The sequence below is a fragment of the Sylvia atricapilla genome, chromosome 4, assembly GCF_009819655.1.
Source record: "Sylvia atricapilla isolate bSylAtr1 chromosome 4, bSylAtr1.pri, whole genome shotgun sequence".
Lineage (NCBI taxonomy): Eukaryota > Metazoa > Chordata > Aves > Passeriformes > Sylviidae > Sylvia > Sylvia atricapilla.
This window is the reverse complement of record NC_089143.1, coordinates 60,863,477-61,137,898: the sequence shown is the minus strand read 5'-3', so window position 1 is coordinate 61,137,898 and position 274,422 is coordinate 60,863,477. Positions and strand designations below refer to the sequence as shown.

Sequence of the window (274,422 nt, the reverse complement as noted above, 5' to 3'; positions counted from 1 at the left end):
CGAGATGAGCGGCGGTCGCCTCATGTCGTCCTCACCCGCAAGGCCCGCAGTGGTACAGCCGAGGAGCCTCTCCTTCCCCTCACCCAGCAGGTCCCAGCGAGGGGCGGGAAGTGCCATGTGCCAGCGCTTCCTTCAGCTGTGCGGTGGCCGGAACACCCCGCTCCACCTGCGGGCTGCACATCCAAACGTTTCTAAGCGTTCTCCTGACGGGTCATTTTTTCCCTAGTGAGGTAACAGCCCAGGGAACAGGTGTGGGATAGGACAGGGGACAGCCCGCCTCACGCTGGCCGCAGGGATCGCCCACAGCCCCACAGGATGGAGGGGACATCCACAGCCCCACAGGATGGAGGGATCACCCCACAGCCACACAGGCTGGAAGGGACACCCCACAGCCCCACAGGCTGGAGGGATCACCCCACAGCCCCACAGGATGGAGGGGACATCCACAGCCCCACAGGCTGGAGGGATCACCCCACAGCCGCACAGGCTGGAGGGGACATCCTCAGCCACACAGGATGGAGGGGACACCCCACAGCCCCACAGGCTGGAGGGGACATCCACAGCCACACAGGATGGAGGGGACATCCTACAGCCCCACAGGATGGAGGGGACATCCCACAGCCCCACAGGATGGAGGGATCACCCCACAGCCCCACAGGATGGAGGGATCACCCCACAGCCCCACAGGATGGAGGGGACATCCACAGCCCCACAGGTTGGAGGGGACACCCCACAGCCCCACAGGATGGAGAGGACACCCCACAGCCCCACAGGATGGAGGGGACATCCACAGCCACACAGGATGGAGGGGACATCCTACAGCCCCACAGGATGGAGAGGACACCCCACAGCCACACAGGCTGGAGGGATCACCCCACAGGCTGGAGGGATCACCCCACAGGTTGGAGGGATCACCCCACAGCAAGTTGTGCTGCCAGGAGAAGCTGCTGAACTGTGCCCTCGCTATGTGCGTGCTGCCACAGTAATTGTATATATTTCTGAAACATAACCATATACAAAGAGTGTATTCTTGTATTCCATTGCTCTTCCTTGAAGATGCTCTAGCAGACATGAAGAAATACGTGAAATGTTTGTAAAGCAGTAGTGGGAAGGCTGTGAGAGGAGTAAGCAAGTGTGTAGCAAATTCAAATTTGATTTTTTTTTCTCTGACTAAAAAGCTTCTTCAGGCTGGGAACTCAAAGGCAGCGTGGCCAGCAGGACAAGGGAGGGAATTGTGCCCTTCTGCTCTGCTCTGGTGAGAACTCACCTGCAGTGCTGCATCCAGCTCTGGGATCCCAACATTAAAAGGGTGTGGAACTGTTGGAGGGGGTCCAGAGGAGGGCCATGGACAGAGGGTTGGAGCACCTCTCCTATGAAGACAGGCTGAGAAGATTGGGTTTTTTCAGCCTGGAGAAGGATCTGGGGAGACCTTACTGCAGCCATTCAGTACCTAAAAGGGGCTATAAAAGAGCTGCAGAGGGATTTTTTACAAGGGTCTATAGCAATAGAACAAGGAGACATGGATTTAAACTGAAACAGGGAAGGTTTATATTAGGAAGAAATTCTTTACTTTGGGGGTGGTTAGGCACGGGCACAAGTTTCCCAGAGAAGTTGTGGATGTCCCATCCCTGGGATTGTTCAAGGCCGTGTTTGATGGGACTCTGAGCAACCTGATCTAGTGGAAGGTGTCGCTGCCTGTGGCAGAGGTGTTGCAACTAGAACCCTTTCCAACCCAAACCATTCCCTGAGTCAGCTGTCCTGGCCATGCTCTTTCCCAGCTTTTCATGCACTTCCTCACTGGCAGAGCATGAGACACTGAAAAGTCCTTGACTAAGGGTAAGCACTACTTAGCAACAACCAAAACATCAGAGTATTTTTCTCATACTGTATCCAAAACAGAGCGCTGTACCAACTACTTAAAAAAAAAAAAAAATGAATTCTCTCCCAGCCAAAACCAGGACATCGTGGCAGAGGTGTTGGAACTAGGTGGTTCTTTGAGGTCACTTTCAACGCAAACCATTCCATGATTCTGTGATTCTCTCATCAGCACTCAAACACATGATCAAGCCAAAGAGTTTAGGGGGCATAAATAAATAAATACTTCATGCTAGCTAGCTAGCTAGCATGAATATTAATAGTGGTGATAAAGCCTGATGCTTAAGGGAACACAGTTTAAAAAAAAAAAAAGAGGCTGATCTGGTTAGAAGAAAATATTTTAAGTTGCCTGTTTGTTTAGCAGTCAATGATGAGATTTGTGTCCTGCCAAACCCCAGCCTGAAAGACAAAGAATGTTAAAGTTAGAGTTGTCTCAACCCCTTCTGAACTGAATCTCAACAGCCTTTAATTCCTCCATGATACCATTTTATTTATGGATATCTGTGTGTGGACAAACTTGGATTTAATTCTGCTGATGAGGATGAGACCTGGATTTCATGTCCCTCATACAGAATAGAGGTGCAGTTATAGCAGAGTATAGTAATGGTCGCATTTTTCCTGCATGCTATTTATAGCTGACTGCATCTTTGTGCTTTATACATCAGCCAAAGGTTGTACACTCCCAGGATCTGCATTCCTTCACTACCTCTCAGGGAACTACAAAAATGCAGTCTTCTTGACTTTGAAATAATGATTCCTTAAAAATTTAGCAATCTTGTAACATTTTGCCTTCTGGAGAGCTTTGGTCAAGGCTAGAATTTTAAAAGATTTAATGCCACATTGGATTCAAAGTGTTCAACATTCAGGTGGGCAGCACCTGAAAAATGATGGGCTGATGGCACAGGCAGCAGCTTAATATCTCAGCAGAGCAAGCAAAAGAAGGGTTTGAGTTTGTGGAATGAATTCCTGTGGGAGCAACTGATTAACACTGTCCCACATAGAATGAAAAAGACAGGATAAAAGGGTGACACGATGGTCACGCTCAGTATTACCAGAAGTATTTTTTAGGCTGCTGTGGAAGATGTATCTTCGGATTCTGGGCAGGAAATCCAATTGCAGTCTCTAATTTGGGGAAGAATATTTTCCGTGGTTGAATTTTTAATTTTTTTTTTTTTTTTTTTTTTTTTTTTAGAGAAATGGTTCCCATTCGGTATAACACAAATAGACAGAAAGCATGTTATGGTAGCAGCTGTTCCTTCCACCTTTAAGGAGCACTTCATAAACTGTCATGAAGATGTTGGTCTGAAGATTTGTAAAGTCAAGACCTGCTGAGAGTCGAGGCAAGAAGGTATTTGAGGTAAATCGAGGCTTTTAAAAGCTTTCTGAACTCATGAATAGTTGTACTCTAAGCATAGAAGGAAGATGGCAGAACCACAACCATTCGAAACAGCGTTTTTTGGTGGCATAAAGATAAAACATGAATAATTGGCTGTGAATTGGAGGCTGTCACTTCAGGTAATGTGGACGGGTAGTTACATTGTACTAAAAAAGTACTCTTTTCACAGTTTCTTTATGGTGCCAGAGCTCTGTACAGGGTTCGTGTGGCAAGGCTTTGGCAGAGGAGGCCCACAGGGGTGGCTTCTGCGAGAGGCTGCCAGAAGCTTCCCACACGTCCAAGGGAACCAAGGCCATAATCCTGTTTACAGAAGTAACTGTGTGACTGCAGCTAGAAAAAGGCAGGAGTCTGGCAGCAGTGTTTGCAGAAAAAATATTTCCTGTAGCTTGGAATGAGTAAACAGTAACACTGTGGAGGAGTGCTTTAAATCAGTCAAATGAAAACCAATGAAAATTAGTCTTAAGCCAGTGAACAGAAAAGTTTGATTTAAATGATTGTTTATATTAAATTACAGTTGTATTGTGTCTTAAAGACTGATTTTTCACTGTTTGGTAACAATTAAAATGTGCTGATTATGGTCTTCATGCATAATTAACCATTTCTTTTTACTAGCAGAGAGGATGTGGTATAGTTACATACATCTGAGACATTTCAGACTTTAACATAACATCTTAATCTGTACATACATTTCACTAGTTGGGAAGATGAGGACTGTTTAATTTCTTTCTTCTTTTTTTTTTCCCCCTAGGTAGTTATTACACTTTTACTTGTGGTTCATGCCAAACTCCTGATGGATAAATACGGGAATTGAAAGAAAATAATGAGGGAAAAAAACCCCTCTCTTTATAGTTGCTTTTAGTTGAATAAGATTACTATACATGTATTTGATCCTTCTCCATAAGGAGATTTTCTAAATATGGTTTGCATTGAAAAAAGTTTTATTAAAACAGTGGAAGTGTACTTGCAGGTAGAGAATGTGCCTGGTTTGATCACTCAGTCTCATTCTAGTGTGCAGAACTAGTAGAGATCATCATCCTGTCATCTCCACCTCTTTTTTATTTACGGATGGAAATAATGAAAAAAAACCTCAGCTGAGGTAAGTCGTTTAAGTGAGCTGGCAGAATGAGCAAAAATGAAGGAAATACTGCCACCTTGTTTGCAGAAAAAGATCCTTGTCAGAAACTGGTTCAACACTTCAGCAAACCAAGATTAATCCTTCAACAGCTTCAACAAAAAAGTCCATACTGCTTAATAATGCTACTTCTGTAGTATTAATATTATTATTTTGTTTTGCCAAGCAAGCATGTTTAAAATTAGATTTTCATTTAATTGATTGATTTAACTGATTGATTTTATTTTTATGATTTTATTTTAGAGACCCAGGGAAGCTACCAGGGAAGAACCCCTTTTTTGCCTTACATTTAAATCAGGCACAAAATCAGAATCTTCCAGAAACCAGGTACTTTTCTTCATGTGTAAGGAGGCTGTATGTGATTGGAGGAGCCTGTCTTTCAACAAGGCAGGAAAAAATGCCTTTCAGATGTATAAATCTCTAATATTGCTGCAGAATATTTATTCTTTGAAGTGTTTTTGGAAGGAGCAGCAATTCGTAGCACTATCAGCTTTGTTTAAAGTAAGTGCAAGCACATCAAATTATATTCATTACTAAAGTCGGGATAGGTCATGTTATTAATAGAGCTCTAGTGGCAAATAGAAAAATAAAAAGAGATGGGCTTTGTGGGAGCCAATCTTGCTGAGTAATAGGAGGGTGTTTTGTATTTTGGTAGTCCAGCTCTAGCCTTCTGCTGCCTGTGTTGTTCTGATCCCCGAGCGAGTGAAAATCCGTGGCGTTTGGGGGCGGTTTTCCCGCGGCGCATGGGGCCGGGGCCGCGGGTTGTAGTTCAGCCTTTGGTCGGTAGATGCCGGTACCTCCCCGGGCATTCCGGGCTCTGGCTCTCCGGACGTGTTCGAGTGCCAGCTGAGAGCGCAGCAGGGACCTCGGACTGGTCTTTCTGTAGATGAGCACAGGCAGTGCACCCCATGCATGCTGTCTGACTCCAAAAAAACACTCCAAAATCTCCCTCCCCGCAAAAAACCCCAACACAACAAACCCAAACAACACCGCAACAGAAAAAGAGATTTTTGACTGAAAATGAAGGATGCAGCCTGGCTCCAGGACACAGGGCTAAATCATGTCCGTTTCTCTGAGCTCAGCCTGTCCCCAGCCATTGTACTACAACAACTCTGAGGTGTAAATAAAGCAGCAGGGGATTATCAGGTTGTTCTCCCATTTATTCTCCCTCTGCCGGCTGAGTACAGGCACAGAAATGCACTGTTGTGTTGGCTTGATGCCACGAGAAGCTCTTTGTATTGCATTAGTGGCTCCCTGTGCTGTGGCAAGGTCAAGTCCTACTACTGATGTGTGCAGGGGCAGAATTGCAGTATCTGCTTGTGATTAAGATTATGCAAAGGAGTGCCACTAATAGCACACTGCTTTGCTGAAAATACCACTGTGTTCCTAGGTTTTGTCAGGGACTGCAAGTAATGCTCTTTGAAAGATTTCCCATATGCTGTGTTGCATTTCAGTGGGATGCAGGCCTTCTGCACGTTTTCAAGTGCAACGTTCATGGTCGAGTTAGTATTAATTCAACTGATAGTGACACTTCAGGGCATTTTGAACTGTGTATGCCTCCACTGCAGAATGTTTTCAGTGATAAGCCAAATTAACTGAATAATGCATTAACTGAAAAGGAAAACAATTAAGTAAGGCTTAACTTAACTGCACATAGTTAACAATGTGCGATTCTTCTTTAACTGCAGACCTTTTAAGCCTTTTTCATCTCAGTCTCAAAGCACAGAACTTCTTGAACAAGAGCTTCCCTATCCATTTTGTAGATGAGGAAACCGGAGCAACAAAATTTGATGATATGTACATGGTCATGCAGGAAGTGTCTGATACATCTGGAAATGAAGCCTGGGTGGGTTCCTGATCTCTATTCTTGTGCCTTCACTGCCACATTAATTTTTCCATTTGCTGTACAGCTTTATATGGTAACAGTGGTGCTGTTTTTCACAAGACAGTCTGAGCTGGTGTCCAGATTAGAACAATGGCCATGACAACTGTTTTCTCTTTGATAAAGTACCATAGAAATGCACAGTGCTTTCAGGCAAGCACATGTGTCAACAAAGAATGCAGTGCCTGTTCCTTGACTTAAAAGTTTCCTTTGTGAGCACAGAGCTCAGACTACACAGGATGCTGCTCCATGCACTTTCCACTGTTTTTTCCGAAGTCAGTGAGGCTGCAGCTATATAAGTGAAGTCTGAATTTTGCCTTCTAGTTTCAAAGTAAGCATTTAATAATCAAACAGACATCAGAGTGCATTTTGTGCTGGCTTTTAACTCAATGATATGCAGCCCTGCAGTTGAGAAGGCTTTCACTGCAGCTGTGTCTCAGCTCAACTTGTAAGGTTGCTATAGGAATATCTCGTTCTCATGCCATATTTGTCTTGCTCCTTTTTTTTTTTATTTTATTTGCTTTGGAGAACAGAACCAGAAGTAAGCATCTGTTTCTCAATGAGGTGGGGTATTTTTGGGGGGTGTTTTAACCCCATGTTACACATGGTTTCACTAAAGAACAAAACAGTTAACTGAGTAGCCCAAGGTGATTCAGTGAACTGATCGACCTCCCTGAAAATGTTAAACTCATCCAGCTCCTTGTTTTTTAAAGTTGTCTAGCCACTAAATCTCATTGGCTCCCAAATGAAACAAACCTTTGGGAACTGGAAGTCACTTTTCATACTGTCTAATTGCCATTCTTTATGTGGGAAAATTAGTATAAAAATCCTGCCTGGGAATGCTACCAAAATTGTTTTAATAATGTTAAACAAACTCTTTGCATCAAATAATTTATTATCTGTTGACAGTGATTCACACAGGGTATACATAGGAAAAACTGAGCACTTTTCACTGGACCAAAGCAGGAGTTTGTGGGGTGATGCTGTATTGATCAGCCTAGCAGAAGACAGATTCTGTGTAAGAAAAGTTTCTGCCAGTATAAAAACAAAGGGGAAGAATTCTCTCAGAAAAGCACACTTTCTTGTAGAATGATTTTAAAGGACAAATATTTCCAGTTACTCAAAATTTTTCTTTCCAACTATTATTCAAAGGCTTTCTTCTCTTTATGGTTTTTCCTTTCTCATTCTTTCTGTTCCAGTTTGGAAAGTGTTATGATGACCAGGACAATTTGAGGCAGTAAGTGAGGAAAGGTTTGTGAGGAGAATCTATTATTAGACTGACAGAGTGGTAGAAAATGACCATACTCTAAGGCACAGGTGTGATCTGAGGAAAGATTTGTTTGTTCAGTACCTTATCTGTGTCTGTTACCACGTCACCTGATGTAATAACGGGAAAAAAAAAAACCCTTGACTTTTGTTTTCATTTTGTCTGTTCAATTTATCTGGTTTTTCTCTCTGTCCATCCTCTATTTTGAACTCTGAAAACAAATGGAGACAAAATATGGAGAAAGTTGAATAGAAAGGGAATGGTAAAAGGTTTTTCTTATTTATTTGTGGGGCAGGGGGAGATGTGTTTGCCTTTGGGAGAGGGAGATGACTTCTAATAGCAAAACATTACTTAAAAACAAGAGAAAATGCTATTGCATAAATAAATTTTGCATATAAATTTAGGTAAGACAAAACCCATAAACTGAAAATGTATACCTCAGTTTAAAGTTGAGCTTGCATCTTTGTGTCTTTTGAAAAAAAAACCATTTTATTTTCCACATCAACTTTTAAAACAACATGTCTTTCAGTCATGTGGCTTACAATGTAGTATTAACTACTGATGTAAAGGTGTTTTACCCACATTTCTTCATATTTCTTTTCACTTTCTTAAAATACAAACTGTTTTATGTAAATGCTTCACTAAATAAAAATCTTTCCCAATTTGCTAATAAAGGGAAGATAAAGATACATATACTCCAAGATGGATTGACATAGCTATTGCACAATCAGCTATTCTAGGATAACAATTCTTGCTTGGATAGGCTTTTCCAGAACAAAAAATCCGTTTACTCCAATATAATAAATCTTTTTCCAAAGTAGAATTACTCTTCACTGATTAGGTCCTTGTGTGCTGAAATAAAATACTTACCTGAGAATAGGTGGTTCAACCAAATAACCCCTTTGTAACAACTATTTTACTGAGTTTTTCTGGGGCAGCTCAGGTAAGATGTTGGCATCCCAAGGTTTTCAAACAAGGGGAAATTATGTAAGTTTTGACTGAAACAGGTACCTGCCTAGCTCATTGTGCAATTCTTAACTCACCAAGGCGTGCAGTATGGAATTTCAGAAGTACAATAATTGGGAAATATTTCTCTACAACAAAATGTGTTTCAGGGGGAGACTGCTTGACTTCTTCTTCAGTAACATTCACATTCCATTCTCTTCAACATTATCTTATTTACTCTAGCAACAAACTCAGCTGATGGGTTTGGCTGGTACTGTTCATTTCGGCTCTGAGTCTTGGCCACTGGAATTTTTAACATTTCCCAAGGGGTTTCCAGGGGTTACAGACTCACAGCCCTTCCTGCTGACCAGCAGACCATCATCTCAGCCAGATATTAGTCCAGTGCTCAGGCAGCAGAGTGGTGACTGAAGGAGACAGATAGTGTCTTCTCCTGCTAGATTAATCACATAATTGTCTGTCAAATTACTCAACTTTCCTCCATTGGCACTGGAACTGAGACTGTCTCTATTTCTGCCAAAGAGTATTCCCCTATCTTTGGCTGTATTTTAAGCTTTTCCAACTTGTGCAGGCTATCTCTGCCTATTATTTTTCTGACATCATACATTTTGCTGTCAGTAATCCTGCAACACACAAATAATTTGTTTTTTATGTCTGTAATTTATGCTCCAGAGTTGAGTAAATTGCTGCAGTTCAGACCCAATCCAAAGTCTAATTAAGTCATTGGAAACATTCCAGTTGACTTCACTAGGCTTTTACATCAGGCCCATAAGTAGTGCTTGCCTGCTACTAAGTCAGAACTTATAAAAGACAAACAAAGCAGAACACTTTTTTAGCATTCCTAGTCAGAAAATACCAAGGTAAGAAAAAATAGTAAAAAATCATCAGACTGTAGTTTAAACTGCAACTCTTTCAGCTGCTAGTCTTAAAGAGTGCTTCATTCAATTAAAAAAATATAATAAAAAAAGCTACTTAAGCATAGCTACATTAAAGGATTTGTGAAGAAGTCTCTTTTATTTATTTCTGGGATTTTTTTCTTATACTTTAATTGCCTATTTAGTGGATTCTACATCATGCTAACATGAGTAAATCTCTTGTGATTGCTAAATGTTACTTTTCTTTTCGAAGTCTCGTTTTATATGTTACAGAGAGCAAAGTGCTGCAGCTAACAGCAAATGTGTGACTCACTTAATGGACAAGAAAAATTAAAAAGATAAGAAAAAACCCCAGTATTTATTATTTCTTCTACAGAATCCGAGTAGCGGTGCAAGAAACAGGGACTCTTGCTCCTCCTAGTAATTGTGCCAACAATGTGCAAACTGTTAAACGTCTCCTGAAAAAACTGAACTTGAAATGTTGAAGAGAAAAAAGAACCCCACCACGCTGACTTTTTTCCCCAGGGGTGCAGCAGATCCTGTAAGGTAAACAAGCTGCAGCACTGTGCTGTGGGTGCAGGTGGCTAATTAGTGCTCATCCCTATCTTTAATCCCAAAGGAAGGGAGAAAACCTTTCAAATCTCTCTATCAAAAATGGATGTAGTCAGGCTTGAAAGGGGGCCATGACAAGCTGACTGTAGAAGCTGTGTGAACAGTTAATTCAATTAGATCTTTAATGCAAATATCTTTGGAATACAGTTGCATTTGCATCTCCCTCAGCTAGGACTTAAGTCAATATTTTTAGTACATTTTTCAGCATCCACTGAAATTAAATTAGCGAAGTATTTGTGAAATGTAACTTCAGCATCTAGAAAACAACAGATTAAAATGCCATTTATGAACTAAATGGAGAAAAAGATTAACTGAGTTTTAGGGTGCCAGGGAAGAATCTGAAGAATCTGCCAGAATCTGCAAAGCTGGATTCTCACAATTCTAAAGAGGTCATATAAGGTCAGATTCACAGATTTAATTAGGTATCTAATTTCCTTTGGCCTTCTTAGTGATGTTGTAAGGATCTGGTTCCTAGCTTTGCAGCTCTTGATTCTGTGGATGTTTCTCTCCACAGCATGGCCTCAAAAACAGAAAAAAAAGGGGGGGAGGGGAGGACGAGAGCTTTTAGTGTTGGATCAGCTCTCTGCTCTGGTTTATTATTCAGCTCCACAGACAATGGCAGTAGAACAAACAGGGCGTGGGCACAGGCGTGGAAGTGATCAGGGATGAGGAAAGGGGCTGGAAGCACTTGGCTCTGCCCGGGTGAGGAGAGGCCTTGGAACCAGAGAGCCTCATCTCCTCAGGCCTCGTGTTCCCACACAAGTTTGTAAGCTGGTAAAACATGACCCTTGCTCTGGATGCTCTTCCCACACCTCAGCAGCCCTCAGCCACCAACCGGTCTGCTCATGACATAGCAGCAGTGGCACCCAGGAGCTCCTGCCCCTGCTCACAGCAAACATTTTTTAAACAGTCATTCTTTATATAGGGGTGCATATCTAACAGGTTTTCTGAGAGCTGATGGCAAAGCCTTCTGGTTATATAGATAATACCTACTGCTAGTTTGTTCTGTTTTGCTATGGAAGTGAGCCCTTTGCAGTCAGACTGTTTGTTACTGGTAGTACACTGTAATAATCTTTAAATGCTTTCTATCAGGAAAATCTTCCGTTTAAAGATAACTTATCAGTCATATGTATGAAATCAAGTACGAAATACCCAAGTTTTAAAAAAGAGAAATTATTTCCTATTCCATTAACATCTGGGAATGAGAGGAATGAGAGAAAAAAAAGGAGTTTTCTCTCTGTGAGCAGGTTTCCAGAATTTAATATAATTGCATTTGGGAGACTCGTCTGTTGGTGTTGTAGCACTTACACTGTGTGGTGGTAACTGCATTGCCTGGCAACTGTTTGGACAGGAAAAACAATATAGTAGGGAAGCAGAAACACCTGCAGTAAACCAGCTTGATGCACACAACAGCAGGAAATCCTTGTGAGTGCAACAAGTGCACGAGGTAGATACCATAGCAAAGAAGCCAAAACCAGGGTAAATATTTTGTGCTGTTTTCCTTACACAAGGTACTTGGATCAGTTGCACTCTCCTGTGTTTAAGCCAACAACATTTCTGTTCTGTGGACACTGACAGCGGCAAAGTGGATTTTGCAAAGAGGTCCTCACCAGGGAAAGCAGCAGAACTGAATGAGATGTCTGTTCCTGTTTCTCACCTCAATGTTCAATCAAATACACTAAACTGAGAGAATGGGCTTCTTTAAAAAACTTTATTAGTTGTCTGAAGAATGTCTGCTGCACAAGTAGGAGGACTGTTTGCATTTTGAAACTGGTGGTTTTTTTGCTATATCTGTTCAGTTCTAGAAATGCTCGCTGAGATTTGCACAGGAGCATTCTAAGTCTTCTCAGTGTCCTTATTTAGTGGAAACTTGAAAAACTAGACCATGACATACAAATGTGAATGTCAGTAGTAATATAGGCTGGGCTAAGCCTTTCACAAACTTTTGATGGTAATTCTCATTCTGATGGCAGCTGCTGAGAACTTTGTGGAACAACAGTCCATTTTGGAAAAATAAGACCAAAGTATGCATAATTTGAGAACGAGGAAGGCTCCTGCTCTTGATTTACCTTATTGCCCTTCTTTATGTAGTAGTATCAGTAAACCTGCTATCATGATAAATTTCATCTCAGTCATAATGAATGTGGTTCTCTCCTCATCCTTGACTATAGCTATATGAACTATTATTATCAAAAGCACAGAAAAAGCTGAAAAATATTTTCATAGTTCTTCAATGACTCTATCCTCATCAAAATATGATATTGCTGTAATATGAACATAATCTTCTGTGAGATTGTAATTTCTGGCAATTTGAGTTTAATATTAAGGTCTCTTTTACACACTGATCAAATTGTCCCCTTATTTCAACTAAAAGCCCTGATTCTGTGATTATATAGATTTAAAAACCTTTTTCTTAAAAAATTTCTAAAAATCCTTTGCAAATTACAATAGTTACTGTTGATAGATATGGGATGCAGCACTATGGAATAACTATTTTATATGAAGAAAAGAGAATTAATGAACAAGCAATTCAGCCCTGCAGCACTAGCCCTTTTTTACTATCAAATAAATCTTTACATATACTTTCAAACACCACTTCTATCTAGACTCTGCAGAATTTGAAAACAATGTACCTTTAGACTGAGAAATGTAGTCCCTGTCAGCTGTACTGAGAATAATGTACAGGAAAAGGTGATGTAATGATCATATCACTTACATTATTCTCTCCCTAATGAATTATCTTCCACACTAAGGATGAGCTCACTTACTATTATTGGAGCACATCTGTAGGCCACAGCACACTGCTGAATGTAGCAGAGTTTGGATGCTGTGTGATTTGCCTGTGGCTAACACTTCTCATTAGAATTGCAAAACCATTATATGGACTACAGATGGAGGAAATTTTTCTCATGAGGAATCCGACAGAATCAAAGAAACAAAGCTTTTATTCGCAGCAGTTGTACTTGGGATTCACACACTTCCTAAGCACAGCTACATCTTTCTTTGAAAACCAGTCCCAGACTATTATTAGTTTGAAACATCTAAGACATGTGATGAATGTTTTCTCTTCTTATTTCAGCCAGAGCTCACATGATTAGTATAGTAGTCTAAGTTTGATTTCAAGCTAAGGATAGAAAATCTTCTGTTTCCATTCCTACTCCTATTTGTACCTTCAGTGCAGACAGTCTGTGTGCTCAGTTGTGCAACTGTGTAACTGACTTATGTAATGTGCTTTCTGTAAATGATGAATCATATTCTTATTTATACCTGGTAATATAAGTACAGCTGGGAGTCAATTTGGAACTCAAGAAATAACATCATTAGAGCCACTGAGTAATGTAATTCAGTATTACAAATGTCTTGAATACACAAGCCTTTATTAATATTAATGAAGCAGGAATGGACAAGGAAGAATACAGTGTGTGTAGAAAGTCTAAAATAAATAGTGTGTCCCATAGAACAGGCATATTCCCTTATGCTGTTCTCATGCACCTAATCCAGTAATTGTACTGGGCTGGATGGAATACTGGGAACATTTTAGGCTCCCATTCAGGAAAGGGTTAAGCATGTGCTTAAAATGACACGTGTTTCTATGTGTTGTACTGAGAGCAGTACTAGGAGCAGAACATAACAGACCAAATTCCCTTTTTGTGGTGGCAGTGTGTGTCTGTGGGAGCAGTGTTTCTATGGCTAGAAAATTTAAATTCTCATTTAAGTAGAAAGAAAGTTTTCTCATTTCAGTGTTCTGGCTCTGTAATCATAAAATCAGTTAGAGAAGTCAATTTTCATAAAAATTTTTGAACTAAAAATATATCACGGATTGCAAAGGAAACTTGAAAACCATTCCTCTTCCAAATATGGTCCTAACACTGGGATCTTCCCCCTTAGCCAAGCCACCTGTCATCACAAATCCCAAACTAGACTTATATGTGTGTGCCCCCATGTACACAGGCAACCCCTTGTGTAAGCAGTAGTTACACTTCAGAGTTGAGTAATGTAGCTCCAGGGGTAGTGATGGCCCCTCGGGCTCCCCCACACTGACACTGCTGTCCCCATTCCCACAGGGGCTGACCCAGCTCCCAGCCCACCTCGGCTCCTCCACAGCACTCAGGCTCCCGCTGTCCCCTTGCAGGGTGAGCCTGGGCTTCCCTGTGTGTGCAGGTGAAGTGAGGTGCTGCTGGCCTCATCTGTGGCCCAGATACACGGCTCTGTGGGGAGTTCTTCCCAGGTGACTCCTGCTGGAGCTGGAGCAGCTTGTCACATCTGTGCTGAGGTCTGCACCAGCCTCAGGCCTTGCCCAGCTGGACTGTGCTAACACAAGATTCCCAGTTTGGATTCAGCCTGGGAGGTACTATAGCTCCTGGAGGATTGCCTGTCATCTATCCCTGTGGTTATCTCTGGGAATGAAGCACCAACAAGTGGCATTAGTGGAGGCTGGGCCACTCACTGTCAGAAAGACACTGAGGGGCTGGAGGGAGTCCAGAGAAGGGCAAGAGAGCTGGTGAAGGTCTGGAGCACAGGTCTGATGAGGAAGAGCTGAGGATGTTTGAGCTGTGGAAAAAAGGAGGCTCGGAGATGACTTCTTCATTCTCTACAAGTGCCTGAGAAGCGTTTGGAGCCAAGTGGGAGTTGGCCTCTTCTTCCAAGCCACAGGATAGCCTTAGGTTGTGGCAGAGGAGACTGAGATTGGACATTGGGAAAAATTTCTTCCCCAGAAGCGTGGTGGCAGTGGTTCCAGGCAGTGGAACAGGCTGCTGAGGGAAGTGTCCCTGGAAGTGTTCAGAAAACATGGTTGTGCCACTTAGGGTCATGGTTCAGTGGTGGAGCTTGGCAGTGCTGGCTTAACTGTGGGACTCGATGAGGCCTTTTCCAGCATTATCAATTCTGTGATTCTATAATCCTATGTGTAGAAATTCTCATTTGCTTACTAAAATTTGCACTCATTGCAAAAGACATTTTGTCTTCCTCTCTTATGCTTAACTGGACAACTTTCTTCTATCACTTCCATCACAAAACATTTTAAACTTAAATTTTTGGGATATGGATGTTTCTTTTAGATTTACAAATTCAAGCCCAAATGCTTGCCTTGACACATTTCACAAACATTTTTTATGTTCTGTTTCTATTAGCTCTCTTTCTCCTAGCTGTCTCCTCACCATTTCCTTTGAGAGGCATCAAGATTGTTCCTCTGCCCTATTTCAAGACCTGAATAATTCTACAAAATTAATGCATGATGTCAAGTATGGGTAGAAATAAGCCATTATGTCCCTCATCACTATATTAGTCATTGATTTATTCAGCTCACTCTCAACCTCCATACAAATATATCACATCTTATAAAATTTCTGTCTGTTGCTATTTTTAGTGGATAAACATCAGCCAACAAAATAAACATTTCCATTCCATAGTGTGAGATGGAATGGAGGAAAATATATTTGGTTCCTCCTGTTAATGTCAGTTGTCCAAGTGTTTTTTTCCTCAGTGTTTTTGTCTAGTCTTTGCCTGTGTAGACATATTTCTATAAATTCTAGAACAAGTCAGTTTTATTCTATGCAGTTCAACACCAAGTGAAAGTATCAGCCCCTACACTAATAAGCCAGTGAGTAATTTTTCTTCTATCACAGCCTGCAAAATATTCAGAAGTATATATGTATACATGTGCAATTTTTGACTACAATATATTTTCACAGGGAATGTGAAATTTCTATAATTGCAGCAATGGGCACAGTTAAACAAGAGTACAGATGATTGCAGTTTTCACGAAGTGAATGGAAGTTTGTTTTCCCATAATGCAGCAGGTAAGGAAAACACATAAAACCTCTTTGTTGAAAAAGGATGATGTTTCCACATCTTTTACAAAAGGCACTTGTTTCACAGTTTTTTTAGTTTCACTAAAAAAATCGGGCCCAAGAAAGGTGAACTGAATGCAAAATAGAAATAAAACTCTTTACTGTAAAGAAAACAGTAAAGGGGTAGAAGTAGAGTGTTCAGAGACACTGGTCAGGCTGCTTTTGTACCCTTCACTCCTGCTTCAGTATTTACTGCCATACCTGTTTTCTTCTCTCAAAGCTGAATTGTCTGCAGCAATCCTTGAAACGGATTTTTTTTTCTCTTGGTTTGAAATTTTTGAGTCAATGCTTAATAAACTGGTGAACAACTTGCAAGAACCATGTGATGTGAATGTGCCTCCTTAGGAACATTTCACATTGAATATCTGCCATGCAACCTGTAGTTATTTGTCTGTTCAGGAGACTGCTTACTGTCTCTTATGCAATATAGTAAAAGACAGTCCAAAAAAGAAGATGAGTTATTGGAATTCTGGTGTTGCTATACGAAGAGAAGTTCTTTAAAGTGTAAAAATTAGGAGGTCGTAAGAATCCAGATTAAATTAGTTTCTGAAGTAAATCTAAATGGTTTCATTTGAAAATCAGATTAAAAACCTCAACATCTTGCATGACTTAAGTGCTTTCTTGTTTCGTTTGGGTTTGACAGACCACGAGAGTCAGACCCTTTTGTGTTCATGTTTCAGTGAACACAGTACTCAGGATAAATCAGTATTTACACACGAAGTGTCTTCACAGTCAATGTTAAAAGGCTGCTACTTCTGGGCTTAATCATGGTTACTGGTTATCAGTGCAGAGCAAAACTGTGGGACAGCTAGGAGAGAAATGAGGTTCAGCTCAATGGAATACAGTAACCCAGGCCAGATTTTCCCTATTCATCTTCCATTTCAGTCACAGAGTGCTACAAGATGTCTCTTTTCCTGGTAGGGAACCAGCTGTATCCTGCTTACATACATGGAATCCACTGGGCTAGGACACAGGGGATACAGTGTCCAGCTCAATCATGCAGTGGTATTCTAAGAAAATTAAAACTCATCAGAGAGAGAGAAACACAGTTTTCTCAACCACCTCTTTAGGGCTCTCTAGATTCTCTAAGAACCATTGCAAATCATCCCACCGTGTTTTCTCTGTCCAATATGGACTTCTTGACCCAATGCCATTATTATGAATATACAAGAAGATACATTCTAAGAAGCTAAATAGCAAGCACCTAATGAGATATTTCACAACAGCCAAACAACCCACTGCATACCATTCTACAAGCTAAAAATTATCACATTTCTAATTTCAATATTTTTATTCAAATTGTGCAATAAAACAGAAGTGGATTTAATTTCCAACTGAAGTAGCTTATTAGAACATCTGGTTTCACACACAAAAGCTGTGAGTGAATATTAGCTTTGAGTTCTACTTTTTCCAGTGCTTTGAGATTCATGACTAATGTGTGAATTGTAGAGAGGATGTTTTATAGATTTTATTTAGCCTAATGTATAAATTTGTGATTGATTCTTAAGTTCACTACTGGTAAACATCCATTTGCCATCTTTGAGAACAAATGTTTCAAATATCAGAAATTAGCTGTAATTTTAGCTAATTTAGTATGATACACAGCTAAACCCAATGCACCAAAACTACAAATATTGTAGGTACTGTTAAAATTCCCTGTATTACAGATAAGTAATCTGGTGTGCTTTTCTATTAATATGATATATTCTGATAATTTGAGACTTAAATATACACCTTTCAGTAATTTTTTTCATTTCACGTTCGCTTTGTTGTAACTCTACTTCTGACTGAGAAAGGATTTTTGAAGACAACAGCGCTAAAATCCATGCAGCTACTGAAAATGTTCTCCTCTGTCCAGCTGCAAAGCTTGCTGCCTAGTGCCAGAGAATTAATAAATCATGTGAAAGGGACAGTTAAGGAGTAAGTTGACAGCTTAGGAAGCGCTGTCAGCCCCTCTGCCCATGGGTTCCCTATTGATGTCTACTCCAGTGGCGCAGCTCAGGGCTCTCACCAGATGTGATGGGCCGGATTTCCCACTCGGGGCAGTGGGGACACAGAGAGCCCATTCATCCCTCTGCACCGTGCATGGGCAACTCCCACCCCCACAGGCAGATCCCCAGGCAGCTCAGAGCCCCATCTGGTAGCCATTCGGATCATGTGAACCCAAATATTATTTGAAACGACTTCTTTCTTCTTTCACTAGGCCCCATTGTTGTGATGAGACATCCTGGCTGATGTGAAGCCCAGAACTTAATTCATGTTACAGCATTAGCAGCAAACAGTGTTATGAACTTCTTCCAGCCTTCTCAGAAGCTGAAGGATGCTTGAGCTTGGAAGCTGCCAAATTTCATCAGAAGTTTAGATAAATGGGTAGGTTTAAGTATCTGTGAGATAATATATTTCAAAAATATCTAGGAAAGTAACTGGATAATTATTAACCACTTTGGTTACCAACACCAAAAGTAGCTGGCAGTAAAAGGCATCTAAATTGTAGTATTATCCTGGTGTTTGATGGGTTATACCAGAATAGGAACAGAAGAAATATCTCCAGCCATGTGCAGCAGTATCTTCCACCTCTCATTTTACAAGTTGGCACTGTATTATAGATTACAATAAATGGGAGGAACTAAGCAGATTTTCCAGATACTTCTCTGACTGTCACTGCCTGTAAATTATGGTACATTATGTAGTATTTAAACTTACTTACGTAATACCAAGTTCCCTCAAATTTTAATCAATTTGTCAATGAGATTGCTGTAGAAATAGATCTGAAAACAGGAAAAAGTATGATATAATCAGAAGAGAAATGAGTCATATTTGCTGCCCTGAGGTCTAGGCTGACCTGTTGACACTGTACACTCAAAGATCTTAATTAGCTGGTCAATTGTAAAATGCATCTTAAAAAAAAAAAAAAAAAAAAAAAAAAAGGATTACATCAGCCTGATTTGGTTATGAAATCAAAGGGTAGGATTTTTAAGTTTTAACTAAAGGTCAACTAGAATGACTTGGATTTAAAAAGTGAGACTTTGTAAATACAGGGAAAATTATTGTAGTCTTATGTGAAGTCTGAGAAACAAATGTCTTCTTTAAAAAAAGGTGAAGTGAGGACCAGAAGTAAAGGTTTACAAATTCAGGATTTATCTACCTTAGATCTTGCATCTAAACATAGGAAAATCTTTAGCTCTCCAAGTCCACTACAGGTAATAGTAGTCTCCTTACAGACAAGGAAAGCCCTAGTCTGCTTGTATACATGCCAAGAAGTTCTGAAATGTGTAACTTGAAATCAGAGCTGTCACCACCAAGTTTCTTCAGGAAAACACCTGACTTCAATTCACTCCCTGAATACAAGCTCAACAAGTCTGCTTTTCACTGAGGCAGATCTTGAGCTAGAAGTATCCTGTTATCAGATGAAGCTCCATGCAATAGAAACCCAGTAAAAATGCACAGGGTTTGCATCAAAACGAATGCAAAAGCTCTTAGGATGATATTCCAGTATAGCCAACTCCCCATCTCAATTTTGATGTCAAATTTCATTAATTCAATCCTATCCCAATCCTATACTGTATATGCTTTCCCATGGCACCTCAGTATATGACACAGTCCTGCATATTTAAAGACGTAAAAGGCAGGATTAAGAACCGGTTGGCTCTTTGACCTTTAAATATACAAGAGTGTTTCAGAGCACTCTACTGAGCTGCTGTGAATCTTCAAACACAACTAAACCCTGTTACACTTCACTACTGCTGGTGCACTTTATAATAGGCCACCAGAATCCTCAAGTGTGCTGCCAGGATCACTTGCACTAACCTAAACTCAGGGATGGTGCCAAAAGGAAAGATCCTACTCTGCCCCAAAGTGTGCATTTCCACAGCTTCCCTCAGGCTTGACGTAGGCATTACAGCAGCCAGGAAACAGGCCAGATGACAAAATGGATGTGGATTAAAACTGTCTCACTAGAAGAGAAGAATCCATCACAAGAAAAGTGAGCTGGAGTAGAATCCTTTCCGTATCACAGAATGATCACATGGGCTTTTTAAGATATAGGCTGGAAATCTTCCTGGCAGAAAAGCGCCTGGGGGTGCTCAACAGCCCCTGACCATGAGCCACAGTGCCCAGGTGGCCAAGAAGGCCAGTGCCATCCTGCCTGTGTCAGCAGTAGTGTGGCAGCAGCTCCAGGGCAGGGATTGTCCCCTGTCCTGGGCCCTGGGGAGGCCACACCTGAGCGCTGTGTCCCGTTCTGGGCCCCTCACTAAAGGAAGTCACTGAGGTGCTGGAGGAGCCCAGAGAAGGGCAGTGCAGCTGGGGAGGTCTGGAGCACACCTCTGATAAGGAGGGAAGTCACAGAAGTCCCCTAAGTGTGTGAAACAATGAGCAATGACATGTGAATAGATTCTTATTTTGAGAATGTTGTTGCAACATAAATTTATTTTAAAAGGCACTGTAAATAAAAGAATATTATGCAGAGGCCTGTAAAAGCATAATTCACAGGACAAATATTTCAATTGAGTTAATGTAAAAAGTAATCTGCAATATTAGGTCATAAATGAAAATGAACGTATAGAGACTTTTGTCTCCAACTACTCCCAACACCAGAATATGAGACACTTTGGCAGAGACCTATGCAAAGAATAATCTCTCCTCTAAAAAGCTCAAGTCAGTGATAGTGGGAATCCTACAAGCCAACAGTGGGAACAGACTCATCAGTATTTGTGTGGGCATGCACAAAGTCTGTCTGTGCTAAGCTTGGCTGAGGCCACTGCAATGAGTCACTCCCAAATTTAAACAAAAAGTGTTGTGGAAGATTAAACAGAGACTGAATAAGGAGTTTGCAGTCTTCACCATGTGTATTTAAGATCCCGTTCATTTTACTACAGATTGACAACATGAACAAAACAAGGGAGCATTTAACAAGTGTTGAAGACAAATGCCTTCAGTGTTCCAGGTTTTGCCTCCTTCTCCCTTCTACTCCTTGCAGCAAACTGAAGGCATCTAAAACATTTTGTTTTAAATAAGTGTTTTCTCATCAAAAACTCTCTTCATATTTCACTGCAGCTAGCTATGTTAGTGTAGTAGAGAACAAAATTTAAGTTGTGTTGTTTGGAATGCTTATTGACAAATATTTTGAAAATTTAGGTCTCTTGCCATCTTCCTTACTGGGGAAAGCAGAATATTGAGAAGGGATATCTCCAGGTTTGTAGGTGGAAAGACGGTAAGATGGGACATTTCTGTCAGCTTCATATAAATCAAAAAGGTAGAAAGCAATAGCAAGTGATACAATAGCTGTGTTATTTTGTTACTTTACCAGTAAGTGCTGGTAGTTTCAGAAAGATGCATAAAAAAGGGGATTCGTTCTTCACTCTTCCTATTCTGGTTTTATAGATGTTCAAGGTCTGGTACTCATTTTTCAGAAACTGAGGCTTTCTAGGTATCTAGAATAGATAAAAAATAAATACAGTTTAATATACTAGAAAAAAGGATTCTATCTTCTTTGCCTTTTAGGTGACTGTCTAGTTAAGTTTGTACTTACACTGTGGATATTTGTCAGCTGCTCCTCTGGAAGTTACAAATGCAGGAGATCATTCCATTATCTTGTAAATTAAATTACATTCTAGTTAGCTGAGATGTGACACCACCAGTGCACTGCAGCACATAATTCAACCTGATTTCATTTTTCTCATCTTTGTGTGCCACTTGTAAAATCCAGATGTATTGCCAAGCTCTTCAAACACGTTTCCAGCAGCAATATGAGCTGAACAAGAGCCTCTCATTCCTTGACAGACTCCTCAGGCAGCTGCGTGGGTGGCTTTGGAGTTTCTTTGTGGTCTTTCATGTGGTTGAGTTGCTGATGGGCTGTTTTGTCTGCTTTGCCCTCCTGGGTATCAGTTCCCTTTGATTTTGAGGAATTTACACATCTTTATCCATCCGAGAATACTGTTCTGTGTAAAACTCTTCTAAATTATGCAGAATCCACTTCTTTGTTAGAAAAGTGTATCTTCTAAATCCATGATTACATGGATTAGATGGATTACACTGGGATTGCATAAAACCTAGAAATCTGACATTGAACATGTGATTTAAATAATTTATTTCTCTGTTTATAGCAACAGGCATCCTTAAAAAGCACAACCTGATTATAGTTTATGAAATATCAACAGAGGAAATAGAAATTAAATGCTTTCCTGAGAAGTTTCTCAAGCTAAATTTTGTGATTGCTGCATCCAAACAAATCATATGTTTAAGAGATGTTTTTGTGTAGAAACTGAATGGCACTGAATTGTGATTTTAAACAAACTGACAAACTGTCGAAATTTTAAGAATACTTTTGTTCTTCTTTTTTTTTTTTTTTTTTTTTTTTTTTTTTTTTTTTTTTTTTTCTTTTTGACTGGCTGCAGCTCCTGTCTGTGATCCCAAGAATTTAGGGGCACTGTTTCTCTCTACCTGGCTGCAAAATAGTACCATATGTAATCACATTCCCTCCACATAATACTCCATAGAGTTAAACCAAGTGGTTAATATGCCAGTAAAGAATTTTTAAAATAGTTGAGATTAATACTGGGCTCCTGAAAAATCTTTGCTTTGAACTGCTGAAGTGTGACAAACTGTTAGATGTAAAATCTTGGGGTGTTTCTCACCACTGATAGGCTGTTACCACTTGTTACTGAGCTGGGCACTGGTTTTTTCCCTGAGGGTGGCTGTTTGTCAGGGAAGTTTTATCACAGCAGGGCTCCTGACACAACAATGTTTACCGTGCAGCAGGAACAAATAAGTGCTCCTGGCATCTGCAGATAAATATGGAGGATGTGAACAGCGATGACAGAAGGAGAATGTATTTATGATAGCTCAGCTAATTAGTATGATTAAATTAGAAACAGATGGGATAAACTGCAGCATACAGTCTAGTATTTTTTCTTGACTCTGAGTTATTTTAGTTCACATGATATTCTGAGTGAAATGGAAGAAGCCTCTAGACTGAACAAAGCACACTGTTGTAGTAAGTAGGGTGACATAGTAAACCTTTTTACCACTAACTCCTAGGTTATATTGTTCTAAGTCTTTATGATCTAGGGATACAGGAAGGTCCCTGACAATACAAATGGTAGCAGTGAGATGAGAATATGTTTATTTCTCCCTGATAGACTTGCTCTTTTCCATCAGCAAAACTTTATTTTGGAGCTCTGTTAAAATTATGAACCCATAAGGTGGTTTATATTCCAAACATAAATTTTCAATATACTGTTTTTAAAAGAAAAACTCGCAGTAAAATAAAAAAACCTGATATTGTAAATGATCACATAACACATCTCTGTCGTAATAATGATAGAGCCACTTCTGTCCATCCATTAACTGCATAAACTGGAATTTATTGAAAGGGTTGCAGCAAAAATTTGGTTTTGTAGTTTGCAGGTCTGCTTTGATGTGCCAGTGAAGTCAAGGCTTATCCCTCTCCATTGCACATCATGGGAAAGTTGTCTGGTTAAGGTGAGTACAGGTGAGAGCTACCTGGAGATAAGTCTGGGGCAGTGCTGCCCACAGGAAGCAGGCAAAGCTAAGGTGACAATTGGATCTATTTCTGTCACAGATGATACAGAGCTGCCGCCTTTGTTCTCCATGGGAGTAGTTTGACCTTTTGACCAAATCTATCAACCAAATCCATGATAAAACACTGTTGAGCTGAGCATGGTTATTATGATTTGCTGCTTGGTAGGCATGGCCTCTTTTCCTTTCATGGGGCAATGAAGAGAGCAGGGAGGAAAAATGGGATCCAGAACTCATTTCTCTGTGTGAAGTGCCTCTCAGCACTTCATCTGATAAATAAATCAGTTTGTACTCTGCCCATTCACCTTGTAGAAGGCAAGTGCCTTGAGCCACTCTCTGGGCCTAAAAGAGGTGAGGCATGGATGACAATAAGAGACTCATCAGCTGCTACATCAAAAAATGGAAAAGAATGGAAAAGAATTTGTAGAAATTTTATACCACTGTGGTTCTGTCTGTATTGATGATAATTTCACCATCTACCAGACATTGTTAAAGGAGCACTGCTTTTTCAGTAACGGTGCAAGGCAACTGGATTTGGATCTGTCAAATCATGGCTACATGAGATATTCAAACACACCATCTGAGTCTTTATTTTTCAATCTGTTGTGGTGTTTTTTCAGGCAGATGTTGTGAATTAGCAATAAAAATATTAAAGGCAGGGAAAAAATCCCTTCTGGTAGTTTTGAGTGTGATGTGGAATCCACATAGACTTGCTCACACAGACACTGAAACTGATATGACTCAGCAAAGATCCTGAAGTAACTTGAAATGATTTTCTGCTGCCATTTGCCCACTTCTTGGCTTACAGCCTCAGCCACACATCTTATTAGCTTCCCAGAAATCTGTTAAGTATAGAGCTCTGATGCTTTCCCTCAGCCACAATGAGACGTGAGTGCTTTAACCATTAGTCTCCTTTAGCACAGCAAATAAATACAGTCTAGTGAATTTGAATTAGGAGGCTTGTCAATATAGAGTTGCAGCACCTCGGCAGTTACATTTCAGATGTAAAATTCCTCTGATGCTCATAAGGGAACTTCAAGGAAGCCAAAATTTTGCTCTGTCTTTTAAATAAACTTGTCTATATCACTGGTGAGTTCTCAAGTGTTGCTTATTGAACAGGTAAAATAACCATAACTGTCTCCAGTTATGGTAAAACGTGCACACTATTTTAATCAATATTGAAAGCCGTTATCGAGAGGATTTTGACTGTATCTGCTGACAGATAAATGTGCATGAATAATGTACACAGATATGCTTTAACTGCTCTGCCAACTTTCTCTTCTCTGAGCCTAGATGCAGCTAATACAAAGTAGCTGTACCGAAAGCAGGGGTTTTGCTTCTATTGTCCTGAATTGCTTGTATATAAAAATCTAATAAGCACTGTCCAAATCATGGTCTTCTACTCAGCAGCTACATCAGTGTGGCCATATTGTTAAGGAACTGAGTTTGAGCTCTGTGATAAAATAACACAAATTTGTTTCCAGCCTGATACCTGCCGGCACATGAAGTGTGTGATAGCTGGTGATCATCTGCTATGAAAAATCAAATTCCCTTCTCCTCTGTCCCCACAGTGATTTGTTGACAGGCTTTCTTGATGCTCTCCTTGAAGTAGAAAAGCTGTAAGTATTTTAAAAAATACTTATTCTTGAGGGAAAATAGTTCTGAAAAGCAGGGGGTCCGTGAGCACAAAGCTGCTATTTGGAAGCACTTTGCCTCACTGTCTGTGTGTGTCCCAGCAGCGTGAGGAGAGGTGGGCTGTGTGTGTCAGCAGTTTACCTCATCAGGAACCCAATCCTAGGGGCTATTTATTGGCCTTACTTCCAGAGCAGTGATCCGGACACGAGTCTCAGCACTTTTTATAGTTTTGGGTGGAAGGACAGAGCTGCTGCTGTGAGGGAAGCCCAGTAAGTATCTTTGAAACAATCCCTTATCTTTATGAAGTGTTTCTTGAAGCTTAAGTTTTAAGGAAGTTGAGCCATTTTCACATGAGCGCAAGGTAATTTTTTTTTCCTCATGTCAGGGGACAGACTATGTTAGAGGAGAGATGTAGCTGGAGTCTAGGAGAGGGCTAAGTGTTTTCATCTTTATAATTGAGGCCTGCTGGTTAGGAGAGAGGAGATTGTGGTAGTGCTGCTTACTAAATATGCTCCCCTAAGGATATCAGTATAATATTTTTCTTCAAATTTTCCTTTTTGATTTTTTTTTTATGACAGACCTTCCAGGTGTCCTTAACAAAACAGACAATTTCCTTGCTTTCCCTTCTTGTGTGATACTTACTGAGATTTGAACATGGCTAGAGATGAAGTTTCTTTGTGTGCTTGGAGCAGATTATCCTTTGAGAAAATGACAATATTTGAGCAAACTGGCAAGTATATTATTGTTGCTTGTAACACATCTGGTAAACTAAATATACTCGTGTAGGTTACTTCGTTCAGGATGAGAGGACATAGTCTCAAGCTGCAGCAGGGGAGATTCAGGTTGAAACAAGAGGAATTTCCTCACAGAAAGGGTGATTAAAAATTGGAATTAACTCCTCAGGGATATGGTGCAATCACCATCCCTGGAGCTGCTTAAGACAAGTTCCATAGTCTGGTTGACATGGTTCAAAGGTTGGACTCAATGATCTCTGAGGCTTTTTCCAACCTAATCGATTCTGAAAATCTCTGCTTCCTTATTGTAGGTTGCTACTCTGAGAAAAGACTATGAAAATACATCTTCAAGGAATTCTGTGATAAAATGAACTACCTTGCAAGTCAGTCTTGGCTAACAGGAGGAAATCAAGAGCTTACTTTAGTGAGTGAGACAAATAACTGGAATTCATAAGAGAAGGAGTACTTGGGTTAAGCCAGAATTTGCTGTATAGACGAGTCACCCAGAAAAGATGCATCCATACACTCCTTTTCTTAGAACTGATGTCAAACAGTCTGTTGTGTGCTAAAGGATACCTACTTAGCCATGAAGGCCTAGCTCAGCCTTCACAACACCTAGAGAGCAGGTGGTTATCCCATCAGGATACCTGTGTCAGGTACCCAGACCCTGGGTGGTGTCACTGGAGAGCCAGAGCTCTGAGCAGGTCACTTTGGTGACAGTGTGAGTGGAACCCATATATGATGGGGGGCATTTGCTCAGCCCCCTGCTTAAGACCACTGCTGCTGTGTCAAGTCTTAGAGACACGACAAGCCCCACATATTTTGGCTAGCAATACCACCTTTCCCATACAACAACACTTTCTCTTTTTTGTTTTTTGTGTTTAGTCTACATCACTTAGAAACTGAATTTTCAATGGAGCATCTCTACCTTGCAAACATAATGTTTGTTGCACCTGCAACAAATGTTTAGGTGTTTCATAGATCTGGGTGTATGTTATCTGTGGTTCTGTGGTTGTGAAACTTCCTTTGTCTAGGTACTACAATGTCTTGAGTTTTCTTCCTGTCTGAATAGAGTAATATATCATTCTTCAGCTTATCTGCTATCTATATGCCATGTACATGTGTTCTCAGTTTCATTCAAAGGGACTGCCTTTTCCAGGGCTCTGCATGTCAAGAGATACAGGGATAAGTGGAGGCTGATGAGTTACATAAGATGCAATAACATTTCTTTTAGCTCCTCTTTCAGTGGCTTCCAGCTCTACCCAGATAATCAATGGATAACAAATCTTGTAAAATTACTAACACTGGTAATGTAATTTTTGAGACTTAGAGCCAATGCTCAGCCTAAGGTGGCTTGAGGCAGCAGTACACAGTTCCTTAGTTATCAGTATCTTTTTTTAATGTTAATTTTTACATAATTGTTTAAGAATAACAATATACTTGCCATAAAATAAAGATCTGAAGTGTTTATTACAAAAAGAACTACACTGAGGAGAGAACTACATTGACAAGCCTGGGAACAACCAAAAATACAGATTTCTGTTTCATATGGTAGTTATTTTCTTTAAACCAGAATAGCTAAGCATTTTCTTAAAACAGTATCTAAGTCATGCAGAGACTGAAATACCACAAAGTGGCTGCAAGAAAGATTTTAGTATAATAGATTATAAGCAATTGCTATTCCTGTGGCTGCATGAAACTAGAAACAAAGTCTAGTGGCTTTTTAAATTGTTTGGAACCAGAAGGGCCAAGGTCTCCTCTATCCTGCAAACGAGCAGTTTCAAAGAACATTTATCAGTATGAAAAAAGCTATTTATGTGTGTGTGTGTATATATATATGTATTAGTTCTGGATGACACAGCTAAATGACAGCTATTTCTGTCTCTAGATGTGTGTTTCTGATACCACTGCTCACTTTCAAGAGTTGCACAAATAGGGTTTGGATTATTCTGCACTTTATTCAGCTCAAGTGAAAGGTAAGCTGCAGACAGGATTTGCATCCATAAAGATTGTAGGGTTTATTTCTCTCCTTTTAGACCAAATTCCCTTGCTACCAATGATGCCAATTCAGAAAACAATATGAATCTGAGCATAAACTTAAGCATTTTAAATCTAATGTCACTAGCTGCAATAGATCTCAGACACATTTTTAAAATTATTTGCTCAATAGGAGACGGAGTTCTCAGCTACATTAGGATTAATATGCTTTTCATTCCGAGCCTTTCTAAGCAATTAATCCACTTTTTTCTAAGCAAAATCCACTTTCACACTCCTGATAGCTCTTTTTTTATTTTTCTTTTCTTTTCTTATTTTTTTCTTATTTTTAAGAGCTTTTTGAGGTTATTTTAAATTCATTTGTGCATCTTAAAGTATTGGAATTTCTGGTTGGCTATCACGGGTTTAACCTTAATGCTGAGGTTTGGTTATGTGCCACAGGTAATGGAAACAATATAACCATTCTAGTGTTTTAAAGTTAAAGCTTAGCACCTTAGAAAATGTTCCCAAGTACAGAGGGGTTGATTTGATTCCTAGCTGTGGCATTGGCATCTGCTACTGCGTTTTCTCTTTATTTCTTCACCACCAGTGAATGCAAATATTTGTGAAAGAGATGAAACTCGTTTGATAGTCACAGAAATTCTGGTATAAATACATCTGTGGCCTCTGAGAAGAATATAGAGAGAGAGCAACATGAGCATATAGGTTCTTTATGACAGGTATTTTTCCTGCTTGTTTTATCTCTTCAATCCTCATGTGCCTTTTAGAACTCATTGTCTATATGATGTTAGAATGTAGAAAGTATAAACCCTGTAGGTTAAAGTCCAACATGTTCATTTTTCTGAATAAGCAGTAAAACATTTTATGTCCTAGCTAAAGCTGATAACTGTAGTAGTGATAAGCTCTTTAATAATATTGATATTTTTATCGATATTGATTTATCAAGGCCAACACACAACAGTGACTTTGCAAACTTCTCCAGATATTTCTGTACATGGACCTTGTGCAAGCACAGATGGTTCCTCTTTAATTGTTGGTAACAGTCTAGATCAGCCTCCCTATTTGCAGATTCACAAAACATTCCTTATGGCAGTGCAGCTATCTGCCCAGCAAACTTTCATTTGCTGGTTTCAATTCCTTATCTCTCTATGACCCTCTGGAAGGCACCCAGAGACATCTTGAATTCCACAAGTTCCTGCATTTTTGTGGCTCAGCAGCTGAAAGTTGTTCAAGGTTCTAGGCCTATTCAGGGACCTGCTGAAAAAACTATCAGAAAGATTAAATTATCTTGAAAGTCTTTACTCTTTCACACATGCACAGACACAATCACTTTTATTTGCAGTATAAAATATTAACGGAAGTTTTTCAAAGTTCTATTAATTCATTAGCTGGTTAAAATATGAAGGGGAAAACTATTGATGTTTTCCAGCTTATATTCTCTTAGTTTTAATCTGCATTAAAAACTAATAGGTTTTAAGAAGGCCTTCTATGTTTTTTAAAGAAGTTGGAATAAAACTCTGCTAACATAAATGAAAATACTTCGTACTGCTCTAGCTTGTGTTGGGATTTGAGAGGCTGAAACCATGATTTTCCCATAGATTTTGAAGTGACCCAGACAGCAATAAAACTGCCTATGGCTCTGAAGATCATGCTTCATCATTGCCTGCCTAGTGTTGTTGGCCAGAATAGCTCTTCAGAATAATTGTGCATATGTGTACTGTCATCCAAAATAAGTCAGTGGTTTTGTGGAATAAAAATGTCACAGTAGGGAGTCATTCCAGGCTGACACCACCATTCCAGAATAGCTGCACCATTCGCTTTTCCTGGGCAGTCCTGCAGTGTTGTCCATGCTTTGCCCATGTTTTATTGCCTTGCCTGATTAAAAGCTTCTACTTGCTTGCACAAAGTAGATTTTAAAAGGGAGAAAGATATTAATGGAAACCCCCAATCTCTTTATGCTAGCAACAAATATTAGTTCAAAGCCTAAATCATTTTAAAACAGTGACATTCTGGAAAGGTGCTTCTCTCCTCACCTCCACTATCGCATGCAGTGATACTATTTTTTATCAAGCACATATCAATTATGTGTAGAGTGGTTTGGGGGGAAGGGAATTCAAAGATTTTCTACTTCCAGCACCTCTGTCATGGGCAGGGTGGCCACTCATTAGATGAGATTTCTCAGAGCCCCCATCCAACACCTGAGCACTTCCAGGGACAGGGATTACACAGTTCTCTGGGCAACCTGTTCCTGTGACACAGCACCCTCTGAGGAAAGTATTTCCTCCTACATCCAATCTAAATCTCTGCTCTTTTAGTGTAAAACCATTCTCCTGTCCTATCACTATCACATAAAAAGTTGCTCTCCATCTGTTTTATAAGCCCTTTTGTAGATACTGGAGGGCTGCAATGAGGTCACCCTGGAGCCTTCCCCGTGCTGAGCAACCCCAGCTCTCAGCCTATCTTCACAGGAGAGGTGCTCTGGCCTTTTGATAATCTTCATCACCTTCCTCTGGACTCACTCCATGAGGTTCCTGTCCTTCTGATGTTGGGGGCCCAGAGCTTGCCGCAGGTTATGATGCAGACTCTGGACAGTGTTGCTAAAACTAGAGGTTGATGAAAAGCTAGGAAGTAATTTAGAACACCTGAACATAAGAACTGCTCACATGAAGACAGATGAATCTGTGTAGCCTAACTTCCATTTTGGAGCAGCAGAAATGCTTAGGATTAAGACAATAACCCAACAGACATTATTACTTGCTTGTTAATTCTCTGAGCTTTTGTGCCATCATGTTCAAAAAGAGCTGGAAATTCAGGTGACCCTTGCATCACTGTACTGGAGCATTCTGGACAGTTCACCCCCATTGCCCCATTCAGATGTGAGGTCAGGGTGTGATGTGCCAGGACAAACAGAGTCATCACGTGCTGGGGTTGGAAATTCTTTCAGACAGCTGGTGCGCCAAGGCCAAACGGAACCCGGTAAGATAAACCTGACTGCTCAAGGTCAAACCCAGGAGAACAAGGACTCTGTTATTTAGGCCAAGTGCTGGAATGAGATGGGCTGGTCTAGGGATGTATTCAGTTTTCCGGTCGGTTTGCATCTTGTTGTTTGACAGTGGCCAAGAATGTGCAAGGTCTCACTGGGTTTTGTTTTGCTCATGGTCTCAGGACAATATCTGCAAAGGAGGACTCTGTGGATTCCCAGCTGTTTAATAATTTTATGTTTCTGCCTTTTCTTGACACATACTTGATAGGCATACATAGAGAAATATTTTCAGAGTCTTTGCCCTTTCTTCATAAAACCTTGTAGGAATCTAATTGCCTAGAGATCTCTATGTTTTATCAAATCCAGCTGCATGGATGTGAAAGGTATTCAGGTTGACAGAAAGATGTGCAGAGAGACATTGGGATCATAATGATTTTGTTTCCATTAGGGTGAAAAATAAAGAAAAATTTAATTAGTTATTCTTAAGACGTTCAGTAAACTTTCAGCTTTCCAAAACTCCTAATGATGAAGGGCAAATCTCATGTGTATTAATGCAACAGGCCTATCCTTTACCTTCTCCAAAATGGGCCTTGTCACAAAATAATTGCAGCTTAGGTGAGGAGTGTGGTGCAGCCTGAAGCCAGAATTCCATCACTGTGCTAAAACAAAGAGCCCTCATTCTCAGACTGTGCCTTTAGCCTAGTAACCACAGGGAGGGGAGAGATGTATTATTGCTGAGGTGGGAGGTGTCAGAATTCCAGCAAGCTGCTGCTCATCTGGTGTGCACTCTCTCAGTGTGCATCCCATTGATTCCTCTGTTGTACTTAAATCCTGAGAGTCACAGTGGGTGTGCAGTTAACAAAGACTGTGTGCAGGCTCTGAGTTCTGTATGGGGGTGCTGGTAATGCTTTTTAAGGTGTCACTTTTTAAGGTGTTTTTAAGATGTCAGTGGCCGTTTATTTAAGAGAAATGGTTGCCTAGCATGACTTTAATTTGTAATTTGGGCAAGAAAAATTCAGTCTAGAAGACATCTCTAGAAAGCTGTCAATCCTAGTCTTTTTTTAGCCATATAGGTATCTTTTTCATGTATTATTGATTAGATCATATTGGTCTTCAAACTGGATGTGCTGCTGTGGAAGCTTTTTCCATCTGACAGCAAAATCATTACAACTAGCATCACAGCTATTACCTTTGCTAGTAGTCAAAGTAAGAAGATAAAGTATCAGCTGGAAGTAAAGGCTAGCATTTTGTAGATTCCCAAAGCCTGTGACTGCAAATCTTCTCCAGTTTGTGAGGCCTGGAAGAAGAAAGAGATTTTAAAATACTTCTGGTCTTTCTCCTTATGAAGAGTGCCTTGAAAATATAGTGTGATTTTTAAAAAAAATCACTCAGGTGGAAGACTGGTCACAGATTTTTCTGAGATTTAATAGGTTATTTGTGGTTCTTGGTCAGAAACTTAGATCTGGAGAGAAAAACGTAGCTGTATGCCACAGGGTTTGCTGGGAAGGCACTCTGTGATGCTGTCAGCCAGAGCAAGAGGCTGTGGCAAACTCCCTAATAGGTATCAGGAAGGATGATCTGAGTATAACACAAGGTGCAGTTTGACCAGGTGGAGCAGAGAGGACTAATGGTAACTACCTGGCTGGCCTATGTAATATAGGTCAAACATTCAAAGGACCTAAAATTGCGTTATGTGTTGCCTTGTGGTGTTATGGCATCTCTGCTTACAAGGTTTCCTTATTCCAAACAACATCAGGATAGGAAAGCTGGATCTTCTCCTACTATGGAAAAACATTAAGGTTTCAGAACCTGGTTTATGTATATGGCAAAATCTGTAGGCATTACACCTTTGGAAGGTTTTGGACAAAAATGAAAAGTGCTTTTTTCTGGCAATACTTTGAAGAAAATATTTTCAATACCAAGGTTTTATTCTGAAACCGGGCATAAGCAGACACATTAAGAACAGCTCATCATTTGTGCTGTGCAGGCTCCTTTTTACAGATATCTTTCTCCTGTGTCTGTGCAACTCATCCCTGCAGGGACTCTGACCAGCTCCACATTGCTGCTCATGCAGCTACAGGCTGCTCATAGGTGACACATTGACGCTCAGCTGGAGGGTTTTTTTCTGAGCCAGAGTATCTGCAGGCACTACAGGTGTATTGAGCAGCATTCTGCTCTGAGGGTCTCTTTTGCCATCAGTGTTGTCCCTGTCACTGTATCTTTGCTTGTCTGGCTGCTTCTACAAAAGTTGCTCTTTAATTGTGGTGGCAGCCAAATGTTGGGAATTTGATAGCCAAACACTGAGATGCCCAAACAAAACAGTCTATGTTTGAAAATGTAAGGTCTCCATGCTAATCCCGTGACAGTGTCCTAGCATCAGTGTAGTACTGAAAGGTTGCTGAAAGCCCTAGACCTTCGTTATTGGCCATACTTTGTTGCCTCTTGAATTTCATCAAAGTGCTCTCCATTGTTTTCTGCCAGTCACTCTTGATGAAGTGTTTTTCTCATTAGGAAGGCAACCCTATGTGTAATCTTGCCTGATTTACAAGAGAAGATACACAGCAGCCTGGAGCTGAAGCTGTTCCACTCCTGGCATGACTCAGAAGCAGCAAGCATGAGTGGTACTACCAATGTACAATCAAAACTGCTGGTAGAGGCAGCACCAAAAATGTTTGGGGCCTGTTTCAAAACAGTTGTGGTCAAATGGAAGGGAAAGGGTGCAGCAGAGAAATTAGCTTTCACATGTAAAACTACAACTGAAGACAGATACCAGTACCTGCTGTGGAACTGAAAGTACCGAAGGCAGAGGAATGCATTTATGTTGTGGACAACATCAACTATAAATCTTAATTGTCTGTGGCATTTAATAGTCTAGAATTCAGCTCAACATGTAGGCAGCATCTCCTCACTTTTCACTGCTGTTAGCTCAGGCCCTGACTTGTTTGGAGAATTGTCATTTGAAAATATTATGTATGCCAGCAATTATGCCAAACTGTTCTGTCAGTGGAGTGGATGGAGCAGTCAAAATGATGCAGCATTTACAAAGTGCTTAGTTTCTCATTTGCTTACTGCAGCGTATGAATAAACATTAAGCCGTGGTCTACTCCGGAGGAAAACTTTCCCACAAATTCTTAGCGCTTCTAACCTATATTTGGGAAAGATATTTACAAATCGTCGGTGATGTGCAGCTCCAGCTCTGGGGACGCGCTGCACTTGGGAAGTGTTTATCGGGCTGGGACACCCTTCTTCTCTCTGTTTCCAGTTCAGGATCCCGATGTCTCTCAGGCTTTGCTAACAAAAAAAAGGGTTTCCTTCCAACAGCGCTGTGGGAAAAACACAGCTCCATTTGAATATTGTCTGTATGACAGCTTCCTCAGGCTCTACAGCTGACAGCAATCCTGATTAAGGGTTACAGGTTCAAAAAAAAATCTCACAGTAGGCAAGGCCCTACTGACTTTTATTAAAGTTACTCACATGATGACTACGAAATCAACAGTTGTTTTTCCCATATAAAGACCTGTTTGAGAAAAGGTCTTCAGGAAGAATTGTTTAAATACAAACTAAGTATTGGAATTTTTTTAAGACGCTGCCACTCAATTCACGCTAGAACAAAGTTGGAATCATTCATTCAAGGATTTCTTTTTCTTCAATAGAACATTAGGTAGATTAGCAAAACAAAAGCTTTCATAGCTCAACGTCCTTGCTGCCTGCTGTAGCTTTTAAACAAAGCTGTTTCTGAGTTTTTCCTTCGGAGCTTTTTCTCTAGACTGATTAGCCAACGTTTGTTGTCTGTAGTTTTGTAATTTCCACTTCTTGGGAGAAACATAAATTAAGGCAACTTTATTATCTCGGAGCTTTGTATCTCCGTGAAGAAAAGGCAAAAGGTTTACTGTTAAGGCTATGTGTGAAAAGTCACCTTCTCATGTGTAAAGAGCTCAGCCGTCTGTCTTTGTTTTGATGTGGGTGTGGATTAAGCGTTTAACAAAAAGTGTTGGTAAAGTTCACACTACTTAATGCTTTTGTGAAAGCTTGCTTAAATACAAACTTTCTAAAATAAAACGTAATTCAAGGCTTCTCAATAAACAAACTTATTTTAATTCCTTCTTTAACTCATTGATACTCACCTGGGAGCCTTTGCTCAATTTTAATACTGTCTACATCAAAAAGACGTCCTGTCTTTCATATGTGAAAACTTGGATGATTTTCCCATCCCTAACACTTGTTCTAATAAAAGACATTACCTCTTCCTGCAAACCTTGGTTTATTATATTGTAAAGCACAGCAGAAATAGACAGAATTCAAGAGGTTATTATGGAGAGATTTTTGAATAAGAGTCTGAAGAGATCAGAACTTTTTAGAGAGGAAACCAAATACATGGCAGATGTATAAAAAATATTGTTTTAAAAAAAAGCAGAAGGGAAATAAATCTGATCTGATTTCACTGTGCCAGTTTATAGCCTGGTGACCAGATTGAGGTTTGCATTAACTGTATTTCTGTTGCATTAAAAATGAAGTTTGTGTTAATTTTACCTTGATATAGTACAGCAATACACAGCTTATATACATATATAAGGAATTAATAGTTTTACCAGGAAACTTCTGTGAGTTTGAAAACTCCCCAGAGGAAGGTTTGCTTCCAATTCTTTTGCTGTCAGATTAAAGTCACTTCCTACATCTGCATGGTTGTACCATTCATACATGACAAACATGGGCAGGTCGTCATGATTTGTAATTAGGACATGTTTTTGGGACTCAGGAAAGTCTTATTTTCCAACACCAACTCTGCAACTGATTTAATGAACAGTTGTGGGTAAATCATTTTGTCTTTCTACTTCAGTTGCTGCATTTATAACATCTCACCTCAGGAATAACATCTAATGAGGCTGTGTGTGAGTTTTGATTAATATAAGAATGTTCCTTATGTTAAAAGATTATTAAATTTTGTCTCACAGATATTACAGGCAATATCATTATATACTGCAAACACTTTGGAATGTCAGTGGACTGAAGCTTGGGAATACATTCTGAGTAGAACAGTAAGGAGTTGAGAATTTTCTTGTGTGGTTTTTTTTTTGTTTTTAATAGGAGAGTCAAGCTTGTACTACTCACGCTTTTGATATCAATGTGACTGCAGGCTTGTAGGATGGGATTGGTGACTTGCAGAGTAAGAGTTGTGAAGTGTTGCCCTATGCGGGTAACTTTCTGCAGGATGCAAAAGAATTCTGTGATTTCTAGCAAAGCTAGTGGCAGTTATGGGTGAAAAATATTGTCATAGGGCTGGGAAAATAGGGGCATATACTATTCTTTTTGACTTTAAAAGATTTTTGAAGTTAATATCCATTATTTCTAACAAGAAATAACATTCCATAGTTCTTTCCTTTAAAAGTAGATTTGTAGGGGAAATGGGAATAGTCTGTTCAGGTCCATGTTCATCAGGCTTAACCTATCTGCCTGATTGCATTCCACAGCACCCAAACTGTAGCATTGATTTAAGAAACCCCCAAACAAGCAGCAAACTTCTCTTTGCAACTAGCTTATCCTAAAGCATTTAAACTGTATCTTTGTAGAGCCTAGCAAAGCAAACACGTCCCCCGGTTAGTAATTATCATGAGTAATTAACTGTTAACAGTATTCTCAGGAAAAGCGTGACATTTTGTTAATGTTCTACAGGAACACAGGAATATAACCAAGGGAGAAGTTTGTTGTGAGCATCACAAAGATAGCTGACACGGAAGAACTAGGAGAGATTGTAATGTGGGAGAAAAGGAAGGAAGATTAATTACTGATACATTTCATAGCATTCACCTTTATGATTTCAAATCTTGATTTCATCTCTCCTCCAACCCATGAAGAAATATAGGGGTCTGACTGCCGTAAATTTAGTGAGTTTGTAACAAAGATGTGTTCCATAGATAGCAGTTTTTGTTAAAAGCAGTGTTTCTCTTGAGTTTTCAGAGGCAATTGCCTTTTCCAGATGGGTGATTTCCATTTCACATAACCCAGCACAGAATTGCTATTTTGCTGGCTTAGTGAAAACTCTGTAGTAACTGAAAGGAATATTCCTGTCTTGTTTTTCTGATTCTGACTGGATCTTTTTAAAAGGATATTCTTCTGCTAATAAAAGGGAAATTGTTATGACAAAGTGATACAAATCTGATAGATATAAGTGCCAGGCCACCGTCTGGCTAAGGACAACAATGCATATTCCCAGCAGGACACTGATCTTATGTGTATTTTAGTCTTGCACTTCTTGTGGGCCAGGGTATCACCTCTCCAGGGAGGTCGGCCTAATATTTGAAGAAGCTTTAGAAAAGGAGAGAAAATAATATGCATATCCTGGGAGAGGAGAGAAGTGGGAAGAGAGAAGAGGGCAAGGCAGCTGACTGGGGAGTGTATGGCAGTACATAGCATAGTTAATTGAAACTGGGGAATAACGTGGCTCACAGAAAAAGCCTTTGCTTTCAAGAGCATCCAAAACACTGCCTCCTTCTCCTCCTCTGTGCCCTTCCCTCTGCTGGCCCAGGGTGAGCCGTGCTGCTGCCACAGCAGCCCGGTGGTTCTTCCTTTCCTGCCGGAGCCCAGGCTCACCGGTTTGGGCACGGCAGCTGCGGAGGGCAGCTCTGAAGGGCAAGGCTGTAGGGCAAGAGGTGGTTGTCTCAGGAGGTGCCTTAGCAAGCAGAAGATGCAGGCATTAGGGAAATGAAGGGAAGGGCCCGGAGGCAGTGCTTTGATGAGGCTCTGAGGAGTGCAGAGAAGCAGCTAGAGGTGCTGGGGGCTCCTGCTGGAGCATGGGCAGCAGGATTGCCTGGATGAAGCCTGCACATACACTGCTGTATATTTTTTCATGCAAAGACTTGGGGCAGGGAGAGCAGAAGGTGGGCAGTGTTTCACTCTAAGAACTTGCCTGGGTTGGGACAGGCAAGAAAGTGAGGATAGGAATAAACAGCAATGGAAGAAAGAAGGATGACAAAAAGGACTGAATGAGAACGGTACTTTTAAAACACAAATAGAAGTTGGAAAACTGCCCAAATCTGGGGAGTTACTTAAACTGGTTGTTACTTAAACATTGTATCAGCCATGAACTTTTTTTCTCTTGCTTCAGCAGTTTGTGAGGACTGTTTTGGGAGGCAAGGCTGGATGTAAAGAAGCCACCTTAAGTGAAAAGTGGAACATCTCTCTGGCTAGCTAGGGGTGGAAGAACTTCCTGTGTGTTTGTTTCTCCAGAAATTATGTCTGGTCATTTGAGGTATTTAGTCATAAAACCTTTCATGTAAGCAATGTGTCCTGCTGCCCAATATTAGCAATGGCTTTGTCTTGATTGCAAGGTTGTCTTTTAGCGATATGAAGTGGTTAGGAAATACATCCCCCTTCTCGTGAGGCAGCTCAGTGAACAAATGCAGCTTTTTGGAATACCTGACAAGATCTGCATTTGTGTTATTTGAAACAGATCAAATATCCCACCTGCCTCCTTGGGCTACTGTGGTGTGGGAGGGACAGTCAGCAGCAGGAGCAGAGGAAAACTTGATGCAAACGTTTCTGCAAAATCCACATAGTTCCGTGAACCTGTATCATTTAGGATATTAAATTACTATTCTACAGTGGCTTTGTTAGAATATTTGCAAGTTCCTCAAAATTCTTCCCTCTTACTGGCATCGGTTTGAATTTGCAAATTGCTCTTCTCACCTTCACTGATCACTTTCTAATACTGTGCCTGAGGACCCAAAAGTATGACTCAGTGGATTATTACCTGTTTATTGGTAAAGTCAGCGTATGAGCCTCTAGAAATCCTCACTCTTTAGATGTGCTTGTCTAGACTTAGATAAAGTCTTAATTTTTGAGAACATGTTATCTAGCTTCAATCTAGTTATCTAAATCCGGTGACCATGCTAATGGAATTGCCCAGCTAGTGTCAGAAATTTAAACCCTGTTAGAGTTCACTCACCAACAAGCAACAAAATAACCACTCTATTATTGCACTGAAGGCAAAACTTAACTAGTTTGGGGCAGGTGATAAAAAGAAAACAGGGAATCCTACATCTTAACGTGCTTTGGACAATAGAAACATAATTATTGGAAATTAACTCCATGCTTGTGTGACTCTCAAATGTGTGTTGTGCCCTCACTGTTGAATCACTTCTGATATATGCTGCATGCTGGTACACTCTTTGTTCGGACTACTTGCCCAGCAAAAGTCTAAACACCTCTTTTTTTTTTTTTTACCTGGATCCCTTTTCTGCTCAATTGGTGATTTGAACTGGCCTAGGGAACGGGTCTGACAAGCTCTGAGGAGCACAGCTGGTAAGCAGAGTGATCATGCTGCTGTGAGTGGAGTAGGGAGACCAGGTGAGCAGCAGTGGTGAGCTGTGAACTTCTTTTCCACCAACTGAACATTTTTGGAAAGTTTAACAAGGCCAAGATGTTCTGACAGCAGTGGAATCCACAGATGAGTTGACAACTCTAAGACCCTCTCCTAAACTGAGCCCTATTCACATGGGTCATTGAAAAGGCAGTAGGTTGAGTTGCTGATTTGCTTGCCTGGGCATCTTGATTTGGCTTGAATAAGTTTTGAGTGCCATTGAACTTTTTTTCTTCAGAGGGACAGAAATCAAGGTGACTCCAAATATTATTGAACTATGGCACCAAAATGAGCCATTGCTCACAGTTAATTGGGCAGGTCTGTGACTTTATTTCCTGCCTACTGCTGAAATAGTTAACGGTGTTGACATGTAAATTATCTTTACTGTTCATTTAATAAAGAGCAGAAGTTGTTTCTCCCAAACAGGTATAGTCCACCCAAGGAACCATTACACAAATACCCCAAGACTTGCTCCCAGCTACTTGGTTGCTTAAATTACATGCCCCACCTCTTCCTTATCAGACCAGGAACCCTATTTCATCAGCAGCAAAACTATCACAGACACAACATAGCCAGCAGCGTTCCTCGGATAACTGCAATCCCTTCAGCTCTCATGCACTGCCAAACCCTGCTGGCCAACTCATTGTCAGGGGACACGGCTCTTGCAGGGGACAGAGCAGTGCTAGGCAAAACCTGCCTAGCACAGTGCAGATTTCACCAGGGCTGAGATATTTGGACATGGCAGAATTGCCATCACACGCTTTCCACGTCTATTTGTCAGCCCAGCAACGCCGGTCATCAAAACTGACAAGAGCAATGGGAAAGAACCTCTGACACTATTTTACTTCTGATTCAGTCCCAGTCAGGTGAACAACTACCTGCCTTTGGGCTCCTTTGCTGCTTCTGGAGCCAGTTGAACTGGTTTGGATCTGGCATGGTCTGCTCTGCCAAAGCCAATAGTGCCTGGGGCACCCAGGTCAGCCTGTTGTGCCTGTTGGTAGTGCAGAGGGTGCTTCGCTCCTGCTCAGTAGCTTTTCTATTCCATGCTGGATGATCTTCTTAAGAAGGTTGCTACAGATTTGGATGTCATTGATGGTTTTGTGACTGTTTGGGTGAGTTCTGGAACTGTTTTAAGCCTTGGCTTGTTAAAAATTCGAAATGCTTGCATATATAATGAAGTGGACAGAGAATTTCTGTTTCTTAGACCTATCTGCTATTATAGGCTTTAACACAGAAGTCAAATTGCCTGTGTTCTGGCACAGGCAGGAAGATGCTTGAGGATGGGAATATGCCAGAGGGGAAGCAAAAAGGACAGTGGGGATTTCTGTAGGGAAAATATCTGCAAATATCTGTTTAACTATGGCCTCAGTCAGATGAACATATCACACTGTCTGTGTAGCTTTGCTGTGAAACAGAGAAGGGAATTAAGTACATTTAGTTATTTTCTTTTTTACAGTTTGATTAGGTCCCTTATTCCCATTCCCATTATAGGCACAGCTGTGCACACTGGCACAAGGGAAAGGGTGCTGTAAGTGAAATTTGGACAGGTATAAACTCTGTGTGTGTGTGTGCAGGGGGAAATTATGGTGTTCAGCTACACAACAAGCCAGTATTACTGCTGAAGCTCTAGCCTGAGGCACTACCTCCCTGCAAAAAATAAAAGGGGGCAGCTGGAATATTTTTGCTGTGTTTGTACATCCAGTTTGTATATCCAGTTTGTATATCCAGTTTGCAGCATAGTCCCACAAAGTGGTAGACCTGAAGGAACAGGATGCAGCAGCTTGAGGTTGGGACAAGCAGAAGGGAGATGCTGGGAGTTCCTGCAGCCTCAGTGTCTGCACAGGGAACCACAGCCTTGGGACTTCTGGCAAACTGATGAAGTAATTTATGTGAAGCCTTGGACAGTAACTCAGCACAAATGAAGTTGTAGGTGTAATGATGTTTTGAATCAAAACAAACTAGTTCAAAATTTAAATCAATAACAAGCGCTTAAAGCTATCATTCAGGAGAGAACTACTACTGGCATAATGGTCCACAGTTTAGAAATGCAGATCAGCAAATCTCTCTGAAGGCCATTTGTTGTGCTTCCTGTGAAAGTATATGTGGTTCCTGAGATAGGCTTTAATGCAAAATGTGTATCAGCATATTCTTAACTGTAGGTATGTGAGATCTTGTTTACCTGCATGGCTGAAATGAGAAATGAGACATAGGATGTTGTTTCACAATACTTTTAGCTGACATAAGCCAGCACTGCTGCCCAAATCAGTGCAGGAGTGGAGTGAGAAGATCCAGCTGAGCCAAACAAATAGGTCATTGCTGCTGGAAGGGGGAGGTTCTTCTGTCCTTCTCCTCAGCCTGTCTGCCTGCCTGCTGGCCATGCACTCCTTCCACTTCTCTTGCCCTGGCTCTGTATTCCTCTGTTCCTTCAGTGAGTTGTTCCAGCTCCAATGCAGTTAAAACACATCAACAGTTGTCCCATGGTTTAATGAGCTGAGCTGGCTCACTGCAAGGTCACTTGGACTTTAGGGATGCACAAGCAAGAAGGATCTGGCTCCACAGCTGCAGACAGGTGCAGAGGAGAGGGGGAAGGAGGGTGTGGGACCGACGTTTTTGGCAGCAGCAAGCCAGTAAATTGTCTTGGCTGCCTCTTCTAGCTGCAAGCAGAGCTAACCCTGCTGCAGTCCCACACAGCTCTTGGTTTTCTCTCCCCCTCCACCTCCCTCCTTGTGCCAGCACCAGCATTTGCACAGCCAGCTGATCAACTGTGCCAGGCTCCAAAGCCAGACCAGCCAAACCATTGCTCAGCTCTGACCAAGATCAGCTTCACAGATGAATGGCAAGGGGGCAGGAAGAGTGGGGCATGGGAGTGGAGGGAAAAGACTCTGGGGTTTCATTTCAGCAGCAGAGGTTGCTTAAGGTGTTGGTGAAAGTACATCCCTGCAGGCCTGCTACTGTGGTTAAGCCCTAGAAAATGAGACATAACCGAGTTTCCAGAGCAGATTTGCATGAAGCTCAGAGGGTAAAGGCAGTGGATTCCTCTGTTTCACATTTTGTTCCCTGACTCCTTCCAGAGGGTAACTTGACCCAGTTATCCATCTCAGGCAACCCCAAATTCCTCCTCCTGTTAAAATAGCCCTATGATTTAGTAAGGAGTGTGGAAATGAATCACCTTGTCAAACAAGTGGGGGAAAAACCACACTGCCTTTCACTTTTTGAACAACATCTTAACTGTTTGTTTGCTAGATATTTGTTTTGAAACATAATAACTGTTATTACTGCTGAGACAAACAAAATGCAATGCCAAAAGCTAAACTGGATTCACTGTCGATTTTGCATTTTTAAGTTCCAGTTACCCAGGCTGTCTATTTTCAGTTCCAAATAATCACAAAACAACCAGTTTTATCTTCTCAAGAATTGTTGGATTTACTTGAAATAACTTGATAGATATTAAGAGGTCGTTGGATGTGCTTTAGTGTTGGCTGTAATAGCTAAAGCTTAAAAGCTTGAATTTTAGATTGCACAAGTGTAAGGAGGGTAGAGCCAGGAATGGAAAAGCTGGAGTGGCAATGTGAGTGTAGCCCACACATTGGCTGCAGGGCTGAATGCACAGTCACACTTTTCCTCAAGAATAGCCCTAATAAGCTGCCCCACAGAATGCTCATGATGTGACTGGGCTTGGAGGACGAGTGGTGCAACAGCTGGGCCCCTGAAAGGAACATCTGTATGGCTGTAATGGGCAGGATGTGTTGGTGGGCTGCAGTGAGAGGCAGTAATGGTGATGTGGAGGGTGTGAGGCTACCACCAAACACCACCTTCAGGGAAACCTCACCCCCAGCCGTGGCCTTGTTTACATGTATTTAGGGCAGCTACTTTTTTATTTATGACTGGGGAAAAAAAACCCCCCTCACTTTTCCACATTACAGCATCTTTACTGCATCGCTTGCACATTTTAAAAGCTCTTCATTATTTGCTTTATGCCGGTGTTTAGCTGGCTGTTATTAGCTAGGTATGCTATTTTAATGTGCAGGAATTTTCTTTTATCTATTTTCTTTCCACCTGTGAAAGTAAATTGAGCTTCTTCTGCAAGTCCTGCAGGACACTGAAATTTGCTTTCTGTATACATGTATACACAAACAACTTCAGTGTCCATGGGGAAAAAAGAAGGGTCAAGGAAAAGGATGACAAAATAAATTTTAAAATTTGAATTCTAATTTAGATTTCTAATTTTTTTTTGTGCTGCAATTACACTTCTGGGTTCCCTTGCTCTAACTAATCTGCTCCATTAATTGAATGTGTGTGTTTTCAAATTAACCCTTGGAATGACAGTCTAGATGAGATCAGAGTATTTTAAAGATGTATCTTATGAGAGCCGGAGCCATAGGTATCACCAAATGCAAGAAATTATTACAAGTCAGTCAAAACTTGAGGCAAGTAAACACAAATCCAAAATATTCATTCTATGAGCTTTCCATTTAGTGTCAGCTTGAGCCAGTTTGGCCATGGACACAGATTTTTAGCCTGCTATAAAATGGTTTTAGGAACAGGCCATCTTTGGGCAAAGTCCACTACCTGGTAAGAAGCAAGAAGAGAAGAACTTTTTCACTCCAGAAAGAAATATCAAGAGTCAGGCCCATATTACCACATTACTCATGATAATGATGAACATCATATTTCATGGTATTAGAGCTATTTAGAAAGCATCTCCTTCAAAGCAGCAGCTCTTTTTTCAGTCATCTAAAGCAATCTTGCTGCTGCAGCCCTTCTTTTGCACTAGTGCTGACATCTGTCTGGGCTGCCTCATTATGCTCATCCAGCAGAAAGTCAATTCAATAGTTTTCTACCACATAAGGAGTATCTCTGCTATTCCTAACATCTGTCACCTCTACTTTTGCTTACCTTTGTGTTTATAATCCCCTTCTCAATTCCTCTTGCTATATGAAAATATTATTTGGACAAGGAAAAATGGTTTTAAACTAAAAGAAGAGGTTTAGATTGTTAGATGTTAGATGATTATTTAGATGTTTGAAATAAATTCTTTACTGTGAGGGTGGTGAAGCACTGGCACAGGCTGTGCAGAGAAGCTGTGAGTGCCCTATCTCTGGAATGTTCAAGGCCAGGCTGGATGGGGCTCTGAGCAGCCTGATCCAGTGGGAGGTGTCCCTGCCCATGGTTGGGGCTCGGAATGAAATGATCTTTAAGCCCTTCCAGCCCAAGCCTTTCTATCATTCTTTCTATCATTCTTTCTATCATTCTATTATTCAATTTCTATAACATTCAAGTTATATTGGTGGCTCTCCAGAGGAAATCACATGGCATTTCTTCATCTTGCCCAGAGACTATAAATTAAAATGGACTCTTTTTTTTTGTTTATATTTTTTCATGCATCTATTTGATTTAATATTGGTTACCTATACATGGCTTTGTGTTCTCAAAACTCTTAGTACATTCAGATTGTATCAATTTGCACTGCCCATTTGAAATTTTACCTATTTTCTTAACCTAAATGTAGTTTTATAAAGATAAAAAGGAATACAAATATTTTATGAATTAAAAGTTCCACCCTTCAAAATGAGGGCAAGTGTTACTGCATTTTCATTTGGCTGAGCTTTTTCATACACACTCAGAACATAATTTAGGAACAAATGTCATATTTTACAAGCATGGGGCAATAACATACAAATACCCCACTGACACCTGAAAATTTAGAACCACATTATTCAAGACTGTTATACTTCAGGGATTTTAGTACTTTGTGTCATGCATGCTGCTGAAGTAAAGGCACGTTACACCTATGCACTTTCATCACCTTGTCATTTAGACTGGGCCATAACATAACCTGAGATGATGCAGGCAGGAAAAACACCACATACCACTCATTTCACTAACTCACATGCAGCATGCTGAAAAATGTTACTCCTTGTGAATAATCCTGTCATACCCATTTCTACTAAGGCTTCACAGCTCAGTCCTTGGAAGCTGCTAGTGAGGTGGAAAATGGTGAGGAATGATGAAAATACCATATGAACTAAACTGTGAATCTCTCTGTCCTCTCTCAATCTGTTCCCACTGTTGCTTTCCCTCACACATGCTGTTGTAAGGCAATTAATATAAATTGAGATTATTCATTTTGCTCATCCCAGAAGTATGAAGTTTCATGTATGTATGCCAAACTTATTGTCTCATATATACTGTAGTTCATGTTTATCCATGTTTGGAAGTTTCAGAGAGCTCATCAGAGGAAAATAGATGTCATTTTTCCATTGCACAGTGGAGCAGACACAACGTTAGTCCAATATTATACCTGTGTCCCATTGTAATATCTTTGTTTGTTTAAAGACTCTAAGTCCCTCTGGGAGTGTCACAAATCCATATAATGTCCCTCTGTGCTAGATTTTTGTGTTTCTATCTCTGATTTAGTAGACAGATGTGAAAAAGCATATGATGCCAGATAAATCCCTAGTAACCACACAGCTGCAGATGTTGAAGAGAGTGAGTTGTTCTGGCTAAGGTCAATATTAATTTGTGCTCAAGACTTTCCTTCCAGACATGCCAGTTTTTGATGGTATAATATATCTTACTGGTATTTTGGGCTGATCCCTCCCACACTGATCAAACTGCTTCCCCATCTGTGGCCTCTTCTAGCATAAAATTGCTTTTCCTGGGCAAGGGGAGTACTCTTAATTCACAGACAAAAGCAAGACTGGATTAAAAAAGTCTTGAGACAGCAGGATTTCAAGGCTTTATGATCTTTTATATCTATGAGTGTTTGCAAAACCAGTTTCCTCTCTACCTTCATTTTGTTATTTCTGCTCAGAAGAGCATAACAATCAACAGAAAATAAATTCTAGTCTTCTTTTGTCACCGGCCAAATTCTGAACCCTCACATCTCTTTTTCTCTTCCCTTTGATCCATCTAAAATTCTTACCAAATTCCCATTCTGCTATGACCCCAGGTTTGGCAGAACCACATGTTGAACTCTGTTTAATGTAAACAGATAGTAGAAAATAAAAGAGCTGCTTTGCAGTCAATTGGCATTGCCAGTGGTCATTCACAGTAGTGCAATGTGGTTACATAGTGCTTTAAAATTTGGGGTGGGCTGGGTAACCGTGTAGTTTTAAAAGCTGTTTTTAAACCATAAACTTATCTTATTTACCTTGGACAGCTGCCTTTCCCATAAAAGAAAAACTTAGTTTAAAATTTTTAAAGTATATTTTAAAAGATTCTGTGCTAGTGAAGGTAACTCAAAAGTCTTAAAGTCCCTTCTGGCATCATTCTGTGTTTAGTAGGAGTCTTCCCACCTTTGTCAAACATTACTGAGTGTTGAAAAAGCACAAGCATCCCACCTTCAGTGGGAAGGTTTGAAACACTATATGGAATGTTGCAGGCATCTGCCTTTTTGCTGTCCACCAGCCAGCAAAGTTATAGAGCTGCCCTAACCAGGCACTTTTAGCAGTTCTTACTAGTTCCAGTTCAGTACCGTGGTCATGAAGCTGAAGGGCTTCAGCTCAGCTTGGAGCATGGAGTAGGAGCAATTTTCATGTGCACATAACAGGTTGTGTAGCTGCACCTACAAAAGATCACCCCATTGTCCAGTGTTGAATGGATCTATCAGATTAGGTCAGTGGCCCAGCAAATAATCTACTGGCTCTGGGAGTAGAGCAAGAGGAATTCATTTGGAAAGGAATTGGTTCAGGTTTGGAAAAGAGTACCAAAAGAAATGTCATGACCTACTGGAGCAGGCTAAGAATGGTACCAGTGCTGTAGTTTCCTTGGTATTTCACAGAAATCAATTGTGCCTTGAGATGAAGACCTGTCTGTGTAATATATGCCCTAAAATTTTCCTCACCTGGCACATAAACACCAGATTTTCCTCACAGGAAAATCTCAGTATTGGCCCATGGTCACAGCTGGGGACAGACTTTTAATTGGACCTCTTGCAATAGAACAAGGGACAAAGGTCTTACACTAAAATAGGGCAGGTTCAGACTAAATATAAGGAAGACATTTTTATGAGGGCAGTAGAACACTGGGAAGGGTTGCTCAGAGAGGTGGTGGATGCCCCATCCCTGGAAACATCCAAGGTCAGGTGGGATGGAGCTCTGTACAACCTGAGCTGGTTGAAGATGTCATTGCTGGGGGATTAGAGTAGACGACCTTTAAAATCTCCTTCCAACCCAGTCCATTCTGTGATTCTGTGACTTGTGTCACCACACACAGTATTGTGGTGTTCATGCCTGGTGAAGGAAAAAGCTGTTTTGTTTCTGCTACTTACCAATTTTGCCTGCAGGTTTTCCTCCACAGGCAACAAAGATTCAGTGTTTGCATTTAAGGCAGTACCAGAGGATTTTTTTCCTTCCTAGTAGCCACTTCTGTTGGAAACAAAAAGACAAAGTCAGAGGAAAAATGCACAGTCTCAAGGCAAAAAAACAAAAACAAAAACAAACAAACAAACCCCAAAAAAACCCATAAAACAAAACAAAAAAAAACCCAACACCAAAACCAAACCAAACCAAAAACAAAATCAACCCCCAAACAAACAAACAAAAAATATCAAACAAACAAAAACACCAAAAAATCCCCCCCAACCCCCCAAAACCCCCTTGTTTTTGCAAAATTCAGATCTGGGGGCAAAATACCAGTAGACTGTAATTGTTTGTACTTCAGTGACCAGGGATCTGGCCAAAGCATGCCATGGTTCCCCCTGAGCTAGTGTGCTTATGTTTCTCCCCCTGTGGTGAAAGGGGAACTGGGAGCCTGATGAATGGATCTGTCTCACCCTGAGATAAGGCTGTAATGTAGCTGGCTTGCACACCCAGGGGTTTGGGAGCATTCTGGGTGCTTAAGTTGAGGTATAGTTACTGTGATCTTTAGTAACAATAAACCAGCATGTTAACTGAGTGGCTTTAGTGTGGTTGTAACCTTTTGCATTCTTTGGACTTTGCTGTTTATCTGGTATTTGTGCTATCAGATACACATTTAAGATGCTCCCTAGATCCTGGTTTTGTTACTGTGTCTCTACTGCCTATGCCAGTGGTTGTGTTCTATTCTGAGAGGTGTTACTTTGTCAATATACACTGCCCCTTAAAATCACTCTTATTTATTGCCTACAGCACACATGTAATACCCATCCCGAGCAATTTGCAGATGATCTCTTGGAAATGTTGCCAAAATTCCAGGAAGGCTTCCTGACGGTTCCCTTTACTTGCTGGATAGAGTGTTTAATGGCGAGCTCATTTCATAAATGCTTGCCATGTTTGTTCAGCTGTGCACCTGCTTTGGAAAGAAATCTGCAGTGGAGCCTGGTGCTGCCCTCACAAGACAGAGCAGGCTAACCCCAGGCACAGGATCGCACCACGCAGCAGAAATTCCAGTTACCGGGTTTTGCAGATGCCAGATCCTAAGCTTCAGCTCTCCAGCACTAAGCTGCAGCTTGCCATGGATCTCATGCCAGAATCAAGGTTGCCTGTTCATAGTATAGACATGTCTTTCATCTTTGAAATTATGTCTAAGGAAGAACCGGAGATAAGACAGATATTGGCCAAGGGAGAGAGGAGAAAGGAATTTCTACACTTATTAGTCATGTTATTGAAGAAAGAGGGAAGATTTTATCGTGCCTGTCTTGCTGAAAGCAAGGCTCTGGGTTCACAAGATTGCTGGCTGGAGTGTGTAACCGAGTCTACTTTCCTACAGGCTGATGCTCGAAGGTTGCCACTGCTTTCCTGACAAAAAGGGGAAAAAAGTTCTGTCAGCAGGCTGTGTGCTGCATGTGTGCCTCTGTAGGCACGGCCAGTAGGTGAGAATGAAGCTGGCATTGTTTCTAACCTTACTAAAATGTGTGTGTGGTGGGAGGGCACACGGGACTAATCCCCACAGGGATGGAAGGAGAGCTGTGGAATGCCCACTCTGCTGGCCCAGCCGGATGAAAGGGTTGAAGTCCTCGCAGCTACCCACTGCTTGGTAAACAGGTACCTGCTGATTAAAGCACTTATCAAAAACGAAATAAAGACTAATGGTGTGAAGAGAACTACAGCATTCCTACCTATGGAAATCCCTTTGATGGTGATGGACCAAAAAAAAGACTGACTAACTAATGGGTTTTGCTGTTTCACTGGTGAGAGGAGCATGGTCCCTTTAAAAGCCTTGGCCTCCTTTTCTAAACGCTGTTGCTGAGCTGTGCCCCACCCCTGCATAAGCAACACCTGCATACCTGCAGGGTACTGTCTTCTTGATAGCTTGTACACCTTAATAATACCTGGTGGTGGAGTGGTCTAGGTTCGGGATGTTTCTCTATCCAGCCCATTAATGTAAGGACGCTGAGGTAGCATCTGCCAGATCCCCGGTGATGTAATAACACACAGGGCTCCTAATACCCTTTCTACATCATTAGTGCTCTTGGTAGCCACTGAGCTGATGAGTTCTAAAAGGAAGAAAAGGCACACAAAGGCACCTCCCTCCAAGATAAACTTAAATGGCAAATCTTAGCAAGCAGAATACAAAACAATTCCAGATGATGTGGGAGCTGTGCACCACAGTTTTCTCATCAAGCCAATAGTGTTTCAGTTTCTCAGTGTTGACTGACTGCTTATGACATATGTTAAGCTGAATTGGAGTATGTGCAATTGCTCTGGATACAGAAATGCATAACATGCCCAGAAATCCTCAAAGTACAGATCCTATGTGGTCTGAGGAAGCCTGATGGATTTTAAGGAGGAATGAGGCATTTGGGAGTGATAGAATATTCGAGGCTTCCAGAAATCTTTCTCCAGCACACTGTATATATGCACATCGCCCTGAGAAGAAATAGCTAACTTGCAGGAAAAAAGGTAAATGGAGTAAATAAGATCATCTTTTGACAGAATTAATGAAGTCTTCATTGTGTGGGAAGGAGAGAGAGAAAGAACAAAATGTTAGGGGTGAGATCAGGGAGGTAAATAGAGAGAGAAAAGTAGTTTCAGAGCATAAACACAATGTAAGCTGCAGAAAGAGACATAGGAGAAACAAATGTGGGGCTTACTGGGTTAGGACAACAGGAGTCAGGGAAATTGTTGGCAGGGAAAAAATCAAGGCATAGGCATGGCCACCAGAAAGAGCTGCAGGAATATCAGCCACGCTTTCCAGGACCAAAGAGCAAGTGCAGTATTTCAGTGCGTGTTTGTATAGTGTATAACACACGCAATTTCACTCCTGATTACTAGTAAAAGACAGTGTATACACAATCAAGAATTATCACATAAAAGCCCCAGTAGGAAACACAAGACAAGGGGTTGGCAAACCACTGGCTGACCTAGTCTGTCACTCCTTGTTTTGTTCCCAGTTACTCATTGTAGAACTAATTAGTGGCAAATTGCAGAACTGAGGTCATTAAGACTTAGAACTCCTTGCACCTTCCCCACCTAATTTTAAAACCAACCAGAGTGCTTTGGTAAGTTTCCTTTTTGTAGGCAATGCCACTGCATTCAGCCCTCCCTATACCCTTTATTTTGGCATAACTAATGGTCACTGCCATTAATAGGGCTTCTTTAAACACAACACACTGGCTGGAGATCTCCCATTTTAGACACACTGCTGTTCTTTCCTCTGGACCGTAGTCATTCCCTAGAATAGGTGGGAGCAGTACCCAGATTCTGCCTCTCAAGATTCACATCAAAAGGATCTTACTTGGCTGTAGATGGAAAACCGAGCTGCACTAGCAAAAACTTCCAGGATGACAGACAGCTCTGGAAAATCCAATCAGCTTTAAAGAGAAACACACTGCATTCAGCTGTCTCCCTACTGATAATGAGCATTTACAATCCTGAGATCCTGACAACTGCACCATGCAGGGGTAATTGTCTGTTATAAATGGCACCAGAGTAAGGAGGAGGCCAGTGATCTGTCCTTAACATGATTATAAACCACAAAACAACGATAAGGCAGGCATTGCTCCTCTGATTCACTTTCAGCCAAGATGAATGACCATACGGCAAAGAAAAACAGAAGTCAAAACAAAGCACATAATATGGGGATTCTTTGCAGACTTAAAAAATCTAGAAATTAATTCTTTTGTAGATCGATAAACTGATACATCTGAGCAATGCAGTCATAGGGAGAATGCAAGCTTTATAAATTCATTTTGGCCCTAGCATCCACTCTGCAGCATCCTGCACTGCACAGCATCCAGGAGGTGTTCTGCTGAGAGGGCAGTTGGAGAGCAGAATGAGCAGAATGAGCACTTGAAATTACCAAAATCCATGAGGATCATGTTTCTGTTTAGCCCATCATGTAATTTCAGTGTCCTGGCTAAATTTCAGTTTGATCTGTTACATTCTGACTGCTTAATTTCCCAAGTAGCATACTTGTCATCATCTTTGATTATTTGGAGATAAGACCTTGAATGGTTTTTTGAGAATAGTAGTTACCCATAACATTCTACTATAATACTATATTTTTTGGGCAAAGAAAAAGATGCAGAATTGAAACCAAGGAACTGAAAACCATGATAAAAATGAAACCACATTAGACCAGTGTCTGGGGAAATGAGGTAAAGATTGTTAGGTGGGAGTGTGAATGGATGGGAAATGTGAATGTAAAGGAAAAGGAAAGTATCTGTAAAGCAACAGATTATATAATTTGCTTTATTTTGCATGTGTCTTGCTCAAAAGTTCTCATGGTGTTTGCAGTCTTAGATGAATTTAAATTTCTTGGGTCTGGTGCCCTAGTATTGAAAAGCTTTAAAATGGGATTTTACAGAGAGAAGGCTAGCAGGTTGTACTAGGATCATAGAAACCAAACAAGCTCCTTTTCTCCATTTATGTTGCCTCTGAAAATGTCATGTCCACAAGCAAAGACAAGCATGATTTATTTAATTAATCACAAGGCATGACTGTAATTTTATTTCTTGTCTGAAAAATGAGAAATGTGGTTCCAGCAGTACAGTGCCCCTTCTGCATAACAGACCAGGGACCTGTTTGGGTACCTCAGACGTCTGGGAATCTAGCCTAAAATCGGGACTGTGCCTTAGGAGCTCTGTCAGATGAATCCTAAATCCCAATCCTAAATTGTTTCTTACAGTATCCACATTTTCCCTAGAGTGTATCTCATCTGAACACTGACCAACCTTGACCTATTTTGTGCAAGATTTGATTAGATCACAGTGCAAGCCTGCCTAACTGCAGGCCATAAATTGCAACCCTCCATCTGGTTGCTCTCTGACAAGTGAACGTGGTCCATCAGTGCTGTCTCCCAGGTGCTGCAGGCACATGGGCAGGCTGGAGTAGCTGTAGGGGCCCTCAAGATCTAGGGTTCATGTTCTGTGCAAATGGACATCGTAGCAGCTGGACCAGCAGTGCACTGACTGTGAAGCCTCTTTGATTCCAGGCTTTCAGACACAATCGGGTGGCATTGCTACCCTTTGCTATGTGCAGTTTTCTTCTGGGGCCTCCTGTGGTGATGTCCATAATGAACTGTTTGATGCTTCTCTGTAAGTGCTTTTAGATACTTCTAGACATCCAGATAAAATGCTTTACACTGAAAGCTACTAGTTGTCTGAAGAGGCAAATGTGCACCTTAATTTTTTTTTCTTCATTTTCTCCCCTCTTCTAAAGAGCCACCGACTGTGGTAAAGCCACGTAGTCCTTTCCCTTCTCTCTGACACCTCCAACACCAGCAGGATCTCTGGATGTGCATAGGGTGCTTTGGTGCTTTAAACTGTATTATTACTGGGCTGAGATCATCTCTTGTAATTCAGGTTGCCCAGTGCTTCCCCCATTGAGACTATATGGATTTTATGTGTTTAGAACATCATCAAATGTTACTTGTCCTTGGTGTGTGCTTTGGGCAGAGAATATGTAGAAAATGCCAGTGAAACAGCTTAAGTGTATCTGAAAAGAGGATAAAGATTAATGCATTTATTTTTCAGGACTGATAATACTAGAGAAAAATTTTTGAGAGGCTCTAGTGCTCCTGTTCACGCAAGGAGAGAGCTTAAATTTGGCAGGGAAAGGGAAGATGAGGGATGAGCTGTGTTGAGGGATGAGCTGTGAGTTGCAAGGCAGTCTTTAGTTTTGCAACTAAATATTGCAAAACCAGTGTTCATAATGGCTAGCTTCAGCATGAACCTGGGGAGAAAACAAAATAATTCCCCATTATTTGGCCACTATTTGTTCTGTTCACTGAATAAGACAGGGTCTTTAGGAAGGAACATACAGGAGTACTCAATTAAAGACAGGTACCAGGATGCACTCAAACTAAGTGCTTAACTAAGATCAAACTAGCAACTCTTAATTTTGATTGGTTGCAACTTTCAAGTGTTTAACTTAATTTTTTTAAAAAAGTTTACTTATACAGAAGATTTTCCAATGTGATTTGTGTAACATTTTATGAAGTGTGGAGGGTTTTTATTTAAAAGCAGCTCAAACCTGTTTGTCAAAAATGTGGCAACTTTGGGTCAAGCAAGAAAATGGTGGCATTTAAAATTGGTCTAAAAGCTTTTGTCATGTGGGCAACCTTTTCCAACACTTTGTGGGATTGCCAGGTTGTCTAAAACCTGCAAAGTAATTTCCTCCTCAAAGTGCAAACGGAAACTAATGTATGTAACACACATACATTCATTGTCGGGGCTGTCTGCTATTGAGAACTCACTAAGAGCCCATTGCCCTGTGATGACTAATTAAATCTGATTTACTTATCCTCCAAAGTTCAGTTTCTTCCACGCCTTAAGCAAAGAGCAAAGGAAAACTCTGGAGAATACAGGAAAGAAAAAAAACACATGGAAATGCAGGCATACCCAGTGCTGAGCTATCAGCTTCTTTTAAGCCAGATGAGAATAACTCTGTCTTTTGAAGAGTCAGTTAATAATTTTTGGTGGGATCCTTGCAATTCTTTGACCTCTGGTTAGTTCACAAACAGCTGAAGAGCAACAGGTTTTTTCCTTTTTACCAAGTAGTGCAATGCCCAACAGCTGCCTTTTCTAACATGCAGTGTTATCATCAGCTCACTGAATTTCTCAGTCCAGTCATACATTCTCCTTGATATTCACCAGTGAGCCCTGTTCATATGGTTAGTGCAGTTCTAAAAGCATCTTTGCAGTTATGCTCAAAACTAAAGTATTTTTCCTTGGTTAAAAAAAAAAAAAAAAAAAAAAAAAGGAAAAAAGCTTGCTTAGTCTATCACTAAGTTTCATAACCACCTTAAACTCGCTGAAGTCAACAACACAATCAAAAAGATAAATTTCACCCTTCCTCCTACCCCAGTCCTGCCTCTGCACAAGATCAGCACAAGGATTTGGACAACCACATAATGAGCCAGATCAGGAAACTGATCCAAATTAAAAACGAGCTTGGCCCCTGAAACATTTGCTCTCCCCAGCCATCTGAGTTCCCTAGGCCTGTTCAGCTCGCAGCTGCACAACAACTGTGCCAGCACAGAGCGGGTGGGTGACACGGGGTTAGGGCTGAGCAGCCCTTGTGGAGGAGGGAGGGTGGGACTATTTCACTCCTGGCTTATTCAGCCAAGAGTGACACTGAGCTCAGCAACCTGACTTAGCATTCAGAGCCTTTTCCTTTTATGTTTTTAATCCTTACATAAAATGGGCTGCGTGTTTTGCGACAAAATATCAACAAAAACATGGAAGTAAAGGCATGCATTTAGATGCAGTATGTGCCATTTTGTTAGTCTTCCAGTGATGTGATACAGTAGTCTCCGCTTTGGGTATAAATGAGACAGAACCCTCTACTGAGACAATTACCCTGGTTTTTCCAGCCTTCACACATTGCCACAAGCAGTCCTGCTCTGAGGCTCCTTACCCCGTGGATGTAGAGCAGCTGTGTGACCATGGCAGTCCCGAGTCCTGCACAACAAGCTGTGGCACACAGCCACTCACACAGCCCAGGCATCTGGGCACTGCTTGTGCAGCCACTGCAACCGAGGGACCAAGAAATAACACCTCAGGATTGCCAAACCACCTTTGATTTCTTTTCTCTAGAGTTATTAGCTTTAATTTTGTCTCTGCCACCTGTCTGAATAAATTTTAATATATCATTCTCTGGTGGTTTTCGCAACAAGATGTAACTGGGACAAGGACTGTAAGAACTTGAAAACAGTAATTAAAGTGGAAGATAAGATTAATCTTAGCGGTGTCTTCCAAGAAACCAGCAATAGAGCTAGGTTATTTCAGTTATGTAAATCTTTCTAAGCTGAATGACTGAAGAGAAATTTAATTTTCAAAGAACCAATAATGTTTGATTACAGCGAGTCCATTATCCCTTGCTGAGGTGATAGCCAGGAGAAAGTGAAACTGCCTTCAAAAGCTTCTATGTGGATTCAGGCAAGATCCAAAGGGAGAATTCATTCTCTAGAAAGTACAATACTGGTTCAGTGGGCAGGAATTCTGTGCTTGGTGGAAGCACGTGATAAGCTGTCAGAACAGAGGGCAACCTCCCTTCTTTACCACAAATGTAACACTGCTGGAGCAAAGTCCTTACATCAGAGTCTAATGAGAAAACAACCAATAAAGGAGATAAGGGAGTGCCCAGCTCAATACTTTGTTTCAGCCCAAACCTTTTTGAATCATAATTTTAATAAGGATCTTGGCAACTTTAGCTGGGCACATTAATCTTAAGAAAGTAATGAATTTAGGTCTGATTCCCATCATCCCAATGGTGGAAAAGATGAATGACTACTCAATCTGATCAAAGACCTTTCTGGTATCTGCAGATAGATTTATGGCAGAAGCCTTATTTAATATAACAGAGTAATAATACATGTAATAACCTTGTAAAATTATCAAGTTCCACATTTATTCTATATGAATCCCACTTAATCATGGTGGGCCTGTCTAGGAAGAACTTCTGAGAGTGAAATGGATTCTTTGTTCTTTTGCCTGTGACAGCGAGTCAGAGCACTAAGGCAGGTCCCAAGTAGATATTTGACTCTATAGAGTCAAACTCATGCAGGGCTCATTCTAGAAAATGGCCAGAGACCCCAAAGCAGGACTATAGAGCCCTCATGTCACAATTGCTACCTTCAAGGCCTTTCACAACTTAGTTTCTTTTTTCCTGTGCTTGTACTGTGGCTAGACAGGACCTTGTATCTGGATGGACTTGGAAAAACCATACGCAGTGCTGCACAGTTATGATGACCTCCTAAAAATGCTCCTCACCTTCTCCCACATGCTGTCTTCTGCCTGAGGCACCTTTCCCAAACAGATCTGTGTAGGTGCTAAGCAGTCTGCATATCCTATGTTAATAATGCTGAGGTGGGAGGCTTGTTTAATATCTCACCTAATCAAAGACAAAGCAGACAAGCCATGAAGGATAGAGGGTGATAAATTTTACTAGCCAGCCCAAGAAAGAAGGCAATAATGAAATCCAGTATCCTTAGAAAGCTATTATTCTTGAGAGAACTGCCTCTTCTCTCTGAAGATATTGTTGGTATTTTCCCACACTAGGAAAACAGTGTAATGGCTGAAAAGAAAATTACTCCAGTGATTTTAATGTAAATAATAAGTTGTGTGTTTGATATAATTTAATTATTTAATTGTCCATGAAACTCTTAATTTCTGGTAGAAACCTGGTGTACATGAAGGTGAAGCAAAGTTACTGACCTTGAAGCTAAACTGTCTCCAGAAGACAATGTCCATCCCTGACACCTCTTGATTAAGCCAGATGAAGTCTGGCTGAAGTTAACAAGGAATAGCAAATCATAACCTGCATACAAACTTGGATTTTAGAGGAAGATTGAAAGCTAACCGTTGTTGTAGCCACAGTATTAGTAGTAGTAGTATTTCCTAAATACTTGTACACATTATAATAGTATAAAATACGCAATAATGAATGTCTTTTAGCACTCAGCCTTCTGATAATCGGTTTCCAAGACACAGATTTTAAAGGTGATTGGGCAGGTGCTTGGTGAGATGTCAGAAAGTGTCAATGAGATAAGTTTCCTTTGAGAATCATATTAGAAGTTTATCTGTCTAAGTGCTCCAACACCATTAAAATTCAGGTTCACAGGCCTTATGACTGATGCTGTCATCAGATTGTGCACCTCATCTGATGAAAAGCCAGGCTGTTTACAGAAGGAATGGTTCTTCTCTTTCTTCATTGCCCCAGCCTCATGGCCTGTTTTCCTTGCACCAGTCTGAATGATCATGTAGTTGCAGAGCAAAAAGAGAAAAAACCCATTCTCTGTTGCCTCTTGAGATGGCACAGTTATTCAGCACACTGCAAAGGAGCATCAAGGTTGATACCCAGGTGTACATACCCCTCTGATGTCCTTTTTTCAATTGTCTAATGGTATTCAGAAAAGCCAGGAAGAAGTTAATGATGCAGGGTATTAAAGTAGCCAGTGGGGTTATTAGTGGTGAGTGTGCAGTAAGACACTGCTGACACTGCTCACCCACAGAGTCATGGTATAGACAGTCAGCTCTGAGTGCACATCCTCAAGCAGGGGGCACACCTGAAGTTTTGTTCTGGCCAGTGTGCCAGAACAGCCCAGCCAGGGAAGCCTACAGGCAGATCTGACCAGGGCACACTGTTTCTGCCTTGTCCCCTGGCCTCCTCACACCACTGCTCTGTCTGAAGCCAGGTCTACTCAGTCCTCTCCAGGACAACCACTCTGGTTATTAAACATCAGTGAAAGACTCTCCTAGGCTGTTTTATAGCCCTTTTTAGGCAAAGCAGCATATTAATGTGATCCTCCACAAGCCTCAATGTAAGTAGAAAATAATTTAATTCTCTCATGCCAAAGCCAACTTACCAGTCAACCCTAACAACAACAAAAGCAGTAAAAGCGTGGTTTTAACAAGACACCTGACAAACTGCAGTGCTTCTCTAATTATCTCCTTGTCATATCTGTTTAGCGTGAATCATGAATTGATACTTGAGCAATCAGGATCCAGTGGACGGAGCTTGTGCCCGCCAAGTCAGTGTGCAGAGCAGAGCTCAGGCACACGTAAGGCCTTTCCCATGTATTTCTCTGTGAGAGACAGGATCACTGAGACTGCCAAGCTCTTGGGGCAGATCCTACTGCTGCATCCACTACTCTTCATCCAGGACATCTGGACCCAGCACAAGAAACGGTATCAGCTTCATGTTTCTTCTGTACTTTGCTTGCAAATGTCTTCATTACACTGACAAAATTGAAACACCTTTGTCTTGAGATGAACTTTACCAGTTGTATCTGCAGTCCAGTGCTATAGTCTATCTGTGATTGCACACAAAAAGAAAAGTTCACAGTACCTGCTAACTGCAGTTGTGTACAGTGCAAGCACAAAATACACATTAGAGATGATTACTGAAGTTCACTCAATTAAGGTTCAAAATTTAAGCAGTAAAAGAGTGATTTTATTCCAGGCTTCTCCCATCAATATTATGGCATCATCCTGTGTGGGAGTTCCTCTACTATTACTGTATTATATACTAGTATTGTATATAATACCTAACAACATAGTACAGCTGACCTGTTTGCAATTTATGTGGTATTTATTTATGTGGCAAAGAAATGGAGGAATTTTAGATTATGAAGTTAGAAGGATGTGCAGGCATCTTATACCCTCACAGGCTTAAACCCGGGCATTTTCTACTGCTGCTGTCGTGCTCTTTCTGTGACCTTGGGCAAGCCATTCCAGTTCTGTCTTCAGACTCACAATGCACCTGGGTGGGCAAGGACCACTGCTCATCTGGTAAAACTCTCAGGGCCTTAAGTCCTCCAGGCCTCAGTGTTGCTGGATTTTATAATGAGGTTAAAGTCATACCCAGAACTGCCTATACATGTGAAAATTTACTAGCCTAAGTATAGGGATATAATTATGCCAGTATAGGCGTATCAGAATATTTTGCCACGTAGAAACATCTTGCACTTGTTGCTTCCTATGTCCTTCCAGGAACGATGACTGGGTAAAAGCCGAAGTATTTGTTAAAGAATCAGTTTCAGTTCAATCTTGCTTTTGCAGCACTTATCTGACTACTACAAACATTTCGGTAAACACGGCAGGCAGGAAAGGCTCAGCGTTCCACATGTGGGCTCCAAACTTTCAGCCAGTTCCACTCTGGAGCTGACACTTGCAGATCCAAATGGAGTTCACGTTCATTTCAGAGGGCCAGCGGCGTGAGCCTTCATTACGGTGGGTCTGACTGCACAGGAAGCCTCACGCACTGCAACGGGTTTCCTGGCGTGAATGAGGAGTAAGTGCAGCAATACCTATGGGCAGGAGGATGTCCACGTGTAAAACACCTGGGGATAGAGAGTTCTCTGTTATTGGGAGGTATTACGGCAATTACTTCAGTATTAAGACCAGACCATGTCAAGGCTGAATCACCTGTGGCAAGCGGCATGACATAATCCTGTCCGATCAGGAATTGACTTTAACTCCACGTCTGTGACAGCATCCGCCGCTGTCCCCGAAGCCCCGCTGCCGGAGCTCCGCAGCCGCTCCGGCGGGGCACAATCGCCCTTTAAGGCCCAGTGAGGGTGCCGGAGGGGGCTCACACCCGGGGCGGGGGTCGGGCTGTGGGGCAGGACACACAGCGCCGGGCTGTGGGGCAGGGCACACACCGCCCGGGCTGTGGGGCAGGGCACACAGCGGCCGGGCTGTGGGGCAGGGCACACAGCGCCGGGCTGTGGGGTAGAGCACACACCGCCGGGCTGTGGGGCAGGGCGCACAGCGCCGGGCTGTGGGGCAGGGCACACACCGCCCGGGCTGTGGGGCAGGGCACACAGCGGCCGGGCTGTGGGGCAGGGCACACAGCGCCGGGCTGTGGGGTAGAGCACACACCGCCGGGCTGTGGGGCAGGGCACACAGCGCCGGGCTGTGGGGCAGGGCACACAGCGCCGGGCCGTGGGGCAGGGCACACACCGCCGGGCTGTGGGGCAGGGCGCACAGCGCCGGGCTGTGGGGTAGAGCACACACCGCCGGGCTGTGGGGCAGGGCACACACCGCCGGGCTGTGGGGCAGGGCGCACAGCGCCGGGCTGTGGGGTAGAGCACACACCGCCGGGCTGTGGGGCAGGGCACACACCGCCGGGCTGTGGGGCAGGGCGCACAGCGCCGGGCTGTGGGGTAGAGCACACACCGCCGGGCTGTGGGGCAGGGCACACACCGCCGGGCTGTGGGGCAGGGCGCACAGCGCCGGGCTGTGGGGCAGGGCACACACCGCCGGGCTGTGGGGCAGGGCGCACAGCGCCGGGCTGTGGGGTAGAGCACACACCGCCGGGCTGTGGGGCAGGGCGCACAGCGCCGGGCTGTGGGGTAGAGCACACACCGCCGGGCTGTGGGGCAGGGCGCACAGCGCCGGGCTGTGGGGCAGGGCGCACAGCGGCGGGCTGTGGGGCAGGGCGCACAGCGGCGGGCTGTGGGGCAGGGCACACGGCACACAGCGGCCGGGCCGTGCCGGGGCCGCTCTCCGGCGGCGGGCGCAGCGCTCCCAGCGGGACCCGGCGGCGCGGCGGCGGGGGCGGGAATTTGGGGAGGATCCCTGGCCGGGCCGGTGCGTGTGTGTATGTGAGTGTGTGTATGTGAGTGTGTGTGTGAGTGTGCCGGTGAGCGGCGCGGGGCGGCTCCGGCCGCCTGACGCCAGCCGGGCCACATCCATCCCGATCCCGATCCCGATCCCGATCCCGATCCGGGCGCGGAGGAGCTGCCTGCTGGCCGCCCGTCACCGCCCGCCAGCCGGTAACAACTTCGCGTCCCCCCGCGCCTCTCCGCGCTCACTGCCCCGGGGCTGTGCCCGCGCATCCTCCTCCTCCTCCGCGGTCCCTGCGGGGCGCTGCCGCGGCGGTCCCCGGGCGCGGGGCGGGAGCGGCTCCGGCAGCGCTGCGCTCCCGCTCTCCTCCCGGCATGATGGCGGCCCGGCGGGGACCGCTCCCGGCTCCAAGTTGGAGGGTAGGTGCCGCGCCGGGCCCGGCGGGCGGCGGAGCGCTTCCCCGCCGAGAAGCCGCCGTGCTGCGGCTCCTGCCCGGCCCCGGCCCCGTGGTGGCCCGCGGGGACCCGGCGGAGCCCCGGCCGGCGGGGCAGGGGCCGCCTTTGTGTGTGCGGGAGCAGCCCTTCGCCTCCCGCCTCGGCCCAGCCGCGTCCCTCTCCCTCTAATTTATCTTCTTTCTTCCTTTTCCCCCTTCCTTTCTTCCCTTTCTTTCCGCAGCCCCTTCCCCTCCTGTTCTCCCCCCGCCCCCCCCCTCCCTTCTTTCTTCTTTAATGACAAATCTGTGTTTAGAGGTCAAGGAAAGTTCACTTTTTTTTTTTTTTTTTTCCCCTTTCCCTGTTAGAGGGTTTGGATGCTTGAGATTTTCCCCCTCCTCAGTATAGTTGCTTCATAAACTCGTACAGCCAAATAATCTTATCCTGAATATAGATCTTTAAAGCTTATTAAAATTTACTGGCGTGGAAATATTCAGTCATGCGTTTGAAAGGATCTGGGCCAAATACTGAGCTTTTTTTTTTTTTTTTTTTTTTTTTTAATATAAACTGAAGTCAGAGGGAGTTCTGACCGAGGCAGGCTTGCTGTGATTGCTCTTTTGTTAGTAGATCAATCTGAAGAAGGTACGTAGTCCGACTGTACAGTTCGCTTTTACAGTATCTGGATAACAACAGCTTATTCTGAAAATTAATTGTTATTTTGGTGTACTTTAGGACAAAATGATGCTTACTGCATGTCTACAGTTTTATTTGGGGAAGTATTTTAAACAGAGGTTAATAAAAATAGCATTGTTAGAGCCAGATGGGGAGGAGTAAAAGTAGATGTGTATTTCAGATACAAGCAAATGGAAAAGATCATTGCCTGAAACATGTCAGTGTTTAATGGATGTCAGTGTTCAAAGATCCTGCACCTTAAAACTAACATGCTTCTTAGGAAAGAGCTGTCATAACTGATAGTTGGAATCTCTTTTGCACACAGAGGGGAAGTCAGAAAAAGTTGTTTAATATTTTTTCTTCCAATAGTTGTATGTATTTTTTAAGCAGCGCTCGGGAGTAAGAATAAAAACTGTAGCTTATCCTGCCCGCAGAGAACACTTTTCTTTGCAGGTGTGTGTCTGTAATTCTTCATGTGGCTGACTGCATGCACCTTGTCATGTCAAACAATAGAAGCAAATCATGTGAGGGAACCTAAGTTTGGCTTGTTTTTTTCTTTTATTTGTGAGTAATGACTTTCTTTTATTTGTGAGTAATGGCTGAGTTATGAGATGTGGGTTTTTTAGTTGCAGGTGATTAGTACTTAATTTCCCCCTTGAACGAGAGAGCAGTGCTATGAAGCTTTTTCAAGATTCTCATTGGATTTTAGTGCAGGTTTTGAGTGCTCACTTCTCTGTTGTGACTGGAAGAACATCATATGAAAATGGGAGCGATCTGGCCCTTTTTGGAGTTCTTGCTGTGGTCTTAGGGGTGAAGTCTTGCAATTTACTTCAGACTGTAAGTAGGTGCTTGAGAGAAATTTTCCTTGATTTGGGTGACCCAGAAGGCTTTCACAGCTATGAGAAATGATCAGTTCAAGGCATGATCAGGTTACCTTAAGGGTAGGGATTTGTCCTTGCATCTGTTTTGACCCCATTACCACTGGGTATGTAATCAAATACATTTTATTTCTGCTCTATTCTGTTCAACTTGCTTTTTTGTGTACCCTTGAAGATGTGATGATCCAATACATTTGAGAGAAGTGACAGAGTAAACAGATGGAGATCTTTCTGTTTTGGTATAAATATTAACTATCAAATCAAATATTTGAAAACTGAAGAGTTTGGTGTTTGCTTTTCCTCTGTAGTTTGAAAACAGAAGTAAAGAGTTGAATGTGAAGAAAAACAACACAAAGGTTAATCAAAGTGCTACTTGTGTTTCTGAGTACTAGGAAATTATTCTGATTAAACTATGAATTTCTTTGCTTGGTGTAAAGATTTAATTTTTAAAAATGAAGGGGTTGTGACTGTTTCGGGTTTTTTCTTTTTTAAATTAAAGCATGAATGCACTGGATATTGCATATTGCCAGTGTTCTGCTCTGTGCAGCCCAAGCTGCGTGTGTAAAATATCATTTGAGTAGTCTTACAGGCCTAATGGAGGCATCATCTCAGCTTTATAAATAATGTAAGTTGTGTATAATGTGGAGTCCCCAGAGACTGCAGAGAAAGCATCATTACCAGCCTTTTCAACCTGCTGGAGATCTTAAATTGATTTACAGCACTGAACTGGTGCAAAATGATACATCAGGATGACACAGGGTCAACCTGTAAAAGTCTATGATGTGAGCCTGTTAGTTCAGTCATCATAATTAAACCATATTATGAGGGCAGTGAAGCAAGTGTCTGTGCCATGTCCCATTGTGCTTCAGATACGGCTGGTTTACGAATCAAATAAAGAGAGCACTGTGTGTATTATTTAAGTTATGCAAAGAGTAGTTGAAATTAAAGTTTGTGGCCCTGTGAACAGCAGAAGCTGAACCCATTTAGGCTGACTCTGAACGTCTTCCTTGCAGTCAGTAGGAGCTGGATGAAGGCGTGTGCAGCATCGGGATGTGTGCGTGGGGAAGTGGTTGGGAGTGAATCTCTGAAATTTATCCATCCTTTCTCAAGGAGCAGCTAGACCTCACCTGCAGACTGGGCTATCAGATATCAAAGGAACAAACAGGCAAACAAGCCAATTGTTTGGCTTTTTTCCCCCCTAGTATTTCTAGAAGTTTGTAGCTGCCTGTTGAAACATTCTAGCAGATAGGAGTTCTTGTATAAGACAGAGCATTTAAGTAATTTTTTGAACTGTATGGCCAAACTTCTTCTAGAGCAGAGACTGTAATTCTGAATACGAGTTGGCATAGGTCACTTTTCTTAGTGAAGGCAACTGTGGCTATTTGTGTTTTCCTCCAACAGCCCTAGAAAACAGCATAGGTAGTAAAATGTTTGCTAAATACTCAGCATCTTAGGTCTTGCTGTTTCTGCTGGTAAAATCACTAATATGTGTTTTGGGAAAAATCCTGCAAAAACTCCTTTTTTTTCTTCTTTCTGCTAGTCAGTGTGCTGCTTGGGGATTGGAGAGTTTTGCATTTTTTAGTGTTTAAACCAACTCCTCATACCTGAATTGGTGTTAAATTTTAATCTCCTGGGGGTGTCTCAGCCCAGAAAGAAATGTACCTTATTTTTAGTAATAAATATAAGTTAAAAAAAAAAATTAAGGCATGGAAGTGAAGCAGACAAAATAAGTGGTCACTAGGGGTAAGAGATTTATTAGTCACCAGATTCAGTTGCACCTCAACAGTGTGTGCTTTAGCTAAGGTGCTTTTTGAGTGGCAGATAAAGGAATTAAAGCTCACTTTGGCATGCAGTGGCTTTTAAAATGTGGATGTGGAGCTGTCTTCTGCTGTGTCAGTGCAGATGAAGGGACTACCTGTGTTGGAAAGAGAGCCATAAAATCTGTGAAAATGAAAGTCAGATTGCACAAATTGCTTTATGGTTAATGAAGTGAGCCTGGTTACTGTGTGGGGGTTTTGTTGGTTTTGTTTCTGGTTATTTTTTAAATTTCTGGTTTAGGTTTTCATTACGAACTCACCCACTTTTGCTTTCAGAGTGGGGAAAGGTCTGTTCTGCCCATAAAAACTTCAGTGTTTTCCCCTGTAGTAACAGCAGAGTAATGTTCTTCCACTGGACTTTTTTCTGTGTATAGCAAAAAACTTGAATGCATACCAGTCTTAATAATTAAAAGGTGATATGTAGTTCCTAGAAGTTTTCCTTTGAAATGTACTGGGTGGAAAATTTGAGTTTAAAATATAAACCCCAAGCTGGCAAGCAAGGTTTGAAATGCTGGTGACTTACAGGCTCATCTGCACAGGCATCTTGCAATTCTCAAGCTATTTTGCTCAAGCTGTAGAACAGCATAGAGAATTTTTATATTAGAATGGAAGGTTCTGCTTGGGATGGGAAGGAAGTTATTTTAAATGGATATTTTTTAAGTTTTAGAGTTGTATCCCTGCAGTCTGGGGCATAACTGTTTCCATTAGAATGTTGCTATTCAGGATTTGAAATAACCAGAGAAAATGTTCTACTGGGGCTCTTGTGGAGGGTTTACAGAGGATGGATTCATGGGTGAGGACACCCTTGGCTGGCTAATGGCTGCCACAAAGATCCCTATCCTCCTCCTCAGACAAATGGTAATTTGCATTACAGAAGCTTTTCGGGTTGCTGTGTATTTGAGTGGGGGATGCCTGTGTTTTTTAACGGGATAGAGAAGGCAAACATTTCAAAAAATGGGCTGATTTCAAGGAATGAAAACATTTTCTAGGATGAGCCTAGATCATACAGGATTCTCTCCCTGCATCCAGTTGTCACCTCCATGTGTTGGCACTGGAAGTTCCTCTTAGTTTAACAGGAACAAAGGGCAAGCATGCTACTCCTAATTAGACTGTGTGAGGTCAAGTATTGTACACATGAAACACTGAACTCTGCTGAGCTGTGGAGATGGGTCCATTTGTATTATTGTTTTTATTCTGGGAGAGGAGGAAGGATGTGGGATTGCTCCGGTGGAAGGATTGTGGGGCCACAGTGCCCCACAGCAGCTGGGTTGAGCTGATTCCAAAGGGTTTTCTGCAAGCACGGATTGCTTTGCTCAGTTGTACTCTTCTGGTGATGGCTGTCTTGGAGACTGTGTAGAAGCTGAGTTTAGATCAGGGGTTGAAGCTTTTTTCGTCCTGTCTCTAGACTTGCCATTGTAGGGGTGCTGAGCAGTAGAGCTATTCTGGACACGTGCACAGTTTGGTCTTTCTAATGTAGCTCTGTAATTGTTCTGGGCTATGTCACTTTTATTCCAATATGTGTTGCCCACTCGGGAGTGTGATAGTAGAACAGATGTCACCAGTCTCTCCCATTTGGTTCTTCCGTCACCCTTTCTCCAGCATGCACAGGCAAAGTCTAGAGTACAAGAAGGAAAACAAATTATTTTTAAACATGCCTTTATAAAAGTCATTATATTTAGGCACTGTTCAAAGCAGTATCATCCAAACCCAACTATTATGTTGAGTTGGCATGTAAGCAAATCATTAATGTGGTTCACCAGTGATTTCTGAAGCATTATTTCATATTTCTGTACTCATAAAGGGAACATTCTTCCCAACATGGCAGCAGATGAGACTGTCTAAGCCAGTGTAGACAGTCTGAATTATAGCACTTAATGGTATTCAGAAGTATATCACTTGCATGTTTTTGTCATTGAAACTACTAAAATGCTAATCCACATCAAAGTGATCTATGGACTATCAATCCAATATTGGGTAACTTGAAAATAAGATACCCATTAAAATTTTTTGCAGCGCTGAAGTGGTTATAGACAGAATGATGAGAGTTTTTGCTGTCTCCTCGGGTCTCTCCCCAGCACGGGTCTAAGACTCTCATCTGCCCTCCAGTTTTGACTGATGGACCTTGCTTCCTTCAGTACTTGGAAGTTTTTTGAGGGAAATCTGAAAACATGTCCTCTCAATACAAATTTCATCCATGACTAGACCTTGGATTTCAGGGTTTGCAGCATTACAGAGTTTCTTCTACAGAGGTTGCAAGACTGATGTACATGTTTGAGGATGCGTCTAAGTAGATGAAAGCAAAAAAAGCACATGAGCACACACTTGACACTTCTGTAGCAGGTTGAAAAGTTTTCCATGGGTTCAGGGAATCTTGTGTGTTCAGACTGATTGGTGCATGCAGTGACCATAGTTGATAACACCTTTACTTGCTTTTCTTTCTCATTGCTCAGCACTGCAAACTGGTATCTCATTCTTCTGTGTTTACGTGAAAGATTAAATTATTGAGAGATTTCTCTTGTAAAGAATTTCAGACTTCTGATTTCAAGCATTTTAAGGCATTGAAAATAATATCAGTGTTCTGTCTGATGCAGCATGTTGAAACAAGGGCATGAGACTTTAAAAGATGCTGTATTCTTACAATGGTGTGTATATGGGATCCTTAAAGTGGATAGATATGCTATATGTGTGTGTGCACATATGAATACCTAAAATAATAGTCACTGCTGTTGAAAGTTAAGTTGTTTGGATCAGATAAAGGTAGGCTACACCTATATATAGTTGAGAAGAGCCTGTGAATTTAGCAAGGTCTGTGTGTGTAATAAATATTTATATATAAATACTTAAATGCCGTTTAAATGCTTAAGAGCCTAAAATCAGTTTTGGTTAAAGATGAAGTAAATAACTAGAGAATCATGTTGCAACAAATTGTGGCTTCCCCTTAAATGTGTTCCTAAGGGTGATAGGAGGAGGAAACATCTGCTGTTTGGTCAGATGCTGTTAATGAGCTGCATATTCGACTTCATTCTGCCCGTGTATTTCACCTTTGTATCTGTTAGGTTTCATTTGAATATTGACGTGGGAGGAATTAATCAAACACCCTTGTTGTCTTACATGCATTTTACTAGTAAGGACTTTGATTCAACTGATCTGTTGAGGAAAGAATATGCAGCTTGTAACTGGACATATTTTCTGTGGCAGGGGAGAGAGGGGTCCCAAAACTTTGTCAAGATAAACATGGTAGTGTGTGTAAGTAAGAGAGAGGGTGGAAGGTGGTGTGAAACTGACTTCTCCTGCTCTTTCAGCTGATGATTTAATTCTCTGGAGTGCTTCTGTAATTTATCCAGCTGGAGAATAGCAAAAAAAAAAAAAAAAAAAAAAAGTATGAGCTGGCTTTTTTTGTTCTCTGTTGTTTTTTAACTACTTTCCTTTTCTTTCTAGCCCTCCCAAGATGTTGTAAAACAAACTCTGCTAGCATTTTGGGAGGACAGAATAGTTGGCAGAACACCCTTGCTCACTGTTAGCCAGTTGTCTTTTTTCCAAGGGTTTCTGAGCAGTCTTACATGAAGCAAGAAATTGACTTTCAAGTTAGGTCACTCACTAGCACCTGCTTAGGAGTGTAGATTCTGCTCTCAGATCCTGAAAAGTTGTTAAAACTGGCTCATCAATAAAATGCAGTCCTGTTTGATGGAGGGTCTTTCTCTTGATATCTAAATGCTCTGGTGTGAAATTTGACATATTTTTACCACTGTTATGGTTTTTGGGCTGAAATATACTTTGGGGAAGGTGGGTTTGGATTAATTTTAATCTAGGAAGGGCTTTATTCAGGTTAGTAAAACTACAAACTACAAGTTTTTTTTTTCATGTTGAATTAATTCCATGTGTGATAAAATAATCCATCCTGCCTTTGCAGATAGGCTGGGAGACAAACTGGACGTGAACATGACAGGGCTTAGTCAGGGTTGCTTTAGGTATCTGGTGCTATAGTGATGAGTATAGGACGGGAACCTCTGTACATCAGAATCTTCCAGTAGCTCACAACCAGTGAAAAATGTTGGAAATGGTGGAAAAGTGGCTTTTTACTGGGCTGTAGGTGAAGCAAGGTGACAGTGATGAGGACTTGGTTAGTTATTATACTTGGTTAAATACAACTGAGGCATACATGAAGCCAAACTTCAAGGCTACAAGCATGAAGGGAGGAAGAGTGAGGCAATTCAGAAGGCTTCTGGATTCTCTGAAATCATCAAAATCAGGGAGAAAGCAGCTTTCTTGCATGTCTGCCTGTGCACAGCAAACAGAGCTCAGTCCCTACCTCAGTGTAGCAGCACTTGATGCAATGTTATAGTTGTGCCAAGGCAAGCAGATCTCTATCCAGTTTTCTTGAAACAGTTGCTTTCTGGATGTGTGACCAAATTAATTGGACAGGTGGCTGTTTAGAGAACTTCACAGACTGGCAGTATGGTTGAGATTGGAGGGGACCTCTGGAGGTCATCTGGTCCAGCCCCCTGCTCAGTCATGGCCATGTAGGTTGCCCAGGACCGTATTTGGATGACTCCTATTTTTCCAATTGTGTGACAGCTGCCTCTGTTGTTTTGTCCCAGTAGTGAATAAAGTAGGTTTGAAATTTAGCTGAACCTCAAAAGACCTGCCAAGATGTACGTGATGGCTTCAGGGATTGCTACACACGTAATGCCATCACACTCGTTATATTTCAAATGCATGGTAGTATTTCAGGAATCCCAAACACATCTAAAGCATGTGCTTTCCTGTATAGGAAGGGAAGAGGGAGGTGGGAGGGACAGAGAGACAGCTTGAGTGGCTTGACTGAGGTCTTACCATGGGTCTCCAACATTCCTGACCAGAATTTCATCTCCTTTCACACAGTCTCTTGCTCTTTGCTCTTGTCATGTGGGAAGACAACACAGATAGTGCTAAAGGCAATCTTGCCTCCAACATATTGCAGCTGTGTTAATGACCAGAGAGTGGGAACAGCCGAGCCCTCACAGCTATGGGTGTGATAAAAGAGTGAGTGAGGTGGTGGGAATCCTTTGGTGTCTGCTGGATATGCTGTGAGGAGGAAGGGACAGAGGTCATGTGAGGGACAGAAAGGGTAAGATGTACAGGAGATGGACAGGAAGCAGCCAGCTTGAACTGCAGAAGGAGGAAAGAAAGAGCCAGAACTGAGTGGAGCTGCCCATGAGAGTGTACACAGAAAAGGTATGAAGGACTTCTAGATGGCAAGGATCTGATACTGGAAGCCCTCTGAAGTTTTACTGAAGCACTCTGAGTGTATGGCTGTCTCTACTATGCTATTGTCAGACACTTCCTTTTTATCACTAAGAAGATAGGTAGATAGAACAGAACTTGGTTATGTCATCATCTTAGTTCTGCTGATTACCTGGTGAATGCGGTGATGAGCTATACTAATCTGAAAAATGTGAATTTTGACCTTGCTGAATGTCTTGGACAAGCTGACTTACATATCGGTTGCTGTCTTGACTATTGCAATTTCCTCTTCTGCATTTTTGCCTGCTGCTGGCTTTACAGTCTGGCATATTTAATAACAGGCCCTTTATTATCCATGCTAGCTAGTGTCAGTGTTAAGTGCTTTCTCTTGGATGTAGTAGCCAAAGGAAAAGTCTTTGTCTTTATTAGCTTAAAAATTTAGGATAATGCAATTATAGTTTCTGTAATGTGTTGTATTATATTTCATGTGGAAAATATTTTATAAATCCTCTCAGCTTAAAACGCTGCAGTGTGTGGTACTTTTTGGATAGATGGATGTGAAATGGCTCTTCTTTTTTTCCCAAGTTTGCTGTCTAGCTACTAGAGCAGAAGGCAGTGGCAGTAGAGGGGGGTTGAATTGCTTGCTGGAGTGTTTGGTTTTTAGAACCAGCCGAGGCAGGGCTCCTTGCTCTGGGCATGAGAGCAGGTTTTGCAAATCAGCTGAAGTACTTGTGTCTGAATGTGAGCTAATCTTTGACCTGGATATCACTTAAAATTTGAGGGTGGCAGCTCCCTGAGATGGAAAGAACTCTTAAGAGCTGGGTTTCTCTCAGTTCCAGCCATGGATTTCTTCTCGTATGCTGGCTGGGTGACTTCAGTGCTCGGAGCTGATCCCGCAAAATGTGTTTTTTGGTTTATGTTGGTTCTGCCAGGTTAGGGATGTGAGCTGACTGAGAGGTGGAGGGGAGGTTGTGTTGCAGTACCAAGGCTAGCACAAGGGAATAAAAGGGAAACCTATTCTTTCTGGGTGGGAGCAGGCCCTTGGGGCTGCTGGATCTGTGACCTTGGTGGCCCGAGGTAGCCGGTCACAGGCAAATGCTGTAGCGCTCCCAGATGGAGACTTCCTTCAAGTGCTTGCCAGGGAAAGGTCTAATTTACAGGGTTTTTTTCCCAGATACTTATGTTGGTGATTAGCAGCGAGAGACTCGACTGCCAACAGTTACATCAGCCACAAAGCCCCAGTGTAGCTCTATTGGCAGCAAAACGGCAGTGATTAATGGTGCAGTATCTTTTATGGGGGGTGAGGGAGGACAGATGGAGAGCAACACTTAAACAAGCTTTCCTGGTCAAGTGTTTTGCTGGTATAAACTGCAGGCTGTCTTAGAGGTGTTTTTCTAGTTTAATGCACGAGCAGAGCACATCTAGTGCATGTCCTGTGTGAGACAGGACAAGTGTTTTTCCTCAGGAGGAAAAGAATGTCCAAATTTAACTTCTTGGTAATAGAAACTTTATTTTCCTCTTTAGAGGATGAAATAATTTGAAACAATTGGCAAACTGGGTACAGTTAGCAGCATTATCAAGAAATCAGAGGAAAGGCAAGTACTGAATCTACTAAAAACGCTTCTGTAAAAGCAGATTGGCAGAAATCACTGCCAGTGACAACAGTTAGGACACCTGAAGCTGATCTGTGCTGTGAGCCAGTGTGCTGTTTGTAGCTTTCCTGGGTTCTGCACCCTGTGTAAATCACTTTAAAATCTTTGGCTTTCAATCCACCTTTCTCAAAAGAAATTTAGGAAGCCTTTGTTTTGGTGCTATATGGTAAATGTGCTTAAAAGCCCTTACTGATTTTTGTTACTTGCAGCTTTGTAGTATATTTCTTAATTTTAAGGAATTAGACTATCTACAGATCTAAGATACAAATTGTAGGTATTTCCCTAGTAGTGGGAGCTACTACTTTTCCTAGTGCTGGAATGAGGTACTCACTGAATTCCCTTGTAGCCTGCTGCTGTGCTGAGGAACTCTCCAAAACATGGGAATCTTACTGTAACATCTTTTTCATTTTTATCTCTGGCTTGGCTAGAGGCTTCTTTGCAGAAAGCATCAGCATAACTGGCATAAATGCTCCAGGGCTATTTACTGGCTGGATAACTGTTCCTTTGCCCTTCTCCCCCCCAGTTTATCTGGAATGACTCTTGCTCATGGTCAGACCCAGTGCATCTCCTGTGGTTTGTGGATGGGGAACAGTTAAGAGCTGGCAGTGCTGATGGCAGACTGCCTTGGCTCAAGTCTGTTATTCCTGATGTTTTCTATCACACCTTTGCCGAACTTCTTCCTTTCGCTGATTTGGGACATGAGGACTCTCAGTTTTCCAGGCCAGCCGGCAGTCAGGGTTGTGCCTCAAAGGTTTGAGCCTCAAAGCTTCTTATCTCAGAAGCTGGGGAATGCTGATTTTAGCCCCAGAATGAAAGACATTTATGTAATAGCTGAAAGACAAGGAGTCTGAAATCTCTGTGTGTTCTTTCTGCGCACTAGCTTGTAACCTAGAAGTAAGTAGTCTTGGCAAGCAACTTTGGAATTTGGAGTTCTTCTGTCTATCCTCAGTACCAGGCCAGCTGTGACTGTTTGTTCAGAAGCAGACAGCAGTGGAAAATTTGGAAGCATTATGGCTGATCTAAGCTAGCCTGCTGCTGGCCTTGCAGAGCACGTGGAAAATGCTGTGTTTTGGTGTCTTGACTCTAAGAGACTTTGCAAAACCTGACTTTTGAAACTTCAAACTGGTCTCAAAAATTACGATGGAGTGATTAGTAGGTTGTCATATTGCCATATGCACAGTCATACAGGCTCTGTTAAGAAGAGCTTGCAGATAAGGAAAGGGTACTGAGTGATTCTTTATGTGGCTTGGTTCCTCTTCCAAAAGTCTTGAAAAGCTTACAGATAACCAGGGAATCAGACAGACAGATTACAGCCCTTTTCTCCCGTTGTAAAACCTCCGTATTCCCAGTAAGCCATGTAGGAGGATATCTCCCACTTCCTTTCAAGCTATGCTGTTCCCAACTGCTGTATTAACTATCAGTTCCTATCTGTGGGTTGAAGCCTTTGTACAGAATGCTCCAAAGCCTTGATCTCAGGAATATGAGAAAATAGTTTGATGTGAGATTCTGCAGATGTTCTGGCACAGGGCTGTGACAGCTGCTTTTGCCTCATCCCACAGTTTTTTTGGATCTCTCTGACTCATGTGTGTCTGCACCCTTGTTTTGCCCTTTTGGAAGGGGAAAGGTGTGTCCATGACTTCTGTTTTTAGTGTAGGCATGCTCAGAGTTATACCTCACCTGCAGGTAAAGGCTGTGATCAACCCTTTCTGAGTGTTTGTGGGTGCATTTTAAATGTTAACCCCAAGTGTCCTTGACTTGTCTCAAGAGGATCCCTAATTTGTACTTGCCTGTAAATTGTAAACTTTAAAGAGTTTGTCTTGTGTGGAAGCTGAAAGGGGCATCTATAAACACTGTGATCTTCCATTTATAAAGGGTCTGTGACTTAGGATGGCTTAATAAATATCAAGGAACTGCTGGGGAGTATCTGCTGTGGTGGGGTTGTGCAGCTGCTCCTCACTGTCCTGAGGACCTGGAGCACACTGGGATTTGTGTCATCTGAAGTCCAGTCCCAGTTTTCAGAAGGCCACTCGTGGCATGCTGTAATTAAATAATGTTTCATTGGACAGAGGAATCTGGCAAATATTGGTGTTTGTGTCTGAGTTGTATAAACTTGGCTTGGAAAGCTGTGTCATCTTTAAACACTTTCTCTGTCCAGAATGGTAGTTGTGAATTGCTGGGCACTTGATGAAATTCAATGTGGACATTTTGAAGACATGAAGAAGGTAAAGTGTTTTAAAAGTTGTTTAAAGGCAAAAACAAAGCTCTCTAGTTTTTACAGATAAGGTAAAAACCAGGAAAGCTGGAGGAATCCTTTTAAAAAAAGGAAAGCGTGCATCTCATGAAATGCACTGAAATGTCTTTAGCGTTGGCAAACTGACCCTTCATATTTTAGGTGTAGAAATAGTGGAAAGATTAATTGAACAGCTTTACTTTTTTCGTTTAATTTTTATCTGTTTGTTCTGTTTTGCTGAGGCTTGACTCAATAACTCTTTTATTAGTGAATAATTTTTCTTCTCAGTTTTTGTCATCTCTCGATTTGGTGAAGGATTCTGCTTTAAAGCTAGGGATCTTGAGCTGTAATTTAACATCTTTACTTAATCTCTGATAAATGAGGTCTGGGTCACAGTCTTTAGAAGTGGTTTAATGCAGCTGATGTAACTGTATTGGTGCATGCTCTTGGTGAAATGAATCATTTGTAGGAGCAGCAACTTGCCTCAGCTGAACAAAACTGGAGTGCATTTGGTGGGGTTCCCCTCCTTAAAATATACCCTGTTGGAGCACTGCTCTGGCTGGCGCTGACAAACCCCTCTTTAAATTCATGCAGTCTGTGCTAGACTTTGCTGTTCTCTGAAGACAAAACACATCTTGCATTTTATGAGCTTCACTCAAAAATTTTGATGCCTGAGTGGTGATGGGCATTTTTCTTTCTTTTCTGTTTTAAACGTTTTCCTTTATGCTGCAGATGTATGTTTTAACTGCCTAAAAAAAACCCTGAAAGTGACATGTCAGTAAATTTTCCCCATCTCACCTGTGAAGGAAGTTCTTCCCGCCCTGTGCTGATGAATTGGAGGGAAATGCTTTTTTCAGCTGATAAAAAGAAATAAAATTCCATGCCCTTCCCAAAGGAGGAATTCAACAATTGGACAAGTGATGTGGGACCATGTGTTGGTTTGTAAAAGGATATAGTTTGTAAAGATGTTTCCTTTGATGCCTGTGATGAATATGGATGTGTTTCCCTTGGAGAGGGTTTTGATTAAATTATGCAATTAGAGCTGACCAGACAGATCTAAATATAGGAAGAGGTTTCAGTTATCCTGCCTTTGTATGTATTAACACACCCACACAGATGTGTGTTTGTTATTGTTGTAAACAACACCTGTTTTCTAAAGACAGTTCAAAAAGTCAGGAAAGGGAATGGTCTTTGTGGAAAAAGGGAGTTATGCAGGAGCTTTATGATGAAAGGGAAAAAAAAATCTGTTTTCCCCAGATTTTTCACCTTTTAGAAAAGGACTTCTAACTTATTTTGATAGCTAGGCTAGTCCTGGCGTCCTTGTGGGTGTTCACAAACCCGTGCTCCAGACTGGTCTTAGAGGTTCTCCTGCATTTTTCAAGACCTGGTCTGTGTCATCTAACAATACTGACTGAGATCCTTGGCTGCTCCTGTACCTCCTGAGTGCTCTTGGTGGACAGTGTGTTGAGTTTAGGGGCACCACAGCACAAATGAAAACTATAAACCTGCTCCAGAGATGCAGAATGAAATATTTACTGTGGTGGCTGGTAATTCATAATGTCTCTTGACAACTGTTATCTTTGGATATGTTTTTCTTTTGAATGTCTTGTCATAGTTTGAGGATTTCTTTAAGAGGCTTTTAGCTTGGAGAGAGCGAAGAATGAAGAGTCTCTTCCTACATAGCATTTAGGGAAAAAAACCCCACCTTACGAACACTATTCTGGCAAGTTTTGTGATTCACAGCCTTGTGTTCATCTTATAGGTTATTTTAGTGTAGTTCGTATTTTGCAGTCCTATCTGTGCCAGAGTTTTGCCTAAATCATCAAGTTACAGTTCCTTCCTGACCTTGAAGTCCTAGGCTGCGGTTTTAGAGATAATCTTTGAAAGCACATCTGATTCAGTCCCGCTGCTTGCCAACACCAGAAGGGATTTGTGCACACCTGGATGGATGTTTTGATCTATTCTACTTGTACTAGCCGTGCTGTGCACCAGGCTTACCCAGCTTCCTGACCAAGTCTCCTGGCAAACTTGGTTTTCGTTTTTTCCTGTAGTCTTGGCCATATAAAATATATATAAAATAAGCATGGCAAGGAGACCAGCAGGCGGTAAAGGGAGAGCTGGTGTTTTGTGACTTTGTGGAATCTCACATGCATCTGAATGCAAGGATGAGCAAAGTTCAGCAGTACGTTTTTCATCTCTGGTGAAAAAGGCAGGATTTGAGGATCTGATGATCACTTAGGAGGCTGTATAGTGTTAGAGGTTTTTTGTAAACATGGTGGAAATAAAACTCATGAAGGATGTGGTTTTTAAATTTGGAGTATGGTTTTCAGTAGGTCAAAACAGTTGCAAAGGTATTGGGAAGAAGTGTTCTTTAACCAGGGCAAGGGCAGATCTAATTGGTGATGCATGTTTGTTAAAACTGGGAAAGAGCCTTTGCCATGTTCTTCTCTCACAGTGATATACCTGCTTAGAAAGATTTCTGTGCCATTTTAATTGTATTGTAACACAGAGTTCAGTTTCTAATGTGTATGGAAAGCGGGTATTTTTCCCCAGAGATATAACAGTGAAGTTATACCATGCATCTTTCAAATCTGGTACCTTCAAATCCAGAAGACCTGTAAGAATTTGCTGTCATTTAACTCTTGCAGTTGTGATAGCTGAGACTTCAAGGGTAAGGAGCAGTGCCTTGTCTGCCAGAAGCCGTGCGGGGAGGCGGGTGGAAGAAAAGCTGCGGTTCACTGTAGAAGCTGGCCGAACACTGTGTTCTTGGTTTGTGCTATGGGGAGCACTGGGAAGGAGCTGGCAAATCCTGATAGTGTAAGGTTATCCCTTTATGCTCTGGACTAACACAGCGGTGGGCATTTTGGGGTTTGGGTCAGTGTTGCCCTCCTCCCCTCTGCTGGTAAATCCTACATTGCCCCTAGTGTTTCATTTTGCTCTCCCCCTGCCTGCTGAACTAAAAAGTGCTTGTGGCTATCTGACAGGATTTTCCCTATGGGCTGTACAGTGATACATGGGAGATTTTCTTGGAAGGGCAGTCCCTCAGCCAAATAGCACGAGGGAAGGCCCAAGACAAGTTTTGACAGACTGGGTGTTTTGGGCTGTAACAGAGGTTACTTCACAGAACTGGCTGCAGATTCCTATCCTCCTGGCCCTGGCCGAGTCTGAGTAAGGAAGGGAGCCTAATGCAGTGTCAGGAAAACCCTGCCTACTCAGTTAGCTATGATGAGGTATTTTCAACACCAGTGTGTTCCTCTTTCCTCGAATGGTATGTTGTATATCAGAACACAGGATCACATATTTCAGTGTTTTTTGAATTCTTTCTGCCATGCCAAGAGAACATAAAAGAGTTAGGTTTTTTTTCTTTTCCTTGTTGTCTCCAAACCCACAAAGGAAGCCAAGTCAGGTTCTGTACAAGCTTTCTAATGAGTTCTACAGCACTCTGATGTGAAACGTGCTTTCTTCTTGTATATGTGTTGTAATGTTACTGAGGTTTCTACCAGGTTTGGTGCTTTTTTCCAAGCTGAGCAAGATCTGATCTTCTGCCATAAGAAGGTGCAGAGAAAGAATTTGTTGACTAAAAAGGAGGGTAATTCAGCAAAAGACTCAGGTCTTTGTTTCACAAATCACATTACTTGAAGAAAGAAACAAACTTTTTGCTGCTTGCTCCAGGAACAGGGAGCTAGATTAAGTTAGTGCACAATATGCTGGTACAGTTCTAGCGTTGCAGCTGCTCAGACTTCATGGCTTTTAGTAATACGTGGAAACTGTACGTGGAGATAGTTCCTGCTGGAATAAAGAGACAGCTCCCTGTCTTCTATGCCAAAATCTGTTCAGTTCGGGGTTTTTTTAAGGTCTAAATATTGTACTGATTACAAGAGTTGCTGAAAATGGCTCTCAGAGAGGGTAAATGACTAAATATATTTAAAGAAGCTAATTAAAATCTCTTTGCTTGTTTCTTTATAGTGTTACTAAGTAATAGGTGCTGGGAAGAGGTACGTTGACTAAGATAAATTGAGTTTTTAAAATGTAGTCATAGACTAGATAGTTTTCTCTATTAACAATTATTCTCACTGCGGTTCCTACACATTTTTATGTCTAACTGTGCTAAGCATATATTAAAAATATTTAATAGGATCCTTTTTACCTGCATCACTGAGCCTGTAATACAAATAATTAAATTAGTAGAAGAGTTAGAGTCACTTCTTGTTTGCCTGAAACTTGAAGTTGTTTTGCTCCCCCATCCACCCCTCTGGGAGAGGATCATCTAATTGTCCAAACCCTTTCTCCACCCATCAAAAACAGTCATTTATGCAAAGTGGGACAGTTTCCTATGGGATCTCCTGTGGGAATTTGAAAGCACTCTCATTGAGTAGTTTACTGTCTGCTTCATGTTGCTGAAGGAGTTACTATCTTTTCTTTGATGGCTAGGAAAATAGGACTTCACTCTTAGGCCTTTTGCCTAAATTGTTTAAATACAAGTATAGCCGAACAGATATATATAAAAATACAGTGCTCACTTTTTTTTTTTCCTAGGCTGCATACAGGTTTGTTTTGTAATCCAAAGATTACAAAAAAGACAACAGCAGTGAAGGAAGACAAATGAAACAACGTTGGGATTTTAAAGAAGTTTGTTGATTCCCATGAACCCATCAGCAGACAGAATGCATAATAAAAAGTGCATGGGTTTGGATGTGTAGAGTGTCTGAAAAGTGGGTAACAACTCAATTTCCTTTAAACTGATGCCAGACTGCCTTTTGGAGAGTGTCCTGTTGTTTGGCCTAGGCTTCTGTTTTATCCCTACCTCGTGAATAACCAGACCCTTCAAGGGCTGGTGGTCACTTAACTGTTGGAAATACTAACTCCCACTTTCCCAGAAGGACACATGGATTTGAGGAAGAAAGACGCAGGCTATGTCATCTGCTGACTCGTGGTTTAATCTTTATTTTGCACTTCCAGCTGATAAGACCACTTTGTGCAGAAGTAATACAGGAAATGATGCAGTGCAGAAACCAAGAGTGGCAGAAAGGGAAATGGAATGTACTGGCAAGGGCTCAGCCCTGCAGACAAGCTCTCTGCTTCTTGGAAACGAAAATCTCCACATACATTGTGGTTTGGGTTTTATTTGTTTGGTTTTGTTGTTTTTTTTCTTGGTCTGTTTGTTTGGTTTTTGGGGGTTTTTTTAGCTTAATATTGGTTTTGGAGCTTAGAGAAACTAGTGTACAGCAGCCTGTGAGTTTTGTCCCCCTTCCCTTATCTTGCTGCTTTTTCAGGACTTGGGGTGTGCTTAGGCTTTGTTTTGGAGGCAGGACTTCAGCAGGAATCCCTGACTGGAGGCTGGTGCCCAGCTGGCTCCTGCTGAGCTGCATTACTTCCAGGCTCACCTCCAAGCGCTGTGCCTAATGCTGTTCCTCCTGCTCCCAGCAGCTGCTGCCACGGAGATGCCACCACCATGGCTTTGCTGGTGAGGGTGAAACTTGTTTTGGAGTGCGTGACTGCGGGAATGGGATGTGTGTGCGCTGCAGGATTTGATCCAAAATCTTCAGAGGATCTGTTCCTTTGGTCTGGCTGCTTGGGGCAGCATCTAAGTGTCGTCTTAGTCTGTGCAGGGCTCGTGTATTAGCCCGTGTTAGGGCTGTGTTTTCAGGCACTGATGAAAACATGCAGTCTGAAAAGACAGGACTTTCCCTTTTTCGCAGCAAGTAGCTGGGTGAAAAGTGGGTCAGGCCCAGGTAGAATCACATCTGCAAACATTATCAATGTTGAATGAAGCTCGGGTTGAAATGTAGACTTTGTACTTCCTTCTTTGTTAGAGCTTCAACTCAAGCCTTTTAAATCTTTTTTGTTTCATTCAAATGGAGGTGAAGGAAAAAGCTTTACTTGATATACTACTGGAACTTGTAACTTTTGTGTGTGGAACTCGTATCCTTTGTTTGAAAAGTGCAGAAAAACGGTACTTAGAATATTGATTGAGATACAGACTATATATGAATTGAGAATAACTCAGCTGCAAACATGTTAAAAGCCCGTGCACTGGGGTACTGGTAATTCAGTTCTTAAATTAGCACAGCATTTTAATAGAGCACTTTACAGTGCATGTAAGGATAAAGTATACCTGGAGTACAGTCAGTGACAGTAATGGAGTTTCAGTTCATTTACAGTATAGCACATGCCCGTGTAACAAAACAAATTCTTAAATTTGCCTCAGGCTCATGCAAATCTTCCCTTGCATTAACACTATTATTTCAAATACAGTTCTTAGCATAAAAGAAATGGGATGTACCAGTTTGAAGTGTAGGTACATGTGGCCTGTGTCTTAGTCCATAATCATTATTCACATAAATGTAGTTTATGCATTCAGCCTAATAAAACTGAACCTCTGCAATTAGATAACTGTTCTAGTGACAAGTTAATTTGAAGAAAGTGGATGGTTTTCAGCTTAAAGCTCTTCAGATAGAGTGGTATACTATGAAACCATTGCAGTGTATGACAGGCAAGAGAGTAAGTGTGCCATAGCATTTGCAATTTTAAGGTCTGCAATCTTGTCTTAGTATAGCTGTGAAATCCTGTCTGATGTGGTTGTGCTGACACCTTCTATTCTCTGTGTGTATAGATTGCTGGTTGGTTGGGTTTTTTTGTGTTGTTCTGATGGCAATAAAAACATTCATATCCTTTTCCCCTTCCCCCTTCCTCTGCAACCTGTTGGTATCCAGTCCAGGATATGTTTCCTGTCTTGTCTGTCTATTTGAAAGTCAGTGGTGTGGTGCTCTTTGTCTCTTTTTCCCCTCCCTGCCAGTCGTGGGTCTCTTCTGTTTCCCTTGCCAGAGCCTTTTGGCTGCTCTCAGCCTGGACAAGGACAAAACCTGCTGCTCACAGCTGGGACTCCTTCAAATGTGGTGTTCCTCCCCCTCTTGACCCATCACTTTAGTCCCATTCCTTGGCTCCCAGCTTGAGGACTGCTGTGCTGTCTAAAATCCTCTTATCTGGACTTCCTTGTCCTTCCCACTCCTTCGTGAGTCCTTGAGTTTATCAGGCAGACATTGCAGCACAAAGGGTCAGTGGATAATGGGTGAAGTTCATGATAGCTTTCCCTCATAGGCTGCTTACGAGCTCTGAGGGCTCTTGGGTGGCTTGGACAGATGCAGTTTTCTTCCTCATGTGAGTGAGGGCTAAGATCTTTCTAGTTTCACTTTTTCTTTTTTTTTTTTTCTTTGTTCCTCAAAGTGAGTAAGAGGTAAACTTGAACTGGGTGGGTTTGGTTGGGGTTTTTTTTTCAGACTGTGCTCAAGTCTAGGTGCAGTGATTTTTTGAACTTTATGCCTGGCAGTTTGGAGAGAGCTGGGCAGCATATTGCTGTTGAGGAATATTGCTTCTAGCTGCTCTCTAGAATAAATAATAATAAAAAAAAAGCCCTAGTGATGCTGCACTGTTTCCTTGGGATGTTTTCCTGGTTAAGGTTGCAACAGGAGACAGGCAGATTGTAGCACCCCTCACACTTAAGAGTGAAAAATTTAAATTGACTGTTTTAGGCTATATTTAATGTGAATTTCTAATATAGGGATGGACTGGGTTCAGCAGCCGATCCTGCTGCTTAAGTTTTCATCAGATGTGTCTTGAGTCCAGTCCTGGAGGTTGTCAGCATTTGTTGTTGTTTTGTTGTTGGTTCTTTTTTGATCACACTCTTCTCCTGGGTTGAGGTGGGGGATATTTTTAACTGCTGTATGTTAAACTTGAAAGGTAAAATCCTATTTTTTTCTCTTTCTCTGATACCCTCCTTTAGGCTGTCAACCAGAAGGATTTAGAATAATGAGAAGGTTGTGACGATCAAGGGGGGGATGTCAGCGCTGCCTTCATGGGACTGGAGGATTGAAAAGGAGAAAGGACCAGAGCTGTTTGATCCGGGCCGCTTTTGACTGCTGCCACAATCTGCTGTGCCCTGGTGGTGGTGGAAGAACAGGGCAGTCCTTCCTGCTTGGTTCTGTGGTGTCACCACAGCAGGGTCGCCATGAATGTAACAAGTTTATTCTCCTTCACCAGCCCAGCAGTGAAGAGGCTGTTGGGGTGGAAGCAAGGGGATGAAGAGGAGAAATGGGCAGAGAAAGCTGTTGACGCGTTAGTGAAAAAGCTGAAGAAGAAGAAAGGTGCCATGGAGGAGCTGGAGAAAGCACTAAGCTGTCCTGGTCAGCCCAGCAACTGTGTGACAATTCCTCGCTCCTTGGATGGGCGGCTGCAGGTGTCACACCGGAAGGGGCTCCCACATGTCATTTACTGCAGAGTGTGGCGCTGGCCGGACCTGCAGAGCCATCACGAACTGAAACCTCTGGAATGCTGCGAGTTCCCCTTTGGTTCCAAACAGAAGGAGGTTTGCATCAATCCCTACCACTACAAGCGGGTGGAAAGTCCTGGTAGGTTCTTCCTTGTTTGTACATTTACACCTTATCTGAACAATGCAAAGTGTGGCAATTAATTATGTGACTCATCGGCTTAAATAAGCAAAAGTGGCTGTTTGCACATGTCAGATTCTTCCTCTGCAGTTTATCTGGATGTAGGCATTAATTAGCAGTTCTCCCTTCCACGGGGTGAATGCTTCACTTGTGTAAATGTTTTATCACTATACAGAGGTAGTCCTGGTGTGTGCCTCAGGCTGCTGGGCCTGGTATCCTCTGAGAATGTTGGTGCCCACCATCCCTCAGTTAATTTGTTGTGCAGATCTGTGATTTTTGTATGAAATATTGCAGGCTAACGTAAAAGATTTATTTGCATTATCTGTGCTTGAAAACCATTCTGAAACCCAGCAGTGATAACACTGATAGTAGTAGTAGTATTTTCAAATTATTTCACTTCATCACTTCAGTTTCTTCGTCCTACAGAAAATTATATTGTTTTTAGTATCTCTCACAATTTTTTGCCTTTTAAAAAGACTTTGAGTTTAGACAGCAGATTATAGTCCCCTCAGTTTTGGCTTTGATGGCACTGTTTGGTTGTGTGTGAAATTGTACTGTCAGCTGTTTTGCAAACAGAGTTTGCTTACTTGTTACCCACTGCCTCGCTTCTTTCCTTAAGGTGCCACCCATTCTCTCTCCAGTCTCCTCTTCAGGGGCCAAACCTCTCTGTGATAACTCCCGTGTTTAATTTCACTCATGCAAGTTTGTTGCCAGGGAATACTTCCAGGGACTAAGCTGAACTGTGCTTGGATGTGTCATCACTGGTCTCCAGCTGTTTGTGAGGGTGTGCAGGGACAGCTGCAGAAATGCACCGCAGGCATGGGTGGACTGCCCTGCTTTAAATATGGGAAGTCCATCAGTGTTGGCCATTTCATAAACTCTGCAGCTGTCTGTAGAGTGGCAAGGATACACAGAACCATGATGGAAATGAGGTTGTTGCAAGATTGTTTTGCTGTGGATGGAAATTGCCTTTGTCTTGGATCTGCAATGCACAGTGCATATCTTGATGTTAAATATTTCCCTTTGCTGTGTTAGTATTAAAAATCATGGGAATGGCAGATGCAATACCCATAATGTATGTATTTATGCAGCAGCAGCTTGAACAAGGGAACTCAGCTCTTGAAAAACGGTTCTGAAAAAGTTTTTTAAAAAAATCCTTAACAATTTTATCTTAAGTACAAGAGGGATAGTAAAATAGTCATGTACTTGTACTTCTAGCTGTGTGCATATGTCTGGGTTGGTTGCTTGTGTTCAGTATTCCAAAATACTGAAAATTAAGATTCCTGGAACATCTGTTTCTATCAGACTGGGCAACAGTTGGGCTCCTACTGTAATGCCAGATTACATGTTCTAACTCATTTTGCTGTAGTATTGAAAACAAATACTGAGTTTGAGAACATTCTCATATGGACCGTTTCTCATATTTAAAACCAGGTATTTGTAAATACCCTGTCACTTCACAGAATCACTTAGGTTGGCAAAGTTCTCTGAGATGGTTTCCAGCCTTTGGCCAGACGTGACCATGTCAACCAGACCATGGCACTGAGGGCCACGTCCAGTCTTTCCTTAAACACCTCTAGGGATGGTGACTGCATCACCTCCCTGAGCAGCCCATTCCAATGTCTGATCAACCTTTCTGTGAAAGAATTCTTCCTAACATCCAACCTAAACCTTCCCTGGTGCAGTTTGAGACTATGTCCATAATCTTTTTTCACTTCAGTGAGTTATGCAAGATAGCATAAAACTTCCAAAAGATGCCTAACTAAAATGTGCATTTTAGGCTGAGTATGTAACATAGGAGGGATTTGTGTTTAGTCAGCCACAGATGGTTTTGAGGGATATTGTGTGGAGCTGAATGGGAAAACAGCTTTTGGAAACAGGTGGTAGCTGAACTCCCATTTGGCTTGGTGAGCTGTGCTCTGTAACTTCTGGCTTCTTTTTTCCTGTCCCTTCCTTGTTCTTGCTGTCCTCCAAGCATGGTCTTTATCTTCATTTCCTGACAGTCACTCCCAAATTCTGCTAACTGGTTTTTTTTTTCCATTTTTGTCAGGACATTAAAGCACCATTATTGCCACATAAGTGCTTACACTTTTAGATTAATGGGTAGTGAGAATTCATGCATGAGTCACCATTTACAGCAATCTATGGACTCGAGCAGATATCAAGGTTTGTGTTTCCCAGAAGGGTTACAAATGTGCTTTCTCTTGAAAAAGCAAAACTGGAAACTCAGATTGTGTGAGGTACATGTTTTGTGTGAAAGGTACATTATGAAGTTCTGGCTCTGCTTGACAGTGTGGTCTCTGTTTAACTGTTTTGTGCAGAACCAGTATCTGAAAAGTATGATCCATGCATGGGATGGCATCTATCCTTTCATTCTTCTGCTGATGGTTGTGTGATTTGTTTCAGTGTTGTGTAAGGTTTGCGGAATGGATTAGTGGTAAATCCTGAAATATGTAAAGTAAGGTGATGTTCTTTGTTGGGAAATCAGTGCTGTGGATATGTCTCAGTTTCCACAGTGCCAGGGGCAAGAATGGATTTTCTACCTTACATCTTACTCCATCCTTACTGTTGAGCCTGTGAAGATAAGCTTAGACAGCATGAGAACCAGCACTCTGTGGTGTCTGCCAGCTACAAAGCTACACCTGAATCAAAGTCAGATTTTTCTGTTAGCCAGGCTAGAGAGGACCAGGTTGTAAACAGTGAGAGGAGGCAGAAAACTGTCAGCAGTCTCAAACAGGGGATCTCCCTGTGTCCCTGCACACAGAGGCGTTTTGGCACAGTTACCTTGGCAAGCTCAGTGCCCTCATCTTGCTCAGGTGGAACCAGATGGAGACACAACAGTGTGGGGGCCCAGGGTGGAGGTGAGGAAGGTGGCCCTCCTGTGACACTGGGACACTCTTTCAGCCTAGAACCAGCCAGCTGATGGAGGGGTGCATGGACTGCTCCTGCTCCTTGCATTGTGCCAGCACAGCTGCTCCTGTGGCCTTGTGCTGAACCAGATCCCAGTCATTTTTCCTCTCTCCTGCTGTGTTATCTTTCAGGCTGATCAGGGCAGCACAGGGACTTCTGTACAGGCTGCAGGAGCATCTGTACCAACAAGGCCCTGTGGAGGTGGAGGGACATGAGAGGCAAAGTAGAGACTTGTTGCTGGAGTGGGAATGCAACCTCGAACTTGGAGTGCCAGGAGGAAATATCTCCTCGACATGGGTTAGAGAAGCTCACTGCTGCTGTTCCCTAGATCTGTTGTGTGCAGAATTATTTCTGGAGCAGGGTAGTTAATGGCTGTCAGATTTCTCCCCTGGCAAGGCAAAGCAAGCTTTTAATTAAGGAGGACAAGGTCTGAATTTGATGCCTCTTAAAAATTGGCGTGCTTAGCTGAACTGGGGTGCTTGCTTGGCTGAATCTGCTGCTTCTCCTCAGTTTTATTTTTTGTTTTAGAGATACCTGTTGGGATTATCCTTAAGTATCATCAAGACTTAGGTGTAAAGGCACCAGGCTAAATAATTAGGTGTACTGCATACACAGAGGCTGTGAGGAAAAACCTGACATGATGTTTCCCATCCCTCTGAAAATGCCACAAATGGCCTCTCAGGTTTTGCTGGAGAATGTGTGAAGTCCCTCCTGAGACATGTCCTTCCTGTCTTTTATTCCTTCGATTTCTGTGGAGATACAGCCTCTGCTGCTTGCCTCTGTCCTCAGTTATGTCAATGGGACCAAAGGAAAGCTCTCATCCAGAATTTAAGGGGGGAAAAAAAGGCCTGGATCCTGTTTGCTCTAACAGCAAAACAACAGGAATGGAATACAGAACAGGGAGGATGAAGAGGTGCTTAAATTGACACTGCTATTAAAAATAATAATAATAAGTCACATCTCTAATGTGGCTTTAGGGGAGGAGGTTCAGTTCTTTTGCCTTAGCTGAAGGGGAAGGAAGGAAGATGAAGAAACTGAACATTTAATTTTCTTGAAGTGCTAGTGAATACTAGCTCTCCTCCCTTCTGATGCAGAATTGTGTTTGTCTCTACTAAGTGTTCTTGCCCATCATCCTGCCAGGTTCTGACTTTCTAGTATTTCACAAAGGAGGCAAAAGAGAAATTAACTTAGTTTTCATGTTTAACGTGTGGAAGTGGTTGAAGGTGCAGTGTTTCAGTAAATGGCTATCCCCCATTTTTTTTGCAATTACCAATAAAACTTAGGAAAAAAAAAAGGCTGAATGATTTTCTTCTGTTAAGCTTCTCTTCTTCAGAGAGCTGGCTGCTCTGTATCAAGGGGCTTTATGAAGCTGATGGTGCCAGTGTTCCTGCCAAACTGGGGACAAGCAGTGTTTGCTTTTTGGTGATGCAGGCAAATACTCTGTCATAAGAGCTGAATGTTCAATTCTGCCTGAAAACTGTGATGTTCCTTTCAATTATAACCATGAATTCAAAGTGTGTATCTGCTTCAGCAAGTGTACTGCTGGCCAGAAACATTTTACCTGTGTGTACAGCTGCTTTTTGCCATGAGAACAGCCAGGTCCCCAGGCTCTGAGGAGAGCGGTAGGTGTGTCATGCTGGTTTTGCTCTTGGTGTGGACTCTCTGCCTGTGACTTTAACCTGATTATTTCCATATTTGTCTTTGATCTCCTCTGCTTTTTGCTCTCAGTGAGGCTCTGTAAGGCAACACACCTACTGCAGGCTCCCACAGAGCCAGGCCTGGTGGAGGATAATGCCAGCAGTGCCAGAAGGAGGAGAGAAAAAGGCAAATGGGAGGCTGCTTCTGGGGTGTAAGGGAGAGCAAAATTGCTGCATCCCTTCAGAGTTAATATGTAGAACCAAGCTACAAAAATCCTTGTTCCTGTATGATTCCCATAGCAGGATTTCTGCACCTCTGCAGGCTGGGGGTGAGGGAGCAGAGTGTCATCCCTGAGAAGTTTTGCTGTGTGCACTTGGGTGTGACTTTAAAAATAGCATTGCTACAACAGGTGGGCACAATTATAGGATGGTTCCCCAAAATAGCAAAAGCAACTGTCAGTTTGCTTGGCAAGCAGAATAAAACTTCCTTCATTTTGGCTTTGCAGGATTCAGTTCTAAAATTCCCTACCAGAGCTGGGGGAGAGGAATTGAAATGATGAGGTGGAAGGAGGGAATGATCTAACAGCAGGGCTTTCCTTGTCTCGCCTTAGCATATGTCAGAAAAAGAAACTGCAATAAGGGGATAAAACTTGTCAAGAAAGATATGTTTCTCTCCTATTTTGTGTATGTATTCTTACTTCAGAATTACCCAGATACAGATGTTTCTTCTGATCTGAAAGACCAGACTTCCAAGTTTTAACCTGCTCAGTAGGATGGTGGCTGTGGCTTTGGTACAGGTAATTTGAACTCTGGTCTGTGTAAATGTCGGAGTTAATACACACTGTCACTGTGACTTCCTCCTGCATCAGGACTGCTCCTCCACCAAATCTGCTTACAAGGACTCCCTCACTAATGTGCATACAATTAGTACTAAATTCTGAAATTGACCTTGACAAATGTCGGTTTAATCAGAATGTCAGCTTATCAGAGCATCCACAAATGAAATCTAACGTTAGCTGAATATTGTAATGCAGGAAATGTCCTAATATGACTTGTCAAATGCATTTAGACCAGATGTCTCATGTAAAATCCAAGGCAGTAAAGTAACAACTGTTTTGCCTGGGTTTTTTTTTTTTTTTTACTACGGTCTTCATTTGTAACTACGCAAAATGACAAATCAAGCTGTGGGGTCTCCCAAAACTGCAGAATAAAATTAAGAATTGAGGAAACAAGACAGCTGTCAGCTTTCTCTTGGAGTAGAAAGTTTGTCCTTCTGTTACCCAGAACAGGTTGCTGAATAGCTGCAATTACTAGAACAGAGGTTTGGAGCAAAAGTCTCAAAGACTGGAATTTCTCCTTTTGAGAAATGAGCAAAGCAAAGCTGTGATACCACAGCCAAGGGTTATTGGAAGAGGTTTAAGCAGTTCGATCCTCAGAGATTGCTTTTGACACGATGAACATTAATTTTATATTTTTAACCAAAAATAACTCGGGCAACATGAGAAAACCTAATGACATAGAAAAAGTTTTCTCTCTACACAGTGTTTTACTGTTTACAAGCAGGACCTTGGCAAGGACCTTGCAGTCAGAATGCTCCGGTGACTCCCTGGTGCTGCAGGGAGCAGCACGTTCAGCTCAGCATCTGTTGGTACCTGCTCTGTTCCCAGCGTGGGATTGCAGTGCTCATCAGGATGCCACAGCCAGCTTCAGCTGCTGTGACCTCAAAGGCAGGAAATGAAGCTGGGAGTCTTCAGGACGGTTCAAATTTGTTAATTTAGCACTGCTGCTGTCTTTTCTTGGTTTTGTGGTGTTGTTTTTTTCTTTTTTTTTTTCCTTCTCCTAACTCTTCCTTTTTGTTACAATTTAGTCTTTGCAGGATTTTCCTATTTCCAGATAGCATGAACTTTTGTTTTAGGATTTTCCGCCTTCCCAACCTGAAGTTCTGTTTTTTCTGGCAAAACATACGTGGCTTTGCATAAATTCAGATGAAAATGCAGCTATGTAATGCTTGGAAATTAAAGTGCTCTAATGATAGTGATGTCAGGTCTTCATTAGCACTGGGGGCCCTGTTGTGGTACAAACCCTTTTACAGAACATATGTCAACCAAGTCATGATTTTTAAGCGCAAAAAGTGCAGCACCGATTGCTTATGTTTTTCTTTTTTCATTTATTTAATAAATAATTTTTCTACAGAAGTAGTAGAATCTACTTTGGCAAGGGAAGTGGATCAAAGTCTGCTTTTTTATGTGTGGCCCCTTTGTATTTCATTACATGGTCTTTCAATTTCCATACGTGGAAAGAGAGATACCTACCCAAATTTTCACATAACATGGAAAGGGTGTGGAAAAAATGAGCCCTTGAGGGAAGCTAGCTGTCATCTGGGCTTGTGTAAGATAATCAAAACCCATCTGGATAGAAAATATGCTGCTTTGAAAGTACAGCAGGTCCTTTGGATTGGATTAGTTTGGGCTTTTTCACAGAGAAACTTAAAAAAAGAAGTAGTTATGTTCATAAGTTGGAGACTTTCTGTGTTTGCTAAAATCATTATCTCTGGAATGTGAGACTAGAACAAAAAAGAAAAGCAAGATCTTTATTTAGGATAGCACAGCTGTTAGTTTTCTGAAGAAGAACAGGGTGACATGCAGAAGATAAAAAGAGTAGAGATCAGTTAGTTTCTTCAAAGGCCACTATTACATTTTCATAAAAGCATTTCTTCCTTGGTGTGGTTAGTCAGAACATTTATCTGAACAGCCAGGTTGCCTTTGGTCTATCTTCTGTATTTTTGGCATTCTTGGCTCCTAGATGAAATAGCCCTGTGGGTTAAATTGCCCTGTAGCTCTAATTTCTTTAATGCAGCTCCTCTTGTTTGGTGCAGGCATACTTGGTCTTATTTGCATGGTAAAAACAAGCTCCCCAATTCCCAGGCTGTCTTGACAGACAGGGATCTCAGCTACAGTTCCACAAACATACCCAGCCTGCTTCCTGGGGGTTTATTTTCCCCCTCTTCCTTACTAGTCACCTTTCTGGTAGTAGTCATGTATTAACTCTCAACTCCAGGTCCACGTTGATAGAAAAACTTGGGAGCAAAATTTAGCCACAATATAGCACGTAAAACCTTTTAATCCAGTGTTTGAAGAATTACAGAAATCAAGCTGTCGGGTGACTTGTGGTTCTACTCCATTAACTTTAATGAGGTTGAATTGGCAAATCGGTTGCAGCAGCTTTTTTAGACAACAGTGTATTCAATATTATGTTTCCTTTAAATATATGCTGATAATACTGATGTTAAATTAAAAAAAAAAAAAAGTAATTTTTTATTGTATCAATGTTCCCTTCCGCTGAAGAAGGGAGGAATTGTGTTTGCAAATGGTTAGAGTCACATCCTGCAGAGATCTGCACAGCAAAGATGTGCGCTGCTTCATTATTTTGTAGCAACAGGTGTGCTGGCTTAGCACTGAATAACTCTCTCATGCTCTCTCCCCTTCAATTATACCTCTTCCTGGAGCTGGCAGCTGCAGCAGAGAGCAGCCTCCTCCCCTCCTGGACCGAGCCTCAATAATTTGTTTTTCCATGTGGCTGAGGTCTGCAGCCTGACCAGAAGCTCAGTGCCTTACACAGGGGCAAGGGGAGCAAGAAAGGTGTGAATCTCCCTTCCTGATTTGATCTCCCATGCTCCAAAGGGCCCAGTCCCTGCTCATGTCTGTACTCCTGAGTGAACAGCACTCAGATTAACTCCCCTGTGGCTCCACTAGGAGCAGCTTCCCTGCAAAAAAGCCGGGAGCTGCAGAGAGATCAGGTTATGGCAGTGAGTGACTTGGAGTTGGACTAATTGGAGCACTGCAGTCTGTCCCACCTGATGTGGCCTTCCAGGGCTTTTCCTCATTGAAGGTTTTGTGTGTGCAGGGAGTATGTGAATTAGGGGCAGCACCTAAAGTAAATTCTGCAATGGAATTTTTGAGAGTATTTGTGTTGTATCAGTACCAGTTGTATTCTTTTTTTTTCCCCCTTCTCTGTGTATTTTGAAGAAGTTGGCATTTAATCCCTTGAGGTTGACAGAGTTGGACAAAAAGTGTGGGTTAGCATGAAGGACACCTGGGAAAAGGAGACTTGTTTTTATCTCAAGTCCTTCTGAACTTTGCCAGTGGTTCTGCCCAACAGGAGAAAACATGTATATATACCTTGGGAAAATCTGGCACTGCATTAATTTAATTACAGAAAACATACAGAAAATATCCTGTTCTCCTGCTATTTTAAAATGCTGTAAATCATGTGGCTTCCTCTGATGTCATGTGTGTCATTGTTTAATGTGAGGTAGGGGATGGGAAAGGTAGGTGATGTACTTGCTGCACAAATTAACTCCATAAAAGTTAATGGCTTGACCTTCATCCATAGGAAAGGAAGAGATAGGAAAGCTGTGTTTTTTTAATGCTTAGAAAAGTGAGGAAGAACCATAAAGACAGGAAAGGGAAAATACATTTTAACAAATGATCTCATTGTTAATTTTTTCACTGGTAATTTATTAGTCCAGCAAATGTTGACTGTGACAATTAAATAGTACTTGACCTACTGCAAAAGGACTGCTTGGTTTAACAGAACAAGCTTAATTTTGAGAAACCCTAATATTCAGAGAGCTCAGCTCTGACATGTCGAGGATGAGGGGATTTGTGATGTCCACCTGAACGCTGAGTAACTTTTTTTAACAGCCTTTTCTAGTGGTGAGTCAGAATGGTTGCATGGGAGCAAGAAACAGTCTGCACAGCTGGAGGAGATGCAGCTTCTCCTGGGGTGTTTTGCAATTGAAAACATCCATAGAATGACAGATGTATGTGTTTCAGAAAGCACCATAATTAGGTCATTTGTCTATGCCTTGTAAAGTGGAGTTGGGTTTTTTGACATCTGAACAAATCTACTTAAGGGTGACATCTGCCTCAAATATTTGAGATCTGTTGGAATCTCAGTGAGGTTGCTCTGAGAAATTGAGAGTTCAGACTAAATGCTTAAAACCTGTTTCTTCAGCCTTAATTTCAGTAGTGAGGGTTTGGGTTTTTTCAGTGTATGTGAATGAATATAGAAATGAAGCTTTCTGGAATCAGACTACTCCTGCATTAATGCCATTGGCAGGCAAAAATGAGAGCTTAATTTCTCTCTTAGGCAAATGCAGAAAAAAGCTTATTTTCTTTTTAGTTAATCTGTGATTTTAGGAATAGAGAGTGAGTTTTTAGTGTGGCATTTATATACCTTTTAAGCATGAACAAAGACCTCACACCTTGTGTATGTGTTGAGTGGTTCTCCTGGTACTCTCAGACTCCAGGACACTAAAGTAAAGACCCGAGTGCTGATTCTATAATAGCCAAGTGCTGGAAGAGTAAAGATGCCCCAGTGTCCTGGAAGAACCTGTTTGTCATGTGAAGAAAATGTAATTTGGTTGGGTTTTTTTTTTTGGCAATTAGTTTGTAATTCAGGCTTTTAATAAAGCAGCTGTCTCCAAAGCACCTTTCTTAATCTGAATGATAGCTGTGTCTGTATAGGCTTGTTGACTACACATGCTCCTGTTCCTCTTCTGTGTGCCCAGGTGTCAAGGCCAGAGCAGGAGTCTCAAGGAGGGGGAGCAGTAGCCTTGGCTTGTTTTCCCTGGGTTTTGTTGTGTTTTTGGCAGCCTCTCTTGAAGGCGGACTATCCAGGGGGGATTTCTTCCAGTCCTGCTCAGACATGGAGCTGGGAGAGGGAGGTTTCAAAGGGGAAAGATGTGAAGAAGACTTGCTTTTTTATATCTCTTCCACTACTTTGTGCATGGACCTCCCTCTCCCAGACCTTGCTTTTCCCCTTCTATCCATCACCCAAAAATTTCTGTGGAAAGAAGCGCTTTTAATCCTTTGGTTTGCTTGGGTTTTGCTGTGAGGCACTCAGATAGAAGCTGAGGAACTGGAAAAAGACTTGATTCTTTTATCTTAGTGTATCTGGTGTCATGTTCTTATCCCAGTTTGAAAGAGACCTTTGTTTCACTGCTGAGAAGGCTTCAGAAGTGTGGTGTCACTCGTTTCTGATGTTTCTCTGATCCCATAGTAGCACATAGTTGCAGTTCAATTGCTGCTCAGTTGGTTTTTTTGAACTACATAATTTTGTTTAAATTACACATTTTGTAAACTGACTTGAAGAGTTAATAGTTGTTTTAATAGTAACTTGTAAGAACATAGTCCAGGTTAAAAATAAAATTACAGCTGTTAGGACCAAACAGAGTTCAAGGCTTATTAGTATTGTCTTCAGAAAAAAAAAAAAAAAAAAACCAAAAAAACAAAAACAAACAAAAAAACCAAAACCAAATTCTGTTCATCTGAGCAAGGGTTTGGGTTCCAGGCGATGAGGCGATTAGCTGGATGACAAGTGCGGCAGGAGGAACTGCATGTCAGCATTGTCAGGCTCTTCCCAGCATCTCTTTGTGCGAGCAAGACTGAAACACAGAACTGTGGTTTGTTCTTGGCTCTTCTTCACTGGCCCTCTGTGGAAACAAGCTCCCATCTGGCAAACCAGGGAGCTGTGGGTTGGAGCTGTGCAGTAACCGGATGTAAGGGAAGGAGTTCTTGCTTGGACATGTGCTCCTAGGTTTGACTGCCTTGTTTTTGAGGCAGATGAGAGTATGCTGGGGGGGTATGAATGTGGGGTTTTTCCCCCTGTATACCTTTAGACCTGAGTCTCCAACGCTGTGGCCTTTCCCTCTTTCTCCCTTTGCAGTTCTTCCTCCAGTGCTGGTTCCGAGGCACAGCGAGTACAACCCCCAGCACAGCCTCCTGGCGCAGTTCCGCAACCTGGGACAGAACGAGCCCCACATGCCGCACAACGCGACTTTCCCAGACTCCTTCCAGCAGCCCAACAGTCACCCGTTCCCCCACTCGCCCAGCAGCAGCTACCCAAACTCGCCTGGAAGCAGCAGCAGCACCTATCCTCATTCTCCAGCCAGCTCAGACCCAGGAAGCCCTTTCCAGATGCCAGGTACAGTCAGCTTCCCTTGAAAACCAACATCACTGCTGGTTGTTTTGCTTAACGACACCAAATGATCAGCCAACACTTGTGTTCAGTAGCAAGCTAAGAGATGTAAGGTGATAAAGAGTGTGCAATCTCTTTGGTAATGTTGAAGGCTTTCAAACACAGTTAAAACATTACAGTAGAACTCTGGTGAGGTGTGGAGCGGGATCCAAAATGTCTTGGGGACCAGTTCAGCAGTTTAGCCCACAAAGTGTAGTGTTTAATGCACCAGAAGTGTGATGCTAGAGATAAATCATCCTTGCTTATGATCATAAGTTCAGTACAAGGCTTTAGTTCTGCAGAAAAAGGATATTTCTCAAGGTGATCACGTTATTGCTACTTGATAAACAATTTCTTCTCGTAGTGGTGTAATTCCAAGAAGCAAATATACTTCTTTATAAAAGAAGTATATTTGCTTCTTGGAGTTTTTTTTTTTTTAAAAAACAGGCCCTTAAAATAACTCTTCAGTCTGTTTTACTACCTACAGTCAGAGAAGAGCCTTCCTTTGTTGACTGGTGTCTGTAGAAAACTCCATGAAGCTGCCTTTTTTTAGCCTTTACACGTGGCTGGATAAAAATACTACAAAACCAGTCTGTGTTGGATTTCTTGATCTAAATGCTGGGAGAAGGATGCAGTGTAAATGCTTACTGATGTTGTTTGCCTGTTTCCTTCAGGGGCTGAGGGCAGGGGATGTGTAAACAAAGTAGCAGATTTGTGAAAATCTGTTTCCTATTACATGAAATTAATATCCATAGATTGCTTCTCTTGATAATTGTTGCAAATTTTTCTCTTGTGAGTGAAGACTACTGTATTTGCTGGAAGGAAGGAAAGAGTTTGTATTGGCTCTTCTAAAAAAATGTGAGAATTTGCTGTGAAACCAGCTGCCTTTTTTTTTTGTAACCATGATTGCTGTGGTTGGGGCTCTTCCAACAGAGATAAAGACCTAACAAGGTCTTCCTGAATGCTGGCTTGTGGAAGTTCACTTGATCTTTGAAGGTCTGTTCTGTCCACTTGTCCTTAATGTCAGCAGCTGCAGTAAAGAAATGGAGTTAGAGGGGAGGTCAGGATACTGATGTCCTTGATGCTTAGCCCTGGACAGTTGTCCATCTTGCACTGATGGGGAAAGAGCCTGACTTCTGGAAAATACAAAAATAAAGGGGCAAAGCATTTAGCCTTGAAAACTTTCAAGATACTGGTTAATTTGTTGCCCATGGCCTTGGAATCTTGTGCATGACCAAGATCATGTTTGCACACACACAAGCATTTAAGACTTAGTAAAGCATGAGACTCAAAATCCAGTGCAGTTTGTTAAGCTTTTAACGCAGCCTGTTGCCATCTCTGTCTTTCTCTGCTGCTTTCTCATCCAGCTGAATGTGTTCAAGTTAGGGAATTAGCCAGGCACCTGCCAGCATTAGATGTAAAGCTCTCACAAAATACTTGCTAAACAGTGAGTTAGTTAATAAATCTCATGAACATGTGTTTTCTTAAAAAATACATTAAAAAAAATCTGGACAAAACCATCACTCCACAAAAAAACCCACCCCAAACTTAGAGCGTTCTCCTGCCTTTCATTGATGCTAATTTAGTTTTCAGAGTTTTGGAATCCCCTGTGATTATTTGCTGTGGTAGCTTGCAATCCATACTCTCAGTAATGGAAGTAAGTGTGGGATGAGCAGCAGCAGAGACAGCACAGTGGTAATCTAATCCCAGCTTTTGCAGTGAAACCTTGCAGGGATCAAGCAAGATTCTTGCTCTCAGATGTGCAATTGATCTGGAGGAGAGTGTCCTCTGGTGTATTGGGAAATGGTGACATTGACAACTTCCTGCAGCTTCTAAGAAATCTCTTGGGAAGTTTTCCTGGGGTGGAATAGGCAGCTGAAGGGCAGTGCTGGCTGGGACACTTCAAACAGGGCTGAAAGCCAAATTTTAATGGGTGTGGTCAGTGTGCACAGGCTTCTGTGCTGGTGATGGAGCCCTGAATGGGACTGACAGAGAAATTCCAGACCCACAAGGCCACTTCTGTAGAATTTGGGCTCCTGAGCACTTTCTACTATTCCCAGTCTATGTAACAGAGCTAATACTTTGCACTGACAATGATAAGGTCCTGGATATAGCTGGGATGTTTAAATCATTTGCTGGTAGGATTGTGTTGGCAACAGAAAAGCTTGAACTGATAGTCTTCTGCCCCAGCTTCTGTTCACTTTTAACAAATTCAGTATCTACTGCTGGCTGGGCCTGAGACCTCTTTGTGCCCTGATATTTGTATGGCACCTCCAGCCTGCAAAACTCTGGGTTGGAAACACAGCTGAGCTTTCTTTTGTGGCTTTATCTGGGGGTGAAGTGACTTGTTTTTATTGCAGTTGTGCTTAATATGCACACTAATTCTTTGCTTTCCTTATTTGAGGTCCATGATTGCTTTTTCAGATTTCTGGTGGGTGGAAGTTTATAGCTGAGTCAGGCTGGAAGCATTTCCAGGCTCAAACTGTTTATGTGGATATGTGGATGTGCTTTCAAGAGAGGAAAGGGCTCATGTATCTCTGCCTTTTCTATATTTAGCTGATACTCCCCCACCCACTTACCTGCCTCCGGAAGATCCGATGACACACGATACCTCCCAGCCCATGGATACCAACATGATGGCACCTGCAATTCCCCCTGACGTGCACAGAGGAGGTAAGAACACTTCCTTCATGTTTTCTGCTTCCCTTCTTAAGAGTAAAGAACCTCCAGAACTTATGAGTAATAGCGGAGTTTTAATTTTGGATGGTTGTTGTTCAGGAAAGTTTTTGGTTTTGAAAGAAATGGCCATGTAATTTTTCTTCTGTTGTTGTAAGGGTTGAAATAGTAAAGCTGGAGATTATTTATAAATGTAAATATTTATTTAAGACAGGAATCTATCCCATGACTTTTTAAAAATGCGAAATGTATGGGGTTTATTACTTTCTTACTCCCAACCAACTCAAAGACCAAAGTAATTTTGTTTTCTATTGGGAACTTCCACTAATCTCTGAATGGAAAGAACTCCTACGAGACTGCAGAATACAGAGTTATCTGCCTGAAGTGTGGCGTTGCTACAGGCTTTAAAATTCTTTAAATTTTAAAGTTCTGTGTGAAATAAGGGCCTGTTGCTTTATGTACTGTGACACAGACATCTTTTTACTCATTGCCTGTTCAAGCAGCAGCAGCCGTGGCTGCTGAGTAAAGGATTCGGTGCATTCATCATCACACGGTGAGAAATGGCCCCTTCAGAGAACACTCAAGCTCACACACTTGTGGCCCATGCCAAGAAAGAGCAGCAAGCTGGTGCTGTGCCAGAACCATTATCAAGATCACAAGCATATGCACAATTTAACTGCTGTGTCCTGGATTTTTTGGTGTTTGTGAGGTGTTTTGGGGTTTCTTGGTGTTTGTTTTGCTGCTAAGCTCAATGTCTGGTTTCAGGAAGTGTATCTGCCCTCTTAGGACAATTTGGACAGCTTTTGTTTTAGCCTGTTTACTCTCTGCTTGGAATGAGTTTTGCATGTGATAAACCCCATCTGTAGCACTTCCACTTTTTGCTGATCACACAGATTACGCTCTGTGTGTTTGAGTAGTTTGCAGGAATTTTGGGCCAGAAATTTACTGGTCCAAAATACATCTATCAAACTTTATGCCTAACTGCAGACCTCTGCATGTGTGTCCCTCTCCCAAAATGTGTATTGTAGAATTCCTCTAATACATGAGAGATGATAAAGAAAAGAGGGTTTACATTTTTCTTCTTGCTCTTTATCATACAGCCATTTAAAAACAAAAATTTTATATTGATACTTTTCCCTTCAAGTAGTTTAGTACAATGGATTTTCATCTCTCCCTTCATTAAAAAGAAAGACTTTTGGGTGCTTTCACATGTTTATTATTCACATATATATGCTGTGATTGCACTACTTAAAAAAAATCTGCTGCAGGTTGTAGAAGAAAAGGTTTTACTGTGAACTTACTGCACCATTTTTTGTTGCAAACTTTGTAGAAGCGTGTTCTTCATGGTGATTTGTTAGTCTTAAGAGATTTGATTTAACAAGCTGCATCCTGTCAATGAAGTTGGGTAATTTCCATTGTTGGCCCATGCTGGGAATAGAGAGACTGAACGCACCTGCTCTGCATGACTTAAAGCAAATGTAAGGAAGTCAGTATGAAATCTGTGTGAGAGAGATATGATTAATTCTGTAAGAATGGCCAGCTGGCAAGATTTCTTCCTGACTTTTGAGAACTGGGGCAAAGCTGCAGCTTTGATAATTGCTGGCATCTTTATGGGAATTAAAAATGTAGTAACCTCTTACTAAATATTAAAGACTTGTTTTTTCTTTTTTTTTTCTTTTTTTTTTCCTTTTCCTCTTCAAAAGTGATGTGAAGGGATAAAAAGTGCCAGAGTATCAGGAAAGATCAGCTTTTTACCAGTGTTTTTAAGCAAGTTATTAGCAATGAACATTCTGCTCAGAAGTTTTTCCATAGTGATTAGTATGTGTATCCTGCTCTCTTGATTATTTGCCACCTTTTGTATCTATTGTGTACTGCTAGTTTGAAAGGGACTTTTGGGTTTCTGTTTTTGTAACAAAAACTTGTAGTGGTCTAATCTGTGAACAGAGGAAAATATGAACACTAATCTGAGTTGATTGATATCAGTAAAAACTTGGAGCTGGGAGAAAGAAACCTCTGGCCAGAAAAAACAAGTTTTCCCATAATACCAGTCTGATTTGGCACTTTGCCCTCTAGGTGGGATCTGCAAAGTTGGTGTTTCAGCAGCAAGTCCAACTTTTCTAGTCTTAGTAGTGAAATAGTGTGCTTCATTTAAAAGAAGGCACACATAAAGCAACCACAACCCCTCAGTAGCCCTCTTTTATTTGGGGATGTGCTTCATGCATGTTCTGCAGACAAATGACAATCTCTCGCAGGTCTTTTGAAGTCTACCGTTCTCCCAAAAAACCCTGGAGAAAGATGTGGTTGTGCTCTGAATGCTTAAAGGTTGATCTAGTGACTGTGTATTTAAGCTGCCTTGCTGTACTTCTCTATAAAGTGAGGAATGGTCTTCAATGCAGTTGTGTGATGCTGTTTCTTTCTGTTGCTGTACAACCTTGCAGTAAGCAAAAAGGTGACTTGTAGTTTGTTAGCAAAATGAACTGAAGTAGAAATCCATCTACTGAATAGGAAAGAAAGATGAGTTGTACAGTTGCAGCATTTCTCTGCTGTCTGGGCCTGCACTGTAGCATGTTCTTAGAAACTGGGGCAGGGATATTGGGGCACTGCTTGGGATGAGCCCAGGAGCTTTCTGTCCTTTCCTGTTCATACCTAGTGCCAGCCTTTGTCTCTGCTGAGTCTGGAGTTGGAATTATTTTACTCTGAGTAGCCCAAACCTGCAGGGTCACGGCTCTTCACTCCTCAGGCCCGCGTTCCAGCACTGTTGGGCTGTAAGGTTTCCATTGTGGCTTTCCAGATGTCCAGGCAGTGGCTTACGAAGAGCCGAAGCACTGGTGCTCCATCGTCTACTACGAGCTGAACAACCGCGTCGGGGAGGCGTTCCACGCGTCCTCCACCAGCATCCTGGTGGACGGCTTCACCGACCCCTCCAACAACAAGAACAGGTTCTGCCTGGGGCTGCTCTCCAACGTCAACCGCAACTCCACCATTGAGAACACCAGGCGGCACATCGGCAAGGGTGAGCTTGGGGTCTGGCCGTCTGTTTGGGACTTGGCCATCCATTCCCTGGGTCGCTTCCCTCGGGAGTAAGCTGCTCCTCCCTAGCATGTGGGAGAAGTGCTCCTGTTGGTAAACATATAATTTTCTGGCCTGGTTGTATAAACAAAGTATTGTTCCTACCTGGTGTGTAATTACAGGAAGCTTTTACCCTTAATCAATTTTCAGTTGCCTGAAGGCTATCGAAATCTAAATTAGAGGTTTAGGCAGTTTGTCTAATGAAATGTTTTGATTTATCTTGATTATTGCTGTATATGGAAATCCAAATTGTGGTTCTTGGCACCAAATGTTTTATCTAGCCATAGTTCTAATATAAATTAGCTATCCTAACATGTATTTTGGGAGGTAACCTGCTAAAACCGTTTATTCCAAGTGCATTTTTCACAGGCTGGTGATTCTTTCAGTGGGAATTTTGTGCTTCCTTCTGTGTTTGTGACACTCCTCTGAAAGAGAAAATCTTCACCTTTATGCCTGACTAATACAGTCCTGTTTTCAGAGAATTCACCTGCAATGTAAATGGCAGGCAAAGCTGACCATTCCTGCAAGGCACATTTTTTAGGTATTTACATTTTTAGTAAACTGTAAGTTTTCTGAGACAGCTGAGGGTTTCAGCTTGCCCAAGCAGTGGGGTAGATGTGCCAATTCATGAAGAGGAGGAAAGAACTGAAGCTGAAGAGAACTGTCAGGTCCTTGAGACAGAGCCCCCAGTCTGGAGAGCTTTTCTCTTCATGAGAACTTGTGCAGTTCTCAGTAGTGCACCACACCTGTGTTATGCCACTCAAGTGCTGATACTTCTTCCTTCTTTTCCTCCCCATCCATCTTCCCAAGTATCAGGATATTTATTTAACACCTCATTCATTTTTCCTGTTAGGAGTAACCCAGCTGCAGGCAGAGTTCTGCCGAAGCACTTAACTGCGTGTGTACCAAAGCAGAGCGTGGGAGAGACAAGGATACAGTTGAATAAGTAAATGTGTACAAGTAATGGTGATGTAGAACTGTTGGTCTTTGAGAAAGGAGGAGTAAATCCCAAACTTGAAGACATAGCCATAAATGTTTTTGCAGATCAGGTGGGAGTATGTATATACCCACACAGTCAGTGGCAAAATCTTACGTGACAGAGCACAGCCAAGGCTTTCTTACTGGACTGCAGTCGAGTTTTCAAATTCTCCGTGTTCACCTCTGTGATTTGTGACATTGTGGGAGGTGAAAGGTTTAAGTAGCAAATAAACCATTTTTAAACACAGAAGGTAAATTTTCTTGCTTTCTCAAAACCTTTAGAATTGACTCCTACTGACACAAAGCTTCTCTGTGTGTTACTTTTCTGGGCCTTTGCTGCTGTGGATGACAGGTGAAGGAGCAGGCACTAGAAGGGGCAAGGACTGTGAAATCAGCGTGTACCCTCATTTGGTAGATAGGTCTGAGGAATATAAAGGCCTTTTTTTTCCCCACCTAGCTTTCTGGAATTAAAACTAGTTGACAAAACTCATGCTACCCAAATTAGCATTCAAGACTTTTCTGGAGAATCGAGCTTGGGGCTGCTTCAGTATCTACAAGTGATGCAGCAGGTTTCTGTTCTCTCTGCTTGCATTCCCAAATACTGCTTTACTTAAATGTAATGAGAAAAAGTTCCAAGTGGTCAGGTTGTCCGATGGAAGGCATCAAAACTACTGTGCTTGCTAGTTTAGTGTTGCTGAATATACAACATGTTGATTTCCCATACATACATACATACATATGTACATAATCTTCCTTCAGCTTGCCTGCTGATGAAAGAGAAAAGTAAAAATGAAGACAGATGATACTCTGATATGTAATTAAGGTTTATCTCTTTGAACAGAAGCCTATCTCTGTGGAGACAGAGCATGAAAGCAGACACAGAGTGTGAATTTGCTACCCTTCTCCTCGCAGGTGTCCATCTCTACTACGTTGGAGGGGAAGTGTACGCGGAGTGTCTGAGTGACAGCAGCATCTTCGTGCAGAGTCGGAACTGCAACTACCACCACGGGTTCCATCCCACCACCGTCTGCAAAATCCCCAGTGGCTGCAGCCTGAAGATTTTCAATAATCAAGAGTTTGCTCAGCTCCTGGCTCAGTCTGTGAACCATGGCTTTGAGACAGTGTATGAGCTTACTAAGATGTGCACTCTGAGGATGAGCTTTGTAAAGGTATGTAGGCATTGGCTTGAGATTATTTTGTAAGCAAAGTGAATTGTTTTTTCTTAATGTATGAATGAATGGCCCAATAACTCCCTTCATCAGCCTATTAATGGCTGTTGAATTTTAAGGATGGAATGCTTGTTAAGTCTTAAGACACATAGTGAAATGAAGTATTTGTGGACAGAAAACCATCTGGCCCACATACTTAGAAAGCTTGAGGTGACTTGCAGAAGATGTTTCTTCACATAAGTCCTCTAAATCTTGACCAGCAACTCCCAAATTAGGAGCTGCAGTCGTTATTTAGAATAATATGCATACCTTTCTATTCTAGGAAGGCATGCAAGGTCAGGATTTGTGATGTGGCTGTTGTGTGAGTGTCAACACAGGTACTGATATGAAAGGGCTGGTCCTTAAATGAAAGTAATCAAATTAAGAAGGCGATATGCTGCAGTCCTCTCCATGATGGGAGGGTGAGAACTTTCAGATGTGTTAAGACAGGAGTCCCTAAAATGGGATAGGCTGTTTACAGCTCTGCATCCTGCAGAGTTGTATGGCAGTATTGCCTAAACAGTCAGACAGGACCCCTTGTGTGCTGGAAGTTGCACTGCACAGCGCTCAGAGCTGCTGCCAGCTGTCTTGGGACCTTGGAAATCCCTTCATTAATCCCTTGATCAATACAGAGCAGAGCAAACTGTACCTGTAGATGTCACAGTCTTCTCTTGAGATCTACCCCAAAAATGGTTGACTTACAAAACAATTTTGAATGCTTTTAAATATAATATTTGGTAATTTTAAATAAATATTTTAAATAATTATTTGGTAATTACTGTAACAGAATCAGATATGAGTTGAAACAAAACCTGTCCTAAGTTGAGGAACAGCCTGATGGGGGATGACCATCCATGCTCACTTTCTCCAAGGAGGAATGCTTCTGACTTACTGCTCAGTTTATCATCCCCATCCTGAGAATGACACTTTGGTTCTTGTCAGACAGATGCCTCACCCGTATTTCCACATCAGTCTTATAATCTTCTAATTTTTTGATCTGTTTGGCAGCATTTCCACACAATTTGGTCTATTTTCAGTCTTGGCAGAGAAGATTTGAATATCTCCCTCTTCAGAGGCTTTATAGGGACCTCAGGCAGCTGGCAGTGATGTATGGGGAAATTTTACACTGCTACAGGTTGTCTTTAAAGACTTCTATTCCAGGGGATCTGAAATTATCCTTTTTCTACATTTATGACTTTTTTAGCTTCTGATTTCTTTGTTGAAATGTGTTGGTGGATGCTATGGGTGCTGTGCCACCCTGCTGATAATGACTGTTGAAAGGTATTTTGGTAAGAAGTATGCTTTTCACGTATTTAGTATTAGAATAGAAGGTCATTTATTTCTTCTTTCCCTGCTTATGATTGTATTTCCAGGGTTGGGGAGCTGAATACCATCGCCAGGATGTAACGAGCACTCCATGCTGGATAGAGATACATCTCCATGGTCCCCTTCAGTGGCTGGATAAAGTACTTACTCAGATGGGCTCTCCTCATAATCCTATTTCTTCAGTGTCTTAAAAGGTCCCAAGCTCCTGCATTTTGGAAACAGTTGAGCCTTGCATGTACTTGAAAGATGTATGAGTCAGACACACTTTTTTTTTTTTTTTTTTTTTCCCCCTCCTCAACTGGCAACAGCTGAAAAAGAGCCATAAAAACACTTGACTTCTGTGACCAACTGTTGGATTGAGAAAACAAAGATAAATAAACCCCTCTGACATACTGTTGGTATAAAGAATTTTAGTTTACATTGTAATGTACTGTTGTGGAGTTGATTTACAGGGCTTAGTACAAGAGGGACGACGGAGTCCAAGCCAAACTCAGTCTGCTGGAGCGAGTTCCTGAAGGATTTTTCTGCAGCCATCGCTCTTAAGATTCTCCTTCCTTACATTCAGCATTCACTGCTTTCCCCCATGTCCTCTGGAGCTAAGAGTGGATGTTGGCCAAGTCTTTTGCAGCCTCTCTTCAGTACTTCTTAGGAACATTACATTGATGGCTGCTGTGCTCTTCAAAAGTAAAAGACATCATAAGGTTTAATCTCCATAACTGTGTGCTATCTCTGAAATTGTGTCCTGACCATACTGCTGTAAGAATGTTAGGTATGTTCTTTTGCTAAATGTATGTATGGTGTATTTGAAAGTTTAGAAATTAATTAGATTTAGTTCATAAAGGAATTAGGAATATTTGAATGGGGGGAGGTGGGAGTGGGAGGGGGAAATGACAACTGAAATGTAGAATATATTGTAAACATAGCGTGCTAGTTTAAACTGAGGTCTGAGTTTTGTTGAGCATTTTGTTTTCATACTGGCTTCTTCTTGTTAGGTCTGACTATTTTTTTGCCTCTTCCTTTCCCCCAAAGCAATTGTGCAGGTTTTTACCCATGAAGAGGACAAAATGATTGCTGCAGTTTAAAGGCTGCAGCTCTATGTATTTCAAGACAAATTTGTACAGAGTGCTCTTTAACTATTGAGCAGTTTTATACAGTTTATGTAACAAATGCAGGCTTTTAATTTTGTGAGAGAATCTTGTTTTGCCAAACCTAGTAACTGTTAATTGTTTTGAGGACTTCAGTATCCCTGTGGGGGTCTATTTCAAACTTGAAATATATATATATATTTTTTTTTCTGCTTGGTTTATTTTCTTATCTTTGCTCTTTTATATACATGTAAGCTGTAGTACTTTTAAGTACTTTTATTCCAAAACTAGTGGGTCCTCTTTACTGGAAATTTTGAATAAAACCTGTTGTTACTGCTTACATTTGATTAAAACCTTGTCTTGTCCACTTCTTAGCAGACTCTTAACAAGCCAGATAAAGGTGTGGTCTTGGAGGAGAAACAACTAAAAATGAAGATGTGCTGAGCTTAGACATAATGATTAGTACAGGTTAGTAGCCCTGCTAAACTCAGGAATGAGGGGAGGCTGAGCAGCAGAGCTCAGTGTGTGTTCAGCCAGACACTGAATGCATCTGCCTGTCTCTGTAATGAGTAGTATCCCTTTTTGGAGTAGGAGTGAATCCCACCTTATTCTCTCTCTTTTTTTTTTTTTTTTTTTGGGGGGGCAGGGGGGAGTGTTGGGTGGATTTTTTGTTTTGTTTTTTGCTAAAGGTAATTCCACTACTTGGTTCAGTATACATTTTTTTAAATTAAAAATTCTCCCCTTGCTCAGGGGAAAAACAAATCCATAATATACAAGTTTCCAATTGAGAAGAACCTGCTACTTTTACATTCCAAGAACAGGCTTTTGGTTTCTTTTCAGATTTAGTTTGACTATCTTTTTCATAAAGAAGCAGTCATAGCACAAATGTAAGTCTTTAAAATAAATAAAATTTAGAGATGACCAAAAAGAGAAAGAATGCTGTTTGCTTCTCAGGCACTGTCTTTTGTTTTGATATCTTCAGCCCCTGCTACATAAACTCCCAGCTGTTCCCAACAGTTTCATTCCTTTTTATGGAATGCAGCTGTGAGGTAGTGACTTCTTTTTTAATTAGTGCTGTAACCATCCATCATGCAAGTCTTAAGGAGTGTTTCTACTTGGATGTTTTCATATTTGGATGATCCTGTGCAAGTTTATCAAAACTTTGAAAAAGCGTTGGAGTAAGAAAAGAAAGTTTTATGTTGAGACTGCTTTGAATGTTGCTGTCTTTTATGTTTTGGGCTGTAATGCCTCTCTGCTTTTCCTAAATAGGGATTAAAATTAGAAAATGGTAGCTCTGCAGAGCCTCAAACTTTCAGCAATAATCTGAATTAAGTGGGACATGCAGGATCCCAGTTTTTCTGAGTTCCTTCTGTTGTCACCTTTTCTATAATACCGTTCAAGTGCTTGGGTACATAATATTTTCATTATCTGTTATCCAGCTTTTTGCTTGTGGTGTGGAGACATTAGGTGCAAGGAAGAAGTGTACCTTCATATGATGTCAGGGAGTATCTCAGCTGTTCTTCATTAAATAAGATGAGTGGATTGGAGTAGGACTGAGATTCTCAGGTGGTTTTGTCCGGGTTAGTTTTTTTTCACAGTACTGGTATGGGGCTCTTTTGGATTTGTGCTGGAGGCAAGGGTTGATAACAGAGGGGTGTTTTCCTTACTGCTCAGCAGGGCTTACACAGATCCAAGGCTTTTTCTGCCTCCCTCCCCACTGCACCAGCAAAGAGACTGGGGGTACACGAGGAGTTGGGAGGGGACACAGCTAGGACAGCCAACCCCAGCTGACCCAGCATATATCCTATAACGTATAGAGTCATGCTCAGCATGTAAAATGGGAAGAAGGAAGGAAGGAGGGGTGTTTGGAGTGATGGAGTTTGTCTTCCCGAGTTACAGTTACATGTGATGGTGCCTGGAATTCCTGAACACCTGCCTTCCCATCAGAAGTGGTGAATGAATTCCTTGTTTTGCTTTACTTGTGTGTGCAACTTTTGCTTTACTACTTAAATTGTCTTTATCTCAACCCACAAGTGTTCTTACTTTCACCCTTTCAATCTTCTCCATCCTACCTGGAGTGAGTGAAGGAGCAGCCTCTGAGTGGTGATTAGTTACCAGCTGGGGTTAAACCACAACAGACTAACAGCCAGAAGCACAGGAGGTAGGACAGAAGTTATCTGGGAGGAAGCAACTACTGGCTTCAGGCTGTTGTGAGACTTTTTGGAGCATTTTGAAGAAGTCTTCCTACTTGCCCTGCTTTGGATAGTTGGAGTCAGAAAGCTGGAAAAGGCAAAGGACAAGAAAGAAAGGAAAAGAGTTTCTTGCTGGCCTCTCACAAAACAGAGAATGCTGTGAACTAAAAACATGGACAGAGCCTACAGTGTCAGCTCTGTAACCAGGTGAGTTCCTACTGCTTATTTGGTTTTATTTCCTCATAGTTTCTTCCATTTAGTCTCCTGAAACACGGAGTTAAACGCAGAAGACACTACTTAAAAGCCAAGACAAGTCTCTGTTATGACAAAAGACAGGGATATCTGTATTGAGGGAAAGCAGTATATGTGGACTCAAATAATTCTGTGGAGCTGAATGTGTTTTGAAATCTCTGCTTTGGCTTTTAAGTGCTGGAAATCAAATAATCCTCCCTCAGTGGAGATGACTTTTTAATCATTTAAGAGGATCTGGTAAGCGTTTAAAAGATTTGCTGACAGCTAAGAGGGGTAGTCATGCTTACCTGCATGGATAAAAATAATGCATGTTTTATCATATCCTGTATCATAATCATGGGCCTCATCTTTTAATGCTTGCTAACCTGGTATTGCTGTCTACTTTGTTAAAGCCATTTGCTGCTAAATCACTCCTCTTCCTACTGTAGCTATTGTCCTTTATTGTCTTGAGACAGCTATAGTTGTCTTTTAGCCTCTAACCAATACAGATGTGAGTATCATTGTTTGAAGGCAATAAATCAGTGTAGCAGTGCCTGAAATTGATAGGGATCTTTCTTGGTGTGCCTGTCTCCTTGATTTTTCATTTGTCTTGGCCCACGCTAAACCTTTGACAGACACCTTGGGAGTTAGCTGTGGTTTGGTGCTCTCTTTAGTAATTGCTGCTGGTTTGTTCTGTGAAGCACACTGTAGCCTCTTAGTGTGCTCTTGAGATTTGTGATTCATGGCCATGAACTGGCAGTCACCTTTTTCTGGATGCTTGCCTAAATATACAACATAACTCTACCATCACCAGCCGTGGTGGAGCAGTATATTTTTTACACGCATCATCTCACAGTTCATTTTCTTAAGTATTTGTGATTCTGTGCAGGAGGGAAGGGAAAATGGCTCTTATTTTCCTCTGGCCCTCTCTGTCCCTGACTTAGTCAAGAGAGACACCCTTGCCCTGTTGTCCTTCAGGGGATGTTCTCAGTTCCCTAAACTCCCATCACTGACTTCTATATTCTGGATGACTTTGCTTGTTTTTTATTGAACTCTGCGAAATTGCTTTTTGCCATCCTCAGGAGGTGCTGTCCCTCTGCTACTGCAGGTCACATGTCTGTGTGCTGTCATGTGCTGGAGCTGCTGAGGCAGAGGGCTCTGGTTCCCCACTTCAGTTTAACTGAGGTGGCTGACAGGTGGCTCCTGTTTCATTCACCCCACCTGTAGGCGCTGATTCAGCTGGGAGAGCTGTGTCCCCTGGGGTCTATGGTGAGCTGTTTTTCATGAGGCAGGTGTGATGGAGAGGCAGCCTCCTGATCAAAGCCTGCTGCAAATACAAAAGTGACTCCAACGAGATTGAGAATGTAAGCATCCACTGGGCTTGATGTGGTTACAGAGCTGAGCAGGTCTATTGCAGGGAATGGACAAAATGGGTACAGTTTTTATGCAGGTCTGGTGAATGCCTTGCAGTTAAAAAGGATCCTCAGTGTGTGTTGTTAATTGATCTTGTGTGACCAAAGTAATCAAAAGTAATGTCAAACACCCCCCCCCCCAATTTTACAAACAGTCCAAAAGTCTGGAACTTGATTCAATCATCTTTAAGGAATGTTAAGACTTTTTTATTCTAATGTGTGTAGACTGATATTTTTTTCTTAAGAATTGTTTTGTGATTTCCCCTTTCCATTCTGCTGCTATAAGGCATGAATAGAAAAATCTGTATTTTCTCTTCACAATCTTGCCAGCTCATCTGAGACTTTAAATCTTTAAAGCTCAGAGGAGGCTGTAGTTTAATTTTGAAGAAGCACTGTCACTTGCTCCAGATTGTAGACAGGAGTTAAGATATCTCATAGCAGTGATAAAAACCTGTCACTTTCAGTTGTGTACTATAGTAAATACAAAATGAGCTATAATTATATGGCAGGCTTTCTTTGCTCAAGAGTTTGGTTTATGTGGAGCAGTCACTTGCTGAGACGTGCTGGGAAGAGCATAACTTGCCTCTGTAAAACACATTCTGGTTTTCCCGTTGCTGTGTCCCTGTAATGTGTAAAAACCTTCTTTTTTATAAAGAAAAATGGTACGCATAACTTTCCCCTTTCTCCTATTATAACCTTGAACTTCTTGGTCTGCTGTTCCTTTAGATTGCTGAGCTGAGCTTAGAACAAGCAGGAGAATGAGATTTGATGTGTGTAGTGCTGCAGTAACACTTCACTATTTTTTGGAGCACTTGGATCTTGGCAGGAGAACAGGGTCTGTCTCATCTCTGAGCCCTTCACTTCTGCCTTCAGTTGATACTTTAGGGATTGGTAATCCTGAGTGTTTTCAGATATACATGTGGAGACTGAAAGATGGCTGCTGTCCCATCAGATATTTCTCCAAGTTTGTGGACCATTCTGCTCAAGTCAAAATCACCAGGCCACAGTGTTGGCAACAGCACTATTTAGAAACTGGATCCAAGCATGGCTTCATTTTGAACGTGATTCAGCCAATGGTTTGACTACAAACACTTTTCAAACCTCTCAAACACCGCTTGATCTTTCTGTCTGCTGGATTTGGGCCATGCTGTTTTCTCAAGCGGCACAGAAAGAAGCTACCTTGATCTGCATGAGACTCAAGAGTCCAGGAATTGGGTTTTCGTCTTGTGCTAAGAGAGCAGTTCTGTAAATATTCTTTCATGGGATAGCTTTTAATTGCAGTGTGGGGTTTCTTTATACCCCTGCTGCTAATGAGTGATGTGGCTCTAATTCAGAATACATTCTGGGCACTGGGGCCATTCAGTTTTCTGGCCCACCGTGTTGGTCTTGGTCTTTCAGGAATCACATCATTGCCTCAGGTGTCCCTGTGATTTCCCCAGGTCACAGGAGCAAGTTTAAACACAAGTTTAAGCTTAAACAAGTTTAAGTGGTAGATCTTCAGTTGAATTTGATCTTACACTGATTAAAAGCAGCTTACAACCAAAATATTGAACCCCCAAACTCTCTAGAAACCGACCATCCTCAAAAAGATTCCTAGGAAAGCCCTGGGATGTCTTAATGTTGGCAAGGGCACATACAGCAGTTTGAGCTGTCACCTCAAGTTTGGGATGTTGCAGCTGCCCTCTTATTAGAGGGTAAAAATGAGCTGAGGCACAGCCTTCTTGTTAAACACAGCATAAAAAGGGTCCTGGTTTATTCCTCTTCCCAGCTCAGCCATCCTGACTCCAACCATTCACTGGCTCTGGCTGCAGCAAGCTCCTGCTGTAGGTTTCCCTTGCAGCCTCTGACTGCTGGTTATTTCCTGCTGAACTCTGTCTGCAGGGATCAGTGTTCAGCCTCTGACAGCAGGCTTTTATCTGGCCAGACTGTGACTGCAGGTTCCACCAACAGGCTCTGCACACCCAGAGTGACCTCACTGCAGGGATTCTCTCACCCCAGGATCCTGCTTCATAATTCTCTCCTTCATGATGGTGATCCCTCACCAGCCAACCCCCTCTTTTATCTCACTCATCCTTATTGGATATAGCTGCTGCTCATTAGGGGCCAGGCTGTATTGTTAATGAACACAGCTGTTCCTTATTGGGGTGAGGTCACCTGTATTCTCTTCTCCTTCGTGGGGACCCTGATTTGACAGTGCATATTTTGAGTAGGGGCTGTCCATTCCCTCACAGGATCTGCTGGCACCATACAAGCCCCAGATGAATCCATGTTGTGAGTAATCAAAAGGAGCAATGGAAAAAGATCCGTGTGTGTACAGTAGCAAGGAAAGGTTCACAGCCAGGTTTTCTTACCATCACTTGAGAAAGTACAGGAAAATGCCCTTTTCTGTGCCAGCAGCAGTGGGTGGGTGATAGGGGTGTGGCAGTGCTGTTACATGGAACAATCCTGAGCATAGTCAGACCTGGAACTTCACAGCTGAATGTGCATGGAGGCTGCTCTTGCATGTGAACATTTTGTTGGATAAAATGGGGGGAAAGATCACCTGACCACACTGTGAGTGATCATGTTTTATCTTGTGTTTATTTTCACTGTTGTTTCAGAGTTGTCTGGGTGCTCTTGCACTGTTGTTCCTTCGATAGTAAGGTGGATGAAAGGATATGCAGAATATGTGGGCTTTCCTCTGTTTTCCTTCCATGTTCTGGTCACCCCTTGTGTTTTGTAAAACATTACTGTGTCTCCTTGTGTTGGGAATTACCATGGCCTGACACAGGTGGTGTACACAAGTCCAGTCAAAATTCATTCTCTCTACAACTGTATCTGGAATGCCTGAAAAATGTGACATGGCCTTTCACATAAACAGGAAACAGGCTTTGTAAGGGACTGAGTGGAGCTGAAAGCCTAACCCAAATAACACTGTTAGTCATCTCCATCTGGGAACCTTTCAGTGCCACACAAGTTTGGAAAACGTGGTTGTGACTGGCTTCCACATGTGGGATGAATGGCAGGTACCAGATGTTGCCTTACACATTTAACTCTTTAACTCTAAATTCCATCTGAAACACAAATGTTCTGTGTACAGCACTTGTGGGTGAAACCTGCAGGTGTGAAGGTTTTGGTGTTTGCACAGGAACAGGGCTGGACCTGCACCACTGGAAGCAGGGTCAAGGTTTCTCTGGTCATCTGAGTTTCTGATGACAGTAAGCAGTGAGAAACAGAGAGGTAGTAAATTAAATACACAGTTGTCAGAGGTGGAATGCAGTGTACTGGCTAGTAAGTATGTCAGTGAAAGCTGGCCTTATTTCCTCAAAAAGAACACCATGGAATGTAACAGTAGACTGATGATATCCTCTTCGGGCATATGTAATAATTAGGCACTCTTAATTTCCATATTTTCAAATGTATTGGCTATGGATTATATCCTGTGTCTGGTTTTAGTTTTTCAAATGCAGAACCAGAAGGCTCCTTGTGAAGTTCCTTCCTCTTGGTACTTGTAGCCTGCTCCCTCTTTCCACAGCCTTTCTTCTTCTGTGCTTGCAGAAGTTTGGAGAGCAGAGTAAAAGGGCTGGTTACTGAAAAAAAAGCTGAGTATGAGTGCATGTGATACCATGAGAAGATACTTAGTGTACACCTGGAAAAACAAGCAGTTGTGGGGAGGAGGGGTATTTTAATTTCTATTGTTGGGCATTTTTAAAGTAGCCTGTTTATTTTTTGTGGGTTTTTAGAAATGTAGCTTCCAGACTGCAGGTCTGAGATGGTTAACCTGGTATTGCTGGTTTGTTACTAAGGTACAAATTACAGATTTGGAAATAATTTAAAATCCCCTGTTTTAGAGAAGGCAAATTCTGTAAGATAACGTTCCTACTTTTAAGGAATATTTTTGATTGGGTTTTCATGTTTTGTTTTTCCTGGAAAGCTGGATGAAAACAGGTGAGAAATTTAAATCCTCATACCTGTGGAGGAAGAGTACAGGCATCTGCTTCACTTTCTTACCTGCCACCTCCCTGAAATGAATTATTCTTCTGTAGTTTTATGGGAGGAAAGGGAAAAATCTGGAGGGACTTGCTCCATGTGGTTTCCTTCTGGCTGAAGCTGACCCAGCCACAGGGAGAGATCTCACAATGGAACAGATGCTGTGTTCTTCAGATGAATTATGAATTTCAGCCTCTGAAAAGATCACTCTAATAGCTGGAGGGCTATGAGAGGAGGGAAAACTACTTTGAAAAACTAAAACATCACTTTGGCTGCATAAAGATTTGTGAGACATTCTTTCAGGAATGCTGCATTGGAAGCATATTTGAGCCTCGTACAAATTATGCACATGCAGAAGTGCAGTAAATGCTGGTCAGGCTGGCTGCATTGTGCATCCTTTCAGTGGTGTATGGGATGGTCAGAAGGGCTTTGTGTAGGATTAAAGTAAAATTCAGAAGGTATTTTGCAGCTTCCCTACATACCCTGTTTCATTTATTAATCACTTTTGTAGTTAGAATGCTGCTTCTACTATTTGGTTAAAATCTGCCTTTCTACAGAATGGGTTTGCCTTATAGTTATGTATTATGTCTGTGTATCTTATGTCTTTTGCACTTGCCTTTAGTGATTGTCACTCCACTAGAAATGCAGCGGGTTTCCAGCATGTTTTCCTGGGAATCCTGAAGCATTCATCATTTCATGATGCTTTCATAAGGCTCTTGTGAGAATTCTGTGAAAAAGTTTGCCTAATCTCAGGATTCTTATACAACTGAGCTAAAAATTTTAAATTTTATATCTCCTGGAAATTGATCATGTGGAATGTCCAGATTAGTGCTCAGAAAAGATTAGTTAAAGTAATTGACAAAGATTATCCTCTTGGATTAAACTTTTTTTTTTTTTTGTTCTTGCCCTTTCTTTTTTTGACTGTTTCTCTCATACCTTTTAACACTAAAACTCCTAAAGCATTGTTTGGTAAGGATTTGCTGTTCTTATTTTAAAAAAGACTTAAAACATTTATCCAAGATGCATCTGAGAGTTACTGTTTAAAAAAATTACCTTGAAGGGAGGAGGCAAAAGTTGAGTGTTTTTTTTTTTTCATTTTGTCTTATTTCAATGGAAAAAAATGCATGTGCTGTCATCTTTTTCTTAGATCACAAGGAGCAAAAAGAGTTTTCTTTTACAGGTCAGACTTTAAAATGTGGTCTTTGTTATTTAGAATGCATTAATTTAAAAAGTATGTGGTTAGATAACTAGCATTAGGTCTGTATTTGTAGTCTTCTTCCAGAAAAGCTGACCAAAGGGTTTTCAGAAGTAACCTTTGGTGAATTACTTGCTGCCCTGCTGTCTGAGCCTCTGGGACACTGCAGTCATCAGTAACTAATGCAGGAGTGTTTGTGGGCATGGTGGCAGGATCAAGTGAGGAAACTGCCTGCTTACCAAGTTTTGTTTTAAAACATCACAGTAAAAAAAAAAGTGCTTTAAAATTAATGGAAAGGGTCAAACCTGGAGGTTTTGTGTAGATAGCTACCCTGAGGAAGAAGAGTTCAATTCCTTTGCTTTGCAGGGAATAGGACAAGAAATAGCAGGCTTAAACTGCAGAGAATAAAATTAAGTCTAATACTGGGGACAAGGGGAAGAATTTTGTGTCAGTTAAGATGTTAAACACTAACAAGTTATCTGGATAGGTTTTGGAGAGTTGATCATTGAAGATTGTCAATGACAGGTTAGAAAAATGGATATTGGGAATAGCAAAGGTCTTCTTGACGCTTTCTTGGATGTTTTCCTGCTGTGATAGTTTGGGGCTTGGTCTGAACTTTGAAGACCTGTCAGAGATGTTGAGGATGCCTTTGTCACCAGAATATACTCTCACACCTACTGAGATATAGTGATTTAATATAAAGCAGGCAAAGCTATTTTCCCCTCTTCTCTTTGTTCCATATGCCTGTGAAGTTAAAGACGAGTTGCAGCTAAAAAAATGTATTGATTTGCACAGACATCCTAGTAACAAACCTCACTTTCTGCTCAGGAGTATGTTCTGTACAAGCATTTAACCATCACAGGGAATGCTGAAGTCCAAATGCCTCACACAAAACCATCTGGAAAAGAGCTTTTCCTGAAGCTTATCAATATTCCTAACAGGAACCCAGAGTCTTTGCTCTCAGAGCAGTAAGACTGAAGAAGCAGTGACAGCTATAATGGCAGGGCACTAATGACTTTGGAGAAGTGTTACTTGTGTAATTGGAAATGATACAAACACTGTCATTAAAACAGACTGTTGATGCCACCTTTATTCTTTTCATAGCATTAGTTACAAGAATGGATTCACTCTAAGGAGATGATATCAGAGTTTTTATGCTTTCCACAACTTAATGGGTAGATCATGAGACTTTAACGTATGAAACGTTTTTCCAGACCACCAGCTAAAGGAAGTATGGATCTGAATGACTGCATACTTTTGCTTCATTGAGAACAGGAGCACTGGGAAGGTGAAATGTCATTGACATGTGATTCTGAAACGTAGAGTAAGAGCTGAGAGCTCTGACTTGAAAATTAGATTTTCTTGCAGTTTTTTGGTGTTAGCAAAAAATTCTTTATAGCTCAGTGTTTGGTATAAAATATGAGAAGACAAAATCAGTATCCCTTCCATTCAAGAAACTTAACCATTCTGCAAGTAACTGCTGTTTTAATTCTTTGAGTCTCTACTCATTCTGTCTCTTTTAGAATAAGTACATAGGAGAAATCAGCAGCACAAAGGGTTGGTTATGGGGAGAGACTGCAATATAGGAGGCCTCCTGGATTTTATATCTTTAATGCAACACTAGCAGTTTTTTTGCTTATTCCATTCTTTTGGATAAATTTTAAAAACGAATGGCCTTGTAAGGCCTTCTGTCAGACCTCTACTATTGGGGACTGCACTCTGATTGACATACTCAGCATCTGCTCTAGTATCAGTCTTGCTTCTTGAGAAGAAAGTAGCACCAGGGATATGTTCTCTTGGAATAAATGGCAATCAGGGACAAGGGATGGGTTGTGTGTGTAACACAGATTTGTATTCAAGAGTTCTTGTGTTCATTTTTTAATGTTTCATCTACTGACAATTTGAATACTCTGCCTCTGGCTGAGCAAGAGACAGCATTCCTGGAAGTTCCTAGAAGTGAAGTATTCCTGGAAGTCTCCTTCCAGAAATGGCAGAAAGCCTGAGTCTAGGCCAGACTGGAGACACGCAGATAGATACAAAACTAGAAATTTTGGACAGACCTGGGTACAGTTTTATGGTGTCTGACTGCTGCTGTTCCTCTCCACAGCACTGGGGAGGGCTGTCTAACATCTGATAGATGAGCATAAGTCAAATAAAACAGCTGGGCTTCTAATACTGAGAAACTGAAATGAATAGCTGATCAGGGAAAAAAAACCCTCTGTCTATCCCCTTCCATACTAAAACTGTAAGACATCAAATGAATGCAGTTGAATTTGCTCTGAAAAGGATGAAGGATGCTGATAACCACAAGCCATCTGAGCTGTGAGTATTGCAGATTTCTTGTCTTCGTTCTAAACAATAAAACAAAATCCTTTAATGTTAATGCAACAAGGCAACTATTCATATGTTTCCTGTAAAGCTTTCTGTTTGTTCTCCACGCTGATACTCAGAGCAGGTGTCTTAACACAGCAGCAGAATTGTGGTTAAAATGTATGCTTTGTATTTTGTTTCTGGTTTAGGTGGGGAAATGACATTTCTATATAAGCCTTATGTTATGTAGAGATCCCTGACTTCTGCAGTGACCAGAGGTAGGGCAACAGAAAAATCCTGCTAGGAAGTCAGAAACTCGTTGTAAGGGACTCCTTAACAGGGTTACAGCCACTTGCTGCTGGTGTTCTGAGAGTAATTCTCCAAACCAAGCCGAGATGGAACCCATGCTTGCAGAGAGGCTTTTGTATTTTACACTCTGAAGCCTCCTGAATGCAATCTCAATAAATGTTCAGTCAGCTTAAGTTCCTCAGGTAGTTAAACTCTGCCGTGGCCAAACAGGGCAGATGTACGATGGCGATGGTGAAGTGAATTCCCGTGTGTTCAGAAGCCATCCCGACTGTGTGACTCAGCCACATAGCGCTAGCTTCCCCTTCTGGCCAGAAGAAGGAAGGGAAGCCTCATGGCGAGAGTCACGGCAATTATTTCTCGATTTTATTCCTCTGCACTAAAGATAAATACAAATTTTCAGATAACAAATCACTGGCGAACTTCCAGTGGGGAGGAGCATCTTCGATTCCTGCAACATAATATAATCATATATTGAGATGAGGTTAGTGCTTGAATGGAGAATTCTAAACATGGATTTAGTTGGGAAAGCAATTAGATGAAAATACCAATTCTGAACAAAAAAATTCCAAATTTCCCTTCTGGACCTCTATAAGCTGGTCCTTGAAACAAATATTTTACTTCTTTTCATATGATCTATGCTAATTTTCCCCTTGCAACTGCATTAGTTACAATTGCAGTGGGGCTTGTTGTTTGGACATTGGAGTTATTTGTTTCCTTTTTTGTCTTATTTAAGGATTCTTCTTTCATCTTAATTCTGTGGTACAATATTTTCTATCATTAGGCTAAGCTTTGTAAATGTAGGGTGTACTTACATGAGGTGTTTGTTTACTTTGTGATGTAAAGCAATGACACACACAGTATGATCCAACAGGCTTTTTAATCGCCCTTTCTGAGTCAGTCAGCCTTTTAGAATGCTGTTGTGTTGTTTTTCTGCATGGGTTGGTCATACAACACTGAGTCTTAGCAGAATCTTCCCTTTTTGTCCTTTTCACGCCCATCTGCTACAGCTGCCTGGAAAAATGGGACATCTAGCTCACACACAGTTTTGGATTGTACAGCCAAAGCCTTGCTTTTGTGGGCAATTTGTGGAGAGTAAGCAAGCAAATACCTACACAACAGAGACTTGTAGCATGATAACAGTACCTCATGTTTAAGGTGCTCAGGAGGCCTGCCAGAAATAGCCTTCCCTGCTCACACCACAGGTTTGGTCCCAACTGGAGACACTTTGGTTTTCCTGCATCTCACTCTTGAATCCTGAATCCATGTATGAGATTTACCATGGCCTTGGTCTTCCTCTTCACCTTGGCTTGTGTCATCTTGGAACAGAGTGGCTTGATATGTTTTGCTGCAATGTTATGTTCCTGTGGATAATCCTCCCCACTATCTCACTTCTACCAGTTGTGGCTTTCATTTGCTAGGCAAGGCAGTCAGCATGGGACAAAGAAATCTGAGCATCAGTGCTGCTGGAGATGCAGGGAAAACACCTGAATGTAGGGGAGATTTATGCTTTCACACTCAATGTTCAAATTGTCCTCAGTGATAAATGGAGTTGTGCATTCATCATTGATTCCTTGCCCCAATGGATGCTTCACCTTGTGAATTTACAGTATTCGCTTTCTGGTGTGCAAGACTGTGCTAATTTCAAACTGACTTAATGAACCTTTAGCACCCCGGGCTGGAGGGAAGGAGGATTATACTTAGACACTTGAAAGTCTCAGTTCTCTGCTCAGGACTGAGGTTTTAGCAACTACAGAACTTAAAAACTGCAGCCAATCAGGCCTTTCCTTAACCAAAAGGTAGCTGGGAATGAGGGTGTCTCAGCAAAGTCAGGTGTCAGATTGTATTGTATTTTTTATGTTTACTAATATGCTTGCTATGGTTTCATTGCTGCATTGAAAAAAAAAAACCCAACAAAAAACAGGAGGAGGCAATTAATGATTTCCTTTTCAGCTGTGCAATAATGAACTACGTGAGAAGTATTTTGATATCGTGAGTCATTGGTGGCCATGGAGAAAAACATACTCTTCAAGCCAAGATTTTAAATATTACTTTTAATTGAAAGAAAAAGAAATAATATTTTACTGGCAAGTGACTTGCTCTTCCAGGTTTTTAGTAATTTTAAGAATGAATCAGTCTTGGAGAAAGTTACTTAACTGGCTTTTATAACCAGTAGCTGTATATGAATAATGTTTGGGGGTTTTCCCTATATAATAAATGTCTTTTCTGTAAAAAAAGGAAAGAAAGGCATTTATAGATAGTTGCTTTTATAAGAAAAGATGGTTTCATCTGTCCCCTTTAAAAATCATGTCACATCAGGCAGTTCATCATTAACAATTAAAAAACCTGTGCATAAGCAGTAGAAAACTTTCCTGTAATGGCTGATGTCATCTCTCACTAATGTACAATCACTGCTCAGTTCATACCAACAAGGAAGTGTTGAAGTCACTGCTCTAAGGTTTTGTGAAGAAACTTCAGCTCCCTTGTTTATAAAAACACTACACAAATACAAACCATAGTTACTTAACATCATTTTTCCTTCTGCCTTCTTCAGATGCCCTCTTGTAGGTCTCAGCCAAAGCTCAAAAACCAAATTTCTTTTTCCAGGCTTTTGAGCTTCAGCAGCCCTGACACCACCAGGTAGAGCCATGGAGTTGTCCCCTCTGACCCTGGGAAGCTGTGGAAAGGCTGTTTTCTCCACACCTAGGCAGGCAGCCATCCTGCTGCTCTGTCCTGGCCTTTGTAGAAGAACCTTGGGATGCTCACAGTCAGCAAACACCTGTTGGTGTAGCAGTTGCAGAGCTTTTGGGGAGATGGACTTTTTTTCTGGTATTTCCTTGCTGAGTTGTGATTGCAGATCTGAAGCCTGGGCTCAAGTTGCAATTCAACACGCAAACTTTCAGCTGTGAATATGTTTTCTAGTGATTTTATTTCAGGTGTCTAATTGTCTTTTAAGATAAGGCAGGAGGTATATTTTGTCTAGAGTGCTAAGACTGTCCTTGAAAGATGCAGCCTTTTGTCTTGAAAGGAAGGCTGTAATCAGCAAATCCCTTGCTTTGTGTTTTGCTGTAAAGAGGTTGGATCAAACGTCTCTGCTTCTGTGAAAACTGAAATGAATTGAGGTGTGCCTTTGGAAATAAAGGGCAAATGGCCATTTGGTCACCACTGTAGTTTCAGTTTGTGCCACGGCAGGGACCGTGGTTTTGTATTGGCTTTCACAGCACATTGCTGTAAATAAATGTCCATGGCTATATTAGATACCACTGTATTAATTATGTGCATGAAGATTGCTTTGGGAGTTCTTAAAGAGGAGACAAGAAGGAAACAAAGCAAAGCAATCAGTGTTGCCAGAGAAAGAATGAATTAATCCAACTAAAACTGCAAAGGGAAGCCAGTTAGATGGAATGTAAATTTGCATGGTTGAATTTGGCAGATTCTCATGTTAATACTATTCCTGCTGTGAGAAGTTACAGAAGGGTCTTTTCCTATTCTTTTGTAATGATCTGGATTCGGTTGCATGTTTTGCCTGAATATCTGTGTCTCCCTGCACCTTCAGCTCATGGCACAATATTTGTAACACTTTCCAGGATGTTTGATTTAGTGTTGGCTCAGAAGGAAGACTGCTATTTCATGAGTTACCAGCAGTACCCTTTTCTTTAACACTGGGATAAATTCACAGCAAGGAGGTTAAAACAGATACTTTTCTTGACTATTGGACAAGTTTGCAGACTATGATGGAGTTACTATGGAGTGCACATTTTTATTCTTCTGACAGCCTTGAGGAAAAGAAGCAAAGAGAACACAGAATAGGAGTTGAATTTGAAATAAGAAAAAAACCCCACATCCACAAACACACTCTCCCTACCCCAAATTTGAAAAATAATTTTTAAGAAAAAGGAGAAACAGAGCCTGATGTGGAATGCTACTGAATTACCCTCCTGAATAGCTCAGCAACAATGTTAGTGATTAAATTAATGATGAATGGATAAAGAATTCAGAAACCAAGAGAAATCTATATGTTGGAGATCAGAAAGCACAAATACAATGAGTCTGACCAAAATTTATTGGGCTGTGTGTAATAACAACCAAACCCCCCCCTTCAGTGTCACACATTAAAAGATAATAGGAGAAACACAAGAACACTGTGTAGTATGGCAGGATGTAGATTAAGAAGACTCTAGACATGATCCAGCCTCTAAGGGAGGGAGTATTTTGCCTATTTTGGATGAGGTTACAGTAAAAGAAAATCAGAGGTGGTAGAAGAGCACATATTTCTGGGAGACCTATATAATTTCTAATATATGAAAGACTTTTGAAAGAAAGGATGTCTATAATTGACAAGGCAATAGGCAGTCTTTCTCTTACATCTGGCATTTGGAGACTGTAGTCTCTGACAGGTGAAAAGCAAACTTGTTGAATAACAGAGTTGGGGGAAAGGAGAACAAAAAAGAGGATGACCTGAGCAATGTGGAGTTCCAGACCTCACCCCAGTGTGTAAAGTCCTGAAAACAGTTCTTGCATGAAGATGACTCTAAAGCACTTTCATGCCTGTTTGTGGTCATATCAGATTGGCAGTACAGCTGAGGGCCTGTATAAAAAAGAGCAGCAGTTTTGTTCTGAACTGCTGAGTGCACGCTTTAATCTCCTGTTATTCCAGTCCACAAGGTTATCATAAAGAACTGAACAGTCCCCTCTCCTCTTCAGCATTGATGAAATATGCAATTTTGCATGCCTGTTCATCGAGGTCACTGACAAAAGTATTCAAGTTAGGAGAACTCAAAAGGGATAAACTGAAGGATCAATTAAGCAGTAGTAGGATGGATTTTTTGTTGTTTCTGCTGTTATAAAAAATAATAGTGGGGATGTGCTACCTAGGTCTAAGCACAGCACTTGAAACAGAGAGCCTTAGAAAAGCTTGTTAATGAAGATATGATAGTGGTCCGTGCTAGCTCTGGTGAATAAAGATCTCAGGATGATCTCACGAGGTTATTTTGAAATGGAACTTCTTGTGACTTTCTGCCATGGCTTCATCCTATGCTGATAGGGACACAAAACAATGTATTTTCTTAGCCCTGAAGTGTTCTGTTCTCTGTGTATCATCATCATCTTCTGGACCAGAGTAACAGCAGTGAGATTAAATCGTGCATTCAAACTTCTGCTATTTAATACTCTCATTTTCACTGCCCATGTGATGACACTGTGAAAAAGCCTTTGCAAGACATAGCAAGGCACTGGGAACAGCTCAGCCAATGCATTCCGTACATTTACATTTATTGGAAATAGATCTGTGTACTTTAACAAGAAGGCGGACAGAAAAAGGGTGGTGAGATGACTGGCGAAAGTAATAGTTTAAAATAAAAAGTAAAGAAGCGAAACAAACCCCACCTCACAATAAACCAGCATTCCACGACGGGAAACTTTAAAGATGTTTAATAAGGCTGAAACTAAACGCGATTTAACAAGCACATGTGGCGATTTAAGCGCTTCTTCTCCCTTCCTGGTGTACGAAACGAAGCGGGAGGACTGGAAAATCGCCACGCACGGACTCAGAGCAGGTATTTCTCAATCGGGAGAGAAATGATTTAAAACATCCTTCGCTGTAAGGCCAGGGCAGGGAGCCTGTGACCCCACGGCGATAGGCTTCTGCGGGACCCGAGCCTTGGGGCCGTGGAGCCCGAGCCTTGGGGAGCGCGGGGGATGGCGGAGACGGGCCTGGCCCCCTGAGACTGCCCTCCAGCACTCCGGCCCCACGGCACTGCCCTCCGGCACTCCGGCCCCCCGGCACTGCCCTCCGGCCCCCCGGCACTGCCCTCCAGCACTGCGGCCCCCCGGCACTGCCCTCACGGCCCCCGGCCCTGCCCTCCGGCCCCCTGGCACTGCCCTCCCGGCCCCAGGGCACTGCCCCACGGCACTGCCCTCCGGCCCTGCCCTCCATCACTCCGGCCCCAGGGCACTGCCCTCCAGCACTGCGGCCCCCTGGCACTGCCCTCACGGCCCCGGCCCCAGGGCACTGCCCTCCAGCACTCCGGCCCCCCGGGACTGCCCTCCCGGCCCCACGGCACTGGCCCCCGGCCCCAGGGCACTGCCCTCCGGCACTCCGGCCCTGCCCTCCCGGCCCCACGGCCCCCTGGCACTGCCCCCCGGCCCTGCCCTCCGGCCCCGCTGGCCCTTTCCCGGCGGCGCAGCGGTTCCGGCGGAGGCGGACGCGTCACTTCCGGGGCGGCTCCGGTAGGTGCCGGGCATGGCGGGCAGCGCCGGCAGTGGCTCTTTGCCGGGCCCTCGGGCCGCGCTGAGGGAGCGGGGCCGGCCGGGGCCTCGGGAGGCTTCGGCGCCTCCTCTTCTTTCCTAACCCTTCTGGTGGCGGAACTCCCCACACCCCCCTGTGTTTTTCTCTTCTCTTTCCGATGGAAATAAGTGGAAATGTGCCCTCGTCCCGAATAGTTGTTAAAAACAGCCCTAAAAATAGCCCGTCAAACTAGAATATACCGCAGGCGTAAGGATTGGTTGTTCCTGGATCTGTAGTGTGCTGCCTGTGCTCTCAGAGGTTTATTTGAAAGTGCTTTTTGGATATATTAATTTATTAAGTATGGTAATAAAGAGATGCTGTGCTTCTGATTCTATAACCTGTTTTTATTGCGTCTGTTAAAGGGAAAAGGAGACGGTCATTTTTGTTACTCAAGGCAGCAGGTACAGATAAAAGCTGACGATCCCAGGTGTACATAAATTTAACTTGAGGCCTCACAAGTGCTTTGAAAAAAGTAAAAATGTTTTTCCTTCTCTTTAGGGTGTCTGCAAAAAGAAATGAACTGACAGCTCTGGTTCTTTTTCATTCATGACAAGATGAAGCTCCCCTCTTTGCTGCTGAGATTTCCCCGTTGTTGTTTCTCCAGAAGAGCTGACTTGGTGCCCTTTGGCTTCCCTTCCCGAGCAGATCTCCGGGCTGTCCAATGTCCCGGGCCAGCTCACCGCTGTCACACCAAATGGATTTGTTCAGCGAGTGGTCTGAGGAGAGGGCTGTGCCAGCAAGCCGCCCCCGAGCAGCAAGCAGAGGGACTTCATGACCGGGAGCAGAGGCTTGTAGACAGACTTTACCATGGGCTGATCCAGGGTCAGAGAGCCTGTTTAGCCGAAGCCATTACACTGATAGAATCTACTCAGAGTAGGAAGAAGAAAGTAGCCCAGGTGCTCCTGCAGAAGGTATTATCCTACCACAGGGAACAAGAAAAGTTAAATCAAGGAAAGCCACTTGCCTTTAGAGTGGGTTAGTCCTTTTATGTCTTGTCTAGTAGTTGCTTACATGTAATTACTGTCCTCACCTTCTATTACCACTGTTGTTTGTGGTCTGTGGTCGTGGATTGTTATTTTTGGGGGGGGTTATAACCAATCTAGATTATTTCTGTTGTCCAGTGGTATTATGGCTTGAGGTGAAAAATGCTTTTGAAAATGCTTTAGGAATTATCATTGCTTCTTGTAAGTATGTTATTCAGGGTGGGGTTTGTAACCATTAGAAGGTGAAACATTAGTTAGTTTGAAGATTGATGCAGATGTTATCTAGACTTAGGGAAAGATCTAGTCAAGCAGACCTGTCTTTTCCCAAAGAAGATTTTTACTTGAACACCTCCTGAATCCCTTTTTTAGTCTACACAAGGAAAAACATGCACCTTCCTGTTGTGTGGCCCTCTATTAAGCAGCCTGCTTTTCAGCTGAAGGCGATTTGAACCTGCTTCTCTTGGGAGCTGTAAAATATTTTTTTCTTTACTAAGAGATGGACTGCTAACGTGTCATGCCCAGCTGTCATCTCTCCTGTCTGTACAACAGTAGTAGGAACAAGAACTGGGGCACGGGAGTGAGAAAAGTTTGGTGCTAATCTTAGTTTGTGAGCTTTGACATGCAAATAAATGGCCTCATTTCTTTGAAAGAACAGCTCTTCAAGGTAAGGGCTTGCTTTGCCTTCTGGAGTGTTTCTTTTACAGTAAATCTGAAAAGTACAGTTCTAATATATAACATTTTGAAAGTTCTGAAGGACGAGTCATACAGTATAAGTAATTTTATTTGGAGGGGAGGAAATAGATGTGGATAAAACCAGTGCTATGTTGGTGTCACTAGGATGAGGGGTGGTGAAGTGCTGCTGTGTTGCCAAACTCCTATTTTGTTTTGGCATAGCTTTTATTTGCTTTTGTTGTGATGCTGTGTTAAAGTATGAATTGTTATCAACTTGATGGTATTCATGAGATATATTATTTGACTAACAAAACGTTTTTGTTCATCCTAATGTGATTACTTAGGGTTGTCTGGTCCTCCTGGTGCTGGAAAATCGACCTTCATAGAATGCTTTGGGAAAATGCTTACAGAAAGAAAACACAAAGTGTCTGTGTTGGCTGTGGACCCTTCCTCTAGTACAAGTGGTGGTGAGTGTGAATTAAAGTTTGAGTCAAGTTTCTAATATCTTCTCAAGGTATTGTCAAGAGATGCAGAAGTATCTCTTTGGGCCAAGTAGAAGAAAATTTGGTGTCAAATATAAAATATAAAATAAATGAAGTTTTCATATTTTTTCCTGTGTGCTACAAAATTGGAAAATAGGTATCAGTGTTGTAGTTCTTTCAGATTTTCTCTTTTTCAGTGTTCAAATGTGTTTGCCTTACAATTTTTTTTTTAAATTTGAATTTTTTTGAAGTTGTGCAGGATTACTGATGACAGGCTGTGATCTGTAACTCTCCAGTAAAAAAAAATGTAGGGAAATTACAAGCTGACCATACCTGATTCGTGACATCTCTGATACAAAAATTACAATCTTGATTTTGATCTTTTTGTAAGGTCATCTGTCAGGCAGCATGATTAATTTTTCCAGCTTCTGTGCTGTTAGAGGTGTGCAACTATTTATAAAGAAATAACTGGAGCGTTGCAATGACGTGGAGCCAAGACAGACTGTGTTCTTGAATGCATGCCTTCAGGATGCATCAGTAGAATAGCAAAATGTGACAGCAAGACTGCACCAGTTGGAAGGGCTGAGCATCCCTCATCTTTTGGAGTGTGCATCCAGTAGATCTCGCTGAATCTGATTTGCAGTTTGTTTGAGTAGAAGGAAGGCAGGGACACGTGTCAGCTCTCTTAAAACAAAACATCCAGCACCAAGGCACGTCAGAATCATAATGCAGAGATTTGTCCCTTTGGACAGGAACAGACAAGAATCAGCTGCGTGCCCTCATGTGTACAGGCTTCAAAAAGCCATTCAGGAGTTGTAGAATTCTTTCTGACCTAGCACAAGTTCCTCTTATTTGGTAACAGTAAGGTCTGGCTGTCGGGTCTTTGCAGCTTCTGAGAAGTAAAAGAACCAGGCAGTAGCTTCTTAGTCCTCAGCTAAGTCTTGAGGATCTATGACTAGGATATTCTTTCTTGACTGACTTTGTACAAGAGATCTGTCTGTCCTCACTCATTTTTTTTGGGGGGTGGAGGGGAGAGAAAAGGAGACATTTGGCTGTGTTGCACTTCTGAAATAATGTAACATTAAGGTTCCCTACTGGGTGATAAAACACGGATGACTGAGTTGTCAAGAGACATGAATGCATACATCAGGCCATCTCCAACCAGTGGGACACTGGGAGGTGTCACAAGGACCACAAATGAAGCCATTCTGCTCTGTGAAGGAGGAGGCTACGATGTTGTTCTTGTGGAAACAGTAGGTATGTGCTTAGGTTTTGCTTTGATTGTCCCTTTGTGATATGAAAATAAGGTGTGCTAGTTTGCATACTTCCGGCCTTGATTTTGCCTGTGTTTTCCTGTATGGTCACTGGTTAAACATGGATGCTCATTCTGTTTTATTTCTAGGTCTGTATGTCTTTGTTCTGTTTCCTGTTGTCTTTGTTTTGTTAGTGGGATTTGTTCATGGGGCTGTGCTGGGATCTGTCATAATTACTGTCATTAATGTGATTGAAAGTTTGTGGTAAATTGTAAATTCTGAATTCAATTTTTTAGGTGTGGGCCAGTCAGAATTTGCTGTGGCTGATATGGTTGATATGTTCATATTACTGCTACCACCTGCAGGTGGAGATGAATTACAGGTATTTTTCAGTTTCTCTTATTGCTTACTACCTGGGACTAGAAAGAGAAGCTTAAATTTAGCATGCAGTATCTGTGCAGAAAGTCCACATCAGTAGTGTTTTGTCCATTATACTGTTATTATTGTTTTCAGTGTAATCTACTTACTGCACAGTTAAGCTCCCTTTTTGATTTTAAAAGCATTAGGATGTAAACCTTTGATACTCTGTGGCTTAACTTTGACATGTTTACTAATTATACCTTTTGGGGGAGAAAACTAGGAAATACCAAAGCATTTTGACCTGCTTTTTGTGCTGAATCAGCGTGTCACAGCCCCTCTGGGTACTCCTGATTCCTGTCCCTGTTGCATGTAGGGCATCAAACGAGGCATCATTGAGATGGCAGATCTGGTTGTTATCAATAAGGCTGATGGTGATTTAGTTGTGGCTGCCAGGAGAATCCAGGCTGAGTACATCAGTGCTATGAAGCTGCTTCGCAAGCGTTCCAAAGTTTGGAGGCCAAAGGTTTGTGGACTTCCCCGTGTTTTGTGGGTCTGGTTTGGTTTTGTTTGGGTTTTGCTGATGGGTTTGGTGGTTTCTTGTGTTTTCCCCTGCCCCAGAAAACGGGCTGACTGAGTTAGGATTGGTATCTTCTCATCTGGCTGTCCTAGTGTCCCTGGGCTCTTGGTAAGAATTGCAGTTGGTTGTTTAGTCTCAGTGTGCTGGAGAGGTGATTGCTGCTGTCTGTGCTTCCCCTCTGATCTCAGGCTGTGCCACATGAAACACTGCAAAGCCAGTCTTTTTCCCCAGGACTCCTGCCCTGAGCTACCATCTCTGCACTAGCAGAGCTGTTACTGACATCAGGAGTGGTGCACACTTTACTTGCTTTTTTGTGAACTGTGCAGATCTAAAGATGTCCCTTAATCTACTTCTCCCTCCATTATAACTCTGAAGACTGTGGTTGTCTTTGTTCTTTCACTAGTTCACGCGATTTCTTTATTGCTGTAATTTTTTTTTTCATTTCTCACATAATGAAAATGGCTAGATAGTTGGAATTCTCATCCTGTGGATCTTCAGTTTTAATGCTGTATTTTATCTACTAAAAGGTCTCGGTGGATTTTTAAGGAGAAGATTCAGTACTAGTTTTTAATATTTGTATATAAAATAAGCACACACTCACTTCCTTTATAAATAAACTATCTGTAAAGGAGGTTTGTTCTACCCTGGTATTGAAATTGACCCATTAAGCTGAGTTTAAATCAGCTGGGCTGCCTGAGGGTTAGCCTTTCTTTTGTAAGTGGAAAAGGAGAGAAGCCTTTTTAAAAAAAAAAATCAGGCTGTTCAATTTGAAAGACTCTATTGGATGTCTGGAATGTTATTGGCAAAATTAATTCCTGGTCTGGAAAGCAAAGGTAAAAAAAACAATAGTCTAAATACCTTGTTTCTGGCATATTTTAAGTGCAGAAGAATAGCTACCAGAATGTGTATTTAGCTCTACATTTAAGTAAAAGAGCAATAATGTACCTTTTAGCTGAAGGACTTAATAAAAATTATAGTATGGTTCTCAGGGTCTACTTCTAGTTAGCAGAATCCCAAAATTTTGGAGGCAGGCTGGGGGGGAAGGCACAGAAATGCTTAGAGCCTCGTGAAGCAAGTCTTGAAGGAAGCTTCCCTCACCCATTTCCTAATTTCCGTGCAACTCACGGGATGCAATGATGGAAGGCTCGAGGGCAGGAGCTGCCCTGGCTCTGACAGCGTCTCTGGCTCCACCAGGTGCTGCGCATCTCCGCCAAAACCGGGGAGGGCGTCTCGGATCTGTGGGACAAGATGACCGAGTTCCGGGAGCTGGCGCTCGCCAGCGGAGAGCTGCTGGCCAGGCGGCGGAAGCAGCAGAAAGTGTGGATGTGGAACCTGATCCAGGAGAACATGCTGGAGCATTTCCGGAGCCACTCGGCAGTCAAGGATAAGATCCCGCTTCTGGAAGAAAAGGTTCTCAGAGGAGTCTTGTCTCCTGGACTGGCAGCAGACCTGCTGCTGAAGGCATTCAAAGATGGTCTCTGAGCACTGTTTTCTACTCTGTTCTTGATAAGTGATTTGTGTAAACGCGGACATTAAATACACTTTCCCTGTGTGTGCATTCAGATGTTTTACTGCAGCAGACATGGATAGAATCAAGTACTGTGCGAAAGAATTCTGTTGGATTCTGTATATGCAGCAATCTAACAAATCTAAACATAGCTAAGAGATTACTACACACCTACACACTGTACTGGAAAAAATAAATTTCCAAATCTTCTATCTGCACATGCCATAGATCTGTTGATAAAAACCAGATGCCCATTTAAAATAGTCGGGTTTGGGAGGGCAGGAGAGTGAGGTTCGGGGTGGTGCAGGGTTTGATTCTGGTTGTGGGGTCATCTCAGAGCAGTTGACACTGCAGCTTTCCATTCTAATATAGCAGCAGCTGTTGCCAGAATTGATTGCATTTTCTTTCCTCGCTCTGAGTGACAGCAAGAGCATTGGAGTGCCTGACAGCACCAGACCATGGCCTTAGTTTTAAATAAATTGTATGCATATAAATAGAGCACAGTGGTGTTTGGTCCCTCTTTGGGAGCTGTAGTTAGTTATTACACACTGTACAGTAGGAGAAGGGAATTTTAACCCTCCTGGTTTCAAAATAGATGTTTTAATAAAAACCAAAATGTAGTTAGATTTTTTTTTACATGCAGACATCAGTTCGAACGAATGTTACCCATGATGTTTTAATAGCAAGTGTCTTTATATTAGAATAATTTATCTCTAAAAATAATGCTTTGTTGTTTTCTGATCTGACTTATGTTTTTTGGATCCGAACAAAATGGCCAGGTGTGTTTGGTATTTTTTCTTTATCTCTTGCAGAAGATAGGACTACTTCCAACCAAAAGCATTTTTCTTTTTTCTTTTCCCTTGAGAAAAATCTGGAGGACTCATTTTCCTGATCTGTGGTCTAGAAAGCAGAGCTCATCTGGTACCCACTAAATGTGAAGGATAAAGTGGAAAACTACTGATTTTTGGAGACCTGACAGTAAGGACAGTTAAAGTTAAGTTTGTGAGCCTGTTGATGCTTAGAGAAATTAATTTTTAAAGAAATATATTGGACATGATGATTTTCAGTTTTGATGTTCTGGACATGTACATAAAAGGTATGGGGACTTAGCTCAATTTCACCTGCTTGGCTTCTGGCAACCGAATTCCAGTATAGCAGTGAATTGGGTTACTGAAATCATCTTTTTACCTTCATGGCGTGTGTTTTTGTTTGGGGTTTTTTTTCCCTCAAAATATTTTTTTCTCTTCTTTCCCCTTGTCCCAGTAGTTGCATCGTGTCCCCAACTTTTGCCTGCTAAGCACTGTTGCAGTGAAACATTAAGGAAGGGCATTTTGTTTTGGGGACCATACAGCTGAGGTATTTCTTGGGTAAGAAATAGTTTCCACCACCTAAATTGTCAGAACTTCTAAACTCTTTCTGAGCTCTGGTCACTTATTCCTGTTTCTCAATTCCTGCTTTGGGATTGCTGCAATCAGTTACAAAGAAGCAGCTGAAGGAATGTATGGAGTGGCAGAAGCACAGTGACTTTGTTATGACCATGCTGAATTGTGAGAGAAATGCAGTGCTTCCAGTTTCTTTTTTATTTAAACAATCTCCATTGAATATGACAGAGAGAGCCCCAAACCAAAAGCAGCATCTTGTGTCCTTTGAGTCCTTTCAGCTTGAAATACTGACTGTATTTCATGGTACCTTGTAGAAGAAATGACAGGTGGGAAATGAATTGATGGGAGCAGCAGCATTTTAACCGGTGAGTTCCCAACTTTTTGATAGTCCCTTTGTTCCAGGTGGCAGTTTTTGAGGTGACCTCATTTATGTTTTATCTGTTAGATCAAACCCTTATTATGGTCATTACTTCTTCTGTCAGAGACTGCTGTTTTCCTTGTCTGTTACACATGAGCTGCCAAGCCAGTAAAACAGAACCTGCAGCTTTGTTTAAATGGCACCTCCTCAAGCAGAATATGTTTTGCAGCTTCTTCAGTATTTGCTTTCTGGGTTCAGATCTGCTGATCCACTCAAGCCATGGGCTATCACTATATTCTCATTTTGTTGCTTCTTTTATAGTATTGTTAATTTACAAATGAACTCTTAGCAGAAGTGCAATGGCTTAAGCAGGTTCTTTGAACTGCATTTTCCTCTCAAAGTAGAGCATTAAATGAAAATCTGATTTGCCTTCTTTAAGTGTTCAATTATGCCTCATGCTTCAGTAGATGGAGAAATATCCTTATACTGAAAGGAGTCTTTGGAAATGAAACAGTAAATGAGGGTCCCTGTTTTGTTTTTCACTGGTTCCCCTACCAAACTGAAAAGCTGTCCTGTGCTAACTGAACTGAGCCTTCCATGTAGTAATGAAATAGTTCATTTTACAACCTGTAAAGTTTTGCTGTGATGTGTTTTGGAGTCAACTGCTGCTCAGTTAACTGTGCAGTTTTGTTCATGTTCTCATGGGCTGCATTGTCTTCAGGAGGATATGCAGAGCTTCAGCAGGTAGGCTACAACTCTGTAAACAATTCACTGTGTCCCAAGACAGGGAAGAACGTTTCCAGCTCATCAGTTTTAGCTCTGTAGGATTAGCTTGGCTAAAATACATTAAAATATTGTTATTCAAGTAAACAGGTTTCTGAAAAAAAGATAGTAAACAAATCTGTTGAGTAGGATGTTGACATATTCATAGTTTCTGGAGTTGTCAAGCTGCTCTCATGTTAACACTTAAACCCACAGCTATTGCAGAATACTATGGGAAAATAATATAACTTCATGAGAAGCCAACAGCAAGATGAAGTTTGTAGCTGGAGGTATGACAGACTGTTAGACAAATGAGTATGAGAGGTAAGGAATAAACAGATACACAAAGTCGTTTCCTACAAAGTCTTGCAGTTGTCTGTAAGTGTGAAACTTTCCCCCAGGTCCCTGTGTAATAGCTGTTGTTGGTGTTTCACAGCTGGAAAAAAACAAGTGTGGTGAGATCAAGTGATTTACCCAGGACTCTGAGACAGGTCAGAGAGTGTAAAGGTTACAGTTCAATAGTCTTTACTCTGAGCCCCACGTATATTTACAGCCATGTTACTTAAGGTTGAAAAAATGCTCTTAGCAAGTTCATGCTCTTAGTGTGACTTATTCCTTTCATATCTAATCTCTCTGTTTTCAGTGACAGGACCCAGTGACCCCTTCTTGACTGCTGTTCTGTTGTAATGTCCTGCTTTAAGTAATAAAAAACTTTCCTTTGCTATCTAATCTGCCCTTGCTTTCAGTAAATGCATTACTTCCTGTTGTGCATGCTGCTTCACCCTCTGGGTTCTCCCCACATATATTGCTTATTTGTGAAATCTGCAGTGTGTTGGCTATTTGAGATTTTGGGGCATGGGGGTTGAGTAAAGCTGAAGAATACAAAGGAACTTTTTTTTTTTTTAATGTATGAGGTTCTCTTCCTAAAGTTTTCTTTCATAATGTGACGAGATTCAATTGCTGACTTGCTCTGTACTGGTGCAAACATCCTTCTTTCCTCTTTATTTTATTTTCTCTGAGTGCTCTGTTGCTCCTCCTTGGATGAACAGTCAATAAGTAACGTACTCCATGAGTTAAAATGAGAAAAACATTTTCACAGAGCTTAGTGCTTCTGTAACTATTCCTGCTGGACTGTTCTAAAACATTTATAATTTGATGAAAGATTGAACCAAAGTTGATAAGGAATGTATTTAAGGGAACATTAGTGTGTTCCCCTCAAGAGTTGGACAATCATCAGTGCATCAGACTGACTAGTAACAGGATTCCTCTTCCAAAAACCAGTTCAGCTACTCCTTACAATTTATTTTAAAGTAACTCACCCACCTCACAATGGAACATTACCAGCATTTGTAAATTGAGAATAAAAATTTCAAAATTAAAAACTCGTAAGCAGTTAGAGTACATGCTTGGAACAGAAGGAAGACAGACACAGTCTGTTCCCTCCTGTCATACTAAGGCATGGTTCAGCTGATGAACAAGGAAGGAGAAGGGGAGCTGACATGCATGACAGTGTATGGAGAAGGTACATTATGGAGCAGCACCTATTTTTTTCTATTTTTCCTCCCGTGAGAGCATAAGAATTATCTTGGATAGTTCACTGTGAAGCCACAGAAACTGATATGGCCAACAGGTTTGCTGTGTGAGGCTTACAGGAAAAAAACTCTGTTCCTATTTTTTGGACTTGTATGTTGCATGTGACACTTGTCCTTTGGCACTAGGTGGGTTTGTTTGTAATTGTGCTCTAACTGGGGAATAGCGAGAAATTCTTGATGTTTGGGTAAAAGATGGTTTACTTGTAACAAGTTAAAAGCTTCACCTTTCAGAATTCATTATAAGATTCCCGTATTTTTCCTTAAAATACTGCAGCAAAGTGAGTTCCTGCCGTGTTAACTATGTCTTCATTTCCTCTTACCTCTCTTCCAGTGGTAGAGTAGCCTATAAAAGATTTAGTTATGCACCTTTTAACATGACTCAAATATTCATGAAATTAATCAGGGACTGACAACACTTCTGCTTTGTTTCTTCAATTGAAAGTGACCGCTACAACCTAAAGATTACAACCTCTGAGAAGCCAAAGGCTATTACAGCTTCAGAGGCCTGGCTGCCCTGCCCTGGGCAGGCTGCAATGGCTGGGGATGTGGGATGTGTGTCTAATGAGAAGTTGCCGCACGGGCCGTGTGCCTGGGAGCAGTGCACACTCACACTGCTCAAGGTTTTCTCCCGGCCCTGAATCTCTGATCCTCTTTGTAGTTCTCTAATTGCAACCAGCAGAAGACAAGGGTGAGGTTGGTTTTTATGACTTGTTGCTTAGCAGCGTTGATCAACAAAAGTGCAACCTTTTCTTTTGCTGTAACCTCGGTGAACCCGGGCTTGGATGGAGCTCACCAGCGGAGAACAAGGGTTTCTGCAGCCGTGTGAAACACCCGTGCTGTGCCTTGTTAGCAGCCTCTGAGGGAGAGCGTCTCTTCTTGACCTCTTGGTTACCTTTGCCCTTTACTCCTCTTTCTATCTCTCATCAAATCTTAGAAGAAAGCAGGCACCGTCCTAGGAGGACGTGGAGGATGGGAAATAGAGGGACAAGTCAGCTATGCTGAACTGTATCCTGCCTCTTTTCAGGGAAAGGAGCTAAGCTGGTTCCCAGACTGTGATGTCAGACCCTCCTCTCATGGAAAGAGAAAGACTTCAGCCATCACAGTAAGGTCTGTTCTTATTTAGAGAAGCTTTCCTAGTATTTCGAGGTAGCAGAATAGTCCATAGAGGAAAGGGAAGTTAGGGCTCTAAGAATTTCCTGGTTTATGTCTTTTAGAAGGGATTTCACAAACTGAACCAGAAGGAGTATTGAACGTGGTTGAAAATGATTGAGGGTCTGAATGTGCCTTTACCTGAACAAATCTGGCAGGGCCTGTAAAATAAGAGGAAGGAGAAAGTTGCTTGTTTCACCTTAACTCTAAACTGTAAATTGTTCGTCTGACTGGACAAAGGCTCTTTATTGACACTTTAGAAGCTGCAACAATTAATGTGCCTTTACATCAGAAGCTTAGACCAGGAGCTTTTACTGTTGCTCAGATGCTTATCTTTTACACCTAGATCTGAGTAGGAAACAGCTGAGGATTTGTATGCTTTTTCTGCCAGAAATGTTATCCTGAGCCACCTTTATGCTCGTGGACACTAGGTGGAAAATAATGCCTTGTCAAGTGTGGTGGTTTTCTCCTTTCCACGCTGGCACCTCCAGCACTGACTTCTCCCCTCTATAAGTTGGTAGTTTGCAGAGCACTACAGGTCGATGTGTTAAAAGGCCAGCATGTGTTTCACAAGCCTGTTATGCTCTCATGTCCCTCCTCTTCTGAAGTTTAAAGTGAAACTCTGCTGGTCAGCTGTCCCAATGTTGTAGAATTCATGCAGAGGACTAATATTGCTGTCTGTAATTGCATCACTGAGATCAGATAGATCCGATACTCATTCCAGAACAGGCAGCTGCATAAGAAACTTGCTTCTGCCCTGCATGCCATGTCAAAAGCATGGCAAGTGCATGGTACCTGGCAGAGCTCAATCAAGTAGAATAATCAGCAAATGGGAATGGGAATTGCATTGCAAATATTGTGGTTTGGGTTTTTTTTTTAATATTGCATGAATCTTAACAAAATGATTTATCTGGAAATTCTGACTGCTATCTGAGGCTGAGAGGAATGACTTTTCATGCCCTTGCTTGATGAACAGAGCAAATTGCGTTCACCCAAACAGGATTTCTTTATTTTGAGCTGTGAGTATGATTTGTCTGTCTTCACTGAACAACAGCTGCTAATATCTGATATCTGCAGGATTCAAAACAAGAAGCTGAAGTCGTGTTCTTAACTTGTTATTTACAGGAGAAGTAGGGAACTCTGGTCAAGATCAGTAAGTTTTTAGAAACAGTTTCAGTAAAAGTAAAAAAAAACACCTCTTCTGTTTTTATGAGTGCTACGATGAAGCACTTATAACCTGACTGTTTGTTTCTGTGTGCAGTGGCAATAGAAATTGATTAGATTTGAAAATTAATGTTTCAGACTGCAATTCAAATATTGTTGTCCTTCACTTTTCCTTTTCACTACCCGTTAGAATGTGAAATTGTTAGAAATGAAGGAGTCTTTAATGTGGGACTCTTTAGTACTGTCATTTCCACACCTGGAACAGTGGAGCAGAGCATGGCCACTGTACAGCACTAGTATGACTAAAAGCCACTGAACTCTTTATTTCTGTGCTGACATAAAACAGTTATTTTGAATTCTGATGTGTTGAAAATCCCAGTTTCACGTCTCGCATGATGCACGTGGCTTTCAGTTTAGCTGGAGACGCTGCTCCAGACACTCATTTTCACCACACACAATAATTCCTTCCATGTTAGAAATGCTGCTGCTTCTCCACACCCCAAGGTCAGGAGAGGTCAGCAGTGGAGCATGTCCCTACACGTGATGGAATAAGGTCCTGGAATAAAGGCTGCCTGAGGGTTGTCCTGCTAGGCAGGTCACTTTTCCATTTTTGGGGTGGTAAACTTCATATGCAACGGGACAGGAAATTTCAGAGGGAAACTGGGATAATTAAATAATTTTGTTTGGCCCACTGCCAATTCTTTCATCTCAGAAAACATTGCTGTGGAGACAGGCACAGATCCCATAAATTAGTCTAGTCTGAATAGCTCTCATCTGACATTTTTAAACATTGACCTTTAGTGAACATCTAACATGCAAGGGACAGTTGGAATTTGTGACTTTTGCTTTCTTTTTTTTTTTAGTTGGGTGTTCCTTGAGATTAAGGCTGGACTAAGTGGATCCTCAGGTTAGTGTGGTATTTCCTTATGTAGATGCTGTCACAAAACCACTCCAGAACAAGATATTTTCATGAGCAAGACTTGAAAAAAGAAAAAAAATTGCCTGGAAAAGCTGAAATAGAGATTTAAATACTACACAAGCTGGATAGAATTAAAGCTATGCTTGTGTCTAAGTTTCTAAATCTAGAAGCCATAACATTTTCTCCTCCCGTGATTAATCTAGAGTGTTTGTAACAAACCACCTTGTCTGTCTGCGAGCCAAGAGATTGCCACAGAGAGAAACAAACTGCTGCTGATGACAGAGGTAAATCTTGCTATTCTGAAAATCATTCCTCAGACAGCTTCTGGGTAACTTCGTTTTCCAGAGGATTCCTGAAGAAACAGTGGCAGCGGCTCAGAGAGGAGACAGTTGCTCCGGGTTTTGTTGCGGTGACCCTGGTGCGTGCCTTGGGAGGCTGGCAGCTGGCTGGGAGCTTCCAGGAGGCAATGCATAGGTGTCATTCCATACATCCCCCCAGCAATACTTATGGAGAGCCCTTAGATGGTGCTGTATGGCAGCGCTCGGCACCTCCGCTGCCTTCGGGATGCCCGTGCCCCGACCTCAGGGCTAACATTCGGCCGCAGTTCAGTCCAAAGGAGGCGAAAAGGCAGCCCCCGGGCACTGTTAATTAGGATGAGTAAATGAAATCTGTCGGTAGAGACAGATTAAATATTAATTTCAAACACGGATTTCAATAACTGCTGTAATTTAATCCTTACAAACTTGAATCGTGTCGTGCTTAAACGTCCATACCAAATGTATTGCTCTCTGTCTGTAAAGCAAAGGGCTTTTAAATAAGTTAAGGAGTTTTAAAAGGGCATTTGAGGATCCTCCTGATGGAAGAATAGTGCTCACCCTGGGAACTTCCTCATGTAAATATGGGTGAGGTTCAGGTTATGTCTTCCAGGCTGTGCAACCCTCTTCATTTCTAAAGAACTAGTGATGCAGATTTAGGAATTCGAGTTGTGCTGTCAGTTACAATGGAATTGAAATGGAATTTCCTCTAGCAGGATGGGTTTCAAGCCACAAAGTAAATTTTATTTGGAAACCGTTGGGTGAATTATTAAAGAGAGTTATTAAACAGCTCTCAAATACTGATGGTATCTTTTGTAACAACACAGGAGAGAAGTGAGGTATTGAAAACAAATTGATCTTTGCCCCTTGGAAATGAGTTATTCAACTGTTTTTTTCTAAGTTGGAATATAGCCTTCCTATAGTTTTACTGCATGCTTATGTGTGTTTCTGCATTTTCTAAGTGTTTTCCACCTGTTCCTGCAGCTTGAGGGTGTTAAGCCTGGGAATATTCTGCCAAAGCAAATGAAATATGCACATGAAATAGTTCATGTTTTCAGAATGACTTCATTTACTCATGACTTTTATTTATTTAGAGGGAGAGAGAAAGAGCTGATGTTGTTACAGTCTCTGCTCTCTCTGCTCTATTTTTTTAATCTCTGAAACTTCCTATAACTTTTTTGTTTTACATTTGAGATGCCCCAGGCTGCATAAACTGAGTATCTGCTGTGTGTTCCTCTCATCCCAGTAATTCTCATCCTGTGGTCCCTTATGCTGGTTTTTTAGGTGTATCCTTTACCATTATGTGGGTTGTTAACATTACCCAGAATTCTGCTGCCATGTAGGTGGGACCAAGCACTGAGATTTTCTTTCTTTTGAGTTGAGAAAGAAACTCTGGCTTGAAAACACTGACAAGTTACTGGGTGGTGATTTGTAGCCTAAAGCTGGTGGCTATAAATTCTCACCTGTGAAAAGAGAATCTTGTGGCTCTGCACAATATGTTCTTCCAGCTGCAGCTGAATTTCTGCTCCGTTAATATCCTTAAGCAGCTGCAGCAATGTGTCACACTGATGTGGCATTTTGCATTCCCAAAGCTCTGCTCAAATATTTGAACTTAGTCAGGCACTCCACTGAGCTGAGAGGGAGGCCAGTGTCGCTGCAGCTTTACAGAAAAAGAAACAGCACCTGGGAGGTTAAAGCAGCTTTTCCCTCACCCTGCAGCAAGTCAATGGTGGAGCTGGAATTACAGCTCAGGAGGTTCCTGGCTCGTGCTACACCATGCTGTGGAGAAAGGTCATTTCCCAAAATAGTGCAGAAGGTTTGTTATTGATAATAGGGCAACAAAGGGCTCTGGATGTATTAATAGGTCACTGTGTGCCACTCTCAGTAATACATAATTTAGCAACCTTCCAAAATGGGCTACATCATATTTTTCTGCAGCAGTAGCACTTTCACTGTTAGTTTTGTCTGCTGTTTTATCTGCTGTAGGTATTTTTGTTTTGGCTCTTCTAACGCAGTTTTATTTAAAGTAAATAGGGACATTTACTAAGTAGGCATGAAAAGCCTCCTGATTAGCAGCCACATTAAACTGCAATACCCAGCTCACCTTTCAGGTCAGCACAGCTCCTCTGCCCCTTGGAAGCCACTGAGCTCTGCCTGTGGAGAACAGAGAGGTGATGCAGGATTTTGGTGGCAGTCAGGAGCTGGGTACAAGGATGGGAGCCCATTGGTGATGTCCTTGGGCTTCCCAGGGAGGCAGGCAAACCCCGGCAGAGGGTGCTGATACTTGTAGAGGGGTTTTCATTGAGATTTGGTCCCAGCTGTTCCTCAAATGACCTTGGGGAATGGGGTATTTGGTAGCTATTGTTGGATCTTGTACAATTTTATTTCAATTTGCCTTTTATAAAATGCTGTTGATCCCCTCTGAACTCTTTTACTTCAGCAGTGTACTTACTGAAGGATTTTGTTTCTTCTCAAAATAAATTATTTGACCTGCTAGGTTATTCAGCAAATTCGAAAGTACTATGCAGGAAACAAGTTTATTTTTTCCCCAAGCACCCAGCTCTATCCATCTGCAATTGAAGGAAGAACAAAATGGTATTTCGCCTCGGCAAAGTCTGAAGAACCGCGGTGAATCACGGTGAGAAGAGTGACATTCACAAAGCAAACAGGTATTGAATCCATTTATTCAGTCTCATTATGGTTTGAGTTTGGGTGAAGAGTCTCCAAACAGGGAAACACCAGGGAAAGAAATGGGGAAGCCAAAATGTGTAAGGAAAGTTAAGCAGAGCACGTACAGCATCCAGAGGCTGCAAGGGTGCTGTTCTCTCATCTCCATGTCTGTGGATATATGTATTTGAATTAACAGAGCAATGTGAGCTTTATGTGCTGCATTTGCTGGTTGAAGTAATTGGATCTATTGTTGTGGGCATTGGGAATGCCAGCTTGGCTCTTACGGCCACTGACTTGTGAACATGACCTTCCGGAGGTCAGAGCACTGGAGAGCTTGCTCTGTTCCATTCTCAGAGGTACCAGCCATAGCAGTCACTGCTTTGAAAAGGCAATGTCAGTGTTCCCTGCCTTTATTCTAGTTTGTTGTTTGTGCTGAATTGTGGTGTGTTTTCTTTTGTTCTTGCTTTATTAATTAATCTCTTTAACTATCTTCTGGTGGATTCAGAGTTTTTGAAGTTCGGTTGACTTATTTTCCCCTGTGTGTGTTTATGTTTGGGTTTTTTGAACCACAGTTGAATTTTCACAACCAAAACCGGTTGATCAGAGATTGAATTGTAAATATTAGTGGTTTTGAGTGATGTTTGGTACTTGATTGGGCATCCTGCTTTCATTCTTCCATATGATGAAGTCAGCCAGATGTAGTCAAGCAGTGCCACACAGGAAAAACAGTTCACTTTCTGGGTAACAAAACCCCTTCCTGTGATTGAGGCCAAATGATTCATGGCAAAGGCTGATGAATACATAATTTCAGCATTGACTACATCTGCCTTCCCTACTAGAGAACTCAAGAGAGACCCGAGTAGAACATCCTGTAAAAAAAGAGACAAATTATCTCTCTGGAGTGTCTCAGTTCATGCTCCTGGTCCGGGGCATGCTCGAGTTCTTGTGGCAGAAAGGGAGGTTTCAAGGTCTGTGTGGTTTGTATTTTCTGGCATCAGACTGTTTTGTGGTTTTTCATGGTATGAATCCTTTTGAGGAGCCCGGGGAGTTGCTGTCAGTCCTCAGCCCTCCTCATGCAAACCTGTCAAAACATAGAGAGTTAAAGCACCAAGCATGGCAGGAAGTAACCCACAGATTTTGTTGTCCATCACTGGATTGGCTGGACTTAGAGCAAAGCAATCGTGGTGCTGGTGATTAGATTGCCTCCCATAAAATTCCTGGATGGTTCACATGGGAATAGCTGTGCTTCCTCAGAGCCTCTTGATTCATCCCTGAAAACTCACCAGGATATAACTATCATGCTGTCCCTATCAAAGATTCTGTTTTAGCTGATTTGAATATGTTTTTTCCCCAGTCTTTGGCCTCCTTGCCAAAGAACTGCTGCTTAAAAATGCTCACGTTACCAGCTGAAATTTGCATCTGCTGTATAGGAATTCTGTTTGGGACTGTGGGTGGGCTTACTCTGTCTAGGTAGTGGTGTTGTTTTTCTGGAGTTAGGAGAGTTTAGACCTCCTTAAAGCTGAACTTCTGCTTACAAAAGATTTGAGTATTTTTATGTCTTGCTAGAGAGCCTTATTTTTTTTTGGTGCTGCTCTGTGTCTTGATCGGGGCAAGCAGCACGTTGTATATCTGCCTGCACTTGTTTGGAATTGATGCTGTGCCCTGAGTGTTGTGCTCAGATTTACAGCTGAGGTAAAAGGAACAACCACTTGTTACCATCTTTTTTTCCCCCTCCTCAATGTGTCAAACTGCGCCATGGTCCTTTGGAAACATACTGGGCTACTTGGAACCAGGAAAAAAACCACCCAGTGAGCAGAGTCCTAAATCAATTGTCTCAGGTCTCATTTCCTTCAGGGCTCTGCATTTCTGACTTTTTTTGGCAAGGGTTTTTCACTGCTTTGCAATGGGCAAGAGCTATTGAGGATATAAAATGTTTTGTCACTCAAGAAGAATCAGAGCTGGGAAAATTGGGACTCCCAGCTGTTGTGTAAATAGCTTTAAGGGCATAACTTTTTTGAAGAGGCCTGCTTGTGGTTAAGTTGTTTCCAAGGCATTCTCTTAGTCAGGAAACCTGTTTTCTGTAGCCCAAACAGATGAAAAAATGTTTGGGTCATTTCACAAACACTTTTTTTTTTTTCTTTTGGCCTGGATGTCTCAAAGGCTGACAGATCCCTTTCTAGCCTGACAGGGCAGTGCTGGCAGAGGTACCACAGGTGCAGCCCTCTTCACCACTGTTAGATGAGGGAAAATGCATTTTTCATCTGGAGTTAGAAAATGATCCACACTATAGTCCCTTGCCCAAAATCCTGATGTTTCTCTTCAAGAGGTGCTGAAGTTATATCATGCATCTGACCGGCGGATGCCACAATATTTATAGATGTGTATAAATAAAATCAATCTTCCTCTGCAAACCATCCAGTTGCATTTCCCAAAAGCTGAGGAATCTGCAGTCCATTAAATCTGGAGGTAATGAATGAACCCAACTCTTTAAAGAGTGCCTTTTGTTCAGAAAGACTGGTTTGTTTTAATCTGGCTGCTGACATGAATTGTCTACAGTTTTTTCCTGCAAAAAATGAAAATTTTTGATGTGTTAAAAAAGTTGCTGCACTGTGGTGTTTAGTGTAATTATATTCATTCACGTTTTGAATTAAAGAGATCCTGAACAGTGGCAGGTGTATGTGATACAGGCACAGACAAACCAAGATGTGCAGGCAGGGGATGAGGAAGGGGAATGACTTAAAGAAGGTGTTCATCTTGTGACATTATTTGTGCAAGGGAGAGGCTGAATCATTGGCAGCAGGTGCCCTGAGTGGTTGGTAAGGCTGGCTGCTGTTCACCTTTTCGGGATGTGGGTTTGAATTACAGTGTTCTGTTTGATCACTATCAGGAAAAAAACCACATTTTGAACTGCAGTACCTCGAGGTTAACTCCCATGCCTTACACATTAAGAAAAAATCCCAGTTGCTTGTCTTCATGTCCAGCCTGTGAGACATGGAGGATGCATTACCCATTTCCTAGTTGAGCTGCATTAATCTGTTTTCTGACACCTCTCATGTCCAAAACAACCTGCAGGCTCTGCCAGGGCACAGACATATTGAGCTTGCTGGTGAGAAAGGGTTGGTTTCAGGACCCTCCAAGAGGTCTGGGATTGGAGTCTCCAACTCCTGCCTCTCCATTCCTGGAGAATTTTATTGCCAGTCTCAGATTCTCCCTGAAATGAGCTGAAGATTGGATGGGCTTTGGCACGTGCTTGATTTTCCAGTAGCAAGAGAAACCCTGCTAATTGGCAAAACCCCACAGGACCTATTGGGCTGGGCAGATGGATGGCGTGAGGAGAGGCTGCTGTGTGTTCTCCCCTTTGCCCGGTGTCCCAGATTGCCTGCTGGAGTCAAAGAGGGTGAGACTTTCCCCCTGCACTTGGCAGCAGTCTCTGTCTGTGGCCAGAAGGTTTCCCTGGGTTCTCTCACCTTGCTGGGAAACCTTTCAAAGACCTTTGAAAAAGATGGGAGGATATCTTTCCTTGAGGATAACTTTCTTTGCTGGCTGTGCTCTTTATAGCCAGTAGGGAAAGGGAAAACAAGGATACCATCGGAATTCGAGTTGAATGCATCCTTGGGATGGTGCAAGATGTCAGATTTCACTTGGCTTGACTGACAATATTAACTGTGTTCTTGGGTAAGTGCTTTTCTCTTTTTTGTTTACAGGAAAGGAGTCTGTCAGAAAGCTTATGACGAGATGATGTGAGGGACTTGTCAGCCTTACATTGGAAGCAAGATAATTGGTTTGAGTTTGCTATGACACTGCAGCTTGTTACAACAAGCAGTCCACCCTCTGCAAGAGCAGAGCAAGGGGAGAGCAGGCATGTGCACTTCTGCTGGGGTGGAAGTTCTCTGGCTCTCAGTGTTTGCACAGTGAATTCAGCGTCAACATACATACAGACAGCAGATCTCAGAGGAGTCAGAGGTGAGTAACCTGGCTCTTTGAGGTTTCTAGAAAGAGCTGCAAGAGCTAAGGGATTTCTTTCTGAGTTTTTGGCCTGTCATGAACTGGCAGATGACACGGGAGGAGGTAGTCCCTGGTCATTTGGCAGTGCCAAGAGCAAGCTTTGAACCATGCAAGCTTCTGGCAGGTTAGGAAACATTCCTACTAGACATTTCAGAGTCCTGGCCTCTTGGCTGCCAGTGACAGTTTTGAATGATCTTTTTATTTATATCTGGTCACTACAATTGAATTGTCTGAGTTCCTCTCTTAGATTAGCCCAAGAAACTAAAAAAGTCCAGTGGGAAACAGATTTTCTGAACAGTGCAAAACCATGCCCCATCCATTTTCTTTTGGCTCTCTAAATGTGGAGGATTCTTGAAGTTTACCACCAAATAAGAGCCTGGATCTTGACAAGCTATTGATTAGGTGACAGAAAAAAACTAATGACAACACTCATATTACTTGGGCTGAATGGCAAACACAAAAGTTGAGTGCAGTTACCAGTTTTAGTAGACTGGCCACAGGATAGTAACAGTGGGAAGATGGGGAAGAGGATTGGCATGGGTGAATAGGGAGCTTTTGGTGAACTCGGGGAAGAAAAAGCATTTCTGACATTTGGGAGAACAGGCAGGCAACTCAGGAGAAAAGTACAAGGGTATCATTAGGTCATGTAGAGAGAAAATTAGAAAGGTGAAAGCTCAGCTGCAACTCAGTCTGGCCTTCTCTGTGAAAGACAATAAAAAAATTCTTAATAAATTCATCAATAACAAAAGGAGGGCCTTGGAGGCCTTTTCCAGCCTTAATGATGATAAGATTTTGAGAAATACATTTATCCTTGAAACATGATACCCTAATTTTTGTGAAGCACCTAAATTCACCCTGAGTTTTATTTTCCTGGTTGGAGTTGCTGGAGGACTGAATTTCCTGGCTCTGACTTAGAGAAATCTGTCACTTTGAGTAGGAATGAAACTTGACTGATGCCATCTTATCACAGTATCACCATGTAAATGGATCTTATTTATTTTTAATTGAAATGTCAACTTAAAAGATGCAGTGCATATTTTTAAATCACACTGACATTATATTTAGATCTTTTCATTAAGTTCTGGGTATGCAGTCCCATTAAAAATAGGGAGCTAAGTATAAAAACATGAAGTCTTAATGCCATGAAGTCTTAATGCTTGCTTACTAAATATTCAGTGTGCAAGTGGGCATTGCTCTGGTAACACCTGTGCATAGAGCTATTCTGGTACATTTAAAAAGTGTCACTGGCATGAGTGACAGCCACCAATGTATTCACATTATTTCAGAACCCTGCTGATTGAAGGAGCTCTCCTGCAACTCTTTCTCTTTACTTACAGTCCCTTCCATTTAAAATGTTTTTCTCAGTTTCAGGAAAGAAAGATCCAGGGATTTTTATTGCTAAAACAAGCACTGCTTCTAACTGTGCTGGAATGCAATTGCACACTATGTACTGGATCCCAGGGAAGTGTTAATCCCTGCAATCAGGGAATACCAGACATGGATAGTTTGTCTTGATTGATTTTGCTGGTTCTAGCCCAGAGCAGGGCCTAGACCAGGCTCATGGGGTAATTTGTGGCAACTTGAGGCAGTGAGAGCAAACTGGGAGAAACCTGCTCCTATTCATTGATGCAGTCTGGCATCTCTGGCTCCAAAGTCCTGCTCACCCATGTCTGAGCACCTGAGTTAAGGCTTTGACCCTCACAACTGCCTTCCGGGTAAATCTCTTAAAAAACAAATTCTTCGGCCTGGCACGTGAATGAACATTCCAGGCTTAAATAGCAGGGAAAGAATCAAGAAAGTGTTTGATGCTTTGTTGACCAGCCAGGAAGCAAGGCTTATTTTTGGTTTTGGTCACTTTAGGCTGTGTTGCAAACATTGGTATGAAGGTCTAGGGGCTCATTTTTCTCTTCTTTATTTAAACAGGCATATTCCCAGAAGAGTAACAATCCAAAGTTTACACTTCCAGTGAAACGCTGTCTGAGAAGTGCTGGAAAAAGAAAGGTATGTGATAGAAAGTAGAGGTCTGAAAAGTGAAGTAGAGCAGAACTAAACGCAAACAGAAGAGGAACTTCTAGTACAGAAATTTGAAATCTTTTAATTAACTAGAGCCTAAACTGGAAAAAAGATGTGGTTGACTATTTTTTTTAGAGTTGTGCCATATGTTGATTTTAATAATGATTGGAGTGGAGGGAAATGAAACGATTACAGAGAAACCCAAACCAAAGCAAAACCAAGCATGGAAACCCCTTCCCCATTTTAAAAAGGGAAATAGGTTGCCACAGGCTGCAAAAATAGTGCCATACTATCACTTGATGCTCTGCTCCTGTACAGTTGTTGGGGTTTTTCAGGGGGATGCTTTCTTTTTTTACTTAATGAAACATATTTCCAGTCAGTGTGTTCCTCTACCCCTACTACTGCTCAGTTCCAGCTCTAAGTTTCTTTCCCCTTCCCCTTCCTCTTCCCTTTCCCTGACATATGTAACTCAACCCCCTGCCAGGCTGGTCAAAGGCAGGTGTTGTGCCCATCTGGAAGCCCAGCAGCTGCATTCCTGATGTACTGCCTGGCATCCACCTGGGTGCCTTCCCTAGGGTATGTTCCTAAGAACTCTGCAAGGAGCCCAGCAGCCAGGTAAAATCACAGCCTTTGGTTCAAATGGAACCTGTGAATTCGGGCATGGTGTGCTCCCATCCCTTTTCCAAGGGCTCTGCTGGACACTGAGGCATTGGCTGCCCCATGTTCAAGGTTAGCTGTCACTTGAGGGATTTTTTAAATTGCATCTCAGGGAGTTTTTAAAACTTTGGTGCAAGAGAAGATGCCTTTTTCCGTTGCAGACTCCTGGAGTGCTCAGTGCTGGGGACATGAGGTTCCATTTGCTGCAGCTCCTCAGACACCGTGGTGGCTGGCAGACTCCAGGCAGGAGTGATTGCCCTGGTGTTTTATGAGCTCCCAGAAAACATATAGCAGGGAAGGGAGGCCATGCAGGCTGCAGCACCGTCTGCCTGAGCTCTGACCCCTGGGGCAAGAGGCCACCCTGCTTTTACAGCCAGCACTTCACCTTGCTGCTGAGACTTGTCAACAAGGAGGCCAATTAGCAGCAGGTAAGATGGTGGATGATATAATGCAGATGTCTGTCTGTTAGGAGCATAACTGATGTGTTTGTAACACAACAAGGATGTTAAAATACTGCTCTGCATAGATGATGCTCTCCCCTCCACTGCAGAGAAGCCCTCTTGACAGTGAAGTGTTGTAGAAAATTGTAGGTTTGTTGGTTTTGTTTGGCTTTTTGTCCCTCCCACCCCAATTCTCTCTTAAAGCCTTGTGCTGCTGGGCTCGTGATGACTATGGCATTTGTAGGATTGTATGAAATAACTACTTGAAAAAACCTGCCAATTTTATTTGTTTAAGCATATATTTTAAAAGTACATAGATTCAGAATGAAAACAGGACGCTTTCTGTTCTGCTGAAGGGGTAGTACACAACTGGAGCTGTTTTCTGTAATCACATGTGGATATTGGAATATTTTTGGAAGAAAACACAGACTAGGGAAAGTTAATTGATTAAAATCATACAGGTTTGCAATGCTGTTATAGCCACCTGCTGCAGAGGGCAGGGGCTCCTTATCACATCTCAGTCACACTGACACCCCTGCCTGGGTGCACACAGAGGTTTGCTGGCAGACAAGAGCTCCAGGGGACGATTGCAGGCAGTTTATATTTTGGCTGAGACTGGGCCTGATCTTTTAAACAAAAGCTTATTATAAATGACTCAAGGGCTGGAGTTTCTACAAGATTTGCACTTAACTGCTAGCTCAGGCAGTCAGAAAAATTCAGTAAGATAATTCAGCTTACTTTAAGTAATTCTGCAGTTTGGTTTTAGTGACTTAGAACTCATTTAAACGATTAAGCCACTTCTTCATAGAATCACAGAATGGTTTGCACTGGAAGGGACCCTAAAGTCATCCAGTCCCAGCTCTCCTGCCATGAACAGGGACACCTTCCACTCAGACTGCTCAGAGTCCCCTCCAGGCTGGCCTTGAGCATTTAGTGGGATGGGGCACCCACAGCTGCCCTGGGCATGATTTGCATGATTGCCTTTTAATTGCTAGGATAACTATTTATGTCTAGTGCAAAAAACTCCACAGGGAGTATCACTGTATATATTCTATTGCAGATAGAGCGTGGGTGGGCAGAGAGAGACACCATGACTTACCAACTCTGTGTCAAAAGCTTTTCTTTCAGGTAAGGAGTCAGCAGCAGAAGAGGAGAACACGTACAAGTTACTGATAAAGGTGCTGAACATCAGTATCCACACCTCAGAAACTGTAAGTTTTTTTCAGGTGAGTAGACATTTACATTACATTCCCCTGACTGGGGAGAAAAAAGGCAGTCCACATATATTTAATGTTAGCATTAATATATCTAAGGATAATTCTTATGTAATGAACACCCAGATGATTTTCTTTCCTTGCTTAGTGTTTAAGCAGTCTGACCTCCTTTTAGGATGTTGAGTATATTTTCTTATTTAGTGCCTTTGTACCTTTGCCTCTTGGAAATTTCTCTGCTCTTAGGGTTTCCTTCTTTAGCGTCCTCTGTGCATTTTAATTATTCCAGTAATCTCTGGTTCAAAACCAGCTTTTTCTAAAATACTGGTAAAATAGTACACAGTATTTTTACAATGAAAAAATTTATTTTCATGACAGTGTTTTAGTGCACTGTATTCTTTCATTTACTGCTTAGCTCATCTTTAAAGAAATTTCCCTGATTTCATTTGGGTTATTTCCAAGTCCACGAAGCTACTGCTTCAGGATCTGTTGTGACAGGTAGAAGAATTATAAAAGAAAGGCCTCATAAAATCAGGCCTGCTCTATTAAATTAACAGCTGGCCTGGCATCTCTTCTAAATGCAGCTAAGCAATTTACAAGTTCCCCATGCAAAACCAATCTTGGTCTGAAAGGTTCCTTAACACAACCACCTATTCCTGGGCTGAAAAGTGCCTGTGGAAACAGTAAGATCTGTTCCAGGAGAACCCCTCCAGGAAAAATGGAAACAACCTGAATCTCAGCACACACACACACAGACACACACACAGACAGACACACAGACACACACAGACACACAGACACAGACACACACACACACACACACACACACACAGACACACACACACAGACACACACACACACACACAGACACACACAGACACACACACACAGAGACACAGAGACACACACACACACACACAGACACAGAGACACACACACACACTCAGACAGGCACACACACACACTCAGACAGGCACACACACACACAGACACACACAGACACAGACAGACACAGACACACACACACACAGACACACCCCCCCCCCCCGACACACACATACACACAAATCCCCTTCTGCCCGAACAGTGCAGTAGTAAGAAAGCTACCAGCCAACAGGTGCTGCACACGAGGTCTGTGACAACTGTGTAAGATCAGGGCTGTGAGTAAAGCACTGGCTTTTCCCGCACGGAGCACACGGAGTCTCGGCTGCCGTATCGGCACAGCCGCGGGCCCGGGCCGATGGCGGGCGGCTCGGGGAAGGCGGCGGGGCCGGGCCGGGAGCGAGAGACGGAACCGCAGAGCCGAGAACGGGCAGCGGGACGCGGCTGGGGCGGCCAATTCACACACCGAGACACGGAGCGGCGGCGGGGCGGGAGCGAGCGGGGAGAGCCGGGGACAGGGAGCGGGAACAGGGAGCGGGAACAGGGACCGGGGAACAGGGACCGGGGAACAGAGCCTGGGAACAGGGACCGGGAACATGGAAACCAAGGCGGGGAGAGCCGGGCACAGGGACCGGGACCAGGGACTCAAAGGGAAAGCAAGGCGGGGGGAGCGAGCGGGGAGAGCCGGGGCCGGGAACACAGCCCGGGAACAGGGAAAGCAGCAGAGCTCCCGGGAAGGCGCCGCCCGGGGCGGGAGGGAGCGGGGCCCGGGAAATGCCCCGCGGCCACCGGGACGGGCCGGGGGGACACAGCGGAGGGGCCGCGCACCGCCAAACCACGCGCCGCGGAGCTCGGAAAATACGCGCCGCGCCGCGGAGTATGGAAATACGGGCCGCGGAGTTTGAGACACCAAAATACGCACTGCGTAGTATGAAAATACGTGCCACGTAGTTTACGACCTCTAAATACGCATTGCGTAGTATGAAAATACGCACTGCGTAGTATGGAAATACGCACTGCGTAGTATGAAATCACGTGCCGCGTAGTTTGAGACACCAAAATACGCGTTGCGTAGTATGAAAATACGCACTGCGTAGTATGGAAATTACGTGCCACGTAGTTTAAGACCTCTAAATACGCATTGCGTAGTATGAAATTACGCACTGCGTAGTATGGAAATACGCACTGCGTAGTATGGAAATTACGTGCCGCGTAGTTTAAGACCTTTAAATACGCATTGCGTAGTATGAAATTACGCACTGCGTAGTATGGAAATACGCACTGCGTAGTATGAAAGTACGCACTGCGTAGTATGAAAATACGCACTGCGTAGTTTGAGGACTCTCAATACGCGCCGCGCAGTATGAGAACACGCTGGGCGCCGCGCAGTGTGACTTTGCGTTGGGGCCGCGGCGCGGAGCGTGTGCCGGCAGCGGGGCCGCGGGGCGAGGCGCGGAGCGGGAGGTGAAACCCGCGGCACGGGACGGGCCGTGCCCCGGCCAATTCCCGGAGGAGCCTCAGCCCGAGCCTCAGCCCGATCCGCCTCAGCCCGATCCGCCTCAGCCCGAGCCGCCCCAGCCCGAGCCGCCTCAGCCCGATCCGCCTCAGCCCGAGCCGCCTCAGCCCGATCCCTCTCAGCCCGAGCCGCCTCAGCCCGAGCCGGGAGCCGCCGGCGCTTTGTGCCGTGTTAACCTTTGCTGTATTCCTTCTCGGGGTTTTCCCCCTGTGCCGTGTGCAGCCTTTGGAGGGGTTTTGTGTTGGTTTTCCCCTCCGCTCCTCTCCCGCGGTGCTGGGGGCAGGCGGGGACGCGGCGGCCCCGGGAGGCTCCGCACGGCTCCCGCCGCTCCCGGGCAGGGCCGAGTTCGGGATCCCATCCCTGCGGATCCCCTTGAGCACAACACGGCGGCCTGTGTTGGTCCCTTTCCCTGCGAGGTGGCAGCGCCGGAGGTTTCTTTCTCTTTCCTTCCCCTCTTCTGTTTCCCTGCGGGCAGCACAGCCCCTCTGCCCCAGCGCCAAGTGGGCTCTGACCGCCTCTGTTTAATGAAGCTTTACATGGCATTGTGTTTGAATGCCTTGAAACTGTGTTGATATGGGGGGGGGTTAAGTTAATTTTGTTTTCTGACTGAATTCTAATTTTTTACAGCTTTACGGTTGCTGGAGAGATAGAAAGCAGTAAATGCAGTGCCTGAGTACCTGTCAAAGATTTCAGCATGGTCTGATTTCTTTTACGAGAACGTGAAGAGATTTGCCAGATGAAATTACACAAAAGTACAATCGTGAGAAGCTACTCAGCTGTTCAGCAGTCTGCCAAATTACACGGTATTTGGTTTTTTTAGCAACCCTGCACTCTAAAAAGTCTTTACTACATTTCTGTTTCTGTGAAATTTGCAGTTGCCATGGGTTTTTCTCATGACTAAGTTACTTATAGGTTTAATATGTTTGTTGCAACTTTTATCCCTCCATCATGCTGTTATTTCTCTTACAGAATGTTCACTTTTTCATTTTCTTTTTCTGTTAGTAACAGTAGAATAAGCTGCATCTTGTCATATCTATAACTTTTAAAGGTACTAATTTGCAGTTATGTTTAGTTAAGGTCCAATAATACAATGCTCTGTTACCTTCTGTTGAGCAAGGCTGAGTTCTATTAAGTTAATCTTGTAAATTTCGTGTCTGCTAAGTTTCAATATTATTTAGACAATGTTTTATTCTAGTTTTCAGAGATTGCTAATTACCTAAGTTCACATGTGTTATTAATTATGTCTGTTATCTGAAATATTCCTGGTTGTTGTATTTGACTTATTCCTGATTGCCGTAAGTTGGTTTCACTACATATATAGTTCTGATGTTCCCTTCATACTCATAATAAAAACACGTGCATCTCACAAAAAAAACCAAAACACCAATCCAGAAGAAGGGGAATTTAACACCTTAAGAACATTCAAATAATGCAACATGTACATTAAAGATTAAGACAACAAATCATTTTGAATAATGCAATTTACATTAAAAATTTGGAAAAAAGATCATTAAATCTAAATCCCAGTTGAGTGTACAGCAGCACAGCCTAATTGATTAATTAACTTAAAGATAAGCACGTGTTTTTATCATCAACAGGTTAAAAGTAGTCATCTGTTCATTTGATCAGACAGCAATTGACAAAATGAGGTCCAGTGAGAAGAGAAATGACTTCACCACCACCCAGCCTTTAGAATCAGAACATAGCAAAAGTAGGAGTGCCAGGGCAGAGTTGTGTCTGGAGACTTATAGAGGAAACTTGGCAAAAAAGCCTTTTGTCATCATCATTGTACAGTGTTTCTACTAAACTTCTCCAGCTATTCCCTGTTCCAGGCTCCCAAAAAGACATACGTGATGTCAAAGATCAACATTTCCAGCTAGTTGACTTTCTCCTGAGTCTCAACTATTTGGACCTTAAAACAATGGTCATTTATCTCAATTTCCCAGAGATACTGGACAGTATTTTTATTTTTCTCATGCTGCAAGGCCCCCTGTTAGTGACATGATTAGATTTAGTAAATTTTGTTGATTCTAATCAGTTTTTTATGTCTCTTGTCCAGTATTTAATAGATAGCTGGTAATAGCCTTAGTAAGATGCAAGTTGTTTTAACATCAGAACATCTGAGCTTTTTAAATTAATAAAAAATGGAGAGATGCTGTGACAGGTAGAAGAATTATAAAAGAAAGGCCTCATAAAATCAGGCCTGCTCTATTAAATTAACAGCTGGCCTGGCATCTCTTCTAAGTGCAGCTAAGCAATTTACAAGTTCCCCCTGAAAAACCAATCTTGGTCTGAAAGGTTCCTTAACACAACCACCTATTCCTGGGCTGAAAAGTGCCTGTGGAAACAGTAAGATCTGTTCCAGGAGAACCCCTCCAGGAAAAATGGAAACAACCTGAATCTCAGCACACACACACGAATCCCCTTGTGCCCGAACAGTGCAGTAGTAAGAAAGCTACCAGCCAACAGGTGCTGCACACGAGGTCTGTGACAACTGTATAAAATCAGGGCTGTGAGTAAAGCACTGGCTTTTCCCGCACGGAGCACACGGAGTCTCGGCTGCCTTATTCTAATAAGGATCTGATTTTTTTGGAATGCATGACTGAGCAGAGTGTCCAGAAGAGTAATTACCCCCCTGCAGAACTGACCTGGAAGGTTGCTACAAGCACAGAGTCCTCAGAGTGAAGTCCTGGAGCTGTCCTAGGACTATTTGCTGTATTTCTTCATCAGGAGTGAGAGCCAGAGCTTTCCTCTTCAACTTCAAAATTGAAGATTAATATCATTGATAAGAAGGAAAGAAAGGGAAGATGTTATCTTCTTGTCTTGTAGGAGAAACCTTTCCCCCTTCCTCCGAATCAATTCTAAATATATTTAAGGTGAAAAAAAGAGAGGAAGGAAAACCAAAAGAAACCAGAATATAGCCAACCTTTTTAATTAGAGTATATTGTACTTCCAAACTGGATACACTAGAAATTGGCAATGCAACATAAGATGCAAAGAAATATACCAGTTACTGTCAAAATGACCCTGTACAGCCTTATAATGCAAAAAGCTTTATACAATACAAATTTTTATTAATGTACACAAACCTTGACAGAATGATATTTGAACATAATACAACAAGTAAAAAAAAAAAGGAAGAAAGAAAGAAAGAAAGAAAAAAGTGCTGAGAACTGAATTACTTACTGAAAGGAAAAACACGCCAGCTTTCATGAAAGAATGCATAGTGAAAACCAGTACGAAATTACCTTTATGGTGGGGGGAATTTATCAGAACTGTTGGTCATTCATCAGTAGGGGGAACCTCTGGAGAACATTCCTGTCTTTAGTATTGAACTGCAAACAAATTATTTTAATATGCAAGAGCTCTGATAAATAGTGTATTCTTTTTTCTTAAAAAAATAAAAACCTCCTAACACACTTTTCCTTACAGAGAAAACTTCTATAACTTGCCAGAAAGAATGAGTTTATCCTTTCCAAAGTGCTAAACAAATTTCCCAGGTACACTAAACTTTGCCAGGTCAGATACTGGTGCAGTGGAACATGGTCAAAACACGTGGCGGTTGCATGTGGGCAGCTCATTCTTGGAAGTTCCAGCCCCATTTAAATGGCCATTTAGTTTAGATACAGTGGCCTACTGTTACAACCTTCCTCCTTCTTCCTCTTCCTCCTGGGCAGCTGTACTTTACCTGTAGTTGGTGTGAAAAACAAGCTTTTTGACTGGGGAGTGTTTGGTTTTCTGTGGTGTGGTCAGAGATGTGGGGAGTGTTTCACAGAACTGGTAGAGCTGCTGGATACACATTGCAGATTTCATGCTGTCGAGATAGTAACTGTTTTATGCTCTAAGTACTTACCAGCACAGTATTTTCTCTTTTGTCTGTACTCTCAGGGAGGTGTGAGCAGGAGCTCTGCTGGAGTAAAGCATGGAGAGCAGGGCCCCGAGTTGGGTAAGTGGTTTACATTACAAAGGTTTACATGCAGTTTGGAGCAGATGGGTTTTCTTCACTGCACAGACAGAACCGCCAAGTGCTCATTAGAACCAAAACTGCTGGAATGTGAACAAATGGTGAGACTTCTCTGTCCTGTCATTAATAATGCCAAATGATAACCTGCTCTGGTTTTTGATGTTTCCCCCTTCTAACTAGCTTCCAGTATGGTAACAGGAGTGTGCAGATTAGGAAGTCCTCCACTAACAGGAAGAATTTGGTCATGACAGTGGAGGATGTTTGGCCATCTCAGTACAAAACAAATGTAGGAATCTTGCAAATAGGTTAAAGTGATGCAAGTTTTGCATCCAGAAAGTCTTTCTACACAAGCTTCATTTAAGAACTAATGAAGATTGAGTTACATTTCTGCTTGTCCTTATGGCTAAGAGCCCTTGTGGACAAGAAATGCCTTCCTGAACTGGGCTGTTGCTTTCCTGCTGTCACAAACAAGGGTGGTTGGATCCCCCCACCCCACAACAACCTGCAGAGGAAGTTCCTTCAGGACAGCACGAGGGTGAGTAGGCAGCATGAAAAATGTGAATCAGGGCACCTCCTACAGTGGCTTGGCCAAGGGACAGGGAGGGGACTGTGGCAAAAGCTAGGTCAGACAGTTCCAATAGCTGGAAAAAGACAGCCCAGATCCAAATCCAAGAGAGACACCATGGAAAACAGTAATTCAGTATGAAGGCATTCCTGCATGTCACATGATCATTTTGAAATGCTTCACACTTTATACTTCCAATTGTAAAACAGAGTGCTTTTAATCCCAATCTTTCTTCCCACATACTAAATTGTCTAAGGAACAGAAATCAATTAACAGTCAGTTAGCTTCTCTTGTATTAAGATCACTCTTGGCATTTTGAGATTAACAAAGGTTATACAACCAATCTGCATTTGCTTCTTCCTGCAATAAAGTGCTACATATAACATGTCATTTTAATGACCACAAGTAGGAGCATTAAATAAGTACAAAGTTAGCTTCCTAGCAGGACACACTCTATCTGCCATCAACAGAAAGGGATAAAGTATTATTGATGACATGGAGGGGAGCGAGAGGACTGTTAAATTTGCAAGTACAGTTGAAACACTTAGGGTATAAAAGAGAACTTTATGGTTCCAAAAGCATCTTTTTATAGCTTTATATTTCAAAGAAGTTACTGGTACCTTTTCAAATAAACAGTCTTATTAACTTCAGCCCACAATTTGTTTTTTTTTCCTTTTTTTTTTTTTTTTTTGCAAGTGAGAAACTAGTGCAAGACTAAAGCACTGTGCAAAACTGCCTTTTTTTTTAGTCTGAGTATTTATACCCAGAATTTATCCATACCCTTTTTTAAATCCCCTTGTTGGATTTTTTTTTTCCCACTATAGAATTCTAGTTATACAAGTTGTTCCTGCAAACGAAAAGGTAACCACTGCATAATACAGTATATATATAATATTTATATGCCCTTTTAAAACAAAAGATGTATGCTGTGGCCCAGAGGCAGGTGTTTATCACACCTGTGTTAGAGCTGAGAATTGGGCCTGCTGTGTGGGTGTGTAGGCTGCACACACTGCATGTGTGTGTGGATATACACACTTTTGTCATTGTCATGCTCTCATCCTGCAGTGCTGAAAGCAACTTTTTTTTCCTCACCAGTTCTATCCCAAATCTTCAAACCTGGACAATTGAACACAAGGCATCAAACGAGTAAAGGAAGCTGCAAACAGCACTGAAATAATGCACCAGTTCTCCCCCTGTCCCGGCCCAGACATCCCTCCTTCGGCAGCTGTACAACTCGGAGGGAGGCGGGGGGAAGGCAGGGAGTGAGTGTGAAAAGGGGAGAAGAAAGATGGTTAATAAGCCAATCCAAGGGATGTGCAAAAGCAATGTCATGGCACACTACAGGCAGCCTCTCTCCCACACACCCGCACGCACACAAAGCCCAAAAATAAAATGCATCAATATGTCATCTTACAAGTGCTGATTGCCAATAAGGACACTCTTTTTTTTTTTTTTTTTTTTCAGCTTAACAAGACAAAATAGTTTCTTAGATAAGAGTACTGGGAACATGCCTCTGAAGGTAGAAGTATGCAGTAGGTCACCTCTTGGAGATTTAATAAAGCAGCTTTCATGTCAATGCAATAAGTATACACACAGAGCCATTTGCTAAACCTTACTAATGATATAGTACAAGTGTTCGTTACCTCTTGGGGCTACGTTTTGCAGCAACGTATAACCTGCTGGGTCTGTTGGGGGATTTTTGGTACAGAATTCAACTGCCCTCAGACAGTTTCTGCCCTTTCTGTTAGTCCAAGGTAGGCAAGGAAGGAGTGTTTAGGTGAAGAGGCACCTGCCGGTGCAGTCTGAGGTCTGGGTGGATGGAATGTGAGATCGTAGTGGTTTTTGGGGAAAAACATCGTTAAAGGAATAAGGTGGGCAAACTCTGAGTTCCAGTATTTATCAAAGCACAGGGAAGTGCCGTTGATGGCCAAGGCTTTCACCGCCAGGTTCGGCTCTGCGCCGCTGCCGTGCGCAGCTGACATAGCTACTGTTTGCAGAGCCTGGGAGGCAGACATGACTGAGAGGGGGGACAGAAGGTTCCTGGAGCTGTTCACTGGTAGGAGCGGACTGGCTTCCTTGGAGGCTGAATACTGGCCCTTCTTCTCCTCTTCGGAGCAGTCCCCATTCTGGTGCTTCTTCACGTGGCGGCTGAAGACAAAAGGGTGGGTAGTCTTGAACAGGCACTCGTCGCAGCTGAAGGTCTGGCGCGGAGCGTGCTTCAGTTTCTTGTGCAAGTTGAGATTGTCTTTGCGTTTGCAGCTGTAGCTGCACTGGTCACAGTGAAAAGGGCGCTCGCCGGTGTGGACACGCACGTGCTCGATCAGCTTGTTGGCCGTCTTGGACAGGTAGCCACACTGGTCACACTTGTAATGGTTGCCAAGGCGGTGCTCTCGGATGTGCATCTCCAGCTCCAGCTGGTTGGCTTTCACTGTCTGGCAGATCCGACACTTGTACTCCATCTTGTAGTGAGTCTTCAGGTGGCACTCCATGGCTGCGGGGCGGTTCGTGGAGTAGATGCAGAACGGGCACCTGGCAACACAGCAAGGAAGGGCAGGGACAAAGAGAAGAGGAGTCACTCAGCTGGCAGACCCGTGTTCCTGCTTTAACCCTGGCACTCAGCCCCTTTCTGACCTACTAAGGAGGAGAAAAAGGCACTCGGTTCTCCCTAGGAAGCCTCTTTCCAATATCTGGTTCACCTTGACATATCTCTGCTTTAGAGGAGGTTTGCTCATTTAATGGCATTCCTAGGAAAACACTGATTCACTCAGAAGGAGCATCCCTTTAACCTTCTGGCTTACCTTGATGGGGTCTTCCCCCAAAGCAGGCCGGGGAGTGCAGGGTGGGTGACTGATGCACAGGTACTTTGTGTAACGATTCCTAGTGTTTGCACGAAGTCACTTTGGCCATTTTTTCCATTAAGAAGTGGTTTAAAGTGAGTGTTTACAGATGAGTATGAAAACAGCTGTTTAAGTAAAGATGGAATAAACTTGTAATACCACACGTACAGCAAAAGCTTAGGAATTCCCTTTTCTGTGACCTTGAACAATAAGCTTGCTGGGTATCCTGCTAGGAGGAGCTGAAAGCCAGCCTGCTAGGACGATTTGTAGGGACTCCCATTTCTGGGAGATGAGCTAACCATGCTGAAAGGGGGGTGTGCTTGGCAGTGTTTACCTACAGCCACCTCTGCCGTGGCAGGAATTGCTCCTGTGTAGGAACAGGATGTGGGTTCTGCTTCCTCACAGCAGCAAGCGTCCGGCCTGGGGGGGACATGGCAAAGGGCCTCACCCCAGTTCCTGAGCCAGGAGGGGCTGAGAAGGGTAGAGGAGGGAATTATGGAAGTTTGGAAAGAAGCCCAAGCTGCACGCTGAACAAGCCTGGCCACCCACCAAACCCAAAACACACCCACTGTTGCTTGGTGCAGCTGAGAGGAAGTTGGTGGGGACAGCTCCCTGCCAGGGATCTCTGCTGTATTGAACCAAGCACGCACCTTCCACATGGAACTGGTGAGCTCAGAGAGCAGGGCTGGATAAAAACTTACAACTAAGGCAGCTGGCTACTGTCTTCTAACATCCCTAGCTGCCACACATCTGCATTCACTGCTTGGCAGGTCTGCTAATTGTGTTCTGACACTCTGGATAATTTCTAAGATGAGATTCTCCCTATGTGTGTTCTCCTCACTACATATGATTGCACGTACAGGTATAATATTATTCTACAAGTTAATCAAGAGATTTTTGAGGAAAGTGAGTAATAACAGGAGGACAAAGAGATACTAAAACACCTGGACACAATTCATGATGCACATCAAGTACTCTGATCCAGAGAGGGAGCCTGTCACTGAGGCTTCTAATGTGATTATCTCTTTCACCAGAGGACTTGGCTGTCAGTGCACACATACCTCTCCTGGGCTGGGTGCTCTCTGGATCAGAATCTCAGATTTTGACCTGGAGCTGGAAGAATCATGTTTTTTTTTCTCTTCCCCCACAGCAAACAGGAGACAGAAAAATACAATTTACTTAGATCTCTTCAGGCTCTTCTGGATGCCTTAAAAAAAAATAAATCAAGAGCTTTTTCTTAGATGCAGCTTTCAAAGAACCTAATTATTACTTGAGTTGGGCAGGAATATAGACTGAGAAACTCATTCTGTGGGGAAGACTTGAGTCATATTATGGTCACGGTTTTTCCTTGGTAAATAGAACAGATTTTATGCAGCTTAAACCAAATGCGCATTAGACAACTGGTCTGTATGTCCGAGGCAGACATCCCGTCGTTCTGACACACTGCTTGTTTCTCAGTCTGGTCTTCTTCCCAGTTTCAGTCATCCCATCTCAAGTGACCACAGACCTCAGTCTGTGGAACTACTGAGCCGGAGACCAGAGGCTGCCTGGCAAACAGGACCAGTTTTCCAAAGCTGCAGCGCACACCGGGAGCCGCCCGCGGTGAGGCTGAGCGTGGTGCGCTCCCCTGTCCCAGCCGCAGCACCGCACACATCGGGCTGCTCAGCAGCAGCAGCAGAGGCTGGCAGCCCTGTGCTCAACCCTAGCTGGGCTCCCAGTGCTTCCAGCCTTTTTTCCTGCAGCAGCTGGACCAGACAGAGACCAGGGACGTGCCTCTTTCATAACATCGCACTGCCTGCCCAGAGAGCAAGCATGTGGCCCCAGCAGTCCCTCCTTCCCTCAGGGGTCTGACTGTGACGTAAGGGCACACTCATTCTCTAGAAACACTGCTCTACACCAAAAGACCTTAAAGGACACCACCCCAGCCAAAACCAAAGCGCTTTTATCTTAAAAGACTCTTATTACTCTGTTAATTTATACAATAGTGATTGTAGTGGGCCATGCAAACAAAGCAGAGAGCATCCAAGTTATTAATTCTTGCAGGCTTTGGACTTGAGTATACAAAGGCTATAGCCTTTAAGGTTGTAACTTCATACCTAGTTGCAGAGGCTGTACAGGATTTAGTTTCTTTGAGCCAGGGGAAAAACAGAGCCTGTGCTGGGTGCTTCTTTTTGCTCTGATACCTTGGAAAAAAATCCTTATTCTGACAAAAGCTCTACTGCCTCATTCCCTGTAGGACCCATCACATACTGTCTCCTCTTTGACTTGAACAGGGAAAGGACTACAGTTTGTTACAGCTCCTCTACTGCTAGGTTACCAATCCGCTGTAATGATTCAAGCCTCAAGGACATCTTGGGTCATCTAAATACAAGGAAGCCCCAAATCTAGATTATTAGTTAACCAACCTTTTCTGATTGACCTCCTTTTGTCCTATCCCCACAGTATTAAGGTGCTGAACACAGTAAAAGTTTGTGTACTTGCTTTCCTTACTTGAGCCCACCGGTGGGGACAGTGTGGCATTTCTTGTGCTCCAGTAATTGCTCAGGTGTCTTCATGAACTTGTGGCACACATCACACTCGAACATCCGTGTGATCAGGTGGATTTGCAGGTGACGCTCAAACATATTTTTTGTTTTGCAGACAAAGTTACAGAAAACACATTCGAAGACTGAAAAATAGAACGGGAAGACTTAGTCCTTACACTGTGGCCAGATTGACTACATAGAGAGTGTGAGTTTGTATTTGTTAAACAAATTTTTTACCTTTCTCTGACTTCTCTTCAGTGTTCACTGAGCTCTGACTACCAGGCACTACAGAAATGACCAGCAGGTTGTTTGAACCCTTGTTTTTTGGGGTTATATCTGCATCTTCTTTGCTGTTGGCAGAGTCGCTCAGTGCTGACAGCGAAGATGAAGATGGACTGTTAGATTCACTGGGTGTTTTCCTCTCCTCAGCTGAAAAACAGAGAGCAATAACTAGTTCAGCAGATTAGATGGAGTCGCCATGATTCTGTTCTAAACTTCAGGAAGTACTTAAATTCAAAGTTAATTCAAAACAAGTCTGAAATTAATTGATAAAAAAACATTGTTGGGCCTCCTTCTTTTTTTTGTTACTGCTTAACCACAGTACATCTCTCAGTTTATCCTGCAATTGAGTGTTTCTGTGACGGTAGGGGAAGGGATTGTGCAGTTCTACCTCATTACTGGACTGAAAAAAACCTTAAGAAAACAATTTGATTACTCTGGATTCAAAAGCTTGTCACTCAGAAAGGAAACAGAATTTCTGTAGGTTTGAGGGGCAGAAACCAAAAGTACCTACTAATCCCAGCTAAATGTCCCTCACCCTTCCATCTGTGTGGGTCCAGTGAGTAAATTTGGGATGAAGGGCAAAGGAGAATAATCTCCCTCACTATACTGAAGAGTGTTCTCTGTAATCAGTGAAGAGGCAACAGCATGGTCTCAAGATTTATATGTTTTGATGAGGATCTCCTTCCAAAGATAATTGAAAAGCATGTCATTTAACTGGACCTAGAGATAAAGCTTCTTTTTGAAAGAAAGAAAGCATCAGAGATGGCTTTTGTGTGCAATAAATGTATGAAGTCCAAATCCCAGACCCCATCACACACTAGAACTGAACAAGAGGGAGAGTTCCCATATGAGAACTGCCATGAGCCAGGGATGGGCAAATTATTCCCTCCCACCCATGTCCTGGTTCAATGAGAGCTGTGTTAAAAGGAGACTTCACTAAAACTTCAAATTCTCCATGTGACACAATCCCCTGATCAAGGCCTCTGCAAACACCAGCACCTGTGTACTTAACTTTAAACTGATGAGTGGCACCTTTAAGATAAAAACATAGGAATGCACTAATGAAATCTGATGACCCGAGCTGCCAACAGGGAGGATGACTGGATATCATACAGAAAGGTTCACTGACCTTGGGGACAAGAGTAATACAAATGGAATGAAATTTAATAGCACAGAGAACAAGGTTATGACCTGAAGGGCCAGTAACAAGAATTTTTGCTACAAATGAGAAGTGCTTAGGTTGGAAACAGTCAAGGAAAACAAAAGTAGAATTTGAGCAGAACAGGGGATGAATCTGAGCAATCAGTGTTGGGGAGTCTTCAAAGAAGGTAAATGTGATCACAGAACGTTATTGTGTGACCTATTCCCAGTAGCTGCTGCTGGTTTGCACTGCCACCACTGCTTATTTCATTTCAGCATGTACAGCTGTGATTGCATGTGTCCAGAGCAGGGCTTCCAACAGGAACATATGCATTGAGGGATTGGTACAGCAGGAAAACTGTGTTCCATACAGGAAAAGGCTCAGTGTACATTTAGAGGGGAGAATGTTGTTTTTCAGAAATGTACTAAGGGAATAAATAGTGTGGAAGGAGGGATGAAAGGTGGAGGGAGGAAAAGGCAGACTGCTGTTTCAGATAGAGAACAATGTATGTGTATTCTGATTATCACTACGACACACACCGCAGATTTTAAAAAGGTCCCTAACCTTTAATGCAAGAAAGTCTACAGCTGCCTGTCTCTCAAAATAGTTTGTTTAAAACAATGATACTTCTTTGAAGGCATATGCCATATCCTCACAAACAGTCCCCTTATGACCTGGTAACATCACAGGATATGGAACTGGAGTCAAGTGACCCAGAAAACCCATTCTATTTTTTACTCTGTATTTGCCATATGTGTGAGCATTTGGCTGAATCACCAGCTGAGGGGCTCAGTTGGGCAGGGCGAAGCAAGAACAAGGGGGTTTTGCCTATCTTCAAAGGACAAGTAGCAGTTTGAGTCTTTTAGCCACAATAGGAAAATACAGCAGAGCACAGCTCACTTTTGAGCTCTGAGGCTTTTCACATGGCTATGGGTGGCGTTTCTCATTTGCCTTTAACTCCTCTTTATGAAGTGAAGCAGTGCTGAGAGCTATGCTGGCATAAAATCCCTCGAGAGCTTTCCAGTAGTTCATATTTCTGTAGTTCCATTTAACTTATGTATCTGTGAACACAACCAATTGTATTCTTCTCTCCCTTCTTCTTCATCCCTCCTGTTTTCCCAATTTTATTCCTGGTAGGACAAGAAAAGCAATTTAGTGATGGGAAAAGTTGTACTGGATGCAATCAGGTTCTGTATTGCAAATCCAACTATGAGTAGTTTGTGGCAGCAAAAATGCTTCTGCTTGGTCTTATAAGAGAAATTAATGAAAAGGATTCCAATTTTCTTCTCCTTATATTATGCCAGACTTCATTAGCTGGACTAAGCATATGGAGCTTGTTTGAAAACTGCTATTGCTCTTATCCTTGGCTATTAAGTGAGCAGGACCAGAGGGTGAGCACGACTTGTTCTGCTATTTAATATAAAGTACATTTATGGTATTGCTGAATCACAGTGTCAACTAAACATCAGTGTGAAATTCCAAACTGACGGACTGTGGGGGAAAACACAGCGAGGAGCAAAGCTCAACATAATGTTTATTTCAGACTTAGAGCCAGGTATGCACAATTAGCCCTCAAAGTCACCTTATCATTGCCGAAGTCAAAGCAGGCTTTTGATGAAATAGTAAACCAGAAAAACAAATGAAATATTTGACTGACTCGAGTAGGGGAGGGGATTTGAGGGGTAAGGGGAATAGGAAGAAGAAGGGCTAAGTAGTCCTTCATTTATTTCACTAAGCTTGAAAATTGATCTGCACTACCAGATTATTTGCCTGGCTGGAGTCCAATTCACTTCAACTTTGAGAGATCAGGCCTTAATTAGCAAGCATTTCAGTGAAAGCAGAGTGCTAATGGGAAGTGTGAAGGTTGCACCTAAAAAGCAAGGAAGAGAGAGATCACTGCAGCTGGGAGAGAGGGATCATCACCTGTGTGCTTGTTGTTGACATGAGCCTTCATATCTGCCTCTTCCATAGTGACAAAATCGCACGCCGTGCAGCAAATGGAGAACATCCACTGCTCCTTATCCACGTGGAGGGACATATGACTGACAAACTGGACATTCATCTCTGTTTCAAACCCACACACATGGCAGCTGCAGGCAGAAGGGAATTCAAGAGTAAAAGAAACATTAGAAACCAAACCACAAACAGAAGCCTGTGGCCTTTCCCCAGATTTTCAAGAGGAAACTCACAGCACTTCCTCGCTGCTCAGTGTTCAACTGCAAAATTCTTTTGTCTGCTGAACTGCCTTTGAACTGATGGCCATGCCAATGTGATTAAGGGCAGGCACAATGCAACAATCCTGTACATGCTATAATGATGCTAAATAATCATAAAGTTAATTAAAAACTACAGATTCCAGATGCTGTGCATCACCTAACCGATTCCTTTGGGCAATAAGAGGCACTGCAGCTTTGCCAAGATGTTTAGTACAGCTGATACACTGACAAACAGAGAGCTTGCTGCACACTCCAGGAGTGATTTTCGAGCCCTGGAATGGTTCCCATGCCAAACTGGGATCTTGTGCAGAACTGCCTGGCAGTTTCAGTGTAAGCAAGTAAAAATGGGTTCAAACATTTCTTATGCTTGACTGGAAAACGGCAGTCTTCAGCTATGCAAATAATTAGCAGGGATACAGATTTTGCAGCCAGCACATAAACAGAGTGATGCTGAGAGGCAGTGGAAAGGGCCCTTTAATTTAACTTTCTTTGCAGAGTCCTCCTCTTGCTTTGATTAGGCTATTAACATTTAAAACAAGCCAGAAAGATTGGAAAAGGCATATACTCCAGGGCACTATTTTGCTTTCCCAAGGGGAAGTACTAGATAATCTAATCCAGCAGGTCTCATTTATTTCTTACTTCTATGATTTTGTAATTAAATCTGCTCTTGGCACTTTGACTCAAAGTAAGAGTGATTTGGTAATCTGCTTGGCCACTAGAGTGCACATCACAGTTTGTAGAGTGCACAACGGTGCATACAACAAGAAGAATGTCTAAATATCCATTTTATCTGGGCAATTCCTTTCAATTTTTCAGGGAAATTCTCCTGAAGGTTTTCTTCCTTCACCATGTTGGTCACAGAATGTGTATACCTTCAGCAAACAGAGGAAATGTGCAGATTGATATAACAATTCTTGATAACACTTTTAAGCTATTTGATTTCATGGATTTGGCCGAAGACAAGGGAACAAACCGAGGCAACTGGAAGCACCGGGCTTTAGATTCACTGTGAATCCGTGCACATGATGGGATATTTCCAAACACAAAACCTAAAGGAACACTGCTTAAATAGTTAGAGAGGTTTCTAGGAGCCCAGCTGCCTCACAAAGCCACCAAAAAAAACCAAGCCCACAGCAAACTCCTGAGTCCTTCCCAATGGCCAGCCAAGTCAAACAGCACGAAGCAGCCAGCCAGGGTTCACTGCTCATCCTAAGCCAGATATGAGCAAGACAAATACTTCAGTCATGGCTCCAACCCCACAGCAGCAGAAGGGTGGCCCTGTCACAGTCCTCAGCAGGCACAGGAGACGATGTGTGGTGCACAGCCCTCGTCTGGGTGCTCACCTGTAGTAATAAGGGTGCTTCTTTCCATCGCTGCCCTCGGCCGTGACGGCGCTGACGATGTCCTCGGTGTCGGTGCTCACCAGCTTCACCGAGTGCACAGTCAGGTGCTGGTTCAGGTTAGCACGGCACTTAGCAGCATAGGGGCACAAGTGGCATTTGTATTTTCTCTCTTCTGAAAGAAGGAGCAGAAAGATGTGAGCATAAACCTCAGTCTGAAGTCGGCTGCTTTGAAAGCTGCCAGTAACCAAGTGTGCATTCATTTGGGTTTCTCCAAGTGGCTTTCAGGATGAGGTAGCTTGGAAGCTCAACATTTTAGAAGTTTATAGGAGTTCACAGCAATTACTCAGGAAAAAAAACAAACCTGAACTAATTTGAAGGTAGTTTGGGGCAAGCTTTTTTAATTTGCTCTACCATTTGTAGTCGGATAATATAAAACTTTATAAACTGGAAAACTGGGGCAACTGCTGTTCTGGGAGCTGCAGCAAAGGCAGTGGAGAAACAGGTCAACAGTCTACAATTACTTCCTCTACCCAGCATCTTTTATTTAATTTTTTGACTTAGTTACTGTTGAGGCTGTCCATGTGATTGCTTACAGAGAGCTGATAGTTGATGGTTTGGTATTAAAATCTGAGGGTAGGAGAAAGGGGAACACTGTATATCGTCAGTCCAATTCTAAAAATAAATGAATGAAAAACTCACTCAAAGAACAGATGAAAAAATAAACTAATTCATTATGAGTTTTTGATGCTTCACAATTTTAAGTAGTATTCTTTTTCATTTTAAATTAATCATTTCTAGATCCTGGCTGCACAGTTTTCGTTGTGTACACCAGGCACACAATTTTCCAAAGGGTTGATTAAAATAACCAAACATTACATCAGCTTTTACAACCTTTTCCTTTGAGGGAAAATTGAAATATAATGCTACAAGTGTGAGGGGAAAAGTATTCCATAAAGCAGCTTAGGACTAAGGATACCCCACTAGACCATGGAGCATCTAAGCCTTTTCAGGATGGTTCTGCTGGATGGCTCAACATACACTGGCATTGTACTAACAGGATTTCTCAGCACTACATGGGAAATTCTTGCTTCCAAGTGTTATTCTGTGCAGTGCACCTCAGCAGGCCGACAGAGTGCATCTTCCATTTAAAACCTCTGTTTGTCTCAGCTGATTTGAACCAGATTCACTTTAAGAAAGTTGATATGGGGTAGAACAGCCCCTGTTCCTCTCAGAACTGTATGATGAGAGCAAAGATGAATGAGTTACTCAATCCTTTCAGTTTCACAGACATAAACCACCAAGGTCAAATCTTTTGTTGTTCAGTGACACTTGAAAAGTTCATCAGGTGAATGATATTTCTGTCCAAAAAACCCCAAATCCATATTAAAAAAAAAAAATAAAAACAAGGCTGTGCCTTCTCTTCAGAACTCCACTACCAAGCTTGGTTACCAGTTGCTGTTTACAGCTGGTGTGCTGGAACCTGGACAAACTTGAATTGACAGGTCTTGTAAGGAGAAATTTCACATAGGCCAGAAAAAAATAAATGTTCACTCCCTAAGCCCACTCTGACATTGTGTCCTGTCCCTGCACTTGGCTCTGCTCCAGGTGAGCCAAGGATGGCTCACACACTCCTCTCCTTACCATCTTTCTGCCCCCTAAAACAAACCCCACGGAATTCCCGAGTGCTGTGACAACCACAGTAAACCCTGCCTTACCTGTGTGCAGTGAGAGATGCCGGGACAGAGTCTGCTGCCGACCAAACACTTTTCCACACACATCACAGGGAAACAGCTGGTCATTAAATTTCCAAGATGGCAATCCATTTCCCACCTCCAGCCCCAGCTTTTCTGTTTCTATGCCAAAAACACAAAGTCATCTTAAGAACTCTGAAGACTTGCAGGTTTCATTCAGTAGAGCCCTGTAGGCGTCACATAAAATGCAGCACTTTGGCGGCATGCTGTGTGATCTGGCACATGAGTTCATTTAGAAAGGAAACTCCCAATGCTGGAAAGGAAATCAGTCTCTCATACAGCATCTTTCATGCACACTCTAAAGCAGAACACTGAGGCAAAGTGTTCTGGACATAGGCACAGCAAAAGAGTTAAACCAGATCATGTACACAGAGAAAGTCAAGAGTGAGCAGAGTGAACATTAACCTCTAATTATGGTTTTGTGGAACAACCACTCCTTTGGCTTTTTCAGTCTTCCACCTTTGCCTGGTGCATGAAGAAGCCTGGTCTGAGATGGTCTATCTAACACTAGATTATTATTCATGGCTGAATAAAGATTTTCAGATGGTTTCCTTTCTACTGAGGCAGGAATTTTTGCTACATAGAATCATACAATCATTTAGGTTGGAAAAGATCTCTAAGATCAAGTCCACCCATTTACCTAACACTCCCAGGTCCATCACTAAAGCCATCTTTTCAAGTGCCACATCTACACACACATGAGCAGTCTGACTCTGAAGACCAGAAGATGACTCAGACAAACACTAAAACAAAAGGACACTGCACCCCAATATATGGCTGGCATTGAAGATAAGCTCTACCCAGCACTACTGTCCTCTGGCATCAAAATCCCCAGCAGCTTAGAAGGCCATTGAAAAACTGTGACCTGGAGTGAGCTATTAGCTTTTAGTAAGTGGTTTTAATTGTTTCAGGAACAAAGAGTCTGCAATACAGAAAAAAAGAAACCCCACAGAGCATAGAGCACAGATATGAAAGCACTTTGTAAGGAAGTCAAGAGAAAGGGACTGGGAATGAAGAAGAGGGAAAAAGGTTACACAATGCTTCAAGAAGTTGAAAGCATGGCCAGTTTTGATTTGGACAGAATGGAGCAAAATGCAAGTAGAGACAGGAGAAAGCAGTGTACTACTTAAGCAGTAAGAGAAAGAACATCAGCAAGTCCTGAGTAAAAGAAATACCCTGCGCAAGGGTCCTGTTCCCTGAGAAGAAGGGACTGCTGTTGTAGGAGGTGCACAGAATGATAAGGGTACTTTTAAACACAGCAGCCAGCAGTAAAGGGCTTGGTGTAACTCTTCTAGTTCCACTGGAAGGAAAGATGCCACTGGCAGAGCACCTTTCCCCAGACCAACACCTCCTCTGGGACTGCTGCCCAGAACAAGCTCCACCAGCGCGTGTGAACATGCCCTGATGGAGGAAAACCACTTGGCTGGGATTTCCATGGAAATGGGGGGGACAGGAGCCGGGGACAGGAGTTCAAAAACATTGTAGTGAGCATAAGTCAACATGGTGGAGTTTGGCACAAACAGCAAAACCTTCATCCCATGAAGCACTGAGGAATAAACACCTTCCCCGTGTACTGGCAGCCCCTCACTGACAGCTACCACTGCAGATGTGATTACCAAGGCTGAGAGAGTCTCTCCTTCACAGAGAGCTTTTCAGAAAACTCCACTGTGGTTTAGGCAAAGAGCTGTCAAATATTGTATTTAATTTAGGCAATAACAAAAACAATGCCTCATTTGGGGCAGAGAGTCCACACAGCAATCTCAGCAAATTTAGGACTGGCCATACTTGCCAGCCCCTTCTCCACTGCTCTTTCATTCTCCTGTGACCCTGTAATATGAACAATATTCACACCAGAGGAATTCTGAGCCACCTCGGAGTGCTACCATCCAGCGACACATTTTTCTTAAAAGAATTTCTAGTTAGAAAACAAGTTCTGCCTATTCAAAATACTCATTCTGTGAAATTAAAAAGGAGGACGTCCCACATCCCCTAAGGGCTGTAAGTGACCTATAACCTCTAAAAACTTCAATAAAGAAGGATTCTTTTTATTGCTATCCTTGAGTTCCAAACAATGGAAAAATCTGACTGTGGTAGTGCTACAGATGCTTCAGCAGAGTTTTTTGAGTACATAATCAAAACAGTGCTTCAAATGAGGAAAATAGTAATAATTATAAGAGAGGGTCACAAGGGTGTAGGTTGCTTCAATATGGTCACAACAAAAATGAATTAATTGGGACATGTACCAAACAAGCAGGCTCAATTAAGTAAATAAGTCTCTTAACAATTCACTTCAGTATTAGTCATCAGCCCTCTTTTATCTTTTAAGAAAAAGAAATATCATATCCTCTTCCCTATGAGGGATTGTCCTGGCGAGCTGGAAAAGTAGCAGCTTTCTGATTCTCTCAAGCTGGTGACAGCCAGTCCACTTGCAAAGCAGCTGCATATTTTTCACTGATGCAAAAGAGAACACTGAGGTGTTTTGAAAGTACTTCTGTTTACTTTAAAGATGTATTTCTGGAGTCCTAACTACAGTGCTTCTTCCTTCCCTTTTGACTGCATCTTCTCTTTGCAACAAAGTGCTTTTCCTATTCAGCAGCTTCTTAGCTTGCTCATGGCAAACCAGAGCTGGTCTCTTGCAACAGGAGCCTCAGCACCTTGTGAGAAATTTCTCTGCTCCCAGGAAAACCACCTATTTCCACCCATCCTACCCTCTGGGCAAGCTTTGACTGCATCCTGGAAACTGGAGCTCTGTGTCCATACTATGGTCCAGAAATCTTCCCAGAACGAGCCTGGCACCTGACCTTGCCAGTGACCCGAAGAGTCATGTGAGCCAACTTCCACATTCATTCCTTGGGTCTGGCTCTAATGAATGCCAGGGAATGGTGTTTTTTGGGAAGTGACTCCAAGACCACAACACTGGGCTGTGCACAGAGTTCTCTGTGCACCCCTAAGCCCCGTTCCAAGGCAGTCAGTGTTGTTGGCCTTAAAGAACACCTTACACAGTGGCCAGGAAGGAGATGGACTCAGACCAGCTCATGTTAAATAATAAATCATTGTTGTGAAAGATGTCTGACTGAAAACCATTGTTCACCGTGACATCCTCTATACTGAAATGAAAAGAAAAACAAAAAAGGGAAAAAAACCAAAAAAACCCACAACAACAACAACAACAAAAAAGAAGCCCTCGATACAAGATTTCTGCTTTAAATGTCCACAGCGAATTCCAAAACTCGTATATTAGAAAATTGCACAAGGCAAAATTATATGGAACTTATTAAGCAATAGATTGCACTTCTGTGTGAGTTTTGGAGTTTAAAACAAAGTATGTGCTCAGTAAAATGAAAGGCCTCCAAGTTCTCCAGTATAACATTAAAAAGAAACAGAAGGATTTAGACTCAGGGTATTACAAAGCTAGTGATAAAATTATTTTGAAATAACTTTGCATAGAACCTTAAGAGTTAAGAATCTTATGTAAAGGTAAGACTTAATTAAATATAGTGAAATACATGTTTATGGACACCTTTCCTGTCCTCCTGCATCACCTGGTATCACTCCCCTTCTAGCCACAAGTCAACTTCATAATGAGTAGCTGTGTAGAGCTGATTATCCAAGAAGGAGTTAGGAACTGCTACCATCTGTATTTTCTCTGAGATGAGGACATAACTGCAGAAACATTGTTCTGTGCCTTCTCTTCCTCTTCCAAATAGATTTAATTTCTGGCAAACAAAGCCTGGCAGCTTGAGAGAGTCACCATTTACCCCTTTCCTGAGGTTTGGGGCATAATTCTAAACACATTTGTATTTTCAGTTTTCACATTTCGTGATTAATCTTTTCCTCTTCCTCTCCAGCTGGTGATATCAATACAGAGAGTGTATTAACCACCCCTTCTGGAAGGTCTTTACCCTGACTTTTGTCAGGATATGCTTGGAGAGAGGACACCGTATCTGCTGGAAGCTGTAACTGAAGAAGAGGACGAGGCCTGACCTGAATACAAAAGTCTGGAGTCACCCAATCAGCTGGTGGCTGTCAGGTACAAGAACTCCCCAGGGACTGGCTTCGGACTCTGATACTTGGATTATTTATTTTCTTTTACTCTGACGTATTTGTCAATTACTGCTCCACAGTGTTTTATGCTACATTATATTTTAATATGCTGTCCAATGCCAAGCCCAACTTTTTATCTTTATGCAAACAATGGAAACAATGAAATCACTATTCAAGTGAAAAAGACAAGTCTAAGAAGACAAACAAAAAGTGTGCTGAGGTATCACTCAAAGAAGCTAAATTCATGTTTATGACCTTTGCTGGTTCACTGTCTGCTCTCACATCCTGTAACTCACTTGCTTCTCTGTTTTATCTTTGCACCTCCACAGACCTCAGAAACAACCAAATCCACAAGGGCAGATCCTTGATGGTCAGATGGAATCCCATGGATATAAATTAAATAGATTTTTCTTTGCAATAAGTATTTCTTATAGAGATGGGATTGACAGGTGTTGATAAGCCCCAACATGGAAGGTCAAAATTAATTTTCTCTCCATTCTTCTGGAAGTGTACATCAGAGTTATATTCTGAGTTATTCAGGCAGTTTGACACCAGACAAGTGGTCAAGGAGAAACTAGGTAAGTAATTTTGAAAATTAAATGAACAGAAATCCTGTGAAAATAGAAAGTGCTGGTTAGAGTGCTTTCAATAAATGCTGCTTGCAAGCCACCAAACCAGAAAATTAATAAACTGACTAAGAAACAGTGGACAAGGTAACCAGGGTTCTGTGAGCTCTTGGTAAGAGGATGAACACTCCTGGGCAGATGTCCAACAGCAAGGCGTCTCACTTGGCTCAGAAAGACTTGGGACGTTAAGCAGTCATCAGGTAACTTCTGACTATCCCAGCCTGAGCTGAATTGCTGCTTTTTCTTTTGAGATCTGTCATGCATCCCACATTTACCCAAGTGGTAAATACACTGCATGCAGCTCTACAAGAATGTCACAAAAGCTTACTCCATTTGTGAGGTTATTTCTGTTTGGTTATGTCTAACAGACACAAACTTCAAGAAATTATTTATTCAGAAACAAGGTATTAAGGTCAAACAGTCATGCAAACATGCCTTTAAAAACATTTATTTGCTCAAAGAAATTTTCTTTCCTCCTTCTGTCTGCATTTATCTATCTTATTATACAGTCTTCCTATTTCTGCAGTGTTCCCATCATCAAAGATGCATTTTATTGCTTTGGAGTCTTCCCCTTACATGTTCATCCATCACCTCTGGCAAGCACACTGTATTTAAAAATTGAGAGTTCCTTTTATGAAATATGTAATTATGGCTCTGTTGCAGGCTTGTTTGCCAAAAGCCTGTGAAAGGTTCCCAAGCTCAAAAATATATTGACTATATGGAATTGCAGAGCTCCAAATACTATATATCTTACTCCCTTTCCAACTTGCTTCCATAAAGGTTTTATTTGTAGGGCCAGAATCCTTATTTCTAGTAAGTCAGTTAAAATAAACAGTGGAATCCTTCCAGGTACTGTAGTTCTTGAGTAAGGTATCTCTTAACTTACCTAAGGTATCAGAGATCCTGCCTGGCCCTGCAGTCTTCATTTGTCACCCCCTGAATTGCTGCATCCTGTCTGGTCTTGGTTCAGGGAGTATCTTTTACTGTGAGCACACTCATCCACTATTAACTGAGATAAGCTGTTGCTTTCTAGGCATAACATTTTTCTGTATTTCCCACAGAAATACAAAGAAGATAAAAACCTCTAGTTTCACATGTGAGGGAGTCATGTCCTTTGTGTTTCATAAGCCCCAAAAACCTGCACATAATCTGAATGACAGAACGAATGCACAGAGGAAGCAGAAAAAGTCTGCTTTCCAATAAAACCCCCACAACTTTACCAATTAATGCTCTTATTTTTTTCTCCTCAAAAGCACTGCAAATGTGTGATGTTACTATGGAGCTTGCTATGCTGGACAAAAAGCAGTAATGTTCTGATAATTTAAAATCCTTGATATGGAAGAAAGTAGAATCCAAGTGATTTTATGTTTCTGAAAACAGCAACCATCAAAGTTTGAAATAGTTCAGCAAAGTACTTGCACAGCCCATCTAAGGAAACATTAATATTGTGCACAGAAGTACTCCAAGTGCACAACAATAGACAGCAGCACTTAAAAAGGTCACCGAGAAACAATAAAGATATCAGAATTTGGGAAAAGAATAAAAACAGGTAAAAGATGAACTTTAGTGTTGACTCTATAGAGAACCATGGAAAAAAAAAGTGAAGCCCCCTTCATTGCTAAGATTGAGCTCATTGCTCAAAAATGGACAATCAGAAAAAAAAGATAAAGGGCAAAGAAAAGATTGGGACAACAGGTGACTTTAAAACAAACCCACTCCCCCTTCTACCTTTGCATCAAATCTCACACCTATTTTCACTTCTCTTTTACAACAGAAGACTCCTGAGCAAACCATGAGATATCTTGTGATAACCTTCATTTGCTTTACAGAGCTCTGGGATTTGCTTTTATTCTCTGCATTAAACTCAAGACTTAAGAAACAACCAAGGAGAGAGAAAAAAATCCAGTCAATTCTGTGCAAGGTGGCCGAAGTTACAAGTTTTTAAGGAACCCTAAAGCTACAATAATGTTGCAGTCATTACCTAAAAATCACTTTCACAACGTGAAAAGTTTGGGCATCAATTTGAGGATAATGTTGGTCAACAGCCTCTATTTCCCCCAGCTTGTATTACCACTGCCTTGCTTTAGCATAAAGCATGAACAGGACTGTCTTGTGGTAACTGCATCCCCTACACAACAAGAAAGAATAGAACAATGTAAAATTCCTGACAGATGCAAAATCAGGCCCTCCCCAAGCTGAGAATCTGCTGGCTGAGAAGCAGCAGTCCTGGAAGAGTCCCTTTCTCTCAGTGCATGGCTCCAGGAGCTCCTCCCTCAGTCACGGTTTATCCCAGGGAACAAAGCTGGGCTTTGCGGCTGCAGATGAAGTAATGCAATATGGCCCAGAGGAAAAACAGCTTTTTTGGGTTTTTTTTCCCCCCCTTTTTTTTTTCACTGAGGGTGCTGAGACATATCAAGAAAGGCAAAGGAAGCACCAACAAATCTGCTCCCCAAAAAGTGTTTTTCAAAGATTTACCTGACCATTGTTGGCCAAGAACAACTGAGCCTTTAAGTAGCAAAAAACTCTATCATAATTACTACTTTTTTGTTCCTTGTTTAGAAGTAACAGCTAAAGTGAAATTCTGCATCTTTTGTCAGAGAAAAGCCTGGTAATGTGCTCTCTTATCTTTGCATAATATATTTAATTTCATTTCCTCCTGAAAAAATATGTTCATGACAAAAGTTATACGTGCCATAATAAACTTACGTAAGTTTCCTCTAACTCACTCCCATGCAGGTGGCCCTCACATCTACCTCAAACATTTACCCTGCTTCTAACACTCATTTTGGATGTTACAACACTGAGTTCCTATGAATTTATGAACGTATAATTTGCTCCTATTGCTATTTTTAAACCAAAATTAATTTATTTCCATAATCCCAACAGGGTTTCTACCTTTTTAGGTTTTTTTCCTACAATTCTGCTTAAGACACACTTCCAAGAAACACTTTTAAAAATCACTCAAACATTTGTGCACATTTAGAACCATTATGGGGCACACAAATTTTCCTTTTTTGTTTTAGACAATGTGACAATTTCTGCTTGCAAGTCCACGGGAAATATGGGTTTTCTTTTCTAAACAGAAGATTATATAAACACAAATAGGGCACTTTGCAGAGGCTAACACTAGTAGTTCCCCATCCAGCATTCAGATACAAATAAAGACAAATTTGCCTTTAGATTGTATTTTTCTTTTCAGCTTTCTGCCTCTTTTTGGGTGAAGCAAAATCTTCTGCACTTGGAAGAAGCCGGTGACCAGAAACCTCAATGGGGGGATGCAAAATAAAGTGCCAAATGCAGGTTGAGTTCCTGAGCTGAGTGAATTAACACAAAATAATCAACACTGGATGAACAAGTAACTACAAATATTTGGCCAGAGCCACCTTTCCCAAGGTGCTTGTGATTGCTGCTGTGAAAGAAAACGTTTTTGCTGCTTTTATTGCAGGTTCCCCAAGTGATAAACACTAAATCTGCCATTTCCTTGAGGCCTTTAACTCACTCTTTTTTAGATACTAACGTGTGTCTCTGCTCTCTCTCCTATCACCAGCACATGCATCTACTGTAAAACATCCCCTCCTTCTGCATAATTTTCCCATCTGCTTTCTGCTTTTGCAGGGCACCAGTGAGCACCACAACTGCCCTAAACTCAACTAAAACACCCAGCAACAAATTAGGGCAAATTTGTACTCAGATTGAAATGACGCTGTAGAAGAAAAAAAAAACAAAACAACCAAATTCGTCTTCAGCTTTACTTAGATTATTTTCAAACAATATTCTCTATGTCTATCTATCCATCTGCCCAAAAAGCTGATGAATTTTGCATTTAATTTACTCTTAGGCAGACAAATGTTACAGAAGACAAACTTGTACAAGGTAAGATAGGTGAGAACTGAAGAATCTCAAGGTAACTCTAAAAAGAAATGTCAGGAATGATGCGTTCCAATTCCTTTTGCAGAGCTAGAAAAGTAATTTTAAAGCCTCTTTCTATTTCATGTTGAGCTAGTATTTGGAAAAGTTTAATCTTTGGGAAACAATCTGACTCAGTGCTGATGCTTACGTTTACAAAAGATTCTGATATTAGGAAAGACAAAAGAGGATATGAAACCAGAGATAGGTTTGAATGAGATGCAGATTCTAAACCACAGCATGCCGAGTATCTGTAAGCCAAATGCCTCATCTATCAAATCTCTTTTAGGAGGTTGTCCAGTCACCACTGTAGCTTTGTTATTGAATTTATATCCCAGAATTAGGGCTGGAAGGCACCCCAGGAGGCCAGCTTGTCTCTCCCTCACGCAGAGGCACATCAGCCACTCACCAAACATTCTCATCAGTCCCAACAGGTGCTTTTCTTACCTATTTTTAAAAAAACCCTCTCCTTTGACAGGGACTCCAGAGGCTCCTCTGACAGTTGTGCCAGTGCAAAAATACCCCTCTGCTAGAAAGTTTCACTTGGTGTTTAGCTGCAATCTCCTCTGCTGTCATTTAAGCCTGTTATTCCTTATTCTGCTCCCATGAACACAGGCCAGGTTTATTATTTTCTCAAAGCTGTCATTTTACATATCTGAATGCCATTATCATATCTCCTCTCTTTTCTTCTCTTCTCCAGACTAAATAAATTGGTAAAATTCTTCAACCTTCATGCACAGCTCATGTGCTCTAAACCTCTGACCACCGCTGTCTCCTCCAGATTTTTCTTGCCTTACAGAGCCCAAAACTGCACTCAGGGCTCCAGCTGCAGAGCAGAATTACCACGTGTGCCTTACAGACAACATTCCCAACACCTCAGCCAGACGCTTGTCCTTTCTGCAATGCCAGCTCTAAACACGGTGTGTGACCAACACTAATCCCCCTCCCTGCCTGGGCATTCATCCCTCCCCTTCCTTCACCGCACTCACCATTCCTCCAGGCACAGAACGTTCATCTCACTGCACTGGCTGCTTTTTTTCGCAGTTTTTTCAGTTCCTCAAGTTAAGTCTGAACTCTGGTTCTGTCCTCTGAAGTGCTTATAGCACCTCCTTGTGAAGTGTGCCCCAGACATTTAATAAATATCCTTTCTCCTCCATCATCCACAACGTTAATAAAATGAATGAATGCCAGAGCAAGCACAGCCCCTTGCAGACCCCACATGGGCCCTGGGCTTTGACAGCTACACTTCACCCCTAATTAGAGCTGTAGCTACCCTGGGTTTCCCTGCCCACTATGGCTGTAGTGTGGGAGGACACATCAGAAGCTTCACTCAAGCTCAGAGGTCATTAACTATTATTAGGCTTTTTTTCCATATGCATCTCCAAGTGGGTTCCAGTTGTCCTTCCTGATGCCAACAGGCTTTATTTTGCTCTTTTCCTGTCTTCCTTTCCCAAAACCAAATCTACAGCTTGGTGCCATCCTCCCCCAGCCTGTCTTCTATCATCTGCATCAAAAGACAGCTCCCAAGAACTTGCTGGGCAGCCCTGTGTGGCCCCAAATTCACTGCCCAGAACAATACACAAGTAGACAAAGTCCCACATTTCTCACTAAATACTTCCAATGATTGTAGCTGCTCAAAAAACCATTCTCTATTTTGACCTCCACTTGTGTTACCTGGTTAAGAATATTTATGGCAACAATGATTTTACTTTTTCAAAAATCACTTGCTATTGAGTAACTATTACCTAGCAAACTTATTGTGATAAGTTAAATAATCAGAGTTGCCAAAATAATAAGAGATGTCAATGAGTATTTTTGCCTGTATGAGAACACATCATGGTACTAGAAAATAAAATTTATCCTGTATAAAGGCAGCCCATAGTAAAACAAGAAACACAAGCTTTCAGATAGATGTCAAGTGCTTTTTGAGACAGTCATTAGATATGGACCTGGACTCTTTCTGCTTGTTTTAATTAACACCTTTCATCTTGAAGGTCCTGTAAACAATTGGCAAAATAATCAGTGCAGTGACTTCACAGGGAAGTGAAGTGAAATCTATGTGGCCACACCAATTTGTGTGAAGTCCTGTTATTTAGCCTGTACTGAGAGACTGGTCAATTCACCAGGAGTTTCATGGGATGCTCAGAAGGATATGATCACATTCCCTGCCCAGTAAATACAGATGGGTAAGAAAAATGAAGATACGTACAACGATGCACGTGCTGCACGTTTCACTTGTCCTACTTTAGCCAGAGAACACACCGTACACGTGCTTGAGCAAGAGGCCATTTGCTGATTTGAAATGGTTTGTTCTGCATAATAAATGGTATTTTCAGCTCTGAAAGGGACTCTGCCACTTATGAAAACTGTGTGGCTGCTCAGGACACAGCCTCTATTGCTGCACCACACATGCAGGAGATGCAAACCTGCTTGGGAGCAGATCCAGAAAAGGCTGCAGTCAGTTGAAGCCGCCTTGGTTCTGATCCCATGGAATGAACCAGAAATGTGGAAGGCTGTGCTCGATGGCTGTGGTGCAAAGTGGTTGTCAAGGCAGCTGAGTGCACAGGGAGAGAAGGCTGCACGCAGGCAGACGGTCATGGGAATCCGGAGACAGGATGTGATAGATGGAAAACGTGCCAGAGCCACTATCAGGCAGTTTAGCACTGAATTATGTTGAACAAATCCTGCAAAATCTGTCTTGCTTTGGAGAACTATGCCAAGTATAGCCCACTTCTATGGCAGTCCAACTATCTCACCTTCCCTAGAATAACTTTCCACAAGTTGCCAGCTATCTGTCTCCTGCTATCAGACTGCAGAGAGCCACCTCAGTGGCTGACAGTCCCTGGCCTTCCAGAGAGCTCACACCAGTCACCTGTACCCACAAGACACTCTTTGTGTGGGAAGAATTAGCATGTTGGAGATAAGGAACTCAAATCAGTTACTAAAATCAATCTGCCACTCTGTTACAAAAATACTTTCCTACCATCTCCGAAGCTGTCACACAGGTTGGATTTGTCAGAGGGACATCTCTCCAGTATCCTTTTTCATGCACCTGCGTGGACTTTTACACAGCCATACACATGAACATCCACGTGTACACACATACAGAAAGAAGACTATTTGGTAAATCTTACTCCCAGACCAGAAAAAAAATAAAATTAAAAGGGTGCTTTTGAGGACGGAGAGAGACAGACTTTGCACGGCTCAAGGAGTAGCTACAATTGTGCCCTGCAGGCGCCAATGACTGTGTGGCATCTGCTTCTAGCACCAGTTTCCCCAAGCACATTTCACAGAAATCCTAAGACAGAAATGAACAGCAGGACCAAGTGCCTGATGGAACATGCCTTGGTAGTGAATTAAGTGCCACTCTCACTTTTCTACTCTGACAGGAAGCCAACAGGGGTCAGGGACTCTCATCATCAGGAAACTGAAGGGGGTATCCAATGTCTTGGATGGGCAGAGCTCATAACTCAGACCCAAACTGAAAGCAGATGAAATGATCATAAGCACTAATAATGGGATAAAGCAAGGGGGGAAAAAAGCACTACATAAGTCAATTCACATGCACGTGCACTCCCCCCTGCAATTACATTGGCAATAAAAACTGCTGTTCCATCACAGGGACAGAAACAGCTGCCAGGGTCTTGAAATATTCTTTTAGGCTTTCAAAAACGTCTGAAGTCCGGCAAACATGATTAAGAGAATGGAGCAGCTGTCATACAAGGAGAGCCTGAGAGAACTAGGACTGCTCAGCGTGGTAAGAAAGTGACTTGGTGGGATCTTTCCAACCTGGATAAATACCTGATAGGGGGAAATAAGATGAAGTCTGGCTCTTAGTGATGCCAGTGTAGACGAGGCAAGGGCACGAATTAAAACAGAGGAAAATTCACTTAAATATAAGTAAATGATTTTTCTTATAGTGAGCAAGGTAAAACACTGGCACAGCTGGCTCAGAGATTGTCCAGAGTCTCCATTCCTGGAGATATTCAGAACCTGTTTGGACATAGCCTTGAGCTGCAAGATGACTCTGCTCTGAGGAATGGACTGGAACTAGACTTCATACCTCAGCCATTCTGTTATTTTCCTCCGTGAAAAATAATAATCTACAGGTTCTGCTGTCCTGAATTCAAAATCGATTGCTTGTAATCATGCTCTTAAGCCCTGGCTTTCATTTACAAATTCTAACATTTGAACATTTTAAGAAAGCCTTCCTACAGTAAACAGGATTACCCACAATGTGGAGTTAGAGGCTTTTTGGCAGATGTAAGCAAACAACTGTAAGAAGGTGTGAATCATTCTAATTAACTTCATGGGTACATAGCAGGGAAGTGACACAAGGGCAATTTCAATGCCAACATTTCACTGCTGGTCACTTCAGTGGAAATTCACAGGGTTTGTGTATTTCATAGTCTTCTAAGGCCTAAGGTATTTTCCAGGCTGACAGAAACGGCAATGATCCCACACAGAGAAATCAAACCCTCAAGGTGTCCCTCGATTTCTCAGTGTGCTTACAGTGGTCTCATGGTGATGACCCAAAACTCAGAGCTGGTTGCTGTAGAAGGTTGCAGAAGTTTATTTTGCTGCAGAGCACAGGAAACCAGAACAGAGCACAAATACTGCCAGAAAATAGTGGATATGAGCACCTCTGCTGGTTGGACCAAAAGAGCTCTTGCTGTCTACTTTCTAGATGCTTGGAGTCACAGAAAATTACAACATCAAGAGGTATACTGACCTCAAAGCATTTTTAAAAAGGAATTAAGCAGGAAGATACATGCAAACTCATACTAAAGAATGTGGTATCTGCACAACACCACCACCGTGATTATGTATCATATTCAAGCTAAAATTCTAAACCCTCAGGGGGTGTTTTCCAGCTACAGCAACAGAGGAAAATAAACAAGATTAAGTGTGCTCATGGGCACACCAGTCTCACACAAATGCTGAAATTGCACATGGTTGAAGGATACAGACTCCCTTGGTCCTGCTCATATCCCAACATTCCCACAAATTATTAGGGAAAAAAAAGATTAGTTCATACTTCCCCTGATGTGGCCACACAGGTGTTGGTACTGCTGTGAGCAGAATGTGCAAGGATGAGGCCCTGGGAGCAGACAGGTTTTCACCTTTTAGTATTTCTGAAGTTACCAGTGGAATTACTGCTCTAGAGAGAAGGACAGTGTGAGTACGAACTTGAGAAGGAGAAACCTGTACATTTGCAAAATAGTCCTGGAGTTCCAAACATACCCTAATGGATGGATTAAAAAAAAAAAAATCCACTACAGATGGGATTGTTTCAATATTTGGCACTGTCAATGCAAATGAAGGAGAATACCAGGTCCTTGGTAAACAGGAGAGAAAATAATGAAATATTATTATACTACACACAGATATACATGGAGAAAAAATACTTCCCAAAAGCCATGGCTGAGGTTTTCACCAGTATTAATGAACCATCCAGAAAAAGAACAGTGAATATCACTCATCTGGCTTCCATGAAGGCAGGTTTGATTTACAGAATGAGTCAATGGGATGGTGGAAAACTATTAAAGTACATTAAAGACTGACTAAGGGTCAGGAACAGCAGCATAAGATCAAATTTTTAATTTATCCAGTGATCTGAACTGAACTATACAGTCTGACATAAAACTATTCTGTCAAAAGAAGAATCTTATAAAACAGAAGATGAAAATGTCATATTTTAAAACTGACTGTTTGAAATAAAAGTTTTAATTTCTTCTCCTTACCTTTTGCCAGATTAAAAGAGGCCACATTCTTAATTAGGGGCAGCTGAAATTATTGAATTGGTTTGGATTGACTTTGTATTAGATATTACTTTGATACGATGGTAATTTTTGAGCAAAGTGTGTTCGGTTGATGTAGATATCAGGACTATTTTATTTCCATTTATGAGTAAAAACGAAGTTATTTGGACAGTAAGACTAATACAGAAAAGTGCAATATAATAATATGATTATTAACATAGAAAATACCTTAAAAAAGTGAGAGAAGCAATTCCCCAAATCAAACCAGTAAATTTGAACTATATACCCTAGGAAACTGTCTTCCCTTCTCAGAGTATTAGGAATCCACCACAGATTATTAGGGAGATACCATGGCTTCTGTGGATCTCATGAGTCCCTTTCTGACAGCTATTGGAGATTTCATTGTTATTTCCTTGGATACCTGAATTAAAATCAACTCTCCTGCCTGTGAGACTGCTGCTGATTAGGAATACTCCACCCTTTTTTCAGGCCAAATCCATCCCAATATCATTATTTATTTAGGATTTTTTTTCCCCCTCCACTAAATGCCCTGATCAGTGCATTGCACTCACATATCTTTTAATATTCTTTCCTAATTATTTCATACTCCTTGGGGGATCTTAACTACTCAATGCCCTACAAAGAGTGCTCTGCCACTTAAATACCCGAATTTGCAATTTTCTTATAAACTGGCTATAAAGTGAAGTGGTTTGCACTGAGGGGGCCACTAAGCTTAAGTCTCGAGGACTGAACTTTGGACCCATTCTCCTTTAAAATCCTCTTTTAACAGCTTCAACACACACACATACAAAAACCCCCAAACAAACCAGACCTGCATTAGTGAAAGCAATATCAATATGCAGAAATTTCAGAGTACTAAAGAAATAATCTTGAGAGTTAGAATAACAAGCGAAACAATTCAAGTTACAAGGTCATATGCCTAAGAGTGCAGGAACAAGAATTTCTGTTGCATGCTAAAATCATCAGCTGAAATTATAAAGGAAAAGAAAAACATGTTACTGTTTGACCGGCAAGAGAGACACCAGCATGTTCTAGTTACAAAGGCTGTGATTAATCAGGAGAGGCATTTCCAATATGCACTCAGAAGATTGCAGGCTGCTGAAAAAGTCAGGGGTAAAACCTCCTAGGAAAGAGCACATATAGCTCTGACTACTCATATTTGCAGAAATTAATGCCCCTAAACAGAGGCAGAAAAAGGCTAGGAAATGGAAACCCTATCATACTGAAAGGGACTAAAAGACACTGGCTGTCTCACCTTCCCAAAACGAAGACAGGATTAGAGGAATGTAAGATGGCACATCAGGTGGTGAACATTGCAAGGGACAAGAATTATCAAAGTTGAAGGACAGTACTGGTGAAATAACCAGAGTAGAACTCGCTGTGAATAAATTCAGGCTGGAAAGAGAGTGGTCCCAGCTCTTCAAAGGGGTGAGCTTCTGAAACAGCACCCTCATAAAAATAATAAGCGTGGTGGGGTTTAAGATGGAGCTTGGTAATGAATCAGATTGCGTAATGTTACCTTGTATAGTAAAGAACTGAATTTGACACATGAAATATCTTACTGTCCTATGTTCCTGTCACTTTTCCCAAGTCCTCTGCAGCTAGGGTGCCAAAAAGTCTGCAGACAGAAAGTTGGCAGGAGCCTGGGGATGCAGCCACCCATTTTGGTGCTCACTTGGGAGGAGGCAACCGTGTACGTGCGTGAGGTTCCACCAGGGCCACTGGATGGGGAATTTCCTACCATTTTCTTATGCTGCTGCTTCCTGCTTCTTACTGTCCTGTTTCAGGGATGGAGTAACCCAAAACAAATCTCAAGCCAAAGTATTTTGATGTGGGAGACCACATACACACTTCCGCAGCATTTTCTGTAACGCTTTCCGCAGGCCTTCCACAATGGTTTGTTTCTGTTCCTTAATGCTGCTCTTTGAAGGGATAAAATGTTTTCAGAGCTATCTGTAGCACTACATAGGCTCTTTCTTCTTGCAAGGCTGAAACTAATAAGGAATTTACCTGTGGGTATTCTGCTGCTCTTTTACATGAATATAATATTTGTAATTGATTACAAATTTAAGCCACATTCTTGGTGCTACTGTGAAGCTGCACTTCAGGCCTAAGAATTTGTTGTGAAGCTGAGAAAAAAACAACATATTTGGAATTATAAGAGTTGTTCCAAAAAAAAAAAAAAAAAAAAAAAAAAAAAAAAAAACCACAAAAAACCAAAAAACTGATAGCAGAAATAGACATTTTACAATTTTCAGTATACTTGCTACTGTTATATATCAGAGTCTTATACCCACAGAGCAATATGTATTATAATACACAGACCTATCAAGGTTCCACGTAACAGATTATGGAGCAGCACAAACATATAAAAACCCACTTCCTCAGAAGCCATTCTAACACTGCAGGAGGATCTAACCAACAAGATACTTTACATCTTTTAAGCAGAAGATCAAACATGTCACCAAACCCCACCCACACTTCTAGTGGCCTCACTTAAAGTGAAGACTTAGAGAGAATTAAAATTCTCATGCATTTATCTTGGTATGATGTAAGAGTCTTGCTGCTAGAGGCCGTGTCCTCTGAGGTACTGAGCCCTACCTGAGGAGTCTGTGAATTCTCATCTTTCATCTGGGCATATGAATATTCCATGTTATGTCAAGGTCAAAAGCCAGGATTGGAAGTGCTAACCTGGTTTACATTTTAATACTTAAAAGCACCACACCTGATCTGGTTCTCCTCACCCAGAGGTACAGAATTCACTGCTTCCTTGCAGAACTGTGTCTATGCACTGCCTGGAGACCCTTGTCCTTACCCTACGATTTTTTTTTTTCCTTCTTACTATGTATATTTACCCTTAGACAGCATCTAGCTCTTACCCTCATCTGCCACTTCACAAGCTGTCAAATGACTATTCAAGCATTAAAAAAAATGAAGGGTCTGTTAAGTTGTAAATTAAATGACAGTCTATAGCTGAAAATTAGCAGTAACGTGCCCAAAAGTTTATTGATTGCTAAGAAAAGGTGAATAACCCCCCCTACAGCTGACTGTGTAATTACTGACCTTTAGAACCCCAGAGCTATTAATTTAAGAACAGATAGCAGTGAACTAGCAAACGAATTATTTTGCAGCAGGACAGTGAAGGCACATATCAAGTTTTTGCATGTGTTCAGTGCGACCTTGAATAGTATTATTACATGCCTGTATTTTCCATTTTAATGCAGAATCTAACCCAAGCTATATCTATACATAAAATGCCTGTCAACCAGTTCAGAAAATCAGTGGGAAGGCACCCACAGACACTGTGGCCTTTCGGTACATTTGAAGAACTCCACATCCTTCCAGAAAGGTTCTAAATTACTGCTGAAGGCAGGAAAATTGTATTGCCAAGTTTGGCCACCCTGATACACGTCCTGCAAACATTTCATCTGTACCCCAGAGATGGAGATGGAAATGGCCAGGAACAGGAGAACAGCAGACAGTAATTCAGCTTCAGTACAGTGGCAGACACACACACACACAAAACCCCTCACCTCTCTTGATATTGCTAAATTTAATCTGCTATAGACTATTGCACAACTCATAGAAGCAGCAGCCTTAAGACTATTACACAAATGCCCTGGCAACATTTAACTTTTTTCTTTTTTTTCCTCTATATAATAAACACTTACTATAATACAGAAAAAGCTGCCTTTTGACAAAGCAAACCATATTTTAAGAGTACTGGTCAGGTGGTGGAGTTTACAGTAAGAAAATTTTAAAAGTATCTGTTAACTAGAAATAATGAAAGAAAAAGGTATCTGACCTGGTGCTGACGTCCTTCCATGAAGAGTAGTTTCGTTGGGCAGGAGATCTTTTGAGTTGGAAGTGAATGGTGATTGTCTAAATGTATCTTCAGAAAAGAAAGGGCTATAGGAAAAAACAAGATGCCTTTTTTAAAAGAAAACAGCAGTTAACAGAAGAAGTAAATACGAATTTTGACTTCAATATCTTAATATTGTAAGAAATACCATCTTGTTTTAAAAACTGTTTCATTTACAGATTTCATGCTGAAAAGTGAGGCAGCATGCTTTGGTGCAATTGCATTTTAGAGTGAAAACTGAAGACCTCGTAAAAGGCTTTTAGGTACATTTCAACATCTCACATTTGCTACATCACAATATAGTATGGAACATTAAAATTCACATTTCAAAAACTTGTATTCCATTGTCATATCTGGAGAGGGCAATCAGGAAAGGTAAAAAATATTATTATTTAATAATCTGAAGCATACACTAGTTATCTTTAAAACAGAACTTTTCAAATATTAGATTAAGATGCTGAATAGTTCTGTTCTGACATGGCCTTCCATGAATGAAACTCCCTCCATGAATTTGATTTTTAAAGCAGGAAACAACTCATAAATTGAACAGATGTATCCCAGAGTATAAAGCACAAAAATTACCAGCCACATGATTTAAAAAAAAAAAATTGCTTTAGTTTTAATTAACAGGCAGGAAAAAAGTTAATTTCAATAGTGAAATGGCATCTCTGTCAAAGAATGTGTTTTCTGCTCAAAGATCGTAACAAAATCAGGAATTCATTGTCTGCAGTACAGACAGACATCAGCAAGAGGTATACAAAAAAATCAAAAATAGAAAATTTTACTGGAAAACATTTTCTAAGGGAATGTATTCCACCTGCATGAAAACTATCAATTTCTTCTAAGCCAAGTGAGAAACACTTTAAATCTGATCTCTCCCAGGCCAAGAATCCTTAACAGGCTGGTGTATAGTGGGTGTTTTCAAGGTGCAGGACAGGAGGCCAGACCATTTCTAGAGCCTTTTCTTACCCAGGAATAAAATCCAAGAATGTTTTCAGGATAAAGGACCTACTAGGAGGTCTTAGAAGGCGTTGCACAGCAAGTAGTCCAGACTCAAAGTACGTGCCAGCTGCACCAAGCTGACCTCTCCAGTTTCTGTCCAAAAGGCATCACTTGCCTCTATTTTCCCTCATGCAGTTTTTCTGTAGAGAGTGAACAAGGCATCTCCACCAAGTCACTTGTATTCTTAGTCAGACCTCTTCTGCCTCAGGGAAACTTGTTGATAATGAGTTGATTGTGAAATACTTTTGGCAACCACGTTGTTTTACTTTCCTATTAAGTTTTTTGGACCTTATTCATTTTGTGCTGTTCCATTTGTGACAGTGAATGGGATATTTTGGCATTTCTAAAAATTTGAACACATCCATAAGAAGTCAACATTAGTCTGTGCTGAAGGGGAAGGCGTGAAGTTGCCCCAAACCTGAACAGTTTGGAGAATGCCAACAGCTGAACAATGCAGGATACTCCAGAAAACAAGTGACCAGGATAAACCAAAATGGTTCCAACACACATATGCAAAACTTAACTTCTTCCAAGACTCACACTCCCACTCAGGGGTGACATAATACAAAACAGACTGACACTGTATAAAAATACACCATGATTTATTGCAACATTCCTCTCACTGGTTTAATAATGATTTGAAAGAAAAACAGCAATAAAAAATGTTTTATTACTATTGTAACTCTTGAAAATCTTGTAATCCACTCGGGTTTCCATGTTGGCCTTGCTGCTTGTGCCTTAGATTCAGTCACTGGGACACTGTTCACTGCTGGTTCTAAGCAAAATGGATCGTGCAGGGCTTATCTGTTTCAGGTTGGGTCACAGATCATGAGCAGGTGCTGTTGAATCCCAAGGATTTTCCCTCTCCTCCACTGGCCTCTGGTGAATTACAGAACCAGAGTATCCTTGGATACCTCTTTTCTGCCTTCCCCTACAATGGCAGCTGAGTCTCTTCAGTGGTGGCCCCATTATTATTTCTATTTCAGCAGGTATGTCCTCTGATTCCCAGTGCAAAGTATGCAGGCAGGACCTCCTGTTTCCTTTCACAGGAAGAAATTACACACGTTGTCCTCAATCACTGTGCAAAGTCCTTTCTGATGGACGTTAAAGCTTTAGGATATTTTTTATTTTTCCTCTGGCTGCACTTTTCCAGTTTCATGGCTACACAGTTCTCTAGATGAAAGAAACTTATCTTGGCATCTTAGGCTGGCGCACTCACTTCCAGATCACTCGCTTCTCCACTTTCTGTCTTCTCATCACACATGGCAGGCTCTACCATCTCACTCAGCCATTGAACTGTGAGCAATCCTTGCCAGTTCTGGCTGCTTAAGCAAAGTCACATGGAAGTATATGCTGGCAAAGTCCAGGAATACTCACAGGAGGAACAGCAACAGATAGGTGACAGTTAGAAATGTTAGTCAGGAATAAGACACCAAAAAGTGCTTGTGTGCCCCATCTTGCTGGGGTTTGCTGATTTAAGCCTCACCAGTGACACAGCTAAATCTTTGTGCTTCCCAGCTACTCACAGGTGGACAACACTGACCTCACCTTGGCTCTCTGCAGCTGTCAGCACACTTCACACAGCAATTGTGATTCAAATGCCTTTCTGTCATTACTCCAGATGTGGGGTGGTGAGCCAAACTGCAACACCACATGTTTTCTTAATGCAGTCCAAGCGCCTCTATCCTCCACTGGCTGCTCCATCACATTCTATTTTTGAGAAGGCGTCATACCCTTACCAGTAAAGACTTCCAGCTGTTTATTTGGTTTGGGGTGGGTTGGCTTTTTTATTTTGGCAAAGTCTTTCAAGTCAATCTGTTTGAACTCACAGGATTTAGTAGACTGACTCACTTCCCCTCTTAAGAAGCTCTCCTCATTCATGTCTTCTTCTGCTGATAAACAGGCAAGATAAGAAAAGCACCCAGAGACACTGAACCAGGCACTCAGCATTTTGTGCCCCGATGGGTAGCAGCCACTGTAAGGACATCTCAGTAAAGCTCAACACGAGCTTGACAACAGCCAACTGTGTAACCCTCTTAAAATTTGGCAGCCAGAAGGGCAAGTTATCTTTGAACTGTCCTCAACCTTTCCAACTGGAATTATCTTTGATAGATCCAAAAGTAGCTCTGGATTCTCACACCAGTCCTGCTGGTAACATCATGAGACACTGAAATCTATTTTCAACTATTTGTCAGCCTGTCCCTGCAGCGCACCCTGGATGGTTAACGAGTAGTTGGGCAGTATGTGCATTTCTCTCTGTTTGTATCTCAGGCTTATGCTTTTTAAGTAGCATAGAAAGGCTTTGCAGGTTGCATATCTGACAAATTCCCACAACTAGCAAATGTGGGAAGCATTCACTGTAACCAGAAGCCAAAAGCTCAATTAAATTATCTTTCAACTTGTAACATCAAAAAGTCCCTAATGTACATTTACTGAGCTGGTCAGTTTATTAAAAACAAGTTATTTATTGCAGCTACCATGAATGAATTGGATAGGCCGAGAAATTTAAGTACAATGTATTTCAGAGACCTTTTCTTGGAAACTGAAATGTTTTCCATCCTGTCTGGGCAAAACTGTTATAAGTCAGCACTGACAACTTCTGTAAAGGGGCTGCAGAGTCAAGAAGCTCTTACCCTATCTTTGAATGAACTCTTCATCACTTCAGTGTGTTCAGTCTCCAGCCCATCCACAACAGTTAGGGAACTTTCAGGTAGGAAATAAATATATCCTTGCCAGTTCCTGCCTACTCCTTCTACCCTACACCAAGTGTTCCTAAGTCTTTAACAATTCCAGCTACCACTTACTGTGTAAGAGCTTTAAATCTTCCCACAGGGACACCTCACCTTGCTGCATGGATATGGAAATACCTTGTGGGCTTTGTCCCAGCCACAGTAAAGTGCGCGTTTCTTTAACAGCACAGGCCACAATAGGATCATGTTTTTAACTTCTGCTTAATTTGAACGACTGTAATAATGTAACTGTTATTTTTAACATATTTTGTTAGCCCTGTCTTACAGTCTGGCTAGTAAAAATTCATCTCTAGAATGTACTGAGATGACAGAAATACTGAATTGAAATTTTTCTAAAGGAATCTAGCTAGACAGAAGACAATCAAAATCATCTCTTCTTACATTCATCCATGTCTTAAAATCCACTTGTCAGCCTGGTCTTCCCTCAAGCACTGCATGTACCATGCAGTTTCTTTTTAAGTTTCAGGTTTTGTTGAAAAAAAATAAATAGAATAAATAATTCTCAAAGTGACATGTGACTACTTAATCAGAGGAGAACAGACAAAAGCCCTTCAGGCCTTTTTGACTTATGAACCCTAAGCAATCAGATCTATAGTAGTAGCTTTTCAGATATGGGTTCCATCACTCATGGAAGTATCTTACATTTGTACTATCAGGTCCCATTTGCAGGAGACAGACAGGTTTGAGCTCACAAGGCAAAAGGAGGCAATGCAATTTACAGCGCAGCTTTGCAGGTAACCACGGGCTGTACTTACCTGGCTGTAGTTCTGATGGTGTTATCTTTATTGTGGTTGTGCTCTTTGCTCACCTTTTCTGCAGAGGAACACACGTGAGTTTTGTGATTAGCATATGTCATATGTTCTCTATCAGATTTTATTCAGCAGAACTATTTTAATGCTTTCAGGTAACAGCATAACCTTGGGTAATTTAGGGTAAAGGGCTCCAACATGATTGGAGAACGGGCATGACTTTATTTAAATTAAAACCCAACAAGTTTTTTCAGCTCCACATGTCAGTGTTAGAGCTCCGTGCAGAGTGTGTGACGCAAATGTTCACTGAACACAGCGCTGGTCCCACTGCCTTTGTGAGAGATGTGGTTCACCTTCTTTGCCAGGAGAGCTGCATCCTGCAGCCACTGGCCACTCAGGCCAGGAACTGCCATCTGCAGATTCTCCTCTACAGGGATCAAAGCAGTCGTCACAAATTATTTAATTAGCTCTCAAAAATACAGGACCTGAACTCTGGCTTTTCCAACTCAGTTGAAATACTGTGAACCTGACCTGGCTGCCACAGTGCTTTAAAGCATATGCAAACTACGGGGGACATTTGGCAAGGCTTCTGTGTTCCAAGTGTGAGGGTAGGAAGGTTCTAACTCCTATTAGTTTTCAGCCCTGGTGATCTCACAGTTTCACAGAACTTTGGGGCAATACACACGAAAAAAAAAAAAAATCTCATTTTGCTCTTTAAGTTCAGCTACTGAGCAGCCGCACTGGGTTTACCTGACAGCTGGAAGAGCAGCTCAGAGGCCATCTTCACGGATATGTCCTGGCTGAAGAGGTTTCTGTCGGGGAGCAGGCGGCCCTCGGGCGCCTTGGGGACGTCCCGCCCCAGTAAAGTGCTGTAGCCGACGCTCTGGCCGGCCGGGCTGGGCGACACCGCCGCCTGCGCCTCCTGGATGTCCACTTCCATCGGCTCCTCCTTTATCTTCACCGTCTGCGTCTCCTTGAAACTCTCGGCTGCAAATATGTATTTAAAAAAAAAAAAAGGGAAAGAATAAACAACCGCCATAATTATTTAATTAGGCGGTAATTTTTCAGAGTGCTCAAAGCAGAAATCACAATTACCAAGTCGTAATTTGTGTACGGCATCCCTGCAAATGGGAAGGGAAGCAAGCAGCTGACAGCCTCAGTATTCTTCTGGCTGGTATAAATAGAAGCAAGCTCTTGAAAATAATTTTTCAAACTAGAAAGCAGAAAACAGTTGCATATTTGCAAATATGAGAGTTACATCACTTTCTATGAATGCTGCGCGTGTGATGACACACCAGTTAGTGAAGCTTTGTTCCTATTTATTAAATGAAGTTGCAGCTCCACACCAGCCCTCCTAAGGTGGGCACTGAGGGCCTCTTACAAACTCCACATCACTCTGTATCAGCAGAAGTACCAGCACCCACAGAAGGGTCAGTATGGGGACAGGGGCAGAGGAGGAAACCTCATCTTCTCCTCTTCCACTCTCTTTCATGGAAAATTCCAGACAACCATGTGAAGAACCTGTTACACCTGCACAACACCTGTTACACCTCACCTTTCGAGGTGAGAAGAGTATTCTGGGGCTCATCCTTCTCTCAAGGCTGACAGATATTCTCTCATACACTACAAGGTTCCTTAACCTTAATGAACAGTTTTCTCAAGTCCATATCCTCCCCTCCAGTGTCCCAGGTATAGCAAACAAAACCACAGTCTAAGAAGCCAATTTCTAGTTCACTTTCTACACTTGGGATTCCTTGGGTGTTGGCAAGGCCTCCGTGTTCCAAGTGTGAGGGTAGGAAGGTTCTAACTCCTAGTAGTGTTGATTGTCCTTGGGTGTTGATTTCTTTGGTCTGGCTGCAAGGTAAGTAATCATTTTTTAGTCAGAATAAAAGCCCTGAAATCTCAAAATCAAGGCTCCAAGGTAATTTGTTTACTACACCCCAAATACCTACACAGACTTTCTGCTGTGAAAAGAGAAATTGAAGACCTCTAGAATTTACTCTCAATTTAGTTTCAGAAAAAAGCATGATTTTTTTTTCCTAGTGATTTTAATTCAGAGCACTCCTGAAAGGGCACTGGTATCATGGCAGAACTCCCCAATGAGGTGTTGCTTCTGCTGGCTGGATGCTGACCAGAAACTCCAGAGACAGACAGCATAAAAAAGGCAATATGCCTGGAGAACCAAGAACATAAATAAATGCATGAACAGAGTTAAATACCAGAAGGGACACCCGGGTAAGGAATCATTCCAACAAAATTTGTTTGCCCTTTTTTTCCCATCCTCTCTAACTCACGTGTGAGTGTGTCAGCTTCAGATTTTAATTCCAGTGTGAAAGATTCAGGCCTTTCATTTTCAATTATCCAATACTACAATGGATCTCAGAGGCACCAAAACATCGTTTGGTTATCCCCAAAAATGTTTTCAGCTTCCTCAGCTGGTTGGTGTCATGTTATCTCCTCCAGCAAAAGATGGAGAGAATCCCTTTATCATGAAGGCATAAGCATTCTACCTAAAATTAAACTGATATGTATCACCAAGTCCTTTTTCATTACCTTGGTTTTTGCCTCTCTCCACATTTCTGGAGTAGAGAAAAAGTGGCTTTACTTCCTACAGCTCTTTAAAAAAAAATAAAATTGAAGCCAGGAGATAAAAGCCACTTGGATATGTTCCAGGAACAATTTACATGAAGTGCTTTCAATCTTTTCTTATGACATTTCTTGACCTTTAAAAGACACATATAAACATTGATAAAAATCTTTACCGTCTACTATCCACAGATACATCTCAGTCTTCAGAAATTTTTATAGTGAATTCTCAGCTGAAGACCAGTCAGAAATATCATAATGCTTTTTTTGTCCTGTTAAGAAGATTTTTCTCTTTTTTGAATTTTGTTTAAAACTTCCATTACTCTCTTATTATAAAACCACAGAACCTTGCATCTGTGTTTAAAAGTGTAAAAATAGCATGCTGTGCATTGAGAGTGAACACAGAGCAGCAAAGGAACGCATCAGGTAACAGTGTCAATCAAAAGCTCAGGTAACTCCGCAAACAAATGAGTTCTTCAGATGTCTGACAGACTGAGCTCTGCACCCAGCTGCCAAATTTAGGTGCAGAGTCAAGCTGACCTTTGCTGCTCTTTCTGCTTTTAAAATATTCTTTCTATTTCTGTTCCTGCTCCACACAGTTTAATTCCCTGTCCTGCAAATGCTTTTGTATCAGACAAACTGATAGGACCCCAACTAAGGCAAGAGTCAAGCAAGACCAGTGACCTTCTCTCCCTCACCACCAGCCAGCACTGCAATTGCCCTAACTAAATCTACATATTTGATCATTTCCTTTGACCTTTATCTTCTCAGCTGCACCCTTTTAATCTGACAGAATGTCCCTGCCAAATGTGAATTCTGTCATACTCTAAATTGCCAAAGCAAACACACAAAGAGAAGACTGAAGGAGGGTTTCAGGAATGAAACCCTAATGAAAGGGAAACACAGTCAGTCTGTCCCACAAGCAGCAATCACAGGCATAAAAACCTGCTGCGCTAGATCTTGTGCTGGTCAAATACTGTAATTAAGGTTATGCCCATATCTGTCTCACCATATAGGCAAACTCCAGCTTCTTGAGGATTATTTTCCCTTCAGTGCTGTTCATTGTGGAGTAAGGTGATAGCCCCCTTATTTCTTTACATAGGTATCTCACATGGTTATAGTGCAGCTAAACTTTTTCAAGTCAAGTACAGGTACACAAAAAGGTCTCCTGCTTTAACTAATGAAATCATTGTATCTTTGACTTTTATAGCAGACCTAGCAGATGAGCTGGTTAAATAATCTGCAATGTATCAGAACATGAAGTCAGTCTATGACAGGTTTTTTTCTTCAGGTCAGATTTCTATAATAGTACAGCAAAATCTGTGGGCTAAAAAGACTCAAATAGCTCAGAAGTATCCAGACCATGATCTCCAAAACACAGTCTACTATTCACTCAAAACTAACCTAGGTGAGGCTCAGAATAACAGCACAGCAGTGCTGAGACTCTTCATAGGGCAAAAGATGAACTAAATCACCGAATATGTCCTTTTCTGCTATTAACTTTGTGATACAGAAACACCTTAACAAAGTAAGAGGAAACTATTTCATACATGGAGATACTTTATCAAGCCACAGAGATGCTGTTTCTTTACAGAGCATTGTAACTTTTAATCATTTTATCGACCAAGGTCTTAATGAATGTCATCCTATTCACATTGGGTGAGACAATTTTCCACATCAGAGATGAAAAAATAGAGTACTGGACAGGCTTGTTCTAGGAGGAAGCAATTTCTTCCACAGTTTTCAGGTTCTCTGGAATTCACAACTGCAAGTAGTGATATGTGCTAAAAATCCCTCCGAACCTAGAACACCAGAAATGTAGAACAATACTTGTGCTACCTAAAAGCTCAGGATACAACATTGGTCTCTGAAGGCCTGACAGTGTCACCTCTATATGGTGTAGCAGTAAGAGCACTTCTGAAATTTAGTCTCAGACAACACCATTCTACAGCCTAGAACAGCGGCTGGCAAGTTCTAGAAAGACTTTATTCCCTCTCCCTCAAAGTTGAGACCATCACAATCCAGCTCCAATTGCGCACAAGATCAGCAAAGTGCCCTTGTGGCGTTCAAGGCCCACATTATCAGATCTGCAGCCATCAGGCAGAGGGAGGAGATTCTCACCCTTTGTTCTGCACTTGTGCTTCTGCATTTAGGGTATTGTGCCCTATCTGGGGCTCCCCCAGTACAGAACAGACACCGAGCCCCACAGCATGTTCAGGGGAGGGCAACCAAGTCAGAGGGCTGCTGCAAGACAGAAGAGGAGAACAGCTGTGAGAAATGGGTTTGTTCAGCCTCAAGAAAACAACACTAAGGGGACTTTATTGCTGTCAACAGCTCTCTAAGGAATAAAGGGGAGGTGTAGAGAAGCTAAAGTCAGACTTCTCTCATAAATGCACAGTGATAACAGACAAGCTTAAACATGGGGAATTCTGTTGATACATACAGGAAAAAGAATTCCCATCAGGATGGGGAAATACTAACACACATTGCTGAGAGAAGTTGGGTTCTCCATCCCTGAACACATTCTAAACTTGGTAAGACCCTCAGCAGCCTGCCTGGTGTGACCTGCTCTGAGCAAAGGTCTGGAATAGATGACCCTGGAGGTCCTCTCCAAACAAAATTATTTAATGAACTTTCAGCACTAGGCCAGCTGCTGGTTCATCTTGCAGAACTTTCAAGAGGAAGATAACACTTGTTCTAACGCAGGACTAGAAATTTTTCTTAACGTCCACTCTGAACTTCTCAAACTTCCCCTTCTTTTACCATCTACCAGCAGGCAGAAGAGTTTGACTCCACCCCTCTTCCAAGTTTCCGTAAGTAGGTGCAGGCTGAAATTAGACTGGCCTTTAACTGCTCTGTGCCAGACTGAAAGGCTCGGTTCCCCCAATGCCTCGCAGCACAGGGAAGCCAGGACCTGATGGACCTGATCAGAAGGTTGGAACACTTTCCCTGTGGAGACTGAGAGAGCTGGGGTTGCTCAGCCTGGAGAAGGGAAGGCTCCAGGGAAACCTTAGAGCAGCTTTTCAGTACTTAAAGCAGGCTTGTAAAAGAGGTGAGGACAGACTTTTTAGCCTGTTGTGACAGGACAAGAGGCAGTGGTTTTAACCCAGAAGAGGGTAGATTCAGACTATATATAAGGGAACAATTTTTTACAATATGAGTGTTGAAACATGGGACACAGGTTGTCCATCCCTGGAAATGTTCAAGGTCAGGTAGGATGGGGCTCTGAACAACCTGATCTTCAAGAAGATATCCCTGCTCATTGCTGAGGAGCTGGACTGGATGACCTTTAAAGGTCCCTTCCATCCCAGACCATTCTGTGATTCCATGCAGCCCTCACATGCCCGGTGGGGACATTGAACGTACCCTTCCTAATGCAGCAGGCTCTGTTTTTCCTGTTATTTGAGATAGAAGTCAAAGGTAAGGGACAGATTTCATAAAAACCACAAGTCACACCATAAATATTACTTTGGCTGATACAACAGCTATCCAATAACCTTGCATTGCCAAAATCAAATGACTATTTGTTAAATCCTTCCTGTTCCTTCCCACCATTTTATTTAAAACTTCACCCTGTGACTAAAATTCTAAGCTGCTCATATTTGCTGAAATGCCCATCAGCTTTACAAATCAACTTTATGAATCAACTCAGAGAAGAAAGCTTTTCCCATATGTCTCACAAATTGGACTCATGTACCAGTCTCCACAATAAAGCAGACAGGGGTAACTAGTGGGTCAACTTGTACCAACTTCAAGAGCTTTCAGCACGGAGAATCAGGCGTTTTGTTATGCTAATTGCTCTGATTTGCTGGAAATAAACATGCCCTAAAACAGCTTAAATAAAACCTCAGAGGTAAGGAACAGTTGGCGAGCCCTGAAGGTTCTGCCACAGAGACACAACAAGGAACATCTGACATTCCCTAGGGCGCCGTGCTTGATGCTTTATTTTGCTAGTATTTTTTTCAAACTGCTGTTTTATATAAGACAATGTCAATGAATCAATGTAACAGGATCCTGCATTTAAAAAATAAATCATGAAATAGCTCATATTTATTAAACTGGAATCCCTGAACTCCCATGTTACAGAATTTTGCAACTACAAGCTGCTTCACAGAAACGCGATCCAAGATAAAAAAGTGGAGCAAATTAAAACCATTGACTAATTAGAGTTGTGATCGGCATCTGCTGCCCCTTTCATTTAAATGGTAGGGTGATGGTGCTTGCCTGCAAGACCCTACTTGAAGAACCTGGTTAAAATAAAAAACACCAAAAAAAGCCCCAACAAAACCCACTTGGCAGCGTTTAATCTGGGAATGTGACTTGCCATGCTTTGCCATTTCTCTACTTCCCATAAAGAAAGTCTTATTTCAGATCATACACTTCCACATTTACATTCTGGGCTCCTACAGAAGCCCCAAGGAACAAAAGACTTCCCTGTATTTTCCCTTCTCTGCCTGTTATCAAGGGTTTCTTAGCAGGGATGAAAGCCTTGATAGCTCTCCTGCAATCAATCCAGGTGCAGGCACTCTCACGAGGTACTGGGAACAGGGATCTCCAAAGACTGCAGCCTAACTCCACACAGGCACTTCCCAGAGCAGTCCACAATGTTGTGGAAAAGAAATATGCAGCAAGATTAGTTCTGACCTTTATCTTATGCTAAAATTGTACTATCATTCTTTTCTCCTTGCTTTATTCTTTTTAAATAGTAGTTCTAATCCATGTTTATTTCAATTAAATGTATGATATAGTGTCAAAAAATTAACTACAAAGCATGAAATACGAAATTACCATAAACATTTTTAAGTGGATAAAGGCTTAATCAAAAAAAAAAAAAAAAGTCAAAAAACCCATCACACTCCTCCTCTGTAATAACCAGTTGTTCCAAAAGAGGAACTATCATGTAATAATTAGATGATAATAAATGGAGTTGATCAGGAATGCTTTTGGACTCAGTTGTAGGCAGCACCTCACTTTGTGTGCTGAGGTCATGAAGAAAGTCTGCACTAATTGCATGTGCTGACCCCAAGTTAAAGACACTTTGTTGGTACTGGTGTATTACAAGAGAACACTCTGTGACCTGAGGATTGAAGAAAAAAAATCCAAAGGAACCAAACAGTACAAATGTCATGCACTTGCTTGGGCTAACAAGGAGAGGTGCAATACATGGGGAATTGACCCATGAAAAAAAGAGAGGAGAAAAACAACTCCAGTTATATGCAAAATGAACACACTTCGAACATCAGATACATCTGAAATAAAAGTAAAAGTGATTCAGGCAACACTTCTAGGAAAGACAAGGACATACTGATGTCCCTGGGTAAAACCTGACCTAAAAAATACTAATATCTGGGATAGATTTTATACTCCTCCACCAATACACTCATTTTTGGACGAGAAGCCAAAATACTGTATGCTTCTAAAAGCTAATACATGCCCCAAACATATCAGTAGCATGACTATTTCAGCAGAAAATGAGTTTTTCAGCTCTAACACTGGCATGTAAATGCAAATATTTATTTTTAATTTCAGTCTCCTCTGAAATCTACCTTTCAATTTACAAGACTGAGCGTATGAAATCGACCAGGAATCACTGAGGGCACCACTTAGTTAAACATTTTGAGAAATAAATTAGCTTCTCCATAGAAGAGAACTGGTAAAAAGGTATAAAAACAGGTGTATTTGAAACATATTACTTCCATTTGTTCTAACAGATTTTATGCAATATTTTATGGGAATTTAAATTCTTGCAGGGATGGCACCCTTCCAGAAAAGGTTGGGAGCAATCCACTATCTCCTCAAATCTGTTTGCTTGACAGTGGATGGAGTCTCAGTCAAGACTTAGCAATGGACAGAATTCCCAGCTCACCTTTGTGCATTCATACAGATCACGGTGGTGACTTTATTTTCTTCTGTAGATTTGAGAATGCTCAAACTTTGCCTGTTAACTTCCAAACACCCTTTCTTTCAAATGGGCATTTGATTCATTCTGAAATAGCAGCTTGACTGTTAGGAAGTTTTGTCCTGGCTGTTTGGTTGGAAATAGGTTCTGTCCAGATGTGCCCAAAAGACATGAGCCCTCTGAGCCTGGACAATCCTTTGGAAGAGGTGTGAGTAGGCATCAAGTCTATGAACTGTGGGTTAGAAGACCTGAATCCCAGGGGAACACAGGAGAGAAAGAACTGCTCTAAAAGGTCCAATTCCACCAAAGTAATGTGTGGGGTAAGGGCCTGGATCCCAAACTCTGGTCATGTTGCTAGAAGCAGGTGTCTGAAGAGCCCTTCAGCTTGAAAGAGAGTCTTGTCTTGTAAAACTAAAATAGCTATGTGTGATTTTCTCTTGTTTCCTTCCATCTGCTTCTACAATGGCAGCTAACAAACGTTCTTGTAATGTTCTACAACAGGAAAAGATGTTTATTCTTCTAACTTTTCATATCTCTAGAGTAATTTCTGAGTGGCTGACAACGGGCTGGTGATTTGGAGTAAACTTACCCTACAGTATGCACCAGACCAAACCAGCCTCCAAAGCTGGAAAGGATTCCATTATCCTGTACAGCTAAGAGCTGGCAACACAGCACCTCTGTTTGGGAAAAGAGAGTTCCCAGTGAAAAATATAAACCAGTTTATCTTTCACATGGAAGAAGACAGCAAGGTCTATGCCCAAATCCCAATGGCTCCCACCCTTGAGGCTGAAGCAATCAGCAATATTCTTGCTCAGGGGATAACAGCAGGATGTATGTTGGGAATGCAGAAAGCACAACACTGTTATGTTGGAAATTCTTTGCTGAATTTGTTTGTGATGCAGATTTTGGTGATTAGTATTACGCAGAAGAAAGCGAAAATAACAAAGCATGAACATAATCCATTCAGTCCTTACCAAGCATATAGAGAATCTGGAAGGACTTGACTTAAACCCAGTTATAAAACATACCAAATCTAACAAGGGCACTTGGCTGAGGATTTCCCACAGAAAGTAAAATGTCAAGATGTACTTGTTCCAAGGCCACACCCAAGATGGATGATGGGTCACATGTCTTCACACTTTTATAAAAGTTACTCGTCCATTGGAGTTAATTGTCCAGTTACAGCTTCAGGTCATGAAGTTCCATCCTCCCAGATCACTGTCCTCAATTTGTGTTTATTCTTTTTGGACCTGAAGCTGTAAAGGCGTCCTTGGTTCTCTTTGGGCTGGAAAAAGATTTTTTTGTCTAACTAAACTGTGAGGAGAACTTGCTAACACTTCATATGAAGTTCAGAGTTACATGCTAATGCAGTACAGAATCTGGATAACATCAAAGCTAAAACTTAAGGCATCACCTTCTATGATTCTATAAAGAAGTGGCTTAATTGTTTAAGTAAGTTCTAAGTCACCAAAACCAGGCTGCAAAATTGCTTATGGAAGGTTGCAAAGTCAACAGTGATATGGGAGTGTTCTACCAGATAAAGTAAATACTAAAACAAAACATAATAAAAGAGGCTAATAATTTTAAGATTTTCCTTTTGTAGTTGTCATGCATTAAACTCTATCTCAATGTTTTCCTCTCTAGTTTCTGCCTTAGATGGTAATGCAGGGAAATGCAATTGTCTGTGACAAACTGGGTGTACGTAACCCCACACCCTGGCTGATGCAGGAATATCGACAGCAGCAACACCGACTCCATAAATCCGAGTCACTCTTCACTTCCTAATCTATGGATTAGCCAAAAAGACCACTGTCAGCAAAAACTTCTCAGTCCCTAAGAGCCTGAAAGAGAAATGTTACACTGGTGTATTTCTTACTACAGCCTTTAAAGCCTGGGAGGTCCCAACACAAGCTGAAGACTAGACCAAGATTTAATACACGCTGGATTTCTCTCATATAAACAGGTATTTAAGGCAAAATCTTCTAATGTGATAGGAGCAACAGATTTATTTAAACACAGTCTGCCCAGTGCTGAACTCCAGACTGACAATCCAGAACCCTTGTGTATCTGAAGTACATGACAAAACATTAAAGTATGGAGCTCTTTCTTTATAAAATTAGTTACATAAATTTATATGCACCAAGAAAAAGTCACATCTTAGCATTCATTAGGCTGCAAAGTTTTGTTACCAAAACACCCCACTCAAACTAGATACCAGCAGCAACTGTGAATCACACCAATAACCAAGTGTTTTGTATTTGGGAGTGTGAGAAAAAAATCTGCAAACTGGTGCTCTGGTTGGGTTTTGTACTTGGGAAACACTTTCTGCCCTAATAACATGGAAGGCTTGCAAATCAGTGATTCAAATTCTCCTGCAAATTAAAGTATGGAGGCTTGAACAGGAATGAATTACATGCTTTATGGGGGAGATCCTAGTCAGCTCAAGTCTTTCAGGTACAAATTTGAGCTGAAATTCACATTTGACAGTGTCCAACCAAGACAACTGATTTCAGGTAGGTTTGACAGGGATATCAGAAGTTACTAAACTTGCAAGCATTCCCACCAGCACTTTTCACATAACTTTGGCATAATGAAAAAAAAAAAAAATAAAAGTCTTGTCCAGTTTTGGAGAAGACTTCAAAATCTATCAGATCCAGTTCAGGTGCAGAAGCACAAAACCCAGCCTGCCAGACTGACTTTCATGTCTTGGTTCTAAAAATTCGTCTGTTAGAAGTTCAAAGCCTTTTCATCATTCACTTAACCTGATCCCAGTGGGAAGAATTTAACCCTTTTACTTTCTCTTAAACCTCGATTCTAACAGGTAGACAAATCATAATTAGCAGAATATATATTTTTATGTGACTCCCTCCAGCTTTAACACTACCTATCTGTGTACACTGTCGTCTTGTCTGGCAGAAGAATCTATCACTGAGGCAATGTAAGCAAGGTCAAGTGGCCTTGCTAAATGCAGAAAGCTGGCTCACTTTACGCAATTTTTTAACAATGTATCTTGTAATTTTGAGTGCAATATATTATCAGAAAAATAAAAGCTTTAAAAGTCATATTTTATAAAGCTAAGTCAGGTACAGTATAGTACAGAAACGTTCTTAGGATATTAACAAAGTGACACACGTGAATGAATTGGTATTAATATGGTTTTGTACCTTTTAAAAATTACAGCACCTAAAAGCTTTAAGGCATAATTTCTTTTGACTTATTCCACAGTCATTAATTTGAAAATCAGAGCAGAGATAATTAGATAGTGTGGCTACAGACCAAACAGATGTTTCATGTACATGACACTTTGTAGACAGCCATTTTCAATTGTTTTTTGGCTTACTACTAAAGCTGAACCCACCTTCTTGCAAGGTAATCCTGCTAGCAATCAAAACAAAACAAAAAATCAGAAATTCAATATTATTAAATGAGATATCTACCTGAGAGTTTCATGAGGAGCTCAGATGCTGCCTTGACTGACATGTCCTGCCTCATCACATTTGCCTGTGGTTCTTGTGGCTTGAGTTTCTCTTCAGGGACGTTTGGAGCTGAGGCTTCAGATTCTTGGCTGAACACATAGCTGGGCTGAGACATAGCTGAACTTCCAGCTTCCTCATCTTTAGGCTCCTCTTTCACTTTAAAATTAGGAGTCAAGGGCTCTTTTTGATTTGCAGCTGTCAAGACAACGAAAGAAATGAGACTTAGTGTAATATATAATTCTGGAGTAGCTAGCAGCAAGACGAAACCATAACCTGAGAAATGCTAGAGCAGGTACTGGAAGCAGACACATCAAACTGCTCAAAGATGCTTCAAGAGACTAACAAAGTTCTGCATCTTTTCTACAAAGGGGCAGTTTTGAAACACAACAACTGCATGTACCAAAGCTCAGAAGAACACCCTCTCACTTTTTCCCCCTACTCCTCCTAAAAAGTTCCCTGGTCATTGGTTTGTAGGTTTTCTACAGGCTTGGTGGAAGTTTAAAACATCATTTCACATACACGCAAATTTGGCAAAGCCCATGTATATGAAATACTAAGGTTTTAAAGCATGGAAGAGAGGCAAGAGATGAGGAGTAGAAAGATGGAAAACCTAAGAGGGAGTAAAAGGGAAAAGACAGCAAATTCTTAGGTCTGAAAAGCTGCTGTATTAAGGAGAGAACGAAGGGATTTTCAGAAGGCAGTTTGTGCACTGCTCCAAGCTCTATATCCATAAAAAGAAAGTGAGTAAGTTTCAGATATTCCTTTGGAATACTCCTCCTAAGCAGCTGTACAGCCCCAGAAGAGGGTAAGGAGACTTTGGGGAGCTGCTTAAGCATTAGTTGTAGATACACACTGAGCAATGCTGCTCTTGAAGGGTCTTTCCAACACCCCTTGACAGCAGCAGCATCTTTGCACGGTGTTTGGTTAAAAGGATATAACCAGAAGAGCTCTTAAACAATACTTCCAAGCCTAGCCAACATAACTTCGTGGGCAGAGGCATGACAAGCAAAAAGCCAAAGAAGTTGCACTATTTTTCAAGTAAATCTTCTTATTTTCTTTCTGTTTAACCATGAAGAGATACTTCTTTCCCTGTCTCTTCATGACCTTTTGTTGGCCGGAATATCACTTTAAATTCCCAGTAATACACAGATGACTTGTTGAGTGCCTTTAAATTTGGTAAGCTTACATTTTTCTCACCTCTCTAAACTACTGTCTCCACAAACACAAAAGACAGAACATTGCCCTGACAAAATCTGGCAACATTTACCTGCTTAAACCCTTGGTCTACTTTCTCCTCCAATTCACAGCTTCTTACCTACTCTCAGTCTCCTCACTTTTTTGGCTTATTTCCTCAGACACTCTCCTTCTCAGCAACTCCCCCAAAACTGCTAGAGAACCCGAATTCCTGCATCCTTCCATGATGTGCTCACCATTTCCCAGACATGTGAACTCTAAAATATGAGGTACAATTACCATCTTTATCAGAATTAGACACTTACATTTGCTACCTGGAGCTTTTGTTCATTTCCACACAGTTCAATTTTTTATTGTTTGTCTTCGGGGGTGTGCTAATGGTTTTTAAAGCAACTGCATTACCCTGTAACACAACACGTATTTTCATTTATATTTCAGAGTTGTTTGATTTCCCTCCTTGTTGGCTGGCAAGTCATTACCAATGAACAGGATTAAGGCAAGTGGTATAAAGAGTGCATACACACATTAGTTCTATTCACTTCAGAAATTGCATTACCTTACATCTGGAATTTTTAACAGGACCTATAGGCACTTTTACCAGTACCAGAAATTGCTTTTACATTTTTTAAAATTTTTTAAAGAGCAAAAGCAGAAATCTGAAGCATTAATCCATAAAAATGCTAGTTAGAGCTCTCAAGCCAATCTTAACTTTACCAAGGTAGTAACAAAAAAAATCCATCTATCTTCTTTACCCTGGCTTCAGTCTATTCTGAGGTTTGACCTGGGGTGAGGAATGGTCACAAAAAAATAAAAAAAGGAGATGCAAACCTTCTCTGCTGAATTACCTTCTGCTGTCCTTTGCTTTTAAAACATGCCACTCCAGCTGCTATGCTGATATGAAAAATACCTCCACCAGGATCTGAGTGCAACCAAGAGAGAGCAGCCTGCCTGAACTTTCAGAGAACATTGGGTAAGGAAAAGGTCTTTTGAATTTGTTCATTTCAGAAAGGTATTAATTCAAATTTGTCCCAGAAAATAAAGGAAGCAGGAGTCTGAGGGAAGAGCTAAAGATGACCTACCGAGAACAACCATTAACCTGTGGACCCAGCCTCGCCTCTGCCATGAACCAGGGCAGAAAATGAGCAGGTAGAGCAAGCATGACAGTCTGAGGGAGCCTACACTGTTTCACCATTTAAAACAGAGGTGATATTAAACTTGCATAGATCAGCATAAGTTTGCAACCATATACCATGGCAAAAACGTCCATAAACAAACAGAATGTAACAGTAATATCATGTAATTACATCAATTCATGTAATATCACAGGCTTAAGCAAAGAACTTATTACAAGAGTTAGGTGATATGGTATGCAGTGACAGACCCTTATTGCATTATATTACAAGAAAAAGAATCAAAAGGAATGCTTTTGGGAGAAATTAGACTTTTTTTAAACCCTCTTTTCACCAAGGCAAAAGTCAGCAGCCAGTTTGACCCAGCTGAAGGGCAGGTGTAAGGTGGTGTCTCTATGCTCTTCATCCCAGGGTATCCTCACACCCTACTAAGATGAAGAGAAGTTCTAAAAGCTCAGAGGACCAACAAATCAAGGTAGATCACATCAGAGTTTAAACAGTTTAGTGATAGTCCAGTTCTTAGCCCCTCAATTTACGGAGAACACTGAAGTGCTGGATTGAGTCCAGAGCAGGGCAACAGAACTGGTGAAGGGTCTGGAGCACAAGTTTTATGAGAAGTGGCTGAGGAAGCTGGGGATGTTTAGCCTGGAGAAAAGGAGGCTCAGGAGTCACTATCACTCTACAATTCCCTGAAAGGAGGCTGTAGCCATGTGGAGCTCAGTCTCTTGTCCCAAACAGCCAGTGTCAGGATAAGAGGAAACAGTCCCAAGCTGCACCAAGGGAAGTTTAAGTTGGACATCAGGAAAGAGTGATTTTCAGAAAGAGTGATTAGACATTGGAATGGGCTGCTCAGGGAGGTGTTTAAGGAAAGACTGGATGTGGCACTCAGTGCTGTGGTCTGGTTGACAAGGAGGTGTTTGGTCATGGATTGGAATTGAAGATCTCAGAGATCATCAATCATCAATCATCAATCTTTCCATCTGATTGATCCCATGAAGTGACAGATCCAGCATTAATCAGGTTTCCCTATTTTCCTCTGTACACCTTTCCCTTTCTGTCCCTACCCCACAGGTGATCCCTCCTGCAGGGACACCACGTGCTGTTAGGAGCCACTGCCTCACATTTCTGAGCCACCATCCAGGGTAACAATGATAAACAAAACCAACTGATAACAAATCTAACCAGCGCAGCATCAGATATAATCTAAATGAGCTCTTCATGAGATATGTACACTCTGTGAGTTTACAGTACTTCACCAATGAGAAAAATAAAACATAGTCAGGGTCCCCCAGCCCAGAGGAAGCCCTGAAGGTGTGCCTTTGGCAGAACTACTTCAAGGAAGAGAATCCCAGACTGTTGTTCTTATCTATGTCACTGATTCTGCCTACTCTAGCTGCTTTGTTTTGGACAGAAGAGGGAACTATAAATTAGGAAATAAGTAGAGTCTTATTTCTTTAATTAACTGGCAGCACATTCCTTGAACTGATGATGTTTTCTAAAAGCCAAACATTTAAATTATAGATAAATCACAAAACCAGAAGAGTTACTTGCCTCATTTTTCTTCCCCCCGAAAATAAAAATAAAAAAATCAGACAACTACTGGTTCAGTTTCAAGCCAACTGGTACAATTTACAGGCTTTTTACTTTTTCTGGAAACATACTGAAGCAGAATCTAATGTAAATAAAGCCTAAAAACAGAAGGACTAATAAAAAAGGGCAGGTTGTCTCATTTATCCAGATCCATACATTAAAGCTTTGTGGGGCAAAGAAACCCCACAACACAAAAAAGACCCCTAAACGACTAAGTCCCCACCACTCTTGTTTCTGTCCCATCTTGGATCCACAACTATGGACAAAATTGCTAACACATGGGGAATAGCAAGTGTGATGCATCCACTAGTCATTTTAGGGAAAACAATAAACAGATGTAAGAAAAAAAACATTGCAAATAAGGGAAATAAAAGTTTTCTATGATGAGTTTTTAAAAATGCCATGACTGAGAAATCCTTAAAAAATTAGAACTAGACAAGAATTAAAAAGAATATGTTGAAGATTATTAAAGTATATTTGAACGACGAAATTATTATACCCCAGAAGGAAGACTATCTTCTAGCTACGTACAAAAATAGATACACACACATATCCTAATTTGTATTTAATTTACATTCATTCTGAACAGCAGTGAGAACAGAATGAAGGATGTGTTGTCTGCAGACTGAATAAAAAAACCCCAGCAATTTAATTTTGAAATGCACAGTGAGGAAACAAAACAAATCCACGTAGCAAATGAAACCAACAGGCAGGAATCTCTCAAGCACGGTGGATAATGCTCCATTTGTTCCATTCCACATCCAGAAAAAACACAGATCAAAGAATATTCCAGACTGCTGATTTTTATCTTCCTGGCAACTGGAACCATTTGAGCCATTTGGCAAAAGTAGATGATGAAAGTTATAACACTTCCCTGAAACTGCCAAATGCCACAAGAAAAGCTTTGGGCATCTGCCACTAATCTGAAACACTCTGGTAGAAGCTGCTAACTCCATCAGTCCACTTAAGAGGATTTCTAAATGCTCAAAATGTTTGTAACTGAAAGAGGAAAAATGGGCTGATTACTTCCAAGCCAAGCTTAATGTCACAAGTCACAATCAGCAAGAAGTTGGTCAGTGCTCCATCTGTCTGAGAGAAAATCATGAAGAAAAACCCAGAATCCACAACAAAAATTCTGCCTCAGAAAAAAAAAAAAAAAAAAAAGGCCATGACAAAAAGCATCCATAGAGTCTAGGTTAAAAGGAACTATGATGAACCTTCCATCCCAGAGGGTAAACTCTGAGCTGTGGTGGTTAAAATGAACCAAGGGCCTCTGACAGATCAGTTCTGCAGTATTTGGAGGACACAGTCCCATGACAGCAGGCATCACATCACCCTGAAGGCAGGTGTGGTCAATGAAGGGTGTGACTTGAGTCATCTACTATTTTATTCTCTAGCAACTGAAATGTCCAGGTAGGAACTGGTATTCTGCATGGAGACCATGGCTTGTATTTGATGACATTCAAGAACTGGGAAAGGGGCACAAACACTGCAGAAGCAACCCCCAGTGAGCTAATTACTTCACAAGAAAAATCTATGGAATTGGAACCTGCTGGAGAATCTCCAGACTAAAATCCAACTGGGCTGACAAATAATGTTCATCTTATTAAACACAGAGGCTGCATACACTGTAAGTGGCCCAAAAGGAGAAATACTGTTCTTCTGGCAGGACAGTCTAGCTGGTCTGTCATTTCCTTTTAGTGCCTCTTGTCCTGGAGTATTCATATGTTCCAGAGTAGTTCATACTACCTAAGTCTTCTAGGAATTCTCAATCAATTACACCTGAATTTTAAAGCCCTCTACTCTGCCCTCAGCCAAGAAAACCAGCCTGTAGGGCTATAAGGGACAGAATGGGCATTATCAGTGAAAAAGCTACTCATGACTCAAGGGCGCTCAGCATCATAACATTTCTTTTTATCAAAGATAAATCCTGCAATGGCAGAATAGACAATCACAAATACAATGATGCCACGATTTGACACCCCTGGCCTTCAGGACACCACTTAAAATGTCTTCCAAACCATATTGCTTAAGTACATTAAAAACTGCAAGCATAGGTTAAGAAAGGCCAGCTAACTAAAGTGATCTTTAAAGCTGCTCTGTGTTTAGAAAGCTGGAGTCAAGCACAATGAGGCATAAGTAAAGGAGAATGACCAGTCCTGCTATTGTGCCTTCAAAATGTCGCCATGCTCTAGCCCAAGTGGAATGGAGAAATCAGGCAAGTCGCTAAGGCAGGTGCAGAACCACCCCAAGATCCCTCACAACACCCCAAGACGTCTGCTATGCAGCCGAAGTCCCACAGGCTAAACAAGGCTGTAGCATCTGCCAAGACCATTTCTTCCTTTCCAGGTAAAAACCAAAACAGCAGCAGAACAGGTAAGATGGTGAGGAAGCTGGAGAAAAGAGAGGGAGCAGTGAAAGGAGAAAGGAAGAATTCGTTGCTGATAAGAAAGAATTGCTTGCAGTATGGGAATGCCTTCTTTCTACAAAGGAGCAAAATCAGAGAAACGCCATTAGACTGACCTTTATATTTGTTTAACAAAACAAAAACCAAAACAAACAATCAGAGATGATTGAACCAACAGTGTTTTCAAATCCCATTTTGGAGGGATGTGAGAGAAAGGCTCATGAGCTCGGACTTCTGCCCAGAGTAATGGGTGTATTTAGGGAAGCAAAAAAGCCATCAGCCTAGTCCAGTCATATACTCCAAATGTAACAATTTGTGTAGACATTAAAACTAAATTGTAAGCACAGACCTGGTTCAGGATCATATTGCTGGCTTCTTTTAAGTTGTATTGGACTGAGTACACAAAAAAAGAAGTTTGTTATTTTGCATTTAAAATTGCTGAATTAGAACAGAGATTACACTGCTTTATCTTGCTAAATTCTACACATTCCTTCAAGATGTAAAACACGACGGGTGTGATTTTAAGGATGCTGGGAAGTTGAGGATGCAAAGCTAGAAATTGCTGAAAAGAGATTATAAGGGTGATGAGATATCCGTAGCAAAGATTAGAACAAGATTTTATTTGCCCAAGTTTTAAGTAGATGTGCTAATGCACATCAGAATTTTACTTCAAACTAAAGGTCTATATGGAAACTAGGAAAATGTGAATCTGGAGAGACTTCAAAGAGAGAACTTGATGACATCAGGGGTATTTACACTGACAGCAGCATCCTGGAATTCACAGTATTTTTAAATTAAGAACATGGCTCAATGATTGCCAGCCCTGTGCACTTACATATTCTAATTGAGATTTTACATTCTGGCATAAACTATGAATCCCAAATATAGACAGCGTGGTCTTTTCTTTGGAACTTGCTACTCAAATACACGAATTATGGCAATTTAATTAGACACGCTTTTTTTTTTAAATTAAAAATAGCTCTTTGAAGACTTCAAGTTGAGTACTGTCAATGCCAAATGATAAAACATATCAAATTACTTGTGCTACCTTTAAGGAATGCGGTAATTTTCAAGAACCAAAAAGAAGAAATAATCTAAGTGATTACTTAGCTTACCTACTAATGTGCTGCACAGAGCTGTCTGACGATTTACTCTCTCATTATTCCATTAATGGAATCGGCTAATAAAACATGAATGAAAAGCCCAAATATTTTGGGCAGTCACCAAAGTCCCATGGTGACTTTTTTCCCCAAAATAAAGGCTTGACTCCTCACACAACAGTGACAGTAGATATGACAAACTGAGACAAAGCAGCTTCCAATTGGTTGAACATGGCCAGCCCCAAACCCTCAGCATTTTAGCCCTTTCCTCCTGTTTTTTCTTAAGGTTTTCCCTGCAAGTAACTGGGGGAACATAAGAAGAACAGCAGAGGCAGGGCACACTTGATACCACTCCACAAGATGAAGAGACCTGCTTGCTGGAGCAATGCACTTGTTTAAACCCAGAGAGGTGGGGGAGAGAGGCCAGCAATGAAGGATGTGTACCAATTACTGCTTCCACACAGAACCCCATGGAGAGCAATAGCGCAAGAATTCCATTCATTTTGCTGGGATTCATTTATTTCCGAATGTTAAAAGTTACTGCAGCACATAATGTAGGCACAGTAATATCGTCACTAGGGTACACTGGCCACTGTAGTTTGGATCACTGTGAAAGGATTTTTTATTACCAAAAAACCTCCAAAACAAAAACAACAAAAAACCCCACCAAAAAAAAAAATCAAAAAAAAACCTCACCAAGCCTGAAAGGTGGGTGGAAAGACACCAGTATTTAAAGAGATGTGTTGTATAATGTCTGCCACTGAAACCTTCGAAACAGGAAAATCAAATACTCTTTAATTTAAAGATATGAATGCTGTTACAAACTTTCAACGTGGAATTAATGGACTGGGGGAGGAAAACATTCTGACAAAGCACTGATAGAACAAAATACTGGAAAAATCTGAAGTGTACAAGCAGACCTACCGAAATCAGAAGAGCAAGATTTGAAAGTAAAAACATACCCATGCTTAAATATTCTTCTCTTTATGTGTTGAGTCATCTGCTAATTGTCTTTATAAAAAAAATCTGAATAAAGTTTCAGAGAACCCTTTTAAATTTCTTGTGAATTTAAAATCATCTCCTACCTTAAACTAGGACCTAGATAACGAAATCTAGAAAAAAAGTCAAGATTTGTTCTAATTTTTAGATTTACATTTGGTGATTTGTGTTGTGCCTTATTTCATAAAACACATAACTGAAGATCCTTCTAGCAAACAATGGCCTAGAATTGGGTATGAAGTGGTCTGGAAAAGGTCACCCACACCAGTATTTCTCATTCTCTTTAAATCTAAAGCTCCTCTGAGCCTTTCTGAATAAAACCTGAATGGCTGTTTTGAGCATAATTCATCATAATTCATGTGTCACTATAATTCATCTCTGGCCCGCTCCAAATCAGGTCTAACTTGGAACATCTGTAAATTTCCCCCCAATTTGCATCTCTACAGCTTACTGCTTGTTTTCAACAGCCAAAAAGAACAAATAATCTAAGTGATTACTTAGCTTACCAACTAATGTGCTAATAATATTATATACTATAATTCACATAATATTTCTTGCCACTGCTTCTGACATCCTATGGTCCACTGATTGAGATACACAGATTTAGTCCATCTTACTGTTCAATATGTGACCAGCCATACCTGACCCGCAGTTGCTTTTACATTTCCCCAGTGGCAGAGATGCCACAATCTCTCCAGCCAAAGGATCCTAGAGGTATAAATACCTCAGCTTGGGAAAGATTTTCCTAATACTAACTTAAACCTTACCATGATACAATCCTGTTACTTTTTGTCTTAATTACAATGATTTTATGATTATTTACTATAATCTCCATTCTCCTGAAAACTATGTTAAGGCACGAGGAAAACAAGGTGGTGATGGGTGACAGCCAGTGTGGCTTCACCAGGGGCAAATCATGCCTGACAAACTTGGTGGCTTTTTATGGCGGGGCTCCAGCACTGGTGGCCAGGGCAGGGCCAAGCATTTGCCACTGTCACAGGTGACACCCTTGTCCCTAAACTGGAGAGACATGGATATGACGGATGGACTTTGGCAGGTTTCCCGTGAAACTGGAGGTATACAGATTGACACCAAGCAAGAAGAGAAGCAATAAACATTGGCAAGCAAAAAGAAATGTTCATTTAGAACATCAATATTCAATAAGAATAAATGCCAAAATCTAAAAGTCTATATATCTATCTACTGCTTCTTTCCTAGCCACAAGGCCTGTCAGAGAAGAAAATTAGATTGTTTTGACATAATTTGGTCTCGAAAAATCTGTGTTGGCTGTTACAATTGGCATATACAATTTGAGATGTCAAAAGATTTATATCATTGGAAAGGTAGGGCAAATAATTGAAGCTCTGATGGGCCTAACAAGACTGTCGTAATAAAGAAATCACTCAAAGGAACTTAGTTCAGCAGAGCTGAACCATCAAAACTGCAGCAAATACTCAGCCAACTTGCTAAAAGAGAATTACTTCTACTCCAAATTTATGCACTCTGTATAAGGGAAAGGATGAACCAAACGTATGTAACACAATATAAATCTCAGAAGAAAAGAAATTCCCTTCCTTCTGACATTGCTCTTCCCGTGTAGCCAACTTGGTGACTGGCAGTACATTTTAATCCAAATATGTGCACATACAAAATTACAGATACATCTTGCTCCCCCAGCGACTTTATAACATGTTGCTAGGTAACAGTGCATACAAGTCAGGTTTCAAGACCTTTAGTAAGTCACCATAAAATAACTGCATAGGCTTTTTGCATGAATAATGTACATTTGTATCCTTTCTCTGATGCCAATAGAGCAGACACTGAAAACATGACCGTCTGCTAAACTGTGAACAGCTTCCCATCAACTGCTACATGAAAAGGCACACACCAAAATGTTGCATGTTCTCTCAGCTTTCAGGCTTTCCTCCCTCTCCTGCACTCTGCTCTCATTCCTGCTACATGCAGCCATCATGAGCACCACCCTCCCCAGGCCAGCCCTGCTGATGTGCAGAGCCTCCTTGGGCACAGCCACCCAAATTTCAGATCGACATCGGAACAACAACATGTGTGGGACAGCTGTTGGACAGCGTAAGATGGATTTCATATCGAGCCCGAACCTGAAACTCAGGGAAAGAAATGTGCAAGCAAATCCAAACAGGCTCATCCTGCCCACTTCTCGTCAGTCAGACTAATAATTTATATTGACAGATTATTTAATATTATTTTCAGAGGGAGGTCCTGTGGTTTCTTCCAACCAACAGAGCAAACCATTTGGGCCAGCCCAATTCACCTCCTGCCTGCCCTCAGCTGTTTTCTCTTTTCCTGGCTGGCTCCATGAAGCCTCAGTCTTGATTTCTTGTATTAACCCATTCTACTCAATTTGTCACAGAACTGTGGTCCCAGAGGTATAAAGATCTGGGAAGATGAGGAGAGAAAGATTTTCCTAACAAAATGCTGTGGTTTCACCAAGGCTAGGCATTAAGACAGAGCTAATTCCTTAGTTTATGTGACAATAAAATTTGCTCAAATACAACTTACTTTCCATTTAAAGGAGTGCCTCTTGTCCTGTCTATTTAAACAACTATTTAAAGGAGAAAGCTGGCTAATTATTTTCTGTTGTAAAGATTATCTTCTATCTCCAGAAATTTCCCATAGGACCAAGAGCTCTTTGTGAAACAGAAGCTCCTTGAGTGACATTTTTCCTGACTTCTTTCTCTTCAAAAATTCAAGGCCTATTTTGAAAACACTTGGCATAGAACACCTCCCCAGAATATCAACTCTTCTGAAGTATTCAGTCAAATCAATAAAAGAGCATATACAATATAACAGATCTACCCTAAACACATCCCACACTTCAGTTTCACACATGAATATCATTCTTACAGCAATAATCTGATGGTGAAAAAACCACTAAACATATGTTTGGCATTAGATATGGATTTAAATTAAAATAATAATAATTTTAAAAAGCTTACACGAATCTCTAGGACTACTCTTCTTTTAAAGGTGCTAGCAACAACCCCCAAATGCAGTAACATTCACACTTCACAAGCACTTACTACACAGGCCTCAAATACTACCTGGAAAGAAAGGTGACCAATACTTTATTGATTCTTTTTAACAGGTGCCTAAAGGCAGAGAACTTAAGAACTGAATTTCTGAACATGCTGGGCACGTGGGTGGCCCTCAATGACTTCAAACCAGAACTACAGGTATTCAGCACGCCTGGAAAATGCACCACAAGAGATTTGCCAAGGTAAATACTAATGAATGCAAAAGCCTGGATAATCAGTTCTCACTCCAAATCCCAGCAATTAAACAGCAAAACCCCTCTCTCCTCTCACTGTTTCCCCTCTGCCCTCCACCAAGCCTCTACTATCAAAAGAAATAAGAAAGCGTAAGTTAAGGAGCTACAATGTTTTGCTCCTGGCAATTCCTTGACTTAGCAAAACCAAGACAAAGTGTCTCCTAGCCCATAAAGGAGCAGCCAATGCTGCTGCTCAATTACCTGACAGCTTCATTAGAAAATCTGATGCCATCTTGACAGAGATGTCTTGGCTGAACAGTGCTGATGCTGTATTGGCTACGAAGTCAGAGGAGTCTTTCAGCTTTGTGTTGTTTGGGGCTCTGTCAACAGTGCTAAGAGCAAAAGGTGCAGCTGAGGCGCCTGTGTCATCTTTGGGCTCTTCTTTCACCAGCAAAGGTGGAACCCCCCCAGCAGGCTGCCCAGCCACCTCGGGTGTTTTGGATACAGATGCTGATCCCGTGAGGTCAGGCCCCGCTCCTTCCCTCTGTGGTCCCGGGCAGGAGTCACTGTTTAGCTGTGGTGACCCCTTCACCTCAGTTTCTGGCATTTCCTCCTTCACTTTAGACTCTGTCCTGAGGAAATGTTGGTGGCAGCGCATGTGGAGTTTCAGGCTGAAGTGGCGGGAGGAGGTAAAAGGGCATAACTGGCACTGGAAGGTCTCACCCCTGTCTTGGTGCTGATGAACCTGGTTCAAGAGGTGAAAGATAAAAGCATGTATTAAGCCAAGTAGATTAACAGAATCCCAGAAATCTCGACCCTGCATTTCTCACGCTGTTTGGGGAAAAAAAACAAACAACAACAACAAAAGAAAATATTAACTAATGAGTGAACTCTTCATTCTGAGCACTTGGAAAGTCAGACCCCCAAAGAACAGTAAGATTCTTTCACCCAAGTCAAAGAACGCAAACATCAGACTCAAGTGAAAATAAAACAAAACCAAAAAACCCCAGGAACATCTGTTTCTGCAGCTTGGAAATGATGAAGTCTGCTTTGGATCAAACAGCCCTTACAATCAGATCCTGATGACCTGTTGGTGCATAAAGACTTCCAAGCTATAACTAATAGCTTTCTTGATTGAAAAACAAACATCAGTCTGTGCAAACTAACTAATAAAAATTGTTCAGAGCAACCCAGCAAAAAATAAAAAGCCCAACCAGCACAGCAACGTCCATCACTGATTTATGTATCATTAGAGTAAAAACCCAGCACCTGGCAATACCAAGGAGCTATTGAAACAGTTTGCTGCAAATTAATTCTACCAGAAAATAAGCAGCTCTTTTATGATACAATAGAAACATGAGAGATGGTGTCTGCCATTTATTCTAGTTTATCAGTCAATTAAGGATCACAGTTAATCTTACTGCCCTCATATTTTGACTGCAGGCTCTTTGTCATAGAGCCTGCATGCTCCAGCATGAATACAATGCCTGCTATCCTCAGGCTCAACCCCGATTACCTTTTAGAGGGAGCTCCATCCATCCCTATGTAATGGCTCACATATATATGAGCAGACATTCTCATTAAACTATATAAGCTGCATACGTATAATTATACAAGTTCTTGCTTCATACAGTACTCATTAAAGAGAAGGAACAATTGAGCCCAGCGTAATAGCAGCAGGGCTGTTGAAAAATCTTTTCGCTATGGCTTCACAAATAAACTTTAAATCCTGACAGCAGCACTCCAGGCTACTCCCTGCAAAAAAAAACCTGGCAAATACATATATTTGTTCCTTATTAATGGAAGAACATGTGATCAGGGCACACTGGCACCAGCTGAGCTCCACACATTGGCTTTCACTTGTGACTCAAGTTGGTTGGAAACATTTCAGTGAGACAGATTTTTGTTGGAAAAAGGCAATTTGTTGAATGCAAAATATTTCACCTGAAACATGGAGAGGTTTGATGAACTCTTGGCAAACAAGGTGTGATTCCCCTACCCTACTGGGTGGCACTCTTCCTTCCCCCTGCTCCCTGGGCTTGGCTCAGAAGCAGCCAGCTGTGCCAGGGATTCAAGGCTTGCTGCTACAGCCTGGGAGTCCAAAAGCCCTGAGGGCTGCAGATCTATGTGAAGGAGCTTGGAAAACCTGGCTTTAGCTAAGGCTTTCAGCACTTTCTGCTCTCCTGCAGAGCTGAGATCTAGATCCCGAGAGTCCTGGTGCAGACACTGCAGAGCTCCGGAGTAAGAGCATTTCCCAAACAAGGCTCTGTCAGAATTCAGGCTGGAGTTTCACATGGTTGTAGCCATTTGCCTAATTAAATTCCTGTATTGTAATAGGAACTCAGTCAAAAGCTCAGATCCAGGACTTCCAGCTCTACACAAGCCCTCAACTCAAGTCTGATAAAATGCAAAGCCGGGGATGTCTCACTTTTTGTACTTTTTCCATTCAGTGAAGACACATTACCAGTGCTGTGTAACTTTTCATTCAGTGGTTCTTTGGTGGCTCTGTAGGTGCTAGACAGACAGCAAGAGAGAATTTCTCTTGGCCAGAATGACATTCTCAATACTGTCTAAGCATGACATTTACAGACAAAGCAATTCTGGAATCTTATAATTGCACCTGACAATGACAGAAAAAAAAAAAAGTTAATGCTAACCTAACATAGATACAAGGCAATCTTGCAGAAGAATAGCAGCACAATAAATTCTACATATTAGCAGGTTACAATGAAAATGCCAACCAGATTGCTTGTCTACACTACTGGAAGCAGCATGGTCTGTGAGCACAGCAGTGTGTGAGCACTCTTCTCAGAGAACACCAAGATGTACTCAGGGCAGCAAGCACCCTCACCATGGCAACTTTATCTCTTACACCCACAGCTTCTGTGTGCCAGGGTTTCTCTCCAGGATCCCCTTCAATCAGCATTTCCCTGCCTTTGCGTTTAACCACGTCTTCCAGAGGCCCTTATCACAACCATCAATACGATGCCTTCAGAAGGCTGTCACAGCTGCAGGCAGGTGACAGAGCCTGTGTGGGAGCCCACCTTCTCTCCCTGGGAGTATGGCATGCCACCCCTGCAAGAGCTTTTGAGAATGGATGAAAATAGGAGCCACTGATTCATTTGATTTGAATTCTTTTTCTCCTTGCCCAAAGACAGTAACTTCATCACCGATGGATTTCTCATAAAATAAGGAACGTTTCTAACTCACAGCCAAGGAATGACAGAGTTCAAACCCAAATATTTTGAGTATTGAAAGGAAACATTTTAGACCTAGAAAAAGAAAAAATGAAAAAAAAAAAAAAAAGCCAAAGATCTAGCCCCCCAATGTCTAGAGTACATTCCCACCAGAAGATTTTAACTTTTATTTTATTTTCAAAAATAAATAACATTAATTTAAAAAATTTGAACACTAAAGCAAAGCTAAAATCCCCCTAAAGGAAAAACTTGCCTATTTTCTCATTCAACAGCAGCTAAAAGAGCCAAGAATTGCCATTCTTTGCCATTTGGGGGTAAAAGTCAAGGCAGCAACTACTTGCTGCAGAATAAAAAACAAGAAACCCCGTAGAGCTACATAGAAAGCCACAGGGGAGATTTAGGCCACACAATATTACAGTCCAAAAAGCTGCCTGCTCCCTCCACGAGGCAGAAAATGGCTCTTACACTGTGCTAATGCTACCCAAACCATCAGATGTCTTCTTTAGGCTCAAACAGGCTCTTCCTGCAAGAATCACAGGCAGGAGGAAACAAGAGTGCAGCTGGCAGGTTTTCCCCAAAGTGCCAGTCTGAGCCCAGCTGCTGCCAGATCTGGATCTCTCTGAATTACACTGCAACAAACCACAGTGCACAACCTGCTCATACACAATGCTTCTTTCAAAATCCCTTAAAACTACTGTTTGACTTATGCCAGAACCACTTAAGGGCTTCTGGCTTCAGAGTTTATTTCCTTTAACCAGGGATGTTCTCCTTGACTGGGCAAAGGACTTGTATCATCTTTATTCTAACCCTTCAGCCTGCCCAGTCTCAAATGATATTTTGTGGTTCTGCAGTTTTTTCAGTATCTGCTTGCTATGACACATGCAGTAATTTTCAACAGAATTATAGTGTCCTTACAAACTTTAGGTCTTGTTTGAGAACTTGGGTACAAGTTACGTATTGGTCAAAATTTTTAATTTTTGTTTCTGTTTCTCTTGCTGCCTCCTCATTCTCACATTATAAGAAAGGAAAAAAGAGGCCATTCAGTTCATCTTCTCTATCAGGCATTATTCTGATCACACCTCTCTCACCCTCCTGCCAGTCCCATCCTTTTCAGCTTCTTTCTTCAAAGGCAGTCCTTTCTTACCATCCCACTAATAATTTTCACTTCCAGCTTTTGAAATCCCTTGTATTTCTCATATGTCTTTTCTGATGCAGTCACCAGAAGTGGCAGCATACCATATGCTAATAGTAGCATTGTTACATTTTCAGCGTTATTTCTGTTTTATTCTCCAGACACTCAAATATCTGATGTGCTTTTTAACCACTGCTGTGCATGCCAAGAAAAGGTTTTCATTGAACTGTCTACAACAATATCCAGATATTTTTCCTGAGCAGTTACAGTTCATTATATCCGACAGCCAGGTGCATTATTAGACTCTGGTTTCCAAGGTACAATACCTTCTATTTGTCAACAATAACTTCATTTGCCCCCTTGTTTATCAGGCAGCCAGCCTCCTTTTGTTCTCTTTCAAGCTTTGCCTTTTTTAATCTTGCTTCATGCACATAAGGTTGTACCATCTATAATTCTCTTACCCACAGTCATCACTTTGTGTAGATCACATTTGCTAAAATATGCACAATTCCACTTTTAGTAATGGAACACCCCTCTGTTAGCCTTTTGTCATGCTTAAAATTGCTAATTCCTTCCTACCCTTTGTTTTACTGTCTCTTGGTGAATTTCTAATTTGCCATAGTACATCACAGTGCTTAATTTATTTGGCAGCTTCTCTGTGAGAAGCTTTGCCAAAGGCTTTTTTTATGGACCAAATAAATTTCAACTGATTTTAAAGTCTGTGATTTTCCTGACATGCTCAAAACATCTTAGTGGAGGAACACATGATTTTCTTTTACAGAAACCACATGTCCCTATCATATCACATCATTTGTACCAATGTGCTGGTTTTCCTGTTACTTTTATTTTTTTTTTGTGTGGACATTGTAACTTTCCTGGTATTATAAGTCACTTCTTTAAGTAATCTTTTCATACTTAAAAGCAACATTCCTGCTGATTTACCAGCCATACAGATGTGCCACGATTACAAATGCATGTGGTCCCACCCAACAGGGTAAAACAGGAGTAGGGGTGAGGAAAAGGGTGACACAGGCACATCCTGCAAGGTTCTGGTACTGCTGAGGTTGATCTTTTCTCTTGCCCTTCCCTACAGCTGGGTAATGCTTTGCACAGACTCTCCTTTCTGGTTATGAGACACAGCCATTCATGTTTCTTTTGTGGGATTATTTTAAAAACTGAGTACATATTCCATTTTAATATCTATCATGTGCCCACTGCTTTTTCATCTCATGCTCTTTTCCACGAATTCCCTCATTTTTAAAATATTGCATTTTCAAAAGTTGAGCGCTGTGGTGCTAGTTTTCATCTGGTTCTTCTCCTCAAGACACATATGTTGTTTGTATAGAATTTTCTTTTTTGAAGTATTTCCTTGCTTTACTTGAAAACATGGTGGGGGGGGGAAAGGCCCCTCTGCAGTGCTGGACTGGATTAGGCGTTAAAAAATTATTATTTGAGAAGATTTAAGATCTTGTCTTGTCTTTGTCTCGTACGCAAAAAGTGAGATACTTGAAGTCATTTGTGGTGCCTGTCTGAGACTGGGCACAGATTTTATGTGTTGAAAAACTGTTCAAGTTTTCATTAGCTCCTCCAAGATGATGAGGTCATAGAATCACAGGTGCCTCCCAGGGCTCTTAAAGTTTAACTTAAAAATAAACAAAGCCCCCTCCTGTAAAACACAGTCAACCTCCCTCTCCCAAGAAGTTAAAGATGCTTTGAAAAGAACTGGTCCCATACTTCACCAGAATAGATTAGGAAAGCTTATTCAGTTGCCTGACACTAGCTGAGGAAGAAAGAGGGAAAAGCAAAACACCGAGGGGCACTGAGCACCTGGCCTCATTCCTCAGGACCTTTCCTGATTCCCACTATCATATAATTAATAGGCCCCCTAACTGCAAGGCTGATTATAACCCTCTTCGTATCAGAGAAGAACATTAATCTGGATATCACTGAGATGGTTGCTCTTCATAAGCAGGAAAACCCTGTGGTTGAGCATCACATGACATGCCTACCACTGCACTGAACCTTCCTGTTAAGCTTCATCTTCCCTCATTTTCTATCAAACCCTCACGTTTCAGCACATGTTCACAATGCCAAACTACTTTTCCACTGCTACAACAGATAGCTCACCCATTTCTGCCTTATGCCTATATAGCAGCACAAGGAACATTTATAGATATTGTTTTTGGCCATATGCTCCTCTTCCTCACTCCCCCCTCCAAGTGTTCAGCTAATATCCTGTTGCTTTCTTGGAACATATCTGTATGATCTCACAGCCTATCTGTCCACCAATTGCTGAGGAAGATGTGTGCATGATCCAAAGGCACCAACTGGCCAAAGTCTGACTGATGCTTGTGGTATTGCTCTGAGGAAAATGTAATCCCTACCAGGAAAAACAGAAAAGCCTCAACTACATCTTGCTGAATTACACCACAACTTTCCATTACTTTCTGCAGAAGAAGTAGATAGGACACTGTCACAAGAAGAAAACATATTCCAAGTGAACATATATTTTGATAAACAGAGAGAAGGACTCAAGCATAACACTTGCTGCCTGCTTGGACAAGGCACCTCCCTCAGTTACCCATTCATTTTGTCCAGCTTCATTTTTCAGTTCAGCACTCTCAGCATCCCTGGAAACCATGCCATGATACCAGAATCAGCTGCTGAGATGCTCCCCCCAGATTCCTGGGCATAAGAGCCCAAACTTGTGGTAATGCATGAACTACAATTTGCCTCCAAAAAAACCTAGTAAAATTCTATACTGCCTCTATTTTGGGATTTTTCTAAGGTGCCCATTGCGGTGGAATCTGAACACCATATAACAATAATAGTTAACAGTCTGTGCCTTAAAAGGCAGGCTCCTCAAGCTCCCCTTGTTTGTTGTGTGTCTGTGTGGAAACTTTCCGTCTGTTTCCCTTCTTGCACCTTTCACTTCCTCGCCTCCAGTTGTGAGCTGGCCCTGGCAAAGTGCCCTTGCTGGAAGAAAGCTTCATCCATGTGGTGGGTAGCACATACAGCTCTGAATATGGATCAGGGCAGGGATCATTCCAGCTCCCTATTAGGATTTTCTCCATAGCAGGGGATGGGACACCAAAAATGTTGGCAATGTTGTGCTCTGGGTCAGGTGACTTAGATATGTTATAATGATAACAAAATTACACAGTATATATATTATATAGTTATTGGTCATTAGCATAAAGACACAGTAAGGAAGGCCCACAGAGAAGACCACTCCTGGAAATTAAATCTCCAAACAACCAGTTTCAGTGGAGAATGCCTACAAGAACCTAGAGAAAATAAGGTGGTTCAAGCTCATGGCAGTGTTGCCTTGGAGGAAGCAATGACAAAATAATCAGATTTTGAGGACTGCAGCTGAACAAAACACATTTTGCCTGTTATCCTTATCAATAGAGAAAAAAATTGAAAACCAAATAGCAGCATAAAGGAAAAAAGCTGGTTTTCTTACAGCATCCTGGAATAAAAGTTGGCTTGTAATGAATGACAAACACCAGCCCAGTACCTTAGTTCTGAGCAGCCTTTTTGTTTTGAAAGATGTGTCTTCACCTGAAGCCACAGCTGAGACATGGGGAGAAATAGTGGAGAGGCAGAAGCAGCTTTACCTTCATGGGCTGCCTGCCAGCAAGGAGATAAGGCCAGGTAGCTCCTAAAGAATACTAAGACAACAAGAAAACCAACATACCCAACTGGTATAACCAGAACACTGCATCCTAAGTAGCTCCCAGCTGTACTACATAATTTCTTGTGTGTATTCAGTCCATTTGGAATGCTGTTGGCTTATATATGTGCCAGTTTTTATATCATCATATACGTAGCTATTTAAAGGCAGCACTGTTTATAATGAGAAAAGAAATCTGGTATTTTTTTTATTTCTAATCTTGTTATCAATTTATACTTCCACCAAAAGGAATTCCAATTATGTCTGACACTTTTGGACATGAGACTAACATGCCCCTTCCTCATTTGCCTGCTTCAGTTTTGATGTGATAGAAAATAATCCCATTAATGGCTTAGTCAGTTGAGAAATGTGTACAAAACTTGGATACTAAGGTAAAATATTATCTTTAAGATTGTTGTGCCTGTGATTCTTTACATCTATCTGTAAGATCAAACAACAAATGCAAACCACCTGGTTTTGTAGGACAGTCGCTTTCACCTCAAATAAGGACAGTTTTGCCAGCAAAGATGCCCAAGTCCATCACAACCTTTTTGACTGGACTGCAGTGATGGAGGAGACTTCAGATGTGGCCTCCACAGTGAGGCTGAAGGGGCCTGTAATCTCTTACATCGAGTCAAGGAGGCTTGACTCAGGGATTTCTAACTGAGCATTACTCAGTCATAGTCATAATATTACCAAATAATTAACACTACATGCTACATGATTGTACAACGAGGTACATTTTAAGCAGATGCAGGCTCAGTTAATGAAAGCATTAATGCTGGGAGGGGACCAGAAAAGAGCACAAGGGCCTCAGAAAACCATCACTTTGAGAACACAGAGACAGTGAAAGAGTCTCTCATTTTGTCCTGTGACCACCTGCAGAAATCACTATGCCAAAAAGGAAGGGACAGACCTTCAGTCTACAAACAACATTTTTCACCAGTAAGGCAAAAAATGCAGAGAACAATTATTCCTTCAGGGAACAAAAGGGATGTCCTTTACAAAGCAGGGGACAGCAACAGGTCTTTTCCAGGGAGTAGCAAGCTTCTAGGTGATGTACACTTCTGTGAAGGTTGTCAACAGCTGAAAACAAACAAAAAACCCCACACTTTCTTCCCATCCTATCTATTCATCCTCTTCTTAGGTAGGCCATCTGTGCCCTCTAGTCAACATGGAACAGCAAGTCCTGAAGGAGTCATGAACACTGAGCTTACTAGATAAGGATTAGCACGATACACTGAGGATGCCTGGAAACAGTGCACTGATCTACAGCAGAAGTGTTAAGGAATGAGCCTTCGGACTATAGGGGCATGATTTAAGACCTAGCAACAACTTAAACCATAGCAAGATCTGATTTTGTGGCCAGAGGAAATCTGAATAATTTACACAGAAGGGAACAGTTTCTTGAGTGTAAGCAAGGCCATAGTCTTGTCCAGTAAGCTCAGATTCTGCAATAGCTTGTGTGAAACCTGAACAGGCATTTCTGTCCCCCCTCACACCAGTCTGGTACCCTGTTACACATTGTCAATCTAAATCAGACAAAATGGTCACTATAATAAAGCATTTCACTATTTTTATAAAACTCAACTGCATTAACAAGGGAAATGTTTTCACTTCAGCCTATCAATCAAAGGGCTAAGAGGACAGGTACCATTTTAACTACCCCAAGAATATTATACAGCTTGCAAGACTCAGCACTTTGTGTTGCAACCACAACAGTACTTCAGCTAAGCAGACAATCAGTTTCTTTACATTTTTATATTTTTCTGTACCAACACAGATGTTTAGTACCTTCAGAAGGTCATCTTCAGTTTGAGCCCAACACTTAGGCTGAGATAAAAACACACTTTAACTTGAAAACAAAATATTGCAGTATAATCTGTCATTCATTTTGGCTTGGATGATTCACTACTGAAATGCCCATGGTTAAAAGCTACAGCAAGAAAGAAGTTAAAACTGGAGGCCTGTCTGTAGAAAGCAATGGAGTGATCCCTGCTAGAGCTGGCCCTGCTAGAGTTTGCCCACTTAGAGAGAGACACTGGCATGCAGGGTTATCAGCTGGCATCCTGGGAGTAACACTGATAGGATTGTGTGGTGCCACATCCCAACCAACATCCCTGCTTCTGGTGGTTCCAGCTCTGGAACTGAAGCAGTCACAGACAGCTTGTGCTGCACCCAGCTGACATAACCCAAGGCAGTTTCCACATTGCTTAATATGGAAAGGCAAGCAATGGAAAAAAAGTTATTTCCTTCTTTTTATGGCCTCTTTACTTAAGTACAGGCATCATTCGTAGTACAACTAGGGAAACCTTGTTCTTGCAAATGCAAACGAAATAGCTTTGCTATACTACCAGTTCTTTGACTGATGATTTGAGTATTTTGATTGTCAGCAAAGATTGCCCTTACCTTCATGTGTGACTTGAGATTGTCCTTGCGTGCACAGCGGAAAGGACAGAGCGGGCACTGATGGCTCTTCAAACCTGTGTGGATCACCATGTGCCGTTTCCAGTAACTCTTCCTCTTGATAACCAAACCACAGATGGGACACTGGAATGGTTTTCCCCCTTCCTCTTCTGAGGCTTAGCAGGAAGAAAAAGAGAAGATCCTTTACAGCCACTTGTCAAATACTTTCCCCTTGTAAACATACTCAAGAGATCATTTCTCAATGCTAGAGTCTCATCTGCAAAGAGACATCAGTTCAACAACAGCAGGTACCAGAAGTTTCCATTCCCCCTGCATATACCTTTTCCCCTGGATCTAGTTATTATCTTTCTGAGAGAGGTCACCATAATTTATAAAGGTTAATGCCTCAAACTTCCTTTCACTAATCAGTAGAGGATGCTACTCTCTCTCACCTGGGTCCTAATGTTCCTTATAATTTAACTGCATTGAGATGAATGCCTCTCATAATCATCACTTTTCAGCTTCATTTCCTATCAAAGGCTGGTTGTAGCAGAGTATGGAAAATATGCATAACTGTTAAAAAATGATCCGTTTCCACATCTGATGGTTAGCCAGCAGGGAAGCAGGATATAAAGCACAGAAGAATCTACAACTTAACTGAAAAGTGTGCTGGTATTGCAAGGCAGATATATTTAACACCAAAGCTGAAAGACTTTGGAAGTCCTGCTGCTGAAATTGTTTAGTTATGGCTCAAGCAGATACTGCTGCAGCATCAGCCATCAAAGGTCTTCAGGTCATAAGTTTCCTTCTGCTCCACTAATTGCCAGGGCTTTAAATCTACTGCCTTCCTAAATGTCTGCACTCTGCTTTACTGCCCAATTCACCTAAAAAAAGGATTTGGTGGCATTGATCAGGAAAATATGGTTAGGCTTCCAAGTGCAGAGCCATCACAACAAGGTTGAAGGAGAGAGAAATTCCTTGCTGCTGACTCCGCACAACTAATTCTGCATCCACCCAACCCCTCACAACAATTTCCTCTCATTATTATAAAGACTGACCTACTATTACAGTGGAACTGGATGTCCTTTTCCTCACTGTAAAAGACAAGACTGTTGTCAAATATCCAGAGCTCAGCAATGTGCACCTTGCTATTCAAAAATTCTCTCAGACTATTTAATCTCATGACTATCACTGATAAGAATATAGCAAATATCAAAGTCCTTTGATAAGGAACTAAGTGATAAGACTTCCAGAGAGATCTGTCATGTCCCAAAATACAATTCTTGCTATTAAGTAGGAAACCAAACTACTGTAATGCAACTGATTAGGCAGTCATTATGTAAGTACAGAAAAGGACACAATGTCAAAGCATGTACTACTGCAAGTTCAGAAATTCTCCTTGTAAAATATTCTATCACACTTAAAATATCAAATTGTTCCTCTCTCTGCATCCCTAAAGAGTAGGCCAAACCCAGTGTCATAACTGCTTGTGTTTGTTTTAAAATATTTTTGCTTTTTTGTTCACAAAAGGCAGGAGAGAGACAAATCCCAGAAAAACATGGGTAGTTTTTTTATCTATCATGTTTTTTCCTTCTATCACATCTTTTCTTCAGCCTCTGATTATCCCCCAGAAGGGAAATATGTATTACCTGGTTTTGATCCCCCTTAAAAATAAGTCTGCAATCAAGAAGAATCAACTGTCATTTAGCCCATTACAAAATATGCAAACAAGCGGGATGAATGCATGTGACTTCACCAATAACAGTGACAATTAGCGTTACTCAGGAATTGTGCCAGTGTGCTCCGAAGCTGAACCATGTTAGCTCTATACTGCATGAAGCTCAGAATAAGAAGAAAATCAGGGGTTTCAGCCTTTCCTCCATTTATATTGATGCCTATTTTATATCACTATGTTACTCCAGTGAGGAGAGAATCAGCCAGTGCTTCCCCAAGAAGTTTTGGGAACAAAATTACAAGCATCACAGGCATTATGTTACACCAAATAAGTATTTAGTCAGTAAAAGAAAGTTACCCACACTCTTTCAAAACAATCAGAACTTAACAGACATTCCAGGCTTCCTTTCCAACTTCATCCCAAATGCATGAGCAGTTTATAGAATTGACAATATTAACAGATTGCTAAAAAATTTAGTCTCCTTTATACCAATTTACTATAATAAAAATGCAAGCAATGATTAGGTTGACCAAACTTGATATGCCATTTCAGAGGTAACTGCACTCTGATAAGCCATGGCTCCAGCTTCTTGCCTGAAATAATTCTGAACAAATAGCTCAACGTGGTGGACAGAAGAACAGCAAGCATACTCCTGTTATTAACTTACTCCTCTTTAAATAGCCTCCATCTTTGCTGCTCCTTACTTACATCTAATTAATCTCACTGAGTATTATCTCATAACCAAAGCTACATGTTGCTGGTGGGGAAGTGAATCAGATTTGTAACAGCAAAGCAAACTCACCAGTGCATTAAAAGTTCAAAGTATGAGAGCAGGGAAAAAGACTTCTCAAGCTATACCTACTGGGAAAAGATACTTCTCTCTGGGAACAAGACAAAAAAAGTCTCAAGGAACAACCAGAGAGACACAAAATGATAAAGCATTACACGACTACATACTTTCTTTTTAAAAAATCTTTTAGTGCCATAAGGTTCTCTGAGCAAAAGGAATCAAGGCGTAACATTTATTTTCATGGCAAATGTACGCATTCAGCTTTTAGCTTGTGTTACTCCAAGAAGGACTTCATCTAAACCTTAATGAAAACCTTAGGACAGGCCCATGCCAAGAATAGTTTGCCACTTTAATTGCCTTGGCAAAACACAGCAGTTAAGCATTTATAGAACACACGTGTAACACAGAGCAAAAACTGGCACTGCTGTAAGTCATTGCATCCCTCTCCCTCCTCTTCCAAGGGAGGGATGAGCACTGCTGTCCATCCAACAGCTAACCTATGAGCATTGACCAAGGGCTGCACAGGGACAGACCAGACCTGGGATAACCCTAAACAAAGAGGTTAGGCCAGAAAAACAGCAGGGCAATGACACTACATCCATATCAGGCTTCATATCTATACCGTGGCTTGCTATACCTGTGCAGCCAGGCTAGTATTCCTGATAAAACTCAGCCTGATCAAGCTGGAATACATGAAACCACTTTGTGCATCCCATGGAGATACCTGCCATGCTTCCTTTTCCCCTGCAGCAGAACACTGAGGACACCTGAAGCCAAATGTTCCACCAGAAATTTCAATCTGTGATATGAACTTTTTATAGAAAGAGATGAAAGAAATTATTTTTCCTTATTTTGAAGATGGATCATTTAAATTCCCCTGCATGGCTTGCCAGTTCTTTAAAGCTTTTGTTACCTAGACAGTTTCTTCTTCTTCCCTATAACCCTGATTCCTTGACTGTCAACAGCTGGAACTGATGGAGGAAAGTCAGATGTGTAAAATGGCTTTTGTTGAGCAAATTAGAGAAATGCAGTTTAGTTGGATTTTTTTTTTTTTTTTGTTAACAACAAAGAATTGTAAAAAAATTTTAATGAAAAGTGGCAACACAATAATATACTCTGGTAAATTAGGACAGGGTAGTAAGAGATTACACAAAAGTCCATTTGTGACGGAGACAGCAGGAGGGAGAATTCTCCCTTGTCCAATATTTCAAAAGCATAGTTTTGTACATGCTCACTGATACTGTGAGCTCCCTCACAGGGATTCTTTGATCTTCTCCATTAAATATTTTTGTGGACACATTCTAAACTTGGTAAGAGAGGAAAATACTATTGTGTGGCACAAAAGGGGAAAAAAATGTATCGAACTGTACACTCATACCTTTAAAACAGGGAAACAATTGTGACAGCTTGGTCTCAAAGTGGTATTTCAAAAAGCTTTTCTATTGTTCACCTAAAGTATCTATTTCTTATTTTCATAAGACATGGAACCACACCAAATCCAGACCCACTGAAGAGATGTTATATAAGTCTATAGCCAAACAAATACATTCTACTTAGTGGTTCAAATTGTATCCATACCTGTACTACTGGGTTTGGATGCTCTTCCCTTGGGGACTGGTAGTAACAGTAATTCCAAAGATTGTGGTGGAGTTGCTTTCTCTTGTTTCATCTCTGAAAGCTGCAGGGGATCCTCAGGAACCAGCAATTTCTTCTTCTCAGCCAGGAGGGTGCCTGCAGCCCTTGCAGCAACCTCCTTGAGAAGGGCAGCTGAAGAGGTCATGGAAGCCAGGGAAAGGAAAGAGCTGGCTGGAGGTGGGTGCTCCTGCCCAGGAGTCATGCTTCTTTCACTCACTTTCTTAGATAAAGCTGCTAACGTGGAGCTGGCTGACTGAGAGCTAAAAGGCGAGGAAAAGGATTCAAATCTTATCGTGTCCTCAGTCCTGGAAAAAGATTTGTCCTGCAGAACAGCATTGGCTGCGGCTTTCAGCTTCAGGATAGCTGAATCAGGGGACAAACCACAGGTGGTGGCTGAGTTTGGCAACCACTTACCTTGATTCCATATAAAGTGACTGCCTGCATTGTATTGGTCACTTTGTTCCTGTTTCTCAGCAAGCTTTCTGGCAAGCACACTTAGCTGCTGGGCATGGTGAGCAGGTGGAGAGAAGGAGATGTTTGAGCCAAGATTGACAGGGGACTCGACTCTGCCATTGACTGTAACAGCAGCATCCAGCTTGAGGGAGCCAGCCTCCAGGAGCCGCCTCAGGTTACTGCTCAGGGGCTTGTTTGGACCAGGAGGCTCCTCTTCTCCCAGAGAGGACACCTCTGGAGAAAGGTGCTCCTTGCTCTGTGTGTCTCTTAGTGCCTCATTTTCAATGGATCCCAGCTCCGCTGTGTTGCTGCTCGGCGTTGCACTTCCCAAAGAGGTATCGGGGGAGGTGGACTGCTCTTGGATTCTGTCCTCAAGAGACAACTTAAAGTTCTCCTGGACTTCTCCATATGATGCTTCCGAAGGAGTTTCTGAAGAATTCCCAAACCAGCGTTCCTCTTCGCTGAGCTCACCTTCCACTTCTTCCTGTCTGGTACCATCTGTGTGGAACCACGAACAACAGCATTATTCCCAAATCTGTGGAAAGCAGTTTCTTAGCAAGAAGCATGCCTGACCTCTGCATGACCCTCCTGAATAGTCCCCTAGCACACCCCCCTAAAGTGCACTGGCTTGGAATCAGCCTGGATTCAGTGACCAGAAAAAAGAGGTTTTCAAAATGGATAAATCTTTCTTAGAAGATAAAATGATGACAAATCTGTCATCTTTCAGTCTGCATAACTAAAGCAGCTAAAACGGCAACAATATATATATAAATATAATATATATTCATATATTGCAAACAATTCTTTATTGGCATAGTCTGTACAGCCTGCAAAATGTTATGAAGTGTCTGGTATAAGGCAGGGATTTAACAGATCAGAAATTACTGGGTACTTGTGTATTTGTACAGCCAGCGCAGGTGTGCCTTCAAAGGCAGATCAGGTGTGTAGCTACTCAAATCTCAGACCAATCCTGCAGTGACCCCTATCTAAAATAAAATAAAATAAATTTGTACTGATAATTCACAATTCATTCCTGAATAGCTGCAATGACTAATACATGAATGCAGGCTAAAGCTCTCATCTCTCCAACTACTTGGGAAAGGAGTATCATAACACACAGAGTTGTCTTATACAGACTCTAGTTGTTCTTATTTGTCACTGTTTAATGAAGTTTTAAAGATCATCCCAAACTGAACTTAGTTTAGCTGAAAAGGAAAAGTGCTGGTTTCACTGCAGTTAAGTTACATTTTCCCCTCTCTGGTAACTGCAAAACACCCGAGTCTCTCCTGAGACATGCCAGTGTTTAAAGCATGGTGACCCTGGATTGCTCCTCTTCCTGACAGGTATTCAAAGTCATACAGCTATGGCCAATATTTCTTTTTCTTGGCAGATCTTCCTGCCCAATTAGAACATAGTAAAGAACAACAGCAATGCTAGAATTAAATTCCTATTATCTCATCCTACCAGATACGTCTCGCATTTCTTGCTTTTAGACACAATGTCCCAAGCTGCACCAGCACCTTTGTATCACACCACAGCAAGAGAGAAGTATTTAATATAACCCTCCACTGATATCCTGGAATTAAGCCTGCACCATATGCATTGTGTCTATGATAATGTATTATTCCCAGATTCCCAATTTAATTCCAGCAAATTACAAAACTTGGAGAGAAGTTAATGAATAAAAACTTAGATTTCTATTATTGCTTTGATCCAGAGAATTTAAGAAGGAAAACCTCAGACAAATGTATCATGAGTACAGAGATGAGTACAGAGATACAAATGTATACTCTGAAAGCAAAGTTTTGGGAGTTTTTTATGTTATACAGAATATGAGGCACAGTCTCGCACAGAAAGTTTCTTTTACTCAAAATCCTTTGGAAAAAAGTCACCAATGATTTAAAAGCTGGGCGATAAACTCAGTTACCTTAAGTTTGCAATTCAAGCAGAAGAGGGTTAGCATATTCCCTCTTCAAAACAAAAGCCAAACAAACATCCAAGCTCTTAGCTAGAATTATTTTAGTATTATCCAAGCTAACAACACAGGCTCAGCAGTAACGTGTTCATAAAGGCCAGTACCATGCACATTCAAATAAAGGAGATAGATGCTAATCAGTTGAACCAGCACTTATGCAGGTTAAAGGAGAACTGAATGTGTTCCCTTTTCACCCTGTGACCATTAAAAAAGTAACTTGAGCATGTCTGTACAGCTGGGTGCACTCACATGAGAGATCCATTCACTCATCCCAGATGCAAACAAGTTCTGGATTGGAAGCCAAAAAAGCATCCTTACTGGCGCTTTGTCTGAACTGATACATCAAGTGTAGAGCACATCCTCTGGGACACAGCCTGTAGCTGACACCACTACACAGCTCTGGAGCCAGAGCTAGCCTGCTTCCTACCACTTACATCTGTCTGTTGAAACAATCTCTCCTCTTCCCGGCAAACCCCACTCTCTGTCTCTCTGTACTTCCCATCCATTCACAGGGAGGGAGAATTGCGTTTCCCTTCACCCAGAAAGCCACTCAAACAATACAGTCTGAGGCATATTTAAGTGTAAGTGGATCCAAGAAGAAGTGGACTTCAGTTTTAGAAACCGAAACTTCAGTTTTAGAAATCTACAGCTTACTAACCCCCCAAACTTCTCTGTTCCTTGCCGTGTACCTCAATTTCTTCCTTTTTCCAGACACGCACATTCCCCATTGCTCTTGCCCGTACAAAAGGGCAGCCACCACCATGTTATTGACAGGGAGCAGCAGGAGAGCAGGATTCTTCATTTAAAGGCTTGCTCCCAAGCCCAGGATTTTCCTCCTCTTTAGGTAACACACTGAGAGCTCCCTCTCCTGTTGCTAATCTACCTGTGACCACTCCAAGCCTCTCAAAGCTCCATGCAGTTTCTATAATAAAGGGCAAATTTCCTCTCCGGCCCCACTATCCCAAAAGCCAGCAGGATACTTTCTTTTCCACCAGTGCAGTTTCTTTCTGTAGCCAGAAATCAGACCTCTAACTGCTGCCACTGTTCTAATTTTCCTCTTCTCAGTAATTCCCAGTTGCTGCAGCATCAAGCCCACTGTATTTGAAGGCTGTAAGGTTAATGCTGAAAAAGGCGGCATCAGTGTCTTATCAAGAGCTCAGTCAAGCCTCCCTTTAAACACCAGTGAATTGGTTTAGAAGCAGAACAGTGAAGCCTTGCAATTTCATTTCTAAGCAAAGTTGCCTTTCAAAGCCTTCAGGGCAGAATTTTAATTCACATTAACTTGTGAGCCTGTGAGTTTGAACAAGCTTGAGAACTCCAGGAAATACCAAGCCAATCCAGCAACTTCTTTATGATTTCAAATTGTATAAAACCTTCCTTCAGAACCCAGGGGGTTCATGGGTCACCCAGACCAGGTTTTTCTGAAGCAGGAGCCAACCTCCACATGTCTGTCAAGAAATTTCAGCTGTACTTCACATCTGTGGCAGAAATCTGCATGACATGTTTTTCCCTTCTCTCACAAGACAGTTATGGAGCTCTTCTCATCACGATTCAAGAGTCAAGACCTGTCAATGCTGCTTCTTCCTGATTTCCAGAGTGATTCTGAAAGAAGTACTGCTTCCCAAGCCCTTTGCCACTGGCAGAGGCTAGTTGGAAATCACAGCCTGCATGTTTCAGGACTATCACATTGCACAGCACCCAGGAGCCTCAAAAAAATATTTTCCACTCCTGTCAGCAATGACAAAAGGCACCAAAGTACTGCTGGGTGACTACTGCCACAGATGTAGCCCATGTATCCATCTCTGCCAAAGCCACAAATGCGTGCAGAAAGCACTGTTTGAAGAAGCGCCAGTTTCCCTCACTCACCAACTCATCTGCTTGTTTTCAAATACAGAGAAGTTCATTTTCCTCTTCAAGAGATCACTTTGACAGACAAATCTTATTGATCCTAAAGTGTGTTATTTCACTTGGTGACCATCTGCCCTTTTATTTAGAGTGCTGATTAGAATCTGACCCTGGTGCCAATAGAAACGTAAATACTAACTTGCTCAAACTACTTATATCTGAAAACTGAAACAGACAAACACGTTTGTTGATTCATACACTGAGCCACTTGGTTCAAATGCTGGAAACTTTAACCGTACCCAGTGCAATGTACACATGCCATTCCTGACAGTGGCAAATGTGAGATGATTCACAGCTTCACTTTGTAGGATTTGGAGGGGAGAAATATCAATGTAGTGAGTTAGATTTCCAGGAAAGGGAAGAGTCTTAAACTTGTGTTACTGAGCAACAGACATAGGTAGTGAAAACATGATGGAAAGAACACCATTTGAAACACTAGAAATTATCTGAGAAGACACTACAGCTAAGGAACTCACCTCAGAGACTGATTTTTCATGCTAAGCAGGAAAAAAAATTATACTTTAATCATTCGCTGTAATGAGTAAATTACAGAACTTCAATACAGAAATCCATATGCTACAGTGATATGAAACATATGAAAAATTATAATGATGGGATTACAGAATGAAAATTAAAGCAAATGCAAAAGTAGGTGGAAGTCAAATAATTTCAAAGAAATGCACACAGGAAAATTACTGATGAGATAAATTAATCAAAATTGCCCTTTTTTCAGCACTTACATTTCAAGGAAAAACTGGGAACCTACAGAACCAAGATTTAAAGATATAGGAGAGCCAAACTTCATCTTTATTATCTTGATATCAATTACCCTGATTTGTATAAGGATTTCAGATACGATCATTCAAGTTTGTGTCAATCTAAATAAAGTTGCAATTGCATTTGTTGTCCAATTGACGTTTGTTGTCCAATTGATGATCCACCCAGATCATCTTCCTAATTTGCTGCCCCAACAACTCTATGATTTCATCTCTAGCACCTACCATAAATCATCCTTTGGATTATTTTACACTGAACACTGTACCTAGGCCTACTGAAAGAGCTGGGATTAAGTGATAGCTTTACACTGGGGAACTGAGGAGCTCTGCAAAGATACTGAAAGAATTTAAAAGAACACATTAAACTTAAATGAAGCAGGAAGCCATCCAAGAGGAGTTCTGCGGAAACACTGACTGGCTCGCTTGAACAATCACTTTAAGGCCAAGTAAATAGGCAGATGCATCAGAAATAAGGCAGAGACAATACCTGAGCAAGCCAGGACTTAGCCTTGAGTGACTTTTATCATCTATAGCAAGAGAAGTGGAATGAATGAAGAGAAGAAACAGTCAACAACCAAGAAAGGCAAGGACAACTGTAAAGGCCTTTAACTTGTCATGGACAAGGAGAGGTGAGACAGGTAGTGAACTGAAATGCTCATATCCAGCCTCCAGCATGGGCTCTCTTCTTCTATTCCTTCCTGATTGTTTTCTTAGAAGTCTCAAAGAAGACTAGGAATCAGGCCACAGGCCGGAATTTGCTGTCCTGGCAATCCAGTTCAGGATACCCTCTCCTGCTGTAACCCAGGTTCCATCATGACTTGCCACTATCATCATCATATCCAAATAACACAAGTTTTCTCATCCCATGGTGGCTGTTTATTCAAGATCAGCACAGGCTCCCCTTGTCCCCATCTTACCTCTGCAGACCAGATAATATGGACAAGAAATGAATGAAGGAGCTAAGGACCAAACACAGCGGATACCTTTAGGTAAACTATGTACGTGCATCATTTTAGTAAGGGTAAAGAATAATTACAAGAGACCACTTGCTAATATCACATCACTTTCTAATTCACATTTTCTCTGGGTGTCAGCTGCACATAAACCCTTGCTGATTTCACAATCAGGTACTATAGAAACCAGAATGCACAGACCTAAAAATGACAGTCATATCTCGAAAGTCTATTCTGTGGTATCCTACATAAATTGCTCAGTCTAGCTGCCTGCCTACAAACTACCCTTTTGGTATTCAGGCTGATTTTAAAGCATTGCAAATTAAAAAAAAAATAAAAAGTGAATGTAATATCTTCGGGCTGAAGAACATTTATGGGTTCACATACCCACCAAACCATGCAGATGTGTGTGCTGTAAGACTACCTCCAAGAAGCTGGGCACACAATGTGCCAACTGCCCACAGTCTCCACCTCTAAAAAGCATTTACAGCCACATCTGATGAGGCTGTACATCCAGAGCAGCAGCTGTGTTGATTTTCCCACAGGGATGCTTGCTAGAAAATCATGATTTTAATAAAAACACAAAGGCCTGCCTTAACTTCTTTTAATATATCTACAGCAGCAAAGAAGACTTAAAAGTCACAGTTACATAAATAGTCATGTGCTGGAGTGCCCTCAGTCCCCCATTTTCCCTTCATGATTTCTGTGACCTATAATAGGTAAGCAGCACAGGAAGCCATCGTCCTCTTTGAATGGAATTTCTGGCTTGCTCCTTATCAACGGGATGATTATTCAACTCTTGACCTCCTCACAAAATGGTTTAGTAGTGTTGCTGGTGCTTGAACCAAATTTCTCTACTGCAGGCTGACCTAAAGAGAGCAGCACAGCTGCAAGAAGGATCTGCCAAAAAGCCACAGCTCTTCTGTTCTGTCCTTCTCCCCTGTGTTTAGGTTATGTGAAAATAGTCACACAATTAGACAGGGAAAGAAGCCCTAGGTAGGACTCTGTATTTCATCTCCACATCTTCCAAGATAATGATTTTCCTAACTGGAGGGAAGGAGGAGAGGGGAAAAAGAAGGCACAGCTTTTAAAGACAGGGCATACATTCCCTACTTTTATCCCTAACTGAAAGTGACTTTGAAAAAATCAACATATAAGGAAACCCCAGAATATTCACCTAACAATTTTTCTAGTACTGCTTTTTTGAAAAAGGCATCAGAGCCAAAAAAGATTAGAGAATGTTAATTATTTTGCAGTAACTAGAACTCCTCAAGATGCTTTGTCTATACACACAAACAACTGAATGTGCCCAAATATTACACATTCATATTTGCAAACTGCTGGACAGCCATAGATTATCAAAATGCATGTACAACACCTCAGTTTCCTCTTAGAGGCAGAATCCAGGTGTGATGGACTCTCAGGGATTCAGATATTTTAAGCTACAAAGGAACAAGCATCACCTTACAGCGCAGTGAGGTGACAAAAGCTCAAGATCAACGGAAGTGGTGGTCCTGTGCCCTCCCTTAGATTTGCTCTGTTGTTTGACTGCTTCATGAGCCAATTTCAACCCACTAATTTGGCATAAATCTACTCACTCTGTCAAGAAATCAAGGAAAAAAATGATGCAAAGGAGACAAGAATGAGAAAACAGGTGGAATCAACAGTCTGAGCCACCTATCTCCTCTAGTCTTGTGGGGTGCAAATTACATCACATCTTGTCGGTGAAAAACCAACTGAGGATTCTCTCTCTCATCCCAAACCTCAACAACTTAATACACCTCTCAGGGAAAGAGCTGCCCTGGGCAGTCAGGATGGCCACACCACAGTCAATAGCATGTAGACTTCTTCAGAAGCCTAACCTGGGACATCTGTAGCTGGCTTGGGCCCCGTATACTCTGATCTTAATTTAAAAAACCCTCTTCTCTAGAACTGGTAGGCAGCATCTTTCTGAGAGAAGAAGAGTTCTAAAGACCCAGAAATAATATCTCAACAGTGAGGCACAGTAATCAGCAACCATGAAAGCAGGAGGGAAGAGCAATATGATTTATAAAGTAATATATAACAACATTACATATAAATAGTACACATTTATAAAAACACATGCATGATATTTGCTTCCTATAATTTAGAATTAGTTGATTCTAGCTGGATTTTGCCAGCATTTCAGGCCCAGTGATCTGAAGAATTTGAGGTGTGCATGTGAAACAGAACATGTATCTCCTTAGAGGAGGGGAATGTTTTTGAAGACCATCTCTCAAGAGGTGCCCCACAAAAACCAGCCTGCACAAAAAGCTTCCATCAGCTGACTTAACCTAACTTGATCAGCAGGGAGCTGATCCTGGCTTCTCTACTCAGCCTGGTGAGCCACATCTGGAAGGCTTTGTCCAATTCTGGGCTCCTTAGTACAAGAGAGACACGGGGCTCCAGCCCAGCTACAAAAACATTTAAGCAACTGGAGCATCTTCCTTACAAGAGCTGGCTGAAAAACTTGGTCCCATTCAGCCTTGAGTAGGGACAACTGAGAAGGGACCACAAATGTATAGAAGTACCCAAAGGAGGGGGTGAAGAGGATGGATCCAGGCAGGTGCTGAGCAATAGGACAAGAGGCAATGGGCAGAAACTGACGCACAGGAAGTTCCACCTGAACATGAGGAAGAACTTCTTTACTGTGCAGTGAGCATGCACTGGAACAGATTGACCAGAGAGGGTGTGGAGTCTCACCTCCTGGAGATATTCCAGAGCTGTCTGGGTACAATCCTGTGCTATGTGCTCTGGGATGACTCTGCCTGAGCAGGAGGTTGGACCAGATGACCCACCATGGTCCCCTCCAACCTGACCCATTCTGTGGTTCTGTGATCAACACACAGAATAGCTGGAGAGAAAGTATACAAAGACAGTTGATTTTTATGATGGAGGTTTTCAGAAGAAACAAATATTTCTGAGGTCAGCTTATGCTGCAAAGGCTGCCTAGTAGCCCCAAGACAGGTTCATAAAACACAGGAAGTGTCAGTAAAACAATAGAGAACCATGTTCCTTGCAAAAGCTATTTTATGTTACCAATGTTCTTGCAACAGTTTTATGGAGGCTGAACAAAATACCACAGCCAGACTTCCTGAAAGTTTCTTCCACAGGCCCTTACAAGCATCCTATAATAACCTGTAGCTGAGGCTGGGCACACATTTCATAAAGCACAAGATACTGATCAGACTGACTTATACACTACAAGAATATGGCCAACTGAAAACCTAGAGTCAGTACATTAACATGTCAAAAGAATACACCTCTTCCTGATGGAAACAGAGATGATGATAAACCATTTTCTATAAAACCAAACCATTTTCAGGCAGCAACTTCTGAGCCAGATTAAAGTCCCTTATCAGGAATTTCAGGCTTCTCTGTGTCTTTTAAAACCAGCTATGATATCAGTTTTTGACTCTGATAGATTATTATAAAGTTGAGAAAAAATTGTACATGCAGGAGTTATTCCACTGTTACTCCCACAGCTCTGTTGGAAATGGGAAACGGTATTACCAATCTGTGGTGCTTCAAATGGTTCATGTGCAAGTCTGTGCAGAGAGATTCCCTGCACCTGGAATGGCAGTGTATCCTCGACATCAGTGAACATTTGCCACCTACATGTAAAGTTCAGCAGAGCAATTAAAAATTCTACCTGCTGTTAGTGATAAAGAAGCTTTACAACTCCTTAAAATTGTTTCTGGTTAGCCAAAAATTACTTTGATTGCTCATTTATTTTGGTCTAGATAGATGTCTAACTCAGTAGACTGCTACAGCGAGAAAATATCAACTACCAAACGATAATAGGGATGCTGACACCTCCAAACTAAGAAGAGCTAAAGATTATTCTTAAGACTTCTCTTATCCTTAGCATACAGAGACAAGACCTATCATCTCAGCCTACCTCATAAAGGAGGGAAAATATTCCCAAATTTCAAAACATAGGTCTTCCATGAAAATGAAACCTCAAACAATTCTAGTGAAGAATTTGCAAAAGCTGGCTACAACCAGAAAAGTCCCTAAAGGAGGAATTTTAGTTTCCACCCTAGGTCAAATTACTGTGAGAGAATCACATGAATGCCAAATATTCAATATAGTAATCCATAATATTTTAAAGCCATCCTTCAATAACATCTAACTGCATGAATAAGATTTTACATCTTTTGGCAGGTCATTAATGAAATTTTCTTTAAGAAGTTGCTTGTGCAACACTGAACTGGTGTTTCTATTAGGGAATTCTAAGCAGAAACACAAAACTACCTTATCTTAAACATAGTCTAGCTGCAAAGCAGAGGCTCAGTTACTCATTTCCAAATGGCTACGTGCTTTCTGGTAGTTCAGTTCTCGGTCACAGAAGCCTCCATACCAAAACTGAAGTAATTACGACTGCTACAGTTTCTTAGGTCACATTTTGTACACTCTAGGTGCCAAAAAACCAACCAACCAACTAACACACCACAAAAAAACAAACAAATAAACACCTCGAAAACCACAGGAAAGCTTTGCTTTCTAACCTTCACTTAACCTGGTAACAAATAGAATTGGTGGTCCGCTATATTTTGCATACCTGTGTTCTCTGGTCTTGAGCTACATCTGTAAGCTGCCTGCTCTTACTGAGTGCCTTCATCAGCCAACAGTTCATCATAATTAAGGGCTGCCCCTGACCTGCACCTCCCCAGAACTGGCTGCAGTGATAGCTGTCTCAATTCTTTACTGCGACAAAATGCACCTTCACTGCCTGAACTGCGCTGCAAACCTCAGCACTCACAACCCCAACAATTAAAAAAAAAATAAATAAAAAAGGAGGCACAGGAATTCTCAAATATTCCTCAAAACTTACAGCAGCCAAGAACAAAGTGATCCATTTGTGCTACAGATTATTGCACTGCTGATTAACCCTCCATAGCTGTGACTCATTTTAGTGTGGTTTGTCATCTAAAACTGACAGGGTCACCACAGCAACATGATTTTTGTCACCCTTACAGGTGGAAAGGAAGCAGAGGAGAAGTTGCAAGCATCAGTGCAGCTGGTAGAAGAAGTAAGAAAAACATTCAAACATACCACTTTGCTACATACAGGCAATTTGCAATGAAAATAAATAATTCCCTGATCACAGCTGCAATTTAGCATTATGGCTGGGAATGGCCATAAGTTAAAAAAGTTCTCACATAACCTGAAAGACTAAAATTGATCTAAAATCTCCACAAAAAACCTGTAAATCACCTATGTTCTGAGCTGTGCTGTGCATAGCAATTCCCAACTTTACTAGGAGACAAGCCATTGACCAAAAGGCTAATTGAGGCACCAAAACCAATCTGGCTGATTACCTGCTCCTTCACCCATTCATTCCAAGGAGTTGCCCTCATGTGTTGTACACACCATATAGGACTGTGCCCTTAAGCAATCCAGAGTAAATTTACCATAGCCACCACGATGTATCAGAAAAAATTGTCTGCTAAGGTTGATAAATCAGTCAATTACCTGCTTCCTTGACTTTTATTCTTGTGTAAATGTTTTCTACCTGACATTAGCAATACCTATAAGAAGATGACCTGCACATTGCCAAAACCAACTACTCAAATTACTAGCAAATCCTTAATTACTATAAACAAGATTACAACAGGCTTGTTTAAAAAAGGTTTTTAAGCACCAAAGTGATAGCTCCAGAAAATAATCTCCCTTGCTATCATTTTTTGAGGCTGCTGGTTCCACATTAGCTCTGGCTCTGTGTAGGACCCTCAGAGCTCCCTCAGCCCACCTGAACACCACAGCAATAGCAACTCCTCCTATGAGGTCTAAACCATCTTCCTCCCCAAGTCATGCACTCCCCCCGTGCCTATAAAATAGGAAGAAATCTTTAGCATACAGAGGAAGGTAAAGACAAGCAAACACTACTGAAGCACTGCAATTACTGATTTCATCTTCAAGGCAGAGCTGCTTCAGTGTCCCTGGTGTGAACCTAAAGAACTGTCCAATTCTCAGAGGTGGCACAATCTACAGGCCACGGTCCTTGCCAGTGAGCTAATTTGGGCTAAAAATGGAATATTAAACCTATGGCAAGGTAGATGCACATGATCTAAGGTAAAATTTCCCTTTCCATACCTCCTCTCTCACTGGTAATAGCAAGAGATTACCAGAACAGAAGAACAAAAAATAACTAATGCACAGATACTGAAACCAAAAGAATAATTGTATGTATCATCCTTCTTCTTCTACACACAGAAGTCATTAAACACAACGGACTGTGCAATAGAACTGGTTTCCTGTATCTCTTCAAGTTTTGAAACTGAAGGTGACAAACCGTGACCAGGGTTTGCACAGGGACTGACTGTTGTAAGCCCAGCACAGCTGTGATACTTGAGGAAAGCTCTGTTAGAAGTTTTCAGCAGCACTCCAAAACACACAACAGCATCCAGAATACATCTAGTCATTTAAAGGAGCACACTTCCCAACTTCTTCCACACTGACCTCTGCTCCAAAGAGGGACAACCGCTCTACAGATGCACAACCTCAGTTACTTACCTCAGCTTCCTCAAGAAACGACTAAGTGTATCTTTCCTACAGGACTTAACTAGAAAACAGGCTCTCTTTTAGGCTGAAACTATTTTCCTGTTTGGTCATATGTACCTAGGACAGCAGGTTAACCCCCTGGCTTGTACTCCTATGCATTGTACATAACCAACAAAGGTGGAGGAATTTCCTTGTCTCTCATGCACAAAGTAATCTTTGACAGCACTTTCCCATGTCTTACTGCTACCACAGAAAATAGAAATTCAGGAGCCATTCAGCTGAAAGAGTAATCAGAAGTCCTACAGAAGAACATGGTATTTCTGATCTGCCTTCTCCATGACTACTGTCTCTAATTTCCTAAGCCAGGCCAAAAACGTCAGGGATGATACAAATGGCAACCTTTACTTTTCCTCTCCTCTCCAGTGCTTAAAGGCATGTAGTATTGCTCTTGAACAAGTTCCAAATAACTTCTCTTTCTATTAACTTCTGAAACCACCAATAGCACTCAGGGTGTGACACTGATAAAGTACTGCTACTGCCAAAATGAAAAATGGCTATTTCTTTCTCTACTTTCCTACTTTTTCCTGACCAATCTTCTTCAGCTGGCATAGAAAGCTTATCATAAATACTGACTAGCAAAGGGTGAAAAAGAGAAGAATTATCAGTGATAAAAGCAGTAATAACACCACTAGTGTTTTTGAAGAAAGTGAAAAATAAGAAAAATAGATCTCATCGGTGTACTACTACTATACAAGGATTAAAGCTGAAAAAAGCCATGTGTGAAGCTCTGCCAATAGGTGTGAAGATTTTCTAAAGAAAACTTCCTGTTGTGAACCACAAGGAAAAAAAACCCCAACCAAACAAGCACTCAAAAAGAGAGATCTAATGTCTGTATACTATCCTGCTGAGCCTCCAAACATCCCCACAACCATCATCATACCCCAACAGCTCTGTCATTGCAATCTAGAACACTTGGATCCAAAACTGTTTATGGAACACAGTTACAGCTTACAGAACCAGTAAAACAGCAAGAGAAAAAAAAAAAAAACTTCCTTGCTGAAGGGGACGTTTTCATCTTCCAGGCACAAGGTTTACCCAGGTAGCTTCTGGGGAAGGCAGAAGAACATACTCTCTCTATCTGTCTCTTTATTGCTGCAGGTATCTGGCTGGCTGCTCTTCACAGAAAGGACATACTGGAGTTCGAAAAACTGTCAAAAAACTCCTTGTGTTTGCCTACCTTGATAAGATGATGTGCTGTTGTACACCCTGACCTATGCCTACTTTGACTTTTTTGGTTAGCTCTTCATTTCCTTCTCCGAAGACGAATAAGACATCTCAATTTCCCAGCAATCCCTGTGGCATCCAGGCAAAAGCAGTTCATTCCACTCAATTCAGAAGAGTAGTTACCACTACACATTCAATAATCCCAACACTTCTGTCTGATTCACACGCAGGGCCAGGTTCTCTCCCGTGAGATATGTGGGTATTTGGAAAACCAGGAACACAGCACGAGCTCTGATTGTCCCTTGTGTTTTCTAACCTCAGCCTGGAGATCAGCTTAGCAGCAGCAGCTGGAAATGGCACTTAACTAGCAGCAAGTAAATCAGAATGCATTCCAGCTGTGGTTTCCTCTCTAACCCTTCCCATCTCTGATTCACAGCCTATTCCAAGTTACAGTGATATGAAGATGTATGAAATAATAAGATTATTCCTCTCCTAGAAGCATCTTCATGAAATAATAATCCCCATCTAGGGACCAAGGCAACTTCCATAACATTTGCATCACCTTAGCACTACAAGGGAGATCAGAGGAAGGCTGCAAAGATGGCCCATTCCTGATAATAAACATTAAGCTCAATTTTAAAAATAATGTTAAGATGACTGAAGTCATCCTGAATTACTCTAAACAGTGAAGTCAGAAAGGCAGCAACAACAAATACTGTGAACTTTCTTTCCATTTTACTAACACAGAGAAAGAGAAAAACCCACATTAAACACTCAAAACATTGACTCTTAAAATACATGAAATTGTTGCTTTAGAACACATTCATTAAAGATGTTCCAGGGATCAATAAAGTAAAAGAAACAACAAAGTCAACTAGAAATCCCTGTCATCTTAATATGCAGGTGGCAAAAAACAGAATATGGGAAGCCTCAGATCAAGGTGCTACAGTGCCTGTAATTATCCCTACTGTGCTCACAACCCCTATCAAGGGGTCACAAAGCAAAGGGAGGAGCTCACAAACTGTGTGGATGGCAATATTCAAACACAGCAGGTGACAACCACCAGAGTACCTGCTTTAACAAAAATCCCTTTTCATTTTAACTAGTTGCTGTTTATTTTTGCTATAAGCAATTTCTCCTGCTCAATTTCTGGTAAATAATGGGCTCCTCATTTACCATTTTACTCTGCCCCAGTACTCACCTGAGGTGTTTTGTTCTCATTAGCCTTCCAACAGGATCAGAAACAAAAAGTTGAGATTTCAGATACTGAAATTATTCCCTCCTGTACATGTCACAGGAATCTAGTTGCCTATAATTTAATATTTTCCTCTCTCCCAAAGTCAGATTAAAACATGGCAAATCATATTCCCTGAGTTTCTAATTCCTCCCACAAGGATGATATTATGGTAACATAACTAAGAGAAGTTTCAAGAAGTGTTTGTTTTGTTGTGCTGTGTTTGCTACCAAAGAGAGCTGCTTTCTCTGTCCCCGAGAGGATTGGTTGGGGTTAACAAGCAAAGCCAAATAAGTGAGGATTAGGAAGCTACTCATAGTGGTAGGAAAGCACACAGCAGCAGACCACGTGGAACAGGCACTGCTCACTCCCAGACACATGGTTCTATGCACTATACCTCAGCTTTCAACCTTAATTCACAGGACACGGAATTAATGTGCAAGCACTCAAACAGAAGTGGACATTCCTCAAACTGTATCTAATTTTGAAGAAATTTAGGATTCTATGCCAAGCTTCCAGGACAAGAAACTACTGCAATGGCTACTTAAGACACAGACACAGCAGAAACGATAGCAACCTGTTTTGACACTCTGCCTAAAAATCCACCTAAAATTTAGATAAAGAGGAACAGCTAGAAGTGAAGAGGAAGTTTCATGCTCTTGTCCAATCCATTCCTGGCTTTTACTGCTGAACAAACAAACAAGCAGGTGTGACAGTGGCAGCGGAATTTGATTTTATTTTTCTAAAGCGCATCTCTCGGCTGCGAACTCTGAGGGCTTTACCAACAACTTTTACACAGGTCAGTAAAAGCCTTCAAAGACAAGAACTCTGATTCTCCTGGGAGCGTGTCCATACTAAATAACAGCAGTGCTATGTGGTGATATCTGAGCCAGCTGGAGTATACCCACTAGTAAGTAGAGCTGAATTAACCTGGGCACACTGCTGTGATAACGGCCTCCTGTACACAAGGCAGCTTATTTAGAGCTTGCTTTGTTATCTCAGTGTGGCACAGCACTGTGCAGGAAGACAATATAAACAATTATGATGAAGCCTATTTAGGTCTTACGGGCAATATTCAAGTACCTCAAGGTGGGCAGAAGAGCTCCCCTCAGAGTTATTCACTGTGCAAAGAACTCCCTTTGGCAAGGCAGAATTGACAAAAGGATTATGTCAGCCTTTCCCTTCCAGAACGAGGAGCAGGGTGAGAGCATGGGGACAGCAGAAATTGGAGAAGCTCTAGGCTGTTATGCTTTGGTGCCTGAGAAGGGCTCCTCACGGGCTCAAAGCGATGGAAACACAGAGGTAGGTAAGAGGGAATTCTGCTCCAAACATACAAAGAAATGGGTCCTCAGTCGTTAGTTGCCAGGTCTAGATTTGGCACGGTGGTTTATAAAGGGAGAGACTCTGGCTGTGCTTCAGGAAAGCACGCAAACACAGCTACACCACCAGCTGCTGTCTAAATACACTTGTCTGCCACCCTCTCTGTTCCTTACTTTGCACTCCAGATAATGATCATCTAGTCGAGGAAGATCTGTTCGTATTTTAATTTTTGAGATGAGTAATTATTTGTCCTACTACACAAATCAAAGTGAAGTTTAGAAGCTTGCAAAGAATTTGTGTTCATTAAAGTCACACATGGGGATTATTCATTAAGCTAAATACACACTCAGTAAAACCAGCAATTCTTTTAATGAATTTTTCTAAAAGTTACTTGCCCTGATACAAAATCTAACAGGCACCAAGATTCAGAACATGTCCAAAACACTTGCTCAAAATAAGAAGTTGCAATTTCAAAGCAAGCTTGTGCCAAATCTTCTTCCCTTTCAGAAACTTTCAGATAAAACTTGAGACCATGTAGGAAAGAATTCTTTGCATCTGCATAGAAAGCCCTGCTACAGAGAACCACATCCAAGCTCCAAACCCCAGATGAGGGCCAGTAGAGCTACAAACTCTCCTTGAGGAAGGGAATCCTTAGAGTAGGGCCATGCAGAATTCAAAGGGATGATGACAGTAGCTCGGCTTTGAATTGTTTCAAAAATGTTATTTCTACCCTAGTGAGGGCACCCCAAATAAAAGAAACAAAACAGTGCAGATGTTTGGAACCTAATTTCATCTGCTAGAACTGCTGACTATACCACTAATTACAAGACTGCTACCACTTGGTAACCCTTTAATTTTTAATGGGATTTATTCTAAACAGCAACTACTAAATCACTGGTCTCGCATGCAACCTTCTCTCCCCTGGTCTGCTGTGCTATCAGCACTAGTCACTCTTTCCCCTCTGCTCCCAGTCCTGTTGTCTAAGTCTAACTGAACAGAATGAGGGAAAGGGCTGTTTATGCAGCCCAGTTCTTCTCTCTCTATTGAATGTTTCTCAGAAGAAAAACCCCAAACATTACTTTTGTGTCATTCCAAATTACCTGAACTCAGACTCTGAGAATTCTTAACCTGCAAAATGGAACAGCCTTATCTTAGTGTTAGGCTTAACCTGGAACTCCAATACTCAGTACAATTACACCACAAACAAGGAAATCCCTTGAAAGGCAGAAGAAATTTCGAGGAATAGAGCTAACTCTAAAGCTGTCAGGTTTAGACAGGACATTCAAAATACTGACCAAGAAAGATACCAAGCAAGGAAAAGAGAAACTGTCTTTGGGAGCATAACATTACCACAAAGGTGACTAAGACTGCAAAAAAGAAAACCTGAAAGACAAGCTTTCAAGTACGCCTATGGGCACAAGCTGCTGAATCCTTCATTGCAGTAGCCACAATGCAGTATGTAAGTGCAGCATTGATGGTGTCTGTACCCTAGAGCATGAAGTATGGGTCTGAGTTTTATTACTTAACTACATCTAAAAAAGAAAATCCCTGGAGAAAGGGATAGTATCATCCACCTTTTTGAAGTTGTTTTTTTTTTCCTTTAGCCCAATATAATTTATTTTTCTTTATGCCTATATCAATACACAGCATGTATTGTTCAGAGAAAACTTTTAAGGTAAAACAAAAAAAAGTTTTATTTTGGGGAGCAAAAGGAGAGAGGAAGAAAATTCTCCCATCCCCATGAAAACTGGATTCTATTACATACTGCTGGCTACTTTGCAGTCCAAATATTTTGCATATTATTATTATTTAAAGGTATATGGTACTTTAGCCTCCAAACATCCTGGAGGGATTTGTATGCATAAACTCAAATTGTATAAATCATGTACCACAAATAACAAAGTAGGCAACAAAAAAACAGGAAAAAAACCCAAATTGTTATTTAGAAGATACACTTTTAAAGAACTCCAGAGACACACTTGATAAAGCTGCACTAGTAAAAGGATTCCAGACACAATCTGTATCAGCTCTCCCTAACCATATAAACTCATGTCTATATTATGATTTCTTTGCAATGTGAAAGGGGGAAAAAAAAGTCCTCTATACAGTGCTTCATGACAAATCACATGCCTTGTGAAGCTTCATGTTAGAAACCCTTTTAACTTCCAAAAAGTCCTCTTTTGTAGGTCATGCTCTCATTATCTTGCTCTGGGATCTGGTCTGATTAAATTATAGGAAATTACTAATACTTCACTTTGAACAGCCAGCTCGTCCTGGCTTCTCTTCTTCCTTCTTTTTTTTTTTTTTTAACTTACTTCCTTCTACTCCTGCCTTCTTACATATGAAAAAAACAACAATCACTCTGCTACAAAGATTAAGTCATGCTCATTCTTCATCCATTTTAAAAGTAAAAATGCATTCTATCTGCATGCTCTTACACTTCCGATTCCACTGCTCTCCCTGCCGGTTGTCCTGTTTGGCCAACTATAAATTCTGCAGTTTTGTTCTAAATCTTTGGCACCCCTACCCCCCCTAAAATCTCACTCATAAGATCCTAAAGACTTAATAAACCTAATGAGCACAACACTGACTCTTTGGTAGCCCGATCTATATTCCAGTGTGATGTATCTATATTTTGTACCATCAGACAGTACTAAGACATAGACTACCACTGATGTGCTGTAGACATTTATCACTGAATAATCATGTAAAAGTGACTTAGTTTGCATAACAATAAAAAATTACAAGGAATTACAAAAAATTTTTTGCATACAAATTTCAAGAGACAGACTTTACATGTCAGAAAGCATCTTCATAAACGGAGAGAAGGTCTTTTTGAAGCCTGTGAGGACTTCACTAGCACAAGAGGGACAAAATGAAAGAAGTGTTTTCAGATGGAGTAATGGAGCTGGTTACTCAAGGCTGCTTATTTGAGAGGTGCATTACAGCCCCACCAGGACAACCATAATGAGAATATTGAAATTATTAACCTCATCATACCAATAATAATAATTTTCCCTATGTGAATCCTCTTGTGGACTATGTGCTATATCAAGATCCCTGCAGTGGTAAGAGGTCAAAAATACTAAACATGTTAGAAGAATAAATAAAAGCTTCCCCTTATACATGCAATGTGTGCTACTGAAGTAATAAATTCATCTGAAAGAGAAAGATTCCTGTTCCTGGCAAAAGCATTTTGTCTTGGAGGCAACTCTTAAATACCAAATGACAGCAGAAGCGCTCCTGACATTGGGAAGTCTTTTGAAAAACCCATCCAATTCATCCCCTCTTGCTATCAGAAAGTATCAGATGATGCAAGCTGCAGCAATAGAAATGAAGGAAGCTCTAAATCACTGTTAATTTACTTGTTTGACAGCATTTTTTCCCCTCTGATGATATAATCGAGCAATAAAGACACAATATAATAAAAACCTTCACAGAGTTCAAGCATTTTTTTGCTGTATAGAAACAGTGACAGCTGAACACTTCAACACAGTATCTGGAACATCCAACACTGTACCTGACCCTGAGAGGAAAAAGAGTTACTCCTGCTCATAGTCAGATATCCAGCTTTTGATACGGAAACTAATATCGTATCAATGCCACATCTCCTCCTTTAACAAAACAAATCCAACAGAAACTGCCACTGCTGTTTGTCCTGCATTGAAAACATTCCTCAGAAACTAGCAGCAGTTCAAACTTCTCAATGTAGCATTTAATTCTTCCTGAGAGTCCGTAATAAATGCAAGCCTTGAATAAATGGAATTGTGGCATTCATTCGCAAATTGCATTGCTGACAAGCCTCTGAGACAGAACCAAACCCCAAGGAGTATCGATTGCTGCACTTAAGGCAGTGTAGTGCTCTAGATCTTAAACATTTACTCGAGTGCCTGAAGACTTCCCAAAACTTTTACTTTTCAAGCTGAGCTCTTCCGAGTCACATGGAGCAGTTCAGAGGTAGCAGACTTTCAGGAATCCTCAGTAAAGAAAACAACAGCCTAAGGTAAAATAGAAAGCTAGGCAAGAAGAAGAAGAAAGACGGGGTTGTGTTTATACATATATTTTTAAAGATTCTTATGCTGAGTAAATGGGAAACCAATATCTAACTGCTAAAGCAGCTGAAAGGGAAAAAAAAACAACCACCAAACTCTTAACACACATACAGAATAAGCAAAATTCCTTAAAACGTTCCAGTGAAAATGAATTGACTCATCCAAGTTAGCCACATCCAAATGTAATCACAGGACACGCATGTACTGGGGAAAATTCTAAGTTATAGACTTAATTCTGCCATTGTAAACCAAGTCCACAATGCTGCAGTATTTCATTTGGGTATGAACGAGCCACTGTCTATCCAGGAACTTCTAAAATACTTTCCTCATTCATTTATATCCTGAATTAAGATGGATGCACTTTCTTTTGTGTTTCACAGAATGTGATTGAAGACATTCTGCTGGCATCTGTGACTAAACAGTTCCCCGAACCTGACTTCTTTGGACACAAAACCTCCGCTTTACAATACATGTAAATAATTGGACCCTGAGGTTCATCCTGCTTTGAGCAGGAGGCTAGGCCACATGACCTGCACAGGACCCTTCCAAAGTAAATTATGTTGTAAACAACTCCAGTGACTGAAAGTTCAACCTTAACTCTGTCATTTTAAGCAGATGCCACCCAAACACACTATTATTGCATCTAATAATATCCACCCTTCTCTTCCTTCAAATACTGCTCCCTGGGAACCGAATTAAACTCTTGCAGAAGCCTGGTACATCGCCAGCAAAGTCTTGTCCAGAGAACTTCATTGTTGCATGTTTTTTGGCAGTACAGTCTTCTCAAGAGAAACTACCTGCAAACGTAGGTGAGTCCAGTGGAGTCGGTAGGCAGAAGTATAAAATCAGGGTGCTAGTCGGCAGTGACAGCAATCCTCAGGTGCTCCGCAGGGTACCTGACAATTTATGAGGAATTAAGGCCTAGAAACCCCAAGAACACAGCTTCCTACCCAAACTGTACCAGAGCGGACAAGGACTTGGCAGGCTAAGTTACATTTCCTCAGTCACACTGTAACTCACAAGTTATTCTGCATATCGACATCTGACTATTTATTTGCAAACAATTGCAACAGAATCCAAAATATCCCAGGGAGGGTTCGGTAAGATGCTACATCACTTAGGTGTCCTGGAGAGCATTCACGCACCAGCAACAACCTGTGACAGGACTTGGAAGTGAACCACAGCACGATGCCCTCAGTGGGGCAGAATCAAGGTTGAGCACAGCAGCTGACAGCTTCTTTTGGTAGGCGCAGGGGACACTTTACAGCCTTCTGCCACCATTAATACCTCAAAATGAAATACACCCTCTGTCCCGCTAAGAAATGTATTGCTAAACTCAGCGAGAATCAGAGAATAAAAACGCATTTTACACTGAGTGCCCATTAGAACAACATGTTGCTTAAAAAAACCCCCAACCAACCAAAAAACCCATCCGAACCAAATCTCTATTTGTATCACCTGCACACTAAATGCTAAGGTATTTTGTTAATCTAGAACACTATTATTCCGAGTTATCTAAAGTATTATTACTATTGCCAGATAATAGCTTTTGATCCAGTACAATCTAGTTGCAAAAGAAATTAAAATAAATAAATCCCACTGGAAGGTAGCATTCGTGTGGGACCTATGGCGGGCGCGCTTTTCACACACCAGGAGGAAAAAAAATACCTCCTCCCGTGAACTAAACTAAAAAACTAATCCGAAAGAAGTACAAATTAGGCCGTGTATCTAAAAAAATAATTTAAAAATCAAAATAATAACGCACGCCGAACTCTGTCTGAACAATGAAGGCAATTGTTCCTCGGCCCAGAAAAAGCCGTGACTTCCCCCGGCGCGGCGGTCAGAAGGTCGGGGCCGCGGCCGGCCTCAGCCGCAACCCGGAGGCGGGGGCAGCGCAGGGCCGGGCCCGGCGGAGCCGCGCCGAGCCGAGCCCCCGCCGCCGCGCTCGGCAGCGCCCGGCCGAGCTAAGATGGAGCCCAGGTTTGATGTCAGCCCCAGGGGCGGGCGGAGGGCAGCGCGCCGGGGCGGGGGCCAGGGCAAGGTCAGCCGCCAGCCCGGCGCGGCCCCGCCGCCTCCGCCCTCCCCGGGAGCCCCGCCGGGCCCCCGCCGGGCCCCCGCCGAGCCGGGCCCCCCGCGGCCGCCCCCCGAAACGCCCCCGGGCGGCCGCGCACGGCCCTGCGCGCCCCGGCTTGGCCCCTGCCCCCGCCCGCCGCGCCGGGGCCGGGGCGCTGCAGAGGCGGGCGCCGCGCTCCCGCCGCCCCCCCGAGCCGAGCCCGGCCGCGCTCTGCGGGAGGAACCGGGGCTGCCGGCTCGGCTCCTCCGCCGGGCGGACCGCCAAAGGGCTGTGCGGGGGCAAACGGCAAGGGGAAGGGAAGGAAAACACCCTAAACCGACCTCCATCATCAACCCCCCCGAAGCAAAGCCCACCGCAACTCAAGCCCCTGCCTCGAGTCGGCAGGAAAGGAAAAGGGGAGACAAATCTTTGCGGGGTCTGCAAGTGCTTCCCCCTCGCCCCCAGCCCGCCGCCCCCCGCTCCCACATCCCCCATCCCGGCCCGTGGTGCCGGTGCGGGAAGGACGCGGGGAGCGCTGCCCCAGCCCCTCCGCCCGCAGAGCGGAGCGGGGGCCGGGCCGCGCTCCGCCCGCAGCGGCGCCCCGCGGGCAGGGGCAGGAGCCGCCCCGGTGAACTCCCGGTGACCGAGCCCGGCTCCGGCACCGGCGGCTCGGCTCTCGCCCTGCCCCGAGCTCGGCGCGGAGGGGCGGCAGGCACGCTCCGAGCAGATGTGTCAGGGACAGACAAATGACCCTTCCATCCACCCCACGCTCTCCTTAAACCAGCCCTGGGGCCATGCAGGGGCAGGGTATTTTTAGGTCCCTTCCCCTCCTCTCCGCCTTCCTCTCAATAGCTGCCGAGCGCTGAATACAAGGAGAGGAGGGGAGAGGGAGCGGGAGAAAAGTTAACTGTTTTGCAAAGAGGGGAGAAAACAGGCGGGGAGGGGGGAGGGAGCGCTCAGGAACAGGGCAGGGTGAGCCGTGTCAGGGGATGCGTGTGTCTGTGTGTGCGTGCGTGTGAGCGCAGTGGGTGCCCGCGGGCGGAGATCGGATGCACTTTAGCCCTGTGCTCTGCTGCTCTCGTCTGGGGCAGCGCCGCCGAAGCCTGAGTCTCGCCTGGCTCGCCTGACCCTTCATTTCACTGCGGCCAGGAGGAGCCCGGAGCCCGCCGCCGCCTCCTCTCCCTGCTCTGCAGGGACCTCGCCTGCCACGGTCTGCCTCTCCGCCGCCCCCTCCCACGCCGCCGCCGGCGGCCACGGCCCCCTCCGGGGTGGCCCTGGGGTCGGTGTGGGGTGCCCCGCCGTCCCCCTCCGCTGCCGCTGCCCGCCTACCCCCCGCTCCCGGGCCGCCCAGCCCCGCCGCAACCTTTAGCCGGGGACAGACCTCTCGGCTGGTTCCGCACAAGACGCCAGCAGCCGCTTCCCCTCTCGCCGCCCTCCCCTCCCGTGCTTAGCCCCCCTCCCCACCCCAATAAAACAGACCCCCCCTTCCTCCGGCCCCAAAGAGAAACCCACACCGCCCCCCCCCCCCTCCACCCACCCCCCCCTCGGCACAAATGCACAATCACGGGCGAGGGGAGGGAGAGGGAGGAAAGGGCGAGAGACGCGAAGAAAGAAGGGGGGAAAGGAGAGAGAGGAAAAATTAAAAGGGCACAAGGCTGTTCATCACCAACATGGCTGCCTTAGCTCAGACCTAAAAGAGGAATAACCCAGGCTGTGTCTTTGTCAGTTTCACCTCTGTAACCCTAAACTAATACACGAAACGACGGAGGCGGCTGCAGAGGGGAAGGAGACGGGGAGAGGAGGAAGGAGAAAATGGCAAAAAGAGGGGGCACTTACGTGAAGAGAGGCGCTTGGGCTGCTCCTGCTTCCTCCTGGGCATTTTCCCCCTTTTTTCACATTCTCCTCCTTGGTTTAACGGGAGATCAAATAAGACCGGGAGGGGGGGACACGGACGGGCACAAAGCCGGGGCCCCCGGGGGAGCTGCTAACCGGGGCGGGTTTTCCCTCTTCGCCGGGGGAAAGGGGGCTTGAAGCCGGTTTTTTCGGAGCCACAGCGAAGGGCTCCCTCTCCCCCTCTCGCTTTCTTTTCCTCTCCCCCCCGCCCCCCACCCCCCCACCCCCCCGCAACCCGGTCGTGCACCTGGCTTGTCCCCGGTCGCAGTATCCCTCAGCGGCCGGGGATGTGTTCCCGGCGGGCGGGCGGGCGCCGGGCGCCGTGCCGGGGTGAGGGCTGGCGCGGCGGTGCCGAGGGCTGCGCCCCGCGCTCCTCCCGGCCCCTAACTAACACTAACGCCGGGATCAAAGGGCAGCGGCGGCGGCGGCGCTCCCGGCGCGCCCACGGGCGGGCAGGGACACCGCACACACCCCCGCACAGCCCCGGCGGGCGGGCACACGCACAGACACACGCACAGACACACGCGCGCCCCGCTGGAGCACAGGGGACGGTGCCCCCGCTCCCCGCGGGCTCCGGGCGCGGCGCTGCGCGGCGGCGGAGGATGCGCTGCCCCGGTCCTGCACCCGCCGCCTATCCGCTCCTAAAAAAAAAAAAAAAAAAATTAAAAAAAAAAATTTTAAAAAAATTAAAAAAAAGGTGTGTGAATTTGTGGGTCTCGACCATTCGCACTGTAATCTCCTCGTTTGTGGTGGGAACGAAAATAATAGCATCAACTTTTTTTTTTTTTTTTTTTTTTATTATTAAGGCGTTTTGTCTTCCTGTGTTAGAAAAGCAAAATTGTGGTGGTGCACAGCTACCCCATAGATTTTCTTGGATGGGCTCAGCTATCCCTTTACAAAGCACAGGGGCCGAAGGGGCTTTATGCAGCCGAACTTCAGTGTGTGAGGGAGAAGCTGCTTTATACACAGCTCCCTCCAGGCCAAAACAAGCACCCAAAATAGGCCAGAAAGAAAGGTGGGCAAGTCGGTATTCTGACAATTTCTAGTGCAGGCTTTAAAATGTGGAAAGAATACAAGCAGCATGAAAATCACAACTCCTTGAGAGTGTGTGTGTGTGTAGGGGGGAGGAAATCAAGATTAGGTCACCCCTAATGGTTGATTTAACTGCTACATGATACTTCTACAATGCACACAGCAATCTGGACTTCTGAAATTTACTTTTTTTTTTTTTTCCCTGCTGTAATGCAGGTATATGAAGCTTTATCCTGAAGCAATTCCAGTGTACATTATGAAGCCAGGATAGCAGCTTTCATTAACTGATACATACTCTCATTACTTCACAAATCACACATCTTTCTTCAAAGACAGACATGAAGGTGGGGGAAAAAAAATAGAAGAGGGATTGGGTCTCACTAAAGCACAAAAGGTACTCCGTGAAAGAGAAGTGCTCTCTTTGTGACTTGCAGTCATTTGGATAAAAGTTCACACAGAGGTTGTTAATGATTTAAACTCCAAAACCTGTTACTACAATTGAAGTAAAATTATTTGAAGCATGGTTGTTTCATATAGCTCCCTCTTTGTGTAAGAAAACTTTGAACTTAGCAGAATACATAATCAAAATCGTGAGTCAGATGTTGCAAAAATAAAAATACGAATTATTCTAGCATGTATACCTGTTAGAATTTTTTGGCTTTTGACAACCTGAGTCATCATTTTATCAGAGTATTTTTCATCTAAACTTCAATTTTTAAAAAGTAAACAGCTGCCTAGGAAAACACGAAACACTAAATCTGCAACCTAAATATTTTTAAATAGTAAATTTAAACTCTTAACCAACTCAATTTAGAATGGTTTCACATAATCTTATACCCACTTTACAGCCACAATAAGCCTTTTAGAAGGAAAAAAAATTAATAGTATTAAAAAGATTACATATATGACAATCTCAGGTTTATTACCACGACTATGCAATTCTGAGTTTCAAAACCACACATACAGGATACACATCTACTGAGACAAAATAAATTCTACCTGGCTTCAGCTGGTTTATCATTTCACAATACAGCTAAAATACCTCGTTTTCATGGAGAGATTTATCTTTAATCCAGAGGTAAAGCCAAACTGTATAACTGTCAGTACTGGAGATTTGTGTGTGTAGGGATAAGTCCAAAGAGCTGCCTTACACTTACTCATGACCAAGAGTACCAGAGACAGAATTCCTTCAAAATATATAGGTCCTGTCTTTTCCCTCAGTTCTCCAGTTTCTACCGGTTTTGGAGATTTCTACCACATTAGCAGTGATAACCAAAAATATCAGAGGCATTCTTCACTGTTGCTCACAAACCTCAACTTTCACATGCCTGGGACTAGCAACAGAGCTTTGTTCCCTTTAGGACTTGCAATGCAAGACCCGCTTACTTCTTTTTTTAATACATTCTAATGGCAACTGTGTTGAACTAAGCCAGCTTTGTGAGCAGCCACCGAGTGATCCTGTCTGTGCAGGAGGCCACAAAGTAGCCATTTCAGAGAGGGAAAGAGTGCTGGCTCTGTGCTGTGATCCACCACTGCTGTGGCAGCCCTTCCCCAGGTGCTCTAGGGGAACAGGACACAGGAAATACTGTGTTCTTCACTATCACTCTTTCCACCCTCTATTCCTCATGCGTTTCTGGCATAAATTAATGTTGACATTGTCAGCATTAATTTACAATGTGCCGTGCAAGTTTTTTTCCCCCTCCATCATTTGAAACCCCCTTTAGGGGAGTTGAGGTGGCTGCAGCAAAAAGGCACCATGGGAGCACAGCTCTCTGAAAGGGCCATGGGGACTGGCACACAGCAGAGGAGCATTAAATCTCTCTGAGGGTGACCTTGCCTTCCATAGACATCTCAAACAGTTTTCCTAGGAGTTTAGTGGGCCAAGCCTTAAGCATGTTCTGCAGCGAAAGAAATCCCAATGCTCGAATGAATTATCAGGGAGAAACTTTATATACTCTAGCTTTGAAGAGTTTCTAGCCCCACACCTGGAAAAACTCTCTTTGGGAACAACTTAGCTTTTCATCTCTCTCCTGGCCAAGTGCATTACTCCAGATCTTGTCCTAGTCAACAGATAGTATCGAGCCTTCCCACTGAAACCATAGGTACATCAGTCCTCACATCCCACTATTTTACACATTGATTTAAAGAAGGTGATTAAGGGCATAATGCCATTTAAAAAATAATCTCTCATTATGTGTTTGGTGGGATAGCACAAAAAGAAAAAATTAAATAAGCTGACCACACTTTCAAACATTTTTAGTCCAAACACAAGAAAATAGTTGCAAGTCTTCCACAGATAACATAATATAAATAATGCATTGCTTCTGCAGGTCCTGCTATTAATAAGTAATGATTGTATGGCACCTTTCAAACACCAAACCCAGTTACACATATGAATTAAGTTCAGCTCCAGAAACCACTTTTAAACAAAGTAAATATTTTCTTCGCTTACACATAAGAAAAATGAAACAAAATGAGTAAATAAGGTTTTAAACAGTAATAAATGATGTAACATTCCTAAAAGCTTTGCAGTGTATCTAGCATCCAAACTGTCTTTATGCAATGTACCAAATGCTTGAAAAGGTTGCTAAACAGAAACTTAAAAATTAGCTGGTATCTGTGCTTTGTTCTATGAAACTGTAAAGAGTTCTGCTCCTAGGGTCAGCTTTTTTTAAAGATGTGCACTGAGTGGAAAAGTGAGACCATTTTAATCAGTTCCTGGGCCCTCTCAAACCAAATGATGGCTGCATCTGCTTTAAGTATAGCCACCAAAAGGAAAGTCAGGTCAGTTGTGTGTGTTCCTGAGCAGGCAGCGGAGAGTTATTCAGGCTCCACAGGCTCTTTTTAAAGTTACTCCTATCTTCGGATTAATTTCCTGTTGAACATAGGCAAATACCTCCTATAGCCTCTGTATCTTCAATATGTACAATGAGACTTACTAATTTAAATTGAAATTACCATCTCTCTCACATGTTTTGGCCATTACTCTTAATAGCAAAAACTCTGGCTTTAATTTATGCCAATATTTCCATGCTCAGCAGTGACTACAAATCAATCCTTCAAACTGCATTTGATTACAAACTTCTCTTTGCTCCGAAGCATTTGAAAGACAAACACAAAGGGATGAACAAGCCCATAGGACAACAGCTCATGGACACCATCATCCATGTTTGCAATTGCTCTCTAAACAAATGACATTAAGTAACAGATTTGTAAGATTAATTAATAAGAATTTAAGAATAATTAATAATTAATAACTGGCAAGGCTAGTTATAATTATATATAATATAATTAATAACTGGCAAGGCCAACTATAATTAATAATTAATAACTCGCAGGGCCACCAACCAACCCCACAAAGGCCAATGAGCAGGTATCAGAAGCCATTGCTGTCTGATGAGCATCATCCTAAGACAGAAAACAAACAATTACCAAGTGGGAGATGCATTTGCATAATCAGCAGATCCTAAATGACACACAGGCTTCAGCTTTTAAAAAAGACAACCAAATTCTCCTTACGCAAAGTTTTAACCTCTTCTTTCTTAAAATGAAAGGCCCACAGCCACTTCTAGGCAAGAACTCTTGCAGAGAGCATATTGAATCACAAATGTTCTTGAAGACCAAGAATTCCACTACAGTCTCAAAGCCTCCAAATGGAGAGGCATCAAAGAGGAAGAGTGCAATATGACCTATGCCTCTTTGCTAAAACACAGCCAGTTTTCTCAGAATCTTGTCTGAATCCTGGCAAACTAACTAGCCATCATCACTTCATAACAAACTTTAGCACAAGATGCTTCTAGTTGAGGTGCAAATTTAACACATCAATACTTCTTCAGAAAAACCTTGTAGTTTTCAGCTGTTAGAATAGCACACTACACTACCTAGGAAAGATTATATAGCTAGTAATTTCAATTTTAAAAAAACATCAACATTTTGGGGCTGGTGGCCTTAAACCCATGCTGACATAAAATCCTGTATTTCACAGGCCAGAAATACATTGTGTACAGGTCTGAAGAAGGCCGATATATTAGTGTCAACATAATTTTGTTGCTACTTAAATGCTATAAGATACTTCTTTGGAGTTACCAGAGTCTCAGGATGCTAATTTTACCATAACTGCAGTTGGCTTTTCAATTTCATAATCACATAATTTATATATGTAATGATATTACATATAATATAATTACATATAATATATAATCACTCCTTCACATCCCTTTACTGTAAGCCTATTTTGCAAAAAACAAAACACCCTCAACCAATCAAACATGCAAACAAAAAACAACCAACCACTGACTTGACCCTAGGATTATTGGAGTCAGGCCTACAGATACCTGAAATGCAGAATTTCTCCCCCAAGTCTGAGTGAGCATCTTCTTAGCCAGTAGAGATTAAATATAGAAAAAAATAAATTAATATTTTACAACATAAAACACTAAGCAATTTCTGAACCGGTGAGAAGGATTTGTTTAGTCAACTGAGGACGGGAACACTTAGCTCAGGGCTACTGCAGTTACAAATGTGGAAATAAAATGGATAATTATCTGCTCCAATCTGATCTTTTTGCATAATTCTATATTCTACATTGAAGTGCATTGAAATCAATAACTGTACCCCACCCTAAGAATCATCTAAGGTAAATCAGAGTGAGACCCAGAGAACTCCCTCTCATTTTGCTTCTGCTTAATAGTTTGCTAGTCACTGGTTAACTGAAGATTTAGGCACAGCCTTATTATCCAGCACCTGTCATGGCTTAAGGCATTACCTCCTCCTGGAAAAACCACCCCCAAACTGCCAAAACACAACGTATTTATCCTCCTGTCTACTTCAGTGAGAAGTCTTGCAGCTTCGTTAAGTAGCAAGGCAACAGCATTTTAAGCCACAGCTGTTTGCTAAATGGAAGTGTGTCCGAGTTTTTAAACACCTTGTTACATTCACGTTGAAAGGCAGAGTCTCTGCTGCACCATCAAGGTGGCAAATTCCTCAGGGAAATCAATTCTGGTTTCTCAATTAGCAAGCTAGTTTTCTATTGTTAAAACACTGGAGTAATACTGAGACTGTGCTGGACCATGAGAGCTGACAAGACCCCAAGGAGCTCAGCTGCCATCCAGGACTGTGCCTTCACCAGACTCATCTCCCTCTGACACAGCAGGAGGAATCCAGGCACAGAGGGGCATGGCAGTGGTACTGATGCCAGCTATGCCTTCTTTGGAATACCTAAACAAGGGTGAGATAGAAGGGCATTTGGGAAACTAGAAAAGAAGATGTTGCTGAGATTTTACATTTCCAAGGGAAAGAAATCCATTAGAATAAGGGAGGGAAGGATCATGCAGAGATCAAGCTTCTAGCAGAGTTCATCTGCCTGGTGTGATGAATTTCACAGGGAATTCAGCTATGCTTGACCATGCTGCATGTTCTCTGCTCATGTCACCTACAGGCAGGCAGAAGGGTTTGGGCTGCAAGTCAGCCTGCTGAGCATGAAGGCATGCAGCCTGTAGGAAATCTCTCCTTCCACTGGCACTTCCCCTTCAGGCTGTACAATGCACAGGAAAAGGTTATTTGTCTTTTGAGATACTGGAAATAAAGACTAGCTTCCTCAACCCCTGCTAACACAGATGGACATACCATTTCTAGTCCCTATTTTTCAGCAGCTCTAAGGCCACCCATGCTCTTTCAAGTCTGTAGTTTACAGTAAGATGCAAATAATTGTCCAAAAGAAATAGATTAACAAAAGTGAAAATCCACAGAGAAGCACTAAACTTCATAAGTAGGAAAAAAGGAGAAGTGGTAATACCTGGAGGGAAGCAACTTTCCTTTCCATACAAAAAAGATGAGGATTGCATCCTCAACAAGTTTGCAAATGATTTAAAACTGGATGAAGTGGCTGATAATACCAGATGGTTGTGTCACCTTTCAGAAATACTACCTCAACAGAATGGGACAGAGGAATGTCCTGAAGTTCAAAAGGGGAAATGCAAAGTAATGAGGAATAGCCTTGGGCACCAGCATATCCTAGTCATCTACCAGCTGGAAAGCAGCTTTTCCACGAAGGACCTTGAGATCCTGGTAACAACAAAGTGACCACAAGCCAGCAATGCACCCTTGTAGCCAAGAAGGCCACCAGGAGGAAGACTGCTTCCAGCAGGTCGAGGGAAGTGATCCTGCACCTCTACTCAGTGCTGGTGAGGCTGCTTCTGGAATGCTGCATCTCATCCAGGGCTTCCTGGCACAAGGAAGACACGGACTTACTGGAGCGAGTCCAGTACGAGGCCACAAAGATGATTAAGGGACTGGAGCATCTACTGTATGAGGAGAGGCTGGAAAACTGAGACTGTCTGGCCTGGAGAAGGGAAGGCTCAGAGGGATCTCATCCATTTGCACAAATACCTGATGGGTGGGAAGGAGGTTGAAGAAGTCAGACATTTCTCAGCAATGCCCATTGCCAGGGTAAGAGGCAAGGGGCACAAAATGAAAAAAAAACCCCAAAATCAGAGCAACACTCCAATACCAAACCAAAGAACACAACACCAATGTTCCATCTGAACACAACACAATTTTTATTTTTTTTTTACCATTTGAAGACTCAAATGCTGGCACAGGTAGACCAGAGAGGTTGCCTGACAACTTAGCTTATCTGTTTGAGCACTGAGGCTGGACTAGATGATATTAAGAATACTCTCTCAACCTGAGTGAAAGTGTTGTAATATGAGCATTTACTGTTTCCTAAACATGGTATTGATGTCTGGTTTTATAGGAGTAGTTTACAGAACACAAATACGCCACCAGGTTTTTTTACCTACTAGGACTCTTCACCAAAAACACCCTTATGATATCCAGAACTCTTTAATGTCCAAATACTTTTCCTTAGAATTGCTATTGGTTTATGAGCTACTTCATGGAAAATATTAATTAATAATTTCAAACTCATGGTTGGTGTTTTACCTCCTCACTCTTCTTGCCTCAGTACCCTGAAGATTATACAATCTAAATGAACTTATAACTGCAGAGCAGGTAGAAGAGTGACTGTATTTTTAATCCCTTTAAAATGCAAGCACTAGAAGTTGGCTGTCTTTTTTTTTTTAGACATTTGCAAAGCATCATTACCTCCACCTTTCAGCTGGGGACATGCACTCTGCCTGTGGTAGTTCACCAACAAAGTTAGATATAGAATTTTAAGGCTGCTGTTCCCAGCAAACCATTATCATCAACACATCCCTGATATGTAGGTGCTGTTGCCACAGGATTTAATTGCTTTTCTTGCTAACCTGCAGCCATACTTCCTTAGTGCTATTCTCTCACCAGTAAGCACACAAATTTACTCATATAACCCCTCATATAGGTTGGCTGATGCACTAAAGGTGCCCAGGTCACAGAAGTAAAATTCATGAGGTACCCATATAATTCGACTTCTTATTACTCTTATTCTCATTACAGTTTTGGGAGGGACAGAGACACTGCTGTGCACTGAGAAGCACCGGGGGATTTCGGCAGTGTCACTAAAGACCTAAGAGACTCGACGCTGCACGGAGGTCGTGGTGGCTTTCTACAGAGAGTGGCATGCTCCTGCCTGCAGATGGAGTCACGGTCCCAGGGAACACGCTCTCACACACTTCTTTTCCCCCAACTCGAGCAACAAACAATTGAAGGGACAGGGGGCTGCCCCTTTGTGTGCTTCCCTCCTCAAAAAGTAACTGTATGAATGAAGAATCGAGGGCCTGAAAGTGGAAGAATAAACAGATTCGTTCAAATATTTTCTAGTCTCTCTCTTTGCATTTATCCACCTCCCAAAACAAACACACAAAAAAACCAGGAAAAAAGCCACCAAAACAACAACAAAAACAAAAAAAACCCAACAAACAAACAAAAAACCCCTCAAAAGATCCAACCAAGTTTTTTGTATTAAAGAAGAAAGAGAGAAGATGAAGTGTTCCCAAAGGGAGGAGTACTTCTTCCATATTTCCTAAATGGAGGATTTTGCATGAGCCAGAATCAATAGAAGCAGGTGGAAGCCTGAACAGCAAGTATTCCCTGTCTAGCCAGAAAAGGTATGGATCTCCCACTTAGTCTTGTAAAGGTCATCAAGGCAGAGCATAAAAGGGAAAAATCAAGGTGACTGACTTTCAGAGAAGAGGTCCAAGGCCATAGACTTGTGCAAGATTCAAGAGGCTATTTTTGGGTTTTCTTGGAAATCTTTATTAAAGTTCGTAGGTTTTATTTATTCTAATATATTGAATGGCAGCTTATAAGAAAATGAATAAGCCTTCTTGATCTCAATAACCATTAATTTAGGTGGCCTCCCCCCCAAGGTGCCAAGAACAGTGTCCATCAGAAACAACACGTTTTAGTTGCCTTATGAAACCTACAAGAGCTGTATCATTTCAACTCAGAAGGGAAACACTTTATGCTTTCATTTTACATGGGGGAAAAAGGCAAAATCAAGAGCTTAAAAATCACTTGAGTAGCAAAGCAATTGGGAAGTGGGCCAAGAAGATACTCAAGAGCAGCCTTCCCAAGAGAAAACAGCATTGAAGAGAATACCACAATGAAGCTGAGATTAGGAAGAAACAGTGTGGAGCATCTTTCTGATCTTCTAGTGCAAAGAAAGAAAAAGTCTGCACAGTGAAATGGAGAAACTCTCCTATTGAGGGTTTGTCAGGCTTCTGTGATTCATACAAGCCTCCAGTCCCCACAGCTGTGATACCATGTCAGACATAATTACTTCTGCTGTCCACCTGGGTATGCTAATCAAGGAAGCTGGGTCAAGTGTGACACCACACCTACTTCTCTCTCTTCCACAGCACTTAACCAACTTATTAAAAATGTTGAGAACTCCTAAAACTCTTCACTGGAGAATATAAATATGAAGACTGCCATCCTTCATTGCTGACATTGTTGGAGACCTTCACAACACATGGGCTCTTATACCAAAGGTCCTGCTTTATACACTCAGCACCTCTGAGTTATCATGAAGTAATTAAGTCCAACAAGTTATTGGGAGCTAGATACTCCAGGTTCCAAAATAGGTAACAACTAAAAAAAAAAAACAAAACAAAAAAAACCCACTAAAACATCACCCAAACCCCACATCAATGAAGCTAAAAAGATGAAGATATTTTAGGTTGCAAGCAAAGTCAGAAGATTTCCAGCTTGGCAGCTCAAATGTTTTAGCTGGCTGAAGATTAGGGTCCCTCTCTGTTCTCCAAGTTACCTCCGAACTGTTGCCTCATCCAGTGTTTTACATCTCCCTGTTGCTCCTGTTTTATGTTTTCAACAGAGACACATCCCTCCACAGAATATTCTTCTCAGCTACATGAACATCTAAGCTTTATATACTTCCTCTGATTGACCATCCTATCTAACTCAAAGCTTCTAGCTTAATTTGATACTAAAAGTCATTAATTTCTACCAAAATCTTTCCCAGCTCTAAACTGCCATGCCATCAGGAACTTCCTGTAGCATGAAGACTTTTCTGACTAATGTCTTTCAAAATGGGTTGACTGTACTTCTCAAACTGACCTTCTCTGGCAAATTGCTCCTCTCCAGGCCCTATTAAAGTCTCCTATTAGCTCAGTGACACTGTCTCCAGCAAGGCTTCCCATACTATTGAGTGTCATAGTCTTTTCAGCTGCTCCCTGCACAACCGAGCCTCGGGTTTTTACTGGTGCAGTAAAGCCTTTTTAGAGACATAGTGGTAACACATGACTTTGTCATAGGGTTAGGAAATAAAAAAAAATTAAAGAAACTTCAAGGGCCTTTAGAGGTCTGTATTTGCAATATGTATTAAGGGATTGTACCTCCTCAGACCCCAGGCTGGGGCACCTATTCCACCAGGCACTTGGAAGGAAAGTATTTCCTTCATGGCTCTCATGTCAAAGCCAGGTAATTTTCAGGCTTTTCTCACCAGCACTTTAAGACGGGACCTCCACTCAAAATCCTGCTCTCAAAAGGGAGAAAGTCTGCTGAGGGAAAATGCTGTGCCAATACACAGAGGGTGGCAAAGTCACCAATGCAGAAAGGTTAGGTTACAGGCCAATACATTTCCTCGTGATAAGGTTAACAATACTGAAGATGAGAATGACTTATTTACAGGTGCAGGAATAAACAATTCTGCATGAATTAAGCGACTTTCGCATCTCTCTAAGCAAGGTCAAGCTTGCCATTCTATCGGCCCAAGGCTGCTTGCCGAGACCCCCTCACACCTCCACGATGAGCCCGAGCAGGAGACGGGCGCCAGGCGGGCAGAGCCAGGGCACCCAGAGCAGGGCAGCACTCCCTTAGCTCCGCGGATCTTTTCCCGAGGTTTGGGGGATGCTCCCGTCTTTGCCGTTCCGAGGGGGCGGCGGCGGGCGGCCGGCTGTCCCCGCGGGCTGCAGAGCGCTGTCAGTGCCGGGGCAGCCGCGCTCCCGCCGCTCCCGGAGCGCATTCCGCCCTGCATGGGCACGGAGCAAGGGCCGAAACCACTTCGCCAGCACACGCAACAGGCAGCGAGTTGAAGGATGTGTTTGCCCCGCTCTGTTGCGATATTGGAGCCTACTGGGACCATTCCGGCCCTAACTTAAGCTTTCCTTGCTTTTGTCCTTATCGCCGATAAGTGACTCTCAGCACGGTTTAGATGGAATCACGCTCAGCTCAAAGCAAAGGCTTTGATTCCTTTGCGTTTCGAAGTACCATAAAAACCGCCCCCAAATCAACCAAGCTCCCCTGGGAACACGCGCAGCAATCTGTGGCACTACTGTTTCTACTCCTCGAGGTTAAATATGCTGAATCACTAAAAATTAGATTATTAAAGCAAAATTTCAGGTAGGCCTTCAGCTACCAGCTTGCAAGTAAAGCTAACCAAAGAATTAGGAGGGGAGGGTAACACCCAAAAACTCAACAACAAACCAGAAGATTCCATCAATGCCACTTCAGAACTAACCAAGCTGGTTCGCTGTGTATTTGCATGGCTCAATTTGTGCTTGAGCACTGGCCCAAAGATATTATGTTTAGCAGCCAACTTTTCCCTTTTGCTTAATTAAAACCACAGTGTGGATAGCAATGTTTTAAAGAAAATGACATAGTGGAACAGCACATCCACCTGCACTTTCAAAGTCTCTTCAGTACTCTTCTAGATCACTGGTGAGCAAAAACTGCTGTCTGTTCCTTAATACCTCCCCATTCTAGAACCTTCTTCAGTTCAATATCCTACAAGACTTGCTACTTGAGTGGTGGCTTTCACTTGGGCCATTCTCATGGGGGTTTAGCTGGGGAATTGCTTGGTATTAATGCAGAAGATGTGAAAGAGGCTCTAGAGGAGTTATTTCACCCATTAATCTCAAACCAGTCAAATGTGTGAATGCTGGTGCTGTTAACCATTCAACTGCCAAAACAAGCTTTATGATGCCACAATTTTGATCCTAGACCTTCTTCACAAAGTATTTGTGAATGTTCCTCGCTACCAGGAAAGCACAGAGAGCAACTGCTGCAAAAATGGACAAACTCCATAGCAGTGTCAGGGAAAGAGCTAGAAAACAAAAATCAGGATAAAGATGACCCCATATAGTATGGTATTGTGGCTGAGCTTCCCTAACTATTCTTGCACACTCACTTCAAATGTGCCAGAGAAGAGAAAAACATGCACTTAGCTACCTCATTATGCCATTGTAACTCAATAGCCTGTGATAGTGTGCACAGTCCTAAACCAGTGGGTTTTTTAAGTTCTGAATTAGAGAACACATATTGGAAATAAAGGAGTCTGCCAATTCATTCTGGATTTAGAAGCTGAGTTTTCAGTTGTTACTACTCACCCATTTTAGTTCTACCACTTTTATTATATTTTTGATGACCATGTACTGAGCATCTAGAAAACTGGTACTTTTACCACTGACCTCAGGTCTGCACTTCCTACTTCTTCATTTGATTTTAAGTCAGTCACAGCAGAAGCATTGCTGATGGCGTCGCATTTGGATGCGAGCAAAAGAATCACACAAGGCACAAATACACAAGAAATTGGTTTAAAAATGGATTTTTTTGTAGTCTCACCTCTAGGGCAGAATCCGGAGTTATGTTAGTCTACTGAGGCCCCCACATAGCTCACGACTGCAGGTGCCTTGGAACCATATCTGTGACCCAACCACACACTGAGAAGCTGCCCAGGGCTAGTAGAAAATAGATGTTACTTTTACTAGTTGTTTATGCATTTTTCTCCACGTTTCCCCCTCCGACATGGCCAAACATCAGGTAATACCCGCACATTTTCCTTCAAGAAAAAAACTGAGCTTAGCTTACCTGTATCCTGGGGCTCACTAAGCAGTGGTCTGCAGTATGAAGGTCTGTGTATCATCAACCTTTCTTTTAGCTTCTTCCCTTCTCCTCTGCTCCTTTGATCTGGAAGAAAGGAGTAGCAACACTCACTGGTCAAACTGCGTGCTATGTGGTTCAGTCTCAGGTGGAATTCAGAGAACTTTTAACAATGTAAGTTAAGTGCAGGTGCTTCCAGAGCAAGCAGCAGCTGAGGCGTTTTACCCTTAATTGCAGTCATAGATCTAGGTAAGGTTTAGGGAAAGGAAGCTGGGTAGGTTTGGGAGTTTTGTTGGGGTTTTTTTTTGTGTTTTTTTGTTGGTTTTTTTTTTTTTTTTAACAGTTGAACACTAGCCCCTGAACACAGTTTGGGCAAGCAGAAGTGTGAGGCAACTCTTTGCATCTTCCCCACCACCACACTCAACAGTTCTGTTTATTTTTGTAGAACAGAAATAGTAATAACCCTTCCTGGGCGTTTGATGGAAACAGGCTGCAAAGGTATAGGATGAGTGTTAATGAGCTAAAATAACCGAATTTTGAATTTTGCTGTTAGCTTTCAGCTACCTTCCTGGCAGTCTGTATTAGTCTGCATCTTCATTCAGGGAAGTTCTCCTGGTCACCAGACTCTCTGCCTCCCCATGCATTAGAGTTTCCTTCTGAGGGAAACCAGGATTCATTTTAACACAGACTCAGGTGGCAGCCAGGCTGCTAACTCCCAGACCAAGACTTGCCAGTGCAGCTGATCAAAGGATTATTTTTTCCTCCCTTTGGTGGAACACCCCAACTATTTTTATTTTTTTATTCCCCCCTCAGTAGTGGGTGCTAGGGAAAACAGAGGATTAAACCCTGATGTTAAAATCCTACCAAGTACTTTTCTGTTCTACAGTATTTTTGTCAACTGAAAACCAGCATTCCTCTGGGGGCCCTGGGCTCCAACATCTCCAGACTTCTTACTAGGCATAAATTTAGAATTTCAGTTTCTTTTCAACTGTCCTGATAAAGCCATCAGTTCTGTCAGCTTGTCTTCTAGGCTCATACATCTTTCACTGACTATCACAGCTTTTTAGAAACCAGCTAGACTGGAGACAGAAGAGATCTATTCTGAAAAAAAGAATTTCCTCAAGAAGTATCTATAAGCAGAAATGGCTATCACTTCAACGTGAGATGAGAATGCTTGTATTTACCACTGACATAATGCCAGAAAAATCTTTTTCTACTATAAGTTCTTTTTTTTCAATCAGATTTTTCTAGCATATCTGAGTACACGTCCACAAATATTTTATTCAGTTATTTAGTACACTTAGGTCAGCAAGCAGTGTCTGAGAGCCTGAAAAGGAAAGAACTCACCCTTCTTTCACTTAAATTAACGGTCCTTCCCTGCATCCACTGTCATCAGCCAAACCTACATTTTAAGTCACATCTTTTAAAGGTAAGTAACACAGGGATTTATGAGCCCTGCTTCCCATGCTAAAACACCAAAAAAAAGTCCCCAGCCCTGAAGTAAACAGCTCCAGGCAGCAACACAACTATTGCACATTTGCCATAATTAGAAATTACTTAATGTGATTACCAATTAGTCATGAATTAGTGAAATCCTGGTCTCAATTCAATCAATGACAAAGTCCTCACTGATCTGCTCATAGTTAGGGTCTTGCTCACAGAGGCTGATTACTCCTGCTCTCATGTAGAAAAGCAAATTGTTCCAATGTTTGAGCCACTTTACTGCCCCCAACTGCTCTTCCCACTCCATTGCCAGAAATCCATTTTCCCATAACAGAGTCATCAGAATTAATCGCATACCTCCACCTTAGCCACTGCATTTTGCAGTCCAGGTGTTAAGACACTGTCAGGCAAACTCAGCTGCTCCTAATCCAGATGAAACGGCTGCTGGCCCATTTCTGATGCCCTGGCACCCCCCTCCTCTTTCTGCATTACCATTTTCCAGTTCAGATTTGAAATCTTATTTTAAGTTGGTGGTTGGGGTGTTTTTTTGTTTGTTTGTGTGGGTTTTTTTTTTGTTGTTGTTGTTGTTGTGGGTTTTTTTGTTGTTTTTTTTTGGGGGGTTTGTTTTTTTTTTTTCCCACTTTAAGAACATAAAACTTAGGGTGATACACTAGGCTTCTGCTGAGGACAGCCAGAGGAACACAGGTAACCTGCCAGAGCTTGAGTGCCACTTCACAGTTCTCCCCTCCCAAACCAATTCCATTTTATTGAGTCACTTTGCTGTTGACAAAGTTTCAGACTTGCAGCAGCACCAGGTTTTGTTCCAAAACTCCTTGAAATTAGCGGAAGATACCAGGCTTGGGGAGTTTTAAGCAGTAGACAACAAACACAAATTCTGCTAATCTTCAGTATGTTAGAAAGAGTTATTTAATTTAACCTAGATTTCTAGTTTACCTGCTGTCAAAAGAGAGAGTAAAGCAATTGTTCCCCATCCTGTGGAAGTTCAGATTTTTACATTTCTAAACCTAGTTTAAGGGCAAACTCCAACTTGTAAAAATCAGTTATTATTTATTTAACTAAAAGGTATTTGGCTAAAATAGGTGGTATTTAACAAACAGGAATGCTGTGTCCACACATAATCTGACACAGCCCAGTAACATGGTGTGGTTTGACACTGAGTGGCAGTACAGAAAGAGCAAACCTAAGCAATTGCCACCCACCTTGTCCATCATTCCTCCTTTTCTGTACCACACTAGCAAAAGCATTTGTGTAGCACACAGTGAACAAGACTGGAAAACAGATGTTGCTAAAATTAACTCAGGAAAACAAAAACTTGGAGTCACTCACCATTCAGATGGGTTCCCAAAGACCCTACAAACTGCCCCTCCGAAGCAGAAAAAGAAGGACTGGCTATGACTGAATGATTAGAGCCATGCTGGCGGAGACCACACACTTTGCCTGCAGTCCCCTAGGCTGTTGTACACTGTTAAGCATTTCACTCTATTCTCTTTCTCCATGCAGATGCCCATCTCTTAAGAAAAGGCTAACACACCCCCTACTTTACTGACTGTTTTGACCCTGAAAATATGACGTGCCATGAGCTGTTAATGTGTATGGTATCAGAAGCTCGTTTAGGATGCACAAGGCAGAGCAACAGTGTCAGAAGCCCACCTGCTAAGTCTCTCTCTTCCCATCCCAAATCTGTCCCTTCCAATTGCTCAGCACACAAGGCAAGTTACACAAAGGTCTATTTGCTCACCCGCAGTTTATCAGAATTAGCTGTTACTGTGTTTGCTAATCACTCTCTGGAAGGCTTTTGTCATACATCAGACTTCCACAAAAAGCACACTAGGCCCACCACAATCAGGAGGCAGCACTGCAGGAACTACAAATTTTCATTTGTAAAACATACAATTTTTGATAAATCCTACTGAAAACTCATTGAAACAACCTGTTTCCTCTGAGAAGTGCAGGGAAGTTTGCAAATATCCTCCTACAGCGACTTGAGCAATTATACTTTCAGGTCAAATATTGAATAGCCTGGCCCTGGAGGTCAGTCCTACTGGGGGTTCTCAGGCCAGATCAAGAGGATGCCTTTCCCCCTCCTCCCTGCCAGGATGCAATTGGGAAACTTGCAGGTTGTCTGATCTGAATAAATCTGTCAGAGATTCTTGTTGAAGGAACTTCCCTTCACTGCAGCCATGCTTCCCGCATTGCCATCCCAGCAGGCTGCTTCCCCCTCTGACAGAGATCAGGTAGCAGAGCCCCACCCGTGAGCTCCTAGATTATATCATCCTCCCGTGGGGCAGGAGAAAGATCTGGGTCAGCAGTTTCTAAGCGGCAAGGTCACACATCAGCTGAGTGACCTTGGAGGATTAGGAATGTAACAAGAAGGATGTCCTGCATCCATCACCCTGTATCCCCATTACGGTTTCAGTTTGCCACCTGATTAAATACATTCCTGAAAGTTGCTTTAGCAACCCTCCCTGCAAATTAAAATGATACTTGTCACTAGCAGTGAAGCTGAAGATAACAGAAGAGAAAGTGAAGAGGAAAGAAAAATCCCATTATTTGCATTCTATAAATACTTTGCCTGTCCTTTTCTCCCTCTTTTGTATTACTGATTGTTTTGTGCTGGACTATATGGCAAAAATTCTAGAGTTACCTACACACCTTTCCCTGCTCGATAAACTGAAACAGGTTAGAGGCCTTTATTTTCTCTTCTGTAACATTCTTCACACTTTGGTGTAAAGCATATTTAGAGGAAATGTAAATAAGCTAATCAATACTTTACACCTCAGTTAAATTACCACGAGCAAAATGTGGTTCTGATTGTCTTTCTCTTTGGAAACCCAATTAGTGAGGAAGCTTGGACCCAATTAGTGAGGGAGTTAAGGCAGAGGGGGAAAAGATCTGAGTTTTGAGGGTTTTTTTCTATTATAACCTCATGGTTTTCTCCCCTTCTTTACAGTAAAAATTTAAAAAATAGAAAGTAGAATTTGGGTGGTTTTTTTGCCACAATCTCTGCATGATGCTTTGAAATGTTTAATTAACATGCTACACAAAACAATGAGACTGAGTTCATCTGTTTTTCAGTGGCTAAAGTAATGAAAATAAATGTAAAGGTTAAGAAAATGAAGGTTGAGATTAAAGAGGCCTACAATTAATGACAGGCTGAAGTAGTGCAATTGTCATGCAATCAGAAATATTTGAGAATGGACAATAATTAAAGTCAGGCAAAGTATGAAGCCCAGATTATTATGAGATAGGGTGTGTTCTTCAGGCTATTTGGAGGTTAATGTTACTGGTTTCATGTGGTTACAGGTAAGTAAGTACTGAACTACCACACAGTAAAAATAACGTAACTGGATACATTCTGCTCCACAGTGACCCAAGGCTAATGGTAGTTGCTCTTGGTATATTTAAAAGGTTTAAAAGAGCTCTAACAACCTCACCATTACAAATCCACTGCACTGGCACTAGAAAATGGCACCAAACTGGCTGGCATAGTACTGGTGTTCTTGGTTCCGTGAAAGCGGCTTCCAGCATAATCTATGTCAGCTTTTATCTGTGTAATTACACTGACTGTGTCCATGAATTCTTTCATTCCTGAATGGCACCACCTTTTGAGCAATAGATCATTGGTATGCATCACTCTGATAAGGTATTACACTAATATATCATTAAAGCAACAGATGTATTAGTGTAATACATCACTGGGACAAAGCACTCTGATGATGATGTATTCCTGAAAGGATGGCACCATGCAGAGGAGACGAGGCCCAGGAGAAGACTTTTGCTCAGTTTAATAGAATAAAAGGCATGCCTTGCTGGCACAAAAAATGTGATGCTCCCTATAAAGATATGGCACTGCTATTAATTGTATTCCCATTTGTACTGGTAATTTGAGGATCATATGGCTTGGAAAAAATTTACTGTGGATGAGGAAAAGATGTAATTTAAAAACATAACCTATCAGACTATTTCACAGTCTTTTCCCATAATGTCTGATCTCCTCAGCTCTCAAACACCTCATCAGAATCTTCCCTGTGTTAAAAGCCTCAAGACATCTATCCTTTTCTGGAGCAATGAGGCTGTGGGAATGGTTTAGAGTAGCTGGTGATAAAATGGCCTCAAAGAGTTCACCTGAGGAATGGGGCTCTGCTAGATAAACAGGCAGAGACCAAGGAAATCCCTAAAATTGGCCTTGGAAGCTCTTGCTGAGTCACTGCTTCTGGAGGCAGGGATTATGCCACAGCCCCCATGCCAGCCAGCATAGGGGTTGTATTTAAATAGATAAAGAGCCACATCCAGCTTGAGGCACAGGCTGGCCAGTTCTGTCCCAGCCTCTGTGTATCAGCCTGCCCCAACCCTTCCCACCTCTCTGGATTCAAGAAGTCCCAGGTTATCTCACTTACCAGTTCAGGGATACACTTCAAAGGAATTTCATATATTTGATTACAAAAGGTGTGTGCTGATGTATGAATCAGAGGGGAGGGTAGTGAACGATCAGTCCTCTGAAGCAGTCATCCTTTGTGTTCTGTTCATTTTCAGCCCATAAAATTTCTCACACAAACTACGATTCAAATGATGAATTCACCTGAAAAAGAAATTGCTTAAACATAAGGACCATATTAGAAAACCTTTGGTTGTGTGGAGTTGGGCTGTATTCCTCAGCCCTTGTAAGGGAAGGGAATGTTCAGGTTCAGTGGTGATCACAGTTGGCTCCTAAATGAAATTAAGATGTAAGACTGAGCATGTTGTCCAATTTCAAAATAACTCTGAATAACTGCAGTATTAAGAGGTAAGAGTAGGATGGCTATGGAGAAAGAAATAGGAAAAGAAAAACAAGAATAAAAGTAAAAGCTGTGGAAAGAAAGTAAACAGAAGAGATCAGAGAGGAGTTGGAATGGCAAGGATAGAAGAAAACACGGCAGAATTCTTTCCCCCACCCCAATTTACAATGTCCACTTCAGTATTCATAAGTTATAGGCACACACAGACTTTCCAAAGTATAATAGAAACAAATGGGCCCCCTGCTTTTACCATCTTGTCTCATCATAAACTAATGTTTATACAAAGAAGGGATAACGATCTACCAGATTAATATCTTAAAGTTTTGCAGGCCAAAATGACTACAGAGAGGATGAAGCAAATGGGAATCAGGATCAGGAAGATTTGGAAATCTTTATTCTAGCAGTGTGGTATTGTTTTGCTTAAAGGGTTTTATTTTCAAAATTATAAAGCAGTAAGGCAGTGGTATTAAGATGAAAAAATAGCCTAACCAGATCTCTCTCTCTTTGTCTCTTAATAGGACTGTTGGGACTCTGTTAGTACTTTCACAGTCAGACCTATGTGCTCTAGTCTGGGGAAAGTGGGTGATGTAAAATAATTAATGTGTGGCATGTCTTTATATAATTTAGTTTTACAGTCAAATTATTATCTAATTTCTCTCCTTACCAAATGCTCTCCAGCAATCTTCTATTAAAAAATATTAGCATTATTGTTGTATAGCAAAAGATACTGGATTGTTTTTTCCTTATAATTGTTTTTATTTTTATTTTTTCAAGTGCATTTTTTTCCTCACATACAAAGTACAGCACCAAATTCTCACTCCCTTTAAATGAAATTGTCCTAATGGACCCATATTGATTTATTGTAGCTGAAGATCTGTTTCACAATTTGATTGGTATCACACACAGGGAAATAGATGGAGTCATTATTTCTTATTTTTTGTTTGGGTTTGTGACCCACTTTCACAAATGATGAAACCCAGTGCCTTGCAAGTCTGAGTTGAACAGATGCACTATGGGGGGAGATATGTAAGATTTGGAGCCTTCCATTTGCTTTTCTAAACAGATGAGTATCTGCCAAAAAAACCTAAGCTCCAAAGTCAGCTATGTATTGCACAACTACTCAGTTCTACAAAAGAAATGTTACTACAGTGTGACCATTGGTGTTATAATCTGGTCAGTGTCCACGCAGCAGATGTGCTCCCACTTTGCAGAAGGAATCTAGAAATAGTTAATTTCCAAGGTGATATCTTTTCTACAATACTTACCAACCTGTGGTCTGCAAAACTCAGAGAGAACTAAAGGAAATGCAAAGGGAAATTCAAAGAAGCAAATTTATTCTAAGTAGGTTAAATTTGCCACACACCTACACTGGAAATCAAAGAGGACTAAAACCCAGTGATTTATGTGAGATACAGTTTTAGATCTTATATCCATCCTAAATATTTCCCTCAGCAGTTTCTTCTATGTCTTACTTGCCTTCTATCCAATACCCTATAGTTTTCTATTTCAGTTGAAAACTGAGACCATTCTTTAAAGTTTTTCTTTGAAACAGAGAAACAAATTATGCAGTAAGTCTCTGTACAACCTGTCACAACTTTTTCCTTGAATTCCAGGATGGCCAAGACTGCCACCAATAAAGGACCATTCAAATGTAAGAATCATTCTCTGGGGTAAGACCAATGGATCCATTCAGTCTGGCATTGTGTCTCTGACAGCAGGGAAAAAAATGGGGAGGAGGGGGTGTTCTGGCAACTGCTTTCATTTTTCCATCCCTGGAGGTCCACGGGAAGTAATGTGCACACCTGGTGCTCCTTTTTTCTGTGTTTCCCTCCACTTCTCTATCTATATATTATTTATATTCTGACCCTCATACCCCTTCCCCCTTTTTTTAAGATACTGCACCTGGAGCTGTTATTGCACCTCAAACAGTAGGGTTTTCCTCTTCTATTTTTGACCTTAGACCTTTCTCCCTGGGAAGTTTAGGGGAGGTGGGATGGTGGTGGTGGTGGCTAATGCCTGGCTTATAATAGAGAAGCCTGAGAGATAACAACAAAAGGAAAAATTGTTTCAGGAGGGCATTTGACTTTGGCAACAATTGGCAATGTATTCCTCTTCTACTGCTCCAACATCCACTGTTGCTGTAGAGGTTTTAGAGGTTACATTCCTCCCTAATCATTCCAGCATCCCTTCATGCACATCCATGAAGTTGTCTAATTCCTTTCTGAGCTTTCTGATACTAGGAAGATTTAGCTAATCCATTACATCTCTGATTTTGTAAACCTTTATCACATCTCCCCTCACCCTTCTCTCCAAAATGAAGAATATCAGCTTTTTTCTCTCCTCACAAGGCTGTTGTTACATCATCACAAGCTTTTTGTCTGGCCCTCTCTGTATCTTCTTTTCTTTTACTGCCTCCTTCTTGGGAGGTGGAAAACAGAGAACTGGGAGCACCAAACAGAGGGGGCACTTACAGCTTTGTATGGTGACAGAATGTCACCTCCCATTTGTAGTCAGTACTTTCCTTGCATTTGTCTTTTGTTTGGGTTGGGTTTTTGAGGGTTTTTTTGCTGCCATAGCACCATGGGATCATGATTTCAGAGAATTGAGAGCAATCACTCCAAGATCTCTTCCTGAATTCAAGAGTTCAGCACCTCTGTTCTTAGTTCTACATCATGTAGATAGGAATCAGATTATTTTTCATAAGACTACACTTATCCACACTAAAACTTGTGATGAAAAATCCATTAATATCACCTTCAAACCCCAAAATTCCACTTTTCATTATCTTCTCCAGCTCTTTGATGAAATACTGAATGAAATTGGCCCCAGGACCAATTCCTGGGGAACCGTACTGTCAATTCTTTTCCATTCTGGAAAACACCCATTAATCCCTACTCTTTCCTTTGCCCAGTTTTCAGTCCATACAAGGACCTTTCCTCTAGTCCAACTTTATTTTACTTTCTGGACTAACTTTAGACAGCTGGACTTAGATGATGTATGTTCCTTTCCATCTGGAACTAAACTATTCTATTCTATTCTATACTCTACTCTGTCCTGTCCTGTCGGACCTTGGCAAAGGCATTTTGAAGACCCAAATTAGATTCTGTCCAATTGGTCCTGTTTGTCCATATTCTTATTGTCACCATCAAAGAACTTCAGCTTTTAGTGAAGCTGTATTTCCCCTTACAGAAGCCAACCTGATCCCTTCTCAACAAGTCAAATTTATCCACGTGCTCACTGATCTTATTTATTATCACTATTATTACTATTACAACTACTAGAGATGGTACTCCACCATTATGCTAGGAATGAGGCTAAGGTTCACCTGTCTGTAGCTCTCAGGATCCATCCAGAGGCTTCTGGTAGATGGAAGTTGGCAATTTTGCAGATTGCTGTATAGCTACCCTCCAATACAGCGGCTCTTTGTTCTTGTATTCCACATCATGGCCAGCAGTTCTGCAATTTCCTATTTGAGCTCCTCAGGACTCCTGAGTGGATGTTGTCTCCTCCTGATGACTTACTGACCTCTGACTTGTCTATTTGGATAAACATATCCCGTGTATTTACTTCAAACTGATCTATTTTTCCGACTTCCCTACTACAAAGAATGCAGCAGAATTGGGAATGAGACAGTTCCTGCTGTAAAAAACAACTGAAAGAGTTCACACTGAGGTTCCTTCCTCTGCTGCAGCCCCTTCTACACCTTGGTCATAGTGTGGTTCCACTAATCCTTATCTACATTCCTGCTTCTGGTGCATTTAAAAATTTCTCTAATATCAGCTACAGCATTCTTTGCAGGGCTCTTTTCACATCCTTTTTAACTTTTTCTTTTTCAATTGTGGCACAATTTTTACCTATGCTTCTAACACAACTTTTTACAGCTTTTAGGTTTCTTTTAGATTTCTTGTTTTTCATTATTTGCAAGGGAGAACTGTTAGAACTGAAATATCTAAAATCTCAGAAAATTCCAGCCTCAGATTATATAACTGATACTATGGAGTACATGATCACAGGACTACCCCAACACCTCTGGCAGCTCAAAAAAACCCCTTCTTTATAATCCTCATTTTCAGCTTGCTGGACACCAGAAGTGAAAAAGGGTCCTTGGATGAATCAGTGACTTGTAGGGATCCACGCAGCAGAGGAGAGAAATTCATCTAGTTAAAACACAGAACAAAAACTACATCCAAAGAGAGATGGGGAATGGATTGGGAGAAATATGCCTGGATGTGAAACATGAGCGAAGGTCAAGGGCAGAGACTGAAAGGAGGCAGACAAACTGCTGCATCCAACAATCACATAATGGAAGATTATCATAAGGCAGACACTCTGAAAGGAACTGAGATAAAGGTGTACTGCAGCACTTACAGTGGCACTTCCCACTCCTGAAGGCTTCCTTCCATTCCCTGATGGAACATGCTGCTCCTACGGCTCTGTGTGGAGCAGACAGGGAGGTTGTCCTGCTGTTCC

The 274,422-nt window shown here is 41.9% G+C and overlaps 3 protein-coding genes across 11 annotated transcripts; 2 read left to right on the top strand and 1 right to left on the bottom strand.

Annotated features, from left to right (window-relative positions):
* The first annotated feature begins 60,570 nt into the window (after positions 1-60,570).
* SMAD1 (SMAD family member 1) lies at positions 60,571-104,122 on the top strand. 4 transcript variants are annotated; one of them, XM_066318077.1, is made up of 7 exons: positions 60,571-60,735; positions 81,210-81,834; positions 93,150-93,407; positions 95,997-96,113; positions 98,908-99,129; positions 101,076-101,332; positions 102,745-104,122. In XM_066318077.1, the coding sequence occupies exons 2-7, from the start codon at positions 81,435-81,437 to the stop codon at positions 102,886-102,888; spliced, it is 1,398 nt and encodes a 465-aa protein (XP_066174174.1). In that variant the 5' UTR covers positions 60,571-60,735; positions 81,210-81,434; the 3' UTR covers positions 102,889-104,122. The 4 variants fall into 4 exon arrangements, with proteins under 4 accessions (XP_066174174.1, XP_066174177.1, XP_066174176.1 ...); XM_066318080.1 differs by lacking the exon at positions 60,571-60,735 and adding an exon at positions 60,914-60,945; XM_066318079.1 differs by lacking the exon at positions 60,571-60,735 and adding an exon at positions 69,381-69,431.
* A 17,948-nt stretch (positions 104,123-122,070) lies between these two features.
* Positions 122,071-129,690, top strand: MMAA (metabolism of cobalamin associated A). 2 transcript variants are annotated; one of them, XM_066318076.1, is made up of 6 exons: positions 122,071-122,658; positions 123,683-123,805; positions 124,907-125,077; positions 125,370-125,455; positions 125,807-125,941; positions 127,205-129,690. In XM_066318076.1, exons 1-6 carry the CDS (start codon positions 122,238-122,240, stop codon positions 127,490-127,492), a joined length of 1,224 nt encoding a protein of 407 aa, XP_066174173.1. In that variant the 5' UTR covers positions 122,071-122,237; the 3' UTR covers positions 127,493-129,690. The 2 variants fall into 2 exon arrangements, with proteins under 2 accessions (XP_066174173.1, XP_066174172.1); XM_066318075.1 differs by having other exon boundaries at positions 122,075-122,658; positions 125,807-125,956.
* Positions 129,691-151,467: 21,777 nt separating this feature from the next.
* On the bottom strand, positions 151,468-263,836 carry ZNF827 (zinc finger protein 827). Of its 5 annotated transcripts, XR_010743482.1 has the most exons (16): positions 263,702-263,836; positions 225,980-226,987; positions 221,940-222,112; positions 211,787-212,270; positions 199,820-200,053; positions 188,648-188,884; positions 187,904-187,961; positions 183,340-183,443; positions 165,140-165,277; positions 163,425-163,596; positions 161,789-161,955; positions 158,680-158,871; positions 158,408-158,585; positions 156,979-157,124; positions 155,879-156,042; positions 155,522-155,609 (listed from the first exon to the last, which is right to left on the bottom strand). XR_010743482.1 is itself a non-coding variant. In XM_066318073.1 (15 exons), the coding sequence occupies exons 2-15, from the start codon at positions 250,386-250,388 to the stop codon at positions 154,802-154,804; spliced, it is 3,996 nt and encodes a 1,331-aa protein (XP_066174170.1). In that variant the 5' UTR covers positions 250,389-250,414; positions 250,650-250,767; the 3' UTR covers positions 151,468-154,801. The 5 variants fall into 5 exon arrangements, 3 of the variants coding, with proteins under 3 accessions (XP_066174170.1, XP_066174169.1, XP_066174171.1); XM_066318073.1 differs by lacking the exons at positions 155,879-156,042; positions 156,979-157,124; positions 263,702-263,836 and adding exons at positions 250,346-250,414; positions 250,650-250,767 and having other exon boundaries at positions 151,468-155,609; XR_010743483.1 differs by lacking the exon at positions 155,879-156,042 and having other exon boundaries at positions 155,524-155,609.
* Positions 263,837-274,422: the final 10,586 nt, after the last annotated feature.

Coding starts and splice junctions, on each gene's coding strand:
- ZNF827 (XM_066318072.1), bottom strand. CDS start 263,756: ATGATACACAGACCTTCATACTGCAGACCACTGCTTAGTGAGCCCCAG. Junction 212,271..221,939: donor ATCTCAAGTCACACATGAAG/GTAAGGGCAATC, acceptor CTCTTGAACCAG/GTTCATCAGCACCAAGACAG. Junction 183,444..187,903: donor ACCATCAGAACTACAGCCAG/GTAAGTACAGCC, acceptor TTTTTCCTATAG/CCCTTTCTTTTCTGAAGATA.
- SMAD1 (XM_066318077.1), top strand. CDS start 81,435: ATGAATGTAACAAGTTTATTCTCCTTCACCAGCCCAGCAGTGAAGAGG. Junction 96,114..98,907: donor CCCTGACGTGCACAGAGGAG/GTAAGAACACTT, acceptor GTGGCTTTCCAG/ATGTCCAGGCAGTGGCTTAC. Junction 99,130..101,075: donor CAGGCGGCACATCGGCAAGG/GTGAGCTTGGGG, acceptor TTCTCCTCGCAG/GTGTCCATCTCTACTACGTT.
- MMAA (XM_066318075.1), top strand. CDS start 122,238: ATGAAGCTCCCCTCTTTGCTGCTGAGATTTCCCCGTTGTTGTTTCTCC. Junction 125,078..125,369: donor TGTTCTTGTGGAAACAGTAG/GTATGTGCTTAG, acceptor TCAATTTTTTAG/GTGTGGGCCAGTCAGAATTT. Junction 125,456..125,806: donor CAGGTGGAGATGAATTACAG/GTATTTTTCAGT, acceptor TGTTGCATGTAG/GGCATCAAACGAGGCATCAT.